General features: G+C 41.3%; 4 protein-coding genes across 7 annotated transcripts; 2 read left to right on the forward strand and 2 right to left on the reverse strand.

Annotated features, from left to right (window-relative positions):
- Positions 1 to 948: 948 nt before the first annotated feature.
- ARSB (arylsulfatase B) lies at positions 949 to 176,290 on the reverse strand. Of its 3 annotated transcripts, none has more exons than XM_030323652.1 (8): positions 175,509 to 176,289; positions 160,560 to 160,746; positions 155,823 to 156,013; positions 147,937 to 148,144; positions 86,726 to 86,969; positions 63,584 to 63,654; positions 4,830 to 4,952; positions 949 to 3,783 (listed from the first exon to the last, which is right to left on the reverse strand). In XM_030323652.1, the coding sequence occupies exons 1-8, from the start codon at positions 175,824 to 175,826 to the stop codon at positions 3,518 to 3,520; spliced, it is 1,608 nt and encodes a 535-aa protein (XP_030179512.1). In that variant the 5' UTR covers positions 175,827 to 176,289; the 3' UTR covers positions 949 to 3,517. The 3 variants fall into 3 exon arrangements, with proteins under 3 accessions (XP_030179512.1, XP_030179515.1, XP_030179517.1); XM_030323655.1 differs by lacking the exon at positions 175,509 to 176,289 and adding an exon at positions 165,438 to 166,070; XM_030323657.1 differs by lacking the exons at positions 949 to 3,783; positions 4,830 to 4,952 and adding an exon at positions 35,985 to 36,997 and having other exon boundaries at positions 175,509 to 176,290.
- Positions 45,011 to 46,254, forward strand: LOC115513537 (small integral membrane protein 3-like). The gene is made up of 2 exons (XM_032595042.1): positions 45,011 to 45,017; positions 45,909 to 46,254. Exon 2 carries the CDS (start codon positions 45,910 to 45,912, stop codon positions 46,252 to 46,254), a length of 345 nt encoding a protein of 114 aa, XP_032450933.1. The 5' UTR covers positions 45,011 to 45,017; position 45,909.
- A 16,361-nt stretch (positions 176,291 to 192,651) lies between the features above and the next one.
- On the reverse strand, positions 192,652 to 262,608 carry DMGDH (dimethylglycine dehydrogenase). 2 transcript variants are annotated; one of them, XM_030323663.1, is made up of 16 exons: positions 262,514 to 262,608; positions 261,250 to 261,424; positions 251,792 to 251,890; positions 250,158 to 250,322; positions 247,297 to 247,501; positions 239,789 to 240,037; positions 237,546 to 237,744; positions 230,206 to 230,375; positions 228,997 to 229,150; positions 227,136 to 227,301; positions 225,845 to 225,975; positions 224,398 to 224,615; positions 222,801 to 222,958; positions 219,761 to 219,820; positions 198,667 to 198,801; positions 192,652 to 193,139 (listed from the first exon to the last, which is right to left on the reverse strand). In XM_030323663.1, the coding sequence occupies exons 1-16, from the start codon at positions 262,606 to 262,608 to the stop codon at positions 192,924 to 192,926; spliced, it is 2,595 nt and encodes an 864-aa protein (XP_030179523.1). In that variant the 3' UTR covers positions 192,652 to 192,923. The 2 variants fall into 2 exon arrangements, with proteins under 2 accessions (XP_030179523.1, XP_030179518.1); XM_030323658.1 differs by having other exon boundaries at positions 230,206 to 230,399.
- Positions 262,609 to 262,732: 124 nt separating this feature from the next.
- BHMT2 (betaine--homocysteine S-methyltransferase 2) lies at positions 262,733 to 279,142 on the forward strand. The gene is made up of 8 exons (XM_030323666.1): positions 262,733 to 262,812; positions 267,823 to 267,955; positions 269,745 to 269,836; positions 271,017 to 271,208; positions 273,272 to 273,419; positions 273,647 to 273,829; positions 274,075 to 274,303; positions 278,683 to 279,142. The coding sequence occupies exons 1-8, from the start codon at positions 262,780 to 262,782 to the stop codon at positions 278,762 to 278,764; spliced, it is 1,092 nt and encodes a 363-aa protein (XP_030179526.1). The 5' UTR covers positions 262,733 to 262,779; the 3' UTR covers positions 278,765 to 279,142.
- Positions 279,143 to 288,358: the final 9,216 nt, after the last annotated feature.

Genomic DNA, 288,358 nt, shown 5'->3' on the forward strand with positions numbered 1-288,358 from the left:
TATTTTACACTCTTGCACTGGGATTCAGGCAGTTGAGAGTCAAAGACCATTTATTTAATATAGACTATGTGTCAGGCATTGTTCTGGACACAAGGGTCTAAGACTTTAGGGATTACTCAGTTCAACCTATCACCAGTAAAAAAAAAAAAAAAAAAAAAAAGAGGGAGGCACAGAGAGGGCTAAATGATTAGTCCCTGGTCATTCTAACCACTATATAGCAAAATTGGATGTTTTTCTAACATCTGTCTTCAAATAGCAGAATTTGAATTTGATAAATGCATGTGGACTGGATTAGACAGTCTCTTCCCCAGGAGACAACATTTCCCCATTCTCCTATTGTCCACGCTGGTATCAGATATGTCCACAAATCTGACACTTCCTTCAAAAGACAGGACCTAATTCTCCTCCTCTTGTGTAACCGCTGGACTTAGTGACTTATTTTTAAGGAAGTGAAAAAAGGTCGAAGTGACACTGTACCAGGTAATTAAGGTACTGTGGCTTCCTCTTGCTCTCTCCAGATTATTTGCTCTGCTGGAAGTTGACTGCCATGTGTGAGGATATTTAAGCACTCTGTGGAGAAGCCCACAGGGCAAGGAACTGAGGCCTCCAACCAAGAGCCTGGTGAGTGACTCACCTTGGAAGTGTATCCTCTGGCCCCAGGCAAGCCTTCAGATGATTGCAGCACTCGCCAGCTTGACTACCATCTCAGGAGGCCCTGAGCCAGAACCACCCAGCTAAGCCACTCCCAGAGTCCTGGCCCCCATACAGTGTGTTAAGTAATAAATGTTTATTGTTTAAAGCTGCTAAATTCGGGGGTAATTTGATATACAGCAACAGAGAACAAATACACTCTCTTATTATCACTTTACATTCACCCCTACCCTCACAACCTCCCTCCAATGACTTATTTTATAGTTTGTACTCTTGGGGCAATGACTGACACCTTTGTTTCAGTTCTGATATTTTTGCTATGTTTCTTTATTGAGATGTAATTTACATACCACAAAACTGGCCAACACATTAAAAATCAGTTGTAAGAAACACATAAAAGTTATCATTTTAACCATTTTAAGCCATACAATTCAGAGGTATGTTGTGCAAACATCACCACTATCTGGTTCAGAACTTTTTCATCACCCAAATGGAAACTCCCTATTCACGGCTGACAAATTTTAAAGGGTAAAAAAAATTCTTTGTTCCCCAGATATGAAATAATCAGGTAGTAGCAAAGAAGAACAATTAAATTAATAAAACTTTTCTTTAAACGCAAATGAACCCAGAAAGAAACATCCTCAATGTGAATCTGTTCACATTCTTATACAGAAAAGAGAAACCTAATGAGATGCATTCTATAATGGATAAAATAAAATCTCAAATAAAAGTTTTACAACAACTAGTTTTGACAACTCCCTGTAAATCCACTGAGTACAGATCACCATGTTGTACTTGGCAATCAAGGACTGGAACTGGGGACAGCCCTGGGAGCATGGCGTGGAGGGTGAATGGCTGTCATATAGTGATGGACTCTAATCTCATGGTATTAATAGACACTGGGATTAGAAGGATCCAGAAGAACACGTGGGCTCAGTTAGTGCAGAGTATCTGCCACAGGTGAGGGAGTGGTAGGTGATGGCATTTGGGCCAGCTGTTTGCCAACCCGGGCGTGGGGTAAATGTTGGTAACAGGTGTTTTTAGTTCTAGCACCATTTCCTTCCAATCATCTTATTTTAATACAATACAAATTGGTAGTGACCCGAAAATATTGCTACTGAATTGAAGGGTGGCTATACAAGGACCTATAGCATATTATTTGCTGGTTTTAGTTTCTAGTGTCCTATGAAGAACAGAACTGAGGGTTATTGCCAAAAGTGTATCTTCGGTAGGCATGCTTCCCCGTTTCCCTCCTGGAGAGGGTATTATGGCTTCACTTTGGAGCGTCCTCTGTCCAGATCTGCAGACTATGCTCCTACCCCAGGAGGGCAGCTTGGGAACAGAAAAGCAACAGTTGGAGGATATTTACTCTAAACCTGTATTTAGCTCACTGGATTTTTAACGGTGTGCCGCTCTCTCATTTGTTCAACTGTCCATTCATTCATTAAAAACAAAAAAAAAGTATTGACCGCCTTCTATGTAACAGGCACCGGTCCAGGCAGTGGGGACACCAGTGAACCAAAGAGTCCCGCTAATGGAAAAAAGAGTAGAGTTTTGGCACATATTTTTCAGAGTCTGACATTCTTCAGAGCGCATCTGTACTGATCCGCATTAGCAGGACTTTCGCGAGACTGAGAAAGGGCCGGTAAGTAAAACCTCATCCTGTTTCCCCAACCCCAGAACCTCAACACAAGCAGTAAGACTGAGAATAGGGAAAGGTGGATGTGCCGTCCTTTGCTTCACTGAGGCCCAGGATCTCAGATGCTGGCCATTTCCTTTCAAACTGCCCCCCTCCATCACCCCGGGACAAAACGACCGTTTCCCGGGGTTTCTCCTCCTAGCTAGGGAATAGCATGCAACTCTTAATATATTATGAGACACAGCCACATTCATAATTAATTCCATGCAACTTAGAATAGTCTTCAGCAAACAGATGACACAGAGCCACGCATCACCCACCCGGCCCCTTCGTGTCCACCACGAGCATGCATGCAGAGCCAGATGTGACCACCTTCTCTGGGCAGGGCTCCAGCTCCGGTAGTGGAGGCAAGAGGAAGGCAGGCCCCAGCAGAGATCCCCAAACCGATGGTGCTCAGCGTGGAGAGGCAAGGCAGCCTTCCCGGGCACAGGATGCCTGAGTCAAAGGGAGGTTAGGAAAAGAACCACAGGGGAGAGGGGGTAGCAGGAAATCTAGACGAAATGAGTAGTGGCTAGGAAAAAAAAAAAAGAAAACTGGGGATAAAAACACATTTCTTTACTGTAATAACCCAAACCAAGAAGCAGGCATATTGCCATGCTGACCGTAACTATGAAATGGGCCTTATGCTCCATGACGAGATGAGTGACGGAGTGAGGGGTGAGCCAGGGGGGTTATTCACACGGAATGCCTGCACATGATATCTCGCAGACAGGGAGATCCCCTGGCCAACAGGACCATTAAAAACTGTCTGCTCCCCACATTTGTTACAAGAAACATGAGGCACTCCAATAAAACCCAGCTATTGGCAGGGGGAAATGTAACATCTGACTTGTGAGGCAAAAAGAGCCAGCTGCTCCAGCCTCTAGGACTCAACGAGAACTTCCTATTTCAAGTCAAGTTCCCAGCTGTCCCACACTCAGGAAAAAGGGGTTGAACTCAGCCCCCCTCTCCTCTAGACACACACCCCAGCCAACAACAGGACTGTTCCAGGTTTTATCAGCTTCTTATATGCACTGGGGTTTGAAATGAGATTCCTCAGTGTGGTTCAGAAACAAGAGAAGGACCAGGCGAACCCAGGCTGGGAGAGACACGAGATACAGGAGTAAAGGCCTGAAGTCTAACTTGTGACAGAAAAGGTGGTCTGGCTCCCCCAGGCTGCCAGAAGTCCTATACCCACGGGCCCCAGGCCCCAGTGCCCTTGGGGTCACAGCGGGGGTCCTGTGCCGGGAAATGCACAGGCACTGAATGTTTGTGGTAGAACTGCAGGCGGGAAAGGAGCTGCTCGACAATATGGGGATAGTCTCTTGACAGGTCATGTCTTTCTTCTGGGTCCTGATCAATATCAAAGAGCCAGAGGGTCTTGGTCGGTGGGTCTGATGAGGGTATCGCAGAATCATTGTATGGAGACGGCGGAGGAAACCAACAGCCACAGCCTGGCAAAGAAATACAATAGTTTACTGCAGGAGAGTCATGGTAGACAGGTTCTAATTTCAGGGGTTGTGGACGTGGACACATAAAAAAGATGTGGCCCTTGATGCTGTATCTATATCTTTCTCACTCTAACTCCTGGTTCACTGCTTCACAACCAGGGGCCTCCAGGAATGTGCACGCATGTGTGTGCATGCGTGTGCACGTGTGTGGGTGTGGGTGGGGGGAGTTTTAGTTGTCACAGTGACTTAGGGAAGCTGCTATCAACATGTAATGGTCATGCGCCAGGGAAGCTAAGACATCTTGCAATACATGGAACGGTACCAAACAAAGAAGAGTTGTCTTACCCCAAATGCCCAAAATGTCATCATTATAAACATTGCTTAATTGCGTCACAGTCTTTACCATCACACCACATATTTTAAAAATATTTAAAAGAGGTCACTTTTGGGGCGCCTGGGTGGCTCAGTGGGTTAAGTAGCCGACTTCATCTCAGGCTATGATCTCAGAGTTCATGGGTTCAAGCCCCGTGTCGGGATCTGTGACAGCTCAGAGCCTGGAGCCTGCTTTGGATTCTGTGACTCCCTTTCTGCCCCTCCCCACCTTGTGCTCTGTCTCTGTCTCTCTCTCTCTCAAAAATAAACATCAAAAAAATTTAAAAATAAAATAAATAAATAAAAGATACCACTTTTAGAGAATGTGCTCAGAGGAAGCAACCACGTCCCTCAGCTACACACTTGATTGAGGATATAGCTTTCAGAGAGTCTCCCTCCTAGCCTCATGTGCTGTGCTTGCCAGCCACGCATCTCTGAAATCTGATTTTCCATGAAACATTACAGTTGGCATTTCTTCCTTTCACCGCCCCCTACAGTTAATTCTCAACTTTTTATTTTTTTAATTTTAATTTTTTTTTTTTTTTTTTTTTTTTTTGTGGTCAGGACGGTAGATCACACCATTCTTCCTCATTCAGCGGCCCCACAGGTATGTTCTGCAAAAGGCAGTTGTTTAGTAAAGTTCTCCTTGATCTGGTGGGAAATGCCAAGCACCCTACCTGGGTAGCCAGTGAGGAGTTTCCAGTTCCCGTGTCTAATTGCAGCATGCAGAGATGTGTTGAAGGCTAAATACGCTGGATGAGAAGAATCATCCTTTGCTGGTGCCAGGCTTTTCCCAGGACCTGCGAAGAAACAGTATGGGAGACTTAGATCACTGTTATTGAAATGTGTCGTTCTAAATCAACATTTAATATCCTTCCTGTAGAACAGTAGCTTTTATCTCATGAGTGTAAATGTGTATCCCACCACAGACACGAATCTTCTATTAAATATAAACAGAAAGCTATAGTTACTTTAAACACATCAGTCATAAACCACCACGAATATAAGGTAATCCTAAAGAGATTAGAACATGAATTCATCCTTAAAATTGCTGTGTTCTGTGAACGTACATCTGGCCGTGTGCAGAACAGTGTTCTGTAATAGCAGGAGAGGCTGTTTTTCGTGTGTGCAGTTTTTCTTTTTGCTGCTAAATGACTGAATTAGATAAATAAATTTTCTATATATACTTATAGATAGATATACGTAGATAATAGAGTATAAAGTGTACATTTTAATGGAGTCTATCTCAAGCTATGAGAGTTCAATCACGCCATGACATACAGCACTATATTTATTTTTTTAACCACAGTTATGAAAGATAAAAGTGAGCAATGCTCCGTTCACTATTCAGACAGGACAATTATGGGTATAAGAACAAACTGGTATACAAATTATTGGTTATTAACACGGATTACATTATCTTCTTGGGGTCTTATACTAATTGATCATCAGGTTTTAGGGGGAGCAATTACCTCCCCCACCTTCTTGAATTTGGAACCAATTGAAAGGTTAGAGGCCAGTCAGAGCTAAGATACTGCCCTTGTTACTGATAAAGTTGATTAGAGAGAACATAGCTTCAGATCTGTGGCCGAGAGGCCTTGCTAATAATTGACTCTTGACTTAGAAAGACTAAATCACTCATCCCTGATCCTGCTGGACACCCACTGGGCTCCCTCAGAGCTGAGAGCAGACCAGAGTGCTTATATATATTCTAGGGGCAGGCGAGCCCCCAAATGAGACAGACAGAGAGTCTGAAATGAGCATGCTCAGTTCCTTCTTTTGGGTAATTCCCTCCTTGGCCTGCTTGTGAGGAGTGAAATAGGTGTAGAAGAGAGACCTGAGTTCTGCTGTAAGGGATCTGTGAGGGCAGGGTATGCAGGTCCCCACCTCACTCATACCTGAGCATGTTTAAAAGCCTGCAGTTTAGGGCCTAACCATAAAATAGCTAGTCTGTTTCAAGTCCACATTTACGTGTCAACTTTTCAAACACGGTCACAGCAATCACCTAGGGTGCGTTTCCAAGGGCTGCCAGACTGCCCACCCAGTGACTAAATAGCCTTGTGTGCGCTCTGTCTGTAACAGTGCACTCTCCATCATGGTGGCCGGCCCGTCTGTCCCCCATCCTGTCATAAAGGACTTTGGGAGTGCCCTCCTTCCTGCTAGAGCGGGACTTGTGTGCTGCCAGGGGCTTCCTGCAGGAGCAATGGCAGTGGTGGAAAAGGCAGGGTCCCGTTCTTCTGGTCGGTCTTGTGGAAATGACCCTAGAGACGCATACTGGAGACAGAGCCAATAAATGTTGGTGGTTTCAGACCTTAGTCTTAACAATCATGTACCGACAAATCGTTAGCACCAAATGGCAAATCTTTTTGACTTTTTTGCTCCGCCTGCTTGTGGATGTTTCGGCTCCAATATAAGCGGATGTTTGCTGTGATCGAGGCGCAGAGGATGTCTATTATAGGAAATGTGTTCTTAAAACACAGACTGTGTTAGGACTGTGAGCCCTCATGATTTACTCCTCACAAGTTTGTGTAAAGGCCACATTTTGATACCAAAGGATGTTAAATAAAACAAGTATGCTTTGCTAACATAAACAAAGAGAGGAAATTGAGCTATCTCAGCTATACTCATATTTATATACATTTTTTCTTAAAACAAACAGGAACGTAAAATACCTAAACAATAAACAAGCCTAAGACTAAACGATGAAAGATGCTATTATCGCAACTCTATTTTTTTTCACATTGAGAAGTTAAACAAAGGGAACATTACAAGAAATAAGAGAACTCACACTCTGTGAGCCAACACCTAGAAGGGACAGATGTTAACATTTTGTTATATTTGCCATTAAAAAAAAAAAGGAAACAGAACAATGAAAATGAAGTGACAGTTCCCATGTGACGGTCTATCCCCATCCTTAATCTCTGTCTCTTCACCCCCTGCCCCTGAGGCTGCTGCTATCATGGATCAGGGTACAGTCTATCCTGCGGTGATTTAACAGTCCGGTTACACATGCATGTGCCACAGAATAATCTACAGTCCTGCTTTATACTTTAAAAATGTACGCGTATATGTTATGCCATACATACTCTGCAACTTGCTTTTTTCAATCCACTTCAGTATTTTCAGAGCTCTGTGATTATGCTTGTGTATATTATATTCCTTTTAACTGTTTAGTAGTTCACTATATAAAAACTCACATTTTATTTACCCATTTCCCTGTTAGGCATCAGGTTACTTCAATTATTCTTTTTTTTTTTTTCTATTGTACACTATTCTGCAATGAGCATTGTTACCCACGTCCCCTGGTGCACATGAGCAAGCATTTCTCTAAGGTTTGTGTCTGGAAGCAAAACTGTCCACTTGCAAGGGGCACACGTTTCCAACTTTACAACACGTACTAATTGGCCCTTGTCCCAGTGACGTCTCCCCTTCTCCATATCCTATACCTGATACTTTCAGACTTCAAGTTGTTGCCTATCTGAAAATTTTTAGAATCTTCACCTTTCCTTTATCACTCAATCAGCAAGAATTATCTTTCTTTTTCCGTGTCAATCCAAGGGTTGTTTAAAAAAAACATTTTAAAATAACACCCATAGAGAAAAGTGCACTAATGGTGCTGATGAAGACTGGACCCTCTCCTGTGGACACCAGCCCACTCAAGAAACAGGATATTACCAGGATTTCAGAAGCCCATGTCAGCAGCCTCCAGTTACCAGCCTCCTCTTCCAAGGTAACTGCCATCCATCAGCAGAGACTCTTTCTGCCTGCTTTTGAACTTAGTACAAATGGAAACCATACAGCATGTTCTCTTTTATTTCTGGCTCCAACTGATTTCATAATGTTTGTGAGACTCACCCTTGGTGTTGAGGTTCAGCCTGTTCCCAGCACTTCATTCATTTTGACTGCTGGATGTGATTCTGTTCCACGAAAATTCCACAACATCTTGCATTTAGGCATAGAACCCACCAGGAACTGATTTCTGTGCACGAAGTAAGGTGGGACTCAAGATTCATTTTTCAAAGATGGCTATTATCCGACCAAGACTGTTGAAAAGACTGTTCTTTGCTACTCATCTTCAGTGACACCGTTGTCAAACGTCTTATTTCCATATGTGGTGAGTCTGTCTCTAGAGCAGCATGGTCCAAATAGAACTTTCTGGAGTGTTTTATGTCTGTTGTCCACTGCAGCAACCACTAGCCGGGTGCTGAGGGTATTGAGCATATGAAATACAGCTAGTGTTGGGACGCCTGGGTGGCTCAGTCGGTTGAGCGTCCAACTTTGGCTCAGGTCATGATCTCACAGCTTGTGAGTTCAAGCCCCGCATTGGGCTCTGTGCTGACGGCTCGGAGCCTGGAGCCTACTTCAGATTCTGTGTCTCCCTCTCTCTCTGCCCCTACTGCTCTCACACTCTGTCTCTGTCTCTCTCTCAAAGATAAATAAGTGTTAAAAAACAATTAAAAAAAAAAAGAAATGCAGCTACTGCAACTGAGGAAATTAATTTAAACTTTAATTACCATATGTGACTAATGACTACTGCATTGGACAGCCCAGCTCTAGAGTTTTTATTCTGTCCCACTGGTCTATATGTCTATCCTTAGGCTATTACTACACTATCTTAATTACTGTAGATTTACCATATGTTTTTCTATCTAAGTCCCCAAATTTGTTGTTCTCCCAGATGGATTTCACCATTATTGGCTTTTGCATTTTCTTTTTTTTTAATGTTTATTTATTTTTGAGAGCGAGAGAGAGAGAGAGAGAGAGAGAGAGAATATGAGTGGGGGAGGGGCAGAAAGACAGGGAGACACAGAATCCGAAGCAGGCTCCAGGCTCGCAGCTGTCAGCACAGAGCCCAATGTGGGGCTCAAACCCATGAACTGTGAGATCATGACCTGAGCTGAAGTCAGACGCTTAACCGATTGAACCACCCAGGCACCCGTCTTTATTTTTTTTTAATTTTATTTTAGGGACAGAGAGAGAGAGTGCGCAAGCTAGCAGGGGAGAGGGGCAGATGGGGAGAAAGAATCTTAAGCAGACTCCATGCTCAGTGTGGAGCCAAATGCGGGGCTCGATCATCGACCCTGGGATCATGGTCTGAGCTGAAATCAAGAGTCCACAATCAACTGACTGAGCCACCCACGGGTCCCAGCCTTTTGAATTTCAATATAAATTCTAGGAGTAGCTTGTTAAATTTCACAAACTAGCTACTGGCTACTGGGATATTGATTATGATGGTATTAACTCCAGGGATCAATTGTGGGGTATTGCTGTCTTAAAATATTGAGACTTACAATTCATGCGTGTGGTGGATCCCCATAATTTCTCTTCACCATAGTCTATGATTTTCTGTGTAGAGGTCTTACATGTCTTTTCTTAGGTTTACTCCCAGTTGGTTAATGTGTTTTAATACCGTTATAAACAATATTTTAAAACACGAGCACCTGGGTGGCTCAGTAGGTTAAGCGTCCCACTTCGGCTCAGGTCATGATCTTGTGTTGAGCTCTGTGCTGACAGCTCAGAGCCTGGAGCCTGCCTCGGATTCTATGTCTCCCTCTCTACCTCTCCCTTGCTCTCTCTCTCAAAAATAAATAAACATTAAAAAAAATTTTTTTTTAAATTTTTTTTAATGTTTATTTATTTTTGAGACAGAGAGAGACAGAGCATGAACGGGGGAGGGGCAGAGAGAGAGGGAGACACAGAATCGGAAGCAGGCTCCAGGCTCTGAGCCATCAGCCCAGAGCCCGACGCGGGGCTCGAACTTACGGACCGCAAGATCGTGACCTGAGCTGAAGTCGGACGCTCAACCGACTGAGCCACCCAGGCGCCCCTAAAAAAAATTTTAAAATACATATTTCATACTCCGAATTAACACAATTGACACTTTTACATATTGACCTTGTTTTTAGTGACTTTGCTAAATTCATTTATTAATTCTAATTCTTTGTTTATAGTCTTTAGATTTTCTATGCATGCTATAATGTCACCTGCAAATATTGACATTGGTTTCTCCCCATAATAGATCTTTCAGTTTCCTTTTTCTTACCTTATGACATTGTACAAAATCTCTAGTATAAATTTGAATAAAAGTAGTGATAGTGAGAATTTCTATCTCATTCCTGTTTTCAGGGGAAAAGGTTTTACTATTTTACTGTTAAGTGTGATATCAATATAAAAATCTTTGTAGCTATACTTTATCAGATAAAAGAAGATCCATTCTACTCCCAGTTTACTAAGTTTTTATTTTTATCATAAATGGGTGTTAAATTTTGCCATATGCTTTTTCAGCATCTGAAAATATCACATAATTATTCATTTATCTTTTAGCACAATTAATTATACTTATTGATTCCTTTTCTTTCAATGTTTATTCATTTATTTTTGAGAGAGACAGAGAGAGAGAGCACGCACAAGCAGGGGAAGGGCAGAGAGAGAGGGAGACACAGAATCTGAAGCAGACTTCAGGCTCCCAGCTGTCAGCACAGAGCCTGACGTGGGGCTCGAACTCACGAGCTGTGAGATAATGACCTGAGGCAAAATCAGACGCCCAACCGACTGACCCACCCAGGCACCCTTCTACTTATTAATTCTTAAATGCCAAATCAACCTTGCACTTACAGAATAAACCCCCTTCAGTCATGATGTTTGTCCTTTTTATTTATTGCTGGATTCACATTTTGTTCAGAGCTTTTGCACCTATGCTTCAATTTCTCTATTAATTTTTTTCTTAAAATATTCTTGTCATCTTTTTGAGTCAAGGTTATATTGGTCCTATAAAAGGAAGTGGAAGTGTTCCCTGAAGAGTTTGTGTCAGATGGTTGTTATTTCCTAAATACTTGGAAGAGTTCATTTGTAAAGGTATCTGGGCCTCGAGTTTTCTTTGTGGGCAGGTTATTTATTAATTTAATTTCTTTAACAGATATAGAACTATTCGGATCTTCTATTTCTCTTTTTCTTAGTTTTGGTAAACTGAATTTTACTGGGAATTTGTCTAGTCACACACATTTTCGTTTCTGTATTACCTTTAATGTCTGTAGCATCTGTAGTAATATCTTTTCATTCCTGATGCTGGCAGTGTGTGCTTTTTCACTTTTTTTTCCCATGATAAATTTTGTTAAAGGTTAATTGTATTTATTGTTCTTTTCAAACTTTTTACCTAGTAGTCCCTCTCTGTAGTATATTAGCTTTCTATTTCATAATTTTGCCTCTTCTCTTTATTATTTCCTTCCATTTCCTTTTGGCTCACTTTGCTCTTCTATTCATAGCTTCCTGCGTAATTAATTTTCAGCACTTTTTCATTTCTGATATATACATTTAACACTATAAGTTTTCATCCAAGCACCTATTTATTTATTTATTTATTTAAGAATGGAGTGTACTTTATTTTTACATTTTAACTTAACTTTATTTTTTATTTAAAATTTACATCCAAATTAGTTAGTATATAACGAAGCAATAATTTCAGTAGATTCCTTAATGCCCCTTACCCATTTAGCCCATCCCCCTTCCCACAACCCCTCCAGCAACCCTTTGTTCTCCACATTTATGAGTCTCTTTTGTTTTGTCCCCCTCCCTGTTTTTATATTATTTTTGTTTCTCTTCCCTTATGTTCATCTGTTTTGTCTCTTAAAGTCCTCATATGAGTGAAGTCATATGATTTTTGTCTTTCTCTGACTGACTAATTTCACTTAGCATAATACCCTCCAGTTCCATCCACGTAGTTGCAAATGGCAAGATTTCATTCTTTTTGATTGCCGAATAATACTCCTTGTATATATATACATACATATATATATATATATATATATATATATATATATACACACACACCACATCTTCTTTATCCATTCATCCATTGATGGACATTTGGGCTCTTTCCATACTTGACTATTGTTGATAGTGCTGCTATAAACATGGGAAAGCACCAATTTATTTTTATCTTGCAAGTTTTAAATATGCACGTTTGTTATTCAGGTCAAAATATTTTCTATTTTTCGTTGTGATTTCCTTTCTGAGTCATGGATTGTTCAAAAGTGTATCACTTAATGCCCAAACATTTGAGAAGTTCCTATTATCCTTTCGTTATGAATTTCCAGTTTAATTCCGTTATGATTACAAAATATAACTATGATTTTTTAGAAATAAACTTCTAACTTTAGAATCGTGTTAGATGTACAGTACATAATTTAAATCCTTAGCACTGTGTTTCCACTTGCTTTATGGCCCAGTATGTGGTCAACTGTATGTTTCATTCCCACCTGAAAAAAGAAAAAAACATCTATTCTCAAGTTGTTGGGTGCCGTGATCCATATATATTATAGTTTGTTAATTATGCTGTTCAAATATTTTATATCTGTACTGATTCTATAGTTTGTTCAAATAGTTACTGAGAGAGTGATGTTGAAAATTTCTCACTGTGACTGAAAATTTGCTTATTTCTCCTCCAAGTTTTGTCATTTTTTGAGACTATATTATTAAGTACCCATTTGTAAGCATTATAATTTTCTGGCTGATTGCTTTTTGTATAATTTTGAAAAGGCCTTTCTTCATCTCCAACAGCGCCTTCTTCCTTTAGTCTACTTTATCTGATGTACACATATCCTAGCATTAGTTGTCATCGTTGTTAGTGTTTGCATATTTTATTTCTTTCCATCCATCTCATATGCAATACAAGGAAGTATAAAATGGGGTGATAGGCAGGATAGTGGCTCCCAAAGGTGTCCATGTCCTAACCCCTCTGGAACCTGTGGAAATGTTACCTTACATAACAAAAGAGACTTTGCAGATATGTCTAAGTATAAAGACCTTGAGATGTGGAGGTTATCTCAGATTATCTGAGTGGACCCAATCTATGAGTTCATAAAAGCAGGGACAATTTCCTGATTTTGGTCAGAGGGAGATGTGGCCACAGCAGAAGAGTCTGAGATACCGTGTTGCTGACTTTGAAGATGGAGGAGGGGCCATGAGCTAAGGAATGCGGGCAGCCATCAGAGGCTGGAAAAGGCAAGGAAATGGATTCTGTACTAGACCCTCTGAAAGGGTACAGCAGTGCTAAAACCTTGACCTTAGCCCTGCTCGCACTTTTGACCTACAAAACTGTCAGACAAGACACCTGTGTTCTTTTGAACCACTGAGCTTGTGATAATTTATTACAGCAGCAATAGAACACCACACACGAGGAAGCTGTGTATTTGTAATCTTACAAAGCAATTAGAAAGATATTACATATGAAATGGTCAAATAAACAACATCAGGCAGAATATAATTAAGGTCAAACAGTAAAGATTATAAAAGATCATGGTAGGAAGAAGATGATACAGGTGAAAGTGCACAGGAAGGATGGATGAAGAAAGTGGGACTTTCGGTAAGACCTGAAAGATATACCTCTTCGTTATCTACCACTCTGCCCTCTTCCTGTGTGAAAAATATATAGGGTAGTGGGGTGCCTAGGTGGCTCAGGTGGTTAAGGGTCTGACTCTTGATTTTGGCTCAGGACACGATCTCATAGTTTATGGGATCAAGCCCCACATCTGGCTCTGTCAGCCCTGCTGACAGCTGGAGACTGCCTGGGATTTTCTCTCTCTCTGTCTGCCCCTCCCCTGCTCGTGCATGGGTGATCTTTTTCTCTCTCAAAATAAATAAATAAACCTTTTTTTAAAAAATGTAGGGTATATGGGGCACCTGGGTGGCTCATTTGGTTAAGTGTCTGACTTCGGCTCAGGTCATGATCTCACAGTTCATGAGTTCGAGCCCCACACTGGGGTCTGTGCTGACAGCTCCGGGCCTGGAGCCTGCTTTGGATTCTGTGTTTCCCTCTCTCTCTGCCCTCCTCCACTCATGCTCTGTCTCTCTCAAAAATGAATAAACATTAAAAAAAAATTTTTTTTTAATATGGGGAATGGCCTGGATCTGATTTAGTTCTATAACCCCAAAGTCTTACCCCACGGCCAGCCATATCAATGAGAAGCATCACTGAAACAACAGATAACCGAAAACTGGATAAACAGAAGGTGAAGAAGGGATTTTTAGCCTGAAGAATGAGAACAGAAGTCTCGGTGATGGAGGGTCTCTGGAGGACAGGGAGGGAGGTGCTGTTGGAGGCTTCGGTGTGATGGTTGGGTGGACGGGGTAAGACAGCTTCGGGGAGTGTGAAAAGCCAGAACTGTCACTTTTCTTCTCATCAACAGGGGGACACAAGAGGAATTTAAATATTATTTTTAATTAAACTTTTTTTCTAATAGCTTTATTATGATGTAATTCACATATGATACAATTCATTCCTTTAGAGGTAAAATTCAATGTTTTTTAGCATATTCACAGAGTTGTACAAGCAGCCTGATGGGGGAGAAAAGGACATTGGATTTGTTAACCCCTGGGCAGGAACTAGGGGTCCACAGAGAAGCATAAACTTTTATCTTTTCCTTCTGAGGTGAAGGCCACCTCTGACAAAATAAAGGTCTCTGGACAGACAGAGATACTCAGTTATAAGATGGACCAGTCATGGGTACTGATTTTGGACATTAGTGAAAAATTTTAGGGCAACTGAAGGAAATCACTATCTTACATATTATGTAGTAAATTTATAGAGCTCCTAATCTGGGCAACCTCTGGAAATCTGAAGGAGTCCAAGCTTCTAGAATGAGGTCGGGTCAATGGTTTCAGGGGAGAATGTGTTCTCCAGAGCCAGCAGGGGTTCCAGAAGTACCTTGGGAGTTGTCATTAAATGGGTTGGCGAGTTAGTGGGCAGGGTTCAGGTTCCCTGTCTTCATTTCATGCAGTGCTGGTTAAACCTTAAGGAAGAACTTGTAGTATTTGCTAAATATATTATACTTCTCTACGTTTTTGTTTGAAGAAGGGGTCTGCAGCTAAACTATAATTGGAAAGACACTAATTAGTGATGGGTAATGGATTCGCCAAATGGGGAAGGGACTGAGAGGTGCCAGGGGATGCTTCTGATCTCCTGGTGTTCGTGAAAGGCAACCTTGTTCTTTTGACTGGACAATGTATCCTCATGACTCTTTGGAAACCACTGTCTAATACAGTCTCTGATTTTTTTCTATGTAATTTATATGTTTATTGTATGTAAGTTGGAAACACAAAAACACATGAACAAGAAAATTAAAATTAGCTAAATTTACTGGCTGCTGTTAAACATTTGGTGTATAACCCTGATGATTTTTAACTATGCAAGGCTTAAGTAAAATAAATATGTTAGCTGACTTGCAGATAAGAAGAGGAAAGTTGATAGAAAACAAAGTTTTCACACCTAGAGAAAATCAGGCAGGGTAATAAGGAGCCCCAAGTATTAGCACAGGGCTGAAGGGGACGGTCTGGGTCTCTTCCTCTCTGGGATGTAGAATGCATTGGGTGTGGCTGGAGAATGCGGCTTGGGAAGAGTTAATGCTGTGGCCCTGCAGGAAAGCGCTGCTAGGGATAGTAACCAGCATGAGGAGAGGGCCATGTGACTGAAGTCCCTGCTGTCCCCTCTCCCAGAAGGCCACAGTGCACAGCAGTAAAGAGCATGCCCTTTTGGAGCAAGATTGCTTGGGTTTGAATCAGCTCCATCATTCACTGGCTGAGTCAGCTTCGGTGTTAGCTGAACTCTCTGGACCTACATTTCCTCATCTGTAAAAGGAGGATAATGGCATCTATTTCACAGGACTGTTGTGTGGCTAAATATGATGATACATAGAAAATGTTCATTAGTACTATGTCCAGAATATCGTAAGTGCATAATAAATGATTTTGATGCCAGTTGTGCAATCTTGGGCAACTTTCCTGACTCCCCGTGCCTCAATTTACTATATGAAAGTAATATAAGAGCAAGCGAGATAAGGCGTATCGAGTGCTTAACAGAGTATCTGGCATATCGAGTGCTTAACAGAGTATCTGGTATATCGTAAGGCTATTATTAACATTGTCAACATTAAAGACAATAACGCTAATATTAAAAGCACTTGCTACTTGCTTATAAACATAAAATGTTGTGTTAAGTGTACCATATATGTTAGCTCATTTAATCCTTGCACTAGCTCTATGAAGTAGGTAATAATCGCTGGTAAAAACTGTCATTGAGTGGTAGCTATTAGTATAACACAGGTTTTTTTTCTTATATATCCTCCTGTTCTGAAGACCTTATAAAGAGGAGAAAAGTAGGCAGAACTCATTATTAAAGCAGAAAAAAAAAAACAAAATGAAAAACCAAAACCCAAACCAGACAAACCACTTCTCTGGTCTGGGTCTGGAGAGGACCTGTATTTGCTCCCCAGCACATGTTCCAGAGTTTGAACAGGGATGGCGGGAAAAGCGTTAATGGTGAAGCTTTCATTTGCTACTTCAGGGTTTGGTTCCTTTTCATTTCTACTGAGCTCTTTCTGTTTTTGATCACTTTTACAATTTGCAAAGACCAGCTTAAAAGTTTCTTCTACCTCTGGCCACCCATTTTATTCTTCCTGCTTCTGCTGGGATGCCATCTTCATGCTTTCAAGGCATATGTAGTTTTACTTAGAGCAAAACTTGCTCACTTGGCCTAAGTGGGAAAACCTCCCAGCTCTTCCAGATCTTTGGTGATCAAGGTATTTTTTAATATGGAGTCCTGTCAGGTATGTTTTTTAAGGAATGGGCAAATTTGTCAGCTGATTATGTGAGTCAAATGTGCCTCTTAAATAAAACACTAAAGTTTTATTTACACTCAACATTTGACCGGCTGACCAACTTCTTCATGGCTCAGTCCCAGAAAAGTTCAAAGGATCGCCAAATCAAAGTGAAGTTCAAGTCACTAAGGCCTTGCTGTACCAGCTAGTCTGCCAGCTAGCCCCACTGCCCACAGACGGTGTGCCCTCCATGGTGCATTTGGGCTACAGCTGCCTGGGCGCTCTCGGTGAACACGCGGATGAAATCTGTAGTCTGCTCACGGTTTGACACATCCGGGAAACGGCAGGCCCAGGCCCTGGCTGCCTCTCATCTCGCTGTGTGGTAAGGACTGACGTACCCAGATGCGAATGTGTTCATGGTTGCCTCGATTCTTGTTTTCTCAACAGTCATTCTAGACCTCAAAATAGAAGTATTTCTCTAAAAACAGTTCCCAATAAAACATGGGCTAGAACCCCACGTTCTGAGCTGATGCTTGATTGACCCTTTCTGCTTAATTTTCAGGGATGGAAAAAACCCCCACTAGCCATAGGTATGGCTCTGGCAGCTCGCAAGCTGGGATTTACAGAACGGTTAGGGATTTACCCGTGGCATTCCCTATACCTTACTCGCTATTTTGAGAAACCACTCATAATATTCTGAGAAACCACTGTACATTTTCATAGCCTGTAGAATGAATAACCTATTAAGTCACTTAGCCACTCTGAATTTCCATTTCCTTGTATGTAAAATGAGGAGAAAAATAATGCCTACCTCATGGGATAATTGTGAGGACGGAATGAGATCCTTTGGGTGGTGAGTGTTCTTTGCATTGTAAGTATAAAAATTCCAGTCACAGGTCTCTTGAATTTCCACAGCAGTTGCCATAGGGCAGGGTACATGGATAAACTAATTGACCAACTGAAAGAAATCACTTCAATTTAGGCTGAACCTATGGCATTTGATTGACAGCCATCAAAATCAAGGCGTGGTCAGCTGCCCAGACCTATAACAACTGTGAAATCTGAATCAGGTGCCAATGGAACAACATATTATTAGAAAATTGTGGGGAACAGCGGTGCCTAGGTGGCTCAGGTGGTTAAGCATCTGACTCTTGGCTTCAGCTCAGGCCATGATCTCGTGGTTCATGAGCTCAAGCCCAGCACTGGGTTCTGTGCTGACGGTTTGGGATCCTGCCTGGGATCCTCTCTCTCCATGTCACGTTCTCTCTCAAAGTAGATAAATAACCTTTAAAAAAAAAAGAAAATTGTGGGGAAGAGAGGACGGGGGGAAATGGGGAAGTCAAAAGGTACAAAGTCTCAGTTATGTAAGATGAATGAGTCCTACCTAGAGATCTACTATACAGCACAGTACCCACAGTTAATACTATATTATGTCCTTAAAAACTTGCTAAGAGGGAAGATCTTATGTTAAGCATTCTTATCACACACACACACACACACACACACATAAAGAAAATAATAATAAGAGGGTGGGAAGAAACTTCTGGAGGTGATGGATATGTTTACGGCATAGAATGCGGCAATGGTTTCATGTAAGTATACTTATCTCAAAAGTCATCAAGTTGTAAATATTAAGCTTTTACATATTTTTAAATATTAAGTTGTAAATGTACAACGTTTTCCATGTCAATCATACCTGAACAAAGTGGTTTTAAAATGAATGAAAAAAGAATACTGTGTGGAAAAATAACAACAACAAGGCAATACCATCGAAATTATGTATGCTAACCCAGAGGTATGGTTAAAATTGGGAAAACGGGGTGAAACAGATCAGGGATTCCCAATTCTGGTTGTGCATTAGATCACCTGACCCCCGCAGTCACCTTAGGACTTAACTATGGTGCCCTGAGCTCAGCAAAGCTCAGCAACTGGCTTCTTGGCAGCCTAGCCTGGCCCAACACCCCTGCCTGGCTTTCTGTCACCTTTAATGACCTGAAATCAGCATCTTCAGCAGCAGCATCTACTAGGCTTGCAATGGTCTTGACACAGCTCTTCCCTCCAGACAAATGCCACACAGCTGCCCATCGTACATAACAGCTAAAACAGTTGTCCAACCTCCACCTGGGCTCACCACCAGCAATCCTCAGAGGACCCCGGGGCCCCATGGACCCCAGGGTGAACACCAGTGGCCCAGGGCACTCTGCTGGATGCACCCACATGGGCTCAGGTGCAAAGTGAGGGGGTCTGGAGAGCCATATCAGCACTGGGGTCCAGTGGAGCTGGTTTGTGGGCCACATGCCCTTTGCCCTTCAGGGGTACTCCCATCCCTTAGGGCCCACGAGCTCTGCTGGTGTGTACCCCTGAGAAAGGTAAAACAGAGAGGCCTGACTAGCATTAAAAATTCCCCACCAAACTCATACTGCCCCTTATTTCTGGACTTAACCTTGATTGCTGCAGGTTTTCTGTTACACCCACACTGCTTTAGAATCCTGTCTCTCCTTGGCGAAATCCTTGCTACATGAAACAGGAGTGTTGGGGAAAATATACCAGACATAAAGCTAATCAGAAAAAGGTGAGGAGGAATATTACAGATGTTATTTATTACCTACAAGGGAAAAATCAAAACGCTCATAATTTTTATATAGGCACTCCACATGACATATTTCAAACAGATCTGGGTTTATGATTTTTAGTTTACAAAGTCAGTTTCTCCAACACCTACTCATTCAGTCCATATTTGATATTTTAAAAGTCCTAATGAAAAAAGAGCTTTGATGTGGCTTGCTCAGCCTAGACAGAGTTCAAATGTTAATCATTATTGAATTGTGCATAATAAGTATTCAGAGAATGTGTGTGCCTGTGTCACAGGGAACTCCAACACTTGGTTAATGTCTGACATTAACCAGGGTGTGTCAATTGAGCACTGAAAATCCAAAAAACAGAAATCAACCATTCAGTGAATCCTCAACTCATGACTGTCCTAGAAAGTTTAGCAATTTACATCTGAAATGGGCTGTCCAGAGATCCTCTCATACTTTGGTTCAAACTGAATCTTGACTAAATGTACTATTTTATATTGCTCATTCATCTGCTTATTAAACAAATCCTCATTTTGTTGATCACTCTACATGCTTGAGTCTAAATCTTCAGAATGAGTAAACCAGGGCCCAGCAGATAATAATAATTGCATTAAAACACCATAAATTCTAAACCAGTGGAACAATCATTTGTTGGCTGAGTGAATAAAATGTGCGACATGTGACGTGCTAGATGATTCCAAAGGAGAAGCTAACTGCCTGGGAGGATCCAGGAAAGTGGTGCTCACTGAGCTGGGCTCTAAAGGACAGGATGAAGGTGGCAGATAAAGAAAGTGTGACCAAAATGGTCCAAGGAGGGGAAGTGTCTGTCTTCTTGAAATTTTCTTCTCTCTGTGATGTCTTGCTCCTTTTCAGCCTCTAAAGGAGGAAATGCATGCAAAGCACTTAATCACAGTGCCTGGCACAGAGAAAATGCTCCATCAGGGGTGGTTATTATTTCTACTTGAGGTTTTTTTGTTTGTTTTTTCTTCTTAATGTTTATTTTTGAGAGAAAGAGAGACAGAGTGGGAGGGGGAGAGGGGCAGAGAGAAGAGAGACACACACAATGCGAAGCAGGCTCCAGGCTTCCAGCTGTCAGCACAGAGCCCGACGTGGGGCTTGAACTCTCGAACTGTGAGATCATGACCTGAGCTGAAGTCGGATGTTCAACCAACTGAGCCACCCAGGCGCCCCGGCTTGAGATTGTTTTTTAGTCTCCTTTGCTTTTTCTTCTTTCTCTGTTTGTCTCTTAAATGTTTTCATTCCCCAGATTCAGTGCTCAACATTCCCCTGGGTATTCTAGGCCCCCAAATCTTATCTCCTACCCAGATCACTCTTTGTTGTGTCCAACTGCCAGTGCCTCTAACCCAGGCTTAGATGCCAGGCACCATGTGGCCAGAGCCAGGCCTTCTGGCGTCATACACACATTGTACCTCAGCCACGTTCCAATCCTGCATTTGTAGATAGGGAATTGGACATCCATCTTCCAATTCTAGCCTAAACCATCAAAACAGGTTCAACCGCTTTAGCTTGTCCCTCCTCTCTCCTCCACGGACAATAGCACATGTACTGTCTCTGGCTCCACCTCCTTTCCACTGCCCCCATGAGCCACTTGGCCTTTTTTCAGCCTGTGCCCAGGGTGAGGAGTAGAGGTGGCAGGCAGAGAAATCCTGTATGTCTCCCCATAAGAAGCTTCTACAGGAAGCTCCTCTCTGATGTAGCCTACACACAGCCAAGTCCAGGACTCCCAAGCTGGGTGCCCTGTCTCCATATCTTCCTTTTGTAGTTACCATGGTAGAAACATTTGCACTGGGAAGAGAAAGGGGTAGAGTGTGGAACCCTGGAGAGAACCAACATTTGAAAGGCAATACAGAAGGAAATGAGCCTCCAAAAGCCTGAGGAGGAGGAGTTAGACGGGAAGAATGCCTCTGAAGCTGGGGGAAATATTCCACGGAGGAAATGGTTACTGCCAGAGAGAAGGAAAGTCTGAGAAGGCAGGGAAGAAGAACGGTGGATTTCGTAAATAGGATGTCAGTGATGACTGTGGAGACAGCAATTTCACTGCGCTTGTAACGTACAATACCCCAAATAAACATGCACAAGGGATCCAGTAAGCTTGTAATAACAAAGATAAGACAGATAGAAGAGTGTGTCTCTTCTCTAATCATCCTCCAATTAAAGTCATAACAGACGATCATTTCCAGTTCTGACATCATCATGTGCCAACCGCCGTCTCTGTTCTGACCCTGCCCCACAACAAGCTAACTCAATGCAGAACTATGGGTATCCAGTGGATTCACATTTTTAGTTTGTTTCTCTCTAAATACAAGCTTTTAAAGTAATTGGTAGAGTCCGTCAGCAAATAGCTATAAATAGGCACTGTGTATATATAAAAAAGGCGAAACTAACCAGAAATATTCATCTTTAGCCTGTGATTAAGATGATGAGCATGAACCAGGCTGGGGATGAAAGAAGACTCCCCCGCCCCCCAACATGGCATTTGGTGAAATCCCAACCACAAAGCCTCATGGTCCAAAACGCCTTGCTGAAGGCCTCACTTTTCCTGTGTTGTACAGTTCAGATTCCAGTGCGTGTGAAGGACGTGTCTAGGCTCTGAGCACGTTTTTGGATAAGGATGAGAAAAAAAAGGTAAACTGATACTTAATCTGGAAAGGGGGCCGTGGCATGAGCCCTCGATGGCTGTCAGGTGGGCCCGGCCTCCCCGGGCAGGTTGGTGATGCGGTCCTTCCTGACCCCAGGCCTCACACTGTGAGCAGTGCCAACAACTGCAGTGCGGAAAGCTAAAGCTGGCCGGCACTCTTCCAAGGACAGAACTGCTATCCCACAGCCCAAACCCCGGCCCGTTACACGAACCCTGTAATCACTGAAATGAGGACCACTAGGTGCTGCTTGCCAAAGGTAAAAAAGTGAAAATCTGAGACGACGCTCTCTAGCTACCCTCGTTCTTGGAAGCAGCCTGCTCGAAACTAAGGATGTTTTAAATTTGGGGACTACCAGGGTCTCACATGAACCAGGATCCAGAACACGCTCTCTGTTTCCAAGGAAAACTGGAAGCACATGTGAGGAGGTAGGCAATGATGGTGTCTTTGCTCTGCAACTGACTGAGAGAGAATGAAGTGTTAGGGACCTGCCACCAACTTCTTCAGACCCACTTGAGAAGATCCGCTTCCAGAGAGCAACCCCCTTCGACGCTCATGCATTTGTAGATGCTGATTTGTATCTGGCAGTTTGATTAGGGAGTCCAACAGACTTCCAGAGATTCCCGAAGCCCCAGGGTTCTGCCTAAAAACCCGGTGTTAGCAGTCACATCCATGATCCCGGAGTGCTTCCTGAAGAGTGCTGGCTGTCAGGCCCCCCCCCACACATTCGGGAAGTGACTCACAGAAACGGCAGAATCTGACCCTGAGCTGGCCATTCCAATCTGGAGAGACACTCTCTCCCGACCAGTCATTTGCTCTTTATGTGAGGCCCAAAGCAGGTAGGAGGGACTTGACACTCAATATGGCTACCCCTTCCCTTTCCCCCATCCGCTGTGAGCCTGCTCACATTAAGGGATGATGTGCAGAGCTAAATCCCACTTCTGGGACTTGTATCTGGAAAGCCAATTAAGATACAGAGAAAAAAGAAGACAGAACTGAATTTTCCATCTGACTCAAAGATGTTGAGAAGGAGGTAGATTTGGAAATGGGATGGAGGGGCCCACTATCATGGCGGGGGGCTCATTTTACTGCAGGATTGTACTCTAGGCAAATAAAACCCCACAGAGCTACAGTAAATTCTGAAAACATGGTTTTTTGCTCTGATGCTCTCTCCTGGCTCTAGTATGGTTTGTCACATGAAGAATCTTGATAACATGGAAATTTTTAAAAAGATACCAAGGGTATCACCCCCCCCTCTTGCAACCTCTTTTTGTGTGTGGGGAGGGGACGGGAGGGGGAAGGAGCACTGTAAATTGGAAAGTGGGAGTATTTGTAACTAAACACTCTATGACAAACCCAGAGCTGGGCAGAAGAAGCAAAACAGGAAGCTGGCCACAGAGGGTTAGACAGTCACTGGCAATCTCTACTCCCCACCCAGCACTTTGCCCAAAGGTCTGTCTTCGGGGCTCGAATTCTCAGCCAAACTATTCCTCCTGAACTGACTAAAGCTTTGCATTTATGAAGGTATCACGTATTAAAACAACAAGAATGCTTTGAACATCTGCTGTGTTGAAGGAGCTGTGCAAGGTGTCACAGAAATGATAGAAAAGCATTCATTAATTAGGTTTTTTTCTGAGGATGTGCTGGGCACAATCTTACATATTGAGTATCTTAAGAAGTTTATAAATTAATTGGAAGGATAGATGTCAGTAAAAGGCAATCAATGACAAATGCCAAAGGTCTGGTATATAATTTAAATAATTTAAGCATTAACTGAGCACCTAGTATTTGCAAGCCATTGTGCAAAGGGCTTTGCGGAGCGTTACAGAATGCCAGAGACAGAAAGCTTTTTTATGGCTGGTGGAGAAAGGGAAAGCTTCCTGGGAAAGGGTAGACTTGGGAACGAGGGCTGGCACTGAAGGACTGGTAGGATTTGGGGAGGTGGACAGAGAGGAAGAGGTGGTCCCAGGCAGAGGGGAAGAACTTGGGGCAGGACGCCCCCAAATCCGTGCTGTGTCTGGAGCACAGTCTGACTGGAGGGGGACACATTAAGAATGGTTCGGGAAGGCTGGGTTGAGTCGGTTTCCCCAAACTACAGAAGTTCAAACTTTCTTCAGCAGATAATTGGCAACCAGTCATATCTTTTTGAGCAGAAACAAAAAGGCACATTTTCGAAAGCTTCATCTCCATGCTCACTGTGATGCGATTATTACGTTTCTCAGATGATTCGATACCGGGAAAACATCCCAGCTAGGAATAACTGTCGCTGGGAGAGGACAGGCCACAGTGGAAATCAGCACGCTGTATCGGGACAGCAGGAAACCAATCAGAGAGCTTCCCTGGGCAGGCACGGAAACTGCCCAGGCCTGGGAGGTAGACGGCAAGCCCGGGCGGCCAACAGAGCAGGACTGTTAGGTCTGGAATGGCGCCTCCGAAACAAGAAACTGAGGGCGATGCTTCTGGGGGGGGGGGGTGGTGGTGAATTCGGTTCAGACACGCCGTGTGACATGCGCGACCCAACATGTAGGTTGAGAAGTGGCACTGGATTTGCCACGGGTGTGTTCTCACCTCGCTCTTCGCAGCACGGCTGGAATGAACCCTAACTTCTGGAGCTCGGCCTACAGGGCCTGCCTCACCTGCTGCATCCCCTCCTGCGCATCACAGTCTCACCTTGCAGGCACCTTGTGCCAAAGGAACCTGAACAACGTGACAGCAGACTCCCAGACGGGCCTGCACCCTGAGAGGTCTCCTGGGCACAGCCCGCCATGCAAACAAGCATTCCGGCCTTGGCAGCTCACTAAAAATGGCAGGGCCGCGAGGTGGAAGAAGCTGTGGTTCCCCCAAATACTGCTTGGACAAGAGCTGTCTGCGGCTCTACGTGAATGAGAAACGCCCATGTGATTTGGTTCGGCACACAGTTTCGGTTTGCTCCAGCAGCTGGCATCATCTTAACGAATCCGTCCCTCCTCCAGCCTCCCTCCCTATGTTCTGGACATGCCGTTCTTTGGACACACTGAGCTCCGTTGGTCTGTATGGTCCTTCCCTGCAAAGACGTCTTTGCATTTGCTCCTCCCTCTACGGGGGGCGCTTTCTACGGCTTGTTGCCTGGCTAACTTCTTCTTCGGGTTTCAGATCAAATACTACTTCCTTAGAGCAGACTTTTATCCTCTCCCAAAAGAAATTAGGTCAACCCCTGTTAATCCTTCATAACCCATATTACCATTTTCTTTCTTTCTTTACTATGTCTCTCTAGAGAAGTATAAGATGCCCAAAAGGCAGGGATCACAGCTGTTTGGCTCACCACTGTATGGCATGCCCAGCACCTTGCACTGTGCAGGTCTCTGATAAATGGGGCTGCATGAGTGAATGCCTGGAGCTCCAAGGTTCTGATTAGACCTTGGGTGGGGGGAGCTGTTTGCAAGCATGAGGATGGGACATCCAGGTCTCATTTAGCTGTGTTTGTTCTTCTAAAACACTTATCTGGATGAGACCAAGAGCCTTCCTCTGTTAAGGAGCAAGCGTCCGGGGACCTGGAAAGAAGCATTTTCCCTTCCCCTGTGTGACGTGACTCCTCTACTCTCACAGAGAGCATTTGTACTCACACATCGGAGCTGGAGGCCCAGTTCCAAAACTGACAATTTACCACAATATATTTCCCTCTGCACTGGGGACACTTCTTGTATTAATGTGATTAAATTAGCCTGTCAGTCCTCTGGTATCCTTTGAACACTTGAGAGAAAGCCAGCAGCTTACTGGGGCTTTTTCCAAAAGACATATTTGCTACTAAAAAGTGATTTCCACACACATCCTTGCCTCCCTTGATCAGGAGATAATTACTAGGCTGTTAAAGCTGTTGGAGCTGGGGGCTGGCATAGAAAGTATGTGCTGCTGTAAGAGTGCCAGAAGGAGCCCAGAAAGCCGCTGGATTCGCACTCCCCCCGGCCCCCTTCACTCTTGCAAGCTTCCCCGAGGTCAGAGCATCCAAGTTCCCACAGACACAGTGCCGGTCTCCTTGGCTGGAGGGCCTGGGTCAGACATCTGCTCCCCTGCTGATGGCTGCTTTCCTACTTCATCCAGCCCAAATCCCTTCCAGAGGTTCAAATGATGTGAGTTCTATGGAGACTGGAATTCTTCTGCCATGGAATAGAGGAATTTATTCATTATTTCAACAAATATGTGTCTGCTCTGTACCTGGTGCCATACCAGGAACTGATTTCATTCCATTCAATGACTGCTCACTGAGCACCTACTAAGTACCGGAAACTGCTGTGGGGCCACTCCGTGCAGGAAAGGAGCACTGGGTCTAGTACGGGCCTCTTCATTGATTCAGTGCCCTGACTCTCCCACCTGAGGGCAATGCGCAGAACCAGAAAGGGCGCCTGGCACTCCTGGTGAGTCAAGAGTATAAGCAGGGTGCCTGAAAGACTCTAAGACTCGTTACCCATTAACGTTTGGTGAATAAAAAAGAAATGCCCTTTTTTTTTTTAAGTTTGTTTATTTTGAGAGAGAGTGACAGAGAGAGAGAGAGAGAGAATTCAAGTGGGGGAGAGGCAGAGAGAGAGAGAGAGGAAGAGAGACACAATCCCAAGCAGGCTCCAGACTGTTAGCACAGAGCCTGACATGGGGCTCGAACCCACGAACTGTGAGATCATGACCTGAGCTGAAGTCAGACGCTGAACCGACTGAGCTACCAAGGTGCCCTGAGAAACATCTTTAGTCTCACAAAGCTCACCCAAGATATAAGAAGAGTTAGAATCTTGCAAAAGAAACAGAAATACCAGGGGAGAGATTATCTCTCAGAATTAATAAATGCTCAAGTAGATGTGACAAAAATGTGGAATGAAAAGCAAAAGAGTGTTTCACTCCAACTCTGGGAGAATTTTTTAAATCAAAGCTAGTTCATTCCTCCTTTCTTCCCTTGCCAGCCACTCCATGCCCACCTACCGTTGAGGGTAGAGGACTTGGTCATTGCAGTCACACAGGCTTCTCGTGAGGAAGAAAGCAGAGGGTACATTTGAGGACAGGGAGGTTGGCAAGTGCCTAACTCTCACGTGGCTCAGAAGAGATGGAAACCACGGAGCCACCCTAACTGCTGAGAGGAAAGGGCAAGAGCATGGAGGGTCAGGGAAATCTCTTGACATGGCAGGTGATTAATACACTAAAACCAACAACCAAAGCAGAAATGGAAGCTGTAATTACCCAAATGCTTTTAAAGAGTGGATCCTGGAGAAGAGGCAAAGATGGGTGGTTTCTGCTTGCGCCCATGCTGATGGCTGGGTGAGGACAGGTCCCTCAGATGGCAGATTCAGTGGGGCTGACTAGAGCTGCCTGCCCGCACCTCCCCAACTCCCGGCTCCATCCCCAGTCTCTCTCTGAGCTGGGAAGACCCGCCAAGTGTCCCACGTGTCCTCAGAGCTCTAGGTCAAATCTCCCATAAAATCAAGGCCCCTTGAGGGTGGAGACTGTATCTTTAAGTTCCTTTTAAATTACTTAGTACTTAGAGCCCCATACATATTGGTTGAGTGACTTGATTTTTCTCTGCAACGTTCCTGCACCTGCCGACCAGAGACCACTGGAAAACGATACGCAGACAAACCAAGTAGGAAAGAGGGAGAATGACAGTGTGTGCAGGTAAATATATAGGGTCAACATGCCTGTGTCCTCTCATCAGGAAAGCGGCCAGGTGAGCTGGAAAGTCCATTTGAAGCACATTATAAAGTTTTGACTATCACTGGTGGTACCACCAGGCTCTGGGGGCTCGGGTCCGCGTTCACCCCTACACATGAAGCCTGTGGAACCTGTAGGCAGCGCCCACAAGGAGCCCTTCAAGAGAACAGCTCTTTGCTGCTGGGCAACGGGCAGCTCTGGATAGGTGTGAAGAGCCTGGACTCTGGAATCCCAGCTCGCCACTTCCAAGCTGTGTAGCCTTGGGCAAATGACTCTTCTAAAGCTCACTTTACTTCTCTGTAAAATAGGAATAATGCTACCACCGACCTTCTTGGGGTTTCTGCGAGGACTAAATGGCCCAATACAAAGTGCCACGCCAGAGCCTGGAACAAAATAGAGGGAAAATATGGTAGCCATTGCGGTTACCATTATTATTTTTATCATAAAATCTACTCTGAAGTTATCCTCCTCGCTACGACCCTACTGTGTAACTGAGGGACTTAGAAGAGATGACAACAAAAAAGCTAACCGGTGCTCGGAGGGAGCAGAAAGCAGTAACAGAGTCACAGTGCCCCCGACATACACAGCAATTCTGTATCCAAAGGATGTCAGGAGGCTGTTAATAGGCAAGACGTTTACAGATCAACTTCTGCATACAACAAACTGAATCAGGCACCACCAGGGAAATAATAATATCTTACTAACAGCTAACATCTGTTGAGATGCCCGCCCCCCCCCTCCAGAAGCTTACAGGAAACAAAGCGTGGTTTCCGGGTTGGCCCCCCTCCTCTGCATTCATTATACTATTGACGCTTCCAACTTCTTTTACGCATGTAACTGGATTTTTCAAAATTTGTCTGTAGGTGCTTGTGGCCACATCACAGAAAGCTGCCAGGCAGCCACTCCTCCTCATGCTGTTCTCTGCAGATGGCTGCCAGCATAGCCCTCTACCTTTATGCTGTTGCATTCCAGCCTCTTAGATTTGCCTCATTATTCTTGACTGTCAGCTTCTCCTGGATCCTGACTTAATCATGTGCCGTATTCACTAACGCCCAGAGCTCTTGTGGCATCTGGAATGTGATAAGTATGGCTTCGGTAGCTTCCTCCAAGTCAGACCACTAGAAAATGGGCCATGGATCGGAAGCTAGACAAGATGTTAACTCAAAGGGGTAGGCATCCCTGACAACTCTTAAGGCTTAAATTGTTCCATGTAAGACTTCACCAGCTGGCCCACTCTTGCCATGCTTGCTCCCCCGCTCCCTGTCACTACCAATCAGCTATTCTTCCTCGAGTCTCTTGCAACTGTGCACAGGCAGAAAGCAGGGCCATGAAGACGGGCAGTGGTTGAGGACAATAAAGTGAGCACAGAGCATTCCTGGTGGGGTGTGGTGGGGGTGGGGGTGCGGTGGGGAACAAGAGGGTGGTGGAAATGAGGCCAGAGAAAATCTACTCTGGAAAGCATTAAGCTAATGGACTTCAGAGCATCTAATCTGTGGGGGGAGATAAAATAGAAATATTGGAGAGATTAAATAATTCAGTGCTGAGCATGCTGTCCACACTGTGTTCCTAAGCAGCTGGTGGTGCCTAGATTCTTTCAGATAACACATCTTCATCAGTTGGCTTCCAAGTAGAGTCAGCCCCATGAAAGTGTCCTTCCACAAAACTAACCCATGCCAGCTCCCTGGGGTCCAGACTCAGTGAAAATGGTACGTTTCTCTTCTATAACTTATCATCAAGGAGGCAGTGACTTCTCATTGGGGACAAGCAAGTGTTTCAAACCAGAAGAAGCCTAAGCCCAGAGTTTGTGAAGTGTAGACCGTTCTAGGACTTTCAGCTGACCCCCACCCTTCTGGTTCTAGAAGGAGGAGGAGTCCTTTAAATATATTTGAGGAACGTGAAAGTGCTAAAGGGGTGAGGATGCCAATAATTTGGACCCTCTTCCCGAAGGTCAAGGTGACCTTGAGTGAGGCAAAGAGACATAATAAAGTGAATCGAAGAACTGAAGGGATGAGAACAAAATAACTTTCTTTCCCACATACTTAAAAAAAAACCCTTAATTATTATTCACCCCTAAAAAAGAATGAAATCTTGTCATTTACAATGACATAAGTGGAGCTGGAGAATATAATGCTAAGTGAAGTAAGTCAGAGAAAGACAAATACCCTATGATTTCACTCATATGTGGAATTTAAGAAACAAAACAAACGAGCAAAGGGGAAAAAAGAGAGAGAGAAAAACCAAGAAACAGCCCCTTAATTATAGAAAACACAATGAGGGTTACCAGAGGGGAGGTGGGAGGGAGGATGGGCTAAAGGTGTGACGGGGATTATGGAGGGCACTTGTCCTGATGAGCACCAGGTGTTGTACGAATGTGTTGAGTCACTGTATTGCACTCCTGAAACTAATATTACACTATATGTTAACTAACTGGAATTAAAATTAAAACTTAAAAAAAAACACCTTAATTATAAAACATCCCAAGCACACACCAAAAAGTAGACTGAATAGCATAATATAATAGCGTAATACCAAGGTACCCAACACCAACTCCAACCATTATCCACTTATGGCCAATCTTCTATCTTTCCCTGCCTTTCCCTCCTCCTCACATCGTTTCAAAGCAAATCCCAGCCATCATAACATTTCACCTGTAAATATTTTAGTATATATATCTCTAAAAGATAAGGATTCTTTAAAAAAAAACATAATCACAATACTATTATCACATTAATAATGATTTAATGAGCAAAGATGAGCAATGTTTCCTAGAATATTAACAATAATTCCCTAATGGCTTCACATATCCAGGGCTATGGTCTGAATGTTTATATCCCCTCCAAATTCATATGTCTAAATCCTAACCCCTAAAGAAAGGGGTGGCGCACTTAAGTCATGAGAGTGGAGTCCTCATGGATGGGTTAGTGCTTTATAAAAGAGGTTCCAGAGAGATTCCTTCCCCTTCCACCATGTGAGGGCACAGCAAGAAGATAATGGCTATGCATCAGGAAGTGTAGGCTGTAACCATGCTGGTACCTTGAACTTGGACTTCCTGGCCACCAGAACTGTGAGAAATAAATCTCTGTTGTTTATGAGCTACCTAGACTGTGGTATTTTGTTACGGCAGCCTGAAGAGACAAAGATATCCAGTCAGTGTTCAAATGTCTGCTGTCGCATGGTTTTTAAGACACTTTTGTAATGAGGCCTGCATTTGGCTCCGGGGTGGCTGGAAGGACACCCTCCTAGTGCTCGTAGCTGGCCCAGGGCAGCCCAGCATGCTCACAGAGCACATCCTGTACTGGGTGGAGTAAGATTCATTTCATGTTGCGTTTATACCTCCCAGCACAGAGAAGCACTCCTATTAAAGTATTTCCCCAATTTCCGGAGCCACAGGCAACTTCAGAAAGCCAAATAGTTTTGAAGGCCACAAGGGACAAATCTCACTTCAGCCTCCAGGACCGCTCAGCACTCAGCATCAGCTGACGCCTCCGCTCTGTTTGCAATGTCACTGGAGGCAACCAGGATAGCCCCTGTGGCCCTCTCTGCTTGGGCCAACGGTGTCCCAGCTGACATTTCCATTGGATGGTGAATAAGGTGGGGCACACAGAAAGTCACCAATAAATGTTAGCAATTCCACGTGCCCTGCTTTTGACCTTCACAACTAGTCAGAGTTAAAATGTTGATGAGCGCTAAAGGCTCCCATCTTAGGCAACGGATTTGCAACACAGACATGTGTAAATTACAAACTATGTTGCAGGCACTAGGCTGGGAGGGATACAAAGCTGAATGGACGGATGGCCAGGTGCCTGTCTTTGAGAGGTGTGGAATCTAACAAAAATGTGCATGCATAAGCCTGTCATAATGGGCAAGAGGGGCAAATAAAATGCTGAGTGGGCACCAATGGAGAAGGAATTAGTATTTAATTCTGCCAGGAAAGATGGTGCAGGCACTGGCTGGAATGGCCTTACTAGGGAAGGTTATGTTTGAACTGGATCTCAAAGGATAAGCCAGATTTCCCCAGGCAGAGGAAGGCAAGAATGGGCGGTCGAGGCAAGGGGAGCCACATGAGGAAAAGCACGGAGGCAGGAAAGCCTGTGGCACAGGGGGGGACGGGAAGAACACAGCATGGCTGAGCATGAAAGCCAGTACAGGGCAGGGGCAGGAAACGGGGTGGGACAATGTGGCTGTGCAGCCCTGGGCAGGGCCCCCACACTGTGGACTTGAGTCTGGCTCTGTTCTGGAGTGGGCACTGGAGGCTCAATGAGGGACGCTAAGCAGGCAAATGAGTCCACTGGGGGAGGATTTCAGGCCCACCTCCAGCCAGAGGGGGAAGCATCTGGTACCAGATTTTTCACATATATCACGGGTGACTCTCTCGTATGTCTATACTGAGGGCCAGTCCCATGGAGGAGCTGGAAGGAGTAAGGAACAACAGGGAAACAGATAATTCTGGGGCATGTTCAGGGAGGAGGGTAGGGGCTGTGAGGTCTGGCTCAGCTCCCACAATCAGAAGCACATCTTGCCCTTTGGCTGGAGCTGAGAGATCCATGCTGCAGTCAGGCTAAGGCCAGCCAGAGCCCCAGAAGCAGGCTTGACACCAGGCAGGAGTGACCCTGCAGCTGTTTGGTACAGGCCATCTGGCCACTCACTGCCTATCTGCCTTTACCCCTGCGTTCCTGCTCAGGTAATTGTGCCCTAGCAACCTGCCATTAGACTTGGGGTCTGCCTTGCTCTCCCCCCAGCAGGCCTACAGGCCTGGCCCTAACCTCCATCCCATTGACACATTTCTCAAAGCTGCCTGCCTGCCTAGCCCACTGATTTTGGCTGTCCCCAGGAGCCCCAGTCTCAGAAAAGAATCAGAGGCAGCTGAATGTTGGCAGAAGGTATAGACTGCATTAGAAGGGTCTTTCTTTGGACCCTTCTCATCAAACCTTGATCTGGTGGCCCAGCATGGTGAGCACCCCACCAGACCTTTGATGTGGCAAAGAGTGGCCCATCTGCTGTCCCAGAAGAAAAGGCGCTGCTCCCTAGCTTATCCTTAGCAAACTTAGCTCTTACAATCTCCATTCACGTCTCGAGCGCCCTGTCACCCTCATGCCTCACTGACCCCCTGAGATCTCCCGCCAAGGCCGAATGCTTATTTGTCTTGTCTTCAAGTGCTCAGAGTAGGACTGTCATTTCTCCTTTGGGGACAAGCACAGACAGAGCCTGCCATGCAGGGAGTCAGGACAGGAGGGGAAATAGGAATGGAAGCGATTACATTTAAACCCCAAACCGGCATTCTGATCTCATGAACTTCTAGTACCACTGGTGTAAGTACTTCCTGGAGAACTCGGTCATGCAAACACAGGTTGAAGCAGCATAGTGAAAACTCCGTGCTTTGAACGGAAAAATGAAGCCGGTGCCTGTGAGTTACTTGTTTCTCATTTGCTTTGGAAAGAGACGGTCTAGAGAGTCTGGAAGCCCACATTCCATAGCAGAAAAGCAGACCAGATTTCTGCTGACAGCAGGGTTTTGTCTGTTTTTGCCACGTGAGCTCATTTTCTGGGTGACACTCTACGCTGTTCTAATTCTAGACACCAACAGAACTGCACCGTCAATCACGAAACTGTAATTAGCACACAGCTTTGCGGGTTTATTTAGGACACGTTTTCAGAAAAACACAAGGCCTTCCTGCTGCAGTGAGTGCTACCGGGGACTATATTAGTTAAACCGCTTCAATCAGGACCTGCGCTTGGCCTTCCTGTGCTTCAGGAGTTTCGGGAACTTTCAGTGGCCGACTCCTCTGTTCAGTTGTATCAGAAAATGACTGTGGTTAGACTTCTCCCAAGCTCTCAAATGCCTTGAACCTTTGACATAGTGTTGTTTGCATAAACTTCTTCCCACACAGACAGCTTCACACAGCATAACAACTTAGCAATACAAGAAGAGTGAGGTAAATCTCTGCATAAGATTCAGGTCCTCAAGTGTTGGGTTCAATTACAAACTTGAGGGGTGCTGGGGTGGCTCTATTGGTTAAGCGTCCGACTTCGGCTCAGGTCATGATCTCATGGTTTGTGGTTTGAGCCCCGCGTTGGGCTCTGTGCTGACAGCCTGGAGCCTGGAGCCTGCTTCAGATTCTGTGTCTCCCTCTGTCTTTCTCTGTCCCTTCCCTGCTTGTGCTCTCTTTCTCTCTCTCTCAAAAATAAATAATTGTTGAAAAAAACAACCTTGAAAAACATGTCTGGAATTGTAGGGTGATAAACCTCCTTGTGGGAGCAGCAGGAGCACAGTAAGGAAGTGCCATCTGACACGTATTACACATTGCCACCTACATTATTTTAGATGGCATCTGTCCAACCAGACTGTACCTTTTTTGAGGTGAGCATCTGTATATTATCCTTGCCTTGCCCACATTTCCTAGCAGAGTGAAACAACAATGCTCAGTAATATTTGCTGATTAAATAATTGAGGACATGCATTGATAGCCTGGAACTTTTTTTGGGGTGGGGGCTATTCTTTTGGTTAGTGGGATTCTGTTCTGGGTAGTGAAAATGCTTCCCTCATTTCCTCCCCGAGAACATCAATTCTATCAAGAGGACACAATCAAACTAGCAGTATAAACTGGGAGGACCCTGAAATTCATCCTAGGAGGCCACTGAAGAGTTAATTTAGTTCTGATAACAGAATTATGAGGCAAGGCTATAAGGATTACACACAACAGATTTATAACAAAGGTTTTTTTTTTTTTTTTTTTTTTTTTTTAAAAAGGACAAAAGCAGTGACTGGGGACATTTCAGATGAAGAAATAACCATGTTAACCTCACTGCTTTCTAAACATTTGCATCTGTGAACTGCAGAGACTCAACATAAAGCAGATTGCCTCTATCCACTGAAAGCCATTCTGGCATGTGAAATTTCTCCTGCATAAAGCAAAACAGATGTGTGAGGTGAGAAAGCACACTCTCTTCTGGGTGTATCAGCATTTGGAATTCTATCATTATCTCAAAAACTATATATTGTGTGAAGCGGTGAATATGCAATCTTGACCATACAATGTCTCTGAAAACTCAATATCAAAAGCAGACACTGAATATTTGAAAAACACTAATTATTAAAGCAGACAAAAAAAACCCCAGTATATTCACATTTCATCCATGGTTTCTTTTTCTCTTTTCTTTTTTACACTGGAAGGATATCTGCCAACTGAACTAATCCTGCACCAGAGATTACATATCCAGAATTTTTGGCCAAATGCTGCCTGGAAGATATGAATGCAGAGCCACTTGACTGTTTAAGTGATTGGAAAAAGTGCCACATCCTTGTAAGCAGTAAAGAGTACCCCAGGGTCATAGGCATATGTGCTGCATATTGGAATCCCTAAGCAAATCCATTTGGAAACAGGAAAGTGCTCCAAGACTGTCCCCCCTTCAAGGTGCGGGGTATTTACAGTATTGACAGAGTGATACGCAAGTGCTTGGCTGTCTGCTAGGTCCTGGGAAGTGCACAAGTGAAGCAAAGATAATAGAACAGGCACTGAGCTGAGGAGGGAAACACAGTGTCTTGCAGGGCAGGCCTCCCTAATGTTAAGAGAAGAGTATTCACAGTGGAGAGGAGAGGAGAGTAGACAAGCTCCTCATGGAGCAACGGGTCTGAAACCAGGCTGGGAAAGTAGTTGAAGGAAACTTCAAACTTGATGTACATGTTAAAAACAACAACAACAACAACAAAAACCATACACATAGATAGATAGATAGATAGATAGATAGATAGATAGATAGACAGACAGACAGGGAATGGTAAAAAACAGTCAAGATCAACTTGGTAGAAATGATTAAAGTAACCCCAAATATTTGATATGGTCGTATTACAGAAACAAAGTCAAAGTCAGTTTCCCTAGTGTAGTGGTTATCACATTCTCCAGACACAAAGTCAAAGGAACATTCTGCTCAAACACATGCTGGTGCACACGCTCAGCACCCACAATTAGATGTAGCATTAGATGAAGCTTAGAGGGCTCAAGATTGTCCAGGGCACATATGAGTTTAATAATAATTGATGATGGTGATAAGTTTATAAATTATGACTGTACCTAGAAGAAACAAGTAAACATATTTCCACTAATACTTTTTCTTTTTAAAAAATTTTTTTTTCAACGTTTATTTATTTTTGGGACAGAGAGAGACAGAGCATGAACAGGGGAGGGTCAGAGAGAGAGGGAGACACAGAATCGGAAACAGGCTCCAGGCTCTGAGCCATCAGCCCAGAGCCTGACGCGGGGCTCGAACTCACGGACCGCGAGATCGTGACCTGGCTGAAGTCAGACGCTTAACCGACTGCGCCACCCAGGCGCCCCACCACTAATACTTTTTCTACTCTTGCAGGAATACACAAAATTATGTGTTATTTAATTATGCAAATTAGCCTTTAGATACAGCCTCTACCTGAAGCCACCCAGGCATTTATTTATCACTTAAGAAAACCCCACAACAGTGATTTGTACTCTACAATAATAGGATCATACAGTATCATACGAATCTCTACTGTTTCTCATTTTGTATTTACTATGAGTATCAGCAAAAGAGAGAGTTCTGTTTATCTTCTTCTGATTTCACTAAGTAGAATATATTTTCTGCCATCACATTCTGATGCAGGTTTCCCCTGCTACTGAAAAGCAGAGCGATCCCGTGAAACCTTTCACAAGCTGAAGTAGCATAAATCAAAGAAGTAATTACCACTCATTTACCTGGAAAATTTTTTGAGTGTTCCAAGCTCAAAATATAACGTCTCAGGCTTTTCTGATACCTTAGGACACATCTTGCTAATGATGCACAGAATAAATCGCAATAAAGCACAGACGCAGCTCAAAGCTAGGCGGCAACCTGATGCTGAGGTGCTGAGTGTGGTTCCCGGGGAAGGAGCTTGGTGGGCCCACTCTCCCTGCCCAGGGTGCGTTCTGCCTGTAGGAGACCTCGCTGCAAAGCAAATGCCAAATGCTATTCTCGATTTTCACCTTTCTTCGTAAAAGTGAAAACCCTCTTCGGACTTCTTCTGGCTACTGAAAACGGGTACTAAAGTACGTCATTGGTAAAAGTGAAGCGGCGAAACAGGAATTTTGGAAAGCAGGGGATATCTATTCAAAACCGCTTGAGTGAGGAAAAAGAATTATAAAATGCAAGTATCAAGCAGTCTCCAATAAATCACTCAGATAGTAATCCCTTTAAATAGAAAGAGCTCCCAATATGGGTTACATGAATAAACAAAGGCTCCCCATTGCAAAAGGTTGATAGAGTGTTTCTCACATTGAATTTCGTGACCACTTCCTCTCTTTCACTGATTGGCAGCATTGTCTGAGATGTCTGTAGGCCCGCCACCTCTGAAGGAAAAGATACAGAGCAAAAATGTTCATTGTTAATGAAAGGGGCTGGCATCTGAGTTTAATAACCGGATGCCATCTCCATTTGGAGTCTATATAGGTTTTCAGCATGATCGACACTTAAACAAATCAGGCTGAAATTATACATAACTCCATGCATATATTTCAACTGTGATTAAGTTCTTTTTCTATGTACATGTACAATCTCTTATGAAATATTCTTTTTTTTTTCTTTTTTTCTTTTTTTTTTTTTTCAGGAAGGAGCAATCTCCAACGTTTATTTATTTTTTTGGGACAGAGAGAGACAGAGCATGAACGGGGAGGGGCAGAGAGAGAGGGAGACACAGAATCAGAAACAGGCTCCAGGCTCTGAGCCGTCAGCCCAGAGCCTGAAGCGGGGCTCGAACTCCCGGACCGCGAGATCGTGACCTGGCTGAAGTCGGACGCTTAACCGACTGCGCCACCCAGGCGCCCCTCTTATGAAATATTCTTAAAAGCAACCTAATAAGGAAGAAGAATGAGGTTGTGCTTCAAGACAGATCCTCGATGAAGCACTGAAGAGATATCGAGCCAGTCAGTCCCCCTAAGTGGTGTTGAGCTATCTGCCACTGCATAAGGCCATCGTGCCTGACTCAAATATTCTCCCCACCAGAAATGACCTAGCCCCTCTTTTAAGGCCCAGTTAAAACCCAATCTCTTTTGAAATCTTCTGAGAACTTTATTTAGGAATAGTCCTCTCGTTATGTAATATCTCACCCATTCTTTATTTTCTCTAGTTCTCAGTGGCTCTTCAGCATCCACTGTTGTGTATTATTAGTTTTTGTGAAATAGATCTACATTTTATTTCCCTGATTCATTTACATGCTCTTTGAAGAAACTTTGAAGAAACCTAAGAAACTCTGGGTTATACTCTTCCTGCCCCTATAGCAACCTTCCTCAAAATAGGGTCCCTGTATCATTAGAACTGCCAAATTGTTTGATCGAAATATAGCTTCAGAGATCCTCAAGGGGTGTGGAAGGAGGGCTCAGGAAGCTGCATTTTTAAATGCTGCCCAGGTGATTCTCAGGCACTATAAAGACTGAGGAGCCCTAGATACAAGAATAGGGGAGTGCTGTGAATGTAATCAGTCCCAGGAAGTATTTGTTGAATATAGAGAGGAACACAAAAAGCTGCAAGCCAAACCAAGATTACAACAAAAACAAACAAACCAAACAACAACAACAACAACAAATCACATATAAAACTAAAGGTGCTAGGTAATCAGGCCAGTCCCTAAAATATATACAATTATATTCCTGGAGATATGTGGATGTCTCAGGGTATACATTTTTATCAGGACAACATTTCCAGTCTAGGAGATGCCTTATAATCTCATTAGACTGTGAATTGGTAAAGGGCAAAGACCCTGTGCCCTTCATTATTCTAATGCTTATGGGACCTTGCAAAGAAGCTTGACAAAACTGATAAAGGAGCTTATTTCTTCAGCACAGTCCTCTGATTATGCCTCCAAAAGTCGCTGTTTGGCTACCTGAGAACATTTCCCTTCCTTGTGCCACGCTCCCTCCTGCCTACCCCCACTCTACCCCTGCTCTGAGCACAGTTTCCTGGGCCCTGGATCTCCAGGTGTCTTTTCAAGGTCAAACGGGACCACACTTTGTGCAACTGGGGTTGGCTGAATTCTAAACCCATGCCCTTTGTCCCTTGGTGTTACTCCCGTGATTATGTGACTTACACAGCAAAAGGGGCTCTGTGGATACAATGGTCACTATCAGTGACCTCAAGATAGGGAGATTATCTGGGCTGCCTACCCTAATCCTGAGCCTTTTAAAAACAGTTTTCTCTGGCTCAGAGCACAAAAGTCAGGGAGATTATAGAAGGATTTCAACAAGAGGAAGGTTCTTGCTGTCTTTGAGATGGAGGGGATCGCTGAGCAAGGGCCTGAGAACAGCCTCTCGAACAGCCTCTCTCTCTGCAGAGGTAACAGGAATCTCAGTTGTATAAGCACAAGCCACTGCGTCCTGCCAACAACCTGGCTGAGCCTGGCAGCGGAGCCGCCCTGGAGCTGCCAGGGGAGAGCCAAGCCTGTCTGCCAGCTAGATGGTCGCCTTGTGAGAGCCTACGCAAGAGCCTGCCCAGACTTTTGACCTTGAGAACCGTGAGATAATAGAGGGGTGCTGTATTAAGTTGTAAAGTGTGTGGTGATGTGCTACACAGCAATAGATGAATACAGCAGCCCTTGGGGAATGTCCACAGCAGTCTTCTACCTGCCTCTCAGTGGCATCAGTTTTTTACTTGGAGAGACAAAGGAGGGCCTTGGTAGACCAGAAATAAATAGTAGCAATGGTTACTACTGGTGTCCTTGTTCGCAGACCCATTTGACCAACGGCTCCGTACCTCCCTGTTTGTGCTGCCCTCCCCAGTCCTGCACATCGCCAACCCTTCCCTTCTGCCCTCTGGGCTTGAACTGAACCCTTTAAACTCCAGGACCCCACCCAGCTTTAACATAAGTACGAGAACTATAAATACAGACCGTGCAAAGCACACACACACAGCCCTGGAGCAATCAGCGGGTGCTCCTTTAATAATTAGATAACATGACCCGCACAAAATGGACTTGAACGGAAATGAGTCAAATTAAGATCTTTGACACACAACCACGGCTGCACCACTTGAGCATCCCTCCTTTCAGAAGTCCTACTTACCTTGCTTAAATTGAATGAATCCATCAAGCAAAACTGCTCTTTTTCCTTTTTCTTTTTTTAAAGATTTTATTTTTAAGTCCTCTCTACACCCAACGTGGGGCTTGAACTCAACCCCAAGATCAAGAGTCACATGCTCCACTGACTGAGCCAGCCAGGCACCCCCAAACCACTCTTATTTCTGAGCGGCGGGAAATGATTTGCAAGTGCTTTGTTCGATCCCTTATCATGGTTAGCTCCTGCCCCTGCACCCTCCTCCCACCTTTCTCCTTAAGCAGCTTTGCTCAATCTTCATTTAAGGGCTAATTTTATTCTTTGTGCTTTGCACTGACTAGCTGTTTATATGTACCCCCCACCCACCACCCCAACTCCCTCCAGTTCTGTGGGGGCTGGGGTCACACCAGGTATCTTTGTATCTCCCCAGGCCTGCGCATTGGACGTTCATTACTTGTTTGAGGAGTTCACTCTGAGCACCGAGCTGGACTTAGAGTTGAGATTTCCTTTGCTGCCAGGTTTGGGGCAGGGGCTTAAGATTCATTGTTCCAGGGACCTGGCGTCCTCCAACCCAGGAGGTTGATAAGAACGGGGAGGAGAAGGAAGCCCCAGATGGAGAGGAGTCAGTGCCTGCCTTGCTTCCCACCCCTCAGCCAGCAGCAAGCAGACTTGCTTCTCTAATTTGATCTTTTGTCTGCCTTGGCCAAGGCAGAGCATACTCCCTAAAGAGCAAGAATGAAACAATGCTGTTGCTGTTTCCAAGCAGAGGAAGAGTTGGGGGAGGGGGGCGGGGTGTGAAGAAAGCATTTTCCTTGATTTATTTTTATAAATGTATGTTATGAGAGAAGTAGGCAAGAAGATGAAATATGCAGTACATTCTGAACCGTGAAGGAAAGAGTTTTTCTACAGTCTTTTAAAATCTTTTCTACTTTAGCTATTCGCTCACTGAATCACTCAGCAAGCTCTGCATACACAGTGATTGGGGCATGTCTCACTTTGCACAACTCCCAGATGTGCCTGTCTTCTAAACCAGAGGGTCTCCAGGGCAGGGACCTGCGACAGCTCAACCCACACCCAGTTCATCCTCATGCCCCAATGCCTAGCACAGTGCCTGGAGGACAGCAAGAGCTCTGGCCATGGTGCTCGGCGGGCACCAGGGATTGAAAAGGGGCCGCAGATGTAGAGAGGAGCAGAGGCTTGGGGCCAGGGGGCTAAATACTTCCAGGAGAAGGGGACAAAGAGCACTGGCAAGTGTCATGGAAAGGCCAAGCCAGCTTATTCTGAAAAGGAGCCAAGGGATGTGGAAATTAGGAGGCCACTAGTAACCTACGGGGATGTTTGGGGAAGAGGGTAGTTTGCAGTTGGGTGAAAAGTAAATGGAAGAAACACCCAATGATGGACACAAAGAAACGTTTTTAAAAATTCATCAAAATGTACATTGTTGCATGACTAGTGAAATAAACCACAGAATACTATACAGAATAAAGTAGCTCCATAGGAGAGTTCCTTGACCTCAGCATTACTGATATTTTGGGTGGACAGTTCTTTGTGCTGTCTTGTGCACTAAAAGACGTGCAACAGCATCCTTGACCCTGGCCTCTGCCTACAAGATGCCAGCAGCATCACCACCACCCAGGCCGCGACCACCAAAAATGTCTCCAGAAATTATCAAATGTCCCGTGAGGGGCAAAAGTGCCCCCAGCTGAGAATCACTGCTCTATATGTACTGACTGGGAAAGATCTGCAAGTCAGATCATTGAGTGGAAAACTTAGGTCACAAAAAAGTTGTTCATAAGCCGTCATTTATATGGAAGAAGTATTTTACACATGCATTCACCCACAGACACACACACACACACACACACACACACACACACACACACACACACTCCATATTATATAAGAAAGTACAACTACAGTGTCCGGAAGGACAGAACTATTAGTGGCAGCCATCTCTAAGGAGCAGACTAGGGCTGGGAGTCAGAGTGAGTTTTGGCTTTATTTGTACTGTTTGTGTGGTTTTGTCTGTTTGTTGTTGTTGTTGTTGTTGTTGTTTTTTAAAGAAAATGGAAATGTACTCGCTGTGAAAATTAGCCTGTAAGTGAATGGAAACTGAAGATCCGGAGAAAGTACATGTTAATTACTCCCTGACAAAGTTTAGAGAGGAAGAGAAGTGTGGCCAGAATGAAAGGAAAGAATTTCTAGGATGTGGGAAAACTGAGCTAAATTCAGGCAAGTTACAACTTTGTATAAAGCATTATGAAGAGAGGGGTGGATAACTTCTAGAATGCTTCCACGTATTAGCTCAAAATTTCAACACTGCTTTGCCAGCAATGATTTTCCCACTACAGTTAAATATGCATGAAATGACAGAATTCCTCTTTCTGTTTTTCCACTGCATATTTCTTTAATTTGTGCTTCTTTTTCGGTGTGTGTACAGCTTTCTGTAACTGAAGTGCTGATGCCATTATGGAAACTGTCACTCTTCAGAGTCGCAAAGACCTGAGAATAAAAGCTCACTTTGACTTGTGTTTGGTCTGGCATGGCTGAGTATGCTGCAGGAGTGTATTTGTTTTTCATTAATTTGTTTGTCATTTTTCTCCATGATCTATGGAACATTTATTTCCCCTGAAGCAAAAGGATCTGAAATGTCAGAAGTTTCTCTTGGTTCTGCTGGGGTAATGAATTGTTGAGAAAAAGAAATTTTTCTTATATGCTATTTGATTGTGGAAGGAGACATTTTGTGACCTTTTGCTATTTTACGGTGATAATGAATTTCCTGACAAACCTGGAAACTTTGGGCTTCTTTATTGAAATAATAAGGTTTGAGGAATAACTTTGACCTAGACCTTTGCAGAATTAATCAAATACAGATTTGGGAAAAATTGATGAGTTTGGTCTTTACCGAGACACTCTAATTTATTTCTGTCACTGCGGCAGTAGACAGATCTACACCACATAAAAACATCAAACAATTAACCACAGACCTAAGTCCCTGGACAGAGACTGGTGGGAGGGGTATAGGCTCAGAGACTTCCAGCCTGATCATATTGTTGCTTTATTTCCCTTTTCTTTTCTTCTTTTCCTCCTTCTTCTATTTTTAATTGCAAAAGTAATTCAAGCTTATAGAAAATCTGGCCTATGCTGAACAGAACTAAAAAGAAAATAAGAAATCATCCATAATCTCATTCTCCAAAGGTAATGGACCATTAGAATGGATGATTCTAATCCTGTGTTTAATATGCCTACAATTTATAATTGAGATGATACTGAATATAAAATTTTATGTTCTTTGGTTTTTTTCTATTACATATGATGTTTTGTTTGTGATCTCTAAATGCTTTAAAGAAAGACTGCACTGAGTCCTTTGAGGATGTTCTAAAAAAAAGGTCCCAATTCATGAGGAAAAAGAAGGAATAGATCTTCTTTGAAGTACTTTAGGAACATCAGATTGTCCCATTGTCTTCGTGCATGCGATTCTGTTTTCAGATTCTCTGACATTATAGACATGTTTACGCCTTTATGTTTGAAAGGTGAGGAGAGAAAACAAGCTTGTTGAATCAGGATGCCAGGTGAGCTCACATAAGGATGCTGGGTGAGGGTGCTCTGTGTCTCTCAGATACAGTGACTGACCAACAGGTGTCACAGTTACTGCTTTGCCCAGCCAGACGGATGCATGGATGTCAACACCCACGCCAGAGTAACCTCTCTGCCATTTACATGGGCATGAGCGTGGGGAAGACTCCTTCTTCTTCACAGAAGTAGAACCGTTAGTCACCTTGCTCATCTACTTATTCTCTCTGGGAGCTTATTAGTTTGTCTACACCCATTCCCAATATTCTGCAAGATCTGAGAAGTACTTGAAAGGTGTCAGAACTCAATCCAACTTGGAGTCTCAGAGTCTACCTCATCTTTAGGTAGAAATAGTACCTTATTACTGAGTAGGTAACCACTTCCTGGGTGGGAGGTGAGGGGAGGGGTAGATGTTAAGTTCACTGCCATTTTTTGGAAGTTCAGATTTTCTTCCTGAATGTTGATAGAATGAGAAAATCAGGAACAAAAGGAAAAAGGAACTGAGCTACTGAGCTGAGCTCTAAAATCTCCATGCCTTGCTGGACTGAACATATTGTGAATTTTTTTCATCAAACACCAGATTACTTTAGGATCAGAAAACAATTTGGTATTTAGATGATGAGAAAGATCATGTAAAATGGTATCCAGCTAGTCTAAATAGGAGCTCCAGGGGAAATGACAAAGTTTCAATGACAAGTAATACATTAATTACATAATTGATTATATAATTAATATATTAGCAATTATAAAACAGTTCTGAAAGTTAACATCTTCTATCTCTGTCTTCAACTGCATATCTCACAAAATATTTACTTAGTATTAAATTACATCTTCATACAAATATTTTAAATTATAAATCTTGGACTTCAAATTGGGTAAAAGCGCTTTCTCGATAGGGGGCTGGCTGCTCCAAGTGAAGTGTGGTCAGAGAGCCAGCAGCACTGGCACCACCTGGGAATTTGCCAGAAATGCTGAATTAGGTGTTCCCTAGAGTTAGTCAAGTCTAGAAGCTCTGGTTTAGAGTGAGGTGATGGGACAGAACTTTAGAATGCAAGTATTTTCACCTGGTGATCAGAGGCAAGTTCCTAGAAGATTCAGCAAAGCTGTTAGCCCTGTTCACAGACCGCTTTTTTTCTTCCCCATTAACAGGCTAATTTCTAGAATTTTCTTTTCCTCACCACCTTCCTGGTGGTGAGAATCTGCCCCTGACTGCTGAGAGAGACTATAGCTCAAGTAACCATCCTTGATTTTCTGAAGTGGAAAACAGTGCCAAGGTCATTATCCTCTTGATTTGGGGTCAAGTTAAGATAAAGAGGATGATTGGTCTGAAAGCATCTGAATGGTTGGAGAAATGCACTGATAATGTAGTGCATTTGGGCAGATTATTTTGACTGATTATTGACTTTAGAACGTGCGTTTTCTCTCACCCGCTTACTTCTCTTCTAGAAGTCAAGCAGCCTACAGACAAGGTAAGTCTGAGTGCTCAAAAGCAGGCCTAAGGTCAGGAATGTGTTTGGTTTATCAGTTAGGGGAATTTAAACTCAACCCCAGTTGGTTTTTAATTCAACGCAATCACCAAACTTGATGAAGTGCCATCAAGTTATCTAAAAGAAAGCAGTTTACTGCACAACAGAAGAGTTGATGTCATCCTAGGAGCTGCCAAACTGTCAACCGTTTGGAAAGTGATTTTTAGGGGGGGAAATGTAAGATTATAAAAAGCACGTAGTTCTTAGATTTGCCTGTGCTCTTCCAAGTGTCTGGTGATTTACATGTATCTCTTTCCATTCTTTTTAAATTTGGTTTCCACCGTCAACATTTTCATTTTAAAGGAATTGTGTAATCATTTCAGCTCAATGCAGGATAAATGCTACTCTTTATAATGCATGGAAAGATCAAGAAAAAAATAACCTCATATGCCTTTGAAAATAGTTAAAATTAGAAGAAGGGAACAGTGTGGATTTTTCTTTTTTTTTTTTCAGTTTCTAACATTAAAATGTTTAAACGTTAGTTGTTAATAGTTAGAAATCAAGTACTATATTCTAGCTTGTCCAAGAAATAACCCAAACCCAACTCTCAGCTTTCTTTAAATGAAATAGATATATAACCAATAACTCTTATATCTCAGGCAAAATATTATAAGCGAGAGTGATACCCGAGTTGAGTTTCTCTCTTTCCTCTTTTATTCTTATTTTCACTTTTGAGAAAGGAGTTAAAAATCAGGTAAGTACCGAATTTTTTGGAAGAAATTATGGAAGAAATTTTTACAAAATGCTATCAAAGAAAGGCTGTGAAATGAATTTTTATAAGTTGCCAAAATAATCATGACTTCCTGATAAGTCACTGTAAATTTATACTCATGTTGGACTCGAGCACCCTTGAGTCTCTTAAACTAGCCATCAAGTAAACCAAATCTAAGTTTTTTACATCTTACTTTACGAACAAACATTAGCGATTGCAAATCAAGTACCTCTGGACAGGTGTTATTACCCTCACTTGGTGAAGCCGCTTGTTATGGATCTTAAACGTACACCGCAAAGCAGAGCTCTGAGTGCCGGCCCCTCAGCCCAAACGCATCGGCTAGACTTTCACGTGTGTAGACTACAGCAGGAAAGGATTCTGGAGGACGCATTTCAGAGTGAAGTAGCATGGATGCCGTCAGTCAGGTCCCCATGGAGGCTGTGCTCCCCAAGCACATCCTGGCTATCTGGGTCATTGTCCTCATCATCCTGGCCATCATGGTCATCATGACCTCCTTATTGCTGTGCCTGGTCACTGCGATCATTATCTGTCACATGCAAACTTATTCTGTCCTCAATGGGACTGAGAATCTCCCAAGAGGGGCAGTGAGGGATGTGGGTGGTGTCCCCTCCCCCAGCCTCTTCCTTCTCAGAAAAGCGATGGACGGGCTTCGCCGTGTGGACTCGGGAGCTTTGACACGTGAGAGGAGATCTGAGCTCTTGTTTGGATTTTGCCACTGGCCAGCTGTGTGAGTTCAGTCAAGGGACCTAATTCTGTGGGTTCCGGGTTCCTTTTAAATGGGGATCATGATCTCTGCCCCTCCTGCCTCATGGGGTTGTAAGAACCAATGGTTTGGTGGAGGTTAAAGCTGTTTGCGACTGTGAGCAGCAAACCCACCACAGATACACAGGTGTTACTGCTGAATGCTGAGAAGCTTTGAAGAGCCAAACAACCTAATTACTGATGGTGGACTTCAAGGTGGTGAGGGAGACACTGGGGGCAGAGCAGCCTTTGCCAGCGCCCCTCCGGTCAAACCAAGCAAAGGCACCCTATCCTCATTCCAAGGGGCCGGCAGCACTTGGGCTCAGAGTTATTTTCTTTGCGGTGCCCCTCCCTCACGTTATGTAATTTGGAGGGAATTAGGGATGGCAGGGGAGGGAGATGGGTAGAACTTCCCAGGACCTCTGTGCCAGAATGTCTACAATCAGGAGGAGGGCTCTGCCATTTCTTGGCCACGCAAGGGACCTGGGGTGATGGGCTTCTTTCTGCATTGGAGTCTCATCGCTTTGATAGTTGAGCAATGTGGGAAAACACATGGTGGCTGAGTTCCCTGGCCAGCTTTCACAATCTCCAGCCCTCACCCCCTTGTGTGCCCCACACTTGAGGAGCTCTGTCCCCCCACCCCAGTACCTACTATATCAGCTCTGTGGTATAAAGTGCACGCCCTTCATTCCCTCCCACCAGCACTGCAGCCAATCTAAACTACAGATTTTAAGAGATGTTCCAGGGGGTTTTGGAACTAACTTAAAACAATGATGGTTGTTTAGATGCTATGATCTATATTTATAGAGAGAGTTTTCTGGACTGCTCAAGCTTTTGACCAAAATCAGAAACATCTTGGGACTTATTAAATTATGTAACAGCACAGACATCAGAATATTGTGTGCAAGTAATGCTTTTACTTTGGTCTGATTTCATTTATGTACACAGCCAATTTCCAATAAAGTGCTAGAATGAGAAAACAAACAAATTAAGTACCTCTGACACCTGTCTGATCTCTTTCGAAAAGATGTGTTAGGGCCCCTGGGTGGCTCAGTCTGTTAAGTGGCTGACTCTTGGCCTTGACTCACGTCATGACCTCATGGGATTGAGCCCCTTGTTGGGCTCTGTGCTGACAGTGCAGAACCTGCTTGGGATTCTCTCTCTCTTCTCTCTGCCCCTCCCACATGTGCATGCACACTCTCTCTCTCTCAAAATAAATAAATATTAAAAAAATATCTGGTAAAGGCCTTCCCGAGTCTTTCATTTTTTCATTTTCTTTTAGTTTTTTTAATGTTTATTTTTGAGAGAGAGAGAGAGAGAGAGAGAGAGAAGCAGGGGAGAGGCAGAGAGAGAGGGAGACACAGAATCCGAAGCAGGCTCCAGGCTCCAAGCTGTCAGCACAGAGCCTGATGTGGGGTTCAAACTCATGACTTTAGCCAAAGTCGGACACTCAACCGACTGAGCCACCCAGGCGCCCCCCATTTTCCTTTAAATAAAGGACATATATTTGGGGTGCCTGGGTGGCTCAGTTGGTTGAGGATCTGACTTCACCTCAGGTTATGATCTCATGTTTTGTGAGTTCAAGTCCTGTGTTGGGCTCTCTGCTGTCAGCACAGAGCCTGCCTCAGATCCTCTGTCCCCTCCTCTCTCAGCCCCTCTCCTGCTCAATCTCTCAAAAATAAATAAACATCAAAAAAAAAAAACACAAAAAAAACAGGACATACACTCAACAACTGCTTTTTGTCATGCCATGTTCTAGATACTTGGGTACAGTAATGAATACAAAAGACAAAAGTGTCTGCCCTTGTGGAGCTTCTATTTTAATGGGAGTGGAAGATGATAAACAAATATTTAGAATATAATTATGACAGATGGTGATATGTGCTCTAAAGAAAGTAATGCAGGCAGGGGCTAAGTGTCAGTGGTGGGAGTTTGCTTAGACAGTGGCTAGAATACAGTGCATTGTCAACATTAGTTTCTTCTCTATATCTCTCCATGTGATTGTTCTCAACTCCTTTACTGTATCATGTATTTAACCTCTTTAAAACTGCCTATTTAGGCGAGAGGGCAACTAATAAGCACAGGTATGGAACACCCCTGACATTTTAAAGGGAGAAGCTAGAGCTGACTAAAAACTCCTTTCCTGAGAAAATAGTATGGGCGCCAAGAAATAAATAAGAGATCTGCTAACAGACTTTCACAAACATTCATAATTTGGAAATCAGGGCAGGACAGAACAGAAAGGAAGCCTTCGGGTGAGAACCTCTTTGACTACTTCGAGTCAAGAGGATTAGGAGTCACCCCAGGCACCTGGGTGGCTCAGTCAGTTGAGCATCTGACTCTTGATTTTGGCTCAGGTCATGATCCCAGGTCTGTGGGATCCAGTCCTGCATCGGGCCCCATATTGAGCATGGAGCCTGCTTAAGATTCTCTCTCTCTCCCTCTGCCCCTCATGCATGTGCTTTCTCTTCTAATATTAAAATAAATAAATAAATAAATAAATAAATAAATAAGTAAATAAATAAAAGATTAGGAGTCACCCACGCCAGGAAGTCCAAGGGCATCTCTAGCACACTAGACAAAAAGGCTGCACGCAGGAGGATCCATCCTAATACAGGGTACAAAAGCACCAGGACAGGAAATGTCCATAGTCACTTGCATACCTGGAACAGAATCCAGCTGACTGCAAAAGGACCATAAAATTGGCTCCTGATCAATGGCTCCGTCGGATACAAAGAAACCACCTAGACACTATATTCCCTTATGAGGAGGGCCAACTGCATTGGACCACTCTTCCTTATCCACTGACCATTAGATCACTGAACTGGTTCTATATATCTTTTCTAAAGGAGTCCTCCTGCTTTTATATTTGAAATGATTCTGATGGCATGAAAGGTGGAACACAAAGATAATTAATATAGGCAATTATTAGCAAAACCCACCTAATTTACACTCAGTAATAAAATATTATGGACATGGAACATAATAAAATACACCTAAATATGAAAATATTTCACAACGTAAAAGGAGATGAACATATCACTGTAGAGGTATAGGGACTGCATACTTAAGAACTATTTACTGAAGAAAAAGAATCAACTGTCGACCTCAGCTTCATGTACTTAATACAATCAATGAAATATTAAATCTACAAAAGAGGCAAGAGATACAATGATAAAACTGACTTTTTTTAATGAAAAGAGCTGGAAAGCCTATAGAAAGGCAGTGAGGAAAATATTTGCCATATTACTTTTGAAATGCCACTGGAAGCATTAAAGGGACACAGAATGAGATCTGTAAAAAATAAATAAATAAATAAATAAATAAAAATAAAGATCAGTGAAGGGGAACTCATCCTGAAATGTGGGCGGAAGATGGCAAAGATATAAAAATGATTAAGAAGAAACATATGAAGGACAAAGGATATCTAACATACATGTAAGTGGTGCTACTGCCCAAAAGACAGGAGTAAATTCAACAGAGATAAAAATCCCAACATCTGTCAGATTAAATCTTTCCTGGAATGAAAAATCTTGAATTGTGCAGTGCTCACTCTCTACCAATAAAAACTGATGAAATAAAATCCAAAATACTGGTGACATATAGATATCTAGATATCTGTATCTATATCTATTTTCTAACTATCAATGCCAAAGACAGAACACTATAATTATCTAGTCAAGAAAAGAACAACTGGATACCTCCAAAGTAAGTATCAGGCTATACGGAGATTACTTTTCTGCAACAATAGATGTCAGAGACCAGGAGCAATGTCTACAGAATTTTGAAGGAAAAAAAAAATGACCACGCGAATATTTACCCAACAAAGTTGTCATTATGGGCAATAATAACAGAAAGCCATATTCTCAAATATGCAAGGCTTCAGAAAGCATATTACTCATGAAATTTCCATGAAAAGAAGATAACTCAAAGATGTATGAAACAAACAAACAAAAAAGAATCAAAGTAAAAATTAGTATCTCAAGATGAAATTAGTTATAGTAAAAGGAAGTAAAGTACTGAAGCCTAAATGTAATTTATATACAATTAAATCTGTTCTTCACTCCTGCACCCTGGGATTATTTCCCAAGTAAACCAACTAAATTCAAGTCTTTGTCTCATGCTTTACTTTTTGTGAACTAAGACTAAGACAGTGAGCAAGAATGAGTAATTTAATACATGATGGTGAAAATAGGGATTAACTAAATTAAAAAAATTTAGTTCTCTAACTTATACCACATAGTAAACACTCATTTCTGGCAGTATGGTGAACAAGAAATCTCAACAGACCTTCCTTCCAAAAACAGCAAAACAAACTATATAAGTTTGTTTGTTTATGTTTATTTATTTATTTTGAGAGAGAGAGGTGGGCGGAGGGATGAAGGGCAGAGAGAAAGGGAGAGAGAGAATCCCAAGCAGGCTCCATACTGCCAGAATGGAGCCCAATGCAGGGCTTGAAATTACCAACCATGAGATCATGACCCGAGCTGAGATCAAGAGTTGGATACTTAATCGACTGAGCCACGCATGCACCCCTATAAGTTTATTTTTAAAAGAAAAACTCTTCAAATGCCTTAGGTATATGTTAAGAAATTAACTTTGAAAATTACAAGGTGAGGAATGCTACTTAGCAAGTGGTAAGGGCTGGGTTTACCTTTCTATCATCAACGCCTAGAAAAGTGGACAAAATATAAGCAGCAATGGTTTTCAAGGATTTAACAAATACAAAATAAAACCACAATGACATATCACTGCATACCTGATAGCATGGCTAAAATTAAAAAGACTGCCAATGTTAAGTGTTGGTAAGAAAGTAGAGTAACTGAAACTCTCATATACTCAAACAGGGCTGAAGTTTGTTAGACTGGATTAAAGAAAAGAAAATAGGTGCATGCTCCTTAGAAAAGAACATACTTAAAACACTTAAAATTCAGAGAGATTGAAAGTAAAAAGGTTGATAAAGATGTATCATGAGAATATTAACCAAAAGATGAAAAAGAGAGCTGGTATTCCTAGATTTAAATCAGATAAAATGGGCTTTCAGGCAAATTTTAGAAACTACCACCACACACTTTAAAAAAAAGACAACTGTGATGGGGCTCCTGGGTGGCTCAGTCGGTTGAGTGTCTGACTTCGGCTCAAGTCATGATCTCACGGTTCATGGGTTCAAGCCCCACGTCGGGCTCTGTGGTGACAGCTCAGAGCCTGGAGCCTGCTTCGGATTCTGTGTCTCCCTCTCTCTTTGCCCCTCCCCTGCTCATGCTCTCTTTCTCTCTCTCTCTCTCTCTCTCTCTCTCTCTCTCTCAAAAAAAAAAATAATATTAAAAAATATCTAAGTTAAAAAAAAAGACCACCTTGCTCTGGAAAAATGTTCATAAAGTTTGAATTTCAACTTAGAAAAAGAGCAGGAAAAAAAACAAAGGAAGTAAATAATTACTAGTGTAAAAGCAGACATATGGCCAACGGAACAAAAAGCCCAGAAATAAACCCAAGAACACACATGGGGGAAAGGACAGTCTCTTCAACAAATGGTGTTGGAAAAACTGAATACCCACATGCAAAAGATGAAATTGTACCCTTATCTTATACCATACACAAAACCCAACTCGAAATGGACAAAAAACTTCTTGGCATTGATTTTTTGGATATGACACCAAAAACACAAGCCACAAAGGCAAAAATAGTCTAGTGAAACTACATCATACTAAAAAGCTTATGTACAGCAAAAGAAAACAAAATCAACAGACCTATAGAATGGGAGAAAATATTTGCAAACCATATATCTGATAAGGAGTTAATACCCAAAAGGAACACATACCACTCAAGAGAAAAAAATCCAATGAAAAAATAGGCAGAGGATCAAAAAGAAAAGAGTGTTGGTGACACTGTGGAGAAAAGGGAACCCTTGTGCACTGTTGGTAATGTGAATTGGCATAGCCACTATGGAAAGTAGCATGAAGGGTCCTCAAGAAATTAAAAATGGAACTATTATGGGGCACCTGGGTGGCTCGGTCAGTTAAGCATCCAACTCTTGATTTTGGCTCAGGTCGTGATCTCATGGTTTGTAGGTTTGAGCCCTGCATGGAGCCCCGTGCTGCCAGTGTGGAGCCTGCTTGGGATTCTCTCTCTCTCTCTCTCTCTCTCTCTCTCTCTCTGTCTCTCTCTCTCTCTCTTTCTCTCTCTTCCTCTACACTCTCCACTTGCTCTAAATAAATAAATAAACTTTAAAAAAATTTAAAAAATTAAAAGTGGAAGAGGTCAGAGGAGGCATGATAACAGAAGCAAGGCTACGAGAAGGACTCAGCCCTCCATTGCTGGCTTTGAAGATGGAGGAAGGAGGCATGGGCCAAATAATGTGGGCAGCCACTCCAGGCTGGAAAAGGCAAGGACATGGATTCTCCCTTAAATCCCCCAGGAAGGAATGCGGCCCTGCCAACACCCTGGATTTTTGTCCCGTGAGATCCATGTCAGACTTTGAAACTACAGGACTGTAACGTGAATGTGTGTGATGTTAAGTCACTGAGTTTATGGTAACTTGTTCCAGCAGCGACAGAAAATTAATACAGTGTTAAATATTATTTTCCTTCATTCACATTTAAATCAAGAAAGATAAAACCAAAGTTATTAAAATAACGGGAAATCTTAAACTATACTTTTTGAGGAAATCTATCCTAATCACCCCCAAATGCCTCTCATCATTTCTTTGTTTCTCCTGAGTGCTTATGTATTCAATTTACATCACTTATCATTTGTTGCTACTTTGTTTTACTACTGTGTTAATATCATTTCCTGGGCATACAGTTTTTCCTCTCATCCTAAGGCTCTTCAGAAGCAGGGGCCATGTATTCTTTCCCTAGGTATTTGCTGCCAGAGGTAACAGGCTCAGTCTATAAATGCCTGATTACCAACATCTCACATTATGGATTACTTAAGGTAGACCAGGTACTCAGCTTTCTTCCCAGAAATGTTTTTAAAAGTTTTATTTCAGGCTTATACAGAAGCACCCTAAAGGCCCTGAAACTCTCATATACTCATACAGGGCTGAAGTTTGTTAGACTGGATTAAAGAAAAGAAAATAGGTGCATGCTCCTTAGAAAAGAACATACTTAAAACACTTAAAATTCAGAGAGATTGAAAGTAAAAAGGTTGACAAAGATGTATCGTGAGAATATTAACCAAAAGATGAAAAAGAGACCAGATTAGTAAATATTTAGAAAAGGGACTTACTACACTTTAAGTCCATTGGATATGTCTCACAAAATTTAGTGAGGTTTTGGTTTTCCAAACTTTCATGGTTTGAAGAAAGGCATATGCATTTACCTTACAGATTGTAAGATTGGGGAAGTGAGGTAGGAAGATGTCAGGTCTAGACTGGGAGAGAAAAGAGGGAGTCCTCAAATTTTAAAAAGTATATATTTTTAGTGTTTACTTAAAAAAACTATTTTATACTTATTCATTTTTGAGACAGAGAGAGAGTGAGAGAAAGTGCCAGAGGGGGAGGGGCAGAAAGAGAGAGAGGGAGAGGGAGAGAGACAGAGAGAGACAGAATCCAAAGCAGGCTCCGGGCTTTGAGCTGTCAGCACAGAGCCCGACACAGGACTCGAACTCATGCACCGTGAGATCATGACCTGAGCTGAAGCCGGATACTTAACAAAGGGAGCCACCCAGGTGCCCCCGGACATCCTCAAATCTTGAACAGACCTGGGTACTGAGTAGGTTTCAGTGTGGAGGGTGGGGGGCAGAGCTGCCGTATCTGAAAAGGACGATGTGAAGGGTCGTCTATTTTGTGTGGGGTGTCAAGATCAGCCTAGCCCTTTTGATCAACCCTTTTGATCCAGCTACTCTTGGAAGCCGTAAGTAAAATTTCTAGGCGCTACCAGAATTAAAGAAAAGTAAGCAAATAAATAAGTGGTCAGTTGGAAATGAGAGGATTTGGCATCATTGTAACCCCGGGGGAAAAAAATAAAGGCTGATGTGTAAATAGAGTTCTGGGCAAGTAACCACATGGTGTTGTGCAGGAGGGAATTCAGCGAGGCAGCTGGCCCTGGCCACATGCCCTTCCCCAGGAGGCAGGGCCAGCCCTAACCCTTCAAGTCAGCTTCTGTTATCCAGCCCTGGGAACCCTTAAAAAAAGTTGCTTACTCTGATTTCTCCAAACATAAAATTGGGGCAGTGGGATTTGCCATTGCTGTGTAGCCCAGGCCTGTGGTGAGGATTAATTAGTGTTTTTAAAGGGCTGTGGGTTTGGTGTGGTTTATTTATTTTCTCAGGATGAAAGCCAGGACGCCAGCACCAAGTGTTAACAGCAAAGGTTTGATGTATGTTACTTGAGATGCACTGTGTGAAGTGGGGTGGATGGGATACAAGGCTTGCGGGACTGCCTTCAGCATCCAAACACATTTTAATGCTCCCCAAAGTGAAGGAGGCAGAAGAAAAGTCTTTGAAAATTAAAAAGGAGCAAAGACATCTGAGTTTAGGCTCTGCGACTGAGGGCATATACCAACCCACACCAAGGAAAATCTGATGAGTCCCTACAGACAAATAGTAGCGTGTAGAGAAGACACAAAATTTTGCCAACTTTGTGTCAAGCTGCAAAATGTGCTCCTATATTCAGCAGACAGAAAGAATCCCAGCAGAGGTAGTCAGGGGCTCGTGGCTGGCGGTGGTGGAGAAGGGTCACATACCAGCTTCCCCGCCATGGTACAGGTGGGCATGGGGGTCAAGGACACTGGTGTGGCCCCAATTCCCACTCACTGAAGACCCAGCAGCTTTCCAGATAGGACAGTTTCACAAGAACCCTCCTGACTGGTTTAGAAAAGTAAATCTTTATGGCTTTATTCCTGATTATGGAAGTTATATGTGCTCATTACTAGAATTTGAAACTGGAGAAATACATCTAAAAAAAGTACACATATGCCCCCTCCCAATCCCAGCAGCCAGAATATAATTGCTATTAACTGTTTTCGAGACATATTTATAGGACACAGATTTAATTGTCCTCAATTTAGAGGCGATGAAATGGGAAACTCAACGAACTTATCCACAGGCTTATGGGAACTAAGTCAAAGCTGGAATTCTAACCCAGACTTCTGGACACCTCGGACCTCTGTGTGTTCCAGTAGGCTACAAGCCCTGTCCCTACACCCCTCTCTCTCATCCCACCACCGTCCTGCAGTGTAATTACTACAAGGCCCTGCAGCACTTACATAACTAGCTTTACAAACAGAAGCTGGTGTCATGCACACAGGCTGGTTGTACATGAAAGTGCAAGACTAGTGTCACAGTTGTGTCCATTTTTCTAGCCACACTTGTGTGTGTAATGTTCCACTGACATGCTGTTATTTGAGTAAGATGACTGTAACACAGATCTGGGCATCCTTTTGCCCCAAATCCCGTGCAAAACAGAAAACAAAGAGACTCCTGAAATTAGTAGGACGTGACTGTTGTGTGAGGCCTGAACCTGGAACGCTGTGCATTTCAGGTCTGTTACTTATCCGCTCTGTGTGACCAATGACTCAGCGTCTCCTTCCTAGTTATAAAGAGGGTGGGCGAACTGAATGCCTTCTAATTTCTGGTATCCTATGCAATGATGAACACTCTCCTAAGGGAGAGGTGGTGGGCCTCATGCAGCCCACCTAACTTTTCTTCCTCTGCTCAGTATCACATTTCAGCCTGAAAGACAGAAGGTTGCTTCTGGATTGCCACTTCTCAAATACGCCAGGAAGAATGAAAGTGCTTTGATAATAACATATGATATTATTGCTCTTGCTAGATTTATTCTATTTAAATGAATGAGTGATAATCAACTTCACTGGTTAATTTCTTAGCATGCATTGTTTCAGTGTGTACAAATCTCCACAACAAAACGGACTGAGAGAGCTATAGGTGAAATCTTGTCCTCCTTGGAACTTACGGCTCTGGTTGGGGAAAAGACACAAATACAAATAACTGGGATGAGGGGGCGAGAGCTCAGTGTCCTAGGGTGCTCCAGAGAAGCTCGAGGGACTCAAGTGTGGAGGGGTCAGACAGAGTTTCATGGAGGAGAAGGGATGTGAACTAGTCCCTAGAGGAGCATCAGAAAAACACAGGAAGACGACAGTGGCTGAAGGCGGACAGGGCAACGATCCTGAGGGGTCACGTCAGCTGAATGATGGAGGTTGCAGCCCGCAGGCTGAGGAGTCTGCGCGTGGCTGTGGGCAGTGGGGGACCACCGACAGCCGTCAAGCAGGGAAGTCGGAAGCTGTGTCCACGGCCTCTCCCAGACCAGCTTCTAACAAAACTTAAAGTCTAACTGACCTTCAGTGTGTACATCAGTACCTAGCTCGTCACACCTGCTAAATAAATAATCTCAGAAAGGGACTGAAGGTTGCTCCAAGGAGGACATGGGGAGCAGCTCGAGGCAGGCAAACCTGGACAACTCTTAGAACTCAAGTATAGATTTGCCAATTTTACCACAGAAAATGAGTGTGTGAGAGGGAGGGAGGGAAAGACTGTTCTTGCACTCTGTAATCAAGAGCAGAAATAACATCTCATTATAACCTTTAAAGAAAGGAGGCCTTTTAAACGAAATAGTAATAAAGCTGTATGGAATCACTTTGAAGACTTGGCCTTTGGTGGTGTGGAAAACGCTAACATCTGTCAGTGCCCTTCATCTACGATCAAGCTTCTACCAGAAGAATCTGAGGGCTTTATGCGTGTGCACGTCTGTCAGGTATATAGGTATACACTGCGCGACCAGATGTAGGTGAGAATTCTAAGGATGCGCGGGAAGCCACGTCTGACTTCCCAGGTGAGCTGGTGGTCTCAGACGGGGTGGGCTCATTAACTTCAGAACAGCCCATGTCAAGCCTGGTGCCTGTAGGATGGGTGTGTATATTCTCTCTCAGGCAAATGAATGCCTTTGAATTATTTCCCCTCGTGGTCTGGGGCACTATGGCTGGAACCTAAGGGAGTGTGGAGCTCCTCACAAGCACATAGAGCTGGGCTCGCACCTGCAGGAGCTCAGGCCCTGACTTGGAATCATGGCTGCTCCCTAGCACCGTGGATGTTTCCCGGCTTTCCGTAAGTCAGCTTAAACAGCATCATCCCTGTCCCTCGAGCTCACACAGGTTTCCCCCACTGACTACCCTGACTGCTCGAGAAGGACCCTGAGTCTTGGTCAGCCTGCTAGAAAGAAATATTTTAAAGATGGGAAATAAGTAATCCTTAGGATCTATTCCTATAAAGGAAGGAGGGAGGATAAAAAGGTACTATCTGGACAGAGACCAACACAGGTCTGTCCAAAGTTACCTTAGAACAAAGCCTCTAAAGATGAATAAAATGTTTCCTCAAAGCACACAGGAAAGCGAATACAGCCCACACGTCCGATACTGGCCCTGGGGTGGGGGGCGAGGTAGAGATAAAAGCAGAGCCAAATTTGGGGCACTGAGAGGACAGTGGTCAATGAAACAATGACAGGGAACTTGCCAGAAAGGGAACACAAAGAGAACAGCCAGGAGAGGCAGCTCCCTGGACTCAGAGGGGAAGTCAGGCTGAGCTGCACACAGAGGCAGGGACTTTATTAATATATGTATTTGTCTAGCAAGGAGGTCTGGGGAAAGGACTGAAGAAAGGCAGGGAAAATCCCACATCATCTCTCTTCTGGCTGATATTTTCAATGCAGGGGAAGGGTGAGGGTGAACATTTAAAAACTGGATAAGTAGCTTCAGACGTCTGTATATGATCATGTTAATGGTCACAAGCCACTTCTTAACGGTAATTAAACTATTTTTATTTAGGAACAAAATGTAGGATGCAAGTTCAGGCATGAAAAGGCGGGTGTGAATTGCCATCTGGAGGTACTTTTAGGTTCAGGAAATGCTAAACGACAGTAAGACAATGACTTTAGCCTGTTGATCTATGATCACTCATTAACAAGTATTTATTGAGAAATCACTATCATGGCAGATTCCATGCTATGCACTGGGAATATGGCAGTAAATGAAAAAGATACAGACCCTGTCCTCATGAATTTCTATGCTTTTGTTTGTTTGTTTTACATTCTATTTATTTTTAATTGTGGTTAAAAAAAATATATATATATATAAACTCTGGGGGCGCCTGGGGGGATCAGTCAGTGGGGCATCCGACTTTGGCTCAGGTCACGATCTCATGGTTCATGAGCTCGAACCCCACGTTGGGCTTGCTGCTGTCAGCGCAGAGCCCGCTTCGGATCATCTGTCCCCCTCTGTCTCTGCCCCTAACCCACTCTTGTGTGTGCTCTCTCTCTCTCAAAAATAAATAAAAACACTAAAAACTATATTTTTAAAAAATATATAAAACTTACCATTTAACTACTTTTAAATGGACAGCTGAGTGGCATTAAGGACATTCACGTTGTTGAGCCACCATCACCCCACTCCCAACCACACAACTCTTTTCATCTTGCAAAACTGAAACTACACCCATTAGGCACTAAGCCCCATCTCACCTCCTCCAGCCCCTGGCAGCCACCATTCCACTTTCTGTCTCTATAATTTTGACAATGTAGGTACCTCATATAAGTGGAAGCATGCAGTATTTGTCTTTTGGTGACTGGCTCATTCTACAAATGTTCTTAAGGTTCATCCGTGTCGTAGCATGTGCCAGAATTTCTGTCCTTTTTAAGGCTGAGTGATATTCCACTTATGTGTGTACTGCATTTTGTTCACCCTTTCATGCCACCAACTGTGCGTTCCCATTTTACATTCCCACCAACAGTATGTAAGTGTTTAACAGCATTTTACAGTCCCACCAACATTCCCACCAGTAGTGCGTAAGTGTTCGAATTTCTCCACATCCTCACCAACACTTGTTGTTTTTCTTCCTTCCTTTTTTTTTCTTTTGATAGTAGCCAGCCTAATGAGTGTGACCTGTGGTTCGTTGAGACTATTTATGCTTTACCACAGAATCTCCTGGTCTATGAGAAATCCTATGAACTCTAGTATGTGTTTATGTCTGTGTCCCAGCCTTTTGGGAATATCTTTGTTATTAACACCTAACCCAAAAAGTACCAAGGGTATGTGTCCATGAAAAGTGCCCCAACTCCACCAGTAGGAAGGGCCTTGGGGGCACCTTAGAATAAGAGGGAGGGAGTATAGCTGCTAAACCCCAACAGGCCAGCTTCTCAGGGGATCTGGTACTACATAGAAGGCAGGGCTCCCCTGGGAAATGTCTAACGCCTGTTTCTCTGATTCATCATAGGAGGGGATATTGGTCCACAACCCCCAACAAGACCCACTAAAGGGGAGAGAGCAGATGAGTAAGTAAATTGATGCAGTGATGTTTTACAACAGGGATCAAAAAAGTGGGCAGGATGTGGGAATAACAAAATCCTATAATTCAAATTACTCTAGCGCTGATTTTGTTTCTCATCTTTCCTTGTTTATTTTAGAGACAACGAGAGAGCACATGCATGAGTGGGGGATGGGGCAGAGGAAGACAGAGGAGCCAAAATCAAGAGCTGGATGCTCAACTGACTGAGCCACTCAGTGCCGGCAAATTACTTCAGCGCTTCTAATGTTTCTAACATTGTCACTTGTATTCATCTCTTTTACAACCATGCCTTTGGCTACATTACTGCTTATCAATGAGCACAAGGTGGAAAAGGAGAGAGACTGAGTCAGGGGCTTTGCTCCTTTGAGATCCTGTTTAGAGACCCGAAGAATGTTGAAGCTGGAAGGAACTTCAGACATTTTAATTCAATGTTCACTTGACAGGTGAGGAGACTGGTGAACTAAGTGGCGTTTGGGAAGGAGAAGTAGAACACCACCCTCTTGTGCTATAAGGAAGGACAAACAATCTGGGAAGTGCTGGGGTTAGAAACCAAAGAAATGGTTCTGTGATAACATTGACTCAATTGTTAACCTTTCACACAAATTCTAGATCGGCTGCTGTATGATCTTATTCCACAAAGCCTCTAGAACATATTCATGAAACATACCCTATAAATAGGATTTGGGGCGCCTGGGTGGCTCATTCGGTTAAGCGTCCAACTCTTGGTTTTGGCTCAGGTCATGATCTCACGGTTTCGTGAGTTTGAGCCCCGCGCTGGGCTCTGTGGTGACAGTGTGGATCCTGCTTGGGATTCTCTCTCTCCCTCTCTCCCTCTCTCTCTCTCTCTCTCTCTCTCTGTCTCTCTCTCTCTCTCTCTCTCTGCCTCTCCCCCACTCATGCTGTCTCTCTCTCAAAAATAAATAAATAAACTTTGGAAAAAAAGAATGTGTAAATTTGAAGACTTGGTTGTCCTATAAATACATATTTTCTTATAGATGGATTTAATCCCCCCATTAGTTGCATACAAAAGGCAATGAGCTTGTTTCATCCTCCCATAAAGGAGCAGGACCCCAAAGACAGCTCTCCTTTTTTCAACGTCTGCTGCAAGGTAGATTGAAATGAATACAAAAACTGGGGAGAAAAGCCCATGGTGTTGTCCATGTACGAGGAGTGGCACTTGGCCACCAGCAGGCAGAGTCAGAAGTGAGCACTCCGTTTCTGTGGACCAACGGTGAATGTGGTTCCACGTTGATGCCAGCACCGGACAATGTCCCTCATGACAGGCAGGAGTTCCTAGTTGGCAGGGCAGGTCAACAGGGAGGCCTGGAGGGGGCTTTAAGGGGGGGGGGTGGGAGCATCAGAAGGCCAGAAAATGTCCCTGACTTTGTGACAGCAGTAAAGGGTCTTCATAAGCCCATCACTTAATATGTGGGAAACTGAGTCCAGGAAAAGTGGAGGGACTTGCTCAAGGCCCTAGAATCTATGGGTGGCAAAACTAAGATGATTCTCTCTTCTGATTTCCATGCCTTCTTAACTTTTACACTGGAGAAACCTTGTGCCATGCTGTGATTTAGCTGCGGCACTTTAGGGGAGGTAGCAGATCCACAGCGGGTTGTACGTACTAAGAACCTGCAGCAGGCAGCATTACAACCGACGTACCCAGAAATATACAACCTACGCCCCCATTTCTGCTGCTAAGAAAAATTCAGCTTGGTGAGTGGAGGGGGCTTAAGGCTTTTCTTCTGTAGATGGAACATAGTTGGTTAAGGACAGTGGCAACTATTACAATGTGTGAAGCATACTCAGCACATCCTTGGTCTTCATACTGGGTTTCTCAGTGCATTAAATTACCTACAAGTCTTAAAAACCCTTCCTGCCTCCCCTCTCTTCCATTCTTGCGAGAGATTCTGATCTCACTGGTCAAGAATCACCGCTCTCGTGGGGCGCCTGGGTGGCTCAGTGGGTTGAGCGGCCGACTTCGGCTCAGGTCATGATCTCACGGTCCGTGAGTTCGAGCCCCGCGTCGGGCTCTGTGCTGACAGCTCAGAGCCTGGAGCCTGTTTCAGATTCTGTGTTTCCCTCTCTCTGACCCTCCCCCATTCATGATCTGTCTCTCTCTGTCTCTCTCTGTCTCAAAAATAAATAAACGTTAAAAAAAATAAATAAAAAAGAATCACTGCTCTTGTGAGCCAGTTATGGACTATAACGTGTCACACCCCTTTGCTGTTTGCTGTGCTGGGGCAGACAAAAGGTTAAAAACCATGGATGTTGGGTTCTTAGTAACTAGTCACGGGAGTCTCTGCTCCTCTCACACTGCTGATCAAATCACTTCCTAGCACCTTCTAGAACAATCCTTGTAGACTAACAGAAATATAATGCAAATTCATATGTAATTCTACATTCTCTATTAACCACAGGAAAAGGAAAGAGGTGGAATTAATAACAACGTATTTAACTCAACATATCCAAAATATTGCCATTTCAACTAGTAAATATATTTTATGATATATTTCAAATTTTTTTATATTAAATCCTCAGAATCTGATGTGTATTTTATACTTTAGCACATCTCAATCCACAATTAGCCACATTTCAAAAGTTCAATGGCCACAAATGGCTAGTGGTTACCATGTGGACATAGAAGTACCCTTGTCTCTCTCAGGGACATAAGTGACTCCAATTTCTCCATACCGCCTCAGGCCCTTTCCTTTCCAAGTCTAATGCTTCTACTCTGGTCCTAATTCTATCCCAATGCTCCTCCATTAGTCATCACGTAATTATTACCAAGGGCCTACCCAGTGCTGGGTATTCATGTTAACTTATGAGGATGAAAAGATGAATCAGCCACAGAGCTTGACTTCCAGGAGCTCTCAGTTTAGTGGGAAATGAAGGTACAGTATAAGAGAATTCGATGAAGGATTTACACACAGATACGTACAAAGAGATGCTGAGGAAGGACTTTCTGGGGCTCCAAGGGGCGTTCACATAGATGGGACGTTTCTTTTGAGTTTTAAGGAATGAGGAGAACTTGTGGGAGGGCAGGGTAAGGTGTTTCAGCCACAGAGAAAAGCATTTTCAAGACAAAAATAGGACGATCTGCCTCCTTAGAAAAGGCAAGCGTCTAGCAGGGCAAGGAGTGGCAGGTGGGAGAGTGGGGCTGCGGATGCCCGTGGACAGAGTTACTGTGGGGTTGCTGTCTAAGCAAGGAAACCCTGTGCCAGGCTGTGACACAGACTGGAGAGGACAAAGAAGTAAGGAGAGCCTGAAGGAAGGAACGAATAAAGGGCGTGGCAGTATGCCTAAAAAGGAGGGGAATGTACAATGAATGAAAGAAACGGAGGAGCATTATTTTCTGAAGACGCCAGGCTTTATGATGGAGGCTGGACAAAGGGCCTAAGAGTTAAGGCTTTCCAGGCCCAAACTCACTAGGCTCGGGTCCTCAGGGCCACTAGCATGGCATTTACACAGCACTGTTACAAACTGTAGTGATCAGAGAGCACAAATGGCTTCCTTCCCTGCAGAATCAATGGGGCTACCTATGCCTTAATCTAGGCAGTAGCCAGAATCAAGCTAAATCACTTCCAGGATTGCTGGGTGAGTCACACCTGTGTGATGCAGCAGGTGCTGGGGAGCAGCTGGCCAGCTCCATCGGATGATGTGGTAGCTTATTTAACCTTGGTTTCCTGGAAGAAGGCTCTGGAACTCTCAGGTGAGAAGAAGGCAACAACAATAACATGACTCCCACAGTGAGCAGGAGCCTCTAGGACCCTCTGGAAAAGCTGAGGCAGGGAGATGAAATGGCTGGAAGATCACATAGCTAGGAATAGGCAGAGCCAAGAACAGAATTTACCCCCTGGGCCACTGAAGCCACGATGCAATCAGTACAGCAGGTGTTATGGAGAACTGTTTACCCTGTCAGCAAACTCAAGTGGAAAGGAGAACATTAGGCTAGAGACACATCAACCAGTAAAACTGTGTTCGTGGGCCAAAGGGATTCAGTTTAGTAGCAATAAACAAGGTACTCACACGGTGAAATATCCACAAAGTTTGGGTCGATATTATGCAGCAGCTCCTTTCTGGGGGATGGGCTTCCTTCACTAGAAGAGAATTTTTTAGAACACATTAATTTCCTCTCTCAAATCAATATGATGATTTTTAATATTTCCCTTTCTTGCACTACAGGAAATAACAAACCTGCCAATTAACAACTTTGTCATGCATTCAGAGATCTCTAAAATCTGCAGTTGGTGCGTCTTCAATTCATCATTTGTCTCCATGATAGTAATGATGAACATCTGATAAGACTTTCAGTGTCAAGTATTATGACAATTAAAAAATAAGAGTACTGTGACCCTTGGGGCACCTGGGTGGCTCAGTCGGTTAAACGTCCAACTTCGGCTCAGGTCATGATCTCACGGTTCGTGAGTTCGAAGCCCGCATCGGGCTCCGTGCTGACAGCTGGGAGCCTGGAGCCTGCTTCGGATTCTGTGTCTCCCTCTCTCTCTCTCTCTGCACCTCCCCTGCTTTCTCTCTCTCTCTCTCAAAAATAAAATAAAAGATAAAAAAAATTAAAGACTCCTGTGACCCTTTGCAATGAACGATGTGGCTGTATTTATACGCGGCCGTTCCTTACAAAGGGGCAATGAGAACTTAAGTTGTTCTGTGTAGGCTTCACGCTGACCATTCACAGGGAGACGCGGAAAGAACATCTGCCAGGATAGCAGCATCAATACTACTATCACAACCTACATTAGTGGTGAACAGAAACTTGGGGATCACAGACCAACCCCTTATGTTACAAGTAAGGAAGGCACAAAGTTATTGGTCAAATCGTAGATCATGTGACTCTCAAAATGGTGTTCTCAAAAAATTGAGAGCATTAACACCACCAGATGTATGTGGGGAGTGCATGATGCACCCAGGACATTTGCTAGTATGTACTCAGCCTTATGTAAGAAGTTGTTAGATGCAATTTCAACTGTGGGGAGAGGACTATTTGAGAACCCAATAAAAGGTTGCAAAGTACTACTTGTTAACACTGTAGGCTTTGTATACAACTGAATAATCATTAAGGTCCCTGATGTAACCAAGAGAACATGGTTTCAGGCAGCCTAAGAGCCACACCCCAAAATCACAGGTAGCTATCAGCAGCAATGGCTTAGGATTTCAAGACCCATAGAATTGTGTATTTGCCAAGTTAAAAAAAAATTTTTTTAGCAAAATTTAATTAATTAAGAAAACCCCAAGCTTCAACTACCATCAGCTTTATGAAATAAAGACGATTTTAACAGCCAAAAAGGTAGGAAGAATATGATCTCAGAATAAATGACAGCTCTTCAAAGTGAGTGCTTTTAACTTTAGTATTCTATAAGATTTCCTTGTTCTCTACTCCATAAAACACACCAATTAGAGACTGGGAGGGAAATACACAGGGATGTCTCTAGTCCTGCAGGCACCAGAGGCAGGGTTGCTGGGGAGAGGGGGCTATTTCCCAGGACTTTTCTCATTTTCTTCCTGAGGCAACTAACTATCTGATTGTCCTGGAGACTGTCAACCAGTCCAAAATGATAGGAACTAGAGTTTGATTCCAGAAACTCTGAATGCAAGTAAGCACGATTAGCAAAGAAAATGGTAAACATGAGAAAATCTAAACAGGATGATGATGATGATGATAATGATGATGTCTAATTTGTGGGTTCAAAGTAAATAGAGTTAAAATCTGGATGATAATAATAGCAAGTAAGTCAGGAGGGGAAATCAGAATGGATGCATTTTATAAAGTCTTATCATTCAGAAAAAGTTAATACTATTGATGAGATTTACAGTTAGCTAAGTAAAATCTGCATGTTAAAATTTTAAGGTGACTTAAAAATAAAGATAGAATTTTTCTGGACTACCTAAAAACAAAACAAAATTCATTCAATTCAAAACAATATCCAAAAACGTCAGGGCCAAGATATTAGTACATAACCACTTGTCTTTAAAAGCAAAGTTCACTGGAATACCCCAAAGCATTAGGCACAGTTAAATAAAGGATATTTTTCTAATAACTTTTAGAAAAAGTTTCTCTGTATGTTACTCATTCATATTTTTTTCATTACTCAGAAGAGTCACAGATATTTCAAAATAAGGAAACTACAAAGAAGAGATGACGTTTGGAATACCTGAGTTTGTGAGTAATCCTGGTGATGGATTAGGTCCTGGAAAAATCTCCACAGGCAGAATCACCATGATGCAAATAGGAACAAAAACAACAACAAAACCCAAACAAAAAACAACCAATTCTCTTGAGCATGTTATGATACTACTTTTTAAAATGTAGTCATTGGAATATTTTGAAAAGGATGTGGTTACGGATATGAGGCAAGAAGACAGTATGTGATCAGTAAATAAAACAGTGATCAAACACCCTTAGTCACTCCAAGAAATTTATTAAATAAACCAAAGAAACCAAATGTACATTTAGGGACTGAGTAAAATACCATAAATCTTGGGTTACTCCCCCTCAAAATATAAATTAAAAGCCCAGACAAGTTCATGTACTAATTCCTTGGGGCTAGCCTTTTGGGAAATGATGGATTTTAGAAATATCTCCAGGTGGATTTTTAAAAAGATACATACCTACATGGGAAGTAATTATGGAAATATGAAAAAAAAATATACACCAAACTGTTAACTGGGGGGGGGGGATGGATGGGTGGAGTGAGGTTATGAGGACTTTTAATTTTTATAACTAGTATGTATTATGATAATTGGGACATTTTTAAGATTTTTTAAAAGTAGTATATAATTTCTAAAAATTTCTAAGGCCCCACAAACACATCTAAAAGCGTAACAAGGGAGAAAACTCAGATATTTTACAGGATTTTAAAGACAGGAAAAACTATCCAAACTAGGACATACATGTAATATTTAAACATGTTAACTTCTGGAATGTGATTGTATTCTACCTACTTATAATGTAGTTATCACAACGATTGATCATGTAATTCCCTCTCAGGAGTCTGAGAATTCCCATGCACATTTAAGAACAGGATTGCTTTTACCAAAACAGAGAAAACACAGTAATGGGTTTAGAGTCACTGGGTTCTCAAATCTCAACTCTAAAGGCTTTGTTTCAATAATGGGTGCAGGGTCTTCATGCCTGAGAAGGAGGGGAGGAGAGGGGAGGATGGGGAGGGAGGGAGAGAAGATGGAGGAAGAAAAGGCGGGGGTGGGGGGGGTGGGGGGGAGGAGGAAGAAGAGGGAGAAGGAAACAAGGGGGTAGGGAGAGAGGGAGGGACTGTGGGTTTCCTTTAACAGCTATGCTGCACTAAGTTACCGGTACAGTTTCACGAAAGTGATTATGCACACACATATACACATACACACATCCACTCGGGAAGGCACAGAAACCGTGTGGCTCACTGCAGTGGAGACCAGGGCACAGCACACTGATGCTGGATGGGAGAAGGGGACTCAAGCTTCCGGAGAAGAACACAGGAGAACCCGGCAGGTGAGGGTTGTTGGGGAGTCGGGTGATAAATGGGGATCTCAAAGACCAGCCCTGCAAGCTCCATAGTATTGCATAGGGAATAGTTTAGAGTCATGATTCTCAAGTGACCAGCAAAGGGCAGAGAACTACTGGTCACTATAGAGGTGTAGCCCAATAATGATGATGCCTGGAAGGAAGAATAAACACCTCCCTGACTCGGCTCAGCTCCCAGGAGGAACTCGGTTTCCCCAGAACCAAGAAACTGGACTCCAGGGCTCTGGTTACTGGGAGAAAAATCTCTACCACTGGATTAATAAACTGACATTCTCTTTTTAGATTAAAAGAGGAAAATTCAATAAACAGGCACCTGTTTTCAGTGCAGTTTAAAATACTCTTAAAGGCTCACAAATCCTTGATCATCTAAAGTTGAGTAGTCTCTAATAATCATATAAAAGATCTCACTCCTGTACCTGGAGAGAAAAATGCTTAGGCTTTTCTTTTTTTATCTTTTCCTCTTCCTGTGTATTTTTAGGGCAAACCTCTTGCACTGCCGTCATAATGCCATCCTTTCTTCTGTGCGCCTCTGGAAATTTTTGTCACCAATAACCTCTACTTTTTTATGCAGTTTTTCCACGTATTTATGTATTTATTTTACCTTTAACCATCATATCTTCTCTTCACCATTAAATGTCTCCGAACAGTATTGTAACTGAAGTTATTCTCACTTTATCTCACATTAGAATTACCCGAGGAGCGGGGCACCTGGGTGGCTCAGTCAGAAAAGTGCCAGACTTTTGCTCAGGTCATGAACTCGTGGTTCGTGGGTTTGAGCCCCATGTCAGGCTCTGTGCTGACAGCTGAGAGCCTGGGGCTGCTTCTCATTCTGTGTCTCCCTCTCTCTGCCCCTCTCCAACTCATGCTCTACCTGTCTCTCTCTCTCTCTCTCTCTCTCTGTCAAAAATAAATAAAAATAAAGAATTACCTGAGGAGCTTTCACATCCAGATGCTCCGACTACATCTTGTAACCAGAAAGATCACTGTGGGGCAGAACCCAGGCATCAGTACTTTTTTGAACTCCTAGCTGATTCCAGTGTGCAACCGAGAGGCACTGGGTTGCGACCACTGTTCTGGAACAGAGCTATTCAAACATTAATGTACATGCAGATCCCTAGGAGATCCTGTTAAACTGTGGATCTGATTTATTTGAGCAGGTGGGGCCAGGAATCTGCATTTCTAGCAGGTTCCCGGGTAGTATGGTTGTTGCTGGTCTGAGGACCACACTTTGAGTAGCGAGATTGGAGAAAGTCCCTTGGAGCCCTGCTACACAGGACTGGAACTCCTTCAGCGTTTCCTAAATTAGAAATTCATTTAGTTTAGACCTGATTCTAGAGCGATGGTTCTTGACCCTGGCTACACAATGCAATCACCTGGGAAGCTTTAAAACATACTGATGCATGAGTTCCACCAAAAGAGCGTGATCTCATTGACATGTGCTTCAGCCTGGGCATGCAGATTTATAAAAGTAATTTGTTTTAAATTAGCTTTATTAAAATATAATTTACAAATCATACAATTCACCCATTTAAAGTGTTCAGTTAGGGGGTGCCTGGGTGGCTCAGTCGGTTAAGCATCCCACTCTTGATTTTAGCTCAGGTCATGATCTCACTGTTTGTGAGCTTGAGCCCTGCAACAGGCTCTGTGCTAACAGGGCGGAGCCTGCTTGGCATTCTCTCTCTCCTCTCTCTCTGTCCTTCCCCCATGCTCTCTCTCTCTCTCTCAAAATAAATAAACATAAAAAAAATAAAGTGTACGGTTAAATATTTTTAGAGTATTCAGAATTATAAAATAACATCTAATAAAACAAAATCGAATTTTATTTTTTTCCCCTACTAAATAAAAATTATGTACCCTCGCAGAAGACCTAGGCAATCACTAATCTGTAGCATTCCTTCAGATGTGCCTATTCCAGACATTTTATAGAAATGGGATCATAGAATATGTGGTCTTATGTGACTAGCTTCTTTAACTAAGTGTAATGTTTTCAAGGTTCATCCATGTTGTAACATTTATCAAGTACTTCATTCCTTTAAATGGCTGAATAATATTTCATTGTACGGATATAACATGTTTTCTTTATCCACCCATCAGTTGATGGACATTTGGTCCACTTTTTGGCTATTATGAATAATCCTGTTATGGCTGCTCATGTACAAGTTTTTGTATGGACCCTTGTTGTCATTTCTCTTGCATATATACCTAGGACTGACTTGCTGGATCATATGGTAATTCTATATTTAACATTTAAAGACCTGCCAAACTGTTTTCCAAAGCAGCTGTGCCATTTACACTCTCACCAGCCCGGTATGAGCATTCCAATTTGTCCACATCCTCAGTATCACTTGTTAATGTCTGTCTTTTTGATTATAGCCATCTTAGTATGAGGTGGTATCTCACTGTGGTTTTGATTTACATTTTCCTTTTCATGTGGATATCGACTATTTGTATAGCTTCTTTGGAGAAATGTCTATTCAGATACTTTGCTCATTTTTAAATTGGATTATTTGTCTTTTTATAATTTGTAACTGGGTTGTATATATTCTGGATATATTCTGGATGCAAGTCCCTTATCAGATACATGATTCGTTAATGTTCTCTCCAAGTCTCTGGGGGTTTTTTTTGTTTTTTTTTTTTTTTTTTTTTTTTTTTTTTTTTTGGTGTTTTTTTTTGCTTTCTTGATAGTAACATTTGCAGAACAAAGGTTCAAAATTTTTGATGTGTTCCAACTTATCTATTTTTCCTTTTGTTGCTTTTGGTGTTTTATCTATGAAACCAGGGCTTAATCCAGGGTCGCAGAGATTTACTTCTACATTTTCTTCTGAGAACATTATAGTTTTAGCTCTTACACTTAGGTCTCTGACCCATTTTAAGTGAATTTTTGTGTATGCTGTGAGGTAGGGATCCAATTTCATCCTTTCACATGTGGATATCCAGTTATCCCAGTACCATTTATTGAAAAGGTTATTCTTTCCCAGGTGAACTATCTTGGCACCCTTGTCACAAATGCAGCTGATTCTAACACACAGCTCAGGGTGAGAATCACTAATCTTGAGACTTGTTACAGGAAGTCACATGTGATTATATGTTCTAACTTCCTGATTTTCTTCAATAGAGCAAAAGATGGGTGACTAGCTTCTAGGACACTTATGTAATGAGCCCATGTATAATGACAATGGCTTCCCCTTGAAAATACATCCTAGGTCCTCACAAAGTACCTTAGGAAACTCATTGATAACTCCCTACCATCAGTCCCTTTAAAACACCCCTGTATAGGGATATAAGTACCTTGAACACAATTGTTTTGCATATGATGCAGTTTCTTCCCCAGAGATATGTGTACCAAAGTGAGATGGAAAAAAAAGTGTTTTGTGTGTTCATGACACAGTCTTCAGTGAAATCAAATGTGTGATCACCACAATCTTATACATAAATAGTGGCTTCATCAAACTCATAAATGCTTATGGGGACGGATTATTGTTATATTACAACATGTGTTAGCTTCTATCTTCTTTATGTATCTATGTATTTATAGGTAATGTGACAAATATTGTAGTACCTCATGATAATTTTGTACCTTATACTGTTCGGAAGTTTTATTTCCACACAACCAAAGCACTAGAAAGTAGACTGTGAACTGCTTCAGTAGTTTGTGGTCCTCCTCCTGACCAGTTCTCAAGACCTCACTCTCTGACATGCAGTCCTGCACAGTCTGTAAGGGCATAGCCTTTCAGGGTCTTCATCTCAAGTCCACAAGCCTCTAACATCCAGAGCCTTTTTTTCCCACTCACTAGCAGAGGGTGGATAAAAGTACCTTCTTAGAGAACTGTTTTGAGAATTCAATGAGGTAGCCTACATAAAGCACATACACATAAAGCTTGAGATACAATATGTGCTGAATAAGCTGGTAGCTTAAAAACAAGAACACCTTTATTGCAGAATGGGATCGTGACTCTGTGGACATGGAAAGAATATAACCACACATACAAGACTATAACCTGAGACACGCATATAAGAATAATATGGAACAGTGGAACATTTATATTCCCAACCATTCTTCTTGCTGGTAAGAATTCCCCTTATGAAAAATACTGGTGTAGCTATAACTTCAGTTTCTAAGACGTGTAACATATTCTCTCCCATGTGAGACTCTTGTTTCAGAAAAGTATCAGTGTCAAAAATAGCTAAGTCGCAGTCTACTTATCATGAACTGCATATAAAAAAGATATAATGTCATCTGTTATCTAGGGATTTTCTCTATTTTTCAGATTAAGGGACATGGTGTAGTTTGCTATACAAGCAACACTATCTTCATTAGGTTGTTGATTCCATTTGTGAAATTTAAATCTCTGAATAATGACTGATGATGTTTGTGGGAAATGAGTTTTCAATAATCACACAAGTTCATGTAAATGACCTCATTTTATTATGGCAAGGTAATGGAAGTTTTTACTATGGCAAATGTTTGGGCTCCAGACTGATAGGGACAAAGCAGAGCTCTCTAATTAGCTTCTTTTTTTTTTTTTTTTTAATTTTTTTTCAACGTTTATTTATTTTTGGGACAGAGAGAGACAGAGCATGAACGGGGGAGGGGCAGAGAGAGAGGGAGACACAGAATCGGAAACAGGCTCCAGGCTCTGAGCCATCAGCCCAGAGCCTGACACGGGGCTCGAACTCACGGACCGCGAGATCGTGACCTGGCTGAAGTCGGACGCTCAACCGACTGCGCCACCCAGGCGCCCCTCTAATTAGCTTCTTAAGATAGGCACCTAAAGGACTGTTCAAAGATCTTTGCTGTGCAATGCTCACTACCCACCCCAGCTTACATTAATGATTATGGCAGTAAGTAGGCAAAGAACTCTGTGAAGAAAAAGAACCATAGCATGTTGTTCGTATTGACCGCTTAATGACAGAGACCTACCTCTAAACCAGTGAAATGGGCATGTTTCGTCCATGTCTGTAACAGCCAAACTGGAGTTTGGTTGCAGTTTTATGTTGCAGTTTGTTTTGTCCAGGCTACTTTGAATAACAGTAGCTAGTATTAATAGAGCATTTATTATGTGCCACATATCACTTTAGATGCTTTACATGTATTATTGTATTTAATCCTTGACACTAGGACATAGATACAACCTTGGCACGGAGAAACTAAATGATTTGCAAGATCATGTGGTTTGAACAGGTGATAGAATTGGGTTTGAGACTCAGGCAAATTAACTCCTGAATTCCCAACTTCTCACCACTATGCTAAACTGTCTCCTTAGTAAGATGTGGGCGTGGCCTCACTATCGCCTTGAATGTCTTACGTTTCCATTCATTCAGCTTATTTTCAAGGCTCTACTACCAAATATCTCTATTAACTTCAAATGCCTCCACTAACAAAAGAGATAATCATTTCCTCCACCCTCTTCTCTTAAAAACTTACATAATGTGGTATGCAGTTAACTATCTTTGATGACATTTTAGTATTCAATTTTAACTTATCTCAAATTTCATATTCTCCGGATTTGCTTTAAAAATAACAGGACACTGATCAGTGACTAGTTTCCAATACGCTATAAATATTTTCTAAAAGTCTACAGTTTCAGACACTGAGATCACAGCACTGTCCATTTATAAATAGAGTTTCCAGTGTTTGACTTTCATTTTCCAACTAGTTGAAGGGTGGGGCAGTAAAACATTCCCCATAAATAGATGAAACGCTATTAAATTCCATACTCATTTTGCCACTAGCTGCTGACCATCTGTCATAAAAAGCCACACCCTGGAAAGCAGTATCAAATATTTAGAATAGAAATAGGCATGATGGTATTTTTGCAGATGAGATTTTGAAAAAAAAAAAAAAAGTTACTGATTAAAAAACTCAAGAAACACCCGCATGGTAATATCCGTCCTGTTACCTCCTTGTGAGCATCATCATCATCGTTACCACCTTCATCTCGAGCAACTGAGCTGTGACCGTATTCCAGGCACTACGCTAGCTAGGTGTTTTATACATAGTCTTTCACTAAATGCTCACGTAAGTGCCTGTGAGGTAGGTACTCCTAATGTTACATTTTACACGTGAGGGAACGGACGCTTATAGATGGTAAGTAACTTGCCCAAGGTCACACAAATAACAAATGGAAGAGATAAGACCTAAATCAGATCTAACCACAAAGGTCACATTTTTAGCCGTTATACAGTTGACCCTTTTTTTAAATTTTTTTTTTCAACGTTTATTTATTTTTGGGACAGAGAGAGACAGAGCATGAACGAGGGAGGGGCAGAGAGAGAGGGAGACACAGAATCGGAAACAGGCTCCAGACTCTGAGCCATCAGCCCAGAGCCTGACGCGGGGCTCGAACTCACGGACCGCGAGATCGTGACCTGGCTGAAGTCGGACGCTTAACCGACTGCGCCACCCAGGCGCCCCTACAGTTGACCCTTTAACAACTTGAGGATTAGGGGTGCTGACCCCTGTGAAGCCAAACCTCCATGTACAACTTTTGACTCCCTCAAAACTTAATTACTAATAGCCTACTGTTGACCAGAACCCTTGCCAATAACATAAGTGGTTGATTAACACATGTATTATATGTTATATGTGGTATATACTATGTTCTTATAACCAAGTAAACTAGAAAAAACAAAATACATTTGCTGTACTGTGCTGTATTTATATTTAAAATTCTGTGTATAAGTGGACCCATGTGGTTCAAACCTGTGCCATTCAAGGGTCAACTGTACCAGTGAAATTCCTGGAGGGACTTCTTTTCCTTGTTATGTGGGTCCAGGTGACTAGGTTTGCATAAATCCCATGTTCCTTAAAAAGTCATTTTAACATGCATACATAACCATGAATAAAGAATTTAGGCATGGGAATTACAAGATTTTGACTAAATGTGGTGAGGAAATATGTAACTTAAATTCACTTGATATAAAGTTATATATGGAGAGATTGTTTTCATGTATATTTTTATTAAGAAATCTTATTAAATTTTTAAAGTAGGCTACTTAAGAAATAAGTAATATTACTAAGAATAACTGCATCAGTCCCCTAAATATCATCTTTTCCTATTCATTACTGAAAAATAATTGGTAGGACTTCTGGGTTAGTCTCAGGGCAAACCAGCAGGGCCTAATATGCCTTTCTTCCAATTTCCATGATAATACCCATGAAGAATTACAAAAAGATGAAAACTGGCAAGCGCACTGGAAACTAAAGACCAGATGCCAAAGTCTCCAGGGGATTTTCACTAATGCCAGTGCTGAAGACATGAACAACATATTCTTGAATTCTACCATAAGAATCAAAACCTGGTCCCAAAGAAAACAGAAAAAGATGGATTTGCTTTGTCTACCTCTAACTATGGGACTCAGAGATCACACTACAGATAAAAAGGGCAATGAACTCCCATTAGCTGTCTTCAGAACTAGCCCGTCACGGTTTTTCTTCCCTCACTCCCAGTTACATCCCCCCCCGCCCCATGTCCACCAAGGCAGCAAACACTAGCCTCCACGAGAGGAAACAGAAGAAACTAGACATAATATGGAACATCCTTGCATGTGAACCCACCTGACCAAAGGGGGTAAAAAAATCTGAACCAAACCTCAGAGCGCTACATACTGTGGGCTTAGGGTAGAAGCAGGTTTACTAAAAACATCGGTAGAGAATCAAAGAATAATACATCATTTCTTAAACATTTTGCTTTAACTTACAAACACATATATATTCCCTTGGCAGTCTTTGAACGCAGGGCTACTGGACAGAAGTACCTACCATCTTCATGACCATACTTATAACCATACTTATAATATGGTTGCACACTTATATGCTTCTTCTAGAGTTTCTAGGGCTGTTTTCTTAAACTGGAGCAAGAGCCTAAGAACATGTGAGTTTCAAGATTTCTGCAGAATAACGGTGGCCATGTAAATTTTAATCTCTCCACACATTCTCCCTAGAAACCATCTTGAAAAGGAAAGAAAGTAAAATCACTCCATGGCTAAAGCTTACAACACACGCGGGAGATAGAACGTGTTTAAACCCTGGATGGCTGTGAGGAAATAATCATCTGAGGCCTGAAGAGTCAGCACCAGTGTCAACTAGAGTAGAGTCAGGCTGGGATTATGCAAAAGAGGGTCAGGGAGCACAAGAGGGAAGGACTCACATTGTGCTTGGAAATATACACCCCAGAAATAGAGGGCCCCACCCGGAGTGATAAAAGATTGAGATACAGTTCTGATACCGAGTGGATCAGAGAACAGGTTACTGAGGGTTCAAAAGGAAGGGCTTGGACAGTGTGCAGGACAAGAGTGGCACTCTCAGGCAGGCACCAATTCTGACAGGAGCAGTTGGAAGGTGGATAGTAAAGGGAAAGAAGGAAGGGCAAAAGATCAGGGTCCTACTGAAACAACCGAGCATCATAGAATCACAAGAAGGTGGACCAGAAAGACAAGGGAACATTTATTTGTTTGTTTGTTTGTTTGTTTGTTTATTTTAATGTTTATTCATTTTTGAGAGACAAAGAGAGACACAGCATGAGCAGGGAAGGGGCGGAGAGAGGGAGACACAGAATCCGAAGCAGGCTGCAGGGTCTGAGCTGTCAGCACAGAGCCTGACACGGGGCTTGAACTCACGAACTGCGAGATCGTGACCTGAGCCAAAGTTGGACGCTCAACCTACTGAGCCATCCAGGCGCCCCATGGGAACATTTATTTTTAAAAGTGCACTTCTTGGGGTGCCTGGGTGGTTCAGTTGGTTAAACATCTGACTCTTGGTTTCAGGTCAGGTCATGATCTCATGGTTCCTGAGTTCAAACCCAGCGTCAGGCTCCACACTCACAAGTGCAGAGCCTGCTTGGTATTCTCTCTCTCTCTCTCTCTCTCTCTCTCTCTCTCTCTCTCTGTCCCTCCCCCAAATAAATAAACTTTTTTTAAAAAAGTATATTTTATTTTGCAGTAAAAGAAGGTACTCTTGAACTAAGAAATAAATGAAACTATCCAAATCCCATCTGCACAGACTGCCTGCCCATCATGTCCAGGAAAAGCTGACCTATGTACATGTGAACAACAAAAAGAACCCAGCATCTAAACCAAGTTAATAAGGGAGTTTAAAAAATAGGAGATGAGAATTAAAACTTTTGGGCAAATGAAAGCATTCTCCCCACTACAGCAAACAACAAACAACAACAACAACAAAAACAAAAGAAAGAAAAAGAAAGAAAAGAAACCCACAAAGCAGAAAAAAAATGGTTACATGATATTTCAACATGAATTAAATAGAATTAAATCAGCAACTGCCAATATAAAAAAATACCATGAATCAAAAATTTTAAAACTCTGACAACGAACTAAGGGAAGAAACTAAAAGAAAAGACAAAATCTTATAAATGAAGGGATAGTATACATAACTGAAATTATGTGAAGGCATGTAAAGGATAAAAAATGAAAAGAGAGAAGATAATTATAATAAAGAAAAAGGGCCAGAGAGAAACACAAACAAAAGATATATAAATAAGATTCAATAATATCTATAATGGGAGTCACTGAAGAAGAAACACAAAACAGTAAAACATTTAAAACTATAATTCACAGCTCTCTGAAATGAAAGACCTGAATGTACAGACTGAAAGAACTCACTGTACATTTAAGAAAATTGACCCAGCACAGTCACTTTGAGACAGAGCTAGTAAATGTCTTAGACTTTAAATCATAATAATAGTAATAATTAAAATCTTCTGAGCCTCCAGGCAAAAGGACCAAATCACTTGAAAAGGAAATGAAATCAGGTTGACATTAAGCTTACCAACAGCAGCATAAAAAAACAAATAAAGAGTGGGATAACATTTTCAAGAAACTCAAGCAAAGAAAGTATGAAACAAGGATTTAATATCAGTTGAACTGTTTTTCAATTATCAAGGTTATAGAAAATGCTTCAATAAATATGCAAGAATTCAAAGAATCCTGAGAAATCTATTTAAGAATTAATTCCTTCAACTAAGAGATAGTTGAGAACATTTTAGAAAAGGACAAGGGGTTAGCAGGGAATATATTGTTCTAAAATAAAATTGTGAGTAAGGTTAGAAGAACAGTATCATGTATATTACATGCTCTGATTAGGTAGAAATAATACAACTAAGAATAAAACTTGAAGAAAGGGTAAAACACGAGAGGTGAAAGTTCAATACGCTAGTTAGTTTCCTTGTAGGTAATAAGCAGAAGTCAAAGATGCCAGGTAGTAGAACCTAAGTAAAAGAGGAGGACTAAGAAAATTATATACAGATCCTCCTTGGCTTATAATGGGTATATGTCCCAATAAACCCATTTGAAGTTGAAAACAGAATAAACTGAAAATGCATTTAATACACCCAACCTATGGAACATCATAGCTTGGCCTGTCTTAAATGCACTCAGAACACTCACATTAGCTTACAATAGGGCAAATCATTGAACACAAGCCTATTTTACAACAAAGTGTTAAATACATCATGTAATTTAATAAATACTGTACTGCAAGTGAAAAACAAAATGGTTGTCCACGTATCAGTTGTTCATACTCTCAAGATTGCTTTGACTGGCTGCGAGCTTGCCAGCAGCATCGTACCGCATATTACTAGTGGGGGAAAAAATCAAAGGTCAAGATTTAAAGTGTGGTTTCTACTGAATGTGTACTATTTTTGCACCATCATGAAGTCAAAAAATTATAAACCAAGGACTGTCTGTAAAGATATTAGTATAATGGTGAACACTAGAATAAAATGTAACTCATTCTAAATATTAAAAGAACTAAAAAATCAAAGGTCAAAGATCTGAGTAAATATAACATAAAACAATACAACGAAGCTAGGAATAAAAATACCAGTCATAGCAATATATATAAACTCACCTCCTAAAATGAAATATTTTCTGATTGGATCATCAAGAAAAACCTAACACTGCACCTAACAACTACAGAATACACATTCTTTTCAAGTTCCCATGGCACAGACACCACAAAAGATCATATGTGGAGCCAAGCTCAAATTTAAAAGGACTCAGTAATAAAAGTATGTCCTCTGACTACAAGAGAATTAAGCTAAAAATCAATAACTAGAGAAAACCTAACACATTTGTAAATTAAGCAACATGCTTCTAGAGACTTAGGTCAAGGAAGAAATCACTTGCACTGTCCCCACTGTTATATTTACCACAAATTTTGACATAAATTCTGCCTTGTCAGATACCAGGATGGCAATCTCAGCCTTCTTTTTCGTTTGTAGGAAAACCTTTGCTATAATGGTACTTACCAGAAGACAATAGAGCAATGTCTATAGAATCTTGAGGAGAAGAGATTTGGCAAGAATTGTGAAATTATTATCTATGCTTGAAGGTAATTGATACTCTTTCATATGCAAAGATTTTTTAAAAAACTCATCATTTATGTACCTCTGCTGAAAATTACTTTAAAATACTAAGCAACCAACCAAAAGATTAATTAAAATTAGGAACTGAAGAATGGCGAACCTATATAATAAAAGGAATGTTGGTAACATTAAAGATAATTAAATGTACAGATCAACATATATAATTTCTCTATAGGTGGCTACAAAGTTGAATGCAGAAGAAAAACTTTTTGAAAAGAAGAGTTATAAGATTCATAATATTATGTTTCAGAAAGCTGGGTCTACAATACCAGATTGAATTAACAAGCCCTTGAAAATAGAAAATAAGCAGGAAAATCTTGATCAAAAAAGTAAAGGCACAATAAAATTTTCTTTGAGTATTTCTGCTTGCAGCCAAGATGGAGTAGCAGACAGAGTAGACTTGCCCTCCTGCCTAAAACAACCTAAAGAAAACCAGAAAGAATAAATGAAACAAAAGTTTTCAAAACACGGAATACCAGGGAAAGGACAGTGATCCCTGAGGGGCAGGAAACAAAGGAGGTGAGTCAGGTCATTAACCTAGCTTACTACCTTGAGAGAGTTTCCAGGCCCTGGTGCAGAGAAGGGAAGGTAATAGCCCAACAGAATCTCTGAGTTGAGAAGGTAGAACTGAGGGTCTAGGGAGACTGAGGGAACTAAAGTACATAGGACAGAGCACCAGAGAAGAGAAAGCTGCACAGAAGGAGATTTGCAGAGGGTCCCATAAAGTACTTAGCTGAGCACTGATCAGATGTATGTGAGGGAACTACCCCAAACTGGGGAAAGAACCATCAGAAAGGATGAGAGGGAACAGTGCCCAGCATTTCACACAGAGTTGGGAATAGCACCTGCTCCCTCCAGCCAGATTCACAGAGCACCGTGTAGATTACTGGGGAGGTTCTGACTCAGTCGTGGAGAATAATTAGCCCTAGGCTCAGCACAGGTCTGGACCTGCCTAATAAATTATAGAGCAATACCCAGAAGGATCAAACTATTTCTAAGTAACTACATCTCAGAATGAAGCAAGAAGATTTATAATAATACATAAATATCTAGCACCTAATGAGGCAAAATGCATAATATCTGGCATCAAATCAAAGATTAAAAGTCATGGAAACGTGCCCCATTGTAAAGGGAATAATCATTTAGTCACAACCAACCAAGAACTGACATAGATGTTGAAATTAGCAGAAGTCATTAAAAGTTACTTTAACTGTATTCTTTATGTTCATAAAGTTGACTAGACACAGGGAGGACATAAAAAAGACCCAAATGAACTTATAAAAATGAAAACCTACAAAGGGTGAGATGAAAAATATGCTGAATAGAATTAATGGAAGATTAGCCACTGATAAAGAAATAATAAACTTACAGGTATAGCAATAAAATCTATCCAAAATGAAATAAAGAAGAAAAGTAATTTTTTAAAAAATGAAAAAGCATCAGTAAGCTAAGGGCAACTTTAAGTATCCAAGTAAGAAGACTGGATACTTTCATTCTTCCCAAATTAATATTAGGGTTTAATCTCATTCAATCTAATTTATAAAAAGTTTTTTTTTTAATTTAACAAAATAATTCTAGAGCTCAGAAAAAAATTTAAACGGTGGGACAGTGAAGAAAACTTTGCAAAGGAAATAGAATGGACAGGTGGATAACTATTTCTACCAGGTATTTAAACATACTCTAAAATGTATATTTACAACACATTACACATTACAACAGTGAGATGCTAACATGAGAGCAGCTAAGTGAGACTAAAACAGATGCACCAAGACAGATCACAGTAGTAATAAGAACTTAAAAAATAATTAAAGTGGTTCTATAAAGTGAAAATGAAAAGAGTATTTAATAATAATAACAATATAAATATTATTCAATAATAATTATTCAATAATCAGTCTGGGTGGTCTTGGTAATACTTGGAGTAAAGTATCATTTTAAATCAGAGGTTCTTAATCTTTGGCTCATTGACCATTGGCCTTCATGGTATCTGTGAAAGTGGGGTGTAGAATGAGTTTTCCCTTCAACTTTCCTCTTGAAGTTGAATCCATAGGGCAGAAGTTTTAAGTTTTAAAGTTATTAAGTTTTTAAAATATTTTACATCATCAGATAATACTTGATTGTCACTATTGTCATGTTCTAACATCCAGAAGAGTTTCCCATTGATGAGAAAGAAAAAAAACATTCCTACCATTATGACTAGGGGTTCTGCTTTTGTTTATTTAAGTGTAATAAAATAGAAAATAAGTAAAAAAAAGAAGAAACACTGTGATATATTGATCCTTTGAAATGTCTTAAAATAACCTATAGGCTGTTTACCAAGTTGAAATGCAGAAAAACTATACAGAAGGGGAAAGAACTTGTAGAAGCCATGTCCCCTAGAAATGATAACATGCTTTGTGGTTTGCAACGAAGAAAAACTGAAGCAGGTGAAGGAGCTCCTATTGCAAATGATGTCACTCACTCCATAACTGCCATCTCTTCTAAAAATTTAATATTTTGAAGCAGGTCCAAGAGGACCTGAGGTCCAAGAGGACTTTGCAGCTAGCTAGTGAGGCCTCTGATGCTCTCAGCACAGCCACCTCTCTAACTGGGATTCCTAGTTCATAAGACCCTCTTGAAATTTTCAAAAACTACCATTATCTTGAAAATGGTATTCTAAGTAAATATCTGACTAGAAGAAAGTTCCAGAACCTTGGGCACAGACCAAGTATCCCTGACATTTGGCTGTCCATTTGTTTTTGCTGCTTTGGATGAGAAGCTCCAGATATCACTGTGACTGGATACTTTCTCTACCAGCAGTTATGGGTGCCGAATGTAGCATCACTGATCCCAAATGATGGCTTGCCTAATGCTATAAGAAGCATCAACTTCAAGGCCAGAGGGGCTGAATCATTTGTTAGGATCTTTCATCAAGGAACAGGAGCAGAATGAAAGTAGTTCTTCATTTACTGAATAGAAATTTGCTGGATTTCCAGAGGAAAGTTTTGAAATGCTTGATTAAATTTGGGCAAGAAATTTTACTGCTTTTTTTTTTTTTTCCAAATAGGACAGGAAAGCTCTCTCAATCACAGTTTAGCATACTTGGACAATATTTTTGGCCATATCTCTTGGCTAAAGCCCCGCAGTCAATATTATGTATGCTGCTGAAGAATGAAGCGCCCTTGTTCTATGGGAGATGGGTCATTAGGAGGTCAGTATCCTTCTAACACTAAAGAAAGACTTTCCCCAATCCGGAGTTAAGGGTGCCCAAACTTTTTCCAACTTCTTGGCAGGCAGAAGCAAACATATGCCAAACTTTTAAAGGTTATTCATAATCAATATAATCTTAAGATTGAAATGTGGATTTAATAATCTAAAATCTGGCAATATGGATGAACATCCAAGTCTTTGACTTTGCCAAAGATAACAGCCTCAGTGAGTTGGGGACAGAGGAAATTATTCACCCTGAAGTCAACTATGTCTCAACTCATTTGCTATGGTGTGCTTTTGCAAGCCAGGATTTACAACACTTCTGCCACCGAAAGAAAAATCAAACCTGATTGGATATCAAGCATGACCCATATATTGTCATATAAAAACCACTCAAAACTTTCTCCTACTTCTATAAGTCAAACCACAACAGTTTTCACATTGAAATTAGTGATCTGCTGAGTTGAAGTTGAAATTTTGCTCTGCTTAGAAATTTTTGTTCTATTTCCTTTTCATCATAAAGTAGGTACTAATTTTTACATTAAAAATTAATGACAGATCAGGGTGCCTGGGTGGCTCAGTTGGTTGAGTGCCCAACTCAGGTCATGATCACATGGTTTGTGAGTTCAAGCCCTGCCTCGGGCTCACTGCTGTCAATGCAGAGCCCGCTTTGGATCCTCTGTCCCCCCCTCTCTGTCCCTCCCTTGCTCATTTCTCTTTCTCTCTCTCAAAACTAAATAAAACATTAAAAAATTAATGAGAGTGACACAGGTTGGTAAAGAATGTTTCTCAAATATGTTTCTATGTGTAATCACATAAAAAAGAATGTGTAATCAGTGTCTAATATTATAAAAATTAATTCTTCCCAAATGTTTGTGCATATGTAAATTCATAGTTCTCAGAATCTCAAAGAGGTCCATGAATCAAAAACCTGGATAAAAACCTACTCCTCTGATTTAGATATAACATAACACACATAGGAATCTCACAACCGTTCAGGAATTATATGGAAGAAAATCAAAGCACTACACTTAGAGAAAAATATATAGCACATTTCAGGCTGAAAAAGAGACTTCTAACCAAAACAGCAAACAAAAAACTGATTTCAGCAAGAAAACACAAACTTCCGTAAATGTAAAAAGTCACAAACATTCCCAAAAGAGAAAATACAAATGGAATATAAAACATTTAAAAATTAATTTCTTTAATAGTCAAAGAAATTCAAGTTAAAATGAGACAATTTGCCTATGATATTAACAGAGGTTTGTTTTTTTTTTTTAAGCTGTATAAGGAAAAGTTGTGAAAGTACATGAGAATTCTCATACACCAGTGGAATAAAAGTACTGTGGTACTTTGTTGGAAAGCAATGTTATAATGTCTATCAAATGTTTTCAAAATGGTCATTCTCTAAATACTGCAGGATATCTCTTACACCTGGAATCTAAAAAAAAAGAGGGTGGCTGAACTCTTAGAATAGAATGGTGGTTGCCAGGGACTGGAGGGTAGGGGAAATAGGAAGATGTTGCTGAAAGGGTACAAACTCCAGCTATAACATGAATAAGTTCAGTGGATCTAATGTACAGCATGCTGACTATAGTCAACAATACTGTATTATAGGGCACCTAGGTGATTCAGTCTGTTAAGCGTCTGACTTCGGCCCAGGTCATGAACTCAGGTTCATGAGTTCAAGCCCCACATCAGGCTCTCTGCTGTCAGTGCCGGGTCCACTTCGGATCTTCTGTCCCCCTCTCTCTGTGCACCCCCCACCCCCGCTCGTGTTCTCTCTCTTTCAGAAATAACAAATAAACATTTTTTTTTTAATTTTTTTTCAACGTTTATTTATTTTTGGGACAGAGAGAGACAGAGCATGAACGGGGGAGGGGCAGAGAGAGAGGGAGACACAGAATCGGAAACAGGCTCCAGGCTCCGAGCCATCAGCCCAGAGCCTGACGCGGGGCTCGAACTCACGGACTGCGAGATCGTGACCTGGCTGAAGTCGGACGCTTAACCGACTGCGCCACCCAGGCGCCCCACAAATAAACATTTTTTTAAAAAAATACTATTGTATACTTAAAATTTATTAAGAGAGTAGATCTTAAATGTTCTCACCACACACAAAAAAATAGTAATTATGGGAGGTGATAAATGTGTTAACTAACCTTATTGAGGTAATCACTTCCTAGTATATATGTATATCAAATGATCACGATGTGTACCTTAAATTCACACAATGCTTTATATCAATTATATCTCAATAAAGCTGGAAAAATGAAATTAAACTATATCATTTTTCCTTACCTTATGAATTCACCAGTCCTAAGTGAGTCAGAGAAGAAAAAGGTGTCAGACACCTTCAACTGGACTATAGAACCCTAACCACCCAGCGCTCCTTGACTATACATCTCTGATTGCTACTTCTTGCCTTGCAGGTGAATGATGAAATATAGACATTTTAACAAAATTAACCTCCAGATTTTTAAACAAAATTTTGTTTAACATTTATTTACTTTTGAGAGACAGAGAGAAACAGAATATGAGCGGGGGAGGGGAAAAGAGCGGGAAACACAGAATCTGAAGCAGGCTCCAGACTCTGATCCGTCAGCACAAAGCCCGACGCAGGGCTCGAACTCAGGAACCGTGAGATCATGACCCGAGCCAAAGTCGGACGCTCAACCGACTGAGCCACCCAGGTGCCCCAACCTCCAGATTTAACTCGATATCTATTTTCTTCACTATCCAAAATCAGGTAAACTTTTTCAAGGTTTGTGTTCAATGCAAGAAAAAAAATTTTAGTGTATGCAATGAAACTGAGTGACATTAAAAAACAAATAAAATAGTCATTCTCTAGTTTAAGAATTTAATTTCAAATAATTTCTATCTAGTGGGAAAAAATCCAAAATATAGAGATTTTATGAATAAATTGTTTACTCTAGTGTTATTAATAAAAACATAAAAATTAATCTATATTAAGGGAATGGTTAAGTTGACATATCAAGGTATATGACAGAATATGCATTCAGGGTCCCTGGGTGGCTCAGTCTGTTCAGCGTCTGACTCTTGATTTTGGCTCAGGTCATGATCTCATGGTTCGTGAGACTGAGCCCCACATCAGGCTCTGTGCTGACAGCTTGGAACCTGCTTAGGAGTCTCTCTCCCTCTCTCTCGGCCCCTGCCCTGCTTGTGCAAGCTCTCTCTTAAAATAAATAAATAAACTAAAAAAAAAAAAAAAAAAAAAAGAATATTCAGCCATTGAAATAATGTTTGTAATGGGTTTTTTGGATGACATGATCAAAATTGATGATGTATTAAGTGAGGAAAAAGGTAGTAAAAAATACTAAGAAACATTTTAAGGAAATATGACACATATTTATGGTAGCTGTTTCCAGGTAAGATTTGGGTGATTATTTTGATCACAAATTACTTTTGTGATACTTTGCAAATTATCTACAATGAGTATATATTACTCACACTCGGGAAAATTAAATAAAAATAGAGTAACTGCAGAACACGTGTACATATCAAGTTTAGATCATGGATAAGGGACAGAAATATTTTTAAGAAAAAGAAAAACGTCATCTTATATGAATGAGGAAATAATGAGTATAAACTTTCAAAACAACTAATGAAAGAAGAAGTTTTGTTGTTTACTTCTTGGCTTAGCTGTTAGATGATGTGGATATGACTGAGTTCTGTTTAAATGGTAAATAATAGGGGCCCCTGGGTGGCTCAGTTGGTTAAGCATCTGACTCTTGATTCCAGCTCAGGTCATGATCTGATGGTTTGAGAGTTGCAAAAATAAGAAACGGTAAAAGAACACCTATGCCCTTTACCCAGATTATCCTATTTTTCATATTTTACTAGATATGTACACTTTATCTCTCCGTGTACCTTGAAATATGTATGGAAATACACACAATTTTTTCTAAACCATTTGAAGGTAGGTTAACGTGTCATCATGACCTTTTACTCCTACTTCATTGTATATTTCCTAAGAATAGAAACCCTACTATTTTTGAGATGGGGCCTCTGAAGTGGGATGAAGAAGGAGAGTATGAGGAGGTTGTCTCCTTCTGGTCACTAGGGACCAATCATCCACGTTTTCTCCTTCTGTAACACCAACAGAGGTTGCAAACTATTGCACTAGACAAATGCCATTCCATCAGTAACAACAATACCCCCGATATGTATATACACATAATTATAATTTAGATATATGTGCTCATCTATTATGTACCTTATAAGGCCTATTCTTAAGCAAGGATAAGATAAAATTAAATACAAATACAAGTTGATAGTTTTCTTTCAGCACCCTCGAAGGTGTATACTGTGTCCTCACCTTGGACGCCATTTTTCTACACTGTGGCGGTAAACAGGAGAAGGCCTGTCATCACTTCCAAAGCGGAGTCCCGGTTCTGCTCCCCAGATTGTACCCCCCTTACATTCTGCCAGTTCTCTCTATCACAATGCACTGTTTTATTACCTTCATAGTGTTTATTGCTGCTGGAAGTCACCTTGCTTATTTATGTGTTTACTTGTTTATTTCCTGCTCCCCCACCCCGCCCTTCCCCACTAGAATATAGCTCCATGAGAGCCAAGATCTTGCCTCTTGTTCATTCCTAATTCCTTCACCCCTAAAACAGGGCTTGGATCATAACGGGTGCTCATTAGATACTTATGCACAGATGCTCCCTGGCTCACATTCCAGCTCTACCCGCTGCTTGGTTCTCTACTCTCCCAGCAAACAACAGGGTAGGTCCCCTGAGGGAGCAAACAATACCCTATCCTACATCTTAGAGACGCTTCTCTGATTAAAACACCCCTGTACAAGGTGTGCAGCTGAGGACAATCTTCCGCTTTATGTAACACACAGGGCCACAGTCTCAAATCCAGAACGTAAAAGATATATATAATTAAAATATTCCTAAAGACATTTCTACTTCTTTGTAATCATTTATTTGTAAGCTGAACTATCGTTTTTCACACAAAAGCTATCATGCTCACTCAATCCTGTCAGGCTGTTCTTGCCGTTTCTGCCCTAGGAGGGAAAAAAGGAAGATGTACAAGTACCTGATGGTTTTCCACACATCAAAGCCATCCAGAGGCTTGGTGCCTTTTGTGCTTCCCCTGGCCAGCTTCACGAGAGTCGGCAACCAGTCAGAAATGTGGATGAGCTCCCGGTTCTTCACACCCTTCTGCTTCAGCAAGGGGCTTGCCACAAAGCCCACTCCTCGAATGCCTCCTTCCCACAGGCTCCATTTTCTTCCTCGAAGGGGCCAGTTATTGCCCCCTGCCAATGTCTGTCCTCCATTATCTGAAATACAGTTAGGTCTTTGCATGAGGACAATGCTAGACACATTTAAGAACAGAAAACTTCTTTTTTAAAAAAAAATTTTAAAAAGTGTTTATCTTTTTTCTTGTGGGTATTATTTTATGCAAAATAAAAAAATTATGGAGAAAGAAGACATACATAATTTTGGAGTTTTTTCTCCATGTGAAATTTTAAGGCACTGAAATTGACAATACAAATTCTCTTTTTAATTTATTTTCATGAAAACTGAAGAATTCCTTTTTTTTTTAATATGAAATTTACTGTCAAATTGGTTTCCATACAATACCCAGTGCTCATCCCAAAAGGTGCCCTCCTCAATACCCATCACCCACCTGCCCCTCCCTCCCACCCCCCATCAACCCTCAGTTTGTTCTCAGATTTTAAGAGTCTCTTATGTTTTGGCTCCCTCCCTCTCTAACTTTTTTTTTCCTTCCCCTCACCCACGGTCTTCTGTTAAGTTTCTCAGGATCCACATAAGAGTGCATGTTTATTTATCTTTGAGAGAGAGACAGAGTGCAAGCGGGGGAGGGGCAGAGAGAGGGGGAGACACAGAATCCGAAGCAGGCTCCAGGCTCTGAGCTGTCAGCACAGAGCCCGATGCGGGGTACCGTGAGATCACGACCTGAGCTGAAGTCAGACACCCAACCAACTGAGCCACCCAGGCACCTCAAGAACAGAAGACTTCTATGTTGCTTTTAAATGGTGCTTGAGAACTAAAAAGATACCTCCTCCTTACCTCTTCCAGTACCAAGAGGTACTCAACACTCCTTTTTCCACTCAACACTCCCTCCATTACACAGACATAACCAGAGGGCAGTGTGGCACAATTCTGACATGAGACCTTCAAATCCCCTTGGATAAGGTCACTGAAAAAACAAGGAAGCCCCCTGAAGATATCTGCTTGGGACAGAGCCCTGTACTAATAATCAATGATGAGGTTGCAATTGCATGCAGGCAATTTTGTGTCACATAGGAGAATGAATCCAGGTAAGCTGAGCTCCCTCCGGTACATGGAAAGAAACCTTAGGGCACCTGTGTGGCTCAGCTGATTTAGTGTCTGACTCTGGATTTCAGCTCAGGTCATGACCCTAGGGTTGTGGGACTGAGTCCCTCATTGGGCTCCTTGCTGAGTGTGGAGCCTTCTTAAGATTCTTTCTCCCTCTGCCCACCTCCCCCCCCCCAAAAATAAAATAAAATTTAAAAAAGAAACTTCTGAGTGAAATTTCACTTAGTCCTACCGAGTGGGGACAGAAGACCTTTTCATTTTACTCACCTGGAAAAACTTTCTAACATTTACACTGGTAAATGAATTAAACTTCTACTCCCTAGTGATATGAACTCTTTTTTAAGTGTGAAAGTTGAAAATTTCTCCAGTGGGCTCAACGTCTCTGTAAACAGAGCAGTTGGGTGGAAAAAATAATTGCAAGTAAAGTTCCTCCTTTCTCGACAGGATGGCAAGACAAAGCTTCGTCATGCACTGTGTCCAGGGAAGAAGGTATTCTTCCAAAACAACTGAAGTTGAAGCCAGAGGAGAAGTTATGAGAGTGACTGAAATTAAGTATCTTACCAGCTGGTTGCAGCTCAGTTAGAAATTAAGTTGGACCGTAGGGAAAAAGAGAGATATTGCTTTTACAGTGAGGTTGGAGAATCATCACTACCTCGAAAAGTATCCATACATTTAGGTGACTCTAGAGACACATTTGAAATAACCCTTATTTGCATACATATTACACTTCGATTAAATATTTTTTTAGAAAACCACTGTTATGCAAAGGAGCCACATGAGGGCAGTATGACAGACCCGCTCTGTGATGTAAAAACCTAACGCAGAAATCAAGATCAAAGCCACAGGAAACACAGGGAAGGAAAAAGAACTAACATTTGTTAAGCACCTACTATGCAACAGGCACCACTTTAATTTTACATGGTCTCTTAAAGAATCTAAAGTCTGATAGGCCTGGAATCGAAGCCTCATGCTAACCACTCAGTAGCTGTGTGACTCAGGGCAATACCTACCTCGGTTTCTTTATATGTAATGTGGAACTAATGATTCCTACCTCAGGTACTATGATGAAAATTAAATGACACCACTTACGATCACTGCTTGGCTGAGTACCTGGCACAACCTAAGTGTTCAATAAATGGTAGCTAATATAATTTATAACAACTCAGTCTAGTATTAACCATTTTGTTGTTAAAAAAAAAAAAAAGAGTTTGACAAGTCCAAATAGCTAAAAAGTGGCAAAGCTAGGCTTCAAACAAGGTCTGCGTGACTCCCCAGGTACCTTCTGCCCTCAGAGCGTCATGTTCCTGACGTCCCTGGGCTAGAGTGAGTTTTATGCCTACGGGCCACATAAAGCTTCACTTCCCTAGGAGAACCACAAGCAGAGTAAATCTCAGCAAAGTGTATACTCTTCCTCTTGATATAGCAGAAGGTGATGGTATCTTAAGGCGGTTATAGTTCCCTTTAGAGGAACCTTTGTTGCTGGTAAGAAATTCAAGGTTCTGCCTCTAAGGATGCTTCTGCTCATCCTTAACACACTAGGTCCCCGGATCTTCTGTGTGCTTTGCGAAGGGAGGGAGAAGAGTCTGGAGCTAGACTACATGAAGATAACAATTCTGCAGCACATGGGTGGGTGACAATTAGTCTTATCGTTTGCTATCACAGACTTAAAAGAACCTTTCCTAAAACCTTACATCTCTTCTTGACAAAAAGTCAAGGCCCAAACAGTCACCCAAGCCAGTTTATTCAATACACTTTCTATTTCCCATGAGCAAACCTGTATATTCCCAGCAAGAAGTCGCCATCTTTTGACAGAGGGAATTCCTCTGTATTGCTTATACCTCACAGAGTATGTCACCCAAAACCAACGTTTCAAAACTTAAAAGGAGGCACTGTTCGTGTTATACAAAAATACACTGGAAAGAAACGTTTACACTCTGTGCCCTGAGGTCAAGAATGGCTGAGCTGGCACTATTATTTCCCTCTGTTGTCTAGAATGCCATAAACGATACTGGCTCAGGGCTTGTAGCAGATGCCTGTTGTCTGTATTTTAAATAGATTCACTCCTTTGAGAGATCATATAATCTCTTCCAGTTCCACACACTTGTCAGTGCTCAATACAAAAATACTGGATGATGATGGTGGAGGAAATGCACAGGGAGATGAGGAGGAGGGGGGCTGGGGCTGCGATCTGACGCTAGGAGCAGGTCTGACTCCAAAAGGAAAATACTCTGTGCTGTAAAAGAGAATTTGGCCACTGTGGCTACTGTGGGAGCTGGAAGGGGTTTCTACATCTTAGCAGGGGAGGGTGCTGATGCAGTGAGTAGGACTGTTTTTGCCACTGCTCACTGGGCTGTTCTTCCCATCAGCAACGGTAAGGGATTCTATCATCTGTTATCAGTCATGTTTTCAAGAGCACTCTAGAGAGAAAGCACTGTCAACTGGCATACTGCAATGTCTCTCGGACTCCCCTATCACCGAGCCAACAGCACAAGTGGCAGCATAAAGAGGGCGATTTGGCTTTGCCAGGGGTCTGCATCTCTGCAGGTGACACCTGCCTGAAGGCTGCCACTTATCAGCTAAGGGGTAGAATCCACAGTTGGGCTCTTCAGAAATAGCATTGTGCATCAGTTCTAGCACAGTCTCCTGGGTATTTCAAGAAGTTGGACATAAAACCTGATCACAGGGGCGCCTGGGTGGCTCGGTCAGTTAAGCATTCGATTCTTGGTATCAGCTCAGGCCATGATCTCGTGGTGATGAGATCAAGCCCCTCGTCAGGCTCCACACTGAGGGTGGACACTGCTTGGGATTCTCTCTCTCCCTCTCTCTCTGTCCCTCCCCTGCTCACATGTGCTCTCTCTCTCAAAATGAATGAATAAACTTAAAAAAAAAAAAACTGATCACAGTTGCAGCAAGAATACAATAAGCTCGGAGGTGGGGGACAGGGAAAGTGGGTGATGGGCACTGAGGAGGGCACTTGTTGGGATGAGCACTGGGTGTTGTATGGAAACCAGTTTGACAATAAATTATATTTTTAAAAAATAAATAAATGGAAAATGAGCCTTAAAAAGAAAAGAATACGATAAGCTCATTTGAAATAAGGTTTCCAATATTGCTCACTTAAATCTGACAAATTAAAACTGAAAAAGACAATGGAACCATCACCATTTATTTTCTTTTTCCTTTCTTTTTATTTTTGAAAGAGAGAGAGGGAGTGAGCAGGGGAGGGCAGAGAGAGAGGGAGACACAGAATCCAAAGCAGGTTCCAGGCTCTAAGCTGTCAGCACAGAGCCCAATGCGGGGCTCGAACCCATAAGCCGTGAGATCAAGACCTGAGTCGAAATGGGATGTTTAACCAACTGAGCCACCCAGGTGCTCCACCATCACCATTTCAAACATGGTTCTTTTCACCTTCTGTCCTAATTTTCTTTTGGGCAGAAATTACTTTTTGTTCTTGCTAAGAATTTTCAAGAGAAAATTTTGTTTCATTTCCTGACTTACAAAAATCTTCCAAATCAATATAAGATGATTCCAACTAGTAAAGGAAGCTCTGAATTTTTTTTTTCAGGGAAATAGTTTTTCCGCAATGTTTTTGGCAGAGGGAAAACCTAATTATAAACACTTTGCTGTCTAGAAAAGAAATGTCAAAAATAAATGTCGTCATATACAGATGGTATTTTTCACTTTATTATTCCTTACTGAACAAAAATAACTGTCAAAAGGTCATGGAAAAACATCGGTTAGCCAAAGATCTGAGCCAAAGCATTAAGTATATGACCATGAAGTCTCATCCTTACCCAGCTGATAAAAGTTAAGATGGAACCATGACAACAACATTACTTTTTAGGACGACTCCCAAACAGTATAATGCTGTGGCTTGGCTGTGGAAGGCTGCCCTGAATATCAGTATATTTCCATCTCACTGCCCCCAACCTGGACTTATCCAAGACATCCTCCTCACTCTGACTCAGGTATCCTAAAAGAAAAAGCAAGAAAAGCTCCAACAGCCTCAAAGGGCCTGGACTTTCCTCTGAACAGGGCCAGCAATGTAACTGTGACAAATGAGTAGACAACATGACTTCAAATACCAAGAAATACCAACACACCTCCTTTTCTGAAAAAGAGGACTGCTTGCTGATGGTTGATTTTTTTTTAGCCTATTTTTTTTCAAAACTTTTTAACTAAAATGCAAATTGGAGGGTTAATATATGTCTTTGAAGTCATCTAGAGGATCAAGGAAACTCAATTTTCTCCTATGAAAAGATCTTGGAGAAAATACCTATCTGACACTGAATTTACAATTTAATGTTCTTCTCTGTTCCTCTTGTTCTACATTCAATTTCTTTTTTTTTTCTTCATGTTTTTTATTTAGTTTTCCAGAAAGAGTGTAAGTGGAGGAGGGGCAGAGAGAGAGGGGGACAGAGGATTTGAAGCAGGCTCTGTGCTAACAGGCAGAGAGCAGCAAGCCCCATGTGGGGCTCAAACTCACCAACCACGAGATCATGACCTGAGCATAAGTTGGACACTCAAGCAACTGAGCCACCCAGGCAGCCCTGTATATCAATTTCTGACTGAATGTGCATTCCCTTCTGCCAAGTCTATCTTTCAAATAGATTTCAAAACCATTCACCCCCATCTATCCCAGAGCCTCGGGTCTGGCACTCCTCCCACCTGGAATGGGGGTGACTTACAGATTGTTTCACTTTGTTGTCAGAGGTATCACTGTGAAACCCCAAACCAATCAAGCCATGTTCATGTTTAAAGACCTCTAATTGGTTTCTAATCAGGAAAAAGTTCAAACTTCAGCCCACATATAGAATCCTTTACATCTGGCCCCAATCTACTTATTGGGCATCAACTCCTGCCCTTCCCAAAGAAAGTGCCCTGTGCTGGGGCACGTGGCTGGCTCAGTCAGTGGAGCATGCGGTTCTTGATCTCCAGGCTATAGGTTCAAGTCCCATACTGGGTATAGAAATTATTTAAAAATAAAATCTTAGGGAGCCTTGGTGGCTCAGTCAGTTAAGCGTCTGATTCTTGGCTTTGGCTCAGGTCATGATCTCATGGTTCATGGATTCAAGCCCCACGATGGGCTCTGCAGTTACAGTACAGAGCCTGCTTGGGATTCTCTTTCTCTCCTCTCTCTGCGCCTCCCCTGCTCACTCACACACATACTCTCTCGCAAAATAAATAAATACACTTTAAAAAAAAATAATAAAATCTTACAAAAAAGAAAAAGTGCCCTGTGCTTCATTCACAGAGAACTAACTTTGCCCTGTTGTTAGGGTATGTCATGCCCTTTCGTGCTCATTTTGCCTTTGTACATGTTGGTTCCTCTCCCTAAAATGCTCTCCCTCTTCTTTCCTGCCTGACTTAAATTTTAATTCTCAGGATAAATGTCACATCTTCTGTTAACTTTTCATATACTGCTCCCCACCACCTCCCTGCCTAGACAGTGTCTCTGTACATCTGCACTTTATATACACCTTTCCTATCACACTTATCTCTATATCTTGTTAATTAGTTGTTCACTATATATTGTTAATTAGTTGTACATGGGTTCATCTTCCAGAACTCTGCCTCCCAAGGACAAGGACAATGTCTCATTCATCTTTGCATTCCCAGGACCTAGCATAGGACCCACTGAAGAGAAGGGCTCAAGAATGGGGGTGGGGTGCAGAGTAAGGAACAAATAAACAAATGGAGAAAGGGCCACGAAATATTGAGACTGAAGGCACTAAAAGTTTACTTTGCTTATTGGATAGTGTTTTCTGAGCCGTCATCTAGCCATTCCATGATCTTGACTTTTAAGAAACCGTTGTGTACAAAGATGCTGCTTATTTAATAGGATATTTGGGGGTGGGGGGTGCCTCCTGGTCCCCATGAGAATTTAAGCAAATCAAACTCACAATACTGGAATTGTTTGCCCGATGTGGCCCCTGATCAGCCACACTGAAGTCAAAGGGGATTGTTTGAAAGCATTTGAGGGAGCGCGGTCCTGGCCAGGAAGAGAGTCCCCGCTTACCCCCTTAACAAATCTTTTGGGAGTGCTCACCATGTACCAAGGACCATTCCAGCTTTGGGGAAATGGGAGCCAGGAAGACAGACAAGGCTTGCTATCTCATGGAGTGAGTAGAAAAAGAGATGTGATCTCTTCATTCATGGGCCTCTCAGAGGAGCTGAAACCAGAATGACAGGACAGGGCTGAGCAGCATCAGAGAGGGGGAGCCCAGCAACTGAGAAAAGGAGGCTCCAGGGCCTTACTCAGTTACACATTGGGTCGTAGTGTGCTCTGCATCAAGGCTTCTCCTTAATTACAGATTAAATTAACTATACTCTTAAGAACACGAACGTAAGGAAAACTTGAGCTGAATGATGACTAGATATAAACAAAAACGTGTCTAGCTGGCTTCCGACTGTCAGCGTTTTTCTCTATCATCCCCACTGCCACATTTCTAAGTTCATTGAAATGGATTCAAAGAATTGGAGTTAAGTGCTGTAAGTTTGGAGAGATTGCTCGCCGTCTAATTTCCTCATTCATAAAGTGAGGATAACAATAATGCCTATCTTAATATAGAGCCTGGCACAAAAGTAGTGCTCACTGATGGTAATCACAACCAGCAGCAGCATCAAATAGCAGAAAAGCCTCCTATCTAGGTATTTATTACACTTATACTAGATTTAGGTATTACAAGTGCACTCTAAAACCCCATGCTTTCATTAACAAGGAAAGATTTTATGCACAGAGCCCTTCTCAATTACATTCTCTTCTCTGTAGGTAATTTCTTGAGAGTCATAAAAACACAATGCATTTGAGGGATTTTTCTGTTATTTTGGGGACAGAGCCAGCTGACACCTTCCTGTTTCTAGGAGTCTAAATAAAGCATATCAATTATCAAGGAAACAGGAACAATGGCCATAGCCTGTGATTCAAATAAAATGTCAGAAACTGAAGCTTTATTCAGTCATTCACTTGAATATTTGTAGGGGTTTCAAATGGTTTGCAGCACTCAGGGCAGATCAATTCTGTGAGCTCAGTCCCAGCCAGACACAGTCTGACTCACATCTGGATGAAAGCACCAGCAACGGGAGCGCTCCTGCTGAACTAGCATTGGGAAGATGCTGCTGGAATGGGCCTGGCAACCAGACCGCAAATAACTGATGCAGTCTCCAAAAGGGCTGAAGATAAAGGGATAGAGATGCAGGGAAAGGCAAAATCAGGAATAAATGAGGATTAAAAGGAAGATGATCCAGGGTGATAGTAAAAGATTTCTTCCTTTCCATGGGGCTAATGTCATTGCTTATAATGATGAGACGCCAATGGGATTTTATCTCTCCTTTAAAATTTAAGGATGAGAAGACTCAAAAGTCTGTTGAAAGAGTTGAAACATTTGGTCTCTAAAAGTTATAATGGCGGGAGGGGCGGGGGGGGGGTGCACCTGGCTGGATCAGTGGTGGAGCATGCAACTCTCGATCTCAGGGTTGTGAGTTCGAGCCAATTCACTCACTCACTCCAGAAAGAAAGAAAGACAGAAAGAAAGAAAGAAAGAAAGAAAGAAAGAAAGAAAGAAAGAAAGAAAGAAAGAAAGACATGCTGAAATGGAACTGGAAACTGGAAAACAGTGTCCTAATTTATTATATATTGGTAGGCAAACATCTGAACTTTTTCTATAATTTAAAGTGTAGGTAGTCACAGATCTTAGTGATCCTTAAAAGTAAGTACAGAATGTTGTTACTCCCATTCGGGAGGCATGGATTTGGGCTCCATATTCCTGATCCCTATCAAGTAGCACAGGAGCCCAATGTCTACAGTATTTGGGGACCAGCAAAAGTACATGTTTGTTCTATCCCTTTTTTAAATTAAAGCCTTCCTTGTTTTCCCTTCAGTTTGATCTTGAAAGAATGCTTGATACTTTTAACTAATGAAGTTATGAATTTCAGGGCAAACTAAAGTTATTTGGCAGCTTGAGGGAGAAACATGGTTTACTCATAAATTATTCGGCTCCCTTTCCAGACCTGAAACTCCTTTAAGGCAGATTTTTTTTTTTAAACTAGGTATCTGTTTATCCATCAGTAATGCTAATTCAGAAGTAATAGATGAAAAAGCATCACAGAAGTGCTTCAGAGTCTGGCAAGTTTGAGAATAAGAGAGAAGTGAAAATAACAGCAGCAGACAGAAAAAAGTAGAAGTATTGTGAAATAATAAGTACATTAATTCCTCGTATGACATGAAAAGATGGGAATTGAGGTCAATGATTTTTCAGAGAGAATTATGCCAGAGAAGGCTAAAATATTCTTTTTGGGCAAGCATCAACTACTTTACTTTGTCTTTATGTTTCCAAATATATGATACAAGTTAAATGTTGTGAATTTACCTTTGATGCAGAAGCAACATTTTCTTGGATGTCTACTTCAGAGATAGTAAGATAGGCTTTTAGGGTTACCCAAAAAACACAATAAAACAAACTGAGTGACCCGGTGATCCTGTTTGCCCAATGCTCTTTTCTGAGGTTTGTTCAGTACTAAAGCAACTCACTGAGGTATGGGTGTCCACTTACGGAAGAGAGACAAACAACTCATGAGGACACTGATCAACACAATTCTCTTTGAAGAACAAGGTAAGAGTGAAACATTTAATGTCAGAAACAAAAATAACTTAATATACCTAGATATTACAAAGTCTGTTACAAGAATTAACAAATAATTCAAATATTGAATGCATACTTAATAAAGATACAAGAACAAGATTCCCTTGGATTTACAGGTGACACTTGTTCCAAAGCCAAAGTAAAACAAACTGTGAGTCCTCAGACTGATCAGTCCTCCTGATCATACAGGTGGCAGAACCCCTTCTGATGGGGTACACAGTGAGAGTGAGGAGAAATCAAATAACACTGGACATTCCGAGCAGGTGCTCAGAAGGGAAGCCGGCTGGAGAAGAGGAAGTGTGGGAAGCAGTGAGGTCCCTGTGCTTAATGAGAAGCAAGAGGTTAAATGAAGGCATTTCACCAGGAGACAAAGGGATGTGGAAAGAGAGAGTTCTGAGAAAGACAAATACGATGTGATTTCACTCATATGCGCAATCTAAAAACAAACAACAAATAAACAAAAAGTGTCATCAGACCCATAAATACAGAGAGGAAACTGGTTGCTATCACGAGGCTGGGATGGAAGGATGAGTACAATGGGTCAAGGGGAGTGGGAGACATAGGCTTCCAGTTATGGAATGAAGAAGTCATGGGCATAAAAGGCAGGAAATATAGTCAACAGTACCGTAATAGTGATGTTTTGTGACAAATGGGACCTACACCAGTGGTGAGTATAGCATAACATATGGAGATGATGAATAACTATGTTGTACACCTGAAACTAATGTAACACTGCATGTCAACTACACTCAAATTTAAAAATTAGCAGGAAGGAAGGAAGGGAGGAAGGGAGGGAGGGAGGGAGGGAAGGAGGGAGGAAGGGAGGAAGGGAAGGAGGGAGGAAGGAAAGAAGGAAGAGGTCCAATAACTGGGACACTGAAGGTCTTCTGAACAGCCATGAACACAGGATGAAAAAACAAAATCAAACAAATAAATCAGAACACATGCCCCTGAATCACCATAATAGGCATCAACAAGTCCCTGCAATCAGACCCTAATGCAGGGCCCGTTTAGTCTTAGACACGATTCTAATTTTATGAATGGTGTCTGGCTTCCTAATTTCAGAGCAGGCTAGAATCTGCAAATTAGAAAGGTGCAAATTGCTGGAGATGGTCTCTGCAGAGACCACTCTGAGACTAAAGTAAGAAGAAGGGGACAGCAAGGCCCCTTGCATTTTCCTGTGCCCAGTGTGGTGTGGCTGCAACAGAGAACAACGTAGGCTCCGAGGCCCTCACACCACAATGTAGAAGAGGTTACAGCCCCAGTGATGGACGGCTGTTCATTTGCTGTGGAGAAGAGCACAGATGGGGCAAGAGATGGTCTGAGTCTCTGCAGGCCAGGGGGTTGCAACACGATCTAGATGGATGGACGACATGAAAAGGCCCCGTATGAAGGGGTTTTCTGTAGAAAGTGACCGTGGACCAGACAATCTCCTCGGCTGCAATGTACTGGTTCCCTGGAGGGCAGCCAGGGATGAGACAAAAGGACCTTGAACTGATGATCTGAACTGACTGACCCCAGGTTTCCTCCACCCAGCAGGACTGCAACCCCAGCGAGCAGTGTTACGTTCACTTCTGCAGGGAAAGATGAAGCAAGTTACACTTCTTGCATGGCAAAGTTTGTGGACAGAAGTCTGTGATCGCTGCACACACGTGTGAGCATTACGGCTGGGTGCACTGTGTTTGGTGGATAAAATAGTCATATTAGGTTATTCTGCAGGCGAAAGAGAAGGTGAATCCATTTTTATTGTTGTACTTGTTTTGTGTTTCTTGTGGATGTGGTAACACATGACCCATCTGTGGACTCACTCACAGATTGTACCTTTTAATCGAATAGCAACTATAATAACTGGGGAAGTTTTGAAATAGGGGAGAAGGGGCGCCTGGGTGGCTCAGTCGGTTAAGTGGCCGACTTCGGCCCAGGTCATGATCTCGCGGTCCGTGAGTTCGAGCCCCGCGTCGGGCTCTGTGCTGACAGCTCAGAGCCTGGAGCCTGTTTCAGATTCTGTGTCTCCCTCTCTCTGACCCTCCCCTGTTCATGCTTTGTCTCTCTCTGTCTCAAAAATAAATAAACGCTAAAAAAAAAAAAAAAAAAAAAAAAAAAGAAATAGGGGAGAAAAGAAAGCTTGCTTCTATATCATGGTTCTCAAGCCTTTCAAGCCCCAAACCCCCTTTTTATAGTTAAAATTTTATAGTTCTTCCTATACTGTACTGTAATGGGATTCAAACACAATATTATACTTAACCACCTACTTTGTAAAACAACTCTAAATGTAATATAAAGGAGAATAGGTAATTGATAATATATTAGCATGTGTTTCACCTGAAAATGTGCAGGCTCAGTCCTAGAAGATACAGCAAAGTGATTAGATAATTCCATGTGCTGTATATTAATAACTTTCAGCTTAAAGGAGACCATTCTATACTAGAGGCACAGAAAAATCAAAGAGGGTAGGTATGAATGCTAAAATAAAAATTGGGATATTAAGTGGATCTAAAACCACACAAAAAGTGCCTTGTGCTTATATGTAAAACTAGACTTGGTTCTAAACTCAGAAAACCCGAAGCATGTTCTTTAATCTTTATGACAAAGCAGTCGGATATCCGTGAGCATCTAAGACTCAGGGAAGCTCCTCACTGCACGGGGTTATTAGGGGCATTGCGTCTGGGCCTCTGCCCACTGAGTGCTAGCAGCACCCCACCAAATTTCCAAAATGTTTCCAAGAGGAACCACTGCCCTACACAACGGCAAGTTGGGACATATAGCCAGGGATAAATTGTGGCCTCTCTGTCAAGAGGCTTGTCAGATGACATTCGTTACTTTGTAAATTTACCATGGTTGGGGATCTGGCCTAAAGCCCTGCAAGCTCATAAATAATTCTGCCAGCTCATGGAGAGAGGCTCCACCTCTCAGGAGCAAAACTATTACAGATGATATATACATCAGAACGTCAACTGATTTACAATATAAACTTACGTATCACAGACGCTGGCATGTTCGCGCCCCAGGTGAGTGGCTTAAGTGCATGGGAAGCTAAATGGGAATCAGATTTCCTGGTGAAGAAGGACTCACAGACTTACTATGTCTCACTGCCAATACACAGTATATTTGTACTTATGTTTATGCAATCTCACAATAAAACCTCAAAATAAATATTTTAGATCTAAAATATATTAAATTGCACTATAAATATTCAAAAAGCTGGTGAAAGAAGGCCTCTTTCTTTGAAAAAGGAAATCAACCAAGTTTCAACCATTTTTTTTTTAGCAATTAAGTTCTCAAAAATCTAAAGTATACTCAAAAACAGATAGCCTACGTAGCTCTGTATCTATTCAGGAAATTGAAATGTGTAGTTAAAAAACTTCCCATAAAGAAAACTCTAGGCTTCAGTGGCTTCACTGGTAAATTCTATCAAGCACTTAGGGAGAAATATTACTAGTTCTACACAAACTCTTCCAGAACGCATCCCTCATTGAATGCAGTATTACTCTGATTCCAAACCCAAAGACATTATGAAAAAGAAGGAGAAGGAGTAGGAGAAAGAGAAGAAAGAGAAGAAGGAGAAGAAGGAGAAGAAGGAGAAGAAGGAGAAGGAGGAGGAGGAGGAGGAGGAGGAGGAGGAGGAGGAGGAGGGGGAGGAGGAGGAGGGGGAGGAGGAGGAGGAGGAGAAGAAGAAGAAGAAGAAGAAGAAGAAGAAGAAGAAGAAGAAGAGAAAGAAGAAGAAAAGAAAGAAAACTACAGTGGACAGAGGTGCAAAAATCCTTAACAAAATTTTAGTAAATCAAATCCAGCTATACACAAAAATTATAATACATCATTGTGTTAGTTTTCTATCAATGCTATGAAAAATTACCACAAACTTAAGAGCTTAAACACCACAGATTTACCATCTTTTTGTTCTATAGGTTAAAAGTCTGATGCAAGTCTCATTGGGAAAAAGCCAAAGTGTTGGGAGGCTTGCATTCAATTTCGGAGGCTCTAGGGAAGAACCTGTTTCTTTGCTTTTTTCCAGTTTCTGGAAGCCACTGGAATTCCTGGGCTCAAGACCTTCTTCCTCCACCTTCAAATCCAGTAATAGCTGGTTGAGTCTTTCTCTCATTGCATTACTTTGTCCTCCTCTTTGTTTCTCTCTTCCACATTTATTTATTTTCAAAAAATGTTTATTTATTTAGCGAGGGAGAGAGGAGGTGGGAGAGGGGCAAAGGGAGAGAGAGAGAGAGAGAAAATCCCATGCAGCCTCTGCACTGTCAGCAGAGTCCGATGCGGGGCTTGATCCCACGAACCACGAGATCATGACTTCAGCCGAAATCAAAAGTCAAATGCTTAATTGACTGAGCTACCCAGGCGCCCCTCTCTTCTACATTTAAAAATCTCAGTGATCATATTAGGTCCTACAAGATAATCTCTCCATTTTAAGGTCAGCTAACTGGAAATCTTAATTCAGTCTGCAACCTTAATTCTCCTTTGTCCAAAACATATTCATTGGTTCACGGCTCTACAATGTGTATATCTTCGGAGGAAGAAAGGGGACCAGTACTTCACCTACCACCATCATGATGATCAGGTGATGTTTATTCTAGGACTGCAAGCAACTTTCAAATAGAAGAACAAAGTTGAAAGAATTACACTAGCCAACTTCAAGACTTACTATGTAAAGCTATAGTAATCAAGACAGCATGGTACAAGAAGAGGAGCCTGGTAAAAGAACCACATTTAAATGATCATTTGAGGGATGTCTGGGTGGCTCAGTCGGTTAAACGTCAGACTTCGACTCAGGTCATGAGCTCATGGCTCAGCTCCTGATTTCGAGACCCTCATCAGGCTCTATGCTGATGAAGCCTAGAGCCTGCTTCAGATTCGTGTCTCCCTCTCTCTCTACTCCTCCGCCACTTGCACGCTCTTTCTCTCTCTCAAAAATAAATAAACAGTAAAAATTTTTTTTTAAAAATGATTGTTTGATACTTAGCAAAACAAGCCAATTGAGAAAAATGTGTTTCCAACAAATGATTTTTAGAGTAACTGTATACCTATAAGAAAAACAACAACAATGAGACAGGAAGATGGCGGCGTAGGAGGACGCTGGGCTCACCGCGCGTCCTGCTGATCACTTAGATTCCACCTACACCTGCCTAAATAACCCAGAAAACCGCCAGAGGATTAGCAGAACGGAGTCACCGGACCCAAGTGCAGACGAGAGGCCCATGGAAGAGGGTAGGAAGGGCGGCGAGGCGGTGCGCGCTCCACGGACTGGCGGGAGGGAGCCGGGGCGGAGGGGCAGCTCGCCAGCCAAGCAGAGCCCCCGAGTCCGGCTTGCAAAAGCGGAGGGGCCTGACGGACTGTGTTCCGACAGCAAGCGCGACTTAGCGTCTGGGAGGTCATAAGTTAACAGCTCTGCTCGGAAAGCGGGAAGGCTGGAGGACAAAGGGAGGGTGAGCTGCGGAGCCCCCGGACGACAGAGCTCAGCTTGGCGGGGAACAAAGGCGCTCGCCAGCGCCATCTCCCCCGCCCATCCCCCAGCCAAAATCCCAAAGGGAACCGGTTCCGGCCAGGGAAATTGCTCGCTCCGCGCAAACACCCAACTCTGTGCTTCTGCGGAGCCAAACCTCCGGCAGCGGATCTGACTCCCTCCGGCTGCCACAGGGCCCCTCCTGAAGTGGATCACCTAAGGAGAAGCGAGCTAAGCCTGCCCCCCTGCCGCCGTGCACCTTGCCTTCCCACCCCAGATAATACACCAGATCCCCAGCATCACAAGCCTGGCAGTGTGCAAGTAGCCCAGACGGGCCACGCCACCCCACAGTGAATCCCGCCCCTAGGAGAGGGGAAGAGAAGGCACACACCAGTCTGACTGTGACCCCAGCGGTGGGCTGGGGGCAGACATCAGGACTGACTGCGGCCCCGCCCACCAACTCCAGTTATACACCACAGCACAGGGGAAGTGCCCTGCAGGTCCTCACCACACCAGGGACTATCTAAAATGACCAAGTGGAAGAATTCCCCTCAGAAGAATCTCCAGGAAATAACAACAGCTAATGAGCTGATCAAAAAGGATTTAAATAATATAACAGAAAGTGAATTTAGAATAATAGTCATAAAATTAATCGCTGGGCTGGAAAACAGTATACAGGACAGCAGAGAATCTCTTGCTACAGAGATCAAGGGACTAAGGAACAGTCACGAGGAGCTGAAAAACGCTTTAAAGGAAATGCAAAACAAAATGCAAACCACCACGGCTCGGATGGAAGAGGCAGAGGAGAGAATAGGTGAACTAGAAGATAAAGTTATGGAAAAAGAGGAAGCTGAGAGAAAGAGAGATAAAAAAATCCAGGAGTATGAGGGGAAAATTAGAGAACTAAGTGATACACTAAAAGGAAATAATATACGCATAATTGGTATCCCAGAGGAGGAAGAGAGAGGGAAAGGTGCTGAAGGGGTACTTGAAGAAATAATAGCTGAGAACTTCCCTGAACTGGGGAAGGAAAAAGGCATTGAAATCCAAGAGGCACAGAGAACTCCCTTCAGACGTAACTTGAATCGATCTTCTGCACGACATTATCATAGTGAAACTGGCAAAATACAAGGATAAAGAGAAAATTCTGAAAGCAGCAAGGGGTAAACGTGCCCTCACATATAAAGGGAGACCTATAAGACTCGTGACTGATCTCTCTTTTGAAACTTGGCAGGCCAGAAAGACTTGGCACGAGATTTTCAGTGTGCTAGACAGAAAAAATATGCAGCCGAGAATCCTTTATCCAGCAAGTCTGTCATTTAGAATAGAAGGAGAGATAAAGGTCTTCCCAAACAAACAAAAACTGAAGGAATTTGTCACCACTAAACCAGCCCTACAAGAGATCCTAAGGGGGACCCTGTGAGACAAAGTACCAGAGACATCACTACAAGCATAAAACATACAGACATCACAATGACTCTAAACCCGTATCTTTCTATAATAACACTGAATGTAAATGGATTAAATGCGCCAACCAAAAGACATAGGGTATCAGAATGGATAAAAAAACAAGACCCATCTATTTGCTGTCTACAAGAGACTCATTTTAGACCTGAGGACACCTTTAGATTCAGAGTGAGGGGATGGAGAACTATTTATCATGCTACTGGAAGCCAAAAGAAAGCTGGAGTAGCCATACTTATATCAGACAAACTAGACTTTAAAGGCTGTAACAAGAGATGAAGAAGGACATTATATAATAGTTACAGGGTCTATCCATCAGGAAGAGCTAACAATTATAAATGTCTATGCGCCGAATACCGGAGCCCCCAAATATATAAAACAATTACTCATAAACAGAAGCAACCTTATTGATAAGAATGTGGTAATTGCTGGGGACTTTAACACCCCACTTACAGAAATGGATAGATCATCTAGACACACGGTCAATAAAGAAACAAGGGCCCTGAATGAGACATTGGATCAGATGGACTTGACAGATATATTTAGAACTCTGCATCCCAAAGCAACAGGATATACTTTCTTCTCGAGTGCACATGGAACATTCTCCAAGATAGATCATATACTGGGTCACAAAACAGCCCTTCATAAGTTTACAAGAATTGAAATTATACCATGCATACTTTCAGACCACAATGCTATGAAGCTTCAAATCAACCACAGGAAAAAGTCTGGAAAGCCTCCAAAAGCATGGAGGTTAAAGAACACCCAACTAACGAATGAGTGGGTCAACCAGGCAATTAGAGAAGAAATTAAAAAATATATGGAAACAAACGAAAATGAAAATACAACAATCCAAACGCTTTGGGACGCAGCGAAGGCAGTCCTGAGAGGAAAATACATTGCAATCCAGGCCTATCTCAAGAAACAAGAAAAATCCCAAATACAAAATCTAACAGCACACCTAAAGGAAATAGAAGCAGAACAGCAAAGGCAGCCTCAACCCAGCAGAAGAAGAGAAATAATAAAGATCAGAGCAGAAATAAACAATATAGAATCTAAAAAAACTGTAGAGCAGATCAACGAAACCAAGAGTTGGTTTTTTGAAAAAATAAACAAAATTGACAAACCTCAAAAAGAAAAGGGAGATGACCCAAATAGATAAAATCATGAATGAAAATGGAATTATTACAACCAATCCCTCAGAGATACAAACAATTATCAGGGAATACTATGAAAAATTATATGCCAACAAATTGGACAACCTGGAAGAAATGGACAAATTCCTGAACACCCACACTCTTCCAAAACTCAATCAGGAGGAAATAGAAAGCTTGAACAGACCCATAACCAGCGAAGAAATTGAATCGGTTATCAAAAATCTCCCAACAAATAAGAGTCCAGGACCAGATGGCTTCCCAGGGGAGTTCTACCAGACATTTAAAGCAGAGATAATACCTATCCTTCTCAAGCTATTCCAAGAAATAGAAAGGGAAGGAAAACTTCCAGACTCATTCTATAAAGCCAGTATTACTTTGATTCCTAAACCAGACAGAGACCCAGTAAAAAAAAGAGAACTACAGGCCAATATCCCTGATGAATATGGATGCAAAAATTCTCAATAAGATACTAGCAAATCGAATTCAACAGCATATAAAAAGAATTATTCACCATGATCAAGTGGGATTCATTCCTGGGATGCAGGGCTGGTTCAACATTCGCAAATCAATCAACGTGATACATCACATTAACAAAAAAAAAGAGAAGAACCATATGATCCTGTCAATCGATGCAGAAAAGGCCTTTGACAAAATCCAGCACCCTTTCTTAATAAAAACCCTTGAGAAAGTCGGGATAGAAGGAACATACTTAAAGATCATAAAAGCCATTTATGAAAAGCCCACAGCTAACATCATCCTCAACGGGGAAAAACTGAGAGCTTTTTCCCTGAGATCAGGAACACGACAGGGATGCCCACTCTCACCGCTGTTGTTTAACATAGTGCTGGAAGTTCTAGCATCAGCAATCAGACAACAAAAGGAAATCAAAGGCATCAAAATTGGCAAAGATGAAGTCAAGCTTTCGCTTTTTGCAGATGACATGATATTATACATGGAAAATCCGATAGACTCCACCAAAAGTCTGCTAGAACTGATACATGAATTCAGCAAAGTTGCAGGATACAAAATCAATGTAAAGAAATCAGTTGCATTCTTATACACTAACAAGGAAGCAACAGAAAGACAAATAAAGAAAATGATCCCATTCACAATTGCACCAAGAAGCATAAAATACCTAGGAATAAATCTAACCAAAGATGTAAAGGATCTGTATGCTGAAAACTATAGAAAGCTTATGAAGGTAATTGAAGAAGATTTAAAGAAATGGAAAGACATTCCCTGCTCATGGATTGGAAAAATAAATATTGTCAAAATGTCAATACTACCCAAAGCTATCTACACATTCAATGCAATCCCAATCAAAATTGCACCAGCATTCATCTCGAAATTAGAACAAGCAATCCTAAAATTCATATGGAACCACAAAAGGCCCCGAATAGCCAAAGGAATTTTGAAGAAGAAGACCAAAGCAGGAGGCATCACAATCCCAGACTTTAGCCTCTACTACAAAGCTGTCATCATCAAGACAGCATGGTATTGGCACAAAAACAGACACACAGACCAATGGAATAGAATAGAAACCCCAGAACTAGACCCACAAACGTATGGCCAACTCATATTTGACAAAGCAGGAAAGAACACCCAATGGAAAAAAGACAGCCTCTTTAACAAATGGTGCTGGGAGAACTGGACAGCAACATGCAGAAGGTTGAAACTAGACCACTTTCTCACACCATTTACAAAAATAAACTCAAAATGGATAAAGGACCTGAATGTGAGACAGGAAACCATCAGAACCTTAGAGGAGAAAGCAGGAAAAGACCTCTCTGACCTCAGCTGTAGCAATCTCTTACTCGACACATCCCCAAAGGCAAGGGAATTAAAAGCAAAAGTGAATTACTGGGACCTTATGAAGATAAAAAGCTTCTGCACAGCAAAGGAAACAACCAACAAAACTAAAAGGCAACCAACGGAATGGGAAAAGATATTTGCAAATGACATATTGGACAAAGGGCTAGTATCTAAAATCTATAAAGAGCTCACCAAACTCCACACCCGAAAAACAAATAACCCAGTGAAGAAATGGGCAGAAACCATGAATAGACACTTCTCTAAAGAAGACATCCGGATGGCCAACAGGCACATGAAAAGATGTTCAGCGTCGCTCCTTATCAGGGAAATACAAATCAAAACCACACTCAGGTATCACCTCACGCCAGTCAGAGTGGCCAAAATGAACAAATCAGGAGACTATAGATGCTGGAGAGGATGTGGAGAAACGGGAACCCTCTTGCACTGTTGGTGGGAATGCAAATTGGTGCAGCCGCTCTGGAAAGCAGTGTGGAGGTTCCTCAGAAAATTAAAAATAGACCTACCCTATGACCCAGCAATAGCACTGCTAGGAATTTATCCAAGGGATACAGGAGTACTGATGCATAGGGGCACTTGTACCCCAATGTTCATAGCAGCACTCTCAACAATAGCCAAATTATGGAAAGAGCCTAAATGTCCATCAACTGATGAATGGATAAAGAAATTGTGGTATATATACACAATGGAATACTATGTGGCAATGAGAAAAAATGAAATATGGCCTTTTGTAGCAACGTGGATGGAACTGGAGAGTGTGATGCTAAGTGAAATAAGCCATACAGAGAAAGACAGATACCATATGGTTTCACTCTTATGTGGATCCTGAGAAACTTAACAGGAACCCATGGGGGAGGGAAAGGAAAAAAAAAAAAAAAGAGGTTAGAGTGGGAGAGAGCCAAAGCATAAGAGACTGTTAAAAACTGAGAACAAACTGAGGGTTGATGGGGGGTGGGAGGGAGGGGAGGGTGGGTGATGGGTATTGAGGAGGGCACCTTTTGGGATGAGCACTGGGTGTTGTATGGAAACCAATTTGTCAATAAATTTCATATATATAAAAAAAAAAAAAAGAAAAACAACAACAACAACAAATCCTGACAAATCCCACTTCACAGCATACATAAGAAATAAAAATGGATATTACACCTGGGTGTAAAAATGGCACCTGGGTGGCTCAGACAGTGGGCGTGTGACTTCAGCTCAGGTCATGATCTCTCAGTTGGTGGGTTCGAGCCCCACATTGGACTCTGTGCTGACAGCTCAGAGCCTGAAGCTTGCTTTGGATTCTCTCTCTCTCTCTCTCTCTCTCTCTCTCTCTCTCTCTCTCTGCCTACGCCCTCCCCCCACCGCTTGCACTCTCTCTCTCTCAAAAAGAAATAAGTACTAAAAAATTTTTTTCTAATGGATATTACAATGCAATAGTAAAAAAAAAAAAAGGCAATAAAACAAAACATTTAAAATGTAGGCAAAAGATTTGAACAGATATTTCTCCAAATAAGATGAGCACAGGAAAAAATGTTCAGTATCATTAGTCATCAGAAAGCTACAAATCAAAACCACAAGGAGATACCACTTCACATTCACTAGGATGGTTGTAATTAAAAAGACAGACAATGACAAGTGTTGGAGAGGATGCAGAGAAATTGGAACCCTCAAACATTGCTGGTGGGACTATAACATGGTTTTGCTGATTTGGAGATGGTTTGGCAGTTCCTCAAAAAGTTGAACATAGAGTTACTACATAACTGAGAAATCCCATTCCTAGGTGTATACTGAAGAGAAATGAAAACATATGTCCACACAAAAACTTGTGTATGAATGTTCACAGCAGCATTACTCATCATAGGCCCCAAAAGTGGAAACACCCAATGTCCACTAATTGATGAAAGAGTAAAGAGAATGTGATATATTTTCAGGGATGTACAGCAAAAAAAAGGAGTATTACTCAATAATAAAAAGGAATGAAATACGGATACATGCTACAATATGGAAAACAGTGTGCTAATGAAAGAAGCTAGATAGATACAAAAGGCCACATATTGTATGGTTCCACTTACATGAAATGTCCAGAAGAGACATTCCAAATCTATGGAGACAGAAAGTAGATTAGTGGTTGCCGTGGGCTGGAAGGAAGGGTTGACGTTAATGGACACAGGATTTTGCGGAGGAGTGGGTGACAAGAAATTAATGGTGAATATTCACACACAACTGTGTGAATATATTAAAAACCACTGAATTGTACATTTTAAAAGGGTGAATTTATGATAATGTGTCTTATATCTTAACAAAATAAACTTGTATGGGGGGAAAAAGATCAAAGACCTAAATGTAAAAGCTAAAGCCATAAAATATTATAGAAAGGCATAAGAGAATCTTTTTGTAATTGGGGAAGAGGTTTCTTAAAGCCAATAGCTGTACATTTGTGTATCAAAAGTGATCAGACCCATGATGGTGCAAAAGGATGCAAAGTGATGAAAAAAAAAAAAAAATTCAAAGGCAGAATAAGCAGAGGGAGAAAGTGACACTCTGCTCAGCTAGTGGGATCTCATTCCTATTAAACATCCATCCTGCACATTTTGCCCTTTGGATGAGAGGTAGGCTAAAGAAAAAATTCTACAATCAGGAAAACTCTTCCTGGTGTTACAGGAATGTATACAATCTGCTTCATGGAAATAGTCCAAACCAGCCTACTCCATGTATATTTTAGAACCACAAGTGAGGGAGAGCTCAGTACAACAGATGTGATGCTTCCAGAGAGGGCATTCTCAATACCACCCCGATTATCAAAACCCAGAGCTTCCAAGATATGTCAAAGGCTTTGCTCTTGTTTTCTCCAGTCCAGACTGACTTGGCTTCTTTTAAAACCAGTAGATCTCTTCCGGAATCAAGGTGTCTCTTTTACAGACCTCAGTTGTTCATCAGGGCCTTTTGCGGTAAACTGACCCTATAAAACATCTGCCTGGCATGTGAGGCACCAAATTCTTTTTTGGACAGCTCCTCCTATGTACCCAAAGAGACTGCTTCATTGTTTATTCCATTTTTAGTTTCCTGCAAGTTTAATGTGGAATCAAGTGGAAAATGACTTCAAAATACTTAAGAGACTTCATGAATCTTTTCCATACTTCATGCAGTCATGAAGATACATTAACCCTAGCAGATATGAAATGGTATGCTAGTGATTTCTTTTATTTTTTATTTTCTGATTTACATACAGTAAAAGTCACTTGCTTTGGTACGGAGTTTTATGAATTTTGACAAATGGAGTCATATAACCAGCGCCATAATCACGGAACAACCCTGTCATCCCAGAATCACTCCCTTGTGCTGCTCCTTTGTAATCAAACCCTCCACTCCACCCTTAAGGCCTGGCAACTGGTGATGGCTTCTCCATCTTTAAAGTTCTGCTTTTTTCCAGAAGGCCATATAAAAAGAATCAAACAGTGTGAAACTTCTGGAGTCTGGCTTCTCTCATGCAGCACAATGCATCTGAGATACATGCACATTAGCACATGTATCCGTGGCTCATTATGCTGCCGCGTGGCACAGCCATCCACTGCAGAGGTAGGCCACAGTTTTGCTTATCTGTTCACCAGCTGAAGGAAATCTGGGTTTTCTCTGGGTTTTCTTTAGTGGTTATCCATAAGGCTGCTGTAAACATGTGGGTACAGGTTTTTGTATAACCATGTTTTCATTTCTCTAGGTTAAATCCCCACCATTGAGATTGCTGCTTTCAAGATGTTTTTTCCTTCATCTTTGGTTTTCAGCATTTTGATTACAATGTGAGCGTAGCTTTCTTTGGGTTTATCCTGATTGGATTTTACTGAGCTCCTTGAATCTACACATGTAGACCTCATCAAATTTGTGAAGTTTTCAGACATTATTCCTTCATATGTTTTTTCTCGGCAATAATATTTCTCCTCTCCTTGGGACTCCAATGACATAAATGTTAGCTCTTTTAATATTGTTCTACAGGTCCCTACAGCTGGTTCAATTTTTTTTCTTTTTTCTGTCTTTTAGATTATATAATGTCTATTAATGTGTCTTGAAGTCCACTGACCCTTGCCTCTACTATTCTGCTACTGGGCCCACAGTGCTAATTTTAATTTCAGATATTATATTTTTTAGTTCTAAAATTCCAGCTTGGCTTGCTTGCTTGCATGCTTGCTTTCTTCTGCTGAGAACTTTACCTTTCCATGCATTCTAAGAGTGTTCAACTGCATCTCATGGAGAATGGTTATAATTGCTACATTAAAATTTTAATCTGACAACTTCAACATCTGGGTGATCCCAGAGCTGCATCTCTTGACAGTCTTTTCCCTTGAGTATTGGTCACATTCTCCTGGTTCTTTGTAGGATGAGTAATTCTGGATTGTTCCCTGGGCATACCAAGTTGTGAGACTCTAGGTCCTATTAAAATCTTCTCAAGGATGTTGATGTTTCTTTGTTTTAGCAGACAACCAATCCAGTTAGATTCAGATTGCAAGTTTTGTCTCACCTTCTGTGAACAGTGGTTTAGTTTTCAAAGGCTTTGCTGTACTGTTTGTGTTTACCCAATATTCACCACATTCAGGAGTTAGTGTGGGACTTGGGTAGTGGTTTACATTGCAGTTAAGTTCTTGAAACTTTGCTTTGCTTCTTTGGGTCTGTGTGGCACATGCACCACTTAGAGGTGAGCCTGGGGCTTACACAGAACCGGGGGATCCCAGCTTCTCCACCTCTATCCTCTCTGAGATTCCCCACACACTTTCTAGCCTCCAGGGGTCCCCTTTTTCTTGTTTCTCTGGCCAGAAAGACAGGTTTCTCCCAGGTTTTAGTCCCTTATTCTGTCATGTGCTTCCATACAACTCAGGCTGCCTTTGGGAGCAAAGCAGCAAAATAAAAAAGAGAGATAAAACAATGAGATTCTCCCACACTTTTTGGACAAAGGGGGCTCCTTTTCCCTGGTCCTCTGGTTACAAAGAATTTTCTTTTGGGAATTTCAGGTGTCCAGCCCCCCAACACAAAAGTAAATGCAGATCCTCAACTTGGGTTGGCCTTTGGGTAGAGTCAAAGGAGGAAAAAAAGGAACAAAATAATAAATCCCCTATATTCTCCAGCAAAGGACTCCTTTCCCAAACCACTGTTTAGAAATAGAGGGTTTCACCTAGAGATTCTTCTGCCAGTGCCTATTGCATTGTTCTAGACTTCCATCAGGCCTTGGGTCAAAGCTGCGAGGCTGAGGAGAGAAAACAAACCCCACAAAACTCACGCATAGCACAAAGGATTGATAAAGCTTTGACTTCATTCCCATTCACCATTGCCTTGCTATTGTTTATTTTTCATTGCCCCAGAGAGTCACTTTCTGTAGTTTCTAGAGTTCCAGGTGCCGTCCCTGAGAAAGTAAGGCTTTGGTTGGCTTACTCTATCCTGCCCATCACTGGAAGGGTATATGCAATATTAAAAAAAAAAATTAATGTTTTAAAATTTATCTTTGAGAGAGAGACAGAGCATGAACAGTGGAGGGGCAGAGAGAGACGAAAATACAGAATCTGAAGCAAGTTCCAGGCTCTGAGCTATCAGCACAGAGCCCGATGCGGGGCTCAAACTCATGAACTGTGATATCATGACCTGAGCCGAAGTTGGACACTTAACCAACTGAGCCACCGAGGTGCCCCTAAGGGAATGTGCAACACCTTAATGTGAATGGGCCAATGAAACTTGTGATGGGGACCTTGTGGTGGTTGTTGTTGTTGTTGTTGTTGTTGTTGTTGTTGATGATGATGTTTTTACTGTTTTATTATTTGCCTGGGGTAATACAGAAGCAGAATGAATGTCACCGCATCTTAGGTAAGCATAAAGAAAACAATTATTTTGAAAGGCCTTAGTTAAGCACCTGCAAAGTATCCATGACTGTTGTCAGCATTGTGAGAAAAGACAACAAAGGGTCAATACACAGTCCCTACTCTCAAGGGATAGGTCATCCATGTGCAAAATACAAAACTGTCCATAATTAGGACAAAAAAAGGACACCAAGAAAGAGAGAGAGAGGAGAACTGGGTAATTAGAGCAGGTGACTCTGGAGGCCCTTCAATCCCATGCTAGAATTTGGTGAAGAAAAGGCACATTCCACCAGAGGCAAAGGGGGCTTGACAGGGTAATTATTCTTCCAAAGTTGGTTTTGTACCTTTTTATTACACACTGAGTTTATGTGCCCCAAAGGAAACTAAAAGGCAGTTTCTAAGGACATTTTATTACTCCTGACCCTGTTCTTCCCTCCCCTCCTCTCAACTTGGTAGAAAGGGTTTCCAGAACTCTGGTTCAGGGTGAGGATGAAGGCCCAGTCACGTCGGAGTGAGTCATGGGATCTTTCCCGGGGAGTCTTGAGTTACCCACAGACAAAATTTTCAATAACTGTTGTAACTCAGCGGGTCGCTGGCATTGTTCGTGTGCTTCAGTGCATTTGAAGCATTCGGAAGTTTCCTTTTCATATTTTATTTGGGCTTATTCCTACAATCACAAAGGCAGTATCTTCATTCGAGGATAGTATCTAATGTATTCGAAAATATTTATTGAGAGGTATTCAGAAAGGCTTTGCATGAGAGCCCCTGTGAGCAGACGAGCACAGGGAAGGAGAGACTATGGAGGGAGCAGCTGCACAGACGGCCCACAGGAGCAAATGGGGGCCAAGTTCACTGTGAATTTTCACTTGCAGCTGTGTGGAAAATACCTATGCTGGTGACTCAACGTCTTTGGACTTCTCGCTTTAAATTACAGCAGGCAAGAGAACATTTGCCAACGCTGAGCATATAGGGAAGCTGGTAAACTTCAGCTAGTTTTGAGCCCATCGGCTACCATGCACTGCAAAACAGAAGGGCAATTTAAAAGAAGGGATTCCTGTCACGATCAGGGCGTCGGGCGTAGTACCTGGACAGCTGGCAGGGCAACCAGACCTGTGGTTAGTAGAGATACCGCATCCATTTCCAATAATGGAAATTAGCTTCCTTCTTGTGTGACTTCACGCCAGGGGCTTGATTTTCTTTTCTGGAATGAGGTGTGCTCAGACCCAAAGTTATTGCTTGGCCAGCCCGTCATGGTCACGTGCAAACGGCAAGACGAGCGACTGTTTCGTATCCACGCCGTTTCCCGGTTTTGTCTGGGAACTCTGTCTTTTGTAAAAGACCTTGCTGGTGTCCCCTGCTCCCCATCCCCCCACTTCCACCCTCCTCCTGGGCAGGCTGCTGGGACTGTATTTTGTCGCTTATCTAACACAAAATAAACAGAGCAATCTGGAGCTAATTTAAGTGGTTTACCATATCAGGATACAGCTGGGAAAGATTTTAAGAAAAAGGCCCAACAGGAACAATAGTGCTGTGAAGTTGGGCAGCGGTGGGGAGCACAGGAAGGCAGCTTCAGACAGCCTGGCAGACAGCTGTCAGCCACTCCAATAACAATCCCCGAGGCCAATGAAAACGGGCAGGGGCTGTGCGGGCAGCTCGGCAGAACACCAACAATGAAAACAAGGGATTCGAGGGCGTTCGGAGTTGATGGTTCAAGTGTCAGGGCCACCAGTCTCCCGGGAGCCCTTTGCACAACTCCCAGGCAGCGGGGGCTGAAGAGGAATTGCAGATGAGGGGACAACACTTCATTTCTCCACAACACTGGCCAAGAGTTTTTTCTGACGTGCGTGCGTACACGCTGGCTTCATCCTGACTTATGAATCCAGCAAAGCCTGCACAGGAACATCTGTTTTTGACATCAGTTTCTTCTGCTCTGCAGGCTGGCTGTCTTTTTAACTCTTTGGGGGCCTCTGGCTAGACCTTGAATTTCCTGGTACAACTTGACAGAGGTGAGAGAGGGCTGGAGGGAGTTAAATAAAGCTATGTGCTGCCCTTGAAAGAACTTGCAAATGCTTTATATATTAAAACAACAACAAAAAACCGCACTTGGATCAAGCTCTTGACAAAAATCCAACCAATTAGGTAAACTGTATAGTCCTAGAGGCAGTGCCATTTTTGTGCAGAGAATGCTGAATTGGAAGCACCGAAACCTAGGCTCTAAGTCTGCTTCTGCTTCGGGAAATACCCTTATCCTCCTCCATCATTCAATTCGGAATTCTAGTTCAAGCTCACGCCTTCCTTTCCGCAAGTGCTCAATTTCATAAAACTGTCCCTCTGATAAGAATAACCTTTGGGTCTATTATAGAACAATTCTATTTGGTTGGGGATAACTTTATCAAAAAGGTTTTTTTTAATGTTTATTTATTTTTGAGAGAAAGAGAGAGAGTGTGTGAGTGGGGGGAGGAACAGAGAGAGAGGGAGACACAGAATCCAAAGCAGGCTCCAGGCTCTGAGCTGTCGGCACAGAGGCCTATGCAGGGCTTGAACTCATGAACTATGAGATCATGACCTGAGCCGAAGTTGGACGCTTAACTGACTGAGCCACCCAGGTGCCCCATCAAATTATTTTTAAAATATTTATTTATTTTGAGAGAGAAAGAGAGTGCAGGGGAATGGCAGAGAGAGAGGGGGAGAGAGAGAGAGAGAGAGAGAGAGAGAGAGAGAGAGAGAATCCTAAGCAGGTTCCACACTGCCAGCACATAGCCTGATTGATGCAGGGCTCAATCCCACGAACCATGAGATCATGACCTGAGTGGAAATCAAGAGTCAAATGCTCAACCAACTGAGCCATCCAGGCGGATTTAAATAATCTTTGTCTATGTTCTAAAGGAAGAAGAATCCCATTTGGAAGTTTCCATTAAAAAATATACAAATGAAAAAGTAGAAATTAAATATTTTATTATTCACTGTTCCATGTACTACTCCATCATATTTCACAAAAGATTGATTATCAAAATTTCCGTCATAATAGAGTAGGTTTTAAGACTAAAATTTCAGAATGCAAAAACGCAGAGAGACATGGATAGGTTTCCCTTTTTAAAGAGAGAGAGAGTGAATGAGAGAGAGGCAGAGAAACAGGGAGAATCTTAAGCAGGCTCCATACCTGATGTGGGGTTCAATCCCACTGCCATGAAATCATGACCTCAGTCAAAATTAAGAGTCAGATACCCAACCACCTGGATAGGTTTTGTAAGAGTAGAAAAGAATATAAAAACTTCTAAAGGGTAAAAGATGAGAAGGCAGGGAACTATACCCTTTAGAAAGGCAATATCCTTTCTGTTTCTATTTATGTACTATTCTTTCTATTTTCTAAGTTTGGACAATGATTGCTTCAAAAATATCTGAGCACACTTGGGGCGCCTGGGTGGCTCAGTCAATTAAGCGTCTGACTCTTATTTCGGCTCAGATCATGATGTCACAGTCTCGAGTTCAAGCTCCACATTGGGCACATTTAAAAATCCAATGATCTGAAAATTTAAAATCTCTCTAAGACAGCTCTTAAACAATAGCACGTATCAGAATCTCCTAGGTTTGTTGCTGGGTCCCACCTCTAAAACTTCTGGTTCAAGCAGGGGCCTGAAAATCTGCATTTCTAACAAGTTCCCAGGTAATGATCCAGGCCCATGCTTTGAGAACCATTGTTCCAGGGAGAGATGTGAGGGCCGACACATTAAAGTCAACCAGTTTTACTCGGTATCTTTTAGTGTTCTTTGGGATCACTGGTCAAGTGTGGTTGAATAGTGAGAGTGGAAAAATAAGCAAGAATACAAATGGGTACGTGAATCAACGCCAAGTATTCATAAAAAGTCACACAAAGAGAAAATGGCTGACCCTTAACTTTTGTGAGGATTAAATGATAAAGGCAGTTACTTTCTGAAAGGCAAGATTGTTCTTAAGGATGAAAAAAATGTGGCAAAGGAGGTTTTATAATAATGAGTCTCTTGGTCTATACAATGCCAGTGTTTTTCATCCTGACTACTCTGCAGAACCACTTGGGAATCCAAATCTTTGGAGGGGGCCTTCTAGGTGACTTGAAAAAAAAGAGAAGACTGTGAACCTGACTAGAAGAAAAGGGTATTTGAATTTCCATGATTGGACTACAGAATCTCAAATGGTGTCTTAGAAATCAACTTGAAGATGACAAGGTTAAGAAAGATTAAATAACATGTGAGAAGCTACACAGCTAGTTGGAAGCAAAGCCACAATTAAACTTCATACCCTGAAGCCCATCTCCATCTCTATCATGTTATTTGAATGCAATGGTATTAAAAGACAGAAAAAGGAGGTGATTGGGGAGAATCTAAAATAGAGATCTCAGTACCCAACAGTAAGGTCAATGGTCATCTTGGAGATTTCAATGGCTTCATTCAAAGTATCTGTTTTAAAAACCGAGGAGTCAACACAAGCTTTCAGCAATTCTGAGCCTACGAGGGGTGATGTGACCAGGCCTTCACCATCTATAACCCACATGGCCACGGTGAGGTTGGCTAATACCGTTCTTGTAGTACATGAGACATATGAATTTTTAGAATAAGGAAAAAGAGGTAAAATGGACTGTGGCGATGCTGTCTGGAAGCCCTAACAGCTCACAGGTGAACTTCTCGCAAGCAAGCTCACTCTGGACACTTCAAGAGCGATATCACCACAGGGCACTTAGAGAGGTTTGCCAGAGGGAAGGTGAAGTCACGGAGTGATTTGGTGAGGCCCACAGCTTGTCTGTGACTCAGCCTACTTTGTGGGACTCAAAATGAATTAAAAATACATTTTAAAGGCTGTATCTTCCACCTGGTTCCCATCACCGTTTTTGGCTGGCAGGAAAAGGACCTGTCGGCTTTTATCTGCAGGAGGTAGAAAAGGGACAGCACATTTCAGGGAAAAGCAAATAAACATATTTGCCATGATGGTTTCGGGTTTACCAACACAGCAGGTGTGTCAGGAAGCACTGCACTGATCCAAATTATTGCAATAGCAACATTTCACTCAATCAGGCAATGCAACATCACACGGCCAGAGAGAAGAAGGTATATTTTGAACTTGTGATAGGGAAAAGAGGTCAGACGGGAGCTGCTCCAAATACCTGACTAAGGCACTTACATTTTATTGGAACTTGTCTCTCTTGGGACCAATCCGCAATATCGCTATTCATTCCCACTTCTTGATAAAAAAAGCAAACATACAGTCAGAAATTATTTTTAAAGAAGCTTTGCTGAAAGAATGAATATTCAAGGCATTAGAGAGAAGAATCAGTTATCGTTTTGATCACTTGAAAGCTTTTTTTTCATGCTTATTAAAAACATGCTGAGCATGGGGGACAGGCCTCAGTGAGTCAATGGGATCCTCCAGGAATATTTCCCGGTCAGCCAGGGCAGTGCCTCCTTCACCAGACTTTTTCCTACCAGCCACTAACACGATGGGAGCTGGGCTTTTAAAATGTAGTTGTAATTCACTTTCGGTATCATAGAGTAAGCTGAGTCATGGCAAAAGCAGCTGTTTGGAGTGGAGTTAGTATTTTTCCTATCCTATTGTATGATGGAATCTATTTTATTTTATTCTCAAGTTGCTCACACTATGATCAGACAAAAATGTCATGGTTCTTATCAGTTTATTTTACAACAGTGAGTTAGAGCCTCTTGATCCACACTTCAACATAGACTTAGCATTGCACGTGTGTGTTTACATACTTGCCATGTTAGATACACCACAATTATTCCCCGCCACTGTGTGTTTATGCCGAAATATCAGAGGGACCCAAATTGGTAGCCAAAGGACAAAAAACCTCTTTTCTAGCTGTAGTCACCCAGGTCATGATTTCTTAAAATGACTGCTACTATTAAAAATTATGGTTTTGAAGTATTTTTAATGTTAGAGAAATATTTACCATAGAAAGTTAAGTATTTACCTTGAATATAATGAATAATTTAGATTTTTCTCTTTATATCGTTCAGTAATTTTCTAGTTTTCTATCATGATCATGTATTATTTTTTTTATCAGAAGCATGACTAAGATCAGCCAGGGAAAGACAAATATCATATGACTTCACTCATATGTGTAATTTAAGATACAAAACAGATGAACATAGAGGAAAGGAAGCAGAAATAAGATAAAAATACAGAGGGAGGCAAACCATAAGAGACTCTTAAATACAGAGAACAAACTGAGGGTTGCTGGAGGGAAGTGGATGGGGGAGAGTGGGAAATGGGTTATGGGCATTAAGCTGTGATGAGCACTGGGTGCTGTATGTAAGCGATGAATCACTAAAGTCTAGTCCTGAAATCATTATTATACCGTATGCTAACTAATTGGATTTAAATTAAAAAGCAATAATATTAATTAATTAATTAATTTAAAAAAGAAGAATGACTAAAGTGTTTTTTAAAAATTAATGAAGATACTACAGATTTCTTTCAAAAGTTGATATTAAAATTCAAAATAAGTGTGGCTTATTGTATAATAACTGCTCTGGTAATCCAAAGGTTAGAAAATATTATTTTAAATGTTAATTTATAAAAAAGAAAGAAATGAACTAGGGAGTACTTTTTTAGTGAGAAAAGTAATATTTTAGAGCCAAATTATTTCAAAACTATAAAATGAAAGAAGCCCTCAGTGTCTCCAGCAACCTTTACCGCCACATTTTGTTGGAACAGGATGGTCCATATACCACAATGGCGTGACCCACAAATACTTGAAGCCACATGGCACCAAGATACTTTATATTCATTATACTTCATGAACATTTTCTTCTTCTTTGTTTTTTTAATTTGAGAGAGAGAAAGCATGCACACAAGCAGGGGAGAGGAACAGAGGGAGACAGAGAATTTTAAGCAGGCGCCACACTTGGCACGAGCCCAGCACGGGACTCAATTCCAAAACCCTGGGATCGTGACCTGAGCAGAAATCGAGAGTCAGATGCTCAACCAACTGAGCCACCCAGTTCCCCTGAACATCTTCTTATGGATATTAAACGTTCCTGTTAATTTTCCAGGTAATTTGCCAACCAATAGACTATTTTCTTCAGCTCCTGAGCTGCTTTTCATTCCTTACTTGTGTAGTTTTGACTAGAAGAGGCCTAATTCAATTCTGGCGGAAACATTCCCTTATGTCCAAAGATCCGGTCTTCCCTATTAATGTGCAACCACATATTGGTTTCGGTTGCCCATTCGTTTCCTGGATACTTTTATCTGATCATTCGTTACTTGACCAACTAACTACTGCTACCACCTCAGCTGAAACAATTTATCTGGGTGGCCTACCTAGGTCCTTGGCTTCCTTTTTTGAACTCCATCAGTCATGGCATAAAGGGCTTTTCTGAGCTGTACTGATACTGTAACTAAAAGGAAACTGGTGATTTCAAGAATTTCTACACTGAGGATCGTGATTAATAAAACTCTCAAGTCAGTCTGAGGCGAGCTAACTACACACTAAGAGAAAAGATGCCCGAGAGGCAGAAACAGGGAAGGTTAAATAGCTTCCTATTCAACCCAAAGACTATATTAATTGGGGGGAAAAAAATAAAAGGAGGGAGAGGATGTGAAATAGAAGGTAAAATGAAGCCTGACATCTGTCAGATCTAAATGGTGTTTACTTATGTACTACAGTCCTTATGTAACCTTTGTAACTTCATTTACACTTTGAGATTAGCATTACTACAAATATCCTCTATTATGAATGACTCATGGTAAAATTACTAAAGTTTTAGATGAGGTTAACGTGCAGCAAGTAAGGCACGACTTCCATAAAATTTAAAATATTCCAGAAATGTATGAACATCTCATGGGTAAACAGTTAACAATAATCACACTATCCTACATTTTCTTTTAAGGCTCTCAGCAGGTCTGTGAGGGCTTCCCATGAAGGTTCTAAGACAGGTGGAGGCCAAGGTATGTCAAGGTGCCATGATTATTGAGAAAAAGAGAAAGGGCCTCCCTGGCCTGTTCTACTCCAGAGCAAAGAACATAGACCCGGGCACATGGACAAGCTTTCTTTATCTAAAGCCAAGAGCAGACATGACCCAATTTCTGGGTTAATGTGGTCAAATACTAAATTTGCCTGTCTTCTAGGAATATTCAGGTAGAACAAGAGGTCACTGAGATAATGACTCTAATGACTCCTCCCCTCAAGACTACCTATGTTTCCTTCCCATCCCCAAAGTCATCCTTCTTTTACTGATGAAAACCAAAAGAAAGAAGCTAAAACATTGATTTGTTCTGCAGATGAAATGTTACCTTAATGCCAAGTTTTCTCCTTGAGATTTATAATTTTCCTATTGAATTATATCATGTATCATGCCCTAAAAGCAATGTCAGTGTCCAAGGAAATCAGAAACAGAGCAAGGAATTAGGAAAGAACTTAGTAACTAGAGGTAGTTATTCATTCATGAAAGAGGGGAACTATAAATGCATTTATGCCTATACATATGTTTTGCGTTATCAAACATTAAAATATCAACCTACTGTGTGCCAGTGTTCCAAGCACAGGGGACACTGTGACAAATAAGACGACAAGGTCCCAGATCCCGTGGAGCTTAATTCTGATGAGGAAGACAGATGACAAACAAGTACAGCCAAAACAACCAGAGAGATAATTCTCACTGTGATAAGTGCTATGAAGAAAACCAAACACTGTGATGTGACACACAGTGAGGGGGGCAGGGAGGGGCAACATCAGATGAGGGGCTGACTTGTGAGCTGTTACTTAAAATGACAAGGCATCAGTGGCCTTGCGAAGGGCAAGAGAAGAGAATGCTCAACAAAGGAACTCAAGTTCAAAGGCCTTCTCTAATAGAATATTAGGATTATAGGGTACATTGTGTCAAAGCTTCTTTTAAATTAAAGACTCTATCAACTATATTCCTGATAATTTTCCGTTGTCAAGAAAACCTAAGCTAAGTGATATCTAGCAGTAAACCACGAAGGAACTTGTGTGATTATCATCACTTTTCCCTTATCTGTACCCCATCCATTTATTTACTTAAATTAATTTCACTGAAATTTATTATATGATAGGATACATGTTCACGTGTGTTTGAATGCGGTTATGTTTCAAGGTGGTAAATCAAACCACAGGTTCAAGGGGAATTGAGGAAAACTGAACAAAACTCTTTAATCAAATTTGGCCAAAATCAGTTAATTTTGTAGAGACTTATAATGCAGCAAACCAAGAGACAGGCACAATCCCAACTGTTAGCACACTTCCTCATGTTGGCCCATCTCACTCACATCATGAGATAGCCCTAAAGACAATTATTCATAGTTTTTAACTGTAACTTTGAGTCAGGTATAGAGTAGATTTATTAGTAAACAGTAATTTATTGTTTCTCTTAGGAAAAGTGTCTCCTCTATGTAGCAACTAAATACATGAAATGCCATTCCATAGCTAACATATTTGCACATCAGGAAATTCTGATGGTACTTTAATGTTACTAAAACTACCATTCTTAATACTTCCATTAGCTGTAGCCAGAAGCCTTACAGAGGCAACACATGGTCAATTTTTAAAATGAAGTTTGTTTTTTGTTTTGTTTTGTTTTTAAGTGGAATTACACATACGGACACTTTTCAGGGATGTTCCCATTTAGTTTAAAGTTGAATGCATCGAATTTGATTTTTTTTTTTTTAATTTTTTTTTCAACGTTTATTTATTTTTGGGACAGAGAGAGACAGAGCATGAACGGGGGAGGGGCAGAGAGAGAGGGAGACACAGCATCGGAAACAGGCTCCAGGCTCTGAGCCATCAGCCCAGAGCCCGACGCGGGGCTCGAACTCACAGACCGCGAGATCGTGACCTGGCTGAAGTCGGACGCTTAACCGACTGCGCCACCCAGGCGCCCCTCGAATTTGATTTTTAAGGGTCTTTCATGTATACCTAAGACATTTTATTTTAGAATAGTTTATTTTTTATTTTTTTTTATTTAAAAAAAATTTTTTTAACGTTTATTTATTTTTGAGACAGAGAGAGACAGAGCATGAACAGGGGAGGGTCAGAGAGAGAGGGGGACACAGAATCTGAAACAGGCTCCAGTCTCTGAGCTGTCAGCACAGAGCCCGACGCGGGGCTTGAACTCACGGACCGCGAGATCGTGACCTGAGCCGAAGTTGGATGCTTAACTGACTGAGCCACCCAGGCGCCCCTAGAATAGTTTTAAGTGTACAGAAAGTTGCAAATATAATACACAGGGTTCCTGTATACTCCACACTCAGTTTCTCCTATGTTTAACATCTTACCTTAATTAGGCTTATACATTTTGGGGCCCAAAACACCCAATCTCAATTTCATGTACACACATACACACACAGTTGAAGAACTTTCAATCCAATATAGTATGTCTTGTGTGGTTTAGTGTGAAAATTTTAATCTTTAATTTAACCTTAATCTTTAATTTAACCTTTTCTTAATGTCTAATTTTTTAAAAAAAATGTTAGAATAATAATTTATTAAATAAAGTAATTCTTCTCCAAGCATTTTTAGATCCAAAGCATTTTTTTTTATCAAAAGGTCACTACCAAATAATTATCTAATTAGCAAAAACATTTTTTTCTCAGCTCAGAAAAGGAATTGGAAATTACAACCATAAAAGGGTGCTAATTGGGTTTTCATAGAAGCGTGAAATGCTAAAGCACTTTTTTTTTGTTTTGTTTTACTCCTTGGCTAGGCTAGGAAGCCTAATTTGGTTACCCAAATTAACCCTTTACCTTTTGCGTGACAACACCAATATCAAGTGCTGCAGTTCAGTAGCAGAAGAGAAACAACAGTCAAGTTAACTTTGAGATTTTTCTTAAGAGTGCAATGTCTATATGGGCACAATTTCAATACAAGAAACTAGGAACCCCATTCTTCAGTCTGGGAGAAGGAAAGCGACGTGGGGTGGGGATAATGATACCTGACAGCTCTCTTGGGAATTTCTTTTTTTTTTTTTTTTTTTTAATTTTTTTTTTCAACGTTTATTTATTTTTTTTTGGGACAGAGAGAGACAGAGCATGAACGGGGGAGGGGCAGAGAGAGAGGGAGACACAGAATCGGAAACAGGCTCCAGGCTCCGAGCCATCAGCCCAGAGCCTGACGCGGGGCTCGAACTCACGGACCGCGAGATCATGACCTGGCTGAAGTCGGACGCTTAACCGACTGCGCCACCCAGGCGCCCCTCTCTTGGGAATTTCTGCTACAACTTCAGCAGTTAGGGTGCATCCTGAGGTGCCAGTGAGCCTATCACAGCCCAGACTGGAGAGTAGTCAGGACAGGGCACACTGCGGGGACCACACAGCCCTTAGGCTATACAATGTCTACTTGTCACAAATGTCAGCACGTTTGCATTCCTGTATAAGCAGAGACTGCCACTGCTAAGAGCTAGCTTGGCCTGGGCTTCAGGCAGGGTTAGGGAACGGTCCACATACCTGGGGGAGTTTGGTCAAATTTGCTTTGCTTCTATGCGCTTAGCATGGAGCCTTGCACTGAGGAATCACTGAAAGAATATTTGTTGGATAGATGAAGGAATAAGGAGTTTTCTCACCACTAAAAGCATTACAGAGATTTGGGGTTATATGTAGCTGTTGGAGTCCAGAAAGCAAGGGCTTTCCAAGAAGGCAACTTGGAGAACTGGCCGATCTAGAGTCGCTTCTTAGCACGCAGACTCCTGTTTAGCAAGACAGTGTCCTGGAGAATGTTGAATACATCTTCAGAGAAAGTTCTCCTTCACATCTCAGGAGGCAGAAGGAGGGAATAGGATCAGAGGTGCCACCTACTACAAATGAATTCTAGAACTGGTTAACAGTGGTATTCTCTGGGAAAAGAAACCGAGAGGCTGGAGCATAGTGGGGGGGCAGGTGGACCTACTTTTCAGTTAAAAACTTTTAGACATTTGAAAACTTTGTACTCAATGCATCATGTGTTCAGAAAATAAAATAAATTATTATTTAAAAAATAGACTCTGGGTAAAGCCATTTATCTGGAATAAGATCACTGTGCAGTAATCAGAACATGTCTCAAACAGAAGGCAATATGGAAGTGAGGGGTCCAAAGATACATTGTGAACTTAGGTCTCAGAGGCAGTACCTGCTGGCCATGGGCAGTGCCTGAGTGGGCACCTGAGCAAGTACATGAGTTGGTGAGGAGGCTGAGTGAGCAGCAGGGACCCATACCTCCAAAACCACTGGGGGAGGATCATCCCTCAGCGCCTAGATTCTCATTTCCATAGAGTCCTGCACATCTGGGGATCTGACTGCAAAGCCCAACTCTTTCCAGCTCCTGAACCCTTCCCCTCTGCTTCTGTGCCTTGCAGAGCACTATCAACAAAAGTCCTTCTTCCTGGAGCCCCTGGCTCTCCCCTAAGGACACTGCTTCCTCTGCAGCCTCATGGTTCATTAATCACTGCACTTCCTAACTTTTTCCCACCCTTCTCTCTAATCACCACGCCTTTCCCCCCAGATGGAAGCTCATGCACTCAGACTGTTCCGCGGACTAAATTGTTTTACTGCAGGTATTTATAGACTTGTGGATCACGCCTGCCATGTTCCTCGAAAATTACGACACCTAGCATCCTATCACTCTCTCCAGTACTATTCCTATCACTTTCTGCAAACCACTGACAATTTCAATATCAGTACAGATGATCTTTCCAAAAACCTGGGCTCTCAGCGACCTGATCTCCCCTCCTTCCATGATCTTCCCTTCTACCCTGCTATAGCAACTCACTCCCAGAGTCATACTCTGGACCTTGCAGTTACAAATATTTGTAAACCCTCCACAATCTTAATTTCAAGCATCACACTCTCCAGTGACCACCGACCATCTTCTCAGTTCACTTGCTGTAGAACTGAGCTGTTCAAAACGGTAACCACTGGAAAATTAGATATTCATATGTAAAAGAATAAAACTGGACCCCTATCACAAAAATTAACTCGACATGGACTAAAGACTTAAATGTAAGACCTGAAACCATGAAACTCCTAGAAGAAAACATGGGGGGAAAGCTCCTTGGCATCGGTCTTGGCAATAATGTTTTGGATACGACACTGAAAGCACAAGCAACAAAAACAAAAAGAAACAAGTGAGACTACAACAAACTAAAAAGCTCCTGCACAGCAAAAGAAACAATCAGTAAAATTCAAAGGCAGCCTACAGAATAGAAGAAAATATTTGCAAACCATATATCTGATGTTAATATTATATATTCAAAAAAATTCAAATAACTATTATATATTCAGATATATATATATATATGAACTCAGATACATATATCTCTCTGAATATATAATATTTCTATATATCTGATGGCAAAAATAAAATAAAATGGGCAAAAGATTTGAGTGAATAGACATTTTTCCAAGAAAGATATACAAATAACCAATGGGTACACAACAAGGTGCTCAACATCACTAATCAACAGGGAAATGCGAATTAAAACTACATGGAAGGGCGCCTGGGTGGCTCCATGGGTTAAGTGTCCGACTTCGGCTCAGGTCATGATCTCATGGTTTGTGAGTTCGAGCCCCACATCGGGCTCTGTATTGACAGCTCGGAGCCTGGAGCCTGCTTCAGATTCTGTGTCTCCTTCTCTCTCTGCCCCTCCCCAACTTGTGCTCTCTCTCTCTCTCTCTATGTCTCTCAAAAAATAAATAAACTTAAAAAAAATTTTTTTTTGAAAAAACACCACAGGGGCGCCTGGGTGGCTCAGTCAGTTAAGCGTCCGACTTCGGCTCAGGTCATGATCTCACGGTTTGTGGGTTCAAGCCCTGCATCAGGCTCTGGGCTGACAGCTCAGAGCCTGCAGCCTGTTTCAGATTCTGTGTCTCCCTCTCTCCCTGCCCCTCCCCCACTTGCACTCTGTCTCCCTCTGTCTCAAAAATAAATAAACATTAAAAAAAAACTTAAAAAAAAAAAAAAGAAATAACACCACATTGAGTTATCGCCTCACAGCCATTAGAATGACTATTACCGAAAAGACAAGAAGTAAGTGCTGGCAAGGACGCGGAGAAAAGGGAGCCCTAATGTACACTTGGTGGGAATGTAAACTGATATAGTCACTATGGAGGATCCTCAAAAAATTAAAAATAGAATTATCATGTAATCCAGTAATATCACCTCTGGGTATATAGCCAAAGGAAATGAAATTACTATTTTGAAAGTCATCTTCATCCCCATGTTCACTGTAGAATTATTTACAGAAGCCAAGACATGGAAACAACCTAAGTGTCCACTGATGGATAAATGGATAAAGAAAATGTAGTGCTAGTAAAGAATATATATATATATATATATATGTATACGTATGTGTATATATGTGTGTGCATACACATGTATACATATACATATATGTACACGTATGTGTATGTACATATGTATGTATGTCTAGATACACACATATAATGAAAAAGAAAGAAAAAAGGCCATAAAAAAGAAGGAAATCCTGCCATCTGTGACAACGTGTTTGAAACTTGAGGGCAATATGTAAGTGAAACAAGTCAGAAAAAGACAAATACTGTATGATCCCACATGCATGTGAAATCTATAAACAAAGAAATCATAATAAGTAGACTGGTGGCTGCCAGGGCTGGGGGTGGGCAATGAGTGAAGGTGATCAAAGGGTACAAACTTCCAGGTATAAGATGAATAAGTTCTAAGGACCTAATGTATAGCATGGTGATCAATAATACAGTATTGAATCCATGAAAATTGCTAAGAGAGTAAAGCTTTTATGTTCTTACCACACACACACACACACACACACACACACACACACAAGTAACTATATAAGGTAACAGATGTGTTAACTAACCTTACCATTAACCATTCTGCAATATATACAAGTATCAAATCATCATGTTGTACACCTTAAATTTACACAATGTTATATGATAATGACATCTCAAACAAGCTGGGGAAAAAACAAATGGTAGCCATTAGGCACATGTGGCTATTGAGCACTTCAAATGTGGCTAGTGTGAATTGAGACATGTTGCAAGTATAAAATACACGCTAGACTTACTGTACTTTTGAAAAAGATTGTAAAATAACCCACTGATAATTTTTTATTTTTATTACATATTGAAGTGATAATATTTTGGCTATATCATCAGGTTGATAAAATATACTACTAAAATTAAATTTACCTATTTCTTTTTAGGTTTTTTGAATGTAGCAATTTAATTTTGAGAGAGAGAGAGAGAGAGCAAGAGCGAGCACAAGCTGGGGAGGGGCAGAAAGAAGAGAGACAGAATCCCAAGCAGGCTCTGCACCATCAGCACAGAGCCTAATGTGGAGTTCAAACTCACAAACCGTGAGATCATAACCTGAGCCGAGATCAAGAGTCAGACGCTTAACTGACTGTGCTACACAGGCGCCCCTGAAATGTAGCAATTTAAAATACGGATGTGACTCACACTTCTGGTTTGCATTATGTTTCTATCGGACGACATTGATCACTACAACAATTCTTCAGCCACTCTCAGGATATACAATCCTTCAATCACACCACCTTTATACCACATCTTAACAACCCTCCACCAAGTCCTAAATTTCCCTCCTTACCTAGTTCACACTGCATGGTCCATCATTATAATCTCTCCTCTTTTGTTGTTTTGATTTTTTTTTTTTAGAGGGAGAGAGTGCACAAGCAGGGGAAGATGGGCTGAGAGACAGAGAGGGAGGGAGAATCTCAAGCAGACTCTACATTCAATGCAGAGCCTGACAAGGGGCTCAATCCCATGACCCTGGGATAATGACCTGAGCTGAAATCAAGAGTCAGAAGCTCAACTGCCTAAGCCACCCAGGCACCCCATTTGTTTTAAATTTTTTAATTGAAGTATAATTAACAAAATGCTATATTAGTTTCAGGTGATCCATATAATACTAATAATTCAACAATTCTATACATTTCTTAGTGTGCATCAAGATAAGTGTACTCTTAATCCCCTTTGCCTATTCCACCCATCCCCCATGTACCTCATATTCTCTTCATTATACAACTTTGCCCTTCTCTCCTTTCATTAAATTCAACCTCATTAAATTCAACTTTCCATGGCCTGTCAACTATCCAAAAACCAACTGGCATCAGTGTTTCCTTGGCCAAATTTTGTCATCACTAATTGTCTTTCTATTAGAAGCCCAAATGACTTGAGAACTAGCACATAACCAGAAGAAACAGAATGAGTGACAGTCTCAAAAGAAAAATCATTAACCAAAAAAATCCGAACAGAGGCCTACTCCCACATCTGCCTCGATCCAGCTGTGTGACCACAGAACGTAACTTAACCTATTTGGGGCTCAGTTTCTCGATGTATAACATGAGGCTCTTAGCCTTTCTAACTTCAACATGCTATGACTGGGTGAAGACAGTGGAAGCCAGTATGAACATGGGGCTATGAATAAATGCTTTCTGACACTGTGCTTGAGCCAAAACCAGCAACTTGCGTGCAAGAGGTTTATTTTGGAAATGATCCCAGGGAGCAGGAGTGAGAGACAGGAGTTGTTGAACAGGGAATGAGAGAAAGCCACACACTGTTGTGTTATCAAGCTGGCCACTGCCACAGGTGACTCATGCTCAATCTCACTGGTCCCCTGTGAGAATCCTGATGCAATTCATCTCATAACTGTCACTCTGGGGAGCGGGGGGGTTAGAGGGAAGACATTTATGCACTGGCTCCCAATGAGTAAGCATGGCCCCATGGGCATCAACTTCAGCACATCTGGGTATGTACACATAAGCCTCTCAGTGTTGGACAACATGTGGGGTCAGGGCAGGACACAGTGGTAGCCCTGTGAGAAGCTCACCAAAGCCTACCCTGAACTGGTCACCAGAGCAGCTGCTGGAGCAAGACATGGGGCTATGAGGAGCCACCATGATGCATTGAGGTGTGGATGACAGAGACTGTCTGAATAATTGTGGTTTCTAAATAAAAGCCTACAGCCATAGGAGGCAATTGCTTTGCTTTTAACTATGGATCACGGTCCCTTAGGCCCATCTCTTCATCTAAAAAGTGGAGAATCACATACCTACCTCGCATTCAGGGAAAGGCTTAAAACCAGAGTACTGCCATTCAGTGGTTTAAGAACTTCAGTGATATTTAGAAATGGACTCTTGGGCCATCAGCATTTGCCTGTCCTGGTTGTTGAGAGCTTCATATCGGAGTGTATATAGCTCTTCTAACCCTTACATCACCTCCAACTGCAGTGTTATATGTGGGCTTCTGCCTCGTTTCCAAATGTGCATTCCACTTTCCTGAAAACAAGGTCCCATCCCACAGCCTACCCAGCCCTGGGAACCTCCTCTTTCAGCAGGTACAGGGTTCTGCTCATGCAGCACAGCTTAATGGGGTCCTGCTGCAATCTGGACCTTTGAAACCTGAATACGATATAATATTTATAGCACAACATATTGTCTGGAGATTACTGCTTTGGTGTCCTCAACGATGCGAAACGGCGAACGTACAAATAGTGATGGTAGTAATAACAGCTGTAATTATTAAATTCCCACCTACACGAGGCCTGATATCAGATACTTTACATGAATTTTATTTTAATTCTCACAGTAGTCCTGTGAGTAAGCTTTATCCCCATTTGCACATAAGCAAACTGATGCTCAGAAATTTATCTAAAGTCACCCAGTTAGTAAGTGGTAGAATGAGAATCTGAGCTCAGGTTTGTCTGATTACAGAGCCCTGGCTCGGTCTTAACTACTGTCTCTTCAAGATGGGTCTCAAACTTGCTAGGTATTCTGGGCCTTTATAGACCAGCCTTGCCATCAACCTTCTGGAGCAGGTCCTATATCCAGCTCAGCCCTCTATTCCTAGCCCTACCCGGAACTGGTTTTCTATCCTCCCCTTGTCCCCAGCATGTCAAGTAGATTAATTTTCCAGGGAATTCTGCATTGACTGAAGCTGGACTCTGTCTGGCATGTGACTTGGGCAGCCTTCAGAAGTTAAAATGTAATCTCAATTTCTAGTGTGTTCTTTTGAGTCAGGAGAAAATCAAGAGCCATTACTAACTTCCAATGGTGAGAGATGGACGCCCAATGCCAAGAATGGTAAAAGAGAACAAGGGGGAAGAAGTAGATTGTGCTTCAGAAAACAGACTGAATAGGAGTTGAGATAACAGCATGTAACTTTAAAAGCAAAGCATTGTCCCACTGGGGCGCCTGGGTGGCTCAGTCGGTTAAGCGTCCAACTTTGGCTCAGGTCATGATCTCACGGTTCATGAGTTTGAGCCCTGAGTCAGCTCTGTGCTGACAGCTCGGAGTCTGCTTCAGATTCGGTGTCTCCCTCTCCCTACCCCTCCCTGCTTGCACTCTGTCTCTAGCTCTCTCAAAACCAGATAAATATTTTAAAAAATAAAGTTAAAAAACAAAGCAAAGCATTGTCCCGTAATACCAATATTTAAAATGACTCTTCTTTTCCAACGTTTATTTATTTTTGGGACAGAGAGAGACAGAGCATGAACGGGGGAGGGGCAGAGAGAGAGGGAGACACAGAATCGGAAACAGGCTCCAGGCTCTGAGCCATCAGCCCAGAGCCCGACGCGGGGCTCGAACTCACGGACCGCGAGATCGTGACCTGGCTGAAGTCGGACGCCTAACCGACTGCGCCACCCAGGCGCCCCGACTCTTCTTTTCCAAATATGTTTCTTACTTCTTACTCTTCACATATCGTGTACATACATGAGAGGGACAAGGATGCACTGATCATTATTACGGACCTTGCAAACATACTTTCACGGTTCTACGTACACATTAACGTATTCAAGTCCTGACTTACTTAAGAAAGCCAACACTGGCTGCCTGGCTGGGGTCTCCAAGGAAGAGGCCGTTTATGTCTGCTCCTTTCTGAACCCTTAGAGTTGGAGCATTTTTTTAACATAATCCATCATTTCTTTCTCCTTTACAATTCCCAGCAGGATCCCTCGTTGATGGTTACACAGACTGTGCACAAATCCACAGGAACACGGTGTCTGCATTCAGTGTAACAAGTGATCTTGCTGAAGCTCCAAAACCAATTAGTGCTTCAAGACTTGGGAAAATATTATCAACAAAGAGACAGACACCCAAGGAAAAAAAGTAAATAAATTCCTGCAGAGGAAATAAATGCCATTGGTTTTCAGTCATACACTGCAAGAAGTCTGACTGAATTCCTTAAGAATATGAGCTGACAAAGCAGAGAGAATGTGATAATGAAGGTTCCCACCAACTTTGCCTCCAAGAAGCTGGCAAGGATGCCTAAGTCCTTTTTATCACTATTGGGAGGAAGGGAATAATACCAAGATCGAGACCTCAATTCTTCCTTACCTCTCTTAGCTCTCTGAACATTTTATAAATAACTGTAATATTAAACAAAGCACAGTGTAGAATTTAACAAAAAGGAGTACTCCTAAAAATGAGACACACCTCCAAACTTTTCAGAACAGCATGCTCTACTGTGAACAAAAGACGCTTTTGTACTCACAGAGCCATGTGATACGGTGAATACAGTAGCTGGAGTGGAAAGCAAAAGATCTACATTTTCAAACCATTTTAGTTACTCGTCACTTGTGCTTCTCAACAAATGACCTCTCTGTGATTATGTCTCTATTTACAAAAAGGTGATGATTACTTCTAATCTACCTCAGAGAGTTAGAGAAGATAGCACAGCTCTACAACAAAGGATATTTTTAAAGACCTTAGAAACAACAGCACCCTGACGGACGACGTTAGTAATGGGGGAGGCTACGCAAGTACAGGGGTAGGCGGTATATGGGAAATTTCTGTACCTCCCTCTCAATTTTGCTGCCGACCTAAAATGCTCTACAAAAATATGAAAAAATCTTTTTTTTAAAAAGGCTTCTTTTCAGGAAAAGATTATTTCCATTTTATGGAGAAATACTTTACTAATAGGGAACTTGTCCAAAATAAACTTTATCATCTCAAAAAGGAAAAAGATTGCTGGAAATGGATACAGCAGTCTTGAGAGTATCTTTGATCTATATAAATACAAATGATGAAAATTTCAGGGAAAATATTTATGCAATATGGACATGTTGATCCAGGATCCCCACAATCCTGTTTGTTGTGTGTTGTAACAATACTTCTTCCGACGCTGAGGAGTAAGTGCTATCATATCATAGCAAACAAAGATAGTTTGGGTTTTCCCTATAGTTGGAAAGCCTTTCTTTCCCTCCTACGTCAGTCATGTTGCATTCTGCATTTATGAAATAACAATAGATATGATCAATGTTCTTGCCCCAGTGCCCTTCTGCATGCTGAACTCACTCGACGTATACACTTCAAGTAATGAAACTACCTTCTTTCTTTTTTTCTTTTTAACATTCCAACCCCAGATTATGCGACCAAGTTATCTCTTTCAGAGGCGTCACTGGGAGGCAATACCCTTATTTCAGTGATGCTGTCAATGCTCAAAACTGTTACTGAATTTCCTTCAAAGTCAGTTGATGAGTCTCCTTAGCACAATGACCCCAGCTCCTGCTTTGTAGAACCTGACAGTCTACTCTGTGCTTTCCCATCTTTGCCGGATCATTAAGAAAGAAGACCTTCAATAAACAATCCCTGGGATACTCCCAAGAGGTAGGAGTTGCTATAATTACGAAGCTACTGTCTAGAGTGGCACTGTCCAATGGAAATATAATCTGAGCCACATAGGCAAACATTTTCTAGTGGCCACATTTTAAAAAGAAACAGTTAAAATTAATTTTAGTAAATATTTTATTCAACTCAATATATCAAAAATATTATCATTTCAACATGTCATCAATATACAAAATACATTATTTTACAACCTTTTGTTACCAAGTCTTTGAAATTTGGTATTTTACACTTAACAGCACATCTCAATTCAAATTAGCCACACTTTACAGGCTCAATAGCCACCTGTGGCTAGTGACCACCAGCTGGACAGCACAGATCTAGACTCCCGAATAATGAAAGCCAGTGCACTACTGAGTGCTGGATTAACTGAAGGCTTCTTGACTTTTCTTAATCCCTTGGACTTGTGAGTAGATGACCATGATACAAGAAAGATGTTTATAACCCTGGGCAGAGTTTGGTATTAAAGAAAATCTCCTAACAATGGATGCCAGAAAACATGGAAATTAAAAGAAAAATGGTAAACACAGGTCCAGAGGCTCTTTCATCCACCAACAAGTCTGCCTCTGGTTAGCCTCTGACGCTATTCTAGCTTGGACAGGCTACATATGGTCTTTTCTCAAAGCTGGGAAAAGCCAGAGACAGCTTTGCAAGGGAGGGGTGCCCTTTGCCTAGCAAAAGCAGAACTCGTGATCAATCTAAGTTATCTAATGATTCACAACTCAAACATACTGAAAACAAAGGACTAGCATGGGGGCATAGGCCTGGGGAGCACAGGGAGCCAGAGGGGCTGGAGAAGCAGAGACTGGAATGTGGTAGGGCTTAGGACCAGCAGGTGAGGAAGAAAAGAAAACCAAAGACTCAGGAAGTGCCTCTGAAGACCCTTCATTCCATCTATTATCCTAGGAGACCAAGGCAGCCAAGCCTCCCTGCGTTCTCAGCAAGAGTGCAGACTCCACGCCCTGACCTAAGCACAGAGATATTTCATGTCTGTTGTGTGGGACAGAGGCAAATCCTATAGGGTTCCCCTCCCCCTTAGCGCTAACCACCATCAAGAGTTGCCATCACATCGGATATGCAGTGTCAGAGAGCCCGGGCCTCCAGCTGGCATTCTCAACAGCTAAGCAGAACCCTCAGCCGGGTGGCCCCACCTCCCACATGACTCAAGAGGAACCCCAGCTCCTGCCTCAAGCTCTAAGTAAGGATTACTGGGCAATATTGGGGGGGGGGGAATGAATGGAGTTGATTCTTTACAGAATTTTTAATTCTTCCATTAAAGGATCAGGAGAAAAGAGTAGAAACCTGAGATTTTGGACTTTAAAAGATCCATAAATTGTATTCTGTTCCAAAATTTGCCCTTATTTGTTTCAATAAGTGTTCTAAATTATTAACCAATTAAGTTGCTTATTTTTTCTTCCATACATGCAAGCAAAATTAACATTTCAAGAAGATATGTCCTGTTACACTATGGTTTTTATGTATCCCTTTGGACACCAATGGTAAGCCTGGGCTGGCCTAGTCACCGAGCCTACAACACATGTTGGCGCCCCTCTTCCTGCATGTCTGCTCATGCCTCTCCATGCCCAAAATGTCCTTCCCACTCTTTCCATTCACCTACTGATAACTCCCTGATCATTCAAGCACTGTTTAATTCTTATCCCATTTCTTCTATGAAGCCACTCCTGACACACACACACACACACACACCCCGCCCCCGCCATCCAGAGGCTTACTCCTCCAAGCTTCATCTATCTGTTCTACCCACATGACCTAGAAAGATGGCCTGTGCTGTTATATCTAGAACGCATGCACACGTCTCCACCTGCAAGCATTTCATGAGTTCCACGCTAGATACTGAGCTGGACTAGTGGCTCCACATACTTGTTGTCCTCTTCCTGACCACTCACAGGCTACGTATTTCTTCTACACGAAGTGATTTTCAGCCTGGAGGCCGCAGAATAAACACAAGTCCTTCTAGGAGATGTGTCAGAGCTGCGGACGTGTGAAAGGGCTTTTTGAAACCATATAGGTGCCTGACCCCCTCCCCATTCCCAATCCCTGGGCAATCTGAATTAAAGACCATTCCCATCGCAGTAGGTGTTCTTTAAGAGAGACCATATCTTGGGGCATCTGGGTGGCTCAGTCAGTTAACCATCCAACTTTGGTTCAGGTCACCATCTCAAGGTTCACAGGTTCGGGCCCCGCGTCAAGCTCTGCTGACAGCTCCAAGCCTGCTTCAGATTCTACGTCTCCCTCTCTCTCTGTGCCTTCCCTGCTCGTGCTCACATCAAACAAAATAGAGAGAGAGAGAGACCATATCTTACCTTCAGGTCTCCAGTACATTATCTCCAGGACCAGTACATTGTCTCAAATGAAAAATAGTCATCATGGTTTCTAATTGACTAATTCTTGTAACCAAAAAGCAACCTGATCTCTCCACCTGGTCGACCTGCTGATGACCACAATCTGCCACACGCATGACTCATGCCACTCCTTCAGGGAGTTCACCAAGGTGAACTCTGTGTACTGCACATAGGGCACTCCTGGAGATGGGACTGTCAATGCCAACCCCCCCCCCCCCCCCCCCCCCGCCCCACCATGCAGCCTGTTCTATTACCTGCAGATCTGAGAAGCACTTTCTAACATCAAATATGACACCAAAGTGGGATTTTAAAGTGGCTCCACAAAGCTGGTATTCTCAGTCCAAACACAGTACCCCCTTCTCCCCCTCACCCCCATTTCTGTTACACTTTTGACTGATTTGTGTGTGTGTCTGTCTGTCAGAATATGTTACCAGATCACAAAGTGTTTGAGGACAGAGGTCCAGCTTTTTTTTTTTTTTTTGGTAGTCTCTATAGGCATGGATGTCATTTTTAAGGCATGTTCAAATTTTTGAGACAATCTTTATTTTTTAAAAAATCCACACAAGTAGGAAAGTGCTCTGGGATGGAAATGATAAAAAAAAAAAATCACTGTACTTGAAACAGTCATCTTAGAGGAGGTTGATTAGATGTGGCCCATACTGTGAGAGAAAAATAGAGAAGAGATCCCAGAGATTACAGTTGGTTAAGAGTGAAAACTGCCAGAAAGAAATAAACCTGTGGTGCCAATAATCTCTGAAATATTTTCTCATTAAGAAAACATGAAAAAAGAGCCCCACAAGGTTAAGGGTCGTTCTGTAAGAAGGGAACAAACCTGGAAGGCAGAATTTCTGTATACCATGCTTTGTTGGTGCTTTGTACCTAACTGCCAAAGTCAGCAAGAGAGGCGATTGAGGTTTGTTCGAATATGTTTTTATTATTGTTTTTAGGCCTGGCAGGAGGATCTCATGCTTCTGAAAGCAGAGGCCATGCAGCCTGTCTGAGGCCAAGCACAGCGGGGCCATCTCCCACACAGAGAGAGCTTGGGCCCCGGTTCCCAGGCCCTGGCAGACAAGCAAGTCTCCATAACCCCTGGAAGGAAAGACAAGAGACTGTCCTCAGCTAAGAAAGGCCCTCAGACCAAGTTAGAGAAGCACAGCCGTCACTGTATAAAGCCAGAGTGGGGAGGAACTGAGACAGAGCACAGGCAAAAGCCCCGGAGCTCCCCATATTTTGAGTAAATGCCTCTTTTCAAATACAGTCCACATGCACGCATAGCAGTTTCCACCGCCTCCCGGAAGACCCCACGCGTGCAGAGTAAAATGGGGAAGAATCAGACTGTTTGCGCTCTTTAGCAGTGAAAAGTTAGCCACGTTCCTTTTGGTTGTTGTTGTTTTCTTAAACTCCTCCAGAGTAAACCCCCACGTTTACATTCTGGAAGATGCGAAATATAAAACTTACACAGCTTTTGTTTTTCAACTGAAATTATTGGCCCGCCTCTGAAACCTAAATTTGTATCTTCCATCTATTATTACTGACATCGGTTAAAAAAAATTCTAGACCAAAAATATGTGAAATGCAATCTACTTTAGGGGTGCCTGGGTGGCTTGGTCAGTTAAGCGTCTGACTTCCACTCAGGTAGTGATCTCATAGTCTGTGGGTTCGAGCCCTGTGTCAGGCTCTGTGCTGGCAGCTCAGATCCCGGAGCCTGCTTCAGATTCTGTGTCTCCCTCTCTCTCTGCCCCTCTCCGAACTTCTGCTCTGTCTCTCTCTCAAAAAATAAACATTAAAAAAAAAAAAAAAACTTAAAAAAAAAAAAGAAATACAATCTACTTTCTGGGGATTCATAAACTAATCATTCCTAAACCATTCCGTCCCTTCTTTCACCCTCCAGCTGCCTGCTGTGCATTTGTCTCCACAGCTTGCGGTGACCTGACTGTATATCAGCCCCTTCCTCCTGCTGACTGTGGTTCCCACATGACTGTTTCCATACAGAGCCTGCTTTCACCTTGCTTTATCCTCCAGAGCTGCCTGTCCACTTAACACTCCTCTCCCCTTCCCAGGGAGTTTTGCCTCCAACGAGTTTGGAGAGGAGTATAATATAAGAAATGGATCCATCTTAAACGTGGCCTCCAAAAATGGAATGAAAAAAATAAGGAGAAAGTAAATCCAAACCAATTGGAAAGCTTCTTGCAGTTTAGTCAATAAATATGCTCAGTTCACTATGCATCTTCCATTACTCATAAACTCAGGGAAAGAAAGCTTCTCGTAGAAGTACGAAAATAGGGGCACCTGGGTGGTGCAACTGGTTAGCCTTCCAACTCTTAATCTTGGCTCAGATCATGATCTCAAGATCACAAGATCATGGTCTTGTGAGTTTGAGCCCCACATCAGGCCCTGCAGTGATGGTGCGGAGCCTGCTTGGGATTCTGTCTCTCCTTCTCTCTACCCCTCCCCCACTTGTGCACGCTTGCTGGCTCTCTCTCCCTCTCTCAAAATAAATAAATAAACTTAAAAAACATTTTGTAAGTATAAAAATAAAGATTACTTCATGTTTTTCAAGCTAAAAAGCTCAAATGTCAATAATACAATATTATATTATAGCATATAATAAGCAGTATAATAAAACTTTGAATATCTATCCAATAAACTTAGGGAATAAGAAGCATCTTTGCCTTAGACTCTGAGCTTATGGGTTTAATGGTTTGTCACAGAGAATACAAACACAAGATCATTCTGGGGGACTTTAAAACGTATTGGTTGGGGCACCTGGGTGGCTCAGTCGGTTAAGCGTCCGACTTCAGCTCAGGTCACGATCTCATGGTCCGTGAGTTCAAGCCCCACGTCGGGCTCTGGGCTGATGGCTCAGAGCCTGGAGCCTGCTTCGGATTCTGTGTCTCCCTCTCTCTCTGCCCCTCCCCCGTTCATGCTCTGTCTCTCTCTGTCCCAAAAATAAATAAACGTTAAAAAAATAAATTTTAAAACGTATTGGTTATCATTTTTCTCTCAATAAAATAATCAACAAATCTATAAGATTATTACTATTGTTAATAATACTTTCAGGTGATCCAACACGCTTTGAACATGGACATTAACATATCAAGTCTAAAGAGGTATAATGGATTAATGACTTCTGGCTGGGGAAAAGATCATGCTAGTCTCATAGTTTTGAACCATGTGTTCTTATTTCCCTCCGTGGGAGATGTGTTCAATAAAGGTATAATTACAAAGAGAAAGGGGCGCCTGGGTGGCTCAGTCAGTTGAGCGACCGATTTCGGCTCAGGTCATGAACTCACGGTTTGTGGGTTCGAGCCCCGCGTCGGGCTCTGTGCTGACAGCTCAGAGCCTGGAGCCTGCTTCAGAGTCTGTGTCTCCCTCTCTCTGCCCCTCCTCACTCATGGTCTGTCTGTGTCTCAGAAATAAATAAACATTAAAAAAATTAAAAAAAAAAAAGAATTACAAAGAGAAAGACAGAGTGGACACACTGTATGACTTATCCCCTCAGCAGGTTTTCCTTCGCTTTGTCAGAAATGGATTTAAGTGTTCAAAGAACCGAGTGAGATTGGTATGCCAGCAGTCAGATGGCTTTATTCCTGGCACAGACTTTCTATAATATTTATAAGTGTGCCAACTGCATAAGCGCGTTTGAACTGTGAAGGAGTCCTCCATTTGCCAGTACCAGTCTCTAAGAATATTCAATATTTGAGGATGACATGAGATTTACGGGAATTCGTTAAGATTCTTTACTGCTCTGTTTAAGATACTAAATTCCATAGAATTTTGTGAAAGCTCAGGTAATAAATGTTAAAAGTTGAGGCTCTGTAATACATTGCACTGTTCAAGTAGAAACGTTCTGTTGAACGGGCTCCCGGCAGTGTTCCTCGATGGTGGCACTGCTGACGCCTGTGTCAGGACACTTCTCCACCATGCGTGGCTGGCCTCGGCACCGCAGGGGCCTGTCCTTCAGACGACTTCACCTTCAAGTCACAGTGACAACCACAACCGTCTCTGCACATTTCTAACCACTGTTGCAGAGCCCCAGCCCAGTCTCAAGTGACCCACAGACCTACTGCTATGGGGACCACGTGGGCACTCTGGCCACTCCCCCAGCTCTCTGCAAATGCATCCCACTGCCAACAGAAGGGATGTCTCCATCCAAGGCTGTTGCCAATGCTGACAAAAGGTCTGAAAACACAGAATGACAGAACGATCGACTCTCCCAGTAACAAGAACTCTTAAGATAACTGGTCCAAACTCTCCTGTGTATTTCTTCAATCTGCCCTTTCATCACCATCAATTTCCCCTGCCTTTCTTCAGCACCTCCTAATCCTCCAACCTCCTTCACAGCCTCCTAAAAGGTATGCCTGCCTCCAACTATGCTCCACATCAATCTTAAAACGAAAATCTGACTCTGCCTCAAACCTGTCAATGCCTCCCTGCAGCTTTCAACGTACCTTCGAGATTCCTTCCTGCAGATGCACGGACTCTCCTGCCATGCTCTCCAGCCTCACCCCTGGTCATTCTCCATCCTGCACTCTGGGCTCTAGCCCCACTGAACCTCCTACAGAACTGCTCTCTCCTCTCTGCCCTTCTTCCTGTTTCTCTTTCAGAGCTGAGTATGCTGTCCAATCTCTTTCCCACCTGCACACTGTTTATCAGGCCAACTCATTCCCAACCTTTAAATCTCAGAAAGCCTTCCCAGATCCCTGGCTCTGGTCGGCACTCCTACATTGTACACACAATACTGTGGCTGCATCAAAACACACTTCCACTGCATCATGATGATACATTTGCTTGTCTGCCTTGCTAGACTGAGCTTCCCAAGGCCTGGCATTACATCCTGTTTATCTTTCTATCTACAATAAGAGACGGAGTGAATAAATGAATGATCAGCCAACCTGCATTCACTAGATAATGTAACTGAGGCTACAGTCTACGTAACTAACTGGCAGGAAACCTGATCATATCCTATCAGAGAGGGATTCGAAGGGTCATCTTTGTACAAAGATAACAGAGTATTATGTTTGTAATGAGACAAGCAGTTTTGTTAACAGCAAGAATAATCACACAGTGTAAAAAGAGTGGCATTAATCTATCAAGGTTGTAATTATATGTAGTAAGGGCATGGGGCCATTGTGCACCTGGGTGGCTCAGTTGGTTGAGTGACCAACTCTTGGTTTCAGCTCAGGTCATGATCTCACATTTCATGAGTTCAAGCATTGAATCAGGCTCTGCGCTGACAACACAGAGCCTGCTTGGGATTCTCTGTCTCCCTCTCTCTCTGTGCCTCCCTCTCGCTCTCTCTGTCTCTCTCTCAAAATAAACTTTGAAAAATTGTTTAAAAATATGTGTAGGTAAGGAAAAAAAATAAAATAAAGTGTCCAGGAGTGCCTGCGTGGCTTAGTCAGTTAAGTGTCCGACTTCAGCAAAGGTCATGATCTCCCGGCTCGGGAGTTCAAGTTCCACGTCGAGCTCTGTGCTGACAGCTCGGAGCCTAGAGCCTGCTTCGGATTCTGTGTCTCCCTCTCTCCCTGCCCCTCCCCTGATCACACTCTACCTCTGTCTCTGTCTCTCTCAGGCTCTCAAAAATAAATAAACATTAAAAAAATTTTTTTTAAGATGTTTTCTTCTTAAAATAAAGTATCCATTTCAGCAACATTTTAGTACAGTCACAATGTCATGCACCCATGTCCTAAGAGATTGCATTTTTTAACAAACTCCCCACTGCTTCAGGTGGTCCCCAGGTGGCAAACTAAGAACAACCACCTCAAGTGTTCTGATAACGATAATAAAGAATGAGAAGCCTTGTGGATCACCCTCAGATTATAAAAGGAGATTTAAGAAAAAAAAGTTAGCTTTCCCAAACATCTAAACCTAAAAAACATATGCCTTTGCCTCTCTCTTTCACTAAATGAAGCTAGTTTATGTCAGTGGTTTTTTTTTAAGTTTATTTCTTTATTTTGAGAGAGAGAGAGAGAGAGAGCAAGAGCACACAAGTAGGGGAGGGGCAGAGAGAAGGAAAGACAGAATCCCAAACAGGCTCTACACCATCAGCAGAGCCCAATGTGGGGCTTGAACTCACCAACCATGAGATCATGACCTGAGCCAAGATCAAGAGTTGGACGCTTAACCAACTGAGCCACCCAGACACCCCTTCCCTTTTATCAATGCTCTCTCTCTCACTCTCTCTCTGTCTCTGTCTCTCTCTCTCTCTCTGTTTTGGTCTCTCCCTATCTGTCTCCTTCTTGACACCTGCCCTGTACCTAGTCTGCTCTAAGATTTTTCTTTTTTTATTTAAAAAAAAAATTTTTTTTACATCTATTTATTTTTGAGAGACGGACAGAGACAGAGCACAAGTGGGGGAGGGACAGAGATAGAAGGAGACACAGAATCGGAAGCAGGCTCCAGGCTTTGAGCTGTCAGCGCAGAGTCCAATGTGGCGCTTGAACTCACGAACCATGAGATCATGACCTGAGCCAAGATCACGAGTCAGATGCTTAACCAACTGCACCACCCAGGCACCCCTATTTCAGGATTTCTTATACTAATGGATTCAACATTTATTTGTTTGGACGCACCCAGTATTTTGATGCCTACAAAGTAGGGCAGTGCTAAGCAAAGTCAAGTGGGAAATCTGGAAGAAATGAATCACCACTCTAAAATCAGCCAGACCCAGGCCCTGTTTCCTTGGGTTTTAATCACATTATTATAGCACATTATTAAATTTTACTTCAGGCAATGAAACTGTCAGTGAACACAGAAAAAGTCTCCAGAAGAAGAAGTGCAGTAAGGTTTCTCCTTATAGTCAAACTCTCATCAATATGTAAGTGAAACTGGTTATTCTGTTAAGAGTTAATATAAATATATAATAGTTGCATGAAGATGTTAAGATCCATCACCGCTTTCTCTTCAAGGCTTTAGAATCAGTTTCCCTAGTTTTAACTCATGATCTAGTCCCTCCAGAGTTGACTCTAATTTTAGCTCATTTTACTCCAGGTCAGACTTCGGTGAAGATTCCTGGAGTTTAGCAACTATAAAGATCAGCATGGTGATAGAAGCTCAGGTTAAAATGGTATCTTCCTATCAGCCACTAGCACGGCTTCTCTTAAGTGATATCCTACTAAAATAACAGACACAGAATACGAGGAGTAATAGCATGTTGTGATGAGTTAGAATAAGATGAAAACTTCTCACAATGTGAGAAACCAGGACTGACTGACAACCTGTTGTACCCAAGAGAATCTCAGAGACATTTCCACAATCAGTAAGGCCAAAGAAGCCGGGCTGAAGACACGAGGGCTGGCAAACCCTGTCTGCCTCATGACACAGAGCCAGTCCACCTACCTGAAAAGAGGCAGGAAGGCAGCCTGGGAGGGGACCGCACTAATTTTTTATGTGATCAGAGAATTATTACTTCCTCCCTTTCTCATATGCAGTTACAGGTCACATGTCCCAGAAAACAATGAGTAGGAGAAGAAAAGCGTCTGACAGTGGGGCACACTGTACCCTGGGAAATGCCCCTGAAGTAAAGTCCTGAAGGTGTGGAGATAGAAAAAGTCCCGGCTGTGCAAGCTGGGGTTCTTTTAGCTGTCCAAGAACCAGGTGGCCAAAGAGAGGGAAATGTCAAGTACATCATTCAGGTTTACTCAATGCCTAAAGGCCACTGACCTCAAACTATAGGCTTGAGAAGGAATTAACCAAGAAACAGTGACCCGAGGCCAAGAGATGGCCACGTACTCTGTGTGGAAAGATTCTTCACTGCTTATACTCAGAGGAAGAATATATAGCTGATAATGATTTACAGTGAAAATGAAGAGTTTAGCCAAGGTCTATTCAGGAAGATTCAGGAGAAGCATAGGTTCTATGAACAGAAATGTAGAAAGCCAAATGTAGAGACAAGGGACAATCGGATGAGCTAAAAGGAAAAGAAGATGTGACGCAAAAGCCTAATCAATTCCGGCCAATAGGTGCTGACGTCAAGTAGATCTGCGCTTAAATTCTGGCTCTTCCATTTGTTAGACGTGTGGTCCTCTGAATCCACTCAGGCTGCTCTAACAAAATACCACAGACCAGGTGGCTTATAAACAACAGAAATATCCTTCTCACAGTTCTGGAGGCTGGAAAGACCAAGATCAAGGCACCAGTGTGGTCACCTAGTGAAGGCCCTCTTGCTGGTTCACAGCTGGTTTCCTCTTGCTGTGTCTCCGCATGGAGGAAGAGGCTAGGGACTTCTCTGGGGTGGCTTTTATAAAAGTACAAATCCCAGTCATGAGGTCTCTACCCTTCCTTGTAACCCAACCACCTCCCAAAGGCCCACCTTCTAACCATCACATGTGAATTCTGGGTAGACACATTCAGACCATAAGAGTAGCTTTGGACAAATCACTTACCCACTTTAAATTTTGGTTTCTTCACTTACAAAATGGGGATAAAGAAACCTACTTTGCGAGGTCGCTTTGAGCTTTAAAGCTAACAACATGACCAACGATGAGAAAGTAGAGGGAAGGCTCTAGAACAGGGCCTGAGCATGCAGTAAATACTTAACAAACAGTAGTCATTATTATTACTAATGAGCTTTGAAGAAAAGGGAACTGACTGAGGCAAAGAAAGGACCACAGGAAACTAAAAACACAACCAATAATAATCAACATTGGGGAATCTAAAGAACAGAAGCCGAGACGCAACAATGTCTAACTGGTGTTTGCAGGAGAGATCCAGAAGACTGAGAAAAGGGACAGAAAACTGAAAATAATGACAAAAAAGCTGAATCAGTGATTCAACATATTAATTGAAGCTATTTTTTGACAAATAAATCGAGCAGAACAAAAGCAATAAGCTAAAATATGCACAAGGAAAACTTCCAGAGTGAAAAATAATCCCAGCATGCAGATCAAAGGGCTCATATATTTCAAGCAAAATTAATTTTTAAATATTTTAAAGACCTACACCTACATGTAATTCAGCAAAAAATTTAAACTATGGAGAAAATTAAAAAAAAAAAAATCCTCCAAAAAAGGTTCCAGGGACCAGCTGAACCAGAGAGATCTTTCAAACAATCTGTAAACTGTTCCAGAGCATTAAAAAAAAAAATAAAGGAAAAACCATCCAAATTATTTTGTGAAGTGAGCACAACTGAGACAACAAAACTGACAGGGTAGAGAAGAAGCCACCAACCCCACTTTCACTTCTGAATTGATATAAAAGTCCTAAATAAAACCCTAGCAAACTGAATTCAGCAGTCTAATAAAAATTTATATACACATGATCGCATTGGATTTAGCCCCCAAAAGCAAAGACGACCCCAGATCAATTCATCCATTAACATACCACAGTGTTAAAATATAAGGCAGCCTTATTATAAGGTAATCCCCATTATTTCATCACAAAGCTTCAAAAAAAATTTTTTGGCAACTTGAATAAGTAATACGTTGTGGGTGTTTATGAAATGATCAACTATTTAAAATTTAATTATGTAAACACATTTGAAATCATATAATAAAAGATCTTCAAATACTGCTTTTTCCAACTGCCACATATCATGAAAAAATATTATTACACCTCTTCCCATGAATACTTGACAGCATTATCCATTGTCACAGGAGCCACTCTGAGATATTTAAGTTTTCCAGAGGAAAACTTCTGTCTGAGCACTTTTCTCTCTACATATGATAACATTAATTGTATAATTAAGATCTCTACAACAAAGGCTTGTTTTTTTGTTTTTTTTTTTAATTTTTTTTTTCAACGTTTATTTATTTTTGGGACAGAGAGAGACAGAGCATGAATGGGGGAGGGGCAGAGAGAGGGAGATACAGAATCGGAAACAGGCTCCAGGCTCTGAGCCATCAGCCCAGAGCCCGACGCGGGGCTCGAACTCCCGGACCGCGAGATCGTGACCTGGCTGAAGTCGGACGCTTAACCGACTGCGCCACCCAGGCGCCCCAACAAAGGCTTGTTTTATAAACTTATAACTTTCAGTTCTTACAAGTGTGAGGTCATTTCCCGGGAATAATTACTAAATGGTATTAAATGCCTTGGCCTCCTTTTTTTATTGATTCTTTCTAGTGACCTCCATAAGCATTCAATTCCAGAGCTGATTAAAGTGCTTTACCAGGCTGTTCAAAATAAAGTAAACTGAGAACACTCTCAAGTATAAGATGTCTCCCCTTTTTCTGAAAAGGGTAAATTTGGGGGGTTGAGGGGGCGACACATGTTATCCTATGGTCAACCCTTTTCACAGGAGGGCATACTTAGAAAATGAGAGTACTATTTGTATAGCACTAAAGCAACTGAACAACACTACTCCTGGCCATGCCCAGCTTCCTCAATGGATCAATACTGCAACAAACCATGGGGAAAGATCTACTATATCATGAGGTCCAATAAGAACATCCAGGTCATCATCTGCATCATCTCAGAGGCAGGAGCCTGCAGTGGAGCCAAAAAGGTTGCTGCCTGGCTCTGCCTGGCCGTGTGGCCTTGGGGAGGTTACTTGGCCTCTCTGTGCTTCAGTTCTCACATCAGCATGATGGAATAATAACAGTCCCCAGAGAACTATTGTAAGGATTAACTGAGCTAACTCATATAAAGCACTTTGAACTCTGTCCTACACATAGTAAGCCCTTAATAAATGCCAGATTCAATACCAATGCCTAGTTAAAAGCAATACAAAACTCGGGCACCTGGGTGGCTCAGTCGGTTGGGCGTCCGACTTCGGCTCAGGTCATGATCTCGCAGTCCGTGAGTTCGAGCCCCGCATCGGGCTCTGTGCTGACAGCTCAGAGCCTGGAGCCTGTTTCAGATTCTGTGTCTCCCTCTCTCTCTGACCCTCCCCCGTTCATGCTCTGTCTGTCTCAAAAATAAATAAAAACGTAAAAAAAAAAAAAAAGGTGGAATCTCTGATTTAAAAAAAAAATAGCAATACAAAACTGCTCTTTAAAAAAACTGTAAAAAAAAAACAAACTGCGAATAGAATACCCAGATTAATTCCTCAACATGTCACTTTGCACACCTCACATAGTCACTGTACAGTAAAAAATCACCAGAATACAAGTCCTGTCCTCACCCTTGGGAGTTTCCAATCAAATTTTTAGGTTTCAGCCAAGGATCACCGGGGATTCGAGAAAGCCTCTTTCGTGAAAGACAGCCCAAAAAAGATACAAATGACCTTAGAAGGAAGAGATGTAATGGTGGGAGTACAAGCAAACTTAAAAATATATGTACGGGTTCACATATATATGCATATACAAGTATATGTAGGTTTATACACATATCTACATACACACTCACACCTACATAAAACCCATGGGGGAAAGGAAGGAAAAAAAAAAAAAAAAAAGAGGTTAGAGTGGGAGAGAGCCAAAACATAAGAGACTGTTAAAAACTGAGAACAAACTGAGGGTTGATGGGGGGTGGGAGGGTGGGGAGGGTGGGTGATGGGTATTGAGGAGGGCACCTTTTGGGATGAGCACTGGGTGTTGTATGGAAACCAATTTGACAATAAATTTCATATATTAAAAAAAATAATTAAAAAAATGAATAGTTAAAAGCATAGGCTTTGGTGAAGGAAATTATTACATATAAAGTAAAAACAGAACTTTATAAAACAGGAATTATCAGAAAATAAGAAAGAGTTCTTAATGATTTAAAAAATGTGGTGGTTGCAACGCATTTAATAGAAAAGGTTACAAAATAATGATAAGGAAATTTCCCAAAAAGTAGAAGAAAAATAAAGAAAATAGCAGAGAAAAAAAAAAACTAAGAAAATTAGAGTATTGATCCAATATCGAAATAACAGGAGTTTTATAAAGAAAGAATAGGAGAAAGGTAGGCTGAAGGGCCAAAAAATTCTGAAATAAATAATACAAGAAAACTTCCCATAAAAAAAGCATCTTCACTTTCAGATACAAAGTGCTCTCTGAGTACTCAGCATGATGGACAAACCAAGATCTATTACAATAGCACATTGTAGGGAAATTTTAGAAAACCATGTCTAACAAAAGGGAGGAAAAATCACATATATAACAGATGAGGAATCAGAAAGGCACTGCCATAATGAAAACTATTTTCAAAAACCTTTTTTTTTTCTGCAATCAACATGTATCAATTTTATTGTCAGAAAACAATCTTAATACAAAAAAAAAAAAAAATCCATACTTGGAAACTCTAGCCTAGATTTAAATGGCTCCATTTCTAATCTGTCTTCTTAATGTCACAATCTGTCTCTACACTGATACAGAACTGCTCTTGTCAGAAGTTCTATTCACAGAGGATGCCCAGGCTGGAGAGACCGCCTGAGAACAAGCCACTCCAGGAATCCAGTACCCAGCTGCCCTGCATATGAGTGATGTCCGCTCATACTTACTCAGGTGGTGAGAGCTTGCTTTCAAGCATTCTCCCAGAATATTTTGACATCTGAAGGAAGAGGGGGAAGACCCATAATTCTTTCCTTAGACCCATTTTTCTACCCATTATTATCATGTCTCCGTTCTTGCAGTTAACATTTATTTTAATAAGGTACCGCTAAATGCTCCAATTTGTCTTCATTCCATTTATCGAACACCATGTCCTCGGCTTTGCCAAGAGATGATTTTCCTATTGACAGACTTACCTGTGGAGAAGATGAACACCGTATTGTTCCAGAGCCCGTGGCTTTTTAAGGCTGCTGTGACATTTCCCACTGCTTCATCCATAAGAGACACCATTCCTGCATAGTAATGCCTATTCTTATCTTGGATAAAGTCGTAGGGTTTCAGGTACTCCTCAGGGACCTGAAGGGGTTCGTGGACAGACTGAAGAGCAAGGTAGAGAAACAGAGGCTGGAAAGAAAGTTTGTGCAAATCAGTTGAGAGGGCATGGAAACATTAAATACAGAGACAGAAGTCCAGATTTATCAGTCAATAAAAGTAATATTAAGACAACCCACAGAATGGCTTGAAAATATTTGTAAATCATACATCTGATAAAGGACTTGCACCCCGAATATACAGAAAACTCTTACAACTCAATAATAAAAGACAATTAACCTATTAGAAGATGGGCAAAAAAATGAATGGACATTTCTTCAAAGAAGACATGCAAATGGCCAATAAGCACCTGAAAAGATACTCAAAAGATGCCAGGAGCTGTAGGGAGTGGGGGTGGGGGGGAGAGGAATGGGGAGTGATTGCTAATAGGTATGAGGTTTCTTTTTGGAATGATGAAAATGTTTTAACTTCAGATTGTCATGATGTTTTCACATCTCTGTGAATTTACTATTGAAATGTATACTTTAATTGGGTGAATTTTATGGTATGTGAAATATTAACATCAATAAAGATGTTAAAAATGCAACAAAAGACACAAGACAAAAAATTCAAAACAAAAGCTTGAGTCCTAAAATGACCTAGAAGACTCTGATCTAAACAAATAATAATAATACCAATAATAACAACTATATATGAAATGTTGTATATGTGCTAGACATTATGATACTGATTTACATATTCTGTCTCATGTAATACTCAAATCCAGCCTATGTTACACCCATTTCACAGATACGTTAACTGAGGCTCAGAAAGGTTATATGATTTGTCCATGTTCATATTAATTGCAGAGCAATTTCCTATTGGAATCTCCACTATTATGGTGCAGAGATGTATCAATAGATGCGTTAGCTTTTTGCTTTAGCCAGTAAACAAGTTCCCACCTTTTAAGAGAGAGCTCAGGATTTTTCATAGGAGAAAACAAGTGAACACCATTCCTGGCTAGTCTTTGATCTAAGAGCAAACATACAGCCAATTTAATTCCTGGAAACTAAGGAGTGTGATACACTCATTCTAGTTTACCTTTTACACCAATTTATAGCATTTGACATTAGCAGTATTCTAGGTCAGCCTCTCCTTTTTTAATAAACCTTTCTGAAAGCACTCTCTTCTTTGTGCTCCTACAGAATTCCTTAATGAGTTGAAAACACTCAAAGAGACAACAACTGTTCAACCCAAGAATAATAATACAATTCTGTTAAAGTATTTGAGGCATTTCAATCTCATAAATGAATGGGGAAAAGTTACAAAGCAGACTGGGAGGGGGGCTCATATTTCATTCTTCATTACTGTTGATAAATTTTAAAAAATTCTATATTATACAACTTACTGGATAGCCTAAGAAATATACACATATGGAACTCAAAAAGACACCCAAATTTTTTAGTTCAGATCCTTGGAACTTAGAAACACCTTTTCCCCGAAGTCAAAATGTTAAAAACAGCTGTTAAATACTGAAATCATCACATTAAGACCTATTTAACGAAGGAAGTGAGGTAGTGAAAGGATGCCTATGATAATGTACAACCTACGCTTCATTTGTACATTACTTCTATGGAAAAACATTCCAAATTGCAACTCCAAAGGCCAACGTTCAAATCTTTGACACTGCTTGAGCTCTGCCTCCACTCCCCCTCAATACGCACACTTTCTACTCCAGCCACACATACACCGAAACTTCTGAGTTCTCCCAGACCACAGTGAAGGGAACCCCGGGACATGCCCTGCCCAGGTGGTGAGGAAGGAGCCTGGGCTGAGACGTCTGGAGGAGAACAGATGTGCAGGGACATCGATGACCTCACAGTGTGGTATGAGGGTCTGCTGTTGGAAAAGCTGTCTGGGTCTTTAGCATTAGATCAGACCAACCCCAGCCATCAGCCATGGTCTGGATGAGAACAGGATTAAAATTGGAAGACTACAACAATTTGTAGCCCACATAAAGTTTTTTAAATCAGGAAATATCACATAAAACTCTGTGGTTTTTAAAAAAATTTCCTTGAAAAATCAGAACTCCAACAACTCCATGCCCACGCTCCATCTGGTAACAAATGGCTGGAGCGTGAAATAGAGGCCCTACTCCCAAGTGCGCTCCAATTTCTACAGCCTCCCCACTGTTCTGAGTGGCTTCACTTATTCAGGTTAGCAGCCTGGCCCCTGTAAACACCAGAGTTTGTGACCCTGGTCTAGATTCTCTGGGCAGGGCTGGAGAAATGAGAGAAGGGGCTCACTGCTCAAGGAGACCATGCTCTCGATCAGGTCGTTACCAGCAACATGGCAACCCATCCACATTGGGAAGGAAAAAGGACAGGGGGCAGGTTATCCCCAGCCAGCAAGTGACCTCTAGAAGTGACAGCCAGGGAGGGTGGTAGGGAAGAGTTCTTAAGAACACATCAGGGGGCGGAAGTAATGATTCTTGGACCATCATTAGTCTTATAAATATTCAGTATGGAAATCATTCTACTCACATTCTACTCACAGCAAAACATTACCTGAAAATCTTTCCCACAATTATTCCTTAGGGGGCTAAAGATATGACCATCACCGTTGAGGGCTCAAAGTCATAAAACGGCAGCAATTCCCCCATTTTTCCAGTGGTCAGGCTTCTGTTAGTTCAAACAGAAGGAGCATAAGCTAAGAAGAGGGAGTAAAAAACCTCCTCTGAGGATGAGGCCTGTGACTGTCACAGGCCAGGCAAAGACCTCACACTACCTGCCAACCACATCCTAATCACTTACAAGTATAGATAAAAGTGTTCCTCGAACAAAGTAAGTTCTCTTTTTTTTTCCCCCATTTCACCAGCAGTAATCTAGGGCCATACAGTGTATGGGCAGACATACACACACATCAACATGTCTCTGGTTCACCAGGAGGAGGCAAAATGGTGTAGAGGGCCACTCCTTTAATAAGGTGAGGCCAGATGCAACACAATTGAGAGTAGTGCCAGCCAATGTTGTAAACATTCAAAAAAAAAAGTTTCAGTGCTCACAAGGTGAACTTTATCCATGAAACAACTCATTCCCCCAAAAGGCTAGGTGCGTAACATTTCAATACTATTTTTAAATGAAAAAAAAAAAATTCATAGAGTACTCTTCTTTGTACTACACAATAGCCTAGTGGAAAAGATAATTAACTAGGGCTCTAGGGCTGTCCAATCACAATCAGGACCCTGCCTGCAGCCGCTTGTTCGAAGACCCCTGGCAGTGAACAGACATAGTCAATTTCCCCATACCTGCCTATGTGGGCTGAGCTCACTGATAGCCTAAAGCAAGCAGTTGCCATCCTGGGGATGGCCTCAGTTTTACTGTGCCATCTACTGACTTGAGTTCTCATCATGCCTGGGCCTTTGGAGACCCATGGGCCCATTCTGACCTTAAAGACATGATTCAAAGCACTGTAGTCCTGTAGCTGAGTTTTGATCTCTCCCTTGCTCTTTCTTGGGTCCTGATCTCTGCTCCGACCAAGCCAGTTACAGCTGTCACCTTTACACCAACCCTAACTATAACCCTTTCAGGCTTCTTAAGAATATAAAACAAGGGGCGCCTGGGTGGCTCAGTCGGTTAAGCGTCCGACTTCGGCTCAGGTCACGATCTCGCGGTCTGTGAGTTTCAGGTCACGATTTCGCGGTCTGTGAGTTTGAGCCCCGCGTCAGGCTCTGGGCTGATGGCTCAGAGCCTGGAGCCTGCTTCTGATTCTGTGTCTCCCTCTCTCTCTGCCCCTTCCCCATTCATGCTCTGTCTCTCTCTGTCTCAAAAACAAATAAAACGTTAAAAAAAATTTTTTTTAATAAAAAAAAAAGAATATAAAACGAAATCCTAGATGTGAATCATGACCAAATGTTTAAGTATTACATAAAAGTATGACATTATTACCTAAAGTTATTAGCATGTTGATAAGATGCTGAGGGTTCTTTTCCCTTTCTTATTATGCCATACGACTCCTAAGATATATACTCCAAATATCCTCACCATGCTAAGAAACCTGATTTCAGTGAAGAAGAAAGCCTCACTTTCATTTCTTTAGATTTTCCTAATCTAAAGTACAAATTTTAAAAAATATGATGCACTTGTAAATTGTTATTCTATTGGGGCTCCTGGGTGGTTCAGTCAGTTGAGCATCAGACTTTGGCTCAGGTCATGATCTTACAGCTCATGAGTTCGAGCCCCACATCGGGCTCTGTTCTGACAGCTCGGAGCCTGGAGCCTGCTCCCGATCCTGTGTGTGTGTCTCTCTCTCCGCCCTCCCGTTCTCAGGTTCTGTTTCTCTCTCTCTCAAAAATAAATAAAGGTTAAAAAATTTTTTTCAATTGTTATTCTATTGTTGACTTTCAAATTAAGACACTTCTGTCCAACTTGTGTCATGGAAAAGTGTCTACCACTAGAAATTCACATTTGCTTTAAGAAGCTTCTAGTAGGTTAGATTTATGAGAAAACTTTTATTTTTATTCTGCAAAGTGTTGAGGGGGGGCTATTTTTAACTGAAAGATAGTTTATAGACATGTTACTTTTACACTGCAGTGTTAGTACTAAAGGAATGACCCTGTAGAAAAAAAGACATTCCTTCCCAACACATGTGCAGTGGTTATTAGCAGTCTCTCCCTGAAACCAGCACCAACTGTGTTTCTGTGACAAAGCAGCTCCATATGCTCTTTTCCCCTCAAGTGCTCTTTAAAATAGGCACATTTTTAAGATGGCTTGTGGATACTTCATGCGTATTTCTTTAATGATTTCCACCTTAGGACAAGTGGCCTATGTTGCAGTCTATATATAACACCTAAGAAACTGGCACAGAATTAGATTCACCATTGGGATAAAATGATGAAAAGCACAGCTCCTGGAACTATGTGATTCATCATTTTACTGAGAATTGAAAATGTAAACATCCACATTAGCTGTCTCGAACAAACATTCTGGGACTGTCACTCAGTATTGACTATTTCATTCATTTATGTCCATGCTTGAAACTTCATCTTGAGGATGTTGGGAATGCTGGACACTGCTTCAGAATATTTCAGACACTGTAGGAAAATGAGCATTCTCTCATCTGGTAATTTCCGTAATGCTACCTCTGAGCAGCACTATATTAATAACACAAGTTTGGATAGCTTGTGAGCTCTTCGGGCCTCATTTCCCTCAGTTCCTGTGCTTTCCACACCACACCAGATAAGGCAGGCCACCCACAAGGAACTATTTCACCCAGCTGCTTCCTCTTATCTGCTTAATGTTAGGGGCACTGTGAGAGAATACTCTATTGTTGCCTAATGGGAACTAATTTTTGCTGTAGGCATATTATAGTGGTTGCATTCTTAAGGCACTGTTATATTGTAAGCCTGTAAAAGGCAGCTGGCTTGAGCTTGCCCCTCTGTGTTTGAAGGGAATCAATTATTGTGACTGCACATCAGAATCACTCGTGGGAGGTGGGAGCAGAGGGTAATTAAATGCCAGTGGTACACCCCCCCCCCACCGCCAATAAATCACAATATTTGTTAGTGGGGTTTATTACAACCTTTCCAGATGAGCCCAATATACTGTCAAGACTGGAATCACCAAGCTGAATCACACAGTTGAGTTAATATTCTTTGATCTTGGATATTAGCTGTGAACTAGGGAAGACTGTTGAATGCATTTAGCTCTGGAGTCAGTGCGGGTTTCAATTCTGATTCTGACTCTCAGTAGCTCTGTGACCTTGAACAAGTTAACTTAACTTGTTTGCTTATATCTGTAAAACAGTGCCTACCTCAAAGGGCAAGGTAAGAACCATAATTCCCTTAAGACTTTATCTTATTGTTTGGGTTTTTAGCACTATCTATAAAACACCAAGCAGGGGTGCCTGTGTGGCTCAGTCGGTTAAGCGTCAGACTTCGGCTCAGGTAATGATCTCGCGGTCTGTGAGTTTGAGCCCCGGGTCGGGCTCTGTGCTGGCAGCTTGGAGCCTGGAGCCTGCTTCAGATTCTGTGTCTCTTCCTCTCCCTCTGTCCTTTCCATGCTCATACTCTGTCTCTGTCTCTCAATAATAAATAAATGTTAAAAAAAATTTTTTTTAATAAATAAATAAAAAAAATAAAACACCAAGCATACAGAGGAAAACTGAGAACCTAAGCCAATTACCTAGCAGTTATCTTTCCACATCTCTGAATATTGGTTCAGATCTAGATTTAGGACTCACATATGTCCACATATTGGAGCAAATATTCTGATCCTACATGTTCCATAGCTAGCACAGCCACTCCAAGCTGGTCAGCATGTAAGAGTGATAAAAAGCCCAAGCAGGGCAAAACTGAGGAGAGATACCAGGTAAGACCCCCAACACTTAGAATAGGTAAAGGTATAGCCAAGAAGAAACTATGTCAAAAAGGGAGTCAGTGGCCAAGTACCACATCTGAACAGGTATATAAAATGAAATCCAAATTGTGATCTACCCTGAGGACATTCAGTTGCCAAAGAGGAAAACTGGAGAAAATTGGAAGCACCAGATAATACTGCACATTCTGGAATTTGCTACGTCAGGGTCTTATTGAAGGACTAATTTCATCAGTGTCCTAATGCAGTTCTTAATGAAGCCACATTTTGGGCCCAGTATCTGACAACACGAATATGTGACCCAATTTTAAAGGTATATTCAGAGAATTTAGCTTCTGAAGCTAACTCTAGATTAACAACAACAACAACAACAACAACAACAACAACAAAAATTGTTTTTAAGGCAATTCTGACTCTCTTCTATTTTTACCTTTAAATAAATCAAAAGATTCTATTATGTGACATACACAGTGACTTCAGTGTATTAAATGTAAAAACCAGGCTCATCAGTATACCATATTTAGGGAATGAAAGATTTAATGTTGTTAAGATACTCATTCTCGTGAAGTTGGTCTACAGATTCAATGAAATCCAAATCCAAGCAGGAACTTTTTGGTAGAAATTGACCAGCTCATTCTAAAATTAACATAGGAATGCAAAATATCTAGAATACCTAAAATACAAAGTTAAGAGGACTTGCCCTGAACCTAAAGCTTGTTGATCTCGTAACAGAAAATTTGCCACAATATAGCCTCATCTTTGTACACAAGCCTATCACTTAAAAAAAGTCAATGTCGGGGCGCCTGGGTGGCTTGGTTGGTTAAGCGTCCGACTTCGGCTCAGGTCATGATCTCATGGTCCGTGAGTTCGAGCCCCACGTCGGGCTCCGTGCTGACAGCTCAGAGCCTGGAGCCTGTTTCAGATTCTGTGTCTCCCTCTCTCTCTGCCCCTCCCCTGTTCATGCTCTGTCTCTCTCTGTCTCAAAAATAAATAAACATTAAAAAAAAATTAAAAAAAAAGTCAATGTACTAATTGCTTATAGCACATGCACAAAATACACCAAAATAATAAAACTATATTTCTACTAAAACACTGTAGACACAGTATTCCTCAAAGTGTGATCTGGGGACCCATTTGGCATCAGAATTACCCTTGATGAGTTTCTTTAAAATGCTGATGTACAGATTTTCCCCAGACCCAAAGAATGAGTCTCTTAGAGATGGGCTCTAGGAATTTCTATTTTTATCAAGCTTTCCCGGGATGATTCCAATATACTCCAAAATTTGAAAAATCCCTAGAACGGATTTTTTTCCTAAACAAGCAGCCTTTTCCTATATTCACCTGAAGAGATGCTACCTTAAACACAATTTTGATATTAACAAAGAAGCAAGACTTACCTTCTCGGGTGGATGGCTAGTTATGAGGGCTGTAGCTCTTTCAGTAAATATGTTTGTCGAATACATATTTTTATATCCTGTTGCAACCTCTTCGCCATCTCGAAAATCAAGAGCACATCGTGTGACATTCAGACTGTCAATTAATGCACAGCGCTCATGGGAATAGTAATCTTCACTACCTAAGAGATATCCTACAACAAGAATGGGAGATGAAAGTAGTCAGCATAGCATAAAACTTGTTAAACAAACTAATGTTTCAGCCTTTAATTGCCTAGTGCAACTGATTACCCATGACAAGGCTAATCAAATGACAAGGCTAATCAGAGCACCACTTCTTAACATCTCTATATGTGTTAGCAGGAGGCATTAAAATGTTATAAAAAAAAAAAATCAAAACCATTCTTTAGGCCAAGTCTTCAGAACATAAGGCTCTGTCATGTAACTCTCAAATTCAGTAAAGGTGACAAAATCTTAATCTTTTAAAGCCATCTAACGGCAAAAATAGCATACGGTTAATGTGATTTCTTACAAATTTGTACTCTGAGGTGATCACATAAATGAACACAGGATTCAAATAATGTTGATATTGACCTTGGGAGACTGGCTTCAAGGTTATTTATAGAAGCAGCTCTAGGCAGAATCATCTTTAGTCAGATGCTGACACCCACTGGTGAATGATACAAACCTTTCCAAACAGAAGCTCTAGACATAATTTAACAGAGCCAAAAGATCAAATTAATGTGGTGCAAGAAAGTAGATTTTTCTACCTACGGCAATCTCAGTTTTGCCCCAAACTTGAATGGTACCAACTGCCTATCTCACAATTTGGATTTAAACATGAAAAGAAATGGGTTTTCTCAATGAATCGCTGTTTCTGAAAATGTTCTCTATTTTCCTAAAATATTAAAATCATGCCTATGGTATGATTCCATTTACATGAAATGTCCAGAATAGGCAAATCTATAGACGCAAAAAATGTGTCGGCAGTTGCCTAGGGCTGGTGGGGGAAAATGGGGAGTGACTGCTAATAGGGATGGGGTTTCTGTTTGGGGTGATGAAAATATTCTGCAATTGGATTGGATGACAGTGGCACCACCTGTGAATTTATTAAAAATCAATAAATTGCACACGTTTTAGTTGGGTGAATTATATGGTGTGTGAAATACACTTCAATACAACCATTAAAAAGAAATAAGCTCTGAGCCATCTCCTAACAAACAATGCTTATTAACCTTAAAATGAGGTTGATAAAATTGGTCTAGCCCTTTCCCCAGTCCTGAACATTCTCTATAATCACAATCAAAAGCCTTACACAGTTTACATTTAAAAATGAATTCATTTTTAATTAATTTCCTCCTTTTCCATGATTCAATAAATTCAAAGTCCTGAATACAATGAATACCTTTGGTGTTAAGAACACCTTTTAAATAGTAATCTTTTCTCCTGATGTATGTAAGAGAAAGGGAAATCCAATGTGTTTGTTAATTAATATATAGTAGAGAAAGAAATGTATCCACAGAAGAAATTTTAGCCCTTATATGGATGATTAGAGAGGTCAGGAAACTGGGGTTCTAGCTGAGATTTTTAATAACTCCTGGGTATTAGAGCTTGAGGAAATCACTTCAGGTTATTTCTGTGTAAACGTTAAATGTTTTCTATTACTTGGGAGAATATAAGCATAGCATATATTTGATTAAAAGATGTATGAACTATAAATATTAAAAAGATATTACAAATAGGATGTTTCCAGGAATAGAACTATTTATTTACATACTTGGCCAGACTGATACCCAACAACCATGTGACAATCATATACAGCTTTTATCACAACAGTGATTCACAGATTTAAACTTACATGCTGAGCCTAAAGAAGATGGCAACCTATGCTTTTTTGGGAAAAATCAGAAAATACTTTTCTTTATATTTATTTATTTTTGAGAGAGAAGAGAGAATGTGAGCAGGGAGGGGCAGAGAGAGAAGGAGACAGAGAATCCCAAGCAGGCTCCACGCTGTCAGCGCAGAACCCAATATGGGGCTCAAACCTACAAACTACGAAATCATGACCTGAGCCAAAATCAAGAGTCCGACACTTAACTGATGTAGCCACCCAGGTGCCCCAGAAAATATATTTTGAACAACTAACCCTCTGACTTTTTTATTTAACAGTTTTATTGAGATATGATTCATATATCATCTAAGTCATGCATTTAAAGTTTACAATTCAATGGTTTTTAAGGTATTCAGAGTTGTGCAACCAGCCCCACAATTATCTGACTAGTTTTTTAACTTAACATCGAAGTCATAACAGTGATAACAACTGTATAGTCATTAAACCCTCCTATCTACAAATCCATATGAATGTGGGCTATTTGTTCATCTGAATCCTCAGGCTTCTCAATTCTCATAAAAGGATATGATTTTCTTCTGTCCAATTGAATTTTTAAATACATGACTTGGCTTTTAGTAAAAAAAAAATTAAAAACCTGTAGTCCTTTCTCTTGCCAGAGTATAGGTATTAACCCATCTTTCAGCAAAGGCCTGAGTAAAAATTGTCAAAGGATATACAGGCTGTTTCTTCCTCTAGAATTTCCAAAATGACAGAGGTCTGACACCCAAGTCTGACTTTAACCGTTATTTCAGGATGCTGAGGATATATCCAGCTTCATCAAGGAAGAATGCCATGACTAATTAGCAATGTCTAGAGAACCTGTATGGGAGCAAGGTGCATATGGCCTCATGCCTGATATCCCTGCATCGCAACTTTAACCCCAGATCCAACACGGCACAACAGAGCTGTGTGCTTCGACTGCATTGTTTGGGCTCTGTATAATCACCGAAATGCACGGTTGGCACTCTTGCCCTATCTTGAATAAAAAGGAATGTTTCAAGACACACGTACAAGAAAACCACCACTATATTACTAAAATGCTGTTTTTGACGATGTTGTCCACCTCACCTTTTCCCAAAGGAGAAATTTCTCAGGTCTAAGAGCCAGAAAATGCTTTACTCTTCCTGAACATCTGGCTTCCATTTATCTTATAAATAATGCGACTCTTACAACCATCTCCTTTTTTTTTTAGACATAAGAAATCTAAAGTTGCAGAGTTCAGTGTGAAGTTCACCTACAGCCAGGAAGGTTTTTTGTGAGTTGGTGACATGCTGCGATTCCATCTTTTTCTACTCACCCTCATTTTTATTTTATTTTATTTTATTTTATTTTATTTTATTTTATTTTATTTTTAAACTTATTTTAGAAAGAGAGAGAGAGAGAGAACATGAGCAGGGGAGAGGGGCAGAAGGAGAGAAGGAAAATCCCAAGCAAGTTCACACTCAGCATGGAGCCTGACACGGGGCTCGATCCCAAGACAGTGAGATCATGACCTGAGCCGAAATCAAGAGTCAGACACTCAACTTACTGAGGCACCCAAGCACCCCTATTCTATTTATTTTTAAACTTTTTGTGTTCAGTGTGTTCCTTTTTGGATGTGATAGATTGTAAATAAACGAAGAGACAAATGAGAGAAGTACGTAGCTAAACCGCCAGACAGCACGAGATGAAAAGAACTCGTCAGAAAGATACATAGCCACTGGTAAGATTAATAGGCTGTTAATTAAGACACAGCTTGTAACAGGTTAAAAGAGGGTGAGTTTTAAAACTAACTTTGGGGGGCGCCTGGGTGGCGCAGTCGGTTAAGCGTCCGACTTCAGCCAGGTCACGATCTCGCGGTCCGTGAGTTCGAGCCCCGCGTAGGGCTCTGGGCTGATGGCTCAGAGCCTGGAGCCTGTTTCCGATTCTGTGTCTCCCTCTCTCTCTGCCCCTCCCCCGTTCATGCTCTGTCTCGCTCTGTCCCAAAAATAAATAAACGTTGAAAAAAAAAAAAAAATTAAAAAAAAAAAAAAAAAAAAAAACTAACTTTGGGTTTCACATTTTTATACAGCTATCCAGTCCATAAAATACTTCTGATTTCTTATTAACCTTCCTATTACCATTTGTTATTTATTTTTTTGATTGGTCTTCCCCAATCTAGTGATTTCAAAAACAGACCTCACAGAAGGGTAGAAGGATGCCAATGAAGTCTCCTCCACAGTCTCCACAAAAAAAATCTTTGGGACAGCCCATGGAGAGAAAAAGGTAGTGTGAAACTTTGTGAAGGAAATATTCTTGTGTTGGGTTTTGCCCGGAATTGTTTTATTCTTAATTATTTTTAATGCTTATTTATTTTTGAGAGAGTGAAACAGAGCGTGAGTGGGAGATGGGCAGAAAGAGAGGGAGACATATAATCCGAAGCAGGCTCCAGGCTCTGAGCTGTCAGCACTGAGCCTGATGTGGAGCTAGAACTCACAAACCGTGAGATCATAAGCAGAGCCGAAGTCGGATGCTTAACTGAGGCACCCAAGCACCCCTGGAATTTTTTTAAAAAGCAAGTGTATCCCCTTTTGGTAATAAGGTTCTCTAGAGTACAGTGGTCTCAGATGTGGACGTAGCAAACTCTTTCAAGGCCCCAACATGGCATTTAATACTCTGGCAAAGGTAAGTGCCTCCCTGTGGACTGCTGCCCACAACGAGCTGAGCAGAGAGCCAGGTTTCTGGAGGTGGCATTAGAAAGTTGCCCCACGGCAATGCTGAATGATTCATTCTGTGTTCAAGTTTCCAGCTATGTGATTACACTTGGGTGTGTTTTATGAGATGGCTGCAGCTAGTCTAGGTTGTAAAAGAAACATGTGCATTTCCATTACCAAAGTAAGTATCAAATCCTCGGCGGGTTGGAAGACATTCTTTCCGGTACATTCCCAGGTGCCATTTTCCGACCATATGGGTAGTGTAGCCTGCTTCTTTTAGAAGCTGGGGCAGGAGTTTTTCATCCAGAGGGACGCAGCTGGGCTGACAGGGCCAGATTATTTGGTGTTGTAAACCTGTGTGGATCTTAAAGAGATAAACACGAAATTATAGATCGATGATGTTGAAACATTCTGAACAAGTAGATAAAGTGGATGCCTAACGTACTGCACATATCTGTAGACCTGAATGTTTAACTCAATTCCTGTACCAGCTCAAGGATATTTCTGCATGGTTCTTTACTCACTTATTCAAATAAGGTAGTGAACATATAAACAGGATTGGAAAAAATGAATAAAAGCACTATAACAAACATTAGATATTTCAATAAATATTTATCAAGGAATTATGTTAGAAGTCATTAACCTAACATTTCACTTCCTACCTCAAAAAAAGTAACCATAATATGAAGTGTGAACCTACCAAGGAAAAAGTGTTCCAATTTTTGGGCACATGAGAATTGGTGTTTGGTTTAGAAGGAGCTTCTGTAATCTTTCGAGATTAGGTGATTGCTTTTTTTTTTTTTTTTTAATTTTTTTTTCAACGTTTATTTATTTTTGGGACAGAGAGAGACAGAGCATGAACGGGGGAGGGGCAGAGAGAGAGGGAGACACAGAATCGGAAACAGGCTCCAGGCTCTGAGCCATCAGCCCAGAGCCTGACGCGGGGCTCGAACTCACGGACCGCGAGATCGTGACCTGGCTGAAGTCGGACGCTTAACCGACTGCGCCACCCAGGCGCCCCAGGTGATTGCTTTTTTAAGGGTTATTTGAAAATATAATGAAAATAATGACTTGCATGTCTTATTCTACTTTTATGGAAACGATAATTTCAAATGTCAGTGACCAACCTTTTCTTAAGAAAAAAAAAGAAAGTAGCCAGGGCACCTGGGTGGCTCAGTTGGTTAAGCATCCAACTTTGGCTCAGGTCATCTCATAGTTCATGAGTTTGAGCCCCACATCAGGCTCTGTGCTGACAGCTTGCAGTCTGGAGCCTGCTTCAGATTCTGTATCTTGCTCACTCTCTGCCCCTCCCCTGCTCACACTTTATCTCTCCCTCTCTGTCTCTCCCTTTCTCTCAAAAATGAATAAACATTCAAAAAATTTAAAAAAGAAAGGGAAAAAAAAAGCAGCCATCTGACCTATAAGTTAAGAGCAGCTCACACTATTACGCCCAGGGTTCAAGGACCACACAATAATCAGCTGTTAAGAAATGATCACGTATTGAGTCTTAGTGTGATATTAAAACAGAATATCCACAATTACATGAAAAGGCTATTAAAATTACCCTTCCTTTTCCAACCACCTTTGTAAGGCTAGATCTTCTTCATAAACTTTTGCCAAAACAATGACAGATTGTAATAAGCTATCTTCTATTAATAAAAGACACTTACAAAAATATATAACGATATCACTCTTCTTGCTATTATCTTGTTTGGGATAATATAGATACTTTTCATCAGTTATTTATGTTAACATATAATGGAATTATTATTGCTGTTTTTCAGTGAACAAAAATAGTTTTAAACTTCCATTTTAATTTCTGATACGGTGAATTTTGAAAGGTGTAAGCCACCTAACATAAGCTCTTTAGGTTCCATAATAATTTTTAAGCAGATGCAGAGGTCCTAAGACCAAAAAGGTTGAGAAGTGATGTATAATGTCCAATAGTGGTCACTGGTGACAGAGATGATTCTTTAGAGAGGGTGGCAAAAGAAACTTCAAAAGGAGACATTTGAGCAGTAATCTGAATCAAGGGCGAGAGTGACAGAGCCTTAGAAAAAGCTGAGGCAAGAATCATCTAGGCATAAGAGATAAAAAGTGCAAAGACCCTGAGCCCTGAACTTGCTAGAAGAATCCGAAGGCCAGCATGGAAGCATTGTGGCCCGTCACAGTTCCTATGCTGATAAGTGCCACTGCGCCCCCTGCTGGGGCATGACTGGAGTCCCTGGGGGCTCTGCCCTGCCCGGCTCCTCCCTTCCACCAAACCTCACACCCCTTCTCCTGCTCCTAGCTTAGCCAGGGAGGTACTTTCCTTTATATGAAATGGGGCTGGGGTCTCCCATTCAACTCTGCACTGGACACAAGCTTTCCCTAGAAAAGGTGAGCCACTCCTGATTTCCCTAGCATAAATGATGGAGCCCATAACTCTCTGGGCTCCATCAGCTGTCAGGTGGGTAGCAAGCAACTATTAATAAATGGCAAAAATGTGTTTGCAAATGATTTACTGGCTTTTATAATTTAAAGCAGAATGCATAAAGCTCAGGGAATTAAATCCCATCTCAGCTCTATCACCAAGGGCATATTAAGCATTCAACTGCCACAGTAATAACCGTAAGCTTTGTTATCAATAACATTTCTTTTAAAAATTTTTTTTAACTTTTATTTACTTTTGAGAGACAGAGAGAGAAAGAGCACAAATGGGTGAGGAGCAGAGAGAAGAAGACACAGAATCTGAAGCAGCCTCCAGGCTCTGAGCTGTCAGCACAGAGTCCGATGTGGGGCTCGAACTGATGAACCGTGAGATCATGACCTGAGCCGAAGTCAGATGCTTAACCGACTGAGCCACACAGGTGCCCCTGTTATCAATAACATTTCATGCCTTCTCCACTACATTTCAATTCGCTTTCTTGAGAGATGGGGTGGCATAATAGAGAATACGCACCTGAGCCTGGACCTGCCCCAGAAGCATGTTGTGGTCATGTGAATAACAGATAAAATGTACACTGAAACTTCACATCCGCAGTTTTATTGGCACTACTGAACATTGATTAATCACTGATTTTCTCAGATTCAAATACTGACTACACAGACCAGAAAGATTTTTATCTCATATTATTTTTATCTTATTTTAAATACATGGCAATAAACGGATACAAAGTAGAAGCCAAAAAAAAAAATTCACACTCACAATCTTTTTTTTCTCATTTATTATAAGCTACTATTGAAAAAAGCTTTCTCGCAAGCTTTGACACTGTTTTGCATTTCATTTTTGGGTCTCTTTCCAGAACTGATGTTTTTTGAGTTGCACCTGCCATTGCTTCATTTCCTGCTATCTTTCCATACCCTTTTTTAAAAATATTTTTATCTGTTTTTGAGAGGGAGACAGAGCATGAGCAGGCTCCAGGCTCTGAGCTGTCAGCACAGAACCCAATGCGGGGCTCGAACTCACGGACCGTGAGATCGTGACCCGAGCCAAAGTCAGACGCTTAACCGACTAAGCCACCCAGGTGCCCCTCTTTCCATACACTTTTAAAAGAACCATATAAAATATCTTTAAGGTGAAATTAAAACGGATTGCTTTTTTAAGGTGATGGATACATTCACTCTCTTGATTGTGGTGATAAGTAGATACATATCAAAACTTAATCAAATTCTATACTTTAAATATGTGGTTTATTGTATGTCAATCACACATCGCTAAAACTATTTAAAAATAAAAGTGAGTTTAAGTTTTCTATTAAGATTTCTATGCCTTTCCTAGAAATCACTGGACACCTCCACTGGGATATGTGCCAGATGCCTTCCACTTGCTTTCTGAATCCACATTCTGCCTTCTGTCCTGCTCTCTGCCCTGGGGAAGCTGACCTATGGGAACCAAATCAAAGAACTCTGCACCTTCTGGCTTCTAAATGGGTTCAGCCAAGGGGGAGCCCTGACACGAAATTACAGGGAGAGAAGAGATAAGTGGTTCTTTACTGCCAGACCAGGCCAGTTCTGTGCAGGCCATCCTGAAGGCAGCCTTCTCTACATGACACTCTCTGTCTCTAGGTTCTTTCCTTCCTTCCCCTCCGGTCCAGGGCTAGTAACATTTCCACTGGGTTATACACTTTTACTTGGGGTCCCCTTCCCCCAATTCATACTCTTGAAAACAGTCCCCTTATAAGTAAACTTCCCTAAATATCCTAATTTGGCTATGCCAGCTCCTTCCAGCTGGGATCCTGAATAATAAGGATGTTACAATATCCAGGCAGGAAACAAGAAACACTGCTCTCAAAACACACACACACACACACACACACACACACACACACACCCTAAATCATAGAAAGACTGTCCATGGTTAACACTTGAAATTTACTCGACAGAAAATAAACCCTAGGTTCAAAAATTTTATAATATACACGAATTGGCACTGGTGCAGGAAAAGTAAAGGTAATTATTTTATGGGATTCAAAAGACTCATTGGAGATAAATGCTATGTGCAGATTTCTTTAAGTGGAAAGCTCATCCATCGCATGCAGAGAATTAACTCTGATAGCTATAAAGCACTGCCAAGGGATGCTGTGTGATTCGGTTTTCCTAGCCCATGGGCATCAAGTCAGGTGGTCAGCTGAAGCCTGTTTCTATTATCTACAATCATATGGAGCAGAGAATTGGTTCTCTTCAATTCCCGAGAATTTATTTGACAGAGCATTTTTATGGCATTACTGGGGAAGTGGAAGCCAAACTCTGGATGACAGCCAAAAACATGTTTTTAGTCTGTTCAAACACTATTGGAAGTAAGGAAGCTGTAATGTGTAGAGAAGCAGTAAACAGGCCAATGCGGAGCTGGTTCCAACAGAGCACAGGACTACAGATCCACACCATGCAACATGGGGCAGGCTGATAACAGGGCACCAATAGGAATCAAGAGAAAAAGAAGTGTCCCCTTGTAAACACAACAGTACGTAAAACAATTCCATCCTAGCACCCATCTTCAGTGTTCAGAGAGCCTTACAGATGGAGAGGGTTATACGGATAATACATGAGAATCCAAAGGAGTTACCCTACACCTACCATGTGTGGCTATCCGTTCTTCATTAAACCAAATCCTCTCTCCAAAAACAGCTTCTCCTAAGATTTTGCTGGACCATCAAGGATTCCCTGCACAAAGGCAAAGGGTCTATATAATCAGTAAAGGACCTGGCTTGTCTCTAGATTCCTTCCATAAGGTAAGTGATGAAAATCCTTGTGTGTGTATTTTGTTGCATATAAAAAGGTATTTGATCCAGTGAGTTATTCTGTCCTGTGTAGACATGGAAGGAACTATCAGTGGAATGTCATGAACGTAAAGGGGGAGGGAGGAGGGCGGCTCCCACATCAGAACCTCTCACTTATCCCCCCCTTTAAGAGGTCCAGGAACTCTATTATCTCTGATCTGGAAGCTCAGAGCACAATATTTCCACCAAACTGATAATAAACTCTCCCAGAGGCTATGTGAGCCACTGCTACCAGTATGGCACTGAATGCTGTTTCTCCCCTAACGTAATTAGTGTTGAGATAACATCCTGTTGAATGGAAGGAAGATTCTGTCCTATCTGACCTGTGCAAGATGAACTCATACTCTCACTGTACCCAAGTATTTGTACACAGTACTTGAAAATTCTGCTACAGAATTTCAAGTACTGCTACAGTACTTGAAAATTCAGAAAAACGAGCAACTCCACCCTCCCCTTTATGCACCAGAGAGCTAAGAGGGACGCTTCCTGACAGGAACACAATCACAGAACATGCTGGTGGCCAGCCAGGAGTTCAGAATTTCCAGCCTGTGTCTGAGTCAGTACACCACAGGTTTTAACCACGGTCAAGTACCACTCATGCCGCCTTAGGGTTTATTCCTGGAGCTGCCCCACAGAACAAATGGATCCTGGAGAATCGGCTCCCTCCCCCCTTAAGCTTTCTAAAATGCAGTCAGCTGCCCATGCTGTTGAAGCCAAGAGCTACAGAACACACATTATGTGTGTTAGGGGCCTGACTTTGCCATCTGGCCTGGTCCTCCAGAACTCGGGCTGCAGAACTGGCTGGTGTCACTGACAGTTTTAAGGGTCTATTTATTTTGGTGGTGATTAGCAAAGAGTGCAAATCTCTGACTAAACCCACAAAGGGATGTTGTTTGTAAAAATAAACAAGGCAAAAACTGTTTCAGTGCCTTCCTCTGTTTAAATTATAAAGCCAACCAAAAGCTCACAATGAGAAGGTAGGAAAATATGGAGGAAAAGAAATTTTTAGCAAAATGATAAGATTAAAGAAACAAAAACAAAGAGAATCACCAGACAGTAATAACTTACACTTAAGGTGATTCTTGAAATAACAAACCTCAAAAATCAATCAGCAAAAACATCCCGTAAGTCAATGGGTCATACTCCACTGAGCCCCAAACTTATTTCCTTATTGCCTCATTTCCAATTACGTGGGAAGTAAAACATGTAAAATACGGAACTGTTTCTTTAAAACATCTTCAAACGTCCAGAATATGGCCTCCAGGTGCCTCTACCCTCCTGGGAAAACGCCTCTTGGCTCTGGCTAGGCTTAGGAGAGACACCTGGCTTTAGCAAAAACAAAAGATCCATGAGATCAGGTCATCCGTGGCTCCCTGCATTATAGCCATGATGTGCTTTAGTAGGGGGCCATCTTATTTGTCACTATGGAGCTAAAGCATCCTATGTTTCTCCCCCTAAGGAAGCACAAGAATACAGGCTCATAAGTGCTTTCTCTTCAGAGGCACCTATGGCCCTCGTACCGTATGCTCCTCTTACCTCTCGCTCCTTGGAGGCCATTTCCAGAGGGTCCTGTTAACCCTCCCAAGTTGTGACCTCCTTCCTTCCCCAGTCACTCCACCTACTTCTAGCTCTTCACTCCTCTTTGCCCTACTTCTAGTCTTAGAGCCCAGGGAGAGGCAAACAGGGACAAGAGTCCACTGAGAGGCAAGCAGGTGGGGGATGATAAAGAATGGGTAGGCAGGATGCTGGGTAGGCAAGATGATAAAGAATGGTAGGCAGGAAAAGAGGCAGGGAGGAGAGGGCATCCTCAGGCAGAACCCCTTCCTCTTCCCATGCCAGTATGCAGTGCCCTATTCTACCTGCAGCCATGGGTCTCAGCAACTTAAAGCAAACTCAAAGCAAAAGTCAACAATCACCACAATGCTCCTGCACAGCCTCCGTCCTACATTTCCTGTCCAAGGCTCTGCTTCAGGGGTGAGTGAAAAGCCCTGAGATGTCCTGTCCGTTTATCAGCATGATTAAGAAAAATGTGACTTGGGTCCCTTAAGAGTAAAACCTTGAAGTCATCTTTCATTGCTTCTATTCTCTGCCAAGGTTACAGAGTTTTAATGGAGTGGCCCCCTCAGTTCCCAAGGTAAGTATGTTCCCAATTGAGGACCAAAGTTACTTTTCTTATTTATTTATTTTTTCCTAGAAGGAAGTGCTCCTACTAAGGCCTACGACTTTAGTTACCCTTTAATCTTTTTAGATTCTTAAAAAGGAAGCGGGGGCACTAGAAATGGCAGACCAACCATACCAGAAGCAGGGAAGATCGTGAACGCTCACAGGAAATGCTCAGGTGTTTAAGTTCTTAGCACATTCGTTCATTTCACATTCACATTCAACACTGACTGCTTCTCTAGGCCAGGACCAAGGAGGACAATCCTACCGAGAAGTCACAACAGAGAACAAACCACCACATTTAAAATGTGTACTAAGAGTGCAAAGGTAAAACGAATATTTCATATTGAATAGAGTCAGTGTGTAAGAATAAAGAAATTCAGCATTTTCTTTTTTTTATTTTTTTTTTAATGTTTATTTATTTCTGAGAGAGAGAGACAGAGTGCAAGCGGGGGTGGGGGGCAGAGAGACAGAGGAAGACACAGATCCGAAGCAGGCTCCATCCAGACTCCGAGCTGTCAGCACAGAGCCAGACGGGGGACTTGAACTCATGGACTGTGAGATCATGACCTGAGCTGAAGTCGGACACCCAACCAACTGAGCCACCCAGGCGCCCCAGAAACTCAGCATTTTCAAGTCTTCTTTTGAACTAAAAAGCACTATACAAATTCTATTAGAAAAGCTGATGCATTTTTATTTATCTGGTCACTTTTACAAATACCTTGATTACGTATTTGTATTGAAATATATCTGACATATAACACTGTAATTTTAAGGTGTGCCGCATTTATACACTGTGATATCATTGCCATTGTAGCAATAATTAACACGTCTACCATGTTCTTTTTAGTGGTTGGAATCATGAAGTTCTAGTCTCTTAGCAAATTTGATGATTTTATTTATTTTTATTTTTTTATTATTATTTTTTTAATTTTTATTAACTATTTATTTTTGAGAGAGAGACAGAGTGTGAGTGGGGTAGGAGCAGAGAGAGAGGGAGACACAGAATCCGAAGCAGGCTCCAGGCTCTGAGCTGTCAGCACAGAGCCCGATGCGGGGCTTGACCTCAAGAACTGTGAGATCATGACCTAAGCTGAAGTCAGACGCTTACCGACTGAGCTACCCAGGCGCCCTGCAAATTTGATTATTTTAATACAGTATTGTTGACTAGGTTGACGATACTGTACAATTAGATTTCTAGGTCTTATTTACCTCTTGTTGCAAGTTTGTACCCTTAAACAATATGTCCTATCCTCCCACCCTCTAAAGGATTTTTAAATATATTTTAAAAAAATTTTAATGTTTATTTTTGAGGGGGGTAGGGGCAGAGAGAGAAGGAGACACAGAATCTGAAGCAGGCTCCAGGCTCTGTGCTGACAGTTCAAGCCCATGAACTGTGAGATCATGACCTGAGCCGAAGTTGGACACTTAACCAACTGAGCCATCCAGGCGCCCTAGGATTTTTAAATTAATATTTCAGTCTTGAGATTTCAACCAAGGGGAAAATGAATATAAAATCTATTTCATTATATGCACAACGTGCCTCTGAAGGATACTAAGAAACTAATAAATAATAAATAACAAATAGGGGCTCCCTACAGAAAGGAAGGCTGAGAGTACAAGACAGAAAGTTTTTTTTTGTTTTTTGGTTTTTTTTTTTACACGTAGCTCTATTTAAATGTCTTATATTTGAAACCTGGAATATATTTCCCAAAGACAATTTTTAAAATAAGCTTACTTTATTTTTTTTTCAATATATGAAGTTTATTGTCAAATTGGTTTCCATACAACACCCAGCGCTCATCCCAAAAGGTGCCCTCCTCAATACCCATCACCCACCCTCCCCTCCCTCCCACCCCCCATCAACCCTCAGTTTGTTCTCAGTTTTTAAGAGTCTGTAATGCTTTGGCTCTCTCCCACTCTAACCTCTTTTTTTTTTTTTCCTTCCCCTCCCCCATGGGTTTCTGTTAAATTTCTCAGGATCCACATAAGAGTGAAAACATATGGTATCTGTCTTTCTCTGTATGAAAAATAAGCTTACTTTAAAAAGGCGGAGTAGGATAAAAAATTTAATTCTAACTGGACTAACATGTATACAAAGAATGCCACATAGCACTTTATTGTGGGTCCTTAAAATATATTTACTTATAACACTGTTAGATTAGAAATATGCTTTAATAGGGGCACCTGAGTGGCTCAGTCAGTTGAGCATCCGACTTCAGCTCAGGTCATGATTTCATGGTTCATGAGTTCGAGCCCCGTGTCAGGCTCACTGTTGTCAGTGCAGAATCCCCTTTGGATCCTCTGTCCCCCTATCTCTCTGCCTGCCCCCTGACTTTGGAGTGCTCTCTCTCTCAAAAATAAACAAACATTTTTTAATTAAAACAAAAAGAAATATGCTTTAATATACAGTAGCCTTCAATGTAACATCGTTAGGAAAACCTGAGTAAGTTGAAATTTAATATTTTATCCTGAGCAGGCAGCATTAGCACAGGGAGACCCTGCCTCCCTCTGTGAGCTCCTACCGCGCTTTTCATACCCACCTACACTGAGTTCCGATCACAAAGGCCTCGTCCCCTTAAAAAGAACTCACTGCAGCCTTGAGCCTTAACTGGCTGTCCCTCCCACTGTGTTAAATTCTCTTTCCCAGGATCTTTGAATGGTTCATTCCTCTCCATTCTGGCCTCTGTCCCCAACACCTGCGTGGAGATAATCTCCTGAGCAACTTACACTTGACCTACTTTATTTTCTTCTCTACATTTATTACCAGGCCATTTCAAGTCACCCAGTGGGGCACCTGGATGGCTCAGTCAGTTAAGCGCCTGACTCCTGATCTCTGCTCAGGTCATGATCTCCCGGTTCGTGATTCAAGCCCTGCATTGGACTCTGCGCTGACAGTGTGGAGCCTGCTTGGGATTTTCTCTCTCTCCCTCAGTCTCTGCCCCTCCCCTGCTCGCACTCCCTCTTTCAAAATAAACTTTAAAAATAAAGAAATAAAATAAATTCACCTCGCTTACTCATTTGTTTATATATTTATTTCATCTCCTCATCTCACCTCCAACAGACTATAAGCACCAGGAGATCCCCAGAGTATAGCACAATGCCTGGCATAAATAGCTGCTCAACAGATATTTGTTGGATGAAAGAATGAACGAATGCATCATACTAAATGGTGACAGACTGAAAGCTTTCCTCTCAGATCGCAAATAAGAAAAGGATGTCCACTCTTGCCACTTCTAGTCAACATTGCACTGGAGTTTCTAGTCGGGGCAATTAGGCAAGAAAACGAAATGAAAAGCATTCAGATTGGAAAGGAAAAAGCAAAACTATTTCTATTTGCAAATGACAGCATCGTGTATATAAAAATCCTAAATATCACACACGCACGCTTTCAGAACTAGTTAAGTTCAGCAAGGTTGCAGGCTACAGACCAAACATCAGTTGTATTCCAAACACTAGAAATGAACAGCTGAAAATGAAATTAAGAAAACAACTCTATTTATAATGATATCAAAATGAATAAAAACTTAAGAATAGGTATAACCAAACAACTCCAACACTTGTAAGCTGAAAACTATAAAACATTATTGAAAGAAGTTAAAGGAGCGCCTGGGTGGCTGAGTCGGTTAAGCATCCGACTTCAGTTCAGGTCATGATCTCACAGTTCGTGGGTTCGAGTCCTATGTCGGGCTCTGTGCTGACAGCTCAGAGCCTGGAGCCTGCTTTGGATTCTGTGTCTCCCTCTCTCTCTGCCCCTCCCCTGCTCCGGCTCTGTCCTCTCTCTCTCTCTCTCTCTCTCTCTCTCTCTCTCTCTCAAAAATAAATAAACAGCCTTGTCTTCCTTGTTATCAAATAGGGATAAAAGTAGTAGCCACCTCATCGGACTGTGAGACAATTAAATGAATTAATGTAAAGTGCTCAGAATGGTATCAGTATATTGTGTCTAAGAGCAATAAGGCTCCTTAGTTCCCAAAAGGTTGGCTCCTTTATTTATTTTTTTAAGTTTATTTATTTATTTTGAAACAGAGAAAGAGAGAGAGAGAGCACGCGCGTGCAAGCAGGAGAGGTGCAGAAAGAGAGGTAGAGAGAGAGAGAATCCCAAGGGGCTACACACTGTAAGCACAGAACCCAATATGGGGACTTGAACTCACCCACTGAGAGATCATGACCTGCACCAAAATCAAGAGTCCAACTGACTGAGCCACCCAGGTGCCCCAATGTTGGCTCCTTTAAAAAAGGATGCTTGCTAATCTGAAGCAATTTGTCATTGGGTCTCCTGAACCCAGAATAAAACGGGAGAAAAGTCAAGCAAAAAAGTCCACTGGGGAAGCTAGCTTGCTACACTGAGTGGGCTCTAAACTATTTTGGAGTACACAGCTTCTACCCTTCCTTCACATCGTAACCACAGGGTACTCTATGCACTTTTTTTCCTCCAAGACAGACAGTGGTGACTGGTGGAGGAGGATGTTAGGGGACAAAAGCAGTCAATTATATGAACAAGTTTTGTTTTTATTTTCATTTTTTAACATTTATTCATTTTTGACAGTGAGAGAGGCAGAGCATGAGCAGAGGAGGGGCAGAGAGAGCAGGAGACACAGAATCAGAAGCGGGCTCCAGACTCCACGCTGTCAGCACAGAGCCCAACTCGGGGCTCAAACCCACAGACCACGAGAACACGACCTGAGCTAAAGTCTGACGCTTAGCCGACTGAGCCACCCAGGTGCCCCTATATGAACAAGTTTTTTGAAGTATGGTATTTGCTTTCCTGTTCAAGACTGTTGGAAGAGAGGAAGTTAGAGAAATGAATGGCCCTCCCATTCTTCTGCAATTTGAGTTCAGTTCTCTTATTTCACAGCAAATGCAGAACTATTCTGGGCAGACCTTGCCTTCTCTCCTTTCTTCTTTACACAAACATTCCTTTACTACAAACTGTCTAGGATAAGATCTGCCTTAGAGCAGAGCTTCCTGATTATACCTTGCAGCCCAAGCCAGACCTGTGGAAAGGACTTACGGTTGATGGTGAAGGCAACCATCCTTTATCTCCATTGCAAACCCTGGCTACAGCTACTTCTCGGGCCTGTAGTCTAACTATATCTTTTCTGTTTCTACAAGTCTTCAGATCACTGTGGAAATCGTTATTGCAAATAAACCCTCCCTTCTCTTGATCTCAGGACAACATGAGGCTAGAGTTGATCTGAAAGGCTACATGCACATAGACTTAAGAGGGGAAGTTTCAAGCATATCCCATGACTTGCATGGTAAGGACTCAAAATATGCTTGTTGAATAAACAGTCCGTATATAAGGAGGTATGCTGGTGTTCTCAAATGGTAACCATTTATTGTATTTAATATAGTCATAATCACATCAGGATCTTATAAAATCACCAATCTTATTCAGATTAAGCAAATAGGATATAATTGTATAGGCCTGAGAGGACTAATGGATACAGGAGAGGCACAGACCCAATTTAAATACTTTCTAGCTGTGTATTTCTTTTTTTTTTTTTAAGGTTATTTATTTTGAGAGGGAGAAAGAGAGAGAGAGAGAGAATGAAAGAGTGGGGCAGGGCAGAGAGAGAGGAGAGAGAGAATCCCAAGCAGGCTCAGCAATGTGGGGCTCGAACTCCCGAATCATGAGATCATGACCAGAGCCAAAGTCAGACCTTAACCAACTGAGCCATCCAGGAGTCCCTCTAGCTGTGTGATTCTTAACACACTATCAAACTTCTACAAGTTTACTTCCTCATCTGTAAAGGGGGATTGGAAGTTATAGCTACCTCATGGGCTATTTCAAGAATTAACTTTAAAAACAGTAAAGCACCAGGCAAATCTTCTTGATATTCTTAGTTATTTAACATATGTGCACACTCTATAAGTATAATATCTCTGTTAACTACATAGAAGTTTTTAAAGAAAAGCTTTTAAAGAGATAATGTCAGATATCACTTTACACCTTCAGACTGGCTAGTATGAAGAGAACAAGAAATAACAAGTGTTGGTAAGGATGCAGAGAAAAGGGAACCCTCCTGCACTTTTGGTAATCAGGTACATTGATGCAGCCACTATGGAAAATAGTACAAAAGCTCCTCAAAAAATTAAAAATAGAGGTATCACACAACCCAGAAATTCCACTTCTGGGTAGTTACCCAAAGAAAATGGCCAGCCAGGGGTGCCTGGGTGGCTCAGTCAGTTAAGTATCAGACTCTTGATTTTGGCTCAGGTCATGATCTCATGGTTTGTGGGCTCAAGCCCTGCCTCAGGCTCTGCACGAACAGGACAGAGCCTGCTTGGAATGCTCTCTCTGCCCCTCCCCCGCTTGTGTGCTCATATGCACTTGCTTGCTTGCTCTCTCTCTCAAAAAAAATAAACTTCAAAATTTTTAAGGAAAATGGTAAGCCAATCTGAGGCGATCTGTGCACCCCTATGATCTTTGCAGAATTCTTCACAATAGCCAACATACGGAAGCAACTTAAGTGTCCATTCATGGATGAAATGATAAATTAGATGTAGTATATATACAATGGAATACTACTTAGCCATAAAAAAGAATGAAATCTTACCATTGTCACATGGATGGACCTAGAAGGTATAATGCTAAGTGAAATAAGTCAGAGAGAGACAAATACCATACGATTTCACTTATATGTGGAATACTAAAAAACCAAACAATGAACAAACAAAATAAAACAGGAACAGATTCATAGATACAGGAAACAGTTGGTTACCAAAGGGAGAAGGGCTGGAAGGAAGGCAAAAAAGGTGAAGAGGATTCAGAGGTACAAACTTCTAGATATAAAATAAGTAAGTCACGGAGATATAATGCACAGCATTGGGAATACAGCCAATATAACACTGTCCTAATTTTGTATGGTGACAAATGGTAGCTAGACTGTGAGGATTATTTCATAATGTATAAAAATATCGAATTACTATCATGTACACCTGAAACTAACAGGATAGTATATGTCAATTATACTTTAATGATAAATAGAGAAAGATGCTCAGAGGCATTGAACACAAGTTAAATTAGAAAGGAATTATCAGCAGCCCAAGAAAAATCAATCTGCGTAGGTTCATCGTGCTGAGAACTTGGAAAAATGAATCGCTGGTGACAGGCCTAACCTAGGACCGCAGCGTTCACAAGGAGCAGAATCGCATCCACTGCAGGCACTTTTCCTTTAACCCATCACCCAGCCACTGCTTTCCCGCTCCCCTCCTCTCACTGCTCCCCTAGGGGGAGCCCAGCCCGCTCCCTCTCCATCGGCCCTCTTCAGGACCTCTCCGCAGAGTCTACTCTGACCCTTCGGCCTACCGGCTCCCGGCTCGCAGGCCCAGCAACTAGCATTCCGCCAGACGCCAGACACCCTTTCACCTCGACCTTTAGAAAACGGAAGACAGAAAAAGCCCCGGAGGAGGTGGGGTGCCGGGGCTGCGGGTGGCCTTGGAGCGGGCATGCGCAGAGGCCGCGGCGGCCTGCGGGCCTGGGAGAAGCGGAGAAGGCGCCGCCAGGGTGAGCAGTCCCCTCGCTTGGACGCTGCTCGGGGAGCTGACCCCGGCTAGCCAGCGCCCACCCCGGCCTCCCGGCCCACTTCCAAGAGGCTGCGGGGGCCGTCTGGCGCGCTGGGGCAGGAAGGCATAGCGGCGGCTCCCGGAGGGGCGGAGCCCCGCGCCGGCGCAGGGTTGGCGGGCCGCCGGGGGCGCTGCGTACCTGGTAGCGGCCGGTGAGCAGCTGGCTCCGCGATGGCGTGCACAGCGGTTGCGTGTAGTAGTTGTCCAGGAGCACCCCGCCGGCTGCCAGCTCGTCCAGGTGCGGCGTGCGGATATTCGAGCCGTGGAAGCTCACATCGTTCCAGCCCAGGTCGTCCGCCAACACGAAGACGAGATGCGGCGGCCGGTCGGCCCCGGCTCCTGCGCCCGGCCGGGACGGCAGCAGTAACAGCCGCAGCAGCAAGGGGAGGACGCCGGGGAGGAGCGGCCGCCGCGGGCTGGGGCCTCGGGGCAGGCTCGCAGCGCCGCGCCGGCCCATCCTTCGCGGCCCACGGTCCCCGAGCCTGTGGCGCCGCCAGCCTCAGACACCGGTTATAGAATCAGGAACTGGGCGGCCGGGGCCTGCCCCGCCTCCGCAAGGGATTTCACCCGCGGCCGACTGCGGGCTAGAGAGACCCGGCGCCCGAGCCCCCGCCGATCCCGGGCCGGTGTGACGGGGGAGGAGCCAGCGGAGAAGCACTCGGGGCTCCCGCAGCTCAGCTCCGTGGAAACTCACTTGATAGGAGCCACGATTGCATCGTAGCATCCTCAAAGAGGAGCAGATTTGTTCTTTTTAGTAACTCTTCGCAGTTTACAAAGTCTTTCGTTAAATTTCGCAACAACCTCGGCAACTGGAAATTTAGTTAACGCACCTTTCTTCTCTCACTCCCCCCAATAAAGAAGCTTTTAGTTGGTTGAGCCTAACCCGAACTCAGATCCTGAGCTGTGTGATGTTTTAAAGGTCGTAGGGGAATCATTTCCGGCAAAAGACCTCAGCCTTGTGCAAGTGAGAAGTCGTTGGAGAGGTAGAGCTCTAGGTGATGTTTCAGATTCATTTTGAATAGTATACGCCTGTGAAGCCACTTCCTCCTCACTACCCAGAAAGCAGCCAAATACACACTCCGATTGCAAGGTGCCCTTTTGAAGGTGCAGTTTTACTGAGGCTGCCTGAGGATTGTTTGGAGTGTCCTGTGACCATTGAGTAGCTCATTAGTTTGTCTAGGTAGAAGCCCCTTCATGGCTGGCTCCCTGACACTCAACTAGTGAACCAAAGAAGTAAAGTATCTTATTTGCCCGAAATCATCTGTGGATGGAAGGAAAAAATACCCTTAATCACATGCTCATTGAATTGGGAAGTTAGCCTTATGATTAGTACATTGCCATCCAAAACTTTCTGCCTGTTCCATGTCTGGAGATAGACTATAACTATTTATAGTTATATGGGGGAAATTATGCACTCTACCCCTTCAGGTTATCTGAGTCTGATTCCATGGGAATTATTTCACAGCTTTTTAAGTTGTGGATAACTGATAGCAATGGAAACTAATTCTTTATACATATGCAGATGAATTCTGTCCAGCGGAGTGGCAATCCTCACCAACCACCATGGATGAAAGCAGTTCAGCCTCCACTTGCGCATTTATTGTAATAGTCCTGATCTGATCCTTGAGATTGTCCTTTGAATTCGTTTTAACACCTTACCAGTTTCCTCATTAGTGAACGAAATAAAATCTTCAACATGTATTCTTTTTTATATTTGTACAAGAGTCATGATTTTATCTTTTTTAAAAATTATCCTTTAGGGGTGCCTGGGTGGCTCAGTCGGTTGAGCGTCTGACTTCCGCTCAGGTCATGATCTCAAGGCTGATAAGTTGGAGCCCAGCCTTGGGCTCTGTACTGACAGCTCAGGCTGGAGCCTGCTTCAGATTCTGTGTCTCCCCCTCTCTCTACCCCTCCCCTGCTCACGCTCTGTGTCTCTCTTCTCTCTGTAATAAATAAACATTAAAAAAATTAAAAAAAATTTTTAAATTATCCTTTAACACATGGATTGTGTTCCTCTTGCATGTAATTATTTTACTTTGCATGAAGTGGATTAGTTTGTCACATCCACTTTCATCTCTAGTGGAGTCAATGAAATTTAGGAAAAAATTTAAATTTAGCATTAAATTCAAAAGAATATTTTTAATTGCTGTTTGACTCTTATGTGAAGACTTGAAAATCCTTTAAAGACCCTGCAAGATGTTAAAGGCTTGAGAATTCTCCACTATGACCCTTGCATGTCTTCCCCATAACTGTTTCTCTCTACCCTTCCTGATAGAAATCAAATTGACCAAACATGGCTGCTAATCTGCAGAAACAGTCCCTCCATTGACCACCTGCTCCAGAAACTAGCTAAACTTGCACTGAGATTTCTTATAGCCTGCATTTTCAAATAAAAACCTATGCTAATCATGCTCTGGAAATGTGCAAATGAGTTAATCAAAAAGAGCTAATTCGATTTTCTGTCTATGTATTGAACACATGATATGCAGTAAAGGTTGGTGATTATGAAGTCTCTCAGTTGGAGTTTGTCTGATGTTTCCTGATGATTAGACTCAGGTGATGGGTTTGTGCAAAAATATCCTAACAGTGATATATCTTCTTGTTGCTTCATATTAAGAAGGACATGATGTTGATGTCTTATTTGATCACTTTGTTTTTTTTAAAAAAAAATTTTTTTTAACGTTTATTTTTGAGACAGAGAGAGACAAAACATGAACGGGGGAGGGTCAGAGAGAGGGAGACACAGAATCTGAAACAGGCTCCAGGCTCTGTGCTGTCAGCACAGAGCCTGACGCGGGGCTCGAACTCACGGACCGCGAGATCATGACCTGAGCCGAAGTCGGCTGCTTAACCGACTGAGCCACCCAGGCGCCCCGATCACTTTGTTAAGGTAGCCATTTCTCTGCTGTAAAGTTAATATTTCACTGATCATTATTTTATGGGGAGATACTTTGAGAATATGTTTATATTTTGTTATTTCTAAAAGTTTTGCTTATTAGTTTTAGTGCCCAGTGATACTTCTTGCTTTGATCTATTATTATTAGGATGGTTGCTGAACGGTGATTTTCTAATTCCATCATCCTTCTATATTTAGTAGTTGCCAAGTTTGCCTTCTCCCTCATTAATTTGCTTATTTAAATTACTACGAAATCATGGCTTCTTGTTTTAATCACTGTGCTATAATACTTTACTATAATTATTTCAATCCTCTGATTTCCTCTGATTTAGCCAATGGGAGCCCCTTCATTCTAGCTCTTGTGTCCTTTTGGCATATCCTCTTTAACCTCTGAGCACTCTCTTACTTTTTGGTGCAAAGAGATATTCTAGATTCATCTTGTATTTTTCCTTCCCTAACTGTGGAATTAACATTTCTCCTAGGAACTGTGATTCCTTTTAGTGGAGGATGACATCTAGAAACCAGTGTCTGTGTTATAGGTATGCTGGTTGCCTCTGGGCTGTCATTAGTTCTAGGTTCTCTCATCAGACAAAGATAGGAACTAGATGTATGTATTCACACACACACACATACATAAGTGTATATATACACCATATTGACACATACGTACAGATATAAAACCATGAGTTTATAGTCAATACCTCCAATTCTGCTTTCCCCCATATGTGTGTGTATATATATATATATATATATATATACACATATATATATATATATGGATAGTACCAGTTTTCATTGTTAGCAGCCATTAAAGTGCTATACTTTAAATTTTTTGCCATCTGATATGAGAAATGGTATCTTAGGATAGTTTTTGGTTTCATATTTATGAGTAAGTTTAAACATCTTTTGAGATGTTGAAGAGCCATTTTTACATCATTTTTGTGAATTGTGTCATTTTTGACTAGGTTCAGTCTTTTTCTCAATTTTCATTTAAGTTTACTTGTTTCTTTTGAGAGAGAGAGGGAGAGAACTCGAGAGGGGGAGGGGCAGAGAGAGAGAGAATCCCAAGCAGGTTCGGTGCTGCGAGCACAGAGCCTGACAAAGGGCTCAAACTCACAAACCATGAGACCATGACCTGAGCCAAATCCAGTCACATGCTTAACCAACTGAGCCACCCAAGCACCCCTTTTCCCCTCAATTTTAAGAGTTCTTTATATATTAGAGATGTTACCTCTTTAACTATCTTCATGCATATGATATTTCTCACATTGGGTCTATCTGAAGGATAAATCCCTATAACTGGAATTGCTGAATTAAAGTGTATGTGCATTTTGAGAGAGTATGATACTATGATATGTATCACAAATATTTTCTCCCAGTTTGCCAACTGTCAAATATTTTGTTATGGTGTTTTTTGATATGCCAACGTCATTTTTTTTAATGTAGTCAAATTTATCAATTCTTTTTGTATTGCATCTGGATTTTGAGTCATGGTTAGACTTTCCTTATACCAAAGTTAAATTCACCCATGTTTTCTTCTAGTTTTTGTATGGCTTCACTTTTCACATTTAGATCCCTCATCCATTAGGATTTATTTCTGTGTATGGTGTGAAATATGGATCTATTTTATCTTTTTCCAAATGCTTACCCAGTTATCCTAGCACCGTTCATAAAGAAAATAAAGAAGTCCATCTTGGGGCAGCTGGGTGGCTCAGTTGGTTAAGCTGCCTTCGGGTCAGGTCATGATCTCCCAGTCCATGGGTTTGAGCCCCACATCAGTCTCTGTGCTGACAGCTCAGAGACTGGAGACTGCTTCAGATTCTGTGTCTCCCTCTCTCTTTCTGTTCCTCCCCTGCTTGCAATCTGTCTCTTGCTCTCTCTCAAAATAAACATTGAAAAAATATTTTTAAAAAGGCAGTCCATCTTTGCCCCACTGCTATGAGATGCCACATTTATTATAAGCTTAATTTTCTCATATACTTGAGTCTATTTCTTGGTTTCCTGTCCAGATAACAGTACCACACTGTTTCAGTTACAGAGGCTTTTCAATATGTTTTAATGTATGATAGGAATAGTGACTCATAACTTAATTTTTACTGTTTTCCTTGTTATTCCTGTATGCTTATTTTGTCATATGAACTTTAACATCAACATGTCCAGTTCCATTAAAAAAAATTTTGCTGGGGGGCACCTGGGTGGCTCAGTCAGTTGAGCATCTGACTTCGGCTCAGATCATGATCTTGTAATTCGTGAGTCTGAGCCCTGTGTTGGGTTCTGTGCTGACAGCTCAGAGCCTGGGGCCTGCTTCGGATTCTTTGTCTCCCTCTCTCTCTGCTCCTCCCCCACTTGCACTCTGTCTCTCTCTCTCTCTCAAAAATAAATAAATAGTTTTTTTAAATGTTTTTAATTTGTTGGTATTTTTATTGGAAGTGCATTAAATTTATAAGTTAAATTAGGAACAACTGAAATATTTATAATATTAAGTTGCCATATCTAAAAATAAAGGTTATCTTCCATTTATTAAGTCTATTTTTGTGTCTTGTAGAAGTCTTAAAAATTGTCCACATACCAGTTTTGTGCTTTGCTTGTTAAATTTATTCCTAAGTATTTTATCTTCTCTGTTGCTATTGAAATGGTGCTTTCTGTACCATTATCTCCTTTAACTGGTTATTATTTGTGGACATGAAGGTTACTGCAAGGTAATTTATATTCTGCCAAATACTGAATTATTTTACTGTTTGTGTGAGTTTAATTATTGATTTTTAAGAGTGTTTCCAGTATATAATCATATTGATAAAAGCCATTCCAATCAGTTAGAAGAAGCAAAAATTAGGACTGAAATAAAGGCAGCTCCCAACTCAGCAATGGGTATAAAAGTTAATTTGGGGGTAGGTGGAGAACTTGGAACTTGGGCTATGTTTTTTACATAGAAAAGATAGTATACATAATACCTGGTTTGCATTCCATCCCACACAAAACCTATTTAACCCATAGTTAAATCTCTTAACTCCTCAAGTCAATAAGAAAAAGACCAACAATCAATTTTTAAATGGGCAAAATATAGAAACATAACAATAGCTTATAGAAAAGGAAATAAAAGCGGTCATTAAATAAATGAATAGATGTTCAACCTCGCTCAAGAGGAAAAATACAAATTGGAACTTCAATAATAAGGCACTGGTACTAGTGGTAACTCACTGCTTTGGGTGTAGTATAAAGAAACAAACCCTTGGGGCGCGTGGGTGGCTCAGTCGGTTGAGCGTCCGACTTCAGCTCAGGTCACCATCTCGCGGTCCGTGAGTTCGAGCCCCGCTTCGGGCTCTGGGCTGATGGCTCAGAGCCTGGAGCCTGCTTCCGATTCTGTGTCTCCCTCTCTCTCTGCTCCTCCCCCGTTCATGCTCTGTCTCTCTCTGTCTCAAAAATAAATAAATATTAAAAAAAAAATTTAATAAAAAAAGAAACAAACCCTCTAATGCATTCATCACAAAAGTGAAATTTGGCATAACCTCTAAGAGGACAATATCTACTTGCATATCTCTCAAAATGCACATACACTTTAATTCAGCAATTCCAGTTATAGGGATTTATCCTTCAGATACACCCAATGTGAGAAATATCATATGCATGAAGATAGTGATTTTAATTTTACTTTTATTAGAAAAAGGCAAATAAGGAGGCGCCTGGGTGGCTCAGTCGGTTAAGCGGCCGACTTCAGCTCAGGTCATGATCTCCTGGTCCGTGAGTTCGAGACCCGCTTCGGGCTCTGTGCTGACATTTCAGAGCCGGAGCCTGTTTCAGATTCTGTGTCTCCCTCTCTCTGACCCTCCCCCGTTCATGCTCTGTCTCTCTCTGTCTCAAAAATAAATAAACGTTAAAAAAATTAAAAAAAAAAAGGCAAATAAGACGGCTTGGTCAAATTAATTATGGGATACCAAGCAGTCATTCAAAAGGATGATATGGAATAATCTCTAAGATATATCATTAATTTTTAAAAGGCAAAAAAACATATGCTTTGTACACCTTCATTTAAAAATATATGTATAGATGCGCATATGTATCTAAATTCATGTATTTTCATATATTGAGAGAGAGATGCTTATGCATTGATAGAGTATCTCAAGGAAACAGAAGAAATAATAATTTTGATTGTCCTTGGGTACACAGGTTGCAGAAAAGGAGAAACACTAACTTTTCACCACATATCCTTTATGCCTTATAAATTTTTAACTCTATACATATATTATCTATTTCTAATAATATTATTAATGGTAATAACATAATTTACATTTAAACAAAAAGTAAAATCCATTTTGAGAACAGAGTGCTAAGCACAAGTGTTCCCCAATGAACATGTTTGTAAAGCTCCAAGGTCATGAAGTAAGAAAGTCACACAGAAGCTCTTGCCATGCCTCTTGATTTCTCCAGTTTACAGACCCCAGGTTCTTGGCATGGTACTAACTGGCTACAAGGTATGCTGAGAAGTCAGGATACCTGTGTTTTGATGCTTCTTTCAACCGTTTCATTTTAGTATCTTTGAATATGATAAACATTGTATACAAAGGTTAAACATTTCTAAACACTTTATCTCTAAATGTGTAATGGTTGAGGTAGAGATAAGAATGCCAAGAAGTCTTTCTTCAGATAGAAAACCTGAAATTCACTAACTAAATGTGGTAAACCGTGGCTGGTATTACTCAATGCCGCCTTATACCCCACATAGTCCAGAAGGAGATAGACTTGAACAACAGAAAGAATATCCAAACTTTGTTATTTTAGATGTCAGCTCTTTGGAGTGCCTGGGTGGCTCAGTCATTTGAGTGTCTGACTCTTGCTTTTGGCTCGGGTCATGATCCCAGGGTCATAGGCATGGAGCCTGCTTAGGATTCTCTCTTTCTCTCTTTCTCTCTCTCTCTCTCTCCCTCCCTCTGTCCCTCTTCCCCACTCATGTGCGCTCTCTCTCTCTCTCTCTCTCTCTCTCTCTCTGTCTCAAATAAAAAATAATGTTCGCAATACATTTAGTTTTGGAAACTGATCTAGAATGACTTTGTTTCTACCATATCTAATTGAGGGGGAGATGGTCTTCTTGAAGGCCTGTAAGGTCATATACCAGACTTACAGATGGCTGTTTTTTCTTTTTTTTTTTTTTTTTTTTTTAATTTTTTTTTTTTCAACGTTTATTTATTTTTGGGACAGAGAGAGACAGAGCATGAACGGGGGAGGGGCAGAGAGAGAGGGAGACACAGAATGGGAAACAGGCTCCAGGCTCTGAGCCATCAGCCCAGAGCCTGACGCGGGGCTCGAACTCATGGACCGCGAGATCGTGACCTGGCTGAAGTCGGACGCTTAACCGACTGCGCCACCCAGGCGCCCCTGTTTTTTCTTTTTTTTTTAAATTTTTTTAATTTTTAATTTATTTTTGAGAGAGACAGAGTGTAAGTGGGTTAGGGGCAGAGAGAGAGGGAGATACAGAATCCAAAGCAGGCTCCAGGCTCCAAGATGTCAGCACAGAGCCCGACACAGGGCCGAACCCACGAACCAGGAGATCATTACCCGAGCCGAAGTCAGATGCCCAACCGACTGAACCACCCAGGCACCCAGCAGATGACTGTTTTTAATATGTCTTCACCCTTCTTCTAGTCACCAGTACTTACATTTATAAGTTATATTAATTATTATCAGTGCTAACTACTATCACTGTAATAAGAATCATCAAGCATGTAGGAAGCTAATTACATATAAGAAGCCTCCTCTGTTCATTGTTGGTTTTGTTTGGTGTGTTAATATATGTACATGTATTGAAAGAAAAAGGGTCAGATTTTAAAAAGAAGAAAGATTTCTCTTAGGTCTAGTATAATTTTATATATATATATGTGTGTATATATATATATATATACATATATATATAATTATATATTTTATAAATTTTATAAATTATATATGTATATATATATATATATGGCTCCAGATTTCTGAAATTGATAGTCTAGATAAGAACAGCTATAGCCAACTCACATTGAAACTCTCTTGATTCCTTCATCTTTACCATTGCTTATCACTTCTTATCTCCTCAAAACCAACTAGATGAAAGTAGACAGTGGAAAATAGTGCCACTCCTAAAAAAAGATTTTGGCATAGCATTTTTTTGTGCATAACACTAAGGGGTGCCTGGCTGGTTCAGTCAGTAAAGCATGCAACTTTTGACTTTGGGGTTGTGTGTTGGAGCCCCACGTTGGGTGTAGAGATTATTTTTTTTTAAATCTTTAAAAAAAATACCAAGACAGCACACTAAAGTGTATACAGGTCAGTGAATTCTCACAAAGTGAACACCCATGTAACCACTACACAGGATGTTGGTATTGCATTTTATCTCATTTCTTCTTTCCTTCCCTCTACCTTTCATACAGCCTGGGACTTAATGTTTGCACAATATTTACTGTATACAACAAGTGAATTGCATTCACTTTTTCTGTACTGAACACTGCATATCAATTTATTAAGTAGTTCTAAACCAGTACTTTCTAACCATGCTTAAATACTTCAAACCAATGTGAACACTTCAAAAATTAAAAAGTCATGTTGTGTGACAACAACAACAAAAAAATAAGAACCTACTCTTACTAGATTAGAAAATGGAGCTAATTTATAGGCCTATATTAATTTTTTAAGTGAAACACGTATCATTTTTAATACGTTAAATTAAAAGGGCATATAGTGAGAAGTAGGTTTCAATCCCTCTCCAGGAATATTAGTGTTACCCTTCCAGAGATAGTTTATACATACATAAATACAATTTAAATATTAAAAGTTTTTCTGGGGCACCTGGGTGGCTCAGTTGGTTGAGCGTCCGACTCTTAGTTTGGGTTCAGGTCATGACTGTGCAGTTTCATGAGTTCAAGCCATGTGTGGGGCTCTGCACTGGCAGCCCTCTCCCTCTCTCTCTGGCATCTCTCTTACTCACTCTCTCTCTCTCTCTCAAAAGTAAATAAACATTAAAAAAATAATAAAAGGGGCGCCTGGGTGGCTCAACCGGTTAGGCGTCCAACTTTGGCTCAGGTCATGATCTCACACAGTTTGTGAGTTCGAGCCCCGCGTCGGGCTCTGTGCTGACACCCCAGAGCCTGGACCCTGCTTTGAATTCTGTGTCTTTTTCTCTGACCCTCGCCTGCTTGCACTCTCTCTCAAAAATAAACATTAAAAAATTAAAATAATAATAATAATAATTTAAAAACCCTGCCTCTTTTTATATGACACAATTATTTTTTAGTAATAATCATGAAATAAGACAAAAACTAACCAGAAAAGAAACGCAGAGTGAGAATTTTCTATTAAACTTTGCATCATGCCAATAAAAGTAATAGGAAAAATAGAAGTTAAGTAAATATTATAGTAAAGCAAGGAGTTAATATTTTTAAATTATATTAATGTATTTTTGGAAAAGGAAAGTTGTTTTTTTCTTCCTTTTTTAATGTTTATTTATTTTTGAGAGACAGAAAAAGAGCAACGAGCGGGGCAGGGGCAGAGAGAGAGAGAGACACAGAGTGTGAAGTAGGCTCCAGGCTCTGAGCTGTCAGCACAGAATCCAACACGGAGCTCAAACTCACGAGCCATGAGATCATGGCCTGAACCGAAGTTGGATACCCAACCAACTGAGCCACCCAGGTGCCCCCATGGGAAGTATTTTTTTCAAGTTTAGTTTTATTTATTTTGAGAGAGAGATAGAGAGCCAGCAGGGGAGGGGCAGAGAGAGAGAGAGACAGAATGCCAAGCAAGCTCCACGCTGTCAGCACAGAGCCGGGTGAGGGGCACAAACTCAAGAACCGAACTGTGAGATCACGACATGAGCCGAAGTCAAGGGTCAAATGCCTAAACGACTGAGCCACCCAGATGCCCCTGAAAAAAGAAAATATTTACACCAACATATTGGTCTGTTATAATAAACTGGTTGCTATCTATGAATAATAAAGTCACCTTTTCTGTTTTTAAGCCTTACACTTTGCAGTGACTTCACTGAAATTAATCTTCTTCATATATTAATGTTTAATCGACAGTATAACCAGATTTGTCCAGTTAACTCTGCACATAGTTGATTGAAGGACATATTTTAAGGTTTTAAATTTCAAACATTTGTTTTACATGAGCAACAGACGTACAAATAATTAGGAAAAGACTTTAACGTAATAAGTTTGACAGAGATTCATAAAAATCCCCTTTCACAGCAAACTCCAGAAATGGCAGGACTATCTCTGTTTCTTTGGGGACAACTATACTGGTTTTCAAATATCCCTGCAATTGAAAATTTTCTACTAAAATATTTTCAGCAGAAAATTCGTCATACATTTCTATTATATATATTATATATATTATACATTTTCCACTAAACTATCTTCAGAAAATTCATCACACATTTCTTTTATATATATTATATATTATTATATTTCTATTCTATTATATATATAAGTATTATACATGGTTTTTCTTCATCTGCTAAAATCAGAGCAAACAGATGAACGATAATAAAGTTTGACATTATTTGATCTGCAGCTTTAAAACAAGAGCCCAATCATTGGTGAAAAAGATCAAGGCACTCAAATACTGCTTGGCTGATTTCTTCCAGCAATGTATGACCAATACCTTTTGTTGTTTCTCCTGACGTTCTTTGAAATTGGATTGTTTATTCTGAATAAATGACCATTTCCTGAGATTTTGTTACTGTATGGTTAATTACCTTATCCACAACTTTTATGTATTGCTGCTTTGATTAGAGTCTGACACAATAATATTTTATGTAAATAATTTGTCCAGTAACTAATAAGTTACTGAGAAGTCACAACATAGGTAACTAATAAACTGTGCCACTGATGATTATATTTTCTTTTTTTTTTTAGTTTTTTAATGTTTATTTATTTTTGACAGAGAGAGACAGAGCAGGAGCAGGAGAGGGGCAGAGAAAGAGGAAGACACAGAATCTGAAGCAGGCTCCAGGCTCTGAGCTGTCAGCACAAAGTCCAATGCAGGGCTCAAACTCACAGACTGCGAGATCATGACCTGAGCTGAAGTCGGACGCGTAATGGACTGAGCCCCCCAGGCGCCCCTATATTTTGTTAGTTCTGTCTTTAACTTTAACGATTAACAGTTTAAAAAGAAGAAATTTGAATTTTAAAGATAGTATTCAAAACCACTAAAGTATTTCATGTGTGAACTAAAATCTGCACTCACTCAACACGATATTGTGCCTCACAATTTGCCCTCTGTTTCATAATAAACATCAATGGAAACCCTCAGTGATCACATGGAATAACAGAATTGAAAAAACTCAACTTCTGCTGCTTTGTATTTACAAGCACTCAACTGTTTCAGCGTGGGATAACCAGGTCCACAGGGAATGAAGACCCAACCTGTGCGTGAAGTAAGCTTGAACAATTCCAGCAGTAAAGAACTTACTCTTGGAATGAGCACACACAGCTAAGTCTGTTAGTGGTAAGGGCCAGTGGTGTAACTGGAGCTTCTCTAAATTAGTTTCCATGTGGAACACAATGTTTAAAAAGATAAGTAATAAAATTGCACCAATTTGAAGTAGATAGATGATCAAAACACCGATAACTGCAACAACAAATGATTTAGCCTAAAACAGTATTTTTAGGGGGAAGAGGATTTGACATAATGAAATAAAGAGAACTGAGATATCTAATGGTGTCATTGAGCCTGCCTCTCATCTTCTTACTGTGCAAAAAAAAACTTCTCACTATGCGATTTATTAAAACAATTGATTGCTTAAACTGCTGTTCGTGGGCTATTTTCATACTTGCAGCTGAAAGCTTCCAAACTGATACCTTCTGTACCTGAGTAGGAAACTGCTCCTAGATAATAAGAGTCTGTGTTCCATATCTTCAACTCCTTACTTCCTAGTCCTTTTTGGTTTTCTTTTTCTCTTTCTTTTCTTTCTTTCTTTTTCTATTTCTTTCTTTCTCTCTCTCTTTCTCTTTCACTTCTTTCTTCTTTCTCTCTTTCTCTCTCTCTTTTTTTTTTTTTTTTTTGAGAGAGAGAGAGCACTTGGGAGAGGGATGAGGGGTGGGTAGAGAGAGAGAGAATCTAAAGCACGATCCACGCTCAGCATGGAGCCTGATGCGGGGCTCAATACCATGACCCTGGGATCATGACCTGAGCCGAAATCAAGATGCTCAATCGACTGAACCATCCAGGTGCCCCGGTATTTTGTTTGTTTGTTTGTTTGTTTATTTCAGTAATCTCTATACCCAACATGGGGCTCAAACTCACAACCCTGAGATTAAGAGTCACTTGCTCTTCTAACTGAGCCAACCAGGTGCTCCCTTCCTAGTCCTTTTTCAATACAGTCAGCCATTTGCCCTCACCAGTCCCCTGAAATAGCTCAGGCCAATGGCACCAACCATGTTCTGTTGCTTAACCTTACGGGCACTTTTTGGCCCTTAATTTTATGTGACATCTGGTATCTTTGGACACTGTTTGCCCTCCTCTCCTTCTCAAAATGTTCTCTCACTTGGCTTTCATGACACCTCAGTATGTAAGTAAATATACATCTGGTTTTGTTAGTTAAATGCTTGACCTCTCTGATCTATAAACTCCATGAAGGCAGGGACCATGTCTGTTCACTGCTTTCCCAGTGCCTGGCCTGTCGAAAGTACTCGATGAACATGTGTAGGAGTAACCCCTCCTTTTTTTTTTTTTAATTTTTTAAATGTTTTTATTTTATTTTTGAGAGAGAGGGAGACAGAGTGCAAGTGGGGGAGGGGCAGAGAGAGAGGGAGACACAGAATCCGAAGCAGTCTCCAGGCTCTCAGCTGTGGGCACAGAGCCTGATGTGGGGCTTGAATTCGCAGACCATGAGATCATGACCTGAGCTGAAGTCAGACGCTTAACTGACTGAGCCACTCAGGTGCCCAGGAGTAACCACTCCTATGCTCCAGGGCATGCTAACACTTGTAAAATCTATACCTAGAGAATATGTAATTAAGTAATGTGTTACCCCTTTATAATTCCTAAAATAGCTTCTATAAACTACTGAAGTACTCTGGAGATTCGTTAATGCCAGACAGATAAGCAAAAGCAAGATAATTTTTATTTTTACATGACGGTTCATCAGAAGAAGAGTTTGATTTAGGGTTGTTTTTATGAGACTTTGACTAAAAGATGCTATTTGTATAAATGAAACTTTCTTCCTCTCGCAGGTGCTTTGCTTCCTAATAATGTCAATCTTTTTGTTCAATTCAAACATGCATAAAGTCCTCTTAGTCATGTTCCAAAATCTGTTTGCTATTTAATGTGCCATACGGCATACTTAAAAATGGGTTTATCTGTCACCTTTCCCATCAATAGAAAAGGAGTGAGACATAGATTAGTTAGATGTAAACATTAGCAACATAACAACGTCCGTAAATGTTTTGATAATGTGTTGACTAGAAAGTGTTTTTGCAGTTCTAAGAAGCTCTCCTGGCTTAAGGGAAGAAAGTGCCCATCATTCACCATCACATTCTTGAACATTCTTTCCTAAGCTGTAGACAACGGACTTTTACACATCAGTAGCATACTTTGAAGCATGCTGGTTGTTTGCTCTTCATGGCTGACACCAATCCTGGAACAATTCCTCTGAGGCCTCTCTCAGTATATGGTCCCGTCTCCAGCAGCTAGCTGGTGGTTTTAGTGTGGCTCTTTTGAGTCAAGGTGTTCACCTACCAACTGGCTGATGGGCCGGCCATTGGGAACTGAAAGCTTCAGAATCTGGTCTTTCTCTCAGGGCCACTCCTCTTCTCAGGAGCTCTGGTTACCCCAAAGCTTCTCTTTCATCTTCTTTTCTTCATCTTTTCAGCTTCAGATTTCAGTCCTAATCATTTTATTTGGATGTTTCACACTTGAAACTCCCATGGGATGAAGTCTGGTTAATTTGGTCCATCTTTTCATGGCCACATTGTGTTAATCGGTCATTAACACAGGTCAGCCTGTGCATTGGCTGAGGCCAAACCTGGCACCTAGGCCAGGCCCACTGGCTGGGTTGGTGTGGGTGTGCCAGGGTGACTTAATAGCACCCAACATACCACAAAAGAATGAGCACAACTTCCTAAGGAAATCAGGAAATACATTTCTTTTATACCATGAGTAGGATTTCCTTTCTTTTTTAATGTTTATTTTTTATTTTCTTTTTATGCTTTTATTAATTTTTGAGAGAAAGAGAGACAGAGCATGAGCAGGGGAGGGACAGAGAGAGGGAGACACAGAATACAAAGCAGGATCCAGGCTCTGAGCTGTCAGCACAGAGCCTGATGCAGGTTCGAACTCAACAAACTGTGAGATCATGACCTGAGCCAAAATCGGACGCTTAACCAACAGAGCATCAGGCGCCCCAATGTTTATTTATTTTTGAGAGAGAGAGAGAGAGAGAGACAGGTCACGAGCATGGGATGGGCAGAGAGAGAGGGATACACAGAATCCAAAGCAAGCTTCAGGCTCAGACGCACAGCACAGCAAAGAGCCCGAAGTGGGGCTCAAACCCATGAATCATGAGATCATGACCTGCGCTAAAGTCAGATGCTTAACTGATTGAGCCACCCAAGTGCTCCTGGGCAAGATTTCTTTAAACATTTAATATTCATCTAAATTTTCTATGCTTTTTATTGATCTGCTTTAGTGCTATATTAATAGGACATGAATTCAATGTTGTGCTTTCATCATTAATTAATGCATAAAAAAAACCCTCCTGGAATTGTGTATTTTGCAGAGAAGAAATTCAGAGATGGAAAATAAGTACCTTAATGGTTACAGGGCTACAGACAGAGAATGAGAAGTGGGATCTCCCAGGTAAAGGGTTTAGCCAGCACCTAATATCCAAACTGAGAGAGTGGATCTGGAGGGTTTTTTTAAATTGAGGTATAATTGGTTCATACAGTTAGTTTCAGGTGTGCAAATAATGATTCGATATTTATATACACTGTGAAATATCCCCACCAGGTGAGCTACCATCCATCACATCATCACAAAGTCACATTTTTTTCTTGCGATAAGAACCCTTAAGATGTACTCTCTGAGCCACTTTAAGATATGCCATGCTATATTAACACTATTCACCATGATCTCCATTACATCCCCAAGGCTTATTTATAGCTGGAAGTTTGTACCTCTTGACCCCCTTCATCCATTTTGCCCCCCACCAACACCTCTTCACTGTGGCAACCACCAATTTGTTCTCTGTATCTGAGTTTTGTAATGTTTGTTCATTTTGTTTCTTAGATTCTGCATAGAAGTGAAATTATATGGTACGGTAGTTCTATTTTTACTTCCTTGAGGAACCTCCATACTGTTTTCCATGGTGACTGCACCAAGATAATATTCTTGATAATTAGGAAGTTATCAAGATTATCAAATTTTGTTACCAAGAAAATTTCCCTCTTTTCTCATATAAAATAAAGACACATGGAAGGGTAATTAATGGTCTGCCGGAATTCTAATATGTGATTGCTTTAATGAAACATTTTAAACGTATGTATGCTTGGCATCTTTGCAACACTTACAAGTTAAGAAATTATTTTATAATCTGTTCTAATTACAGAATTTTACATCTCACATCCAACTTTAATACCCAGGAAAAGCTCAATAAATGTTTAACAAATGTGTGTATAACAAATTTTAAGTGATAAGTTACCTTTTACAAAAAAAAAAGGTTGATTTGTTCAGTCCACTGAATTTAATTTCAAAAAATTTATGAGGGAATTATTTCTAAATGGATTTTTTTCTTGCTGTACATGGTGCTAAGGGCCATCCTGTCATCTCTTTAGCTCTTGTTTGACCTGCTTTGTCAGATGCTTTGTGAAATGATATTCAGAACAGCACATGTGATGTCAACTTGCATTAATTCTTTCCCAAAGAGAGGTGTTCAGTATTCAAACTGTGTTTTTACTGGCACAATCTATGTTTCAGCTTCATTTCAAAAGGTCTTCAAGCAATGCTTCCTTTGGAAGCCTGTTCTGTTTGCAACCACTCTTTTAAAACAACCTTTGGAAGGACAATAATGATGTCCCATAATACTGCTTACAGGGAATTCATTAGGAAAATAAGTGTTTCAGAGAGTTGAATAACAATTTATGTATCAATATTAAATTTTACTGTTTTCATTGTAATACATTATAAAAATTAAAACTATCCCTTATTCAACTACTGTTTCCTAATGAAACACATCAATGAATAGTATTGCATTTGTTTTTATGTAGAACAATTAGTTTGTTGTCAGGTAACAAGAACCATATGCAGATGCCCTAACAATTATATAATTTCCTCTAATTCAGTTATAATAGTGATTGTATATTCGCAAACACCTAAATGTTTTGCTGAATTTCATAAACAATATAGGGTAATAAAAACATTCATTTCAAATACCTTCATTTGAAAGAACAAAGTACAGCACTAATCCATTTTTCTTCCTTGTTTAGAAAAGAATTGTTAAAAAAAAAAAAAAGAATTGTTATTTTATTAAGATGAGAAATCTAGATTTTGATGATTTTGAATGAATTATTCAAATTATTCATTTGAATGAACCAATGAATTATTGGTTTCTTGTATTCCCCCCCAAAACTCAGTTATGATTTTTGGTAGTCATAGAGCAAACATAATTCAATTGCCTGCTGAGGGTCTTTTTCAAATTTTGTCCTTTCCATTTTTCTTCCGAAGCCGGTTTCTGGCTGGTTCTGTCAACACCAAGGGTTCCTGTATGACGGTTGCCGGATAATTTGTGCCTAACAGTTCAACTTCCACCTGTTGTCCTACTTTACTTAGCTCAACAGGCACATAGGCAAACGCCAGACTCTTCTGGACGCTGTAACTGTAGCTTCCAGACGTCGTGTTGCCAACCACCTGAAAAACAAGACCCAGCCATCCTCAACAGCTTGGCCACAGCCTTGTGCTCCTCCTCTCCAGACTGAACTCTGAAAAAATAGGTTTGCCTTACAATCTGAAAGTTTTAGGGAATACTGTTTATGGGGCTAACAGCGGGCAGAAAATATTCTCGTAAGTGAATTTAGGCTTACAAATTAGGAAAAATAGTTCTCAAAATAAATCATCAACAGTACTCTCACACTTCTCACTTTTAGGTAAGAACACCTGGTTTTTTTGAGTAGCTGGCACTATTTTGCTCAGTTTGGTGGCAAGAGATCTGATGGGAGGAAGACTCAAATATTTTTGCTTTAAATTTGAAAAGCATTATCTTCCAACCAGCTTGGCAATAATAGATACAAGGGAAAATTCCTAATAATCCAAATGTAAATTTACTCAAGTGTTCCTCTTGTGGTTTAGGATATGGCCTGCCAAAATAGTGGTGAAATAAACTATTGATACATCAGTAGTCAATGTGAAGCGAACTTTCTCTATGAATATATAGCATTTAGCGATTCCTGGAAATGGCGAGGCCCTTAAATTAATGTCAACTTTGCCCTCTCTAGATCTACCAGGTACAAAACATTTTGCTGGGCATTCTAGAAAATGACTGAGGTCTGGTTCCTACCCTCACGAGCTTCTAGCCTAGCTGAGAAATTAACACAGAGATGCAGGAAAATATAACCAGGGAGCCAAGAAAGTCAACATAATTAAGCCAGGATTTGTTCTACATTTTGAAGGTGGGTGGAATTAGTAGGTATATAAGGGGGACGAAACTTTGCAGAACAAGTGGAGACATGGAATTAGGCATGAGCAATCAAAATTAGGGAGGTTGAAATGGAATAAACTGGGATGGTAAACCAGAGAAAAGCACTGAGCAAACAAACAAAACCTAGGAGATGAAAACAAAGCCTTTATGCAGAAAAAAAAAAAAAAAAAAAATCTCATCAGGCTTCTTACAAAGATAAGAGAATGAGTGGAAACTAGATCTGAAGGAAAAGATGAAAGAGAAACATGCAAAAAAAATGCAAAAAAACAATGCAAAAAAAAAAAAAGCAATACAACAACATCAGGTTAAAACACCACGTTTGAAAAAATGTAAAAGGAAGACAACAAAAGCAAAATATGATAAATAGCCCTACTCAAAATGGCTTTTCCTGGCTACACAGCGTTGCACTAATCCTTACAGCCTCCCTGTTTCACACAGTGGGCTGCTTGTAGCTGGTGCTGAAAAATATTCATGGACATGAATCGGCCAGTGATCTTTCAGCTGCCTCAGCAAAGAGTCCACTACAATCAACAGTCTTATTATAGCATTTCTAGTCTTTGAGATGCTGACACATTTATGACAGTAAGTACAGACTCCTAGCTCTGTGGTCCCAGTTTGTAATTATCTCACTGAATCCCCAAATCAGAAACCTCTCCATATCATTTCTGAGCTTATTATGGGGAGAACTGGTTGATTAAAAAACAAACAAACATGAATGCATTCATTAGTAAAAGCTGTTTCTCTGGCAGGTTATTAACTGCCAAGGTATTGCTGAGAGAACACATATGCTTTAAAACGGTTTTTCTCTTTTAGATCATAGTTAAGTAATGTAAGGCAGGGCTTTGGGTCAGGAAGATTGGAGTTTTAATCACAGCTCCTTGAAAGACTTTCTGGGTAATCTTGGTTTCACTTCCTAGTCTGTAAACCTGAGGTCTGTGTTTGGAGCCCTGGAGAGGTGACCTGATTTGCTTGGGCATCTTAAGAATATAAGAAGAGGTCAGACCAAGTCTCTTGGCCAAAGCCCCTAACTCAATGGGTCAAAACCCCACATCCCTCTTCAGAGATTCCCCAGGCCTTCCCATCTCTTAAAATCCCAGCAGTGATTCATCTTGCAGTTACGCCTGCATGAGTAACGTAAAGAAATAGTGTATTTATTGCAAGAGTGCCATTTTTTTAAATATTTATTGAATGCATTGCTTTCTGCTAGATTACTTTCATTTCCCCTTTAATTTCTCTCTAATTCAATGCTGAGTAACCCGAGTATTTCCCAAGTCTGGCCTTTCCTTTTGTCTCATTACAAAATCTCTAAGGAAAGGCTTTCCCTAGCAACAGTTTTATATCCTTCTACCTTAAAATATTCCAGATTCAATTAAATCTATTTCTTCTCTTTGCTCAGTGAATCACAAGAACAACCTGTGCCCACCTTCTGCCTAGTAGATTTTCATATTCTTTGTTAATCACAGGCTCTCCTTTTACCAATATAAGCAATCCTCATTTACGTTTAGCCTTGTCTCATTCCTCCCTTTGTGAGAATTAAAGGCACCTCTGGCTTAGGGGAGGTAACATGGTAGATGGCGTTTGAAAGAGAGAACATAATTTAAATTGGATGATACATGGTGTTTCTTTGGCTGTCTCTGTGTGTTTTTGTTTATAAATAATTAAAAAAGACAGCTTTCTCAACTCTCCAAACTTCATTTCTACCACACATCTTTAAAACTTCCCAGCAAAGCTGCTTTTATAACTAACAGAAGCCCTTTGCATGCCCACTCTTTTTCAAAAATTAAATCTTATTTAAAATCCTAATCTCTCCTTCCATCACTGCCCATCTCTCAATTGGACTTTACTTTTCCCCAGGGCACTCATCACTCTCAGATGTGCCATTTTATTTCATTTAGTATGTTCATTGTCTACTCTCTCTCCCCTGGGACGTAAGACCCATGGAGGCAGAGATGCTTGTCTGTTTTATGCACTGCCGCATCCCCATTGCCTAGAAAATATTTGCAAGAATAGAATACCAAATACCAAAGGCAGTACAAGTCTCAACAAAGTCAGGAAGTAAGAACAAAAAGTATGTCATCTCACTCCAGAGTATAAAGAGGATCCAGGAGATTCATCTGCAGGATGAGACGATCACCCTACTGAGCAACAAAGAGCAGACAAGTGGATATCAGGAAATTCAAGGGATATTTGATTTATAAAGCCAACTACAACCGGATTAACAGCTCTGTAAGCAGATGGCATATGGGAAGAAAGATGAAAAATATAGCATGTAAACTCAGTGCACAGAAACAGCAAAGGAAGTAAAATTCAAAAAGGAACTGGGGTTTCCAGGTCCCCCCTTCCCAGCTTTGAGATATAGTTGGCATGTAATGTTGTGTAAGTTTAAGGTACAAGTTTCCAGGCTTTTTAACTTGAATTTGCATGTCAAGACTCACACCATGTTTATCAGGGTTGGTTTGGGGTTGCATACAGAACACGACGGCATAATCTGCAACCTACGCCAAAACGGGAAAGCCAGCGCAAGGATGGGCGTGGACCATATTAGAAAGCTGGATGAAAATAGAGTGAAAACAGGAAAAACGGAAGATGGGGCGCGGGAAACTTGACACAGCTCATTTTCTAGGATGAGAAAATGGAGGTCCAGAGAGGCTAAGATCAGGTCAAGCAGCTAGTTAATGGCAGAGGTGTGTATCAGTTGAAAGTTGCAGGTGAATGTGAAGTTGGAGGAAATGCTTATTAAGAAAAGAGGTCTGGGGCGCCTGGGTGGCTCAGTCGGTTGGGCGTCTGACTTCGGCTCAGGTCACGATCTCACAGTCCGTGGGTTCGAGCCCTGCGTAGGGCTCTGGGCTGATGGCCCAGAGCCTGGAGCCTGCTTCCGATTCTGTGTCTCCCTCTCTCTCTGCCCCTCCCCCATTCATGCTCTGTCTCTCTCTGTCCCAAAAATAAATAAAAAACGTTGAAAAAAAAAATTATAAATAAATAAATAAATAAATAAATAAATAAATAAACGTTAAAAAAAAAATTAAAAAAAGAAAAGAAGTCTCAGGGCACCTGAGTGGCTCAATAGGTTAAGCATCTGACTCTTGTTTTCGGCTCAGTTCATGGTCTCGTGGTTTGTGTGATTGAGCCCCGTGTGGGGCTCTGCACTAACAACACAGAGCCTGCTTGGGATTCTCTCTCTCCCTCCCTCTCTGCCCCTCCCTCCGCTCTCTCAAAATAAATAAACTTAAAAAAAAAAAAAAAAAAAAAGAAGTCTGAACCAGATATTTAGAACCAAAAGAAGGGGGGAGACAGTGAGGTAAGAATGGTTCAAACAGGTAAACAACCTTAGCACAATTAAAGGTGAAGAGGTTCTTAAGAAAGAACTTGAAATCTGAAAAAAAAAATCTTTGGCTTCATAGTGTCTAATAACATCCACCCGCTTTGGGATGTACAAGAACTGTGGATCTATGATTAAGTGCTGAAGAGAATACTGTGGGACAGCAGAGACAGAGACAAGAGCAAATTGGCCTACTCAGCATGGCTTAGGAGAAAGGGTAAGCAATTCAAAGTCCGCCTATACACAGATCAGAAATCAGCTCTGTCAGTCACTGTGCAACCTCAAGCAAGTTAGCTGGGATCTGAACCCCAAAGTCTAATCTCTAAATTGAGATGATCATACCCATCTGGGAGGGGTGTTATAAAATTAGAGTAGTACACAAAAAATATCCAGCACATAGTAGAAACTCTGCAGATGTTAGTTCTACATCAAATGAACCCATGCCTCAGTCCAAATGGCCATTGGCTGAGAGCCAATTGATCCCAAAGGCTGAGATTTTATGCCACTGGCTTTCCTCACTTCCAGGGCTCTTTTTGTCACTGAAGAGAAGAAGAAAATGGAAACAAGTATCAAGTAGGCTGCAGTGCTTGAGAAAAAACCCAGTTACCAAATCTCTGAATCTTTGGGTATGGACCAAGCAGATCTTGTTCAATATGGAGCAGCTGTTTGGATGAGCTCTGAAGGCCCTGTGCTTACCCCGTGGTCTAAGCAGAGTCCCACATCTGTCTGCTAACACTGGCCAGAACACAGCAAAATCTTAAACCAAACTGGGTTTTACAAATAGTTGTAAAAAGTCAAAGAAATGAAGTTCAATTGGTAAGTTATCTGGTTTTACTGGATACTGATAGAATAAAACCTAACATACCCAAATGGGAAGAAGGCACATTTACTCTTTCTGAAGAACTAAATGGTTTCTACCGCTCGCTTTACTTTCCAAGGCTCTACTCTCTGTTGTCATGGATATTTTCATTTGGATTTTTTTTTTCTTCTGATGTGCTCAGGTTAGAATTACCTCTTTCTCAAAGATGTCTTAGAAGCTAAACCATCATGCCAAATTCTTTACAAAATTCATCTCTTGCATTCACAGATATGGATGTGGAGTGAGCACGTAGATCATTTTAACCTCTAACTCGTACCTTCCTCATTGCCCATTGAATTTTAAGCCCTTGGTTTTATTTTCTTTAATCAAAGCATAGAGAATTTTGTTTTTTAAAATGAGTAGCATTTCATTTTCCTTTCAGTTAAATGATTTCTGCTTCTTGAATGACAGCTCAAAAATCAAAGTGTATGACCCAACCAAAAGATAGGTAAATAGCAAACAAAAACCAAAAAACAAAACCCTAAAAGGAAATAGAGACAAGGAGAGTTTCTGGTACAGAAAAGCTGCAGTGGCCCCTAGCCACAAGGTCCTCAGCACTCACCTTGCCATCATACCAGATGCTTTCATTTCCCTCCGGATCAACATCGTCCGTTGCCAAGGTGAGGCAGACCAGTCTCCGTTTCAGCCCCTTGGCTTTAATCTGTTTCAGTGCTTGCTTTCCTATGAAGTCTGCTGGCTGCAGGAATCCAAGATAATGATGATGAATGAATGCTCAGACACTGTGACAAGGTTAGAGATGCAAGCATTTAAATTTGTCTTTGCGATTTTCTCGCCAATTACACATCAAATAAAAATACAGATTGGATCAAACGTCTAGACAAATATTTCTTAGTCCTCAAATGACAGTATCAGCCAGCTTTTCCTTCAGATAGGTTAGACTGAAGGGTAATAACTTGTGATAACAATTTTACCAGAACCACCTAGGCAGAAAAACATAAGGCATGATATTGCGATGGTGGATTATGAAAGCGACCCTTGTATCTAATGGTTCTGGACAGCAGTACTGGCTGGTGGTGAGCAAAGCACTACTCAATTTCCACCTACAGTAGGACACTTACAAGAAGGAAATTCATGTTTTTGATGTGTGATGTCAGAACAACCCCAAAACGCTGCACATTTCTTTCCTTCTCAGAATAATGGTCCAAGAAATTTACCAACTGTTGAGTTGTACTCAGTTCATTCAGGAATGTATTGAGCCCATACTATGTGTGAGACATGCTTACCCCTGTGTGAGTTGTAAAAGTAGATAGAGAATAAGCTCTTTGATCAAAAGTCTAACACAATGCTTTTCAAACTTGTTTTTCCTCCTTCGATGCAACACATGACAGATGACATTCCTATTCCTAATATGTTCCCCTGGTCACACTCAGAGTTATTCCTAATGCAACGCAAGTGACAGTGACATGGCTATAGGGATAACTTCCAGTCCATTCACACACCTCACAACAAACAGGTTAGTGATGACTCTTCAGTGGAGACACTTAGCTAATAAAGGAGGCACAATTCTACCTACCCAGAATGCCAGGGATACTAGGTAAGACTGAAAAACTAGCCAGAGGCCAAGAGCAGTGTCAGTGGAAGGAGGGAAGGCTGACCCAGGAGGGGTGTGGATTAAGGTTTCTACTTAAGGGAGCCCAAAAAGCATCTCTTATCTTACGAGGGGAAGGGGGTATCTGTGATACACAAATCACATCTCTATGAAGGAGATTTAATTAGAGATTATAATGTGAGAGGGGAAATTCTCAAAAGAGTTCCCATATACAGACTAACCATTCTCTGAAAGAAGAAAGCAAACAATTTTAATTTCCTCATTGGCCAAAGAAGAAAGGAAATAATATGTCATGCCAAAAATGTCCTCTGCCATCAACATTTAGGATTTACACAGCTCTTTCTGCACACAAAACATTTAGGATTGGGTGCAATGAATCCCCTTAACTGCTCAGTGAAACAGTGGGAGGGGTTCTCACATACCCTCTGCCTGATGACCACCCCCCAGTTTACTCCTTTACTGGTTCAGATCTTTTAGGATAAGCCCACAATGAAGTATGCTTTCTATAGATATTGCAAGTTTAAATTGCTGACCTTCACAGGAAACTGAAAGTTTCCATTGTCAGTTTCCATTGGCCAAGGTTAAAATAATTGCAAAATGAAAGTCCGATTACCTTCCCCAGTGTGATCCAGATGGTGAGAACCAACTATAAAGCTTTATTATGAAGCCAGATAAAAATTCAAAGACAGCTGGACCCGATGTTATTTAAGTCCAGACTGGTGGGGAAAAAAACAAAACCACCAACCCACAGAAAAAGCCTGATTCATTTGAATTCATATGTAAGAGAAATTCCTGGTAACAAGTCATAAAAAACTGTAACAGCCCTCCAATCCATCTTAAGGGTTAAGTGGCTTCAAGTTTATGCACCCCATGCTTGCTGATTTAAGTCCCGTAGTCTGTAGCCAGACTAATCTGCTTCCCTTGAGATCTGCAGACCATAGGCCTTGAGGAGTGAAGAACCAGACTTTCCCGGAAGAGAAGGACTAACCACATTTGCAAAAAGCCACTGCTCATGCTAGCACATCTATTTGAGGTCATGTCCACACACAACTAACCACCTGGGCACCCACTTCCACTGCAGGGAGCCCACTCACCCCCGTCCATGTCCCTCACCTTCCCCTCTAAGACCCTCTGCTTTTGCCAAGACAGGGAAGGTGGTCTTTGGGACTTCGGTTCACCGTCTTCCCAGGTTCCCAGCTTCCTGAATAAAGCAACTTTTCCTTCCCCACCATCCCTGTCTCTCCATTATTGATTTTTGAGTGGCAAGCAGCCACTCAGGGGTGCTGAATTCAGAACTGGTTCTGTCCGGTAACAAAACCATAGTTCATTATACTTAAAACATGTCTATCTAAATAGAGAAAGAACTTCAACAAATTTTTATGATCGTTTTCAAAGACAACTTGCTATCATGGAAAAATAGTGACAAGGGTGCTTTTAATTTTTCCTATTTTTATTTGCATTTACTTTTTTAGTGTTTATTTTTGAAAGAGAAAGAGAGCCAGAGGGTGAGCAGGGGAGGGGCAGAAAAAGAGAGGGAGAAACATAATCCAAAGCAAGCCTAACATGGGGCTTGAACGCACGAGCTATGAGATCATGACCTGAGCCCAAGTAGGATGCTTAAACAACTGAGCCACTGAGGTGACACTCTTACTTTTATTTTTTAATTTTTTTTTCCACGTTTATTTATTTTTGGGACAGAGAGAGACAGAGCATGAACGGGGGAGGGGCAGAGAGAGAGGGAGACACAGAATCGGAAACAGGCTCCAGGCTCTGAGCCATCAGCCCAGAGCCCGACGCGGGGCTCGAACTCACGGACCGTGAGATCGTGACCTGGCTGAAGTCAGACGCTTAACCGACTGCGCCACCCAGGCGCCCCTTACTTTTATTTTTTAAAGTTTGTTTGTTTGTTTATTTAAAGAGAGGGAAAGACAATGAGTCGGGGAGGGGCAGAGAAAGGGAGAGAGAGACTCCAAAGCCGGCTCCACGCTGTCAGCATGGAGCCCAATGTAGGGCTCAAACCCATGAACCATGAGATCATGACCTGAGCCAAAACCAAGAGTCAGACATTTAACTGACTGAGCCACCCAGGTGCCCCAACAAGGGGTGCTATTTAGAGTTCTTGTCTATATAGCAATCAATATAAAATGGGAAAAAAAAGTCTCACACTTTGTGTAGAGAAGCATTTTACAACAACACTGAGAGGCAAATGGGCTATTTTGTATGATTTGTGGAGGGCCATGAGATCATAGTTTCCTATAATGGAATCTGGATCTTTCCCATTAGAGATTCATTTAGATCTTGAAGGTTTGGGGTCTTCCTGCATCCATAGTAAGAGAATTTTCCTTCAATTATTTACTCAACTGTTGTTATCCCCCTGCTGTGTTCAGACACTGCGTCAGGCAGAAGGCATACAGAGATAAATAGATATGTTCTTGTAGTTTCTAGGAGGTCCCTGAGATGTCATTCCTTCTCTCCACATCACAACATGCCCAGTCCTGAACCACTTAAGCCAGTATCTGCTACACCTTTGGAGTGGCTGTGGTGAAAGATGGCCATGACCAAAGCTTTCAGAAATGGGTCCCCCCCCCAGGACAAACAAGCTTGACCATGATGCAGTCAAGTTCCTCCTGATACCAAGTCAGCCATGAAGAAAACAGAAGGCAACAACACACTTGTGTTCATTGTGGATTCAAGGCCAATAAGCACCAGATCAAACAGGCTGTGAAGAAGCTCTATGACACTGACATGGCCAAGATCAACACCTTGATCAGGGCTGATGGAGAGAAGAAGGCATATGTTCGAATGGCTCCTGACTAGGATGTTTTGGATGTTGCAAACAAAATTGGGATCATCTAAACTGTGTCCAGCTGCCTAAATATAAATAAATTTTTTTTCACATTATAAAAAAAGGGTCCCATGGGGCGCCTGGGTGGCTCAGTCAGTTGGGCGTCTGACTTCGGCTCAGGTCATGATCTCACGGTTTGTGAGTTCAAGCCCCACATTGGGCTCTGTGCTGACAGCTCAGAGTCTGGAGCCTGCTTCAGATTCTGTGTCTCCTTCTCTCTCTTCCCCTCCCCAACTTGTGCGCTGTGTCTCTATGTCTCTCAAAAAATAAATAAATGTAAAAAAAAAAATTTTTTTTTAAACCATAAAAATTTAAAAAGGGTCCCTTTGTGATGCTAGACAAGAGCTCCTGAGGCATGTGCTGAGGGGTGGGAGGAAAAAGGTGTGCTAGAAGGGGCCTAACTCCACCTTTGCCAAAATCACAATTTAACCAAAGTCTAAGAGGGAACATAAGGTATCAGCTCATCACAAGAAATAGGAAAAGTGGGGAAGGGGCCTCAGAAAACTTTCTTTAAAAGAGAAAAATAAATTCAGTGAAAATAAATATTAAATACTATTTACAATTTATTAGGCACTTGCTATGTGCCAGACACTATGCTGAATGACCTCATTTAATCCTCATGACATTCCTATGAGATAAAGAATTTTATCCCCCGTTTATGAGAGAGAAAGGCCCAACAAAGTTAAGGGTCTTTCCTGAGGCTCAGTTACATGGCCACACAAGACTTCACTTTTACATTTTATCCATGTATTTTTTAAAGTGACTATACCTAGAGTCTATCATTGGAAGGTCTAGGATATGTAAATCCTCTAAAGAATGTTTCTTTTAGGGGCGCCTGGGTGGCGCAGTCGGTTAAGCGTCCGACTTCAGCCAGGTCACGATCTCGCGGTCCGTGAGTTCGAGCCCCGTGTCAGGCTCTGGGCTGATGGCTCAGAGCCTGGAGCCTGTTTCCAATTCTGTGTCTCCTTCTCTCTCTGCCCCTCCCCCGTTCATGCTCTGTCTCTCTCTGTCCCAAAAATGAATAAACGTTAAAAAAAAAAAAAAAAAAAGAATGTTTCTTTTAAATTATTTCTGGGTACTCTGAACCTGTTTTGAAGGATGTTCACTACACAGTATTTTTGAACTACCAAGGAGGATTTGAAAACACTCTCAAGGTTACTATTAATGAAATCTGACATCTGTATCTGTACATCCTTAAATCAGGAACTGATCTGGTCAGCAATATTGTCCTCAGATATGAATGAAAATACTGTAATGATGAGGCGTCTGGGTGGCTCAGTCAGTTAAGCATCCAGCTCTTGATTTCCGCTCAGGTCATGACCTCACAGTTTGTGGGATGGAGCCCCACGTCAGGCTCTGTACTGACAGCAACAGAGCCTGCTTGGGATTGTCTCTCTCCCTCTCTCTCGGCCTCTCCCCCCATGCACACATGCTGTTTTTCTAAAAATAAATAAATAAGCAAACATTTTTTAAAAATTAAAAAAAAAAAGAAAATACTCTAACAACAACAAAAACCTAATTAAAAGTAAGGCACACACAGTTAAAACACAGGTAAAAGGTAACACCTCTCCCTGGAGACAATTCTCTTTTCCCAAGCTAACCTTGTGCCTGACACAGAAAGATTTAAAATAGGGCAGTGGCATTTCATTCTCCTTTACTTGGCTTTTCTTCCAAGATTGTAGATTTTATACATGAGAGAAGAAAATATGTCTGAAGATAAATGCTATGATTAAAATTGGTGCTATCAGGATGACCTGAGAACAAAATATATTTAATGAATCACTGCCAACTTAATTATGTAAACAGCTGTTAATATCTTGAGAAACACAAATTTCTGGGGGCACTGAGAATATAGCTCAAAAGGAGTCTTCACTTATGTTTCTTTTTTTTTTTTTAATTTTTTTTTTCAACGTTTATTTATTTTTGGGACAGAGAGAGACAGAGCATGAACGGGGGAGGGGCAGAGAGAGAGGGAGACACAGAATCGGAAACAAGCTCCAGGCTCCGAGCCATCAGCCCAGACCCCGATGCAGGGCTCGAACTCACGGACCGCGAGATAGTGACCTGGCTGAAGTCGGCCGCTTAACCGACTGTGCCACCCAGGCGCCCCATGTTTCTTAATCTACTAATTTTACGAAAGAGTAAAAGCAATTAAAATAGCTATTTGTAATATATACTAAATATAACATCCACAAAGATGATAACATTAAGATTTTAAGTGAAATAAAATTACTCATCTTATTAGCTCTACTAAAAGCACTTGTATTACCTCAAAGCATATGGAAATGAAATAAATTAAACTAGTATAGTTTTGGTTGTGATTCTTAGGTTAATGCACAGTTAGCCGAGATGTAGCTAAATCTGAATTTAACACAAGCAGTGCTAAGAAGGCTCTGATATGGAGAGTCAGGGTAGAAAATTCAAGGAAGTCATCGTTTTCATTTAACTGTCCCAAATCCTTTAAACCTACATATCTAAAGTCTCCAAAGACTAAATACAATAATTGGGGTAACATCCTGGGTCCCAAGAAAGCTCCCCTTAGAAACCAGGGGCAGCACTAGTGGGAAAATCATGTTCTTGCTTTGACAGGGATGGAGAGGGTTGCAGAGAGAACAGTTAGTCAACTGTCAATGTAAGTGGCAGAGTGAGATGGAAATCCAGGTGACAGATTTCTGCTACTTGTCCCCCAGTACTTTCTAGAAATGTTTCTTATTTTAAATGGGGCTCAGGGACCATCATTTAAACACAGTCCCGATAGGACTCCCTCTCAGGGCATGTGGCCATCACTAACTGACCGTTTATGTAAATCTTAACTTTCTTCCATCTGGTGGTGAATATCAGGTACATCTGTGCTTGTCTCACAGTCCAACTGATAAAACTGTATACAGGTGCATTTATCTAGGGGATGAATCAGCTGACCCACCACCCCATCAAGACAGAGTAGACTATCATTCCTTTCACCTTCTCATCATTAGAATCACAGTTTTTAAGCAGACAGAAAACATAAGGGTCTTTCCTGGGGTGATAAATGTACCAAACCTTGAACCCAAGCTTCTCAACTCTTGACTCTTTTTCCACTATGCAGAGCTTGGTAACATTCCGTGTATGTTTATAATGACTACAATTTCACTATCTCTTTATTAGCAAAATGTTAGGTTATTAGTTTAGAAACTTACATCTGTTATTATTGGCTCCTACCTACACAGTTTTCATTCTTTGCCCTTGGCAACGTAAAACAAAGTAGCTCTTTCTTTCTGTTTCTTTCTTTCTTTCTTTCTTTCTTTCTTTCTTTCTTTCCTTCCTTCCTTCTTTCCTTCCTTCCTTCCTTCCTTCCTTCCTTCCTTCTCTCTCTCTCTCTCTCTTTCTGTTTTTTTTTCTGAGACAGAGAGCACGCACACATGAGTGAGCTGGGGAGAGACCGAGGGAAAAAGAGAGACAGAACCCCAAGCAGGCTCTGAGCTGTCAGTTCAGAGTTCGATATGGGACTCTATCCCACACACACCACCCTGGGATCATGACCTGAGCTGAAATCAAGAGTCCAATGCTCAGCTGACTGAACCACCCAGGCCCCCCTCATCTAGCATTTTCTCAACAAAAGTACTAATCAGTTAAGTATTCTTTCTCAAAAAAGTATTTACTATAACTAGAAAAGCAACTCTCTTAACTAAAAGAAAGCTGGGGATAAACAGAAACCTAGAGAAAATATTTAAAATATTATTTATAATATTAAGCCAGGCCAAGAATTAAGTTACAGTTAGCATTCAAACCAAACTAAATTTTTCAAAACTGAAATAGCCCCCATTACATGTATGTTAGGACTTTTACTAGATTCCATTTTAACAAGAATATTTACGTTTCTATTTTTTTAAGTTTATTTATTTTGAGAGAGAGAGAGAAAAAAACGCACTCAAGTTGGGGGGGGGGAGGCAAAGAGAGAGAGCAGAAGAGAGAGAATCCCAAGCAGATTCTACACTGTCAGTACAGAGCCCAATGCAGGGCTCGATTCCACAAACCATAGATCATGACCTGACCCAAAATCAAGAGTCGGCCACTTAGGCAACTGAGACACCTAGGTGCCCCCAATATTTACTTTTCAGTTTTGGAGTCCAATAATCGAAAGGACAGCCATGGAATGCAACAGACCTGTGACTTTGGCAGATGTACTTTTATGTTTAACTGTGTTACTACTAATCACGATATAGACTTTTCATGATAGTTTTCATCTTTAGACTCAAGCGAAGAACAATTACCCATCTGGTTTTCACATTTAGCACTCGAGCCTACATGAAAAGTAATTAGATATTAAATATAACAAGAAACACATGAATAAATGAGTCCTAATAGGGACACAAGATCTTTCTTGCTGGGGTCTTTAAAAAAATGGAAAGGCTTTTCTCTACAGCTGTTTTTCCCTAGATACTTTTATATTCACTTCACTAAGATGGAACAAACTAACATTTATTGAGATACCACATGTTTTTTACTCCTCTCATAAACAAATGAGGTCGCTATTTTCTTCATTTTACAGATACGAAAACTGAAGTGTTGTTAGGTTAAGCAACTTGTTTACTTTCAGAGCAAGTGGCAGAGCCATAACTCAAACCCTTCAACAAATACTCAGGTCCTACTAATGACCAGACACAGCACTAGCCTAAGGATTCTCCAGCTGTCCTGGAGAAGCTCACAGACTAGCTGAAGCAGCTGACATTATGGGATATGCCAAGTATCACTACAGAGCTAAGTACAGCATGCTATAGAGCACGGGTTCCCAGGGGTGCCTGGGTGGCTCAGTCCGTTAAGTGTCTGACTTCAGCTTAGGTCATGATCTCCCAGCTCTTGAGTTCGAGCCCCGCATCAGGCTCTGCGCTGACAGCTCAGAGCCTGGAGCCTGTTTCAGATTCTGTGTCTCCCTCTCGCTCTGCACCCCCCCCCCCCGACTCACACACTGTCTCTCTCTCTCTCTCAAAATAAATAAACATTTAAAAAAAGAAGAAGAAGAAGAGGGGATTCACAACACTCCCCTGGCTTTCATTACCACCTATATGTGAACAATCCAAATCCATACTTTCAGAGCAAAGGTCCCCAAACACATGTGCAGCTGTCGGTTGGCTGTCCCACAGCCCCTCAACCCCACCAGTCCTTCCAGCCTCCCAATTACACCCTTTGTGTTTCCCCATTCGTGATCAGTATCCTAAATCCTCTTCTCCACTCCCTTCACATAGAGTCCCTCACGTGGTCTCCATCCTACCTTCTTCATATCACTCACACCTCTTTCTTCTCCATCCTATGTCCAATGCCTTAGTTGAAGCCCTCAACATCACTCCACTGCATTTCTTCAGTAATTGGGAAATGCTCTCCCAGTCACCAGGCTAGTTCCTTTTTAGTCTATTTTCCGTCATCTGTGGGTCATTCCTTACACAAAATTGTTCAGTGGCTCCACAGTGTCTCCAGGATTCACTCCAAATTCCTTAGCCTGGCAGATGAGACCTTTCATGACGAGGTCTCAGTACTTCTCCAGCATCAGCTCTTGACACTACTTTCAACAGCAAATTACTTGCTGGGCAACTGCTATATGCCACCCCTGAGCTGGGTGTTAGGAATAAAAAAGTAAACAAAATGTATTTTGTCCTGTCAGAACTTGTACTCAAGAAGCTTACATTCCATTCAAAAGAAAAAGGAAAAAAAAATAATTGTAAGCTGTGATACAACCTAGAAAGATACTGCAGGTGCAAAATGTATTTTAAAAATGATCAATAGGGGCATCTGGTGGCTCAGTTGGTTAAGCAACTGACTTTGGCTCAGGTTGTGATCACACAGTCTGTGGGTTCAAGCCCCGGGTTGGGCTCTGTGCTGACAGCTCGGAGCCTGGAACCTGATTTGGATTCTGTGTCCCTCTCTCTCTGCCCCTCCCCCACTTGCATTCTGTCTCTCTGTCTCTCAAAAATTAACGTTAAAAATATTTTTTTAATTTAAAAATTACCAAATGAGGGACGCCTGAGCGGCTCAGTTGGTTAAGCAGCCAACTTCAGCTCAGGTCATGGTCTCACAGTTCGTGAGTTCGAGTCCTACATCAGGCTCTGTGCTGAAAGCTCGGAGCCTGAAACCTGCTTCAGATTCTGTGTCTCCCTCTCTCTCTCTCTGCTCCTCCCCAGCTCATGCTCTATCTCAAAAATAAAATAAATATTAAAAAAATAACAATATCAAGTGAAATCCAACAATATAGAAAAAGATAACCCGTCATTACTAAGTGGATTTTGCCACTAAAATGAAAAGTTGAGTTAACATTTTAATATTAGTAAATGTCCTTCATTATATGACAAAGCAAAAAAGAAAAACCATATGTTTATCTCAGTAGATGTAGCAAAGGCATTTGCCAAAATCTGATATCCTGATTAAAAACAAAACTTTTAGCACCCAGAATAGATAGGAATGTCCTTAACTTGATAAAGAGCATCCATGAAAAACAACTAACATCACACTTAATACTCGATGCTTTCCACCTAAGATCAGGAACAAGCAACAATTCTATTTAACTCTGTTGAAAGTTCAGCCAGTGGAGGAACTAGTCATTGTGGTAATGCAAGATAAATAAATAAATAAATAAATAAATAAATAAATAAATAATAAAAGGCATCTAAATTAGAAAAGACAAACTATTTGCATACAACATGATTGTCCATGGAATCTACAAAAAGTTCAAAAAAGTACTAGAACTACTGAGTTTGGCAAAGTTGCAAATTACAAGATCAATACATAAAAACCAACTGTTTTCTATATACTAGCAGTAAAATGAAAATCAAAAATACCATTTAAACATTATCAATATGAAATACTTAAGGATAAATCTACAAAAACATATGCAAAATCTGCAAACTACAAGATATTTTTGAAATTAAAGGTGACCTAAGTAAATGGAGGGATATGTGTTTTTCATGAGGGCAAGACTTGAATTGACCTATAGATGCAACACAATTCCCATGTTTTTATAAATTCTAACATTCATGGAAATTCAAAGGACCTATAATAGCTAAAATGACTGAAAAAAAGCACAGTTGCAAGGCTACCACAACCTGATTTAAGCCACAGTTATCAATACAACACAGGAATCGAGAAAGACATATGAGTCAATAGAGTCCAAAAAAAAGAGTCCAGAAAGAGACTTCAACATTTATAGACAACTTATTCTTGACAAGGGTACACAGGTGATACAGTCCAGAATGTACAGTCTTTCCAATGAATGGTAATGAAAACAAATCTGTGGGTATATGCACAAACATAAACTTTAATTCATATCTGGCACTAGATATAAATATTAACTAAAAATAAATAATAGGCCTAAATGTAAAAAGTTGGTAAGACCTCTAGGAGGAAACAGCAAAAAAATCTTTACGACTTTATGACACCAAAAGCATAATCGGTAAGAACAAGTTGATAAGGACTTTAAATATTAACAAATTTGGGGCGCCTGGGTGGCGCAGTCGGTTGAGCGTCCGACTTCAGCCAGGTCACGATCTCGCGGTCCATGAGTTCGAGCCCCGCGTCAGGCTCTGGGCTGATGGCTCAGAGCCTGGAGCCTGTTTCTGATTCTGTGTCTCCCTCTCTCTCTGCCCCTCCCCCGTTCATGCTCTGTCTCTCTCTGTCCCCAAAATAAATAAAAAACGTTGAAAAAAAAATTAAAAAAAAATATTAACAAATTTAAAACTTCTGCCCTTGGGGTGCCTGGGTGGCTCAGGCAGTTCAGCATTTGATTCTTGGTTTCAGCGCAGGTGATGATCTCACAGTTCATGGGTTGAAGCCCTACATTGGGTTCAGTGCTGATAGCATGGGGCCTGTTTGAGATTCTCTCTCCCTCTCTTTCTCTCTGCCCCTACACCGCTCATACTCACTCTCTCTCTCTCAAAATAAATAAACCTTAACTAATGGCACTTTAAAAAAATAAAATAAATAAAACTTCTCTTTGAAAGACACTATCAGATGTATTAGATGAAAAGAAGACATGGGGCGCCTGGGTGGCGCAGTCGGTTGAGCGTCCGACTTCAGCCAGGTCACGATCTCGCGGTCCGTGAGTTCGGGCCCCGCGTCGGGCTCTGGGCTGATGGCTCGGAGCCTGGAGCCTGTTTCCGATTCTGTGTCTCCCTCTCTCTCTGCCCCTCCCCCGTTCATGCTCTGTCTCTCTCTGTCCCACAAATAAATAAACGTTGAAAAAAAAAAAAATTTAAAAAAAAAAAGAAAAGAAGACAGAGTGGGAAAAAATATTTGCAGAGCATGTATCTAATAAAGGACTTGTACTTAGGATACATTAGGAACTTTCAAAAACAAAAAAACAAAAACAACCCCATTAAAAATGAGTAGAAGGGGCGCCTGGGTGGCTCAGTCAGTTAAGCGTCCAGCTTCAGCTCAGGTCATGATCTCGTGGTTTGTGAGGTCGAGCCCCGCATCAGGCTCTGTACTGACAGTTCAGAGCCTGGAACCTGCTTTCTGTCCCTCTCCCACTTGTTTGTTCCTTTGTTCTCTCTCTCTCAAAAATAAATAAACATTAAAAAAAATTTTTTTTAATTAGTAACAGAGGGGCACCTGGGTTACTCAGCACCCAACTCTTCATTTCAGCTCAGATTATGATCTCACAGTTTTTAAGTTCAAGCCCCACATCAGGCCCTTGGTGGCAGTGCAGAGCCTGTTTGGGATTCATTCTCTCTCCCTCTCTCTCTGCCCCTCCCCTTCTCACTCTCACTATAAATAAACTTGAAAAAAAAAAGGAGTAAAAGAGGGGTGCCTGGGTGGCTTAGTCGGTTAAGCATCCCCCTCTTGATTTTGGCTCAGGTCATGATCCCAGGGTTGTGGGATCGAGCCCAGAGTCACCCCAGAGTCATGCTCAGTGTGGAGTCTGCTTAAGATTCTCTCTCTCCCTCTGACACTCTCCCTGACTCACTTGTGCATACTCGCTCTTCCTTCATAAATGAAGAGATAGGAATGGTGGACATACAAATAAACAGATTTTCAATATCAAGTCACTGAGGAAATCAAAAGTATGAGACCCTACTACTTACGTCATAGAGTAACTTAACAAGACTGACCATGACAGGTGTTGGGTGAGGATTTGGAGGAACAGAAACTCTCATTAACTAGTGGTGGGAATGTAAAATATAAAATGGTTCACCACTGTGTAAAACAATTCCTTACAAAGTTGACATATACGTGTCATTTTATGCAGCCATTCCACTCCTATTTACCCAAGAGAAATGTCCTAAACTAGAAACAACCCCAAAGTTCACTGAGTATATAAACAAACTGTGCTATATACATACAATGGAATCCTTTACTTAGAATTAAAAGGAATGACTTATTAATACATGTAATACCACAGATGAGTCTCAAAATAATTATGCTTAGTGAAAGAAACAAAACCAAAACAAAATATATTATGAATATATTATAGGATTCCATTTATATAAGACCCTAGAAAATGCAAAATTGTCTATAGTGACAAAAAGTTCCTTGGGAAGTAGGTGAAGGTATAGGGAGGGTTGGGAAGTAGGGACTACAAAAAGGCCTGAACAAATTTCTGGGAAGAGGGATAGGCTTACCATCCTCAATTGTGGTCGTAGTGTCACAAGTGTATACGTGCATTAATACTTAGCAAATGGTGGGGCGCTTGGGTGGCTCAGTGGGTTAAGGGACCCACTTGATTGGTCTTGATTTTGGCTCAGGGCATGATCTCACAGTTTGTGGGTTCAAGCCCAGTGTCCAGCTTCACAATGACAGTGCACAGCCTGCTTGGGATTCTCTCTCTCCCCCCACCCCTCTCTGCCCCTGCCCCAGGTGCATGTGTTCATGCCCTCCCTCTCTCTCAAAATAAATAAACATTAAAAAAAAAAAAAAAAACCCGGGGCGCTTAGGTGGCTCAGTAGGTTAAGCATCCGACTTTGGCTCAGGTCATGATCTTGTGGTTTGTGGGTTCAAGCCCCACGTCAGGCTCTGTGCTGACAGCTCAGAGCCTGAGCCTGCTTTGGATTCTGTGTCTCCCTCTGTCTCAGTCCCTCCCCCACTTGCCCCTGTGTGTGTGTGTGTGTGTGTGTGTGTGTGTGTGTCTCAAAAAATAAATAAACATTGGGGCGCCTGGGTGGCTCAGTTGGTTAAGCGTCCGACTTCAGCTCAGGTCACGATCTCGCAGTCCGTGAGTTTGAGCCCCGCGTCGGGCTCTGGGCTGATGGCTCAGAGCCTGGAGCCTGTTCCGATTCTGTGTCTCCCTCTCTCTCTGCCCCTCCCCCGTTAATGCTCTGTCTCTCTCTGTCTCAAAAATAAATAAAGGTTAAAAAAAATTTTTTTAATAAACATTAATAAATATTTTTTAAAACTTTAGCCGATGGTGCACTTTCAATATGTCCATTTATTGCATGTTTAGTTAAGCTGTTAAAATAAAAATATAATAAAAGCAATCTAAAGAATTACTTCAACTTATTCCTAGTCCTGAGTTTCCAGAGACTTCCAAATTTTAAAGCAGGCATCTAAACAGCACACTTACACTTTTAGGGTGGAAATAGAACATTGTTTCCTAACAGAAATTGGATACATATGAGGATACTGATTCAATAGCTGGTAGCTTAATATGCTCTGATAAATGTTTTAGGCATGATAAACTCTATCTCAGCCTAGGTTTTACTTCTTTTCTTTCATTTTTCCTTTATCATTTAGCAATGGAAATGGGTAAGGGAATAAGGATGGCTTAATTAAAGTGTTACAATTATGTGGCTCATATGGATAACCGTAACAACGTCCTCAATTACTCCGCTAGGTGGTATTTCTTAGGGTTTTAGACATGTAAGGAGCCCTCATTTTATAGACTAGCAGTCTCGGGTGCAAAGTGAAACTAAGTGGCTTTCCCAAGGACACACAGCTAAAATTTGGTGACTTTAAAAAAAAAAACATTCACTTACTGTCCAATTCCAAAGAGACAGAGAGAGAGAGACAGAGAGAGAGACAGAGAGAGAAATTTGGGGCAGAATGTATTAACTGTAGCCTAGCCAGAGTAGGTGACAGATTTACTTACTTGCAATTCACTACCAATTCCATAGCACCCTCCTTTAACCAAACCACTTGTTTTAAGTTCTGTTTATTTACAGGACCACACAGGCATAAAGGTAAAGAACTCAGAGAGTGGGTCTCAATCTTCATTGCATAACAAAACCAAGAAACCCAAACCTCCCTGCAGAGCTAATCCAACTGGTTTCCGGGCAGTATTCTTAAACTTGAGGGAGCATCAGAATCACCTGGAGGGCTTGTTAAAGCAGATCACTGAGCCCATCCCCAGAGTTTCCGATTCGGGGATAGTACTCAACACCTGGCAATTCTAACCAATCCCTAGCTAACACTGATGCTACCAGTCTGTGAACCACAGCTGAGAACCACTGAGGGTAGGGCAATCTTTAAAAAGTTCTCCAAGTTAGTGATGTACAGCCAGTTGAAAAGCGTTGGTCTAGGACTATCCCTCTCCATCTGTTTTGGAATCACCTGGAGAATTAAAACAAAACAAAACTGATGCCTGAGTTCCTACCCTCAGAGGTTCTTTTTATTTTATTTTTTTTAATGTTTTTATTTATTTTTGAGACAGAGAGAGGCAGAGCATGAGCAGGGGAGGGACAGAGAGAGAGGGAGACACAGAATCTGAAACAGGCTCCAGGCTCTGAGCTGTCAGCACAGAGCCCGATGCGGGACTCGAACTCACGGACTGAGAGATCATGACCTGAGCCGAAGCCGGACGCCCCACCGACTGAGCCACCCAGGCGCCCCCAGAGGTTCTTTTTAAATTGACGTGGGTTGCAGCATGAACCTCAGAAATTTTTTAATCATTTCATGATTTAAAAGAATTATACTCCAGATGATTCTAATGTACGCCAAGACTGAGAGTCACTGAAAATTGTCTGCCTCAATGCCTATTACCATTTACCTAAAATTTCCCCAGAGTTGGGTACTAATACCACTATAACATATTAGAAACTCCTTTCTGACTTGTCTGTGAGTAATTATTTATTTCCATTCTGGTATTTTAATAATGCTAACATTTATTGAATACTTAGAATGTAGTAAGCCTGGTGGTGCTTTGCCTCTTTGTTTTTGTGTTGTTTTACTTACTAGTTACGCCTTAAATAATTTTTCTGCAAAGACAGACTGTATTTTCTATCAACATTGTCTTCTCACTTGTGGTTATTATCACCTTATTCTGTCTCTACTGGTTAGAAGTCCATGACAGGAAAAGAGAAGCCAAGGAAGAAATTGGGAGTGGGAAGAATCTTTAAAAAATTATTGGGGCACCTGGGTGGCTCAGTCGGTTAATCATTCGACTTCGGCTCAGGTCATGATCTCATGGTTCATGAGTTCAAGCCCCATGTCGGGCTCTGTGCTGACAGCTCAGAGCCTGGAGCCTGCTTCGGATTCTGTGTCTCCCTCTCTCTCTGCCCCTCCCCCACTCGAACTCTGTCTCTTTCAAAAATAAACATCAAAAAGAAAAAAAATCTCCTAAGCTGCTTCAACATGTTACATTGTTACTTCAGTCTCTGAATCTTGGCAGAAGTTGTCTCTAAATGGACATAGACTCCGTATTTCCAGGAGGAAAATTCCAATACTTAGGATTCCATTCTAAGGCAGCTGATTTTCCTTTTGCTCTTGACTAATGCATTTTATTTCTAAAACAAAAAACCAAAAGCCAGAACCACTAATTTTTCCCAAAAAGTAGCTTCTATGGAAATTATAATACCACTAATAGCAATGATATAACTTCGGGGGGGGGGGGAAGGGATTTTAGTTGAGATTTTAAAGAAATAATTTAATTATTTCTACTTGTATTACGCTTCTGGTTAATGCTTCCTTTCCAGGCTCTATGCTCACTGTCCACAAGATGGCACTGTTGTGTACTGCTAAGACGATCCTCCTGGATCGATATTTTCAGAGTATTAAGAATGTTTCCTACAGTTTCAGTTCCTGAAATGCCATTTGCTTCAAACGTCATGAGATAGGAGAGCCATCAGGAGTTATGTCGTTAACTGTTAGACCTGTGTCCTAGCAAGGTATTTAATGAATGGTACTTACTCAATGTTGACTCAGAAGGAGACTGAGCCTGTGCACAACTACTTCACATTGATGCGGGAGCGTGGGGCGGGCTGACGACAAAGTGCAAGCTAGTGTGCGCATGCACACACGCACACACACACACACACACACACACATCACCACCACCACCACCAAATGGGATGTGTGTGATATTCCTCAGGCACTTCTGGCTGCCCAAGGACAAAGGAAAGAAAACAAATGGCCGATTGATAGAGATCAAAGTCATGCAGAACATGGGTCTCCATCAATGCACAAATATCTTAGTAAATTACAAGAAAAAGGCAATTGTATCAATAGGCCAACCTCCAGAAGCCTGTAGACTGTTTCCTGGAGCCCCAATACCACCCCTCCATAGTGATATGGGGAACAAAGGCAAGAAGGTAAAATTAAATTTCCTTATAACCTGCAGGCCATTGACAAATACTTGAGGCAAATACAGAATATAACATTTCTCCAGGAACCCCCTAATGTCCTAATGTAAATGCCTTACTAGAGGGAAAACAACCTTCGCTTGACAATAGCAAGGCCTCAGGTATCTTAGGAGCCCGCTTTAACAGATCAAAGTCCCTTGGGAGGCCTCCCTTTTGACTTTACCTCCCCAACTCCATAGTATAAAACCAGGTATTCTTCACAACCCCAGCATAGCTCTTCCTGCCCATGGGTCCTGTCCCCATGCTTTAATAAAATCACCTTTTTGCACCAAAGACGTCTTCAAGAATTCTTTCTTGGTTGTCGGCTCCGGACCCCCGCCACCATCACCCCAAAACCTCATCAACATCAGCCAATGCCATGGGAAGGCTGCAGCTCAAACAACTCTCAGAAGCATCTTTGCCATCTAAGATTTCTTCAATACTCCATTTTTCTTTTCCCTACTTTTACACTGGTTTTGACGACAACGCAGTTCTCTCCAAAGAGGCCTGATGGCCCATCTCCTCAGACACCCGTTTTCCTCCTTAATGTGGTTAAATCAGCTATTCTGATCCTAACATAAACGCAAAATCAGTTACAACAAAAACATGACTGTGGGAGGCATCAATTAATAAAACATAGTCCATGCATATTTTAGGATATGTTGCCAGAAAAACATTCCTGGGCAGTTATTCAAGGTTGAAAAGCCCATGAGGAGAAAGGACTTTGTTGGGGAAAGTGGTGGGTGAGAGAGCACTGTGGTGAGGTCAGAGGTCACGACACCTTTCCTTGCTTCAGTTTCCTCACCCATAAATGAGGAAGGGGTACTGAGCCACCTTCAGGGGTCTCCTAGGTCCAACACAGCCTATGTCCTATACAATTTTTTAATATTGTGGCTTATACAATTGTTGTGTAAACACTCAAGGGCCAAGCGGAGAATTCTACATGCTTGCTTCAAAGAGAAAGGAAGAAAAGGATTTTATTTTTATTAAAAAACAATTTTTTTAAATGTTTATTTCTTTTTTGAAAGAGAGAGACAGAATGTGAGTGGGGCCAGGGGCAGAGAGACAGGGAGACACAGAATCCAAAGCAGGCTCCAGGCTCTGAGGTGTCAGCACAGAGCCCGACATGGGGCTTGAACTCATGAACCATGAGATCATGACCTGAGCCAACGTTGGACACTTAACTGACTGAGCCACCCAGGTGCCATAAAAAAGAAAAGGATTTTAAACAATTGTGAAATGCCCAGGATTTTTTTTAATTTTGTTTTCATTGGTGTATTTATGGAATAAAAAAATATTCCTCTGTCTTAACTGCTGCTTCAGTTCTCATAGACTGTCAACTTTCCAACACAATGTGAACTGGCATTACATATTCTTTAAAATGTAGTATGAAACCAGATTGGGCAACATTTTTATTTTTAGGCATAGAACGTAAAGTATCAAATTACATCATTTAGTTTATAATGTTAATTAGTTTTTCAGAAACCTGTTTCATTTTATAGACTGCTACAAAACAAAGATAAAGTTATGAAACCACCATACAGAATCTGAACAAAGTTGATCCAACCTATTCCCCAGTCTTGGAGATTAGCTGGCATCACAGTGACACCCATGAACCACCCAAGTCAACATAATTGAAAAAGACTAGCTCAGTTAGGTCCAGGTCCTGGTGCTACACCGCACGTCAACCAACGTAATCACTAGAAATTAACTCTGTGACACCAGAATGAAAACCAGTAATTCAGAAATCATAAAAAACGTACCATAAATCAAAATCATCATCTGTTAAACAACTTAATTCTGAGCCCAGCTTGGGTTATTGGACTAATTTAAAGGAACTAATAAATACACAATCCACACCTGCTTATAATCATAAAGAGAGTTCCAAAAACCCAATTTCAGCACGAAGAGCTCATTTATCTCTGCCTTATCCCCAAACAATAATACCCAAACACTGTGAAGCAAGAGAGTCAGTTACCTATTTATCTATTGGTGACCAACAACAGAACTTTAGTGCTTTGAAGAGTCAGGCCATTTTTATCCTTATTTTAAACAACTAAACGAAGACTTCTGTTATCAGAAGGAGCAATCTGCTGTAAGGGTCTGCCCAGATTCTAAGCACCTGCTTTCTCTGGTCTGGAGGCAGATGGTACATCATAAAAATAAAAGTCATAGGGAGAACGCACAGAAAGATATTCCCTTTAAAACCCTTAAGGAGGCTCTTTTTCCTAAAATCTAATACTATAAATATACATGTTTATGTTAATATCTCAGCTTAGAATTTGGGAACTTGATGCAGGGGCATTTAAAAAGTTTTCTTAGCCTGATTCATATGCATATGTTCACATATTTCCATAGAATGGGAAAACGGCCTTTACTTTAGCTGACTAGCACCTAAACAGGACAATTTATTTTTGAAATTCTAACAAGTATCCTACACAGCAGCAGCTGCTGTCCTATCCTTCAATATTACCACTGACTGCATCTCCGTTAGGTTCTTTTACGGTAACTAAAACACTACCCGGTGGGTATTTGAGTCAGCTTGGGCTGCTGGAACAAACTATCACAAACTAGGTGACTTTACTTTAACAACAAGAAATTATTTCTCACAGTTGTGGAGGCCGGTAAGTCCAAGATCAAGGTGCTGGCCTATTAAGCTCCCCTGTGAGTGTCCTCTTCCTGGCTCACAAGACAGCCGCCTTCTCACCATAGCCTCAAGATGAGGCCAGAAAGCGAGCTCTGGTGTCTTCCTGTTTCTCAAAAGAACACTGATTCCATCGTGGAGACCCCACCCTCATCATCTGATTACTCCCCAGAGGCCCCACCTCCAAATATCATCACATGGGGGTTAGGGCTAACACATGTACATTTTAGAGAAACACAATCATTCAGTCCATAACAAAGGGATCACTTCACGTATAGTTGCAGGACTTGTATAGACGAAAGAGGCTGTAAGAAATTGGCTTCGTAATACACGTTTCCACAATAATTATGTAGGTTGGTGCTTCTCAAATTTAGATGCATCAGACTCCCCTGCAGCTTGTTGAAACACAGGTTTCTTGGCCTGAGCCCCAGAGACTCTGTCTTAGCAGATCTGGGGTGGGATCGGAGAATTTGCATTTCTAACAAGCTCCCAAATGATGCTGATGCTATCTGTCTGAGGTGAGAGCTCCTAATGCAGGGGTTCCCTTTGGAATGTGAATTTCAATTATCATACCTGTATTGGCTTCTCAGTAAATACTCATTTTATGCTAAACACTTGAAATGTGTCATTTGCTTACACTCAGATGTCGCAGTTACACATGAAAGTGCTTAATAAGCAGATGGGAAGATCTGCTGGCACGGCTGCTTTATGCTGTGAGCACCCAGGGAGAGTCAATTAATGCTCTATGTGTGATTAGCTAACATGTGACTTCACAAATCACCAGGATTTGCAAGAATGTCTACTGACATCTTATCCTTACTAATTTTTATCCCGGAATTTAGCTTCAGTCTTTGAAGTTGCTGGATTCTGCTATCTTACATCTATGAGCATACTGCAATGGCTTGAACTGATACCTAATTTTGACAAAAGCTTAATACAAAGCATATGAGCAATGCTTAGTATTTATGTTCAACTCATTTGTCCTATAATCACACTTGGTTAAATTTTAAAGCATAGCTCTGTCACGAAACAGCATCATAATTTTAAGATGTACTTCAAGTACCCTTCGGAGTATAAACATACCTTATTTAGCTTTATAAAATAGTCCAGTCCAGCTTCCAAGGGATTTGTATCACAGTTCATCTAAAAGGGAAGCACACAGTTTTTTAAAAAGCTTTTTTTTTTTTTTTTTTTTTAAGCAGGCTCCACACCCAGAATGGAGCCCAACACAGGGCTTTAATTCACAACCCTGAGATCAAGACCTGAGCTGAGATCAAGAGTTGGACACATAACCAACGGGACCATCCAGGTGCCCCTAAAGATTTTATTTTCAAGTAATCTCTATCCCCAACACAGGGCTTGAACTCACAACCCCAAGATCCAGAGTCACATGATCTACTGACTGAGCCACCTAGGTGCCCCTGGAAACACACATTTTAAATCTTAGACGAGTGAAAATCATTTCAGTAACATCATCTTCATATATTATTTTCTTAGGGAAGAGAACACTTTTGGATTGTGAAAATAGATTCTGATAGGAAAATTACAGACTGGTCCCCAAAAGTAATTTTTTTACTCTGAAATTTAAATGTAGCCTGTCAGCAAATACTATTTGAATAGCATATTAGACACTAAAATTCAGTTTGTTTCCATGGCTCTTTTACTGATAATAATTTTTTTTAACGTTTATTTATTTTTGAGACAGAGAGAGACAGAGCATGAATGGGGGAGGGTCACAGAGAGAGGAAGACACAGAATCTGAAACAGGCTCCAGGCTCTGAGCGGTCAGCACAGAGCCCAACACGGGGCTTGAACTCACGGACCGCGAGATCATGACCTGAGCCGAAGTCGGCTGGTTAACCGACTGAGCCACCCAGGCGCCCCTCTTTTACTGATAATAAATATTGGAGGGATAAAATAACATGCTATTCCTCCCTGAAATAAGACTTTACTGTGTTTTTATATAATAATTTTACATAGTTAGGTTTGAAAAATTATTAAGTAATTTACTTATCTTACAATTGGCCAGAAATCAGGACAAGTAGACGAGAAAGCAGATGGTAGGAAATTGGCTTCGACAGAGTTCAGGAAAGAGAAAAGGAAACCGGAGATCGCATCTCAAATCTTTTCATATAAGGTTGAGTAATTACAATATACTTTAAGCTAAAGCCTCTATTTGAGACTAGACCTGCAGTTGATAGTTTTTGTTTTGTTATTATTGTTCCCTTTTGTGCTAAGAGAACTGGTCTAAACTCCATAAAAAGTAGCCAAACTTTTTAAAAGACAACACAGAACTCATATAAATTATATGAGTAATATAAACTTGTTTTATATTCTCTAAAATTTGGTCTCACATTTCCTAATCAATCTGAGCAACTGTAAACTGATTTTTTTATCTACTGTATTTTCAGATTTTCTCCAGGAAGAAAATAAAACACAGCACAGAAGATTGCTGTAACGCCACTAGAGGGCGTGCTGGCACTGCTGGGAAATCAGAGGGATGTGGGAGGAAGAAACGCTAAGGGAGGGGAGGGCTCAGGGGAGCAAGCTCGAGAAAATGAAACGCAGGAGAGTGGAGAAATGGCTAACTCCCAAAGGCTGCATCAGCGGTTCATTCCCTGAGGAGTTTGGGGACAGAGCTGTCCTCTATTTCTCTCCCTGCAGCGGCCTCATCGAAGGCCCCAGGTTAAGGCTGAGAATCCCCCTGGAGAGCGCCTCCCCTGCAAAATAAAACCCGGGTAACTTGCCCCAGAGCCCTTGTTCTTTCAGTGACTCCAGGGCACTGCCTCTCCACCTTGTTTCTCCCACGTTTCTGCTCACAGTCTAAATGTCCCAAGGGACCCCGCTTTCAAACCCGCTTTTCCCTCCAATTAAATTCATCCTATCACATGCTAGGCACTTTATCTAATATCTACAGTAACTCCGTAGGATAAAGATTATCTTCATTTTTTAGAATAGTAAACAGAGGCTCTGGAAGGTTAAGTCCATATAGCTAATATGTGATGGAGGATAAATTCAAACCCAAGAAACCCCACCCTGAAGTATATCTGTTACTACTATCCTTTATGTCACTGCTCAGGCCTCAAACCTCAAGGAACCAACTTCCAAGGAAACAAGTAGGAATATGAAAAAATTTAGGTATCCACAGATAGCCTGTCACTGGAGATAAAACAGAACACAGTTTAAACTATAGTTTGGCCATGTTCATGTTATCTGGACCAAGTTATTTACTGTTTCTTAGTGTGATTATATATAGAATTGGGATGATTTACATAGCCTCCAACTCCGAACTCCTTGCCCAAAAATCACCAATAATACCATCTTTTTTTTTTTTAGTTTTTTTTTTAATCTTTATTTATTTTTGAGAGAGAGAGAGAGAGAGAGAGAGAGAGAGACAGAGCATGAGCAGGGGAGGAACAGAGAGAGAAGGAGATACAGAATCCGAAGCAGGCTCCAGGCTCTGAGCTGTCAGCTCAGAGCCTGACTTGGGGCTCAAACCCACCAACTGGGAGATCATGACCTGAGCTGAAGTCGGACGCTTAACCGACTGAGCCACCCAGGCACCCACCAATAATACCGTCTTCAGGAAGAGTTGAGAAGGTAAAATAAATCATGCATATGAAAATGGTGTGTAACTTGGTCAGAAACCTTTAGTTCCTGTTATCAATGGTGCAAGTAGGCTGGACCAACACATCCTAGACCACCGACGCTGCTCCTCAGAAAGAGACTTTTTCTTGCTATTTCCCCCAAAAGCTACATGATAAGAAGAAAATGGGGATGGGCAGCATGACAGAGTAAGAGGAAGAATCTGAAAAGTGCTCCTCAAATACTGTAGGGTCAGCAGGCTCCACTAAAGCAGACACAGCTCCACACAGAGATGGATGTCCAGGGCTCTCTGAAACGCAGGAGGAATTAAAGCAGAATAAACAGTGTGCCATAATTCCACTGAACTTTCAACTGAGAAATGGAGGAGAAAAACATCTTCACTTAATTAAATAGGGTTATCTAATAACACATAGTTTCTCGTATAGTCAGAGCCAACGTTAATGCAATTAAAATTAGCCCTCATACAAAAATCAGATACAGTAAATGAAATTTTAATGAAGTTGCTGGCATTTCAAACCTCTGACCCCCAGGCTCTGAAAGCTTTCTCCAGTCTTAAGGCATTCATGGCGTATGTTCCGAAATTGTCAATTCCCTCCTCCTGGCCTGCATTCATGATAATGTCATAAAGGGCTACAGAATCTTCTCGTCTGTGGTACAGCTCCCAACCCAGCTCACCTGAAACAAACCCACAAGTACCACACTAGGGTAAGAACAGTGATCACCAGGTCTAATGCGCGTCAGCTGAAACAAAAATAAATGGAGATTCCACGTATGCAATACAGACATTGCTGAGTTTTAAAAGACCAGTTCACAAAAAAGCTGCAACTACCATACCCACCCCTTTCCCCACAAAGGAGCCTGCCATATCACAGATGCACTCATGCCCCATCCTATCTCCCAGAGAGTGGTAACTGGGACACCTTTTCTCATGACACAGAAAGATGTTAATATAGGAATTTATCTGGACTCCTGCCTCAGCTTCATAATGTTATGTGAGTAATTACATATTAGTATGGCTTAGTTTATCATTACAAAGGGTTCAACGTTTAGAAATCTCAACCCCCAACTCCTTTCTTCCAAATCACAAGTCTTAAAAACATAGGCAACTGACAATTACTCATATGGTCTTTTTTGTGGGATAACCATTATCTCTAATGCTCCCCCATATCCCTCTTCTTCCCCACTTGGTCATATTATTCATTGTTAGAGCTGTGGGCTAAAACCAAATGAAATGAAACCCAACCCAAATAGTCTTGTTTATTTTTTATTCTGCTTATGCTTTATTCTGGTCACCATTTTGCCAAGGTCAGGTGAAAGAAGGAGGGAGAAAGTATACAGCAGAAGCCCAGAGAAGAGCAATAGCCTTCATACTTTATGCGTTCTCCTTGTTCCCCAATGTTGAGGGCTGATGGTGATGTGTTTTTCAAGGACACCACCAGGACATGAGTAACATGTAATTGAATGAACGCCTGGGCACCCAATACCCTTTCTATGAAAGAGCACGGAGGTCTAGAGGAGGTTGGAAGTGAGCCTACAGCACCAATGGGGAACTGAAGAACATTAATTCATCTCTATTTCAAATACCTACTATGTACAAGATTAGGTGTTACATGAAGAATTCCCTAGTGCACTTAGAGTCTAGAATGAAAGTCTAGAAGCTGCTACATGAAGCTAATGCACTTAAAGAGTCTTAGTGGTAATGCCTTAAGACAGGTGCCTGATACATTTAAGATGGTCTCTAGGAGAGATTCTATCTATGGGAGACCACCTTGAATGTTCCTAGATAGAGTCAGCTGACCTGAATACTCTGTCAACCCTTCCAACTATTCTAACAGCTATCCTCCTCCAACTTTTTTATCCATCCTTCCCAGTAGTAGGTAGCTATGAGATTGGAACAACAACTGGAAATCTGGGAAATGACTCTCCCAGCATAGGAGTGAATAGACTGTAAGAGTTGAACAGGAGAAATCTTCCTCCAAAGTTATACTGACAAAAGTCAGTGTGTATGTGAGCATGTGCATGCACATGCATGTGCACAGGTTCATTTCTGGCAGCTTCTTTTGAATTTCAGAGACTTTCTCTTAAATTTTAGAGAATCGTTTTCCAATTCTTACCAGTATAAGATATCCTAATAGCAGTGACAGGAATGTTTGAAACCTTTAAAGACTTGGTCTGAAGAAACTTGAAAACATCATCACTAAGATCTTCAGAGGTCAGTTTCTGAAGAACCTTTCTTGCATGCGGCCCTGCAATCCCAAGAACTCCAAGCTCATCGGTTATGTTTTTAATTTCAACATCATATCCACCATTGACCGCCTCTTCTTCAATCCATCTGCATTTGAGTCATAAACATTGTGTTAAGTCTTGCTTGAATAACACATGTTGGTAACATATTATTTCTCTGAAGACATGCTCTGTGTCTAGAATTACCAGAAAGTCCCCAGAGTGTCATTTCATATAATAACCTAATTTATTAAGCTGAGGAAACTGAGTCCCAGAGATGTCAAGTGATTCTCTTTAAACCACCCACTCATAAATTTTGGGGGTAATTTTTCACAGTACAGAAGGATCCTTCAATTTAAATAAGCTCTGCCATATAATTCTTTTAAAGAGTGACAGCCCTATTGCATTTAAACTAATGATTCAATCTTCAAAAATTAATTTAAACCCAAATTTTCTCTAATACCTATACATGGAGGCACATTTGTGCTGCTAAAGGTTAATAATGTGCCTGCCACCAGACACCTAACTGCTTTGGCAATCACAAGGAAACAACAGAAACTCTAAAGACTGGTTTCAATTTCTAAGTCTTGATGAGTTATTGGAACCCAGTCTTGGGGTTTGTTTATAATCTATTGAGTAGTCCCTGGAGCTACATGAAATGATCATCTGGATTTACACAAAGCTAGCTACTAAGATACATCTTGGATTGGTGGATATCATTGGCATCGTTTTACAGCCAGAGTGAGGATCTCAGAGCAAGACATTTATTAAACAGTAATGTTCCAAATATTTTTGGAATACTAAAAACTACAGATTTTATAGTAGACTAAATCACAGACTAAAGATTCATGTGAAGGATTGACTTGGCAGCTCAAAGACTTAGATCTAGCTGTGGGCCAGAGGGCACAAGGCACGGCAAAGGAGGCAGATAACCCAGGGAGGCAGCTCACTGAAGTGCACTGAATGTGGGCATCAGAATCAAAAGGACTGGCTTAAGCAAGTTACTTTAACCCAAACTTCAGTTTCCTCACATGAATATGACATGAATATGTCATTAACTGAGATAATGTCTAAAAAGAGTTCTGACACATTGATAATGCCTAATAATCAGGAGTTAAAATTAGAACCAGTAAACCCTATGGATGAATTACCTTTTGGAGGAGTGGGGACAGGGTCCCTCACTTCAAACAATTTCCTATAAAAGACACGAAGTTTATTGGAAAGAATAAGGTTTGAGAATTTAAGTTATACTTTCAACTATTGGCAAAAGAAAAGCTCAGTGAAAGTTTAGATCTATATATAATTCATATAAAATTTTCTTATTAGCTGTGCACATACCTAAGATCATGAAGTTCAGATCCAGAACCAGTTATTAGTAGAAATTCCCCAGGAGTTTGGTGAGAAACAGTCAATTCAGCATACACTCGACCTTTTGGCGTCAACATGTGACTTATATTTGTAAAACCCACCTACACAAAAGAATTTAAAATTACCTCAATATAAAATTAAAATCTTACATATCCTTTTAGCACAACATGGAAATAAACCAGTGTCAGTGAAACGTATCTGAATCTTATCATTTATATCAATCGTGTGAACTATCTTTAAACCTAAACCCAAGATTAATTTTGGGTAATTATAATTATTTGTCATCAAAATTACACTTCAGTCAATTTTGCAGTTCTCTATTGACAGGATTTAGCAAAGTCATAGAGTCCTTGGATGACAATTCATTCAACAAAAATTGTAATTAGAAAATCAGCTAGAATATTTATTCATGGTCTGTTGAAGAGCTATAGCATTCATACAGAAACCATTAGGTGGACTAAAATAACATACTGGGTTTTTTTGTTTTTGTTTTTTTGTTTTTGTTTTAAATGAGAGGATAGATGGGGTGCCTAGATGGCTCAGTCAGATAAGCACCCAACTCCTGATTTCAATTCAGGTCACGATCTCAGGGTTGGTGAGTTTGAGCTCCACATCGGGCTCCGGGCTGACGGCATGGAACCTGCTTGGGATTCTCTGTCCCTCTCTCTGCCCCTCCCTCACGCACTCGCACACACAAACTCTCAAAATAAAATAAACTTTAAAATAAATAAATAAATAAATAAATAAATAAATAAATAAAAATAAAATTTAAGAATGAGGGTTCCCTGGGTGGCTCAGTTAAGCACTCAACTTCCACTCAGGTCATGATCTCACAGTTTGTGAGTTCAAGCCCTGCATTGGGCTCTCTGCTATCAGTGCAGAGCCCACTTCAGAAACTTTGTCCCCTCTCTCTCTGCTCCCCCCACTCAAAAATAAACAATAGAAACATTTTAAGAAATTTTGGGGCGCCTGGGTGGCTCAGTCGGTTAAGCGTCGACTTCGACTTAGGTCACGATCTCGCCGTCCATGAGTTCGAGCCCCGCGTCGGGCTCTGGGCTGATGGCTCAGAGCCTGGAGCCTGCTTCTGGTTCTGTGTCTCCCTCTCTCTCTGCCCCTCCCTCGTTCATGCTCTGTCTCTCTCTGTCTCAAAATAAATAAACGTTAAAAAAAAATTAAAAAAAAAAAAGAAATTTAAAAATGAGAGGATGGAGAATTAAGCAGGCAGGAATCCTGAACCTTGTACCCATATAAGGTTATTTACCTTTGGAATGACATTTGCAAAGAGATGGTCCAACAATCTAACAGAGTCTTGGCCTTTGATGTTAAACTTGCCAAATGGTGACAGGTCAATAACCCCTACGCTTTGCATAACCTGTTTATACTCAGATCCCACAGGCTCAAACCAGTTTGTGCGGCGAAAACTTGGCCTAAAACACAATGTTTGTGGTAAAACAACTGTCATTCATTTTCAGAAAATTACAGAGTATTTTAATAAACCCTATTGATCTAGAAAATCCTATTTGGGAAAAGAAGTAACAACTAAAATTCTGTTCTCTGAATGATACATATATGGTAGAAGCTGATTTTTTAAAATTACTCTTCTATTCCTTTGACCATTTTGTAGTGAACAAAGTATTAATTAACTAGAAATTAAGATAGGACATGTGGGCTTTCAGATCTGGAGGAAAGCATAGAAGTCTACCAGCCCTGAGGTTTTCAATCTTGGTTGAATATTAGAATCACCTGGGGAGCATTTAAAAAAAATACCCCTTTTCTGGACCTAGTTAAATCAGAATATAACGGGGTAGAGCTATCTTGTCCAGTGCTTCTCAAACACTCATGCAACTGTACATCACTTACAAATGTTAAAATGCAGATTCTAATGCAGCAGGTCTGGGGTGGAGACCTATATCCTGCATTCTAACAGTCTCCCAAGTGATGTTCATGTTGTTACAAGCAAGAACCTGGTCCAACATCTGCATTTTTTTAGAGAAAAGGTACAAGGTGACTTCCAGGGCCTTTGTCTTAATAAATGCCAGAGCTTGGCCTGGAACAAAAGTCTACTGACTCATTCACAGTTCTTCCCACTCGGCAAAGTCAACTTCTAATGTGGTATTTTAACTGCAGAGCAGAATTCTGTCTGATAAATGAGTTTTCAGTTGTTTAATTATTCAAATAATGGAAGGAACAGGTCAGATCCAAAGAGCAAAGGTGAAGAACAGATTTGGCATTTATCCAAGTCGTTTAGGAAAAACCAAACCAGTATTTTGCCCCCAGATAATCTAGACTTTCTACTGAGCCCAAATTCATTAATCAACAACTGGGCCTCTACTATACTTTGTACCATTTAGATCTGGTCTTAAAGTAGACATCAATACCTGTTTAGTAAGCAAAATGACAAGTCCAAAAAAAAAAAAAAGAGGTAACAATTTCTGGATTTGCTATTTGTTTTCTCTTGGTTTATGGATTCTCATGAGAAAAAATATATAAGCATTATTAACCCCAAATGACAACAATGGCTCAAAATCCAAGTATAACAATGGTAACAACACTAGAAGAATTCAGAGGATTGTTTCAGTGACATGCTTTATGCTTTAGCTTAACCTAAAATGCTAAGTAAATGATCCTTTCCCCTAATTTATCAATGGTACATATATTTTGCATGACTCAGTGCACACACACTAGAAAGCAGTTGCTGTGAACTATCTTTGATAAATAGAAAATCCATATTTCTAGACTATTTCCATACAACGTGATTCGACCAGGCATCCTAAAGCAGGACACATCTTTAGGAGCCACCTGAAGCCATGTGGGGATCAAGAGGGGATGGGGAAGGTTCCCCTGAGCTCCTGGAAAATGCCAAGTGGAGGCTTCACCTGAGCTGGCTGTAGGACTCTGGAGGCCACATGGGTCCTAGAGATGTGAGCCAATGTCACGTGGGATAGAATAATGCTTCCATTGCCAGAAAATCATTTTTGTAGGAAAAGGCTCAATGCTCTTTGGAAAGGGTGGAGTGACTTCTTTGGGGGCGCAGGGGCAGCGCTTCTCCGATGTCCCTCCATTCAACTTCCAAAATCGCGTTCTACATTCAGAGCCACAGGCAGGTCATGCCATTCACTTACCTATACCGAGTATCCTGGCCTGGTTTGTAGAACCAGTGTGGCTGCTCCCAGCCTGCATGGAACCCCATGGAACACTTAGACTCCAGGATTTTATAAAGCCCACTGACTCGCTGAGTTGGTCTCCCGGCAAATCGCTCTTCTTTAGGATAACCAACTGAAAAAGGAAAACTAGTATCTAAGTACCGTATAACCAAAACTGTAAAAAACTTCAAAGGGATTCAGAAAGTAGAAAACATAGTTCTTAACATCCAGAAGCACATATATGTATGAAATTTATGTAAAAGATGGTAACTAGCTTTCTTGGGGTGAACATTTCACAATGTTCCCAAATGTCAAATCACAGGGTGCCTGGGTGGCTCAGTCAGTTAAGTGTCAGACTCTTGATCTTGGCTCAGTCATGATCTCAGGGTTCATGGGATCCAGCTGCCCTCGTGAGGCTCTGAGCTGGCATCAGGGAACCTGCTTGGGATTCTCTCTCTCCTCTGTCTCTTCTTCCCCTGCTCCCACAGGCAACCACGTGTGCTCTTTCTCTCTTTCTCTCTCTCTCAAAATAAATAAATTAATTTAAAAAAAAGTCAAATCACTATGTTGTACACCTAAAACTAACATAATATCATATATGTGTACATATGTAATCAACTATATTGCAATTTTTTTAAATTATGTAAAAAAAGCCAGACTGTCATTCATATAGCTATCCAAGGATAAAGTAAAAGTAAATTTAAAACTTAAAATCACTTGGGAAAAAAAAAAAAGCAACTTAAAATCACTTGGGGCTCCTGTGCGGCTCAGTCAGTTAAGGATCCGACTTCGGCTCAGGTCATGATTTCGTAGTCTGTGAGTTCGAGCCCTGTGCTGACAGCTCAGAGCCCGGAGCCTTGTTCAGATTCTGGGTCTCCCTCTTTCTCTGCCCTTCCCCAGCTCATGCTCTGTCTGTCTGTCCGTCTGTCTGTCTGTCTGTCTCTCTCTCTCTCTCTCAAAAATAAACAAACATTAAAAAAAATTTAAAAACTTAAAATCACGGAAGCACTCCACACATTAAATATACAAACTCATATAAGATTCCTTCTTGTGTCTTAGAGGCATAATACTTAATAGAATCCCTAAGTACTCCCACCACAAAGCACAGAATAACAAAGATCTAAAATCAGAGGCACTGCAAGTCAATTCTGTACACACTTCACAGACAATAGTAAATTTGCACTTTACCTATATTGTTGAATCCATATGACTCTCTTGCTTTGGCCTCAGTGTACTGAGTTGTTGTCCATTTGCCATAGCGATTAGGATCCAATTCTATCAGATCAAAAGGAGGTTCTCCATGCAGGATCCAGTCACTGAGATATTTCCCTACCCCACCGGCGTGGATTATGCCATATCTTTCAAATACAGAGATAAACACCCTGTTATGAACACATGTTGTTTTCCAATAATGAAACATGTCCAACTCTTCTACAGGGCCTCCAAGTTGGAGTGTTCTGTGATCTTCAGAGCAGACAGTCAACCTAATGCTTATACTATAGTTTTTTTCCTTGGGAAAAATACATGTTTGGGCATCCAAATTAAATGTACTGACTTGATAGCTAGTTTGTTTCCACAGTTTCAAGAGATGCATACCTGCAAAATAGCCTACAACTCTTAGCTAGAAAAGATGCTCACTTTAGGAACATGGAGGAAAGGAAGAAAAGAGGAAGATGTGGTTATCTTAGCAGCCCTTCTGATCTAGAATTATCCTGACTGATGGGAACCTTGCAGGAGAAACCGTACACTGCCCAGTGACACATCTCTTCTCAGACTCAACTTAGTTCAGGTCCCCTTAGGCGATGACCTCTGTGCAAGGACCTTGAATCTTTATCTTAGAAGCATTCAGAGGAAGAGGCACTCACCCAGGGGCTTGTGGGGAGGAGAGAAAAGGAACACTGTCCCCTGTATTTTGCAACTAATGGGTCACTTGGTGATGAGGGTAGTCTTGTTGTCCATTTCTATATGATGATGCTTTAAAACCAAGAACATCACTGTGGCAAATCAGTTGCTATCAGATGAAGGATTCACAGTTTAACATTGGCCATGTGCAGTACTAACCACTCCCTCTTGCCTAGTGAAGAACTTTCCTATAGGTTTATCTGTGGTTTAAGTCAAGACAAGCTTCTGAGGAATGAGATGAGCAGAAAGTCATGTGGGGGATGACCAAGAAACGGAGCTACATGAGCAGACCTCAAAATGCAAGAAATTCCAGTATCCTGAACGACCACAACTTAACAGCTAGACTCACGGGTTCTGAGAGCTTGGGAGCACCTGAGCAAAGACTTTAAATGTTAACTATTTTCCCACAAGATACCAGTTTTGCTGTTTTACAAAAATGAGTAACTAAATTTGTTACGAGGATATTTCTCAAGTAGAATAAAAAGGCGACAATTTACATACTTCTCCAAATAGTTAAAAAAGAAAAAAAGACATTGGTCATCCAAATCACCCACAAACAATCTCACTAAGTTTCAAGAAAGCAAGAAAAATTATTGAATGTATGCTTAAAATTCACTTAACCAGGCCCAATGTATGATATACAAAAGCTGTCATTTTTGAGATCTAGAGATACTGTTGATAAGACTTGAAATTGTGTAAAGTTTTATTGACATTTATTGAGTGCTTGCTATTTGCCAGGCATTGTTTCCACCTAACATGTACCAGATGATTTATTCTTTAGCAATTTTATTTTACCACTGGGAAAGCCAGTCCCCACTTAGCAATTAAATAAGGTCACACTGCAATAAAGGTCAGGATACAGACTCCATCAACTGACTTCAGCATACACTCTCTCTTACTGAACTTTACCTTTTCAACAGTTCCCAATTTTCAGCCAAGGCACACATGACAGACAGCGTTCACATCCTTGACAGGCTCTTGGGAGTAGCCAGGACTGTGCTTGGTTTCCTGTGGCCTCACTGCTATGCCATCATGTTCTTTCCCTTTCAGTAGTGTATATGAGCTAACAAATGGGGCTGAGTGCTGTCAATTGGGGAGAATCCTGAATCAAGGATAATTTGTTTTCAAAAAGTGTTTACAAACTTCAGCTCTCTAACCATTAACAAACTATGTGTCAAATGCCACACTACTGAGTGTTATGAAACATGTATTGAGAGCCCCTGGCTTAGCAGTTAAAAGCAAGCATAAAGTAAGAGAGCTCTGGGTATGATTTCACTTCTGCCAGTACTAGCTGTGTAACCATGGGCAAGTTGTGTGACCACCCTGAGCTTTAGTCTTCTTTCATGCACACTTCCTTTATGGTTCTGGTGGAGAACATTGGCATGACATTGAAAGCACATAGTAGGCCAGCAATGCATGCTTGCTGTTAGGCCCCTATACAACCAGTAACAGAGTATGCCTATGCCCAATTGATAAGACTTTCATACCAAGTAATTTGTGTGGCATGGAAGTGGAAGGGAACTTAATAAGGAAAGGAGAGTTAGGTTCTTCTGTCGCTAACATTAATCTGTAGAACCCGCTTCTAAATGGCCCAGTGACTATGCTTTTTGAGTGTTTGTGTCTGCTTTTCAGGATAACTCCGTTAAACTGTCAGATGTTATATCTTACAGCACTCTCCCCTCCTTAAGTTTCCTGTTTATAATGTGCTCTAAGCCAAGAAAACTAGATTCAATTCAATACAATCCATTAAACATGTTGGTTGACATGGTGTCACCTAGAAGCAAAAAACCTTTTGTTAGAATTGTGACAAAACAAAAGTAAAAGAGTTTTGACTGAGGGTGATCTGTGAGTAAGGTAAATGAGCACTGGCATATATGTACACAGTTTGCAAGTTCCCCAATTTCTCTGGACGGTTGTATCAGAATAACAGACACATTGAAATGCAGATCCCTGGGCCTCTCCCCAGACCACTGATTCAGAACCTATAGGAGTAGTGTCTGGGAATCCATTTGCTTATAGTTTTCCAATTCAACACAGCTTCATGGGTTCTCCTGACAAATAGGAATTACACAGATACGATGTAAAGGAGGACGAAGCATGCATAAGTGACTAATCACAAGGTTGAGATTCTTTTTTAACATGGGCATGTGATTCTCCTGCTCAGCCAGGTATGGAAACCACTAGCCTCCAGAACCAGGGAATGGATCACTGATGCAAGCCAGCAGGGGCAGCCAATGTAAGCATTCCATTTTACATAAGAAATATCTTAGCAAGATAGCAACAAGTCCTTTGTTCAGACCAAATCTGTCAGAGTGTGAGGCACTTTGCCTGCCCCCCACCTGTCATCTTCCCTATCCATCTCCCAACGTCTACAACCTGGGAAAATTACCCAGAACAATCAGAGCAGGAATGCAACATTAGCCCCATGCAAGTACATACAATTTCTAGGTAATAAGTAACTGGTGTTCTAAAGAAATCAACTTCCTAATTTCCTTGGCAAGTAGTAACAGATGCTCCATTAAAATATAAATATAATAAGGTCAGGGATACTGTCTGCTTGTTCAGAGCATGGCTCGTGGTCAATGATCCACATATATTCATTGACTAAATCAATAATTCTATGATTCAGCCAACTGCAGAATCAAAAATAATAAAGACCTAGGAATGCATTTAGCAAAAGAAGTGCAAACTTGTACTCTAAAATTACAAATCATTGCTGAAAGAAATTTTAAAAGACCTAAACAGGGGCGCCTGGGTGGCTCAGTCAGTTGAGCGTCGACTTCAGCTCAGGTCATGATTTCATGGTTAGTGAGTTTGAGCGCCGCACTGGGCTCTGTGCTGACAGCTCAGAGCCTGGAGCCTGCTTCAGATTGTGTCTCACTCTCTCTATTCCTCCCCTGCTCCTGCTCTGTCTCTCAAAATAAACAAAAACTTTAAAAAATTTAAAAATAAATAAATAAATAAAAGATCTAAATAAATGGAAAGACATCCCATGTCCATGAATTGGACTTAATATTGTTATAACAATACTCTCCAAATTGATCTACAGATTTAATGCAATACCTATCAAAACCCTAGGTGGCTTCTTTGCAGAAATTGACAAACTGGTCCTAAAAATTGCATGAAAATTTAAGGGACCCAAAGTAGCCAAAACAATCTTGAAAAAGAGCAAAAATTCACACTTCCCAATTTCAGAACTTACTACAAACCTATAGTAATCTAAACAGTGTGGGGGTGCCTGGTGGCTTAGTCAGTTAAGCATCGGACTCTTGATTTCAGCTCAGGTGGTGATCTCATGGTTCGTGAGATAGAGCCCTGTGTGGGGCTCTGTGCTGACAGTGCAGAGCCTGCTTGGGATTCTGTCCCTCCCTCCCTCTCTCTCTCTCTCGCTCGCTCTCTCTCTCGCTCGCTCTCTCTCTCTCTGCCCCTCCCCCACTCACATGCATGCAAATACTCTCTCTCTCTCTCTCTCAAAATAAACGCTAAAAAAAAAAAATGTGGTAATGGCAGAATTGGGAGTCCAGAAATAAACCCATACACATATGGTGAAATGACTTTTGTCAAGGATGTTGTGGTATAATAAAAAATAAATATTTGGTCTTTGTCCCCAATTCTTGGCACAGAGCTCCTAAAACCTCTGGAATTTATAGTCTTTGTATGCTAATGAGATGACTCAAGGTGGAGTGAGTGATACCTGGGGGCTTAAATAGGGGCTGGTTCAAGAAGTTGAATCATCAATAGTCGATGATTTCATCAATTATGCCTATGTAATTAAACCTCCATAAAAACCCCTAAATGACAGACTTCAAAGAGCTTTCAGGTTCTGAACGCACTGATGTGCTAGGAAGGTGGTGTGTCAAAGAGGGCATGAAAACTCTGTGCCACACTCCTCCCCCTCACACCTCACCCTGTGCATCTCTTCCATTTGGCTGTTCCTCAGTTGTATACTTTATAATAAATGGGTAAAAGGAAGTGTTTTCCTGATTTCCGTGAGCCACCCTAGTGAACTGTCAAGCCTGAAAAGGGGGTTGTAGGAACTCGCAAAGTTACAGCCAGTCAGATGTACAGGTGATCCCTGGACTTGCAACTGGTATCTGAAGTGGAGGCAGTTTTGTGGGACTGAGTCCTTAACCACTAACTCTGGAAGTTAAGATCAGAATTGAATTGAATTGTTGGACACCCAGTTGGTGTCAGAGAATTAGAAAATTGAAAAATTGAATGTGGGTATCAGAAGTGGTGTCAGAAAGAAGATATCTCAGAAGCCAAGATAATTCAATGAGCAAAGAACAGTCTTTTCAACAAACAGTGCTGGGACAACTGGTTATGCACAAAAGAATGAAGTTGGACCCCTACCTCACATCATATACAAAAATTAACTCAAAATTGATCAAAGATTTAAATGAAAGAATTAAAACTATAAACTCTTAGAAGAAAACATAGGTATGAATCTTTATGAATTTGGACTGGAAAATGGTTTCTTATATATGAACTACATGCTAAAAAAAAGAAAAAATACGCATTCTGGACTTCATCAAAATTAAAAACCTTCATGCTTCAATGGACACCATTAAAAAAGTGAAAAGACAGCCCACAGAATGGAAGAAAAAAATTGCAAATCATGTATCTGATAAAGGTCTTATGCCTAGAACATATAAAGAACTCCTACAACTCAACAGTAGAAAGACAAATAATCAATTTTTTTAATGGGCAAAGTATATGAATAAGCATTCCTCTAAAGAAGATATTCAAGTAATGTACACAAGAAACACTCCTACATACACATGCCTGCATACGGATGCTATTGGTGATTACCTAAACCCTCAGTTACTTTATACCTTCCAGGTCCTCTGTCTCCATCTGGTTTTCTCCCTCTAGATGTCCCAAAGATATCAACTTAACACTTCAAACCCAACCTTTCAAAAATGAAACTCATTGTTTTCCTGATTCTCTGTCCCCATGGCCCCAGCATCCAACCAGGGGTCAAGTTAGAAAGTTAGCCATCGTTTGCTTTTTTTCTCTTCCTCAAGACCTAATGCAATCAATCATCAAGTCTAAATAATTTTATCTCCTATCTCTCAGTCCCTGCTGCTCCTCCCTCAGTTCAGACCACAGCCCCTCTACTGTACTGGCAGAACAGCACCCCAAGCAGTCACACACCTCTGGCCGGACCTCAATGCCTTGTTTTTAGCTGTAGCCCAGTGTCTAGCAAAGAGACCTTGTACAGAGCTGGCAAACATGAGATATTAGTTGAATACATGGCCAAATAAAATGGAGAAGAAAAATAGAATATTAGAAGCTGTGATATGATAGTAAAGTGGGATTGACATTAATATTCAACAAATTAATGGGACAAATATTAAGGATGAAGCATCATATGGGTAACAGAATCGTAAATAGTAAGCAACCTGAGGAATCTTAAAGAAACAAATTATGTTGGATAAACCTGAATTATGGTGAAAAAGGCATCATATACGTTATTCATTTGATACTCGGTATTATGTTTGTCACACTGTGTTATGAAAACAGCCTTGTAAAATTGGGGCAAATTGACCAATATGAACATACACAGCATGAAAAGAGATAGGAATAATGGAAATGGCAGGAAATATGCGAAGAGAGGTTTCCAGGAAATCACTGCCCTTCTATGTGATCATCTTTAAAATCTATACAAGTGGGGCGCCTGGGTGGCGCAGTCGGTTAAGCGTCCGACTTCAGCCAGGTCACGATCTCGCTGTCCGTGAGTTCGAGCCCCGCGTCGGGCTCTGGGCCGATGGCTCGGAGCCTGGAGCCTGGTTCCGATTCTGTGTCTCGCTCTCTCTCTGCCCCTCCCCCGTTCATGCTCTGTCTCTCTCTGTCCCAAAAATAAATAAACGTTGAAAAAAAAAAATTAAAAAAAAAAAATAAATAAAATAAAATAAAATCTATACAAGTGATTAAACCATTATACAGTCAGGATTTTAAAAGTGAATTTTTAAAAAAAAATTTTTAATGTTTATTTATTATTTTTAAGAGACACAGAGAGAGACAGAGAGCAAGCCGGGTTAGGGCAGAGAGAGAGGGAGACACAGAATCTGAAGCAGGCTCCAGGATCTGAGCTGTCAGCACAGAGCCCAACATGGGGCTCAAACCCACCAACTGAGAGATTGTGACCTGAGCTGAAGTCAGATGCTTAATTGACTGAGCCACCCAGGCACCCGAAGATTGAAATATCTTATTCCTCATATCTCAATGGTCATTTAAGGAAGAAAACTCTCTGCCCTTCTCTCATTTTCCATTTTGGACTGAGATTACGAGACAAGACTTATCTATAATACTTGACTCTATTAAAAAAGATACTTGACTCTATAATAAATGTTGAATTAAATGGAGATACTCAGGGTGCTTGGGTGGCTCAGTCAGTTGAACACCTGACTCTTGATTTCAGCTCAGATCATGGGATACAACCTCGCATCAGGCTCCATGCTCGGCATGAAGCCTGCTTGGGATTCTCTTTCTCTCTCCCTCTGTCCCTCTCCCTCACTTGTGCTCACTTTCTTGAAAATTAAAATAAAATAAAATAAAATAAAATAAAATAAAATAAAATAAAATAAAATAAAATAAAATAAAATAATGAAAGAGATACTTACCCAAAGCCTATAGCCACCCAGTAGTTTCTGACTCCCTGATGGGGCCCCACCATAGGCAGAATGTCAGGAGAATAGGTGATAGGACCATTGACGATATTGATGATATCAGCCTTTTTCAAGACTGGAACCATTTCCATGGCAGCTTCCACATGTTCCATAATTCGGTCAAGATCAGACTCAAAGAGCTCCTTTCCAAACCCTGAAGAGACATACCATTGTGGTCAGGATGCCACAATTGCCCTGACAGGTATTCCAAAGTGACTTAAGTCTGAATCAGTTTACATTTAAAGATGGTCTTATGGAAGGTACTTCTTTTTTTTTTTTTTAAGTCTAAACTTAATATTCACTATCAACAGATAAGTACCCATCACATTTCTGAGAATAATAATTTATTTTTGTTGAAATAATAAAAGCATGAAAGTTAATCCTCTTAATAATAAATATAAATCTAGGTATATCAACAGTTTTCAACATGTAAACCAATCATAATTTTAAAAAACAAACAATAACTGGTTTGTCAAGAGAGAACTTTTATCTTTTAATTAACCCTAAAAGTCTGATCTATCCTCCCAGTTAAGGGCAAATGGGAGCTTGCAAAGTCATGTAAGGACACAGGGCATAAACAGAAAACTACTCCAGGATCTAGAATAATGGATGCTAGATGCCTTTTAGCTCTCAGCACAGAAAGAATGGCATGGAGGCCTCCTCCCTCACGCCCGCTCCCATACGTAATTGAGAGCTAGATTCTTAGAAAAGAGTCAGGGTCTTGAAACACATTAATTTCCTCATTCGTAAAAGGTACTGTGATTGAAGCCACAAATGAGCCTCTAAAAGAACTTCTCTGCCAATACCGGTGACTTTCCCACACAGCAGTCAGCCAGCTTCTTGTTCCTCCTGTGAAAAGCATGTTGGGTCAGTTGCACAGAGGCCTGCAGACCACGAGGGTTGGACCAGGACATGTACGTGCCCAGGGCCAGCTAACAATCTGGCTCTCCCTCCAACTTGGAATTTGGAAATTTAAATATTTGTTCAACATTTATTTGGAAGATGGGGCGCCTGGGTGGCTCGGTCGGTTGAGCATCCGACTTCGGCTCAGGGCATGATCTCACGGTTTGTGAGTTCAAGCCCCGCATCGGGCTCTGTGCTGACAGCTCAGAGACTGGAGCCTGCTTCGGATTCTGTGTTTCCCTCTCTCTCCGCCCCACCCCCTGCTTGTGCTCTGTCTCTCTGTCTTTCAAAAATGAATAAACATTAAAAAAAATTTTTAAAAACAAAACATTTATTTGGAAGACAGGCTGCCAGCATGAGGGAAGAACAGAAAGGAAGGTTCTCAGGTGGCCATCAGCCCTCCTGAGATCAGGAGCTCTTCCATGCAAGCCCAAATGTGCAGAGCCAACTCAACAAAACAAAAGCCCTCAGCTAGCTGGCCCAACTTCTCTGGAAGGCAGTTTAGTGATCATTTGTGGTCACATGGGCATATGTGTATTGAGGAGTAGGGGAGAACTTCAGTCCCTATCCCAAGTAGCTTATCAAAGTATAATTCTAGGAAGTACAATTTCCTCCATTTCTTTATATCCCCTATAATATTTCAGTGCCCCAATGACATTTTAGTACTTTCTATAGATTGTTTTGTTTACCTCCTTAGGTAACCTCCACCTTTAATTTAGCTCTGTAGAAATGTTTCATGAAAAACAAAACGGGTCCACCTCCCTTACAGAAACTATGGTTCCTCCCGCTTTCACATAGGGCTTTTCTACATTTATTTATGGAGTAGGGGAGGACATCAGTTTGCAGGAGCAACCTATCCTGCTCTGTGACAGACTCTGACGCTTTCATTCTTAGTAGGCCGGATATCCTGTCTCTGCTACCTGCCATGTTTCCAACCGTCAAAGCACAATATCAGCTATATCCAAATCTGGAAACTAGACCAGGCAGGTGAGAGAGCAAGGAAAAAGTGGGGAGGAAGGAGGTTGTTGCGGGCAGGTGAAAAATTACCGGGAAGCGGAAGATATGTTTCTTCAGCTTCTCCATCACCAACTGCCTCTTCTCTCTTTCCTTACTTCCTGCTGTGATCGGTGAAAGGGACATGAGAACAGAGCTGGCCTCAAACCCCTCACCTCCAGCGTCCCAGGTATCCAGTAGTCTAATGTTACGGTGTCATCTTAGTCTACAGCTAGCCCCCGCCACAGAGAAGACAAAACATATGTGCCCGACCTGCACACACTGGCATTTGTGGAACCCACCTGGAGGGACTCCATTGGTGACCCACGAGTCCTGCACTTTCATTTTCTCCTGACTTTCATAGGGACCAAACAAAAGCCCATCCCTTTCTTGTCGCAGATAATAGGATCCTTCCAGGTCACGGAGCACAGGGAGTTCTCGTTTCAAAGCTTTCACTTCAGGTATAGTTGATGTCACAACATATTGATGCTGGACCGGAATGAGAGGGTGTTCTAGTCCCACCATCTTACCTACTTCACGAGCCCAAAATCCTTAAAGAAAAAAGAGTCATTTTAAAACGTTACCACATACGTAAACATACTACACCTGACACGGATATGGCAATTTATTTTCAGATAAAATATCAAGAAGACTTCAGTACTCATGGAAAGTCTAAAGAATGTGATAACAACTTTAAATTTTTTGTCATTACAAAACTGAACCTGGGGGAAGAGAGTATTTTACCTGCCCCAGCGTTTTGAAGACACCTATAATCTAACAGACACATACTTGTTTTTCAGGAGTCTGTAATTCCTGAAAAAATATTTTGTCTATAAGCAGAGGCAGGCAGGAAAACAACAACACATTTATTTGAAGGACAAACCAAACAACCCAAATATATAAAATGTACAAATGTTGATAAGAAAGACAGTAATGGACTGACCCTACTCCTGAAACACAAACGATCAAACAATAAAGGGGCCTGTGTTGATCAGTATAATAATTGTGCACAAGAAAGCCTTCCAAGGCAATCCCTCTATCCCCCAGACCCTCCTCTCCCCACATTACTGATGCCTAAGATTCTGCAAATACAGAATTGTTGTGTTAACTCAAATTTTGAAAATGTATATACTTTGGGAGAGATAGCACAGTAAGTTTTATCTGTTATTGTAAACGCTTGGCTAGAATACATCTGTAAGATCCTTTCTTGCAACGGGCATGAAGGAACCATGAGTCCAGTAAGTGGGAGTACCTCTATGAGAATGTATCTCAGTTCACAGTGTGTACTGAGACTGTCTTACCGGTGGGGATGAATGTTATTTTTACCTTTGCAAAAGAAAAAACCAGATTGTGGCTGAAAGGACCCTTGATTCTCCCCCAGCTGACTCTTCAGTACACAGACGTGGAGCTAAAGTCCAGAGAAGGAAAGAGACATGCCCAATGTCACACTGGGAGACCTTGGAATCATCATACCTTATTGGTTTTCTTCCTATGGGAAGATTTTGTTTTAAAAATCCAAGACACCTTCACTTGCATAAAGGTATTTTAGAATCTAGAATGATTATTTGGCAGGGACATGGTGTTGCCTGACCCATCAGCAGATTATTTGGGGGAAGGAGGTTCTATTTGCTTGTTTGCTTCAGAATAATTTTGAGTAATCGTTCAAATGATTAGAGAATCTTATTCAAGTTATTTCTTTAGAGGTTGCACTCAATTTTTTAACCATTTCTGTTTCTGCTTTTTTTAGGAATCTAATAAAGAGTTCTGAAGCCTATGTCATTATGAGGTTCAGAGCTAAATACAGGATCATCGATTATGAATCAGTCTGGGAACCCAGACTATGTACCCTATGTGTCAAAATTTATTTCTACTGGGGTGCGTGGGTGGCTCAGTCGGTTAAGCACTGGACTTCAGCTCAGGTCATGATCTCACAGTTTGTGGGTTTGAGCTCCGCGTCAGGCTCTGTGCTGACAGCTCAGAGCCTGGAGCTGCTTCAGGTTCTCTGTCTCCCTCTCTCTCCGCCCGTCCCCAACTTGCACTCTGTCTCTCTCTCTCTCAAAAATAAACATTAAAAAAATTTTTTTTAATTATTTCTATTTTACTATCTAAACGTCATCCTTGGGCTTTGTTGTTTTGCTTTGGCCTAATGGCTAAACTGGCCATAAGTGTTTGTTTGTTTGTTTAATATTTATTTATTTTTGAGAGACAGAGAGAGAGATAGGGGGAGAGAGAGAGAGAGAGAGAGAGAGAGAGAGAGAGAGAACAAGGTGGGGGAGAGGGGCAGAGAGGGAGGGAGACATAGAATCTGAAGCAGGCTCCAGGCTCTGAGCTGTCAGCACAGGGCCTGACGTGGGGCTCAAGCTCACGAACTGTGAGATCATGACCTGAGCTAAAGTCAGATGCCTAACTAACTGAACCACCCAGGTCCCCTGGCCATACTTGTTTAATAGCCCCCTAACTGGATGTCTATTTGCAAACCAAAAATCTTACTTGTGGGCATTAGAGCCTCTTGTTGGTCTTTTAATAATTTACAGATTTAATTTATTTTTGTTAGTAGGAAGAAGTGAATTTTCAATGGAAGAACTTTGTAAGAAAATATAGGAAAGCCATAAATGCTAGTTATATGCACCATAGCAGATTTAAAATATAAAAAGCCAAAATATTTAGCCTAGCAATTCAAACCACTCCAGTATCCTCGATACACTTATTTCAATTAAAAGCATAAATTGAAGAAAATAAATTCTTTCCTATTCAAACATATTTATGAATTTCTGAGTCTAATTGCTTGCTTATTAATGCACTTGATCATTAAAATACAGTGGGAACATATGCGTAAGTACTATAGAACTATATGATTTTACACTCCAAAACAAGCCCAATGCTGTTTTGCCCTATGGTGGTGGTGTTTGTTGGCATTTTCTTCCTCTTTCTGTCAAGCAAGTTAACCTAAATCTGGTGTGGTTGTAATTAAACTCTCGCTACATCACCCACCCACCAAGTTCAAAGGTAAGAGAGACAAATATGGAAGAATCACTAAAATCTACCATTATGACCTGAGAAACAACAGAAGGGTCAATAAAAATAGTTATTGGAAAAGGCTTCTGTTTTTTTTTTTAATGCAATGATTAATAGAAATAGAGTTAAAATGAAGAGTGAAGGTTCATAGACAAGTTTACTTGTACAAGGTGGTTTATACGGTGACAGTGATGGTTTGTTTATACAGTGGCATTCTCTGATGCAGAGTGTCCGGCAAAATTAAACAATTCTCTTTTGGCCTAACACTGGGCTTCACGTTGGCATGATCCAATCATATTTCTGATTTACCATATTAAGAAAAGTCTTAAGTAAAGTTTATAAAGTTATCTCAGGCTTAATGAGTCAAGTAGAAAAGGAGTCAAGAGAAACATTCTTCACCAGGCAGAGAAAAAACTTACATGATAATAAAATATCTTCTCATGCCCCTGAGCAGTTTCAGGTACCAAAGGCAAGTTAGACTCTTTTATCCCAAGAGGTCACAAGTGTCCAAAACTAGTTTTCAGCTCTGCTTGCTCAAGGATAAGGTTACTACAGGGTGCCTGGGTGGCTCAGCCAGTTAGGCTTCCGACTTGGCTCTGATCATAATCTCGTGGTTCCTGGGTTCAAGCCGCACGTTGGGCTCTGAGCGTCAGGCTCTGTGCCTGACAGATTTGACAGCTCAGAGCCTGGAGCCTGCTTCAGATTCTGTGTCTCCCCTCTCTCTCGGCCCTCCCCTGCTTGTGCTCTGTCTCTCTCTCTCTCTCTCTCTCTCTCTCTCTCTCTCTCAAAAATAAATAGACATTAAAAAACAAAGTTAAAAAAAATGTAAAAGAGGGGCGCCTGGGTGGCTCGGTCGGTTAAGCGTCCGACTTCGGCTCAGGTCATGATCTCACGGTCCGTGGGTTCGAGCCCCGCGTCGGGCTCTGTGCTGACAGCTCAGAGCCTGGAGCCTGTTTCAGATTCTGTGTCTCCCTCTCTCTGTGACCCTCCCCCGTTCATGCTCTGTCTCTCTCTGTCCCAAAAATAAATAAACGTTGAAAAAAAATAAATAAAAATAAAATAAATAAAATAATAAATAAATAAATAAACATTAAAAAAAATGTAAAAGAATAAAGTTACTACGTTCTCTCTCCTCTAGGAACATCTATGTAATAGTGTTTCTCTAAAGATGTTTTGCAGACCATCTGGAACAGACACTACAGTACCTGGAGTACTTGCTTAAAATAGAGCTTCTGAGTCCCCACCCAGATCACTTAAATTAGAATCTTTTGAAATCTGGGAAACTTTCCACAGCAATTCATATATACATCAGTTTGAGAACCAAATGTACCAGCAGAATGGGTGCTGTGTGACAATGGAACAAGTGAAAGGAGGTGGGTAAGGTTAAAAGCCTGTGCCCAGAAGTTATAGCAAACTGATGCTAGTGTTCCCGGGATGGGGTGGTGGGAGGGGCAGATAGGCTTTCAAGGAAACAATTATAATCATAATTATTAGACTTATTTTTTCTAGTGCTTACTGTGTGGTACTGGTTCTGTTCAGGGTACTTTACATTATTAGCTACTTACCAGTCATAACAGCTTTCTGAGATGAGAACTATTCTCTCCGTTTTACAAATGAGTAATTTGCCCAGGTCACATGGCTGGCAATACATGTGTCTCTGGGCCAGAGAGCCCCATACACCTGGACAATGCTGGAAACACATCAGCAAACGGACACATTTTTTTTTTTAATTTTTAAAAAAAAATTTTTAATGTTTATTTATTTTTGATAGAGAGACAGAGCACAAGCGAGAGAGGGGCAGGGAGAGAGGGACACACAGAATCCGAAGCAGGCTCCGAGCCATCAGCAAAGAGCCTGATGCGGGGCTCGAACTTGTCAACTGCGAGATCATGACCCGAGCCAAAGTCCGATGCTTAACCAACTAAGCCACTCAGGCACCCCAAACGGACACATTTTTACTTTTAGACTTTCCTTTTCATGAATATACTAAAGACTCAGCTGCCTTCTGTTACGACTTCACATAAAGAAACTTCTAGCAGGTTATGGTACAGTTGAGTACCATAATGGTGGTGTTTACGTCTTTTATATTTCGGTCACATTTCCAAGTCTATATCCTGGTTGCTTTAATTAGATTTCAGAGCTAGCCTGAAGGCCTTGCCTGAATTTGTGAGGCATCCTTGTCTCGCTAAGTAACTCTGGGATACATCTGTCAGCCACGCATTCTCAAATCACGTTAACACAATGCTTTCTGCAGATGCTTTATTCATAAAAATGATCTCTGTTAATTTCAGTTCTAGAAGCGAGCATACCCAAACCTTTGCCCTCAGTTACTGAGTCTTACCTTCTATACTGCAAATAAGGTTTTTTTTTTTTTAAGCAGACTTACAAATAATTAAACACATACTTCTCCACACCTTCCATGGACTACAAATATGCAATCAGTTAGATTTTCTCCAGTAACTTTTACCCAGTGGAAGAGAAGAGATAGAGGAAGAAAAGAAAAAAGAAAAAAAAAAAAAAAAACAAGATTATGGGCCAGAGATACAATCTGCATGAGATAAAGAATTGAACATTGAGACAGCACAGTTCTTCACACAATTTTCAAGAAGGAGCTGCTTGGCTTACCAAAAACTGAGGATGCGAGAGGGAGTAGATGTGGCCGGGTAAAACACCTCCGGAAGAAAGAACAAAGAAGGGCGTCCTGGAGAACAATCCAGGCTGGAGAAAATTAGGTCCCATGAAGCGGTAAATGCAGGGCCACACTGTCAACCTAATTCCAGGGATTTCTTTCCCAGGCCGGCACCAGAAAAGCTGTACTCCAGGACCTCCTGCCAGAGCCCTCCCCCACCCAACCACACAAGATTTCACAGTTGCATAGAAAACTTCACCTGGTAACCACTGCCCTGGGTTTAGGTCAGATGTCTTTGAGAATTATTCTATCTTTATCTTCAGTGTTTCCTTATTCCTCACAGTTTATGGTTTAGAAAAAATTTATTACAGGAGTGCCTGGGTGGCTCAGTCTGTTAAGCATCTGACTTCGGCTCAGGTCATGATCTCGTGGTCTGTGAGTTCGAGCCCCACATCAGGCTGTGCTGACAGCTCAGAGCCTGGAGCCTGCTTCAGATTCTGTGTCTCCTTCTCTCTCTGCCCCTCCCCAGCCCGCATTCTCTCTCTCTCCCCCAAAAATAAATAAATAAACATTTAAAAAAAAAAGAAAAATGTATTACAGTGGCAATGAATTATGTAAATAAAAGCTTACCATCTTAGGAAAACATCAAAAAATATGTTAAATTAAGTTCTTCCACATTATTTCTCAAAATATCAGTTGGGAGTGTGTGGCTGCCTGAAGCACTGTGTTGAGAGACATGGGAGAACACGCCCAAGCCCATCTGAAATAAGTGCAGTGATCAATTAGTGATGTCTGGTATGGAGGTCAGAGTGTATTTCATCTGTTTCATTTGCTATCACTATAAAAACAGTCTGATGGATTTAGACAATAATTTTGTGAGACCATAAAGTTACAAGATTACAAGCAATCCTTGCTACATGCAGAAGAAAATATGAATGATTTCATTGCCTTAGATCTTCTCACAAAATTTAGATCAGTGGTGCCCAAGGATGGTGATGGGTTACCAGATAGGGATTGGGGTGGGGTGGGGTGGGAGGCAAAGCTCAAAAACAAAGCAATGTTTTGTTCCTTTGCTTTTACTGTGTAGGCAAGTCCTTTTACATTATTTTGAATTTCAAATAATATTAAAGAAAGCATAAGATTTTTATGCTTTTCAAATGGAGGGCATGGATTAGAAAAATTCAAAAATAGTAACTTAAACTCTTAAATATAATTTGATCTAATAAATAATAAAGATTGGTTTCATTTTATAATTTAAGTAATGACTCCAAGAACAGACCACAAGAAAATCAGTTACTGGCTCTTGATTACTTTGGGTTTTAAATTAACCACTATGAACTACAGGTAAATACAAATTATTAGTCCAGTTCAGACTGCATAAGCATTTTCCTTTGCACAAGAGCTTACTTTTGTATGTCTGATAATTGAAAATGATTTCACAGGTAAATGACCTGTTGGAAAGTGTATTAACTCAGGAATCAAAAGACTCAGGTCCAAAACCTGGCCCCAACATAACTCTGCTGCTTTGCCAAGTAACATGACATTTCTGGAACTTGGTCTCCACAGTGGAAAAATGGGTGGGTTGTGAGATTAACTCAAATAATCCCTTTTGACTTCACTAATCTGAGTCTAAATTGTAACAGAACAATGTAAAAAATCAAGGTTATGAAATAGATTTAATAAATTTTCTGAAAGGAAAAGAGTTAAACGTTTTTTGACTGAAGTCAGTGAATCAGAAAAGGATGAGAGAGCACACAAATGATCAGATCTGCTCCCAAAAGTAAACTGAGAACAAAAGGATGCTCACGAATTTGAATACTAGACTTTGGCTATTAGAATAAAGAATGAGTGAACATAGAAAAAGCAGCATCATTAGCAAAAGATGATCTGGAGCAGAAGAAAACAGAGAATGGAGAAGAACACCAACTTTCTATGGGTAACCAAGGACAGGGTGGCATCTCACACACCAAAAGCAAAGTGATGGAGGGAGGGCTTTGTAGCTTAGAAACAGACAAAATGTTCACCTTCGGAATGTTACAGTGTTCCCTAACAATGTACATAATGTAAAATATTAGATATTACTCTATGGCCAAATATCTTATTTCTTTGCCACTTGAAAAAAACCTACTAATTACACATATATTGAATTATATATATAATGCTTACCTGCAGCATTCACAATTCTATTCGCTCTCATAGATCCCTGTGGTGTTTCAACATCCCATGTTCCATCTGACCTGGGTATCAGAGAAGTCACCGGGGCAGGATACTTTAAAAGGGCACCATATTTCCTAGCCCCAGCAGCTAGGGCCATAGTTAGAGAGTAAGGATCGATGTGACCATCTCCAGGATTATACAGTCCAGCTAAAATCTAAATCGATCATAAAAGAGTCAATATTTAAACAAATACATATCCATTATTCTGTGTAAAACTGGACTGTAAAAGTGTATCATGGCATCGGATTGATCAATCTGTACTTCTTTTCCCTTTATCAAATCTCAAACTAGGGCAGGATTCACACTGAATGTTAAGTAGACAGGCTACTTAATAGAGGTTTGCAATTGTCTCCAACATCCATTCTCGCCCCAGACCCTCATGGCAATGTAAACTGAATGTTTATGTAGACACATGGCCACTAAGAACAGTTTCCAATAGTTGGCTGTTATTAGTTCCAACTGGTAGCTAAAAGTATTACTAAGTTTTGGTCAATGAAATATAAATGAAAGCATCATGTGGCAGCTTTAATGAATTATTTTTTTTAAAAGCCACTGGCATATGCCGTTTGTCCTTTCTTCTTTACCCTTCCTCAATCCCATTGTCTGGAATGCAGATATGACAGCTGGAACTCTAGCTGCCATCTTGGAATAAGAACACAAGAGTCACACCCTAGGAATAACAGCAATGATCTAGAAGGTGACTGGGTTCCTGAAGTCTTTGTGGAAAATAGCCATCATTCAAATCCTGCACTGCCTTACTGAAAGAGAAATTATCTTCTATCTTGTCTAAGCATTATCATTTTGGTTTCTAACATTTTCAGTTAATCTAATACTAACCGATCAATTATTTATATTGAATTGTTTAATACTGTTAATAAATTCACTTGTTAAATATATGTAAGTGTCAGGAAAATGTATACTTGATTTAGTCATTCAACAGCTTAATACCTGAATACCTATGCTATGCTAGGACTTCAGTCTGGGTACCACGTGGAAACAAAGAAGAATGACAGTCTGATGAACCGAATTGATAGAAGGAACACTGTGCAGTATTATACTCAGGTCTCATCCATTCAACAGAAATCTACTGAGCACCAAACAAGGAGCTTTTGTCAAGTGTCTTTTCTGCATCTGTTGAAATGATCGTGCGTGTTTGTCCTTTATTCTATTAATGTAGCATATTACATTGATCGATTTTCAGATGTTAAATCAACCCTGCAACCGTGGCATAAATTCCACTTGGTTGTGCTGCATCATCCTTTCTAAATGTTGCTGAATTGTTTGCTAGTATTTTCTTAAGGATTTTTGCACCAATATTCACAATATGTCTTTCTTTTCTTGTCATGTCTTTGTCTGGTTTTGGTATCAGGGTAATACTGGCCTCATGGAAGGAGTTGGGAAGTTTTCTCTTCTATTTTTGGAAACATTTGTGAAGGATTAGTACTAATTCTTCTTTAAATGTCTAGTGGAATTTACTAGTGAAGCCATCTGGGCCTAATCTTTTCTTTGTGGGTAGCTTTTGATTATACTAATCCAATCTCTTGTTATAGTTTTAGTGCAAGAGACTTGTTTTGATTTTAATGGAATTCATATTACTGTAGACTTCCAAATGTCATGTTGATATTTTATAATGGATATGTCCTCATTGAAGTAATCCTGTATTTATTTGATTTGGCACCCTGCCCCAGACCCAGAGAATACTCTTCCCACGTATTTCCATTGTCCAATACCTTTGAGAAAACACTGTGATGGTGAGGTCTTCCAGCAAAGCACTCCGAGGGTGACATATAAACACATATAACATATTCTTACATCGGTGGAATTTCAATGCAGACGATGCAATGCGACATCACTCTGCCACCACACTGTCATCACACAAAACTATAGACAAGAGAGTGCCAGCAGCCTATAAAGACTCACGAGGGCAAACAGCCCCAGCACCCCCTCAGTGATACAAGGTGCTGCTACAGTTCAAAGATGTTACAGGCAGTCACTAGGGAGAAACTTTAAGCCTCTATGTTCCTTGACAGCCTCACCTGGTGGTATACTTGAGTAGTGAGTACAAGGGAGTCTGAGAGCCTGGCTTCAAGTCTCTGCTCCAGCTCTTTCTAGCTGGATGAGCTTGGTTCCATTATGTAAACTATCTACACTGTAGTTTCCTGTTTAGTAATAATAGATACTGTATAATATTATTGTGAATATTAATAAAGTTATGCCTATGAAAAGCTTAGCATAGTAGTACCTGGTACATAAATCTGTGCCATAGTGTTATGTAATACAGTGTTAGCCATTCTTACTATTCGAATGGGAGTATTGACTAGCAAAACAAAAGCAAATGGTTAAAACCAGATAAATATCTGGTATGGAGCCTATTGGCAGTACAGTTATGAGCTAGAAGATATTTATAGAGCAACATAGCATGGCACCTCTAAATTTGATTTTGTAAAAAGTTTCAATAAGACAACCTTTCTCTATATATATTTATCATACCAGGTCATTGTTTTCTCTGAAGTTCTCAACAGTAGCTTATGTATGGAAACCCCTAGGTCTGGGGGACATAGTAATAAGAAGGTATTGAAAATGTCTCGTTAGTTGTCCCAGGTAGAAACCTTTTTTCATTACTTTTTTATTTAATTTGGCATACGTAATAGCCCACCTTGTTATGTACCCAAATTCTAGCATTAACCATCTGATTTCACCATTCAAGACGTGCGCACAAAGTTTTTCTACCTTTAATAAACTTCTTAAAGTAACTTTTTCTACTCTTAATTCAAGTTAATGGATGGCGAAAACACCCTTAAGATAAATACCTTATTCATGTTGAGTAGCGGAAACATCTCTTGAATTTTTTCAGGCTCAATAATATACTGCTCTGTTGCATGCCAGCCAGTCCGAGTCATCTGATATTTAAATTCATCTACCCTTACAGGAGTGGTAGCGATTCTGATACTCCCTGGCTGATGGAACCCCACCACCTGTGACAATAATGCCAAGACAAACACATACATAAATCATTATTTGGCATTCAAACATGGTTCTCCTTCAGCACGATGAAAATGCAAGTGTGTAAGAAAAGAGATGGTCTATGCCGTGCAAGAGATAACTGTATCAAACAGTTGCCTCTTACAAAAAGACGCCCATTCAGCAACTATTTACTAATTGTCTCCTCTGTGTCAGACACCATGCTAAGCCGCAGAGATGCGGTTACAAACAAGAAGCAAAGACCCTTCTGCACGGAGTTTATGGTCTACAGGGGAAGGCAGACAGCTGGAAGCACAATTACAATAACACGGGATAGGGTTCATGTACAGAGTAAAAGAAAACTGTGTGACAAAGAGAAAGACAAAGGATTTGAGGAAGGAATGTAAACAATCAGAATGTTGCAGTGATGAGATTTCATGTGAAGTGAAAACAACGTTCATGCGACAGTTCTTGATGTCCTTCAGTTGGCCAAGGACTCGGCTAGGCCCTAGGTTACAGAAATAAAAGATCTCCTTGCCCTCAAGTTTCTCATAGTCCCGAGGGAAGATCAAACAGTAAAGCAAATGCCACAACAGGGAGGGGCGGGGGGCAGGGGGGAGAGGTTCGTGTTAAAGGAACGTTATAAGAACATACATATGTTGTTAGAACCAAGAGAAGTGCCCTTAGCTGTCCTGACTGGTGGGTGGGGGAAGTCAAAGACAGCTTCTCAAAGGGGGTGACCTCAGGGAAGGGTAAAGGGTGAGTGTTGAGATGGGGCCAGAGAAAATGTTGTTTCAGGCAGAGAGCCCAGCACATTCCAGAGCTATATGTAATTAAGATTAACTGAAGCGTATGAGCATAGCAAAGAGTGGCAAGGGAAAACGTTGGAAAGGCAAGCAGGGTTCACTTGATGAAGACTCTCCCCCTCTGGCCTTTGGCTGTGGGCCCTCTGATAGTTTTAGGCAAGGAAAAATAGCATGAAAAATTTAAGTAAACTTCCATCTTAGCCTATGGGTAGTGTTTGCCTGTGACTTTATTTTGAGAATACTAATGTAAGCATGAGAAGAGATAAAAATAAAAGTAAGGGGCTTTTAGTGAAGTACTTTTCAAAGCTGTGTGACAATCTTCAGGCATGGCCATCAGATCCTTTGTAATCCAGTTGCTGAAATACTCTGATTTCTGAGTTTCTAGATATAGTAGCTGATGAAAGATATTTTTGAAAGCTGCTTTTTATCCTTTCCTTATTTAAAAAATCAAGAAGAGTGGTGAACTGCATGGGAAATGTACTTCAAGAAATTAAACCCAAAACAGAGCAAACTCGAGGGGTTCTTATCTTACACATTCATTAGATTTCTCTACCACATTAAACATTTCACATGCCATTAATGTCACTACACACATGATAATATGTCCAAATTCTTCAGAAATCTTACACATTTCTGAGAAATCGACCTAAAAGAAATTTCAAGTTAAATACATTTACCTGTCCAGTTTCCTCTTCCAATTTCTCATAAAGTTTGATGCTAGCATAATGTATCTTCTTCAAGTTTATTCCAGGATGAAAGTAAGTTGTTAAACCTGCCTTAAAACGAGAAGGAGAGAAAATACTTAAAAAAAAAACTGTCATTCTCTAATTTTTTTATTTGGGTATAGTTGACACACAGTGTTACATTAGTTTCAGGTGTACATCGAGATTCCACAACTCTATACATTCTGCTCTGCTCATCACAAGTGTAGCCACCATCTGTCACGATGTAACACTATTACAGTACCGTTTACTATATTCCTCACACTGTACCTTTTATCCCCACATCTTATTCCATAATCTGGAAGCTTGTATCTCTCACTCCCTTTCACCCCTTTCACCCCTTTTGCCCTCCCCCTACTCCCACCCTCTCTGGCAACCATTAGTTTGTGCATTTGTGGATCTGTTTCTGCTTTTTGTTTTTTTACTCATTTGTTTTCTTTTTTAAATTCCACACATAAGTGAAACCACGTGGTATTTGTCTCTCTCCATTTGACTTATTTCACTTAGTATAATACCCTCTAGGTCGATCCATGTTGTCACAAATGGCAAGATCTCATCCTTTTTTATGGCTGCTTAATATTCCACTGTATGCATATGTGTGTATATATATATATATACATATGTGTGTGTATATATATATACATATGTGTGTGTGTGTGTATATATATATATATATATATATATATATATATATATACAGCACCCTTCTGTATCTTGGCTATTGCAAATTATGCTGCAATAAATATAAGAGTGCATATATCTTTTCAAATCAGTGTTTTTGTTTTCTTGGGGTAAATACCTAGTAGTGGAATTATTGGATCATATGATATTTCCATTTTTAATTTTTTGAGGAACCTCCATACTGTTTTCTACAGTGGCTATACAAATTTACATTCCCACCAATAGTGCACAAGGGTTCGTTTTTGTCCATATCCTTGCCAACAACATTCTTTAAGTTTTAGTACTTTATCTGTTAAGCAGTAATTTACTGCTGGCAAGAAACTGAGAAGCACGAGCCAGCTCTTTGACGTGAGAACACATCAGCTCCAGTTTGAGCACACCGGGGCATAAAACTCATGGCAGAGTTATGAGAACCAATCTGAACCATGTAAGTAATGTGAGAGTCAGCCAATGAACATATATTTTAAGTCCCTAAAACTTACTAAGGAAAGAGTGTTTGCAGATTCAGATATGGGATGATTTGGAGGAGAGGCTTAGTAATATATGCTGTTAAGAAGAATATGGGGAGGGGGGTATATAACATGGACCCACACCAGCAAATCACGTGTGTTCCCATGAGGAGAAGGAACATGGACTGGCAAAGTTTTCCTTGACCCAATCCCCGCCATTCCCTTAAATGGAACAGCCCTCCTGTTCCCTTTCCCGAAATTTCCCAAATTCAAGAAAACTGGAAAAGAAAATTCAAAAGAATTGGAAAATTCCTGAGAATTAGAGCCTGGATAATTGGTGAACAGACTTTTGTTGAAGCTTAACCTGTGTGATAAACATTGATTATACCCCACAAATATTTGCTGAAAAAATCCTTATGAATTACAGTCACAAAAAATATCTAAATAGTAGCATGCCAAACCCCTTTTATTAATTCTGGCAAATGCAATGTAGTATCCAAAAAAAGAATTCTAAGCAATTATATGAAGCAGGTTCTCTCAGTTAAGTATCTGCGGCCCCATTTTGCAGCTAATTTATCCTGGAAAGCTCATCAGAACACAGTCTGTTCAAAATAAAATCTGTTTAGGAAGGATTTATAAGGTTTTTCTATGATAGTGGTAGGTTATTTGGTTCTCCTGAACTCAAAAGCACCCCATTGATAGTTCATTAATCGTCCTTTATGGGCCAGAACCCTAAGGCTTCTATTAAATACTTGTTCATACATCTGAACATATGCACAGCTTTTTGTTTGTTTGTTTGTTTGTTTGCTTTTGTTTTCTTAAGATCCTGGCTGAGCTTCAAGGTTCTCTCACAGCCAAGTGCCATTCTAACGGAAGTGCAAGTCAGGCTCTTTCACTCTCAAATATTCCACTCTCCGTTACATGCTCAGCTATCTCATTTGAATACGAGACTTTCCAGATCATTAATGGAGAATCCCTAACCTTCGGGTGTCTACTAGATATGTCTTCCGTGTATCTCCTGTCAGTTGAAAACAATGATATTCATAAGCAGTGGTGTAGGGTTCCATTCACCATATACTCAAGATCCTCTGAGCTTAACCTGGGGTAAACCAGACCACCAAAAAATTGTATATCTACACTACATCAGTCCTCTTCTTCCCCACCCCAGAAGGTTATCTTCATAGAATCATAAATTAATAATCTTGCATTGGAAAGAGTCACGTGGGTTAATTTTTGCAAAACTGTTATTCAAGACATTTAGCCCAATGAACTTTATTTAGGGAACAAATTCTTCTAGAATTCCTAGTTAAGGAAAAGTTAGTCACTCTTACTAAAATGGTATACTTATTTCTACCGAACAATTCCTACTCCCTTCACTTCCTTGCTGTCTTAGGACAGTCAGAAGTAAGTGCTGGGCTTAGTTTGTTTCTCAGGTATAAAAATTGTACTTATTTTTTTAAAGATTTTATTTTTTAAAGTAATCTCTACACCCAACGTGGGGCTCGAACTCATAACCCTGAGATCAAGGATCGCATGCTCCACTGACTGAGCCAGCTAGGAGTCCCTTTACTAATGTTTTTGTACCCTGTATTTTTTATCAGCTAGCTTTTCTCTTTTAATCTGTGTTTAAAATCTGGGGTCACAGCAATTGCTAGGAACTTATCCAAAGGATACAAAAATGCTGATCTGAAGGGGCACATGCACCCCAATGTTTATAGTAGTGCTACCAACAAAAGCCAAGTTATGGAAAGAGCCCAAATGTCCATCAATTGATGAATGGATTAAGATGATGTGGTATATATATATATACAATGCAATACTACTCAGCAATGAAAAAGAATGAAATCTTGCCATTTGCAACAATGTGGATGGAACTGGAGGGTATTATGCTAAGTGAAACAAATCAGTCAGAGAAAGACAGATATCATGATTTCCCTCATATGTAGAATTTGGGAAACTTAACAGATGATCAAAAAGGAAAGGAAAAATAAGATAAAAACAGAGAGGGAGGCAAACCATAAGAAACTCTTAAATACAGAGAACAAACTGAGGGTTGATGGGGGTGCGAGGGTGTGAGGTGGGGTAAATGGGTGATGGGCATTAAGGAGGGTACTTGTTGGGATGAGCACTGGGTGATATATGTAAGTGGTGAATCGCTGGGTTCTTCTCCTGAAGCCAAGACTACACCATACATTAACTAACTTGAGAATAAAAAAACTTTTTTAATAAAACTCCAAAATTAATTAATTAATTAGTAATAAAATCTGGGGTCAAATATATCTGTGCTTTTTATTGTAAGATTTTTTTTTTTCTTAGAGACAGAGAACGAGCATTCTAGTTGGAGGGGGAGAGAATTTCAAGCCCAAAACAGGGTCTGACATGGGGCTTGATCCCACAACCCTGGGATCATGACATGAGCTGAAACCAAGAGCTGGGATGCTCAACTAATTGAGCCACCCAGGTGCCCTAATGTAAGATATCTGAATGTAGTATCATACGTGGTATTTATTGTTAATTTATGCGCCAATCCTATGACATGGAAATGTAAGAAGGGTACAATGTGTTTGTGTTCTGGGCTTCAGCAAGGATATATTAAATGGGAATTTTGAAGAAGAAAACATTGTTCTTATCCTTCAAGATGTTATGGCCTGACTGAAGTCTTGAAACTTTCATGTACCAAACAATGAAATCAAGAGCACATGATTAAGTGCCAGAGCATTTAGAGAAAGACCTAAGAACTGAGAGAAGAGAAGGTGCTAGAATAGCCACAAGTCTATAAGGAGGACAGGAAGGGGCCTACCTTTTATTTGAGGAAAGAAAATGATTATTATTGGAAGAGAAAATAAAAGAGGAAAGATGAAACAGAGACATGAATAATCATTAGGAACTATAACTCTTTGAATAAAATAAGAATTATGAATCCTTGTTGATTAAATAAATACATACGCAAATAAATAGGGAGAAGAAAAATCTCTTCCTTATAGTAGGCTAACAGTGAATGAATATGAAAGGAAACATGGCATTAGAAAACCATCAACTGTCACTAAAGCCAATGATGCTCTATGTATTTAATAATTCTTTCTGCTCTTTCGTGAACCTCTACAACCTCAAAAAGCCCAGTGACTGACCTCAAGCCATCTCCAAGCACCCACGTAAAATAAAAAAATGTTTAAGCAGGGGCATCTGGGTGGCTCAGTCGGTTAAGCATCCAGCTTTGGCTCAGGTCACGATCTCCCGGTTCATGAGTTCCAGCTCCACGTTGGGCTCTGTGCTGACAGCTCAGAGCCTGGAGCCTGCTTCGAATTCTGTGTCTCCCTCTCTCTCTATCCCTCCCCTGCTCGCACTCTCTCCCTCTCAAAAATAAATAACCATTAAAAAAAATTTTTTTTAAGTTTAAGCATACCCACTAAAATACGTGTATCTCTTTGTTCTCACGTGATATATAAATATGTATTACTATATTAATAGAGATCATAAAACATACAAAGACAACTTGAAATGAATTAAATATTGTAAATGATTTTTATTTTATTTATTGTGTAGAAAAGCTTTCAAATTTTAAAAATTCGCTTATTTAAGAAAGGTTTTGAGTTTTTAAAATTTATTATATGGAAAAGCTTTTGAAGAGTCAACTTACTTATTAATATTTTAGTAAATCTAGGTGACTAACATGCTTTGTTACTAAAATATATACAGGATGAACCTTGGTAAAACAGCAACTTGAATGCCTAATCCTAGGTTTGTTTTATTTTGAGACTGGTTTGAATGGCTCTGATGGCTGAAGACGCTACCTGTCAATGATACAAAGGTCTACTTTGTAGAGTCTCCTGGGAAAAGGAGACTCTCTGGGCTGTACTCTGTGCATCCTGACACCACTTCCTCCACCCCAATCACCACTCACACAAAGGTTTCTTTTGAAACTTGACTATTAACATTTCATGTTCTCTTGTCTGTCAGTTGTTATAAGCAAATTGGAAGGTATTGGGTTTTTTTGTTTGTTTTGTTTTGTTTTGTTTTGTTGAGAAAGAGAGAGAGCACACAAGCAGGGGAGAGAGGCAGAGGAAGAGAGAGAGAATCTCACGCAGGTTCCACGCTCAGCACGTGCCCTCAATCCCACAGCCCTGGGATCATACTGAGCAGAAACCAGGAACCGCTCAACAGACTGAGCCACCCAGGTGCCCCACGTTTTTATATTTTAAATAAATGGGTACAAACCCCACTTAAACTCACCATTTGGGAAAATTTTAGATACATTAAAAAATTTATCTCTTGTATATATGAGAGTTTTTCTACATGATGCATATCATTTTGACCAGAATATCTATTGATGATACCAACATTTCCAAATATTCCTTTTCAAAATGTACCCTTTCCAACAGGACTATTTTGCAAAAAGCAGTCATTTCTCACCTATACCATCAGCTTTACTTTGAAAGCATAGATTGCATTTATTTTCTTGTATGTATCTGCTATGTGGTATTTTTTATATGTCTCTCCTAATGACTGGTAGCCATCTGAATCACTATAAAGGTCACCAAATTTAAAACACTGGCCTTTTTGTAAAAGAAAAACTTTGTCTCACTAACCCTTTTAATTACTGCATGAGATAAACAACAAACCTCCATGGAGCACAACACCTTCCAGTTCATTCCCTCTTCCTTTCATCACGAATTCTATTATTTAAAGCCCTGTCTCTATAAAATGCATTGCAACGATGATGTCCTATAGCACGTGATCTGCAGTATGTCATGGTAGACGAAAGACAAAAGAAAGTACGAGGCTGCCTCTGTCGTGGTGTGCCAACCTTTCTTTTAGTCAGCCTTGAAATCATACCCAGTATGTCACCTGCATCAAAGGTAAAGGCTATTTATAAAGACGAGTAAAGCTTCATCCCTTTCTTACATTTGTAGATAAAAATAAACAGAAAGTTCTAATATTGTCTTCCCACACCCCAAAAAGATCATCCTGCATCTTTAGATCTTCAGTCCTCAGTTCTCCAAAACATTCATGTTGGCACCATCCCCAAGGGCTGCCTCTCCTGGGGACCCCATGCTCCAAAGCTGCCTCTCACTCCATCTTCTCCCCTTTCTGTCCATCCTACATGAAATGCTCTACATTGGTAGTAGTGTTACCTGCTGACAAAGCAGTGTTGTTAAAATATGGCAAAACCTCAGGGTTTTTAGATTTGTGACCCCATTTTTATTTTATTTTTAATGTTTATTTATTTTTAAGAGAGAGAGAGAGAGAGCATGAGCAGGGGAGGGGCAGAGAGACAGGGAGACAGAGCATGAGCAGGGGAGGGGCAGAGAGAGAGGGAGACACAGAATCCGAAGCAGGTTCCAGGCTCTGAGCTGTCAGCACATAGCCCTATGCAGGGTTCGAACTCATGAGCTGTGAGATCCTGACTTGAACAGAAGTAGAACGCTTAACCAACTGAGCCACCCAGGTGCCCCAATTTTATTTTAAAGTGTTTATTTATCTTGAGAGAGAGAGGGAAAGAGAGAGAGCATGAGCACAAGACAGGGAGGGACAGAGAGAGAGGGAGAAAGAATACCAAGCAGGCTCTGCACTGTCAGCACAGAGCCCAACTTGGGGCTCGATCCCACGAACTGTGAGATCATGACCCGACACTAAATCAAGAGTCAGACGCATAACCCACTGACCCACCCAGGCGCCCCAGTGTGACTCCATTTTTAATATTCACTTTGCAAGCTGTGCCTTCCTCACTAAGCACTTGATTCCTGCACTTTGCAGATATAAACCTTAAGTACATGTTATACTTCAGTGAGGCTGCCTTGATTTTTGTAGTCTGCTCCTTTAGCTGGCTCCCCAAACTTCTACATTCTCATATCTGCTCCAAATATTTCTATGTTAAAAATTCCCAACATGTAGAATTTCTTCATGTTGTTCCTCAGAGGTAGGCCTCCCTGACTTGCAAAAGGTCCTGGGACCGACTTCCCAAGGCAACCCTCTTTCCTTTTCCTTTATTCCTAGTGGGCCAAATAACCTGGCTTCTGATGCCCAAGTCCATCTTGAGCTCGCACTGCATGAATCTCATTTTGTAAACCATAGCGTAAACCTTGTGCACAAAGTAGGAGAATGCCTTTTCCACTCACTCTGATATCTCTCTGGTTGAAGAAGACATATTTGGCACAGTTAACATTTAACCAGAAGCTATCATCTTAAAAACTTTGCCCGCTTTTCTCCAAAAAACTTAAGAGTATGTTGCTTTTTTTTTTTCGTTCATGAAATGTCTAAGAAGTAATAATGCAGGGAATCCAGCAATCTATTCTAAAATGTAGGTCACATCAAATCAATGAAATCTAAATGAGCAAATAAGTAATTAAAATATTAAGGTGTATGCCCTGTTTAACAACCCAGAAGTATTAAAAGGGTATAAGCCTCCCTCTCAGGATATCTCCACTTGCCTAAATTTCCCTCTGCCTACATGCTCTTTGCTGGACAGCCTTACCAGCACCTCATTCCTTTCTTGCTGGTCTCTGCTGAGATGTCACCTCCTCAAGGTAGCCTCCTGACTCCTGCACCCCATCATTCTTCACCCCTCTACCCCAGTTTACTCTTCTTCGAGGCACCGATTACTCTCAGGCATTGTTTTCTGTTTAGCACACCAGAATGTGGCTCCATGAGGGCAGGACTTAGCTTTATTCACTGCTGTGTCCCCACCTCTCAGACCAGGGCTGGCCTGACACAATATAGGCTCTCAGTGAATATTTGTTGAAAGGCTGAGTGACTGTCCACGAAGGAGAAGTGCCAGGAGAACTACAGGAGAAATTCAGGCTTCCTTTTGCGTGATAATGTGAAGCCTGAATAGAAAGTCTAGTTCGGGGAGGGTAGAAGGGCCCGGAGTTTTGGTGGCTTCCCAGACCCCTCTCTCCAGGTAGGAGGAAGTGAGTTGAGGGACAGGGTGAAACAAGAGACAGTATGGCTGTAAAGGCTCTGAAATTACATTCAGGGAGGACCAGGTGCCTGGACCTCCCTCTCAGACCCAGAAATGAGGGGACTGGAGGGAAAGGAGACAGGGAAGAGGAACTGGGCTTGGTGTGACTTTTCTAGGAGCTTCCATCCAACCATAAGTGTAGTCTCACTCTGAGACCACCAGGACCCAGTGGCCAGGGGGGCTTAAGTCTGGGCTGCGGTGTCCCCTGATCTCCACAGGACACAGGCAGCCCTTTCAGTGCTTAACACCCCCCAAACCTTGAGCAGGCTCTAGATTCTAAAGTCCCTGAAAAGCAGGGTTTCCTCCTGACTTAGCAGAGGAAAACTCACAACAGAAAGGGATGGTGAGCAGTGGCTAACACTGCCCAATTCTTTCTCCAAAAGAAATCTGTACCGACAGTCACAAAAACTTCCTCTCTCTTCCTTAACTGACTTCAGAAATCATTGATATGGCATAATGCTATGAGAGCAGTGTCAGTCACTTCATTCACCTGAGTAACTTTCCATTTAAGCCCAATTATTGTGTAGTGCTGGAACAATTATTTGTATTATTAAGTCTGCCCAACGGAAGAGGCTGCGTGTTAATTTACTACAACACAAAAGCAACATCACATGTTCTCGGCCCTCACAGTTCTCAGCCTCATGACACCAAGCTGTTGTCTCACAGTGCTGCATTAAAATCATAAATGAAACTAAAAAGACCACAAAACCCAGGTGAGGGGAATTTAGTGCAGGTCTCTGGCTATATGTGCCATCATCCAGCTACATCCTTCCAGGCAAAAGCCAACATTTGCTAAACATTTACCATGTGTTTAATACCTTTACACATATTAACTCAATCTTCATCACAACCCTGTCAGCGAGGTACTGTTAATATTTCCTTTCTGCACATCAGGAAATGGAAACTGACCAAAAGTCATATGGGTAGAAAATGGCAGAGCCAGGAGTGAATCCAGAAGCTATATGCTCAAGATAAAAATATTATCTATTTTGATCACTAGACTGCAATTGCACTTTCCAACACTATTGAAGGGACGCTCACTCTAAAGAGCTCAAAGTGGGGAGTTGTGATGGGAAGAAAGTTGATTGCACTGGTTCACACACTTCAGGGCAGGTGACGGTTTGGAGGGGCTTTTCTTTCTTTCTTTTTGAAATTTATTGTCAAATTGGTTTCCATACAACACCCAGTGCTCATCCCAAAAGGTGTGGACGGGCTTTTCTTTCTTTTTTTTCTTTTTTTTTTTTCTTTTTTGAAATTTATTGTCAAATTGGTTTCCATACAACACCCAGTGCTCATCCCAAAAGGTGTGGAGGGGCTTTTCTTACTGCATGCCAGGTAGATCCAGCAGTGAGCTCTGATTTTTCCAGGAGGACCACATCCTTCATCCCTGCTTTGGCCAGGTGATAAGCCAGACTCACACCAATGCAGCCGCCTCCAATTATCACAGTTTCTGCTCTGTCTTTCCATCTTGCTTCCGCAGACAAAGGTGGGTTTTCCTCTCTGGAAGACAATTTTTGTAAATGGTAGTTTTGTTAGGCTATGGCAGCTGTAGCTTTTCTGACTTGTTTCCTGTTTCTTCTCCTTGTTTCTCTAGTATCTCAACAGTGCCCGTGAGGGTTGCATAGAGCTGATTTAGTCATTGGGGCATCTAAACCCTGATTGAAGCAACCTGGTTAAAGGAGGAAAGAGGAGGACTTTGAAACCCGTTCCATATAATTCTGGTCCATTGTAGATAACAAATATAGCTAAAGAATTGAACATGACTTCTATTTTTTTTCCCAAAAGAGTTAAAGAGTAGTTTTTTTTTTTTTTCAGTCTACTTGGAGAACACACATAATCATTCTATTCCATGAAAAACCATTATTATGAACTTTAGCTCCTATAAGTCTTGGATCATCTCTTCCATCTAATGCTTTCCAGGCTGCGGAGAGCCAGACGGAGTAAAATGTTCTTCTTCGTTTAACTTCCTCACCACGTACAGCCTCCTCTAATTTTATAGTTACTTCTCAGTGGTCTCATATATTTATTTGCGTGACTTTCTACCTAGCAGGATCTAGGGCCTCTCCAGGACACGTTGTAAAAAGCAAGGTGTAAGTAAGGCAAAGAGGAATATATATCTCTATATACCATAGGAAGATATACACCATATATATATATATATATATATATATACACACACACACACACCGTATATATATAGGTGTATATATGTATAGGTGTACCTATATATATGTATATGTGTATATATATATATATACACCTATATATATATATATACACATATATATATGGTGTATATCTTCCTATGTTTGCTTACACATAGACGATCTCTGGAAAAATACAGAAGACACTGTTAACAAGTTGACTGGGAGATGGGGGTAGGAGTAACTTCGCACTGGGAACCCTTTGATACTGTTTCACTTTGTCCACCAGCGCGTGTAAAAGAAAACACGTACATCTAGAAGAAATCCGAACGCCCATTTCTCAGAGGCCCAGGCTCCCCCGACCCGGCAGACTGCCTCAGGCCCTGGCTCCCACCCAGGCAGCAGCCCATCCGCGGGCCTCGGCGCCGGCCGGGCCCCCACTCACCCTTGGCGGCCGCAGGCTGAGCGCGGGCGGCCGGGGGAGACCTGCAGCCGGAGACTCGACAGCAGGAGGCCCCGCTGCGCGCCCGGGCGGAGCATGGCGAGGCCGAGGAGGCCGAGGGCGCGGGCGCGGGAGCCTGCTCCGAGGCCACCGGACACCCTGGGGCAGCGGGGCCGGCGGCTCTGCTGGGGGACCCTCCCCCGGGCGAGGGGCGGGTTCCAGAGCTTGGCGTGCTCTCGCGGACTCGGCGGCCGCACAGCTGCGGCGAGATGGCACCGGCCGGAGGCCCCGGGGCCAAAAAGGTGAGTTTCCGGGAGGCGGCGAGGTACTCAGCGCTCCCGGCCGCGGGGCTCCCGGCGCCTGAGTTGAGACCCCACTTCAACCCTTGAATGAGCTCTGCGGCCTTGGCCGGGCACCTGGAGGGCTCTGTGTCTCAGTATACGCGATCGCCACTTGCCCGGGGCGACAATACCGCCTTGGCGTGAGGATTAGATAATTTACTGAGCCCGGACTCGGTGCCCCACACTTCGCGGACTGCGCACAATTATTCCCATTTTTCAGGTGAGGAAACTGAGGCCCAGAAAGGCCACTAGCTCAAGGTCGCCCATCTAGTCCAGGGCGGAGCGGGGATTTGAAGTCTAGCTCCGGACTCAGGCGCCGCGCTCACATTTTCTGCCCTCAGCCTACCTCAGGTCTTGGGCTCAACTAGCCCCAGAGCTTGGTTCTCTGGCGTTTTGGGAAGGGTAGCAGCCTGGCCCTGCAACTGATGGGCCGGCCTGAAACCAGGGGTGCACGATGCTCCCAGACCCCCACCGCTGAGTGGGGGCGGGTAGGGAAGTGCGCAGGTTAGTGGGGTAGCGGCGCTCTGCCTAGCTTTTTCAGTAGGACCGGCTTTCTGGTTCCTTCTCTAGGCCTCTTTCCCTCTCTGTTCACCAAGTGTCAGCTTTGTCCCCCCACCCCCACCCTCCCACCCCCCAACGTTTCTTGGTGAGGAGAAGGGGTGACAAAACAAAATTAGGAAAGGCATGAACTTGGACGCAGAACATCTCCAGGATCCCTCAAAGCAACCCAGCTGTGCCCTGAAACTCAGAGGGGGGAAGGGAGAAGCTATATAGGCATGTAAGTATGCACCACTGATCTTTTTCTCCTAAAATGTTAGCAACAATCAAGATGCCCAATGATGGTGCGCTCCCTAAATAAAGGTGCATCCACTTAATAAGTTATTAGGCAGCCAATTAAGAAGCTAAGTATGAGAACAAGCAAACTGCTTTGACAATAGTTAAGTTACAAAAGGAGTTATACTATACAGACCGACCCCAACTATGTAAATATTTATATATGCAGTGAAAGGAAAGAAATAATAATGGTAATAGTTGCATAAGATGTGGAATATGACTTTAACAATTAAAAAAAATCTTTGGATATGTTTTATAAAAGTAAAATATGGGCATTGAAGTAAATGAGCTTAATAAAAGATAAAGACATTGTGCTGATTTCTTTCTCTAAATTTTCTGTATTACTGTGTTCACCTTTGGCTCACTTTGTAAAAGGTTTTTAAAATATGCTGTCCCTGTTCAATTTCTTCCCAGCCTCTGCTCTTGCAACGCCAAGATTATCGTATGATAACCATGTTAATGTGTACCTGGGAGTTAAAATGTTAGTGGGAAGCAGCTAATCTCACCTCTCCTGTCAGCCAACAGGTACATTTTAAGAATTCATTTAGTTGCCACAGGGGACACTTCCAATCACTTCATTAATCCCCAAGAGCAGTCCTAGTGGCAACTTCAGGCATATTGGATCTCTGGCAGCTTCTGGCCGACGGTAAATGAAGTTGGTCTACTCATCTGTCTGATCAGAGGTGCCCTGAAGCCATACCTTAAATCCAGAAGTCTAGATACTGACATCTGCAACAAGGAACCATAAATGCCTCTCAGAGCTCACTACCAGATCCAAGGCAGATTCACTGCCAAACTGAAAGGGAGGATGGAATGAAAATATAAATGTACTGCAAATTAATTTACATTGCTCTTTATTTTACAGAGTCCCCTGTCATTCTGGAGCTGTCTTTATATCAGCTGGTGTAGTAATTAATGAGGGTGGTAGATAGAGCAGTGAAGGAGAGGCTTAAAGGTGCTCTGAATTCAAGTCTTGATAATATAGCTATTTTGCTAATGGCTTTTTAAGAAAACTGGCAAAATTTAAAATTTTGGACAAACATCTAGATAACAGATCAAAATGGCTTAACTTGTTATCGTGAAGATCACAATCAAAATAGGCACTACAATTTTCTTAAAACCCTAGCTAGCTAATTTTCTGTTAAAGAGTGTCATTTTTTTTTTCTCTCTCTCTCTCCTCGGGACTAAACTTGTAGCACATAAGACACAAGTGACAGTTTCAAAAATCTTATCTGTCTGCTGACTCTTGGCATGGTTTGTTAAGAGCCTACTCTTTGTTAGGTGCTGTATGAGGTGGTAGGGATACAGACAAATGAGATTTGTCACCTGAGCCTCAAGCATTTTAAAGCCAAACAGAGGGGACAGGTAAGTAACCAGATACTATAGCTACAGGTGACAGATGCAGGAATGGAGGGTGTTTGACCTGAAGCAGAACACAAAGGAGGAAGTAATCACAAGTAAGAGTCAGACAGGCAAGGCTTTGGTCTGCAGCAGTGGAAGATACAACAGAGTGGGCTGTGGGAGCGAATTGGAGGCCATTTCAATAATCCAGGGACAGTAAGGATGTGGGTACGTATCTAAGAAGTGTTAAATAGATACACTTGGCATAACCCCGAGACAGGTTGAATGTGGTAGGTGAGATACTAACCTATAACACCTAAACTGTATGCCAGTGTTTTTCCCCTCTAGAATTGTTTGGTGTGTACTATTAAATTTGAATCTTAGCTTATAATTGAAGTGTTAGATTTCCAAGATGAGATTTTATACAGATGACTATACCTCTGATTTTCTGTTCTGTATTCCTCTGCAGCATTTCTTTATTACATATATTGTGATGATTTTTTGACCCATCAGCCTTCCTCCGGGTGGGCAGACTTTGAGTTTCTTGAGGGCAGGGGCCTTGTCTTAGTCCAATGTTTATCCCTCTTGCCTGGAACTGTACCTGGCATGTGGAAAGTTCACATGAAAATTTAAAGCTGAAGTCTTTTTTTATGTTTCAAAAGTACAACATTAAAAGAGCAAATTGCATATTTTGGAAGGAATAGAGAACTAGGTAAGAATCATAATAAATATTAAGTTCTTCCACATTCAACTAAAATTCATCTTTAGATATAAAATATGGAAAAAATAACCAGAGTCAAAGTAGTGTTTATGGTTAATATAGCTAACACAGTTTGTATTCCATTTCACTTCCCTTCACACAAAAATGGAGATGCTCTAGATATGGCGGCCTCCACTGCAACTCTTTCTAATGTACCTTCCTGGGCTGCAGATATGGCTGGTTAGAAGGGGCAACTGAAGGCATTTCTCTCCCACTCATGCATTGCTGTGTGTCTAGCTGTAGACAGGGCTGAAGTGAACTGGCCTTGTATTTTCAATAAAAGATTGTATCTTCAGCTAATGCAATCTTTACAAGAGGAGTAGGGGTCACTATGGGAGTGTTTGCAGTTTTCCTATAGGATGGTCAGGGAATGCCTCCCTGAAAAGATGACCCTTGACCAAAGCCCTGAAGGAATGTGACGGTGAGCCATGCAGGTATTTGGGGGAGGCAGGTATTTGGGGAGGCACGTTTTAGACAATGGAAACTGTAAGCCCTTGGAGAACTGCTCTGGATACAGCCTTTTATTCAAGTATGGGTGGGCCAAACAGAAAAGTGGGATTAGAAAGAGAGTAGATTAGGAATTTAGAAGATCTGAAGTCCACTTTAGCTTTGTAATCTTTCTTAGCTCTGTGATCTTGGACAAGTCACTTAGTCTCGTTGAACCTCAGTTTCCTCATTTATAAAATGGGAATAAAAACCATCTGCCCTGCCTAGCTCACAGAGTTGTCGGGAGTACCAAATGAAAACATATATGAACATATTGGAAAATGTAGGGGCATAGTTATGAAACTTTCTGTCCCCTAGAATTATGTTTAGTGGTTTATGCAAAAAAAAGAGGCTAGTTTTCTCCCCTAACGTGAGGCCTAACAATCCATGGCTGCTGCAGCTACGCAAAGATGCCATTAAAACCCTGTGGCTGTGAGTGACAGCAACTATTAGTCGGCTCCACCTGCCTTAGTGTGTGATTTTCAATGGCATGGCTGCAGGATGACTGGTATACCTCTAGGGCTTATATTGACATTCTAGTCAGGAAGGAGAAAAAGTGCCACAATGGAAGAGAGTGCCCATCCATATCAGGAAAGCAAAACTTTGCCAGAAATCTTTAACTGGCTTCTGCCCATGTCTCATTGGCCAGCTCTATGTAATATACCCACCTCCCCCCAGCGGAAGGGAGCCCGAGAATTTTTTTTTAAGTGCATTTATTTATTTTGAGAGAGAGCAAGATAGAGTGTGAGCCAGGGAGGGGCAGAGAGAGATGGAGAGAGAGAATCCCAAACAGGTTCCATGCTGTCATTGCAGAGCCCAATGCAGGGATCAATCCCACAAACTGTGAGATCATGATCTGAGCAGGAACCGAGAGTCAGACGCCTAACCAACTGAGCCACCCAGGCATCCTGAGAATTTTTTTAATAAATTTTCTTTTAATGTTTGTTTATGTTTGAGAGAGAGAGAAAGAGAGAGAGTAGGAGGGGGCAGAGAGAAAGGGAGACACAGAATCCGCAGCAGGCTCCAGGCTCTAAGCTGTCAGCACAGAGCTCAATGTAGGACTCAAACCCACAAACTGCGAGATCATGACCTGAGCTGAAGTCAAACACTTAACCGACTGAGCCACTCAGGCGTGCACTGCCCCTCCGCCAGTGAATTTTTTTTAAGTTGAGGACATTGTCTCCCCAAATGAAATACATTAACAAAGAAGAGAAGAGGAAATACATACTAATTAGGCAACTATCAGTGTCTGCCACAAACATGTTGAGAAAACAGTATATCGCAGAATCAGCACTTTCACTATAATTTGACTCAGTGTAAACATTATTTGAGAAAAAACAGTCACAGCACTTTGCACAACACAAGTACCTGGAATATCCAGGAAATATAGTATACTCAGTCTTTCTAGAATATTGTCAGACATTGAGGATTTTGACAGAACTGGATCTATAAGAACATAGGACCACCTTTCCTAAAATTGGAAACTGCTTTAAGGGAAAAAAAAAAAAAAAAAAGAGGCATCTTGGGTGATTTTTCTTTCTTTTCTCCAGGGTATTTTGGAACGTCTGGAGAATGGGGAGGTTGTGGTTGGAGACGGCAGCTTTCTCCTAACTCTGGAGAAGAGGGGCTACGTGAAGGCAGGGCTCTGGACTCCAGAAGCCGTGGTGGAATATCCCAATGCAGGTCAGTGCCAGCAGCCCCGACAGCGTTTATCTGGGTGACAGTTTGCTTAAATCTGACTGAGAGAATATAAAGGAATAATTCTCAGTGTTTTCTAAGGACTGTTTCCCTTGCCAGAATCACCAAGATGTAGATGGTGACAGTACATGGCTGAAGCACATAGAATAAAATGTCCTCTCCCTCCCCCCCCCACCGCCCACCACCACACGCTTGCATCTTCATATATAGGAGGTGTTAAATTATACACCTTAATATTTGTTCCATGAATATTCACCTTGTGGATAGTGAAGAGTTTCCTGAACCTAATGTGTTATGGCTTCACGTTAATCCTTCTGGCTAATTTGCTTATTATACTAGAACTGTGTTTGGTAAAGATGATTAATGGTAACTACCAGATTAACAGAGCATAGAGAGTAGACATTTGGGGTTTGCTGGGGGAGAAGGGTGTGAAGAAATAAACAGTTTCACCTCATCCCCTTAGCTAGAAAAAAACCCCGAAAAACAATGAGAGTTGGAGGTAGAAACTGGGATGGGATTGGTGAGTAACATCCACTGGAGCTTTAATTCTGCTTTTACTCTTTATCGAGAGCAAGGTCCTAAATTAAAGGGGAAGATAAAGTGAAAGAATGAAATGGATAGAAGCTGGGAATGGAACTTTCAGTTTGCTCTGATTTTATTCATATATGCACGGTGTAGCTGAGAAGCCTGGGATCCTGTCCTGGTTCTTCTGCCGACCAGCCGTGTGACCTTGGACAAGTCATTTGACTTTCCCAAGGGTCAGTTTCTTGATCCATGCCACATGAGGGTGTGAGATGGGCTAGTTGTCAGGACTTGTGAGTTAACCGGTGTGAAGGGTCCCACGTGTCCTAAGTCCCTGATGGCATTTGCATTGTTTCATCCAACACCCAGAGTTATGTGGTGGGACCAGGTTTTATTTCTCTGGTGCTTAGCATGAAGTTTTCATCTGGCCCAAGGAAAACTTGTTCTTCATTTTATTTATTTTTTTAAGTTTATTTATTTTGAGAAAGAAAGAGCACGTGGTGCAAGCACATGCAAGCAGGGGAGGGGCAAAGAGAGAGGGAGAAACAGAGTCCCAAGTGGGCTTCATGCTGTCAGCGCAGAGCCTGACAAAGGGCTTGAACTCACGAACCTGGGGTTATGACCTGAGTCAAAATCAAGAGTCAAACACAACCAAATGAGCCACCCAGGTGCCCCTGTTCTTCATTTTAGAAGATTCTTCGGCTAAACCAGAAAGTGTTGAAATAACAAGGATGAAGAGAGAGAAGGAAAGGGTGTTCTGATAGGCCAACAAAAACTCTCTGATGGCACCTTAGCAGTCGCTTGCTGTTGAATCAGTTTGATGGGGGCACAACCCACATACACTCTGTCCAATTTGAGAATTTCCTCATCCTTTTTTGAGGGCTCCCAGTGCTGACTATAAGTAGACCAGCCACATCCCTCACAACACAGGCGAATGAATAAACCCTCTCTAGACCAAAAGATTGAGGGGGCAGTTGGCCAACCAGGCCTTAATCTCTGCCTGCGACTGCACCAGGCTGTTGAGGCCCATCGACAGGGCAACATGAGGCTACTCCAAATAGCCCCAGTTTGGTATTGACTCTGCCTTGTTCTGTCCTTGAATTCTACTGACCGTAATCTGCAATTTTTTATAAGTACAAGGTTTGAAATGTGTCTGATTAAAAGAGATGTGAGTGGGTAAGCTACTTTTGCTATAAATGAAAGCTCCTATGGTTTTTATCTTCTTAATTTTAATTCAAAATCTACCTTGTAGTTCGTCAACTTCACATGGAATTCTTGAGAGCAGGATCAAATGTCATGCAGACTTTCACCTTTTCTGCCAATGAGGACAATATGGAGAGCAAGGTAATTTTGGTGTGGGGGCAGGTGTGAAGGGAGGGAGGAGGAAAGTGTCAGGGATCATCTGTAATAAAAGTAACCTCTTGGGGAGCCTGGGTGGCTCAGTCGGTTGGGTGTCGGACTTCAGCTCAGGTCATGATCTCGCAGTCCGTGGGTTCGTGCCCCGCATCGGGCTCTGTGCTGATGGTTCGGAGCCTGGAGCCTGTTTCAGATTCTGTGTCTCCCTCTTTCTCTGACCCTCCCCTGTTCATGCTCTCTCTCTCTCTCTGTCTCAAAAATAAATAAACGTTAAAAAAAAAAAAAGTAACCTCTTGACGGGAAGCTATGGAATTGACCTGATGTGTTACTATACTTTGCTACAAACTCCACACAAAATGTCTATTAAAGAATTAATTATTATGTAAATGAATATATGCTAAATAAATGAGCTTTTTTTCTGCCTCTTTAGCTGGGGTATGTGGGGAGGATAGGACTGGGAAGGAATTGGCCATTGGAAGGACATGGTCATCCTTCTGTGCTATTATTTTATAGATGCCTTTTTCCCTTATTTCACTGTCTTCTCTTCTGACTTGTCCATCTGGAGACAGGGTGGTCCTTGGGAATATGGCACTGGCCTAGGAATGAGAAGAATTGGGTTTGATACTCAACTTTGCCATCTATTGGGTGTGTGACTTTGTGCAAGACACTTGACTGCAGGGAGCATTGGTTTTCTCTCTGCAAATAGAGATAATTTATGCTTAAATGCATGGGGTTGTTGAGAAAAGTAGATAAGGAGAAGAATGTGGAAGTATTGTGAGATATTCCATACGTGAAAAGTGTTAATACTTGCAAATGTTCATGCCCATGTATTCAACCAACCAGCATTTCTTGAGTACTTGCTATAGTCCAATCTCTATGCTTGAAACAAAGATGAAAGAAAGCCACAGACCCGATTCCTAAGTGGCTCACAGTCAAGTGAGGAAGGCAAACAAACATTTACTAACATCCAGTGTGGCAAGTCCAGTCATGGAACTATAAGCTCACTGGTAGTAGAGGAGAAGGTACCCAACTCTGCTGGTCTTCCCAACTTGCAGTTTACCCCATACCTTGAACTCGTCTTACTTGCTCATTGCCCCTTTGGTTATTTGTAATATTTTACCTCTAAAACGCCAGGCTCACCATCTGAACTCTTGCTCTCCAACTTCAGTGGGAAGATGTGAACGCCGCTGCCTGTGACCTTGCCAGGGAAGTGGCTGGAAAAGGTGATGCTTTGGTGGCAGGGGGGATCTGCCAGACATCGGCGTACACACACCACAAGGATGAAGCTAGAGTTAAACAACTCTTTCAACGTCAGCTAGATGTTTTTGCCAGGAAAAATGTGGACTTCTTGATTGCCGAGGTAAGGCTCGTGTTTTAGGGAAACACTATTTTGACAAATACAACTGCATAGTCTTCAGCTTTCAGGAGGGTATTGGATTGCTTTGTGCCCTCGTTTCCTCGGGGTACAGGGTCAAAGGTTTGTTTAAATGCACTGTAATCAAGGCAAACATCCTCTCAATTGTGTGCTAGGTTCTGTGTGAAGCCAAAGGGCAGACCCAGGACAGGCCTACCTGTAGCCTTCGTGTTCTTTTGGGTGGTTGTAGCAGCTGACTCACAGGGGACCGTGCAATGTTGGGTGAGAAGGGGACGGTGATTCAGGAAGCAGTGTCTCCTGCGGGAGGGGCAGGGCAGGAAGGGGCTGTGTGCGTGAGCTAGAGGCTGTGAGAGCAAAGCTTAGGAGGTAGATGGTTGCTCGGGCTCATGCAGGCCCCACTAACAATACTCAGTACCAAGTAGTTTCGTTGCCCTCCTCTGTTCATGCTGTGCTTACCCCAATCCCTCGGCTTTCCTCAAGCTATGATATGTGAGTGATATTTTGAAGAAAAAAATGAATAAGAATTGATCATTGATTGGACATGAAGGCCCAGAACATTCTCTTCCTTCCACTTCCAAAAATTAAAAAGCCCTCATTCCCGGGGCACCTGGATGGCTCAGTTGGTTGAGCGTCTGACTTTGGCTCAGGTCATGATCTCAAAGTTCATGAGTTCGAGCCCCACATTGGGCTCACTGCTGTCCGCACAGAGCCCACTTTGGATCCCCTCTCTCTGCCCCTGCCAGGCTTGCATTCTCTCTCTTTCAAAAATAAATAAACGTTAAAAAAAAAAAAAAAGCCCTCATTCCCCATTTCCCACATTTGTTACCATGTAAGGTCAAGCTCTCAACCCAAATCTCTACCCTCAACAAGGACAATAGCCTCCCAACTGCTATTTCCCTAACCACTCTCTGAACCTATTGAAGACCTTGCTTGGTCAACCTTCCTAAGGCTCAGGGCCAGCCAAGCCTGACAGACACACCTGGCAAGAATCATCTGCAGAGACGGTCACAAACCCCACCTGATAGGTTCTCCAGATGGATGAGGACACCAGTTTGTTTTGCAAGAACCTCTCTGTGGACTCCCTCTGCCATTCCCCACACACTGATTCTGCAGAATCTAAGTCAAGAAGGAAGAAGACAGGGAGATTTTTGCTGACTTTTCTTCACTTACTTAAGGTCAGCTTTTCAGTGATGGCCCTTAAAGACATTCCTGGGAAGCACCCCTGCAAATGGCCTGGGTTTACCAGACAAGGTATCTTGTCCACCCTCGGCAAAGAAACTCAGTAACTATTCCTCCCTGCCCTGTGCCTCAGCATTCTCGCCGGGCAGAAATCATCATATTTCTCCCTACTTCATGGAGCACTTATGAACGTCTAACTAGAAGTGAATATAAAATCACTTTGAAGTATTAAGCATAATACACTACTCATAATTTTTTTTGGAGATTACCCCAGTTCCATAAAAGAGTTTATTAATAAAATTCCTTCAAAATTATGAATTTAAATACTCAATTACTTTAAAAACCTTTGTGGTTTTTGCTTCTGTTTTTTTCCTAACAGTCATCATCTTGCTGAATCAATGATCCCCGAATGAAAATCTATATATTATTGTTAAAGGAATTAAAATGTGTACTTTAGAAAAGCATTCTTTAGGGGTGCCTGGGTGGCTCAGTTGGTTGAGTGTCCAACTCTTGATTTTGGCTCAGGTCACGATCCCAGGGTCATGGGATCGAGCGACGTGTTGGACTCTGTGTTGAGCGCAGAGCCTGCTTAGGATTCTCTCTCCCTCCCTCTTTCCTCTCTCTCTCTCTCTCTCTCTCTCTCTCTCTCTGTTTCTCCCCTGCTTGCACGAGCTCTCTCTCTCTCTCTCCCTCAAAATAAATAAATAAACTTAAAAAAAAACGTATTCTTTAGTCTGCTAAATACCTGTTCCTAGCAAGTTTTACCACATATATTTATTTATTTTTATAACTATTTGGCAACATTTGCATTCCACCTTTCAAAATCTGCTTTATATTTGGACCAATAGAAATGGTGAAATTTCTCTTAGTATTTTGAGCATGCCGAAGAAGCCATGTGGGCTGTGGAAGTCTTAAAAGCGCTGGGTAAACCTGTGGCAGCTACCATGTGCATAGGCCCAGACGGAGACATGCATGGTGTATCACCCGGAGAATGTGCCGTTAAGCTGGTGAAGGCAGGTAATCTGGATGCATCGTGTGATTAGCAGTTCAGCTATTGTTTATAAAATTTAACAAAGGTTGCTTAATATTGTGAGAGCAGTTCATTGCTAACAGAATTAACTGGAATTGGTTTCCTTATTTGTAAAACTTGGGCGGTGGAGAAGGATAGCTAATTTCTAAGGCAATTTACAACAACTGAAAAATAAAATAAATAAAATATATAAGTCCTAAATTTCTTTGTCTAGGGGCTGCGATTGTGGGCGTGAACTGCCGATTTGGACCCAGCACCAGCTTGAAGACGATGAAACTCATGAAGGCGGGCCTACAGGCTGCAGGGTCGAAGGCACATCTGATGGTGCAGTCCCTAGGCTTCCATACACCGGACTGTGGCAAAGGAGGGTTTGTGGATCTCCCAGAATATCCCTTTGGTAAGCCCAGCCACATATTAGAGGTCCTTGTGTTTTCTTGTGCTGACAACATGGAAACGGCCATAATAAATAGCTATGGTACGGTCTTACAAATAGAGACCGCATAAGACAAAAACGTTTAATGTTAATTAAAAATGAGCAGAATCTAAAGTTCGTGATTTTCTAACTGTAAAAAATGCCCATCAGAGCACCTGTGATTTGAATACAAGGACAGTAACAGCAATGCTGTGATGGTTGTGTTGCAGGACTGGAGCCCAGAGCTGCAACCAGATGGGATATTCAGAAATATGCCAGAGAGGCCTACAAACTCGGGGTCAGGTACATTGGCGGGTGCTGTGGATTTGAACCCTACCACATCAGGGCGATTGCAGAGGAGCTGGCCCCAGAAAGGGGCTTTTGGCCTCCTGCTTCTGACAAACATGGGAGTTGGGGAAGCAGTCTCAATATGCACACCAAGCCCTGGATTAGAGCCAGGTAGGAATTTTCTAATTGACATTACTATTTTGCTCGAATCTCATTTTATTTATTGTTAGAAACACTATGCATGCAGTAAAAAATGAAAAAATATACAAGTATATACAATTAAAACTAGAGGCTCCTGGGTGGCTCAGTCAGTTGAACATCTGACTTCGGCTCAGGTCATGATCTCACAGGTTTGTGACTTTGTGCCCCATGTTGGGCTCTCTGCTGTCAGCATGGAGTCTGCTTCAGATCCTCTGTCTCCCTCCCTTGTGTTTTGAAATCTTATACCTTATTTCTGGTTTAGCAATTTTAAGCTGTAATTACTGCTAACCCTTTAAAAAACTGAGGCATTTAAATCACAAAATATTCCCCTTTTCTCCCTGATCTACTTTTCCCAATTTTGATGTATTACATTTTTATTTCTTCTTTTGGTTACCTTTATAAGTTTGAATTTTCTATTTAGCCATCTATTTCTTAATCCATTGCTATAAAGCAGTATCTCTTAATTCCACTTTGTAAAACAAGAATTAACTCGGGGCACCTGGGTGGCTCAGTTGGTTGAGCATCCAACTTAGGCTCAGGTCATGATCTCATGGTTTGTGACTTTGAGCCCCGCATTGGGCTCTGTGCTGACAGCTCAGAGCCTGGAGCCTGCTTCAGATTCTGTGTCTCTCTTGCTCTTTGCCCCTCCCCAGCTCATGCTCCATCTCTCCCTCTCTCAAAAATAAATAAACATTAAAAAAAATTTTTTTTAAACAATTAACTCTTTCTGCTCCCCTCTACTCTCTCTCCCTCATCTACCGCTTGGCTTCTTTAAGGTGTTCCATGACAGTTACATCATTGAGTTCTGCTCGATGCTGTAAAGCTGGGTGCCTGGGTGGCTCTGTCGGTTAAGTGTCCGATGTCGCTCAGGTCATGATCTCATGGTTCATGAGTTTGAGGCCTGTGTCAAGCTCTGCACTGGCGATGCGGAGCCTGCTTGGGATTCTGTCTCTCTTGCTCTCTCTCTCTGCCCCTTCCCCACTTGCACTCTCTCTATATCTCAAAATAAATAAACTTTAAAAAAATGTAAATCTAGTAAATAACATTTACACTATTATTGTAATTGTCATACTAAACAAACAGGATTCATGAAATGTAATAATCAGAGTGCAACTTTATTTTTGTCTCCCTCTGTCTGTTTAAACCTGCTCATTGGGTGAATTCTTTCCTCTGTCTATTTAAAAATACGGACATGCCCCAGGACTTTGTTGGGTAGTCTTAGGCAATAGAAAGCCCTGCAACCACTTTATTTAGCAAACACAGTCTTAATTCAGTAATTAAAGTGTACAGTTCCATGTAAAATCAAAACTTGGAACACATGAAGCTTACATCTCCTCCTGTTTTCCATCGGTTGCCTTCATTAGGCAGGAAACTAGGGACAGTCAGGCTGGTCCTTCTCTTTCTCTCTTAGGCTTTCAATCCTCCCTTCCCGTCTTGCTAACCATGATTCCTGACCTCTTCAGATTGAAAGGGAGAAGAGAGAGGATGGAAAGGGGACTTAACTGTTCCTCCTTGCCCAGCAGCCTAACAGGAAGACTGCATTTTCTGGGCCTGGCAGGTCTTCCTGAGCACTGCCATGGTTCCTCACAGCCTTCCCCTGGGATGCCACAGGCATCGCTTTCTCTCACTGCCACTTCCCCCTTCAGATCCTGGCTTTTTCAGCAGGTCACTCCAAATAACACCCTGTTTCAGAGGTCTCATCGTCCTTCCTGGTGATTCTAAATACCTCCGGATTTTGAACACCTCCAGGCTGGCTCTCTTTCACTTGGGGGCCAAAACTGACTAGAGGACCTTTCACTCTTCCCTCATGTAAACAAACTATGAGAGTGTGGTCTGATCCCAATTTAATGGCACCCTCTTTGCTCTCAATCAGAGAAGCTGGCCCTTTGGTCTGTGAGCTAGATTGTCCAGGGTAGAGTCAGGTGAGCCATGGGACTGGCTCTTGGCCATCTCCTTTGAAACTTCTGCAGAGTGTCTGTCTTATGACCTTGATACCTCATGTCTGCCGTATCTTGGTGCTGCCAATAAGATTTCCAGTCTAATATCCTGATACATTAATGATTTTCTAAATGTTCTCTTAGAACCAAGACATAAGCATGGAACTATGGAGAAAGAGAAATAATTCTGTTTTAAGACACTTGAGGGGCGCCTGGGTGGCTCAGTCGGTTGGGCGGCCAACTTCGGCTCAGGTCATGATCTCACGGTCCGTGAGTTCGAGCCCCGTGTCGGGCTCTTGGCTGACAGCTCAGAGCCTGGAGCCTGTTTCAGACTCTGTGTCTCCCTCTCTCTGCCCCTTCCCCGTTCATGTTCTGTCTCTTTCTGTCTCAAAAATAAATAAACATAAAAAAAAATTTTTTTTTAAAGACACTTGAGCCTCTTGTGGGAGAATGTTCCAAGCATCAAGCTCAAATCAATTCCCTTCTGTCATATTTCATTTCATCTGTAGTCCACATGTATGCCATATCTTAATTTGTTTCATACTTAGACTGTGACTTTCTTTGTACAACATTTGGTTTTCTAGGAACTTCTAATTAACTTCCTTTGTCATTGTTGAAAGATGAATAACAGGCCTTTACTTTCTCTAAGGTCTTCCAACTTCTAAATTATACTATTTGTTATAAATTGTTACAAATCATGCTTTTTGTCAATGCACTTTGTTATTGAAGACATTTTTCTGAGGACCTGTTGAATGACTGTTGTGTTATGAATCACTGCATCTCTGATTCTCTCTTGTCTATCTCTATACATTGCCATCCCGTTTCCCTCTTTTAGAAACCAAACTCTCTGCTGTCTCCTCGTCTTTCTTCAGTGCTGTTATGTATTTAACCCATTTTTTATTTCTTTATGCATTTCAGCGGGATTTTTTTTTAATGTTTATTTATTTATTTATTTGAGAGAAAGAGAGTGTGTGTGCACGCGCTAGCAGGGGAGGGGCAGAGAGCAAGGGAGAGAGAGAATCCCAAGAAGGCTCCACACTGTCAGTGCAGAGCCCAATGCAGGGCTCGATCTCACAAACCATGAGATCATGACCTGAGCCGAAATCCAGAGCTGGCCACTTAACTGACTGAGCCACCCAGGCGCCCCTTCAGTGGGATTTAGAACACTCTTCATTTTTTACCTGAAACAACATCCCTAACGTAAATTTATTTAGATTGTAAAAGCAGGCAAGAAATCATTTAGCCAAACATTTCTTCTGAGAGATATGGATGCTTATCAGAGAAAATTGATTTTATAGGTATCATACTTAGAGCAAAGTAATACAAATATAATTAAAAGATGAGGAGAGCAAACTTTGGTGATGATTAAAATAGTTCAAATAAGTGAGATATGGCTTACTTTAATTATTATCTAGGGATCCTTAAAATTCATTACCAGGTAAAGAGAAAACATTTTTCTGTAGAACAAAGCCAGAGATTCCTTGTACCTTGAACTCCCAAACATACTGATGTTCACAACAATTTGTGATTACACCAAAACCCATAGACATCCCAGATTTCTGACATTTTCATCATCCAAAAAATGTCAATATATTCATTGCTTCGTAAATAAAGTGGAAAAAACTGTATAAATATATTTACTACAAAGGTCTGTGACCAGGAACCTTTGTACGCTTCTTTCTTTGTCTAAAAACAAGAACAAATATTAACAAAATAATTTGTATTCGGTTTCTGGTTACTTTTGAAGACTTACACTGTGTTTTTACATTAAAAACCAGCTTTGGGGCGCCTGGGTGGCTCAGCCAATTAAGCGGCCGACTCTTAACTTCAGCTCAGGTCATGGGTTGGAGCTCTTAATTTCAGCTCAGCTCACACTTCATGGGTTAGAGCCCTGCGTCAGGCTCTGCGCTGACCATGTGAAGCCTGCTTACGACTCTCTCCCTCTCTCTCCCTGCCCCTCTCCTGCTTGTGCTCTCTCTCTCTCTCTCTCTCTCTCTCTCTCTCTCTCACACACACACACACACACACACAAAATAACCATTTTTTTAAAACCCCATCTTCATATATTTGTCATTATATAAAAATATTGAGTAGAGCTAGAAGGACCCTGCTAGAAATTTCAGAATACATGTAGTTCACCAAAACATGTAAAATTTAAACACATATTCTTTTTCTGAGAGGTGGTGTGAAACCCAGTGATTGTTTTTGATAGAAATGTGAGAAAAGCATTGATGGACATAGTTTTTCAGTCTGTGTTGAAACTGAAGTTCTGCCTGATCATCTACCAAACCTATGTGTATTTGGCAAATACATACATGCATACGTACTAATTTATTTTATATTCACATATATATATATATATTAGACTTATGAAACAGGTATGCATTTTTTAATTATTTTTTTTTAACACAGGGCCAGAAGGGAGTATTGGGAAAATCTGCTGCCAGCTTCGGGCAGACCTTTCTGTCCTTCACTGTCACAGCCGGACGTCTAAGGAGTAGTGCTGTTTCAGAATAACAGAACGGAAGGACGTCCCCCTCCACCCCCGTCTGGAACTCTTCCCCGCCTTTACCCCCAGCCCACCTTGCTGCCTCCAGTTGCTGAACAGCTAATGTGCTGCTGGCCCTTCGGTTCCGTCCAACATACACATCTCATGCTCCCACTGTGGACAAACACCCATCTGCATGCTGCAGCAGATGCAGAGGTGATGGGAAAGGGCCTCTGCATAGAGGTCCTCCAGCTCCTTACTGTCCAGTAATGCTGTGCTACATTCTTTGGGAGGTCATCAAGAATAGCAACACGTGGTGCACCTGAGTCGTTCAGTCAGTTAAGCATCTGGTTTTGGCTCTCATGGTTCTTGAGTTCGAGCGCCACATCGGGCTCTCTGCTGTCAGTGCAGAGCCCGCTTCAGATCTTCTGCCCCTCTCAAGTGTCTGTCCCTACTCCACTTGGGTTCTTTCTATTTCAAAAATAAACGTTAAAAAAAGAATAATAGCGAAACTTGTTTTTAGGGTGAATTTGAGATTTTAAAATAACCAGAAGTCACTGAACACCAAACCTAGTGATTCATTCAGGCAACCAAGCTAGGTGCTTGAGGAAGATGGAACAATGAGTCTGCTTCTCTTACATGATTTGTATGATGACTCCAAGGGCAATCCCGAGGAAGAGAAGCAAAAAATGTTTTGAGCAATGGCAGGGTTATTGAAGTAAGTGATTACTTTCAAAAATGATTTTACTTAAAGGTGTTAGGTCCTTAAAAACAAAAAAGGTGTTAGGATCTAGAATGTTCTTAAATGTGTCTTTATGATCACAAACAGCTAAATTATAAATTACTTAAAGACAAGGACAATTTGCTGTGCTTCATATATTTTTCCTTAAAGTATTTAGCACTGTGCTAGGCATAATAATAGATGCTCAATGAAATTCTTATTTTTGATTGTTAAAATGAGTAAAAATAAATCAACGGTTTTAGAAGACTTTTGAGAAAGTCTGTTCTAATCTATCTTGGTCTAATATTTTCTTGACTTATGTTTGTGTTAGTTGCCATGTGCCAATATGTCTCTGCTTTTTCCAAAACAATGTATCAATTTGTGACAATTAGTAAAATTAAAAATAATGTACCTGTGATAGTGTTTGAATATTTAAAACATCATGGACATTCTTTGGAAAATAATAGCAAACATTTATTCCTTATTATGTTCCAGGCTATTGCTTCACTCTTGTTCTCACACTTTATCTATCTATCTATCTATCTATCTGTCTGTCTATCCATTCATCCACATTCATTTGTCCTTTACAGGGATTAAATAATGAGATCGTGGTTTTAACACAGTAATTTATGTAGGAGGAAACTAGAGCTAAGTTAACTTGCGTGAGGTCACACAGTTAGTAAACGACAGAACTAGGATTTGAACCTACATGTGTGGCTCTGGAATCCATGTTCACAACTACTATACTTCACAACCTCTATCACGTGCACAGTGGCTGCTTTTATCAGATTTCTATCCAAATTTTTCTGTTGTGAAGTTTCATGTATTTTTTATCAGCTTTGCTTAATATGAATCAGCCTTTCAATCCTATTTCTGTAAAGTAGATAACCTGGAACTCATTAAAATGTTGCCATTCTAGGGCACCTGGATGGCTCAGTGAGTTAGCATCCAACTTCAGCTCAGATCATGATCTCATAGTTGGTGAGTTCGAGCCCCACATCAGGCTCTCTGCTGTCAGTCTGGAGCCTGCTTGGGACCTTCTGTCCCCCCTCTCTCTCTGTGCCTCCCCTGCTCCCACTCTCTCCTTCTATAAATAAATAAATAAAATGTTGCCACTCTACCCATAATACATAACCCCAGCATGCTGAAAATTAAAAGGTGAACCACTTACCATCATCTCAAGGCCTTGGGGTTCCTTGAGGATGACTAATTAAAATCACTAAATATGTGCCTGAATATTTTGCTGGCATCCCCAACCAGGACCAGCCAGTCAGTCTCTGTTTGGACTTTTCCAGTAGTAACTCACTACCATGCAAGATCACATATTCTTTCTTAAGATATATTTCATTCTTTGGAAATTATTGTATTCATTAACCAGAAACCTACTTATCAACAACTTTTGTCTGTTTGTCCACATGTTAGTCTCTGGGCACCCATAAACAAATTGGTGGTTTCTTCCATGTGATAGCTCTTCAAAAATTTAAAGGTAAGTGTCATGCTTCCCTATACGTACTCCTCCTCATTTCCTCCAACCAAAGGCATAGACTTGTAAGATGTGCCTTGCCATACTAGCACTGTGATAGTGGACAGTTAACTTTTCTGTCTTAATTTCCTCCTCTGTTAAATGAGGATAACAATAGAACCATCCTCATTGGAGTACTATGAGGATTGAGTGAACAGTTAGGATTGAGATAGTTAGGAACAGTGTCTGGAATATAGTAAGCACTCAGTGTACATTGTGTAGTGTGATATAATTACGTGACTTTGTTTCCAATCCCTTCATCCTCATTGTGACTCTCTTCTGGCCACACTCCAGCATCAAAACCTCTGCACAAATTTAGTGCCTGGTCCTGAACACCACACTCCAGGAGTGGATGCTTGGACAACAGCTTGTTTGACAGATGAAGATTATGTGAAAAGGAAAGTGGATGGCATCGGGCAAAAAGCAAGAACTGAGAGGCTACATCTGGAAGGGGAGCTATCTTTCACTGTAAGCCCCTTCCTTGGGTCTACACCCATACAATTAAAACCTTCGTTTTGTTTCAGGCCATATGGTTTAGAAGCAATGTAACAAATAAACATGAATTATATATGGTAGGTGGTAAAGAGGTGACATTAAACCTGGGTCCCTCAGTCTGTAACAACTAAAAATCACTTAAGGACCATATATGCTAAGAGCAGTCCATTTAGGCTTTTAGGAAGAGGAATGTCATTCATCTACTTTGCAGATTAATAACTGTGGTCTGTAGACCAAATATACATAAATACGAATAAATCTACACGTGCTTATAAAGAGAAAGACACAATATTGTAAAAGGCATAGTTGTTCTAAATTGATTAATAAATGCCGTATAATCCCAGTGAAAAATATCATCAGGATTGAGGGAAAATAGACATGCAAACTCTCAAGTTCATATTAGGGGGAAAAAATAGGGGTTATGGGAAAATTAGAAAAAGGTAGTGAGGAAGGTGTAGCCTCGCCAAATAATCGCTATATGTAACATAGCTGGATATGTGCATTAAAAAAAATAAAGATCTGGGGTGCCTGAGTGGCTCATTTGGTTAAGCACCTGACTCCTGATTTCAGCTCAGGTCATGATCTCATGGTTTGTGAGTTCAAGCTCTGCATCAGGCTCTGTGCTGACAGCATGGGATTCTGTCTCTCCCTCTCTCTGCTCCCCTCTGCTCACGCTCACTCTCTCTCTCAAAAATAAATAATTTTTTTTAAAAAAAAAAGATCAATGGAAGTTAATGTATGATAAAGAGGGCATTTCAGGTCAGTGAGGAAAAGCTGGATTGTTTAGTAATGATGGATATTTGGTCAATCATATGGAAAGAAAAAGTTGGGACTCTTAAAACAAGTTCATGCTTGATCTACATTTTAAACATAAATCCATAAAAGAAGAAAAACATAAATTTTACCAAACAAAAAATTTAAATGTATGCACAAAACCCAAAATACTTTATAAACAAAGATGAAGTCAAATGGGAATAATGTGTAACAAGGATTAATAACTGCTATTCCAGGACTGGGTCTTGAACTGTCTTAGTTCAACCCTCTCCCCATGCATGCAGATAACATGAAGGTGGGGCTCACCTATGAGACTGGCATCCAGAACTCCATTTCACCGCATTTTCTTGCACTTGCAAGAATTATGAGAGGGAGATGTATGCAGCTGGGGGCCAAGCAAAGCCTTGGGGTCAGCACTAGCATCATCACCATTGCTTGACAATCACTATTCCAGTGTAGGATAGGATATGTGAATCAGCTGCCCCAGGAAGCACAGTGCACCTGGTAGAGGTGAGGTTCCAGGCAGTGGGTCTGCAGGCACTGGCCAAGAGTTCAGACAGCTCTGAACGTTGACACATTACCTCATAACGTGGTACCTGGCAGGACCAACTTGACTCTTCCTTCCCCAGGCAGCAGACCCTCTCCCTTGCTGGGAAACTTCTGGGGATCAATTCTCAGCTCCTGCCCTGCTCACTTGCTCATCATATGGCCTCCTCCCCATTTCCCTCAATGCCCACACATTATAAGGTTTTCAGAGAAACCCTTTTTTCCTCTTGCTCTATGGGTTATAATAGGACTGTAGACCAAAATCAAGAGAAAAATTAGGTTCATTTTCCTAAAAGACATCTTTATTGAAGGTAGGAAAATATTTGCCTTATATCTTTGCAGTGCAGGAAAAGGGAAGGGGGTAATAAATTTACAGATTAAAGCAATCTGAATGCTAATATCCTGCCACAAATATTGCATACATTAGATAAACTAGGCGAGAATTTCCTTACCCTGTAGATTAGGAAATACATTTCCTTCACCTATGAAATGTTGACGAAGATATACAACACATTCAAAATTAGATAAATGCATATTAAAACAATGAAATATCTTTGTCTACTTACCATTGGTAAAAAACAAAAAATTGATAATACCTTCTGGTTATGAGGGCATAGTGAAAAAGACACTACCACACATATGCTTTTTGTAGAAGTGTAAACTGAAACAAACTGTTTGAAAAGATTGACCACATCTATTAAAATTTAGAATTCACATACTCTTGGGGCACCTGGGTGTCTCAGTTGATTGAGTGTCTGACTTGGGCTCAGGTCATGATCTCATGGTTCATGGGTTTAAGCCTCACATCAGGCTTGCTGCTGTCAGTGTGGAACTGTAATGGGACTGAGGTTCATACAGAGAGTCGTGACACCGAGGCTTTTCTTTCCAGAAAGCAACATTATTTGTACCAGCACAGGCTCAGTGGGTTTGTACTCAAAAAACTGAGCCCCAAGCTTGGAGCGGGGGGGGGGGGGGGGGGCGGTATATGTAACCTTTTATACAATTTCTACCTCTTTGTCCCCTGTACATGGTAACATAGAGACATACAGTCTGATTGGGCAACTTATGTTACAGAGTTATGAGGAATGTCACATATGCACATATAGCCAGATTGCCCTCCCCTGTCTTGAGGTTTTCACCACATTCCCTAAGGCAGGGCTCTACCATAGAACCTGCTTGGGATTCTCTCTCTCTCTCTCTCTCTCTCTCTCTCTCTCTCTGCCCCTCCCCAGCTCATGCTGTTTCTCTCAAAAGTAAAATAAACATTAAAAAAAAAAAGGCAAAGAATTCATGCACTCTTAAACAAGCAATGTCATTTCTAGGAATGTAACCTATATTTATTTTCTTATTTGTGCAAAAGTGCATATCTGGAGATTACCAAAATGTCCATAATGAAACATTAGTTGAGTGAATTAAGGAACATCTACAGGACAATAAACCATGGAGCCATTAAAAGAATGCGCTAAGTCAACATGTACTGAAATGGAAAGATCTCCTATATATACTATTAAATGAAAGTGTGCTCCTATTGTGTTTGTGGAGCATATTTCCGGGAGGAATGCTTCCCTCCTATGAAAAGGAGACTAGGGACTGAAACTGTTGCCAGGTGAACTGGGGAGATGCCAGGTGTCATCACAAGAAAGAATTCAAGGACAGACACGCAACACAAACTCTGTGAAAGCAAAAGTACACTCTTAAGATGTGAGTGGAGAACTCAAGAAAGAGAGAACTCCTGCCTTGGGGTTTGGGTTTCTATCTTTCACTGACAGTCTTTAACTAAGGGATGAAATATTCATTACCTGGGGCAGGGATTTCTTGGAAGCAGGGGTGTCCTTTCTTTCCTTACTTTCCTTTCTTTCCTGTCGTGGCACCCACCATCTTGGGCCTGTCTGGCTTGATCTGGCTTCTTGTGGAGTGCTGCCAGGACAGAGCTCTGACTTTCCCAATAGCTGCCCATGACTTCCTCTTTGGTAGCCCCTGGGTAACCTTTTAGAACCTAACCTACTGCCTACCCTAACAAAACTATGGTGTAGTAGGAAGACTTCCCTTTCTCTGATACTTTTTTTAGTATCTTAATGTGTTAATAAAGGTAGTTATTTTCAAAAAAATTAATTAAATTTAAACTTTGTATTGAGATGCCTGGGTGCCTCAGTCAGTCCAACTGTCCAACTCAGTTTCAGCTCAGGTCATGATCTCAAGGTTTGTGAGTTTGAGCCCCGTGTAGGGCTCCATGCTGCCAGTGCACAGCCAGCTTGGGATTCTCTATCTCTCCCTCTCTCTGCCATGCTCTCCCTTTCTCTCAAAAATAAATAAAAAAAATAAACTTAAAAAGAGAAAAACTAACAAAATTTATATCAAGATTTCTAATTGTAAGAGGATAAATTATGATAAGAAAAATACAGGATAAAGTAGGCAGAGAGGGAAAAGTTACGACCTGAGGTTCCTGGGTGGGGAAAAACATATTTTAGAACAATGCTGGGAGCATCTGACCACAGCAAAACCCCTAGGGAGTAAGTTTCCTCTTAAGAATTTAACAGACACCACCGACTCCCCCTCAGGTTTCCCTCAGGAATTTGACAAAAGACCTATCTTTAGTTAGACCATAAAACATATGACCCACAAGGACCGATTTGGCCATAAACCATGCCTCATACAACGGAAATGAGCCAATCAAAAAGAAATGACTAGGCATTTAGAGTTACCTAGACAATAAGGAGAGAACCTGAGAAGAAACAGGGGAGAAGGAATAAGGGGGAAGGGAAGGGAGGTGCCAACCAAAACCTTAAAAAAGAAAATCCCTTGCCTTTTGTCCTGGGCATTAACTTTCAAACACCCCCTATCAGTAAAGAGAGCTGTCATGCTACTCCTACTTTCTAATCTTATACTCCAATAAACTTTTGCCTGCTGCTCATTTTATTCTGTGTTTACCTCTTCATTCTTCAAAGTGGTGGGACAACAAACTCCGGGTATTGAGGTAAAGAGTCCTGCAACAAGATCATCAGACATCAGGAGTTTCCTCTTGTGACACAGAATTAGAAACACTGCATCATCAGTGATGGTATAGCAGCCAAAAGTCCCTGAGTAGAATCTAAACAAGTCTTTAGATTTCACTTTCAGTTCAGAGGGAACACAAGTGATATAGGAATAAGGTAAATAACACCAGAAGGAAGCAATCAGGTGAATCATATATGCTACAGGAGAGCTGGTCTGGTCTATTCCACCGGTCAGTACTGAGGGGGTTCTGGAGTGATGGTGGGGTCCACAGCCAATGCCCAATAATTCTTTAGACATCTTTGGTGCAAAAAAGGTGATTTTATTAAAGCCTAGGGACAGGACCTGTGGGCAGGAAGAGCTGCCCCAGACCATGAAGAGAGACTGATTATACACTTGGGAGTTTGGAGGAGGTAAAGTGAAGGGGAAGATTCCAAAGTGACTTTCATGTGCTAAAGAAGACTGCTGGATACTGGAGGCCTGGCTAATGTCAAACTAAAGTTGTTTTTCCCTCCTGCAAAGCATTAAGACAATAGGGAGTTCCTGGAGAAAAGTTTTATTCTACCAGCCTCAAGTATTTGTCAATGGGCTGCAGGTTATAAGGAAATTTAATTTTATCTGCCATTTCCTTCTGCCTTTGTTTCCCACATCAAGTACCTTGGGACAACTCATCTATATATAACAAACCAATGCAATACATAGTCCTCAATTGAATCCTAGTGTTAACAAACCTACCATAAAAGACCTTTTGTGTACAAACTGGGAAAATCTGCATATAGACTGGGTATTAAGGAATCAGAATTAATTATGGCTATGTAGGAAAATGTCCTCACTTACTAGAGATACTTATTAATTTTTTGAATGCATTCTAAAATGTTATAATTCCTATTTATAATTTAAATATTTTAATATATAAAAATGAGGGTTTCCTTAAAAAGCAAAGTTTCTACAGGTTCTGATGTGGTAGGGGGATATTAAGAAAGAGGTAATTGTCAAAAGTTAAGACTGCTCTGTGAAACGAAGAAAAACTGGCTTGAACCAGCTCTTTCCAGTTCCACAGCAGATGTTTACTGTACTAGGGAGTTACTGAGAAGAGTAGATGGCCCTCTGATAAACCCTGCTGTGCTGAATGTAGAATCAACAATGCGAACCAGCAAATAGCTGTAAGGGACGGAAGAGATGTGCGGAAACTAAGGGGCGAAGTTCACTGGAAAAACAATTCCCACCTCACGATGAGCACAGACAGGATTTGATCCCCCTATGCAAAATCGTAAGCAAAGTTAAGCAACCCATTTTGGCTGTACAATCAGCTGCCTTGAAGACCAGCACATACTTTGTTTAGTCAATAATGAAAATGCTGAAAAGAATTTCAGAAGGGTACAATTTTGCCTGACATCAGAGTTCTTTTATTAACGAGTCCTGAGCAAAGTAGATGGGGTGTGCTGACTGGCATTGTTGGTGCTCTGTTGGCGCCTTTCATTTCACACTGTTATTTGGTCAGAGCAGACAGGAGAGAAGAGGAGAGAAGGGGAAAGAAAAGTTGTAATTTCCATGATACAGATACAGATGAACTGGCCTCTTCCAAACAGAAAAATTGGAGAAGCATCTTTGCAGTTGACTTACATTTAGGGTTCTGTGCTCTCATAACAATTATATCCACTCAGTCATTCATTGATTCACTCAGACACTCACTCACCCATTCATGATTCAAATAACATTTACTTAGTGTTTGACCTATGATAGTCACTGCACCCTTCCTATATGCTTGATAGTACCCAATATTTATCATAAATAAGCACAATGTAATGTCAATATTCTCTTGATCATTCCTTGCTTGTATCCTACTTGAGGGGCCAGAGAAAATATTTTGTTGACTGTTGTACTCCCAGTACCTAGCACATTGTAGGACTCAAAAAAGATGTGTTGAATGAATAAATGAATGTATAAACCATAGTAGGGTCAAGGGATGCAAAGAGGAATACATCACTGTCTTATGCTGCCTTGTTGAATTCTCTTGCCACAAAAAAAATTTTTTTTTTGAGAGAGAGAGGGTGCAAGTGAGTGAGGGGCAGAGAGAGACAGGAAGAGAGAGAGAGACAGAGGGAGAAGCGGGACTCACCCAGGGCTTGTGTTTACCCGAAGCAGGGCTCGAGCTCATCCAATGTGGGACTAGAACTCACAAACTGTGAGATCATGACCTGAGCTAACTTCAGATGCTTAATGACTGAGCCACCCAGGCACCCTCTTGCCAAAAACATTTTGAAGAACAAGAACATGATGTATGACAGACCACTATTAGATTGTGCTGATTCAAAGGAGCTGAAGTTAGGGAGACTGGTGGGAGGAAATAGGGGGCATCAGTAAATGGAATGGCAGGCTGTGTGAACAGAATAGCTCAGGGAGCAACCCCAGGAAGGTCCAGGTTGCAAGAGCTGAAGGAAGCATTAGGATAGAGGAGGGAGTTAGGACCCGGGATCATTAGCAATGGAAAAAGTGCACATTTAAAAATACATCACTGCCATTTAAAATATAGAAACCATTTTAACATAAA

This window comes from Lynx canadensis, chromosome A1, assembly GCF_007474595.2.
Source record: "Lynx canadensis isolate LIC74 chromosome A1, mLynCan4.pri.v2, whole genome shotgun sequence".
Classification (NCBI taxonomy): Eukaryota; Metazoa; Chordata; class Mammalia; order Carnivora; family Felidae; genus Lynx; species Lynx canadensis.

Bases quoted from the DNA above. Each gene is read 5' to 3' on its own strand.
- DMGDH (XM_030323658.1), bottom strand. From the start codon at position 262,608: ATGCTCCGCCCGGGCGCGCAGCGGGGCCTCCTGCTGTCGAGTCTCCGG. The intron at 229,151-230,205 runs GTAAAGTGCAAA...TTCCTTTTTCAG, and splicing joins ATATGGATTCAACAATATAG to TTGGTTATCCTAAAGAAGAG. The intron at 219,821-222,800 runs GTTTGAAATGCC...CTTCCCTTTTAG, and splicing joins TCAGAGCCTGGGGGTCAGAG to ATGAACTGTGATACAAATCC.
- BHMT2 (XM_030323666.1), top strand. From the start codon at position 262,780: ATGGCACCGGCCGGAGGCCCCGGGGCCAAAAAG. The intron at 271,209-273,271 runs GTAAGGCTCGTG...AATTTCTCTTAG, and splicing joins TGGACTTCTTGATTGCCGAG to TATTTTGAGCATGCCGAAGA. The intron at 273,420-273,646 runs GTAATCTGGATG...TTCTTTGTCTAG, and splicing joins CGTTAAGCTGGTGAAGGCAG to GGGCTGCGATTGTGGGCGTG.
- ARSB (XM_030323652.1), bottom strand. From the start codon at position 175,826: ATGGGCCGGCGCGGCGCTGCGAGCCTGCCCCGAGGCCCCAGCCCGCGG. The intron at 160,747-175,508 runs GTACGCAGCGCC...TATCTCTTTAAG, and splicing joins TGCTCACCGGCCGCTACCAG to ATCCACACAGGTTTACAACA. The intron at 148,145-155,822 runs GTAAGTCTTGCT...CTTTCTTTCCAG, and splicing joins CTAGCCATCCACCCGAGAAG to CCTCTGTTTCTCTACCTTGC.
- LOC115513537 (XM_032595042.1), top strand. From the start codon at position 45,910: ATGGATGCCGTCAGTCAGGTCCCCATGGAGGCTGTGCTCCCCAAGCAC.